Raw genomic sequence first — 245575 nt, 5'->3', positions numbered from 1 at the left:
AACATATATTATTAGCCCCAGGGGTACAGGTTTGTGAATCACCAGGTTTACACACTTCACAGCACTCATCATAGCACATACCCTCCCCAATGTCCATAATCCCACACCCTCTCCCTACCCCGCCTTCCCCCAACAACCCTCAGTTTGTTTTGTGAGATTAAGAGTCTCTTATGGTTTGTCTCCCTCCCGGTCCTATCTTGTTTCATTTATTCTTGTTTCATTTATTCATTTATTCTTTTCCTACCCGCCAAATCCCCCACATTGCATCTCCACTTCTTCATATCAAGGAGCAGATCTCATTTTTCAATGGCTTCAGTTATATTGTATGAAGTTCTCCAACATCACTTTCAAGTAATACATCCCCTACAAGACTTGCAACTTCACTTTGCCATGGATGTGTGCTGGGTTATCCAGTGATTATAGACAAAGAAGTCAATAGAGCAGTGCTAAAGTTAAGCCAGGTGAAATGTGAGTCAAGAATAATTTTTAAGCAGTTTATTAGTGAATAATTTTATGTTATGATACCTTCTGCTTCCTGATATGGGCTGAATCGTGTCCTCTCCAAATGTATATACTTAAGTCCTAACTCCCAATACCTTAGAACGTGGCTATTGGGAGACTGATACTGTAAGCTGGTGTTGGAGAATGTGAAAGAAATGTGACTGAGATCTCGAAAAGTGGCAAGGGCAAAAATTCCAAGCTGGTCAACAAGGACTGCTACATCTCCAAGATGTTCCTGTGTGGGGACTTGGCCATCATGGTCCTAAAGAACCTGCTCATCACCAGCAAGTAAGTAGGGCCCTCTTCTCCCAACAGAATTCCCTCCTTCATCCTACAAGGACCCAACCTTTATAATAAGAATAGTAAAGTTATTTTTTCTAGTGCCCCCCCCCAAAAGAAGAAATTTGGACATACATAGAGAAGAGAATATAAAGGCACAGAAGATAGCCTATAAGCCAAGGAGAAAGGCTTGGAACAAATCCCTCCCTCATGACCTTCAGAAGGAAGCAATCCTGCTGATACCTTGACCTTAGACTTGTAGCTTCCGTAAGTGTGAGAAACAAGTTTCCGTTGTTTAAGTCACCCATTCTGTGGTACTGTTACAGCGGGCCTAGCAAAGTAATACGTATTTAAACTACCTCATAACTGTAGAAACTTAGATCAAGTATGTCAAGAAACTATGGAATTGTATAGCAAGCCACAAGGTCAAGGAAGATGTCAAAGACAAAGTGACAGCTAAACTCATCATAAGTAATTGGTGTTAACCACACAGTGGGCTAAGTGGTGGGTTGTTCCAGATAGAAAGGACCAGAGAAAAAGACGAAATTCCAGCATGCTTCCCTCCATCTACTTTTTTTTTTTTTAAGATTTTATTTATTTATTTGACAGATAGAGGTCACAGGTAGGCAGAGAGACAGGCAGAGAGAGAAGGAAGCAGGCTCCCTGCTGAGCAGAGAGCCCTATGTGGGACTCGATCCCAGGTCTCTGGGATCATGACCTGAGCCGAAGGCAGAGGCTTTAACCCATTGAGCCACCCAGGTGCCCCTAAAAGCAAAATCTTAACTGTTTCCTGTTCTCTCCATCACCAGGCCTTAACCAATTTCAGCATTATTTCATGCCATTCTACCCCCACTCACTTTCAGTTTCTATCACAGAGGACTTTTTTAGGTTTTTCCAACACCTTCTTCCAGTTTCAAGGCTTTCCCCATAACCTACCTAATTTGCATAGAAGACTACTCCTACTCACCTCTTTTAACTAATTAATCCCTATTCATCCTCCATATCTCAGCTGATTAAATCAGCACACTCCTCACTCTGAGCTTTTCATAGCACTTCTTCCACGTGTAATTAAGCAAATTATGCAATTAAAGTCTGTCTGCTCCGTTAAACTGTAGGGACCTGTGTGTCTGGGTCTCCTGGGTGCGGCATCGTGTCTAACTCACAAGTAAATACCCAATAAATACTTGAATGAAGAGCAATGGTGCCACTGGAAATCTAAAATTAGTTTTGTGTGACTTATGTTCAGAAGAATTTTTCAAAAACCCTCCTAAAACCTCAGTGGCCTTTGGCCAGACTAGAAAATACCTAAGATAGGACCTTAAGATAGGTGCAGAGTGACAAGTTTTCAGACTCACTCTACCTCCTTCAGCTAGCCTACACACACTGACTTAAGTGTCTGAGAGAATGCTTCTATCCACAGCCACCTTTCCTGATTTTGCAACCTGGGACTCCTGAACTTCTGAATAGTTCAGAAGTTTTGGCTTTTGGCTCTTCCTAGTCCTAAAAGTAGGTGCTGAACAAGGGGGTGAGGTGGGGTGGGAACTGAAGACCCAGTCCCAGAAATGCCAGGAAACCATAGGACTCTTACTACCTTGATCTCTCACCTTCAGAAACCTGGGACAACATGTAGCACTGAGAGCTGCCACTAGAAGGCGCTACTCCCTCAAGGTACCTAATTCAAGAAACTAGAAATGGCATTCGGCCACACATCCGTTTCTCCAGAAACAAAAAAGAAAGGAAGTCTGGGCTTGGGGCAGGTGGCATCCAGCGTCGCTCATTCCAGCATTCCTAAAGGAAATAATTTCCATCTCAGGTCTGACCAGACAAGTAAGACAAGCAAATAGTGTGGATGCTCCAATAGCTTTATTAATTCCTTTCTGCACATGGGAGGACCTTGTAGCTGGAGAGCTGGAAAGGAAACCAGGAAGTGGGGGGTCTCAGTATGGATCATTAAAGGGGTATAAAGGGTGCCCTGCATCTCTCGGGACTTTCTTCCCATCCACCTGGAAAGAGAGACAGACAGATGGCTCTATTAGCAGGAGCTCACATTCCAAAGACATAGCATCTTTCCCTGAGTCAGTCTGATCACCACCTGTACAGAGCACTATGCCAGATGGTAGTGCAGGACCTGGGCCTCAGAGAATGCCAGTGTCGACAGCACTCCAGCAAACCATAGCCTCTATATACCTGCCCCTGAGCCTAAGAGCTTAAGGTCTCAGCTGAAATAAGGAATATTTATTTTCTTATCTGTAACAGGCTTCAACCCAAACTCAATCCCTCTACCAAGGTTAAGAAAGCCTTCTAGGTTCCTCTCATTTATACCATTTACTGAGAACTTGCTATGGTGGCAGGAACTGGGATCATTTTATAGACAAAAAACTGAGGCTTGTAAAAGTGAAATAACTTGTTCTAAATCACAAGATATCGAGGCAGGACTGGGGCTCACAGGCTATAATGCTTTACCCCGAACCATCCTATTTCCCTAAGCTTAATAAAAAGGAGCCCGCTGTGTCCAGGACAGCAATCCTACCAACAACAGCCCACCTCTCCTCTGACCACCAAAGTTGAGGCCAGACTGGGGCCAGAATTCCTCCCCAAATCTTACATCCCTAACTCTGACAGCTGATATATACTCACTGTGAGCATGGGCACAATGTATCGCCAATTTTTATTCAGGGCATCTAGCTGCTTCATCTCCTCCGGGCTAAACGTAAAGTCAAACACCTGGGGATGGGAAGTGGGGGTCAGGAAAGCCAGTTTTGCGTGCAGAAGTTGATATTCCAGAACACTGCCTTCTTGCCAGGCAGAATCAGAGCCAGACTGTGCACCATGGGTTAAAGACAACACAGCCCACCACCAAGTACCTGAATGTTCTGGAGGATACGTGAAGGGGTGATGCTCTTGGGAATGCAGATCACTTTCCGCTGCACCTGCCACCTAAGGTGGGGATTGAAGCGCATGAGGAAGAGGAGTCAGTCCTCAAAAGCACTGTCTCCTCACCACGCAGCCTTCTCAAAAATCCTGGAGTCCCTGAGCCACAGGGGAATAGGGGACATGCCTCAGGTTAGCTTCCCCCCAATTACATGGCAGCCATTAGCAGCTTCATTCAGGACAAGGCCTCAACCCTGGCCTCCCAACCCAGGGACCCTCACCCACCTCCTTTCCCCAACACTGCCCGTACCTGAGCAGGATCTGAGCTGGAGACCGGCCATACTTTTCAGCCAGGGCCAGGACGACTGGCTCCTCAAGTAGGACCGGTTCATCAGGATCACGCCAAGCTCGATCAGAGGAGCCTAGGGGGCTATAAGCAGTCACCTCCAGGCCGCGTGCTTGGCAGTGGGCAATCAGCTCCTTCTGAGCCAAGTATGGGTGACATTCCACCTAAAACAAGAAAAAATCCACCACTACAGGCCGGCCCCGCCCAGCTTGCAGGGTCCCACCCAGTGGTGCACCATCTCTGCCCATCTTGCACTGCTGACTGCCCCACTTTCGCTTGGCCCACTTTTCCCATTCTCCATCTTCCACCGTCCATTTCATTCTCTTACCACACTTCAATGTCTGTCTATATTTTCAGCTTTCTAATGTTCTTGTATTTGATATAAACCAATACATACTACTTGTTCTTCCTGACATAACCTTACCCTTTATATGTATATTATTCACATTTACTTTCATTGTGCTTGAATCAAAAAGACTTTTTTTTTTTAAAGATTTTACTTATTTATTTATTTGAGAGAGAGAGAGAGAGAGCACAAGTAGGCAGAGAGGCAGGCGGGGGTGGGGTGGGGGTTGGTAGCAGGCTCCCAGCTGAACAGAGAGCCCCATGTGGGGCTCGGTCCCAGGACCCTGAGATCATGAGCCGAAGGCAGAAGCTTTACCCACTGAGCCACCCAGGCGCCCCAAATCAAAAAGACTTCTTAGCACCCCCCCTTTCTTTAAGATTTTATTTATTAGAGAGACAGAGAGAGAGCACAAGTAGGCAGAGCAGCAGGCAGGAGGAGAGGTGGAAGCAGACTCCCTGCTGAGCAAGGAGCCTGATGCAGGACTTGATGCCAGGACCCTGAGATCATGACCTGAGCTAAAGGCAGCCGCTTAACTCACTGAGCCACCCAGGTGCCCCTAGCCCTTTTCTAATTCCAGTGTAGTTAACTCAGTATCTATCTATCTACTTATCTACCTACCTCCCTTCCTTCCTTTTCAAGATTTTATTTATTTATTTGAGAGAGAGAGAAGCACTCCCTGCTCGAAAGGAACCCGATGCAGGGCTTGATCCCAGGACTTTGGGATCATAACCTGAGCTGAAGGCAGACGCTTAATGGATTGAGCCACCCACCCAGGTGCCCCAATGCCCTACTCTATGTAGAGAATTTCTACAGCAACACTTCTGAAAACTTGTTAACCATCTCCATGAGGAGACCCATCATCTGCTCACTCATGTTTTTGTTCACACACACACCCCCAAAACCAACAGATCTGCTCTGCTATGCTCACCTGCAGGACAGCTGGGCGCACAGAGGCCACACTGAGCACATCATCGATCTGTCGACTACTGAAGTTGGATAGGCCCAGTGCCCGTACCAGCCCCTTAGCCACCAGTGCCTCCAGAGCCTTCCAGGTCTCCTTGTAGTGGGTAGAATCATAGCGGATAGTCCCATCGGCATTCTTAGGGAAAGGGTTGTCTCCCCGCCTAGGTGAAAGACAGCCCCCCAACGAGTGGGCACAAATGCAAGGCTTCTGCCTTACCTGACCATCCAGTCACTCTGTGTCCTCATACTAAACCCAGAAAGGGCCAAACGCCAAGAATAAGAAACAAGCGTGGTTTTTCGTCCATTCAGGTCATGATCCAGGCATTTACTCTCTATAGAATGCCCATTCCCTCTCCCCTTTTCTCTAGACCCAGACTGTATCTCCTCTCCTCTCCTCTGAGAAGTCTTTCTGATTTCCTTCTTCCTCCTCCTCCTTGCAGGCTCTGGCAATCGGCTTCTAGGACAGCACAGAGCTGACAGTGAGGCTCCTTTCACAGCCTCTGCTGGAGCTGATTCTCCACTGCAACCCCAGGCTAGCTCAGCAGAAGCTAGCATTTTCTGGAATGAACAAAGGAAGCAGCAGGGACCACTCACGTGCCCCTGGGATACCCACCATGGGAGGTTACGCTCCTTTTCTGTAGCTAAACTCCCAACACAGTAACACAGAAGGCTGGGTTCCCGGGGTGAGCTGAGGCAGGATCCCCTCCTGTTCTGCTACTGTGCCTTACAGGTCACTAACACGACTCCCCCAACACCCGACTGCCCGGATGAAGACCCTGGCAAGGCTCACTCAAATGCGTAAGGCCAGTGTATCAGGTACAGGTCCAAATATTCCAGCTGGAGGTCAGCCAGCGTCTTCCGGAGGGCAGGCTCCACATCCTCTGGGTGGTGTTTAGTGTTCCACAGCTTCGAAGTCACAAACAGCTCCTCCCTCGGCACCGCCTGGTCCACGGGGCAGGGCCCACAGTGAGAGGAGCCACGGGCACCCAGTCTCACCCACCCTCACCTCTGTGAGAGAGGACTTAGAAGGACGATGCTGCTGGATCCCTCCAGCCAGGCGTCCAGCCTTCTCCCCCAGCCCTCTGTAGCCCGTATCCTCACCTTGCCAGGTCCCACATTCTCCTTCAGGGCCTCCCCGATCTCGGTCTCATTGCCGTAGATAGCAGCACAGTCAATGTGGCGGTAGCCTACACTCAGGGCGTACTTAACAGCTGCTTTCACCTGCCAGATGAGAGAAGCAGAGATTTCAGCTGTTGCCCTAAGCCAGAAACTTCCCTCCTGAGGGACACTGCTGGGGGAGGGGGAGGGAGAAGATGAAAGATGGTTCTAGTCTAGGGGACCAGAAGCCTCTTCAGAGACTCTAAACCTTTTGTGCCAACCCAATAACCCCCAAGATTTCCTCCTACCCAAGCAATCTAAGTGTGGCCCAGGAAAACTAACATTGTATTCCCAGTTAGATGCCCAGAAGATGGACGGATACATTGACAGGGAACAGAAGTGCAAGTCATAGAGACTGGTTCTCTAGACCGGAGGAGCTGGTTAGAGAAACATGATACACAGGTAAATAATTTGTAGGCTAAGGACACACGGAGACACCCTTTTGGAGCCCTGTAGACCAACTGAGCTCTGGGAGTTCAGTGAAGCAGAAGAGCTCTGAGAGAGGGAACAATTTAAGGAAGGCAGAACAGTGAGATGGAAGCTAGGCCCAGAGCCCTCTGTCAGGAGAGAAGAAAGCAGACAGAAGTAGGACAGGTCAGTCAATCTGCTAGAAAACAGACTAGACACCTGGCATCAGAAGCAGCACCAAGGGTGCCAGGGCCTTGCCATTTATGATCCCCGCCTAGGTACAGCTCTTACTATCCAGATGTCCTCTCCTCAGCTCTCCCTCTATCCCCTCATGTACTTCCCTTATTCCATACCCCCACCCCCGTCTTGGCTGCCCAGTTCTGATCGCCTCCCTCTGCCCTTTCCTAGCTCCTGGACTTCCCCTGGGCCATGTCAGTGTCTGCCTAGGACATAAAGACCCTGGCTCCAGGGTTCTAGGCTGTGGGAGGAAGGAAAGCAAAGGGAAAAGAGGCAGAACACACCACAAATACCAGCCTAAATCCCAGAGAGAAGAGGTTATATTCTCCCTGCCAGACTTAATTCTCCCTCTCAAACTTAATCCCTAAACTTCTCTAAACTCTGACTCAAATTTCCAAAGAACAAGGAAGCAGCCCTGGGAAGATGCCCCACCCCAGGAGGCAGCACATCTCTAGTTATGACAACCCTAGGAAAGCAGGTCTCTATTCCCACACTCCCTAAGCTGGAAGAGTCTGTATCAGGGCTTATTAAATTTCAGCTAGCAGCTGCCCTTTTTTTTTTTTTCCACCTATGAACGATTTTTACATCTTTAAATGGTTACATAAATACATAATCGCTCCATTTTGCCACTTGTCCAAAAAGTTTAAGAAAAAGTTTGCTGGGGCGCCTGGGTGGCTCAGTGGGTTAAGCCGCTGCCTTCAGCTCAGGTCATGATCCCACGGTCCTGGGATCGAGCCCCACATCGGGCTCTCTGCTCAGCGGGGAGCCTGCTTCCTCCTCTCTCTCTCTGCCTGCCTCTCTGCCTGCTTGTCATCTCTGTCTGTCAAATAAATAAATAAAATCTTTAAAAAAAAAAGAAAAGAAAAAGTTTGCTAACCCTTGATCTGAGCAGCTGACATAGCTATTCTTCAAACCCCAACACCTGCCATGTGCCTACCTTTGGACTGAGCACTGGGGAGTAGCCCTGCCCTTAAGGAGCCCCATGTGAGAGAGGGAGAAGGATGACAGTACAGAGTATTAAGTGCCATATTAGGGGGCAGCACAGGGCCAGGCACAGGGTCCCATGTCTGCCACAGCACTCAATGCAGATCCAATCAGGGAAAGGGTTCCTCCCTATTCCCTTGGCCCTTCTGGGCCCCTCAGTCCTTCCTCTAAATCACCTCAGGAAGCCAAGGGCTCACTGCTGGTCTCTTCTTCCCTTGTCTCTTCCCACTGCCCTGCAGGCTTATCTGATACTACATGAAATGGAGTATAGCAATGGGGCAGCTATAGAAAATTCAGTGACCCTCTCCCAAATTCTGCCTTTTCCCTAGCAGAGGTATAAGAAGCCCTCCTCTCCTTCCTCCATCTCTCACCTGGCCAGGATCGCTCTTCCAGGTGCCCAGTCCAATCAGGGGCATCTTCTGCCCAGTATGCAGGAGGACACACGAAGTCGCCATTGCCCCCTGAAACACAGATGGGAAGAGAATGGAGTGGGGTCAGTGTTGCTGCTTGATCCTCACTGGTCAAGACTCCTATAAAACACGGGTGGTAAAGGGAGCAAGAGCGGACAGAACAAACAACACAGTTCTTTGTGAGCAGAGGGCAGCTAAGACAGGGTAGCCCGATCCAACTAAGGCCAGGAGCTCCTGGACAAACATTAACCAGACCACCGGCCTGGGTGCCCTTCCTTCTGCCAGGCTAAAGGCCTGTGTTAGAGACTTCCAATACCAAGAGACCAAGGTGAGTGACTCCCTGAAGTACCCAGCCTTGACTACATAACGTCTCGGGCCGGGGAAAAACTGACTAAAGCCATTATTAGTCTGAGTGAGACCAGGTGACAGACAGGATTCAGGACAGGTCCCTTCTCTGAGGATGAAATGAACAGTGCCAGGAGGCTATCAGAAACTACAGATGCTCCTAGTCCCTGACAGAGAGGTCTGATTGCCATGCAGCTAGGCCTGAGTGGGCTCTTTAACAGTAAGCAGACCATTTTTTAGATGAAAAACAAAACAAAAAACTCAAGAGAGGTGAAGTTAAATTTAAAAAGAGAGAGAGAGAGAAAGATGAAGTTATTTGCCCCCAAATCAACAGCTGAGAAGTGGCAGAACGAAGGATCCAAGGAGGAACCAATGGATAAAGGCAAGAAAAGGGCAGGTCAACACAGACAGTCATAATATTTATGTTCTGTGCCTCACAGCACATATCACAGCACGCTACAGAAAAGCAAATGACTTCTGTTAGGGCAAGGACCAGGAAATGTTGACATTGGCTTTTAAGAGTAAGTTGGGCTTTCCCAAGAGCCAAGGGGAGAAGGCTTTCCAGGAAGGGGAATTAGACACAGCAGAAAGCAGTAAGTTACAGACACAAGAAAATTTCCAACTGAACAAAACAGATGGATGACTGGAGCACCCCTCTTTGGAGAGCTCTGAAAATCAGAAGTCTCCAAATGGCCCAAGAATACTCATTCAGTCAGCAAATGACAAATATGACGAATGTTCCCAATGTTCCGAATGTTCCGGGCCTTGTGCTAGGCCTAAGAGACACACATATTCAAATAGAGTCCCTGCCATTTTGGAGTTTATGGGCTGGTGTGATGAGGACAGTCGGTTTCAGCACAATATGTAAGACAGGACCACAAACTGTACAAGGGCTACAAGCAAAGAGCAACCCTGCAAGAATGGCTTCCTGGAGGGGCGCCTGGGTGGCTCAGTGGGTTGAGCCGCTGCCTTCGGCTCAGGTCATGATCTCAGGGTCCTGGGATCGAGTCCCGTGTCGGGCTCTCTGCTCAGCAGGGAGCCTGCTTCCTCCTCTCTCTCTCTGCCTGCCTCTCTGCCTACTTGTGATCTCTCTCTCTGTCAAATAAATAAATAATAAAATCTTAAAAAAAAAAAAAAAAAAAGAATGGCTTCCTGGAGATACTATCTGAGCCTTTTTTTTTTTTAAGGTTTTATTTTTAAGTAATCTCTATACCCAATGTGGGGCTTAAACTCACAACCCCACAATCAAGTTTCACATTCGGGATGCCTGGATGGCTGTCAGTTAAAGTGTCCAACTCTTGATTTCAGCTCAGGTCATGATCTCAGGGTTGTGAGATCCGGCTCTACACTGGGTGTGGGTACTTAAGATTCTCTCTCTCCCTCTGTCCCAAACCCCCAATCTAAAAAAATAAAATAAAATAAAAAAAGGAAAAAATTTTCTCTCTCCCCCTCTCACACCTGCTCCCCCCAAAAAAAGGTGCATGCTCTACCAACTAAGCCAGCAAGGTGCCCAAGTCAAGCCTTGATGAACAGGAATTATCTAAGCAAAAGAGAAAAGAGAAAGAATGCTCGCCCTAAGAGCCAGTAAGGTAGAAATAACCTTTTCCCTTGATCTCATCAATACTAGAGATATCACTCCCTTTGGATTGATTTCATTGCCAGCAATAACTTAATAAATATAACCTTTGTTTCCAAGTCCTGAAAATATTATGGCAGAGCAGGAAATAAGATAAGTTGTAAGTATAGCTCACATATGAAAATTGTCATTCCTAATGCTTCCGACTCTGGAAGAATTTTATAGCCTAGCATAACCTGGTTATGGAGACCGCCTTTTTCTGCTAGAACAAAAGCAAAAATGCTCAGTCTGAGTAGCAAACCACAGATCACTGAAGGCAATGCTGTTTCGAAACTTCCCGAGGACACAAACTTCCCAAGGGACTTCACAGGAGGAACTGGCCTGCCAGCTGCCACCAGGGTCTGTGGCTGGTTTCCTGGGCTCGTTCCCCAACAGGGGGACTGTTGGCCTCTCCCAGATTTCCCAGCAAACATTGGAGAACTCTGAAATTACACATGGACTTAAGGCTGAAAGCCTGAACAAAAGCCTGGTCTGAGGCAAAAAGGAAGAAACCTGATGCTTGCTTCTTCCCTTCTTTTGATGGTGAAACTGAAAACCCAAACGGCTGAGGCATGGGGGAGCAGGGCTCATAGAAGGAACACCTAACGAAGAGCTTCAAAGAACAAGAGCTCCAAAGGGGAGAATGGAGGGGCCGCAGGAGAGAGCAAATGTTTTTCTCTGAGACAGAAGTCAGACTCTGCCAGCTCTTGACTTCCTCCTCATCTCCTGCCTCACACATTGGCATTCCAGCCCTCTCCTGCCTTAACAGGCTCTGAAGTTGTAAGGAACTGCCTGGCTTGGCCTCTGGCAGCACTCAGAAACCCTCGTGTTAACTTGGGAGAGGTTTTACCCATGAACAAGAAAACCTGGCTGTGTGTGGGGAGGGGAAATATAAGGACTCAGGTTTTAGGGGCACCTAGCTGGCTCACTCGGTAGGGCATGCAATTCTTGATCTTGGGGTTGTAAGTTCAAGCTCCACATTTTTTTTTTTTTAAGATTTTATTTATTTATTTGACAGAGAGAGATCACAAGCAGGCAGAGAGGCAGGCAGAGAGAGAGGAGGAAGCAGGCTCCCTGCCGAGCAGAGAGCCCGATGTGGGGATCGATCCCAGGACCCTGAGATCATGACCTGAGCCGAAGGCAGCGGCTTAACCCACTGAGCCACCCAGGGGCCCCAAGCTCCACATTCTTTAAAAAAGGAGGGGGCTGGGTGGCTCAGTGGGTTAAGCCTTTGCCTTTGGCTCAGATCATGATCTCGGGGTCCTGGGATGGAGCCCCGCATCAGGCTCTCAGCTCAGCAGGGAGCCTGTTTCCCCCTCTCTCTCTGCCTGCCTCTCTGCCTACTTGTGATCTCTCTGTCAAATAAATAAAATCTTTAAAAAAATTAAAAACTAAAAGAAAAAAAAAGGGGGACCCAGGTTTTATTATTCCCAAGTCAGCACCTACACCTATGTTCCTTCTTTCTGGGGTTATCTTCCCTTCTAGAGGAGGGCTCTATAGCTCCTGCCTGGATGCAAGAACTTGAAAACACAGGAAAAAGAGGAAGCAGTGTTTACATGAGTGTTCTCTGGCTGCACGGGCCTTTCTTCTACTTCCCGTACATGTCGGTGTCCCTCAGAGTTCCGTCCCCAGTCCTCTTCCCACTCCCTAGTTAAGCTCATGTCTTCAGTTACCACATTAAGCACTGATTTTGCCCACCCCAGTTCTGGATATTCAACTCCCTCTGGACATCCCCACCAGTATGTCCTATAGGAATGTAAGACTCAGCATGTCCAAAACTCTACTTGTCAAATACAGCAGCGAAGCACAAAGGGAACAGTTCAAGGCCTGGGGTTGCACACACCAAAGTTTGAATCAGCACCCTTCCCTCATTTTAAAGAGATGCTGTATCTAAAGCACTTTGCACAATGCCTAACCCATGCTCTTCTGTATACTCTCTTACCAGGGACTTAAGGCCCTGGATAACAACTTGTTAAAGCAAACATGTTCGTGGTGTAATCTGTGGGGTCTTGAAAAGCCATCTAAATAATGTTTTTCGGGGCGCCTGGGTGGCTCAGCAGGTTAAGCCTCTGCCTTTGGCTCAGGTCATGATCCCAGAGTCCTGGAATCGAGCCCCGCATGGGGCTCCCTGCTCGGTGGGGAGCCTGCTTCCACCTCTCTCTGCCTGCTTCTCTGCCTACTTGTGATCTCCCTCTGTCAAATAAATAAATAAAATATTTAAAATAAATAAATAAATGATGTTTTTCAGTTCATGTGGCATTTCTTTTATTTATTTATTTTTTTTTTAAAGATTTTATTTATTCATTTGAAAGGCAGAGATTACAAGTAGGCAGAGAGGCAGGCAGAGAGAGAGGAGGAAGCAGGCTCCCCGCTGAGTAAAGAGCCCGATGCGGGGCTCGATCCCAGGACTCTGAGACCATGACCTGAGCCGAAGGCAGAGGCTTTAACCCACTGAGCCACCCAGGCGCCCCTCATGTGGCATTTCTGCCAAATAGATAATGGTATTATCTATCAGATTATGGTTTTGACAGGTGATGGGTAGGATCATATATCCTTATCTGTACTTCTAAGAAACTAGCATGGAAAACCACTTTAAATATGTAACTGTGGCCAAGATTTAGTCTATTTGGCTGGGTTAAAAATCCTGTTAATATTGGTAAATATTTTTTTTAAAGGTATAGTCTAGGGGCACCTGGGTGGCTCAGTGGGTTGAGCCGCTGCCTTCGGCTCGGGTCATGATCTCAGGGTCCTGGGGTCAAGTTCCGCATTGGGCTCTCTGCTCAGCAGGGAGCCTGCTTCCCCTCTCTCTCTCTGTCTGCCTCTCCATCTACTTGTGATTTCTCTCTATCAAATAAATAAATAAAATCTTTAAAAAAAAAAAAAACGGTATAGTCTGCTCTGGACTGTATCGTCAAACCTAAGACTTCCGGAACACTTCATGTACTTCTTGATGTATGTGAAAAGAATTTTAAAATACCAATTTCTTTCTTTTTTTTTTTTTAAGATTTTATTTATTTATTTGACAGAGAGAGATCACAAGTAGGCAGAGAGGCAGGCAGAGAGAGAGGAAGGGAAGCAGGCCCCCTGCTGAGCAGAGAGCCCGATGTGGGACTCCATCCCAGGACCCTGAGATCATGACCTGAGCTGAAGGCAGCAGCTTAACCCACTGAGCCACCCAGGTGCCCCTAAAATACCAATTTCTTAAGTCTTTCTCCAGCCCAGCCATATCAACCTCCACTGACCGCTACTGCTCTGAACCACCCATTTCTCTGCTTCCAGTGTGGCCACTCTCCCCACAATCCATTCACTAACTGACCATGTGACCCCAGGGCTCAAACTCTTCCAACAGTCCTTGCCAACCTTCAGGATAAAGTCTACATTCCTTAGTAATACCTGTCTTAACCTGGCTCACATCTTCCTCATTTTTCCACCTCTTCATTGCGAACTCCAGATTTCAGACTTTGCAGAACCAGCCACCACTTACTTGAGTCCCGGAGCACTTTGCTTCCCAAAGTCCCAGCCTGGCCTGGCTAGGGGCAGCTCACCCTTCAGCTGACATTTGCTGCTCCCATGCACCCATAGCTGTGCCCATAGGTGCCGTTGTTGGTTTATACTTCTTTCCCTTACAAACCAGGGTACTCCTTCAGGTCAGAGCATATCATCTTTTTGAGCCCCTCACTCCTGGAGTGCCTGCCCCATAGATACACACAGAAACTCACACGTGAGCCCACCCCCCCCACACACACAAACACACTAAACACACACACAATGGCAAAGCGGAGAGAGCGTGACAGCTTAGGTGGGGGGTACATTTGAAGAAGTCCTGCCTTCATCACCTTCTTTCTTTCCTTCTTGGGTAACCTAGAAAGAATCATCTCCAGAAAATATCAAAGCACTTTACCGTTTTCAGAAAAACAAAACAAAAACCAGTTGCTTCACACAGGATGATACTGGGATTGCTCCTGTACAAATAAGAAAACTGAGATCTTGGGGAAGGTAACAGGCTTGATCAGAAACATCGAGACTCTTTTAGAGGGTCTTGCAGCCTGAGTATAGGTAAACTGAAGGGAAGAGTTAGTTAATAGTAACTCCATCTGATGACAGTTCAGATTCCATCCGGTCTCCCTGTAACAGAGGTCTGAGGCAACAGAAAAACATGCCCTAACTTCCCCAAACCCAAGGCAGGTGCCTAAGTAAGCTAAGTCAACCCACTTCGGCCATTTCCATAAGTATTTCTGCAATCCCACAAAAAGGCCAGAGTTCCTGCAAAAATCATGGTGGTAAGCAAACAAAAAGAAGGGGCCAATTAAAACTTGCGGAGCGCTTTAAAAACTTTATTTTACTTAATCCTCACTACAGTTCCGACGTAGAAACTCACTTCATCGGTCTGAAAACTGAGATCCAGAGAAACTGCGGAATTTTCCAAGATCACACAGAGTTCACATCCGAAACCAGCGACTTCCTCCAGCGACCCCGCTCTCTGGTCTATTCCGGGGCAGGGAAGAGGAGTTGGGGGCTGCAGCAGGAGAAACTCACCTCGGCTGGAGCACAGAGCGTGAACAAGGCAGTGTGATCTCTGCTCCGTTCTGCGTCCTGCCAACAATCCAAGAGGTCTCAGCTTCCGGAACCGGTGGGCTGCAAGGAAAGTTGGCCTAATGGTAAAGGCAGGGACCCGGCTTGAGCCTGGCGGTGGAGGGGAAGCTCCACCCGGTGGAGGGGAAGCTCCACCCGGTGGAGGGGAGAGGGCCGGGCTTTCAGCATCACGCGCAGCGGTGGACCCCACCCCTGCCCCCCTTGAAGAGCGGGAGGGCGGAAGCCAGAGCTGCGAGCCTGCACCATCTCCTCCTCCCGCTGCTACTGGTCGGATTGGCTGTTTAGACACACTTCACTGCGCAGGTTTGGAGGACTCGGCGCCGGGTGAAGCATCAGCCGCCGGCCACGTGGGGAGCTTCAGCGGCTGGGGAGGCCGTACCTCTGCTGGCCCACAGTGCACCGCGCGCCGTGGCAACGTCGCTCTAGGCTGCTGGGGATCCTTCCGCCCGCGGCGAGGGAGGCTCCGGGGTGACAAGCTGCAGGTGCAGCGGGTGTCTCCTCTCTTTGCGGATTCGGGGAACCAGCTTGCTCTCCTCTCCCGCAGAGTCGGGTTGGCCGGGTTTCCAGCGTATACCTGAACTGGCCCCGTTATTTAGTCAAGCGAGCAGGCTGGGAGAGTAGCCGCAGCGTAAAAGTTGTACCAAGGAAGACCTCGGGCCCCTGGGCTCCATGAGGCAGGAAGGTCGTGGTCCCTGTGTCTGGACTGTGGATCCTGGCCGCGCATTAATGTGTCAGTACTGTGCTAGACTTTATAAACATGTTTTTATTGAATCTTCACAACAACCCTGTAAAAGCAATGTATTTTTTTTGTAAGCCTTTTAATTGAAGTATAGTAGAGCATAAATAGAGAAAAATGCGCAAATATTAAACGTACAGCTCTGCGTTTTTGTGCCCCCCCCCAATGTAATTGTTAACCAGGTGAAGATAACAGACGTTACCAGCACACTGGAAGCCGCCTGTGAGGGAAATATTCATGTTGAATTTTACAGGTTAGATAGACTCAGCCAGGTAAAACAGCTTGCCCAAAGTCACACAGCTATTAAGTTACAGATTTTATGTTTGAAATACCCCGTGCTGTTTGGACTGAGAGGTGTCTTGCATTTTATGTGTTTTATGTGTTTTCCACTTTGAGTAGCTCTTGCCTTTCACTCCCCACACTTAATTTTCCCTGCCCTTCTATTCTTCCCCATCTTTTATTGCCCCCTGGATTATTCCCCCACTGTTGCCTCAATACAGGTGATGTCCTGATAGACCAAATGTCCAAATTTTGACGCCATCTGTCTTCATAAAGACTTAGATTCCAGCTTATGTGATCAGAATTTGATATCCCTCAAACTGATCTTAGCCTAGCAAAGAGTTGCCTTCAAGAGACACATGCCAGGGGCGCCTGGGTGGCTCTGCCTTCGCTCGGGTCATGATCTCAGAGTCCTGGGATTGATCCCCGCATCAGGCTCTGCTCAGCAAGGGCGCCTGCTTCTCCCTCTCTCTCTCTGCTGCTCTGCCTACTTGTGATCTCTGTCTGTCAAATAAATAAATAAAATCTTTAAAAAAAAAAAAAAGGAGAGAGAACATGCCATATATCCCATCCCTCCCACCTTTCTGCAGGGTCTGATAGACTCCCTATCTTTTTCTGCTGTCTGAATTCTTAAGAGTCTGAAGTGCGACTGCTAAGGTCTTCTCCTTCCCCAGCATTGGGGCTTTTGCTCTTAGTTTTGGTGCCAGGGAATGTTTCATACAAAGCACAAAGCTATCCCTCCAAGAGTTTTCAAAGCGGCAGTCCTCAGATTGTAAAACAGATCCGCTCAGGCACACACCACCCCTTTTACAACCACCCTCCCATTTTACAAAAGACAAGCCTCTCAGCCAACTTCTAAAGGGTCTTGACCCATGTGAAAACAAGGAGGTGAAGAACAGCCTGAGAGGTAGGAGGAGACCACATGAATGAGTTGTCTCAAATTCCAAGGGAAAGGAGTAGTTAGGTAGGCAGGATAGTAGGAATGTGTTGTTTTGGCTGTCCGGTGTCCATTCCTCCCTCTTTTGGAGAATTTCCTCCTCCTCACTGGATCCAGTTCAACAGTCATTAATTCAGGTACCTGTCCTCCCCAGCCACCATGTATGTGAATGACCCAAGATATGCTAACTGGATATTCCTTTCTTGAGTTTGAATTATTAATATAGTCATCAAAAGACTAAAATCAGCAGAATTTCATGCTTTTCATCATGAAATGCATTTCACTAGCACCTTGCCAAAGCTGTCAGGCAATCTGAGCTAATAGGACTTCCCAAAGCCACCTGCATCCCGCCAATTCCCTGCCATACCTTCCCTTTGGTCTTGCAAGTTCTCCTATAGCCTTCCCAAAAAGCTGTTTTTCCCTTTGGTTAGAGCCAGTTTTTGTTGCTTACAATCAAAGTAGCTTAACAAATGTAAATGAGTAAAAATAGTATCAGTCAGGCAGCACCAGTGGCTCAGTCCTTAAGCTTCTCCCTTCGGCTCAGGTCATCATCCAGGATCCCGGGCTTAAGCCCCAGGTCAGGCTCTCTGCTCAGCGGGAAAGCCTACTTCTCCCACTCCCACTCCCCATCCTTGTGCTCCCTCTCTCCACTGTCTCTCTCTGTCAAATTAATAAAATATTTTATTTATTTATTAAAGATTTTATTTATTTATTTGACAGACAGAGACCACAAGTAGGAAGAGAGGTAGGCAGAGAGAGGGGGAAGCAGGCTCCCTCCTGAGCAGAGAGCCCGATGCGGGGCTCATCCCAGGACCCTGAGATCACTACCTGAGCAGAAGGTAGAGGCTTAACCCACTGAGCCACTCAGTGCCCCTAAAATCTTTTTTTTTTTAGATTATTTTTGTTATCTTTTAAAAAAAGATTTTATTTATTTATTTGACAGAGAGAGACACAGTAAGAGAGGGAACACAAGCAGGGGAGCTGCAGAGGGAGAAGCAGGCCTCCTGCTCAGGAAGCCCAACGTGGGGCTGATCCCAGAACCCTGGGATCATGACCTGAGCCTAAGGCTTAACAACTGAGCCACCCAGGTGCCCCAATAAAATCTTTAAAAAAAAAAGAAAAAAAGCGTTAAAAAAATGATACCAGATGCTGCAGGAAGAAGAGGAAGAGGAAGTAAATCACAGGGAACTCTAAAAAAAAGAGGTAATGAGGGGTGCCTGGGTGGCTCAGTTCTCAGTTAAGAGTACCTTCAGTTCAGGTCATGATCCAAGGGTCCTGAGATCCAGCCCTCCCTGCTGAGCAGGGAGCCTCCTTCTCCCTCTTCCTCTGCCACTCCTCCTTGCTTGTGATCTCTGTATCAAGTAAATAAAATCTTTTCAAGATTTTTTTTTATTATTTATTTGAGAGACAGATAGAGATAGTGAGAGAGAGCATGAACAGGGAGGAGAGAGAGAAGGAGAAGCAGACTCCCCACTGAGCAAGGAGCCTGATGTGGGGCTCCATCCCAGGACCCTGGGATCATGACTCCAGCCAAAGGCAGAAGCTTAACTAACTGAGCCACCCAGATGCCCCAATAAATAAAATATTTTTAAAGAAATAAAAATTGGATTTTAAAAATGGAAAGAGAAAAAGTCAAACTGGGGCTGAATGAATGTGAAGAAAATGTGAATGTGCTTTTTCACATCTCAGTTTTTATATTAAATGCAAGAGGAGTGGTTCAAGTTATATATATGATCTGTTTAAATTTATGTTGATTATCAAATCCAGATGTGACCCTGGAACTGCTACAGCCATTTTGGTTCCAGAATGAGGATAAAACCAGTACAAAGAGGAGGACAAAGCCAAGAGAATGTTAGGGAAGTAGAAACACCGAGCCTTGAATTATCACACTGTGTCTAGAATTTGCCCTATCCCTGGACTTATGTAAGATAATAAAATTTCCTTTTTGGTTAAGGCTCTGAATCAAGATTTTCTGATACTGGGCACTTGGGTGGCTTGGTGGGTTAAGCTGCTGCCTTCGACTCAGGTCATGATCTCAGGGTCCTGGGATCGAGTCCCACATTGGGCTCTCTGCTCAGCAGGGAGCCTGCTTCCCTCTCTCTCTCTCTGCCTGCCTCTCTGTCTACTTGTAATCTCTCTCTGTCAAATAAATAAATAAAATCTTAAAAAAAAAACTATATGAATATTTCATAGAGATTATCTCATTTAATCTTCACAGCAACCTTAGGAATAGGGACCAATATCATCCCCCTTTTGCAGTTGAAAAAAAGAAGCTAAATGATTTGTGCAGGTTCACACAATAAATGGAAACACAGCCAGCATCTCTTGCTCCAAAATCCATGCTTTTTCCAGGATACTACTTGGTGGGCTGGATGAATAAACGTCTGAAATATGTATTCACATAAGGTCCAAAAACTTAATAGTTGGGCCTTAATAGGTCAGTGGTTCTTATGAGCAACATCTCTGGAAGGTGTACACCCCTAGGCACTTGTACAGGTGCCACAGGCTGGAAATAGAAGTGAACTAGGTTGGGAACAGAATTTCCCAACAATTATTCTTTTTTTTTTTTAAGATTTTATTTATATATTTGACAGAGATCACAAGTAGGCAGAGAGAGAGAGAGAGGCAGAAGCACACTCCCTGCTGAGCAGAGGGCCTAATTCGGGGTTTGATCCCAGGACCCTGAGATCATGACCCGAGCTAAAGGCAGAGATTTAACCCACTGAGCCATCCAGGTGCCCATCCCAACAATTATTTTGTCTTGTTGTAGATTTGTGTGATGCATCAACCTGCCAGATCTGATGTAGCTGTGGACTTGAGTGACCCACAGTATCAATCATGTAGTGTAGTATTTCTCTGCTTTGGTTGCTAGGTCTTTCTCCACACCACTGCTTGGTTATGAGTAGCTGGAAGGACGAGGGAGTTAAGGTATCCAAGAGAAACCCTCAAAAATAAGAGGGACAAGGATCTTTAGGTAAATACTCCAGCCAACACAATCTCCACTAGGATAATTTTGAGGTGTGGTTTTCATAGTTTTTCAGAAGCTTCCCTAGGTGGATTGATCCCAGTTGCCCATAGTATTAACAGGTTAATATATTGTTTGTTCCCCCCTTTTTGACCTCATTTCCCCCTCCCTTCTTTCTGGTTTCTAGAGTCATTTCCCAAATAAATGACCTGTGCCCAGTCCTTTGTCTCAAGTTCTGACTTTAGAGAGAGCCCAACTTTAAGACACTTAACTATCTAGATATTTCTTTTCTTTAAAAAAAAATACACACATGTATGTATGTGTGTATGTATGTTTCCTTTATAAGACTGATACATGGGGCACCTGGGTCGCTCAGTTGGTTAAATGTCTGCCTTCGGCTCAGGTCAAGATCCCTAGGTCCTCAGAAGCGTCCCACTCCCTGCTCAGAGGAGAGTCTGCTTCTCCCTCTTTGTTCCTGGCTCCCCACTCCCTCCACCCACCCAGCACTCCCTTGCATGTGTATCACTCTTTCTCTCTCTCTCAAAAAAAGAAACAAAGACTGGTACATATTCTTTATTGCAACTTATATAAATTTTGAAAATACAAAAGAACTGCCCCATTACCTAAAGACAACCACTGTTATCTTTCAGCATATGATAAATTATTTCTTTTGTATTTGTGTGCCTATTTCTGTGTTTTTTTTTAAGATTTTATTTATTTATTTGACAGAGATCATAAGTAGGCAGAGAGGCAGGCAGAGAGAGAGGAAGGGAAGCAGGCTCCCTGCTGAAAAGAGAGCCCAACTTGGGGCTCTTGATCCCAGGACCCTGAGATCATGACCCGAGCCGAAGGCAGAGGCTTTAACCCACTGAGCCACCCAGGCGCCCCCGTGTTTCTGTTTTTAAATGTTATCGTAATCTAAACTACTAAAAATGATTATTCTGTTTATTAGTTTGTGACTGAATTGTAGAAATTCAGTTTGTTCTCAGCGATGTCTATGAATATGGGAAAAACAGATTTTTAAAAATGTATGCAGGGGTGCCTGGGTGGCTCAGTCAGTTAAGTATCTCCCTCTGCTCAGGTCATGATCCCAGGGTTCTGGGATAGAGCCCCACATCAGTCTCCCTGCTCCATGGGGAGTCTCCCTGTCCCTCCCTCTCTGCCGACTGCTACTCGTGTTTGTGTGCGTTCTCTCTCTCTGTCAAATAAAATGTTTTAAAAAAATGTATGTAGGGGTGCCTGGGTGGCTCAGTGGGTTTACACTTTGCCTTCAGCTCAGGTCATAATCTCAGGGTCCCGGAATCAAGCCCCACATCAGGCTTTCTGCTCAGCAGGGAGCTTGCTTCCCCCTTTCTCTCTGCCTGCCTACTTGTGCTCTCTCTCAGTCAAATAAATAAATAAATAATTTTTTTAAGGTATGTAACAGTAGGACCAATGGTATTTGGAAAGTGACTCATAGAACATTAACTAGAAAGTGTTGAAAGCTATTACTTTAGAGATGGCATTTTCCCATGAAATTGTATCATTTGGATAGGTAGAAATGGAAGGAAGGAGCATTCTCAGAACATCAATTAGCAAAAGCACGTTGGCAAGAAGAACCAAAGTACACTTAGCAGGCAAGCCACTTCAGATGCAGAGTAGATTCATGTAGAACACAGAACACTTAGTCAAAAGGTTTGAACTTTGTAGAGACAGTAAAGGTTTTCTAAGCAGGAAAAAGACATAATTAAAGGAGTTCGTTGGGAAGATTGAGTAAGATATAAAAAATAGATGAAGTGATGTTTAGATATTTGGCATCAGGGATGCCTAGGTGGCTCAGTCATTAAGCGTCTGCCTTCAGATTGGATTGTGATACCAGGGTCCTGGAATGAAGGCCCATATCAGGCTCCCTACTCTTCATTTTGGCTCAGGTCTTGATCTCAGGGCTGTGGAATTGGTGAGCCCCAGGCAATGGAGGCTCTCTGCTCAACAGGGGGTCTGCTTAGGGATTCTATTTCTCACTCTCCCACTGCCTCTCCTAAAGTTGTAAGAAGGGGTCAGATTGAGGATCCATTTTTTAAATTATTGTTGTTATAGAATATGGAGGAAGGAGGACTAAAGGATGACCCCTGGGATTTTGACCTCATAAACTGATATCTAGGCAAATGTTGATGTCCTTTACCAAATGGGAAAAACCGGGAAAGCAGTACATGATTGGGAGGGAGAAAATAATTCTTTTTTAGGGAACGTCTGGGTGGCTCAGTGGTTTAAGCTGCTGCCTTCGGCTCAGGTCATGAGCCCAGGGTCCTGGGATTGAGCCCCGCATCGAGCTGCTTGGTCAGCTGGGAGCCTGCTTCTCTCTCTGCCACTCTCTGCCTGCTTGTGCTCTCTCTCTCTCTGACAAATAAATAAATAAATAAATAAAATCTTAGAAAAAGAAAATAATTCTTTTTGGACAAGTTGAATTTGAAATGCCTGTAAGACATAAAAGAGGGGAGACGAGTAGAAATTTTTTTTCAAAGATTTTATTTATTTATTTGACATGTTGGGGAAAATCTTAAGTGACGAGGGAAACTCAAGTGGCACACGGAAATCTGGGAGAACACAGCTTTATTTTTGCCGGCAGGGTCAGTAGGATCGTTCCCCAAAGACTGAGCCCCCAGCGGGGTCAGGGGTGAGTTTTTATGGTTATGGGTGATGGGGGATGGTAACAGAACGTTTTACACAGTGTCTCAGGGCCGATTGGCCCCCTTTATGCAGAAGTATAATCTATACAGAAGCGTCTCAGGAGAGTGCTAAGTCACCCCAGGGAACTTGTTTTCTTTTCTTAATCAAGCGAGATGGCCATTTGGTCTTTTTCTGCCTCAGCAGGAGGAATGGAGAGCAGCGGACAGAAGGAGCTGAGGCCCGAGGGTCTCTATCCGCCTCATGGCCCCTTCTTGATGATCAGCAGGTGGTACCCTAGAGATCATCATTTTCTAGATTTAAGGGAGTGTATCCTCAGAGGGTGAGGATATGGGCAGTCTTGTACTGAGGGACAGTATCTGTAATGAAATGGACGAGGCTATTGAGGAGACAAAGACCGAGGGTAACTGGGAGGAGTAGGGACAATAAAAGGGCTGCTAGGGGTAATAGCCAAGATGTCCATGATTGTGGATTGAAACCCCAAGATGTGAGTTCTTCCTAACGACACTGGATGCATTCCCGGAGCTCTAGAATCTTGGAAGTGACGATCCTGGGCTCGCTGACATAGTAACAAAATTCTTCTTGCAGGAAGGGGCAGGTTCCTCCATTTTCTGTGGTGAGGAGGTCAGGGCTTGTCAATTTTGGAGAGCCTCTGCTGCGAGACTGAAGAGTTGGGTCTGAAGGGATGTTAATGAATCTGCGATGGGTTCCATGTCATCACTGAGTTCCTGCGAGAGCTTATATTAAAGTTAATAGACGTTACGAGAACTGAGGCACCGGTAGCTACTCTGGTGAGGATGCCAGCAGCTAGGTGGAAGGGTAGGGCGATCGTCCATAGGCCTCAGTTAAGGAGGAGAGGCCCGGGACTGGAACTGGGGGTCTGAGTATAGTGAAGCAGAGGGAGATAAGAACACAAGTATGCAACCAGAGGTGGTGTCACCTTCATCATGGCACCTGAAGAGAAGGTTGTCTTCACAGGATAGGAAGATGCTGGGTGGGGGGAGGGGCGTGGTAGGGTAGAAGTGCCTTGAAGATGGAGCAACCGTCATCATGGGGTTGGGAAAGACCCAGAAGTAAGAAGCAGGTAAAATGATGAGCTGGAGCCAAAGGTATCGGGTTGCTTAAGGGACCAGTGGTTATACGGGAGTTGGTGGTATTGGGCAGTGGCCAGTTGGACGGAACGGGGACCCTGAACAGGGCTGACTGAATAAGAGGGAGACAGACCCAAGAGGCAGTGTTGGTTGGGTCCTGGGAAGTATTTAACTATAGTTGTTGGTAGCTATATTGGTAAGTTGTCTAGTGAGTCCCTGCGTGTCTGGGAGTTTTGTGAGTTGCTGAAGGGAAGTTAGGTTGATTCTCCGGTAGTGGGGTCAGGGGGGCTGGGGTCCAACTGGCAAAATCTTTTAGTCTAGTTAATCCTTGGTTTCTGAGAACGATATCCTGGACGCTGCCCCTGCCGGAGGAACCAGTCTGGGCTAGGTAGGTCCAACATTACTGGACCTGATTTGGGGTATATTGTACAGACCAAGAGGTCTGTGTCAAGGTTGCCGTCCAGAAAGTCTGGCCAGGGCCACGGGAGGAGGTGCAAGTAGTCGGAGTTCTCCCCCAGTAACAGGCCTTAGTCATTAGGGTAAAGGATTGAAAGTATCGAGAACTTCCAGAGCATTTCATGCAGTTACACTCAGAAAAGGCAGGAGAAACTTAGTAGCCCTAGTATGAGACCCCAGCTGGGTTGAGGAAGGAGATATATTTTAGAATTTAGGGACCCTTCTTTAAAGTGATCTTCAGAGGGTTTGATGGTGACAGATGTGTGGTCCAGGTAGCTTGTTCTGGGTTTGCTTTTTTTACTTGAGAATGGTGGATCCATGCGTGATGTTGGTAACCTTGAGGGCAGTGGGAATTATGAGAATTACTTACTCTATGTGGGCCAGTCTGGTGAAGGGGTTCATGTTTCCAATCCTTTACCCAGACCTCATTTCCAGGGAGAAGGAATGGGTAGGGGTTCCTAGGGATATAGGGGCCCTCTCTAATATGTGGGCATGTAATTCTGTGAGGACTTTTCCTAGGGATAACAGTTGGTCCTGGAGGTGTGTGTCTCCTAAGACGTTAAGGTTGCCCGGAAAAGAAGACAAAAGTTGGGGCGCCTGGGTGGCTCAGTGGGTTAAGCCGCTGCCTTCGGCTCAGGTCATGATCTCGGGGTCCTGGGATCGAGTTCCGCGTCGGGCTCTCTGCTCAGCGGGGAGCCTGCTTCCCTTCCCCTCTCTCTCTGCCTGCCTCTCTGCCTGCTGTGATCTCACTCTGTCAAATAAATAAATAAAATCTTTAAAAAAAAAAAAAAAAGAAGACAAAAGTGGAGGTAGCCTGCCGTAGAGTATTTCAAATGGGGAGAATCCGTTTTTCTGAGGGGTACAGCAGGAGCGGAGTACTGGTAAGGGAAATAGATCTGTCCACCCTAAGAAGGTCTCGGCATGTAATTTGGATACAATTTCCTTGAGGGTACAGTTCATATGTTCTACTTTCCCTGAGCTCTGAGGCCAGTAGGCTGTGTGGAGTTTCCAGGAGATATTGAGGGCTCAAGTTAACTCTCAGAACTTCAGAGATAAAAGCCGGGCCACTGTCACTGTGTATGGTAAGCGGGATCCCGTACAGAGGCACGACCTCCCGGAGGAGTACTCTAGTGACTTCTCTGGCCTTCTTGGTCCAGGTTGGATATGCCTTTACCCATCCTGAGACGATACAGACCAGAACTAGCAGATATTTTATACCTCAGTAAGGGGTCATTTCTGTGAAGTCCAATTCCAGGTGTTCAAAGGGAGCTATCCCTGTGCGCTGTGCTCCAGGGGGAGGGGAAGGTTTCATTTTGGGGTTTTGTCTAGCAAAAGTGACGCACTGATCTGTGACCGACTTGCATAAGGTTGAGAGTCTGGCGATGCAGAAATGTTTTGCCAGCAGTTTTTCAAGCCCTGTTTTTCCCAAGTGTGAAGTTGAATGTTGTCCATTGACGGCATAGGGGGCGATGTTTGCTGGAATGAAAAAACGCCCATCTGAGAGGATCCACCACCCTTGGGAATGGTGAATTAATTGCTCCCTCAGTTTTGGCCTAGTCATCATCAGCTGCTGTATAAGTGGGATTTTGTAAGGAGGGAGTAACGGGTGCTGTAATGGTAGGTTATCCATCTTGGGCAGCTTCCCCGGCTGCCTGGTCAACTAAAAGGTTCCCTGTAGCTGGCTCAGCATCTCCTTTTTGGTGTCCCTGACAGTGGATGGCAGCTAAGCTCTGGGGCACCCACACTGCTTTAACAACTGGAGGATTTCATTTTTGTTCTTGATGGTTTTTCCATCAAATGTGAGGAGTCCTCTTTCTTTGTAGATTGCCCCTGTATATGTAGAGTGGCGAAGGCATATCTTCAGTCAGTATACATGTTGACCTTTTGTCCTTAGACAATAAGAGCCCAGAGTTCGGCTCTCTGAGCTGACCATCCCACAGGGAGTGCTTTGGCTTCTAGGACTTCTGTAGCCATGGTAACGGCATAACCCACTTTTCTTAGGCCATTGCTTAGGAAGCTGCTACCCTCAGTGTACAGGGTGAGGTCAGCATTTGTCAGAGGGGAGTCCTGGAGGTCCGGCTGGGTGGCGTAGACTTCAGTTATGATTTCCAGACAGTTATGTTCCTGTTCCCCTTCCACCATTGGGAGGTATGTGGCCGGGTTGAGGGCCTGCATAGTTTGTAGGTTTATGCGAGGATTTTCTAGAAGTAGCCCTTGATACTGAGTGAGACTGGCGTTTGATATCCATTTCTGACCCTGACTGTTCAGAAGAGTGATCACTGAGTGGGGAACTTTTACTGTGAGCTGTTGTCGTCCTAGAGTGAGCTTGTCAGCCTCCTCGATGAGAAGTATGGCGGCTGCCAGGGACCATCTGGAGGCGTCAGGGTCTAATTTCTTTTTTTTTTCTTCTTAAAGATTTTATTTATTTATTTGATAGATAGAGATCACAAGTAGGCAGAGAGGCAGGCAGAGAGAGAGGGGAGGAAGCAGGCTCCCTGCGGAGCAGAGAGCCCAATGTGGGGCTCAATCCCAGGACCCTGAGATCATGACCTGAGCCGAAGGCAGAGGCTTTAACCCACTGAGCCTCCCAGCTGCCCCCAGGGTCTAATTTCTTTGACAGATATGCCGTAGGCTTTTCCCAAGGGCCTATTGGTTGGGTTAGAAGTCCTAAGGAAGGGGCATCTGGGTGCAACAGTGGGTTAAGCCTCTGCCTTCGGCTCAGGTCATGGTCTTGGGGTCCTGGGATCGAGCCCTGCATCTGGCTCTCTGCTTGGCAGGGAGCCTGCTTCCTCCTCTCTCTCTGCCTGCCTTTCTGCGTACTTGTGATCTCTATCTGTCAAATAAATAAATAAATAATCTTAAAAAAAAAAAAAGATGGTGGGCCGACCTGGTTTGGGGGTGCCATCTGCACCAATCATATCAGGACCTCAAGTCTCACAGAGGGGCATGTGGTAAGCAAGATCTCCTGTGTTCAGAAGCGGTGCGTAGTGTTTCGGGGTTCGAGTTCTGGTGAGGAGTCCCCATCATGAGTAGCTGGGGGTGGAACAGAGGTTGGTAATGAGACCACTGATGGTTGGGGAACCAGAGGCGGTGGGGAGACTGCAGCCGTTGGCAGAATCAGATGTGTCAGAGAGTCTGTAGTTGGCACTGGAATGGGGGAAGGTGAGGATGGTATAACCCATGGTGAGACCGAAGGTGGCGGGGTGCCGGGTCCCACCTCAGGAGCAGTCGGGGGAACCAGAGGAACATATGGTGGTAGTGATGAGGGAGCAGGAGGCTGGCTGAGGACAAAGCAAGAGCTGGCGCCTTGCACCCCCCCTTCATCCGCTACCCCCCATAGGTGTAGCATTCCTCAGGCACCGGACTGCCATAAAATGATAAATAGTTAACTTGCTGAGATCACAATCCTGCAAGACAGGAGTCTCCCTTGGTTTGCAAATGTCCTTGAGATTACAACAAAGAAGTTACCTTATCAATAGCCCAATTTCCAAAGACACAGAACTCAGTTCCTCAAGCCTAATGTCACCCTCCCCTCCATAAAAAACCGAAGGAGGTGGAGGGAGAAGGAAAAGTAAATAAAGTTAAATTTCTTCTAAACCTAAATCTCATTAACAAGGATGCTTGATAGCAGGAATGTAACATTTCACCAGACTTCCAATTGTCTTTACTTGATAGCAACTAAGCCTTCAATATCCTGATAGTATTCTTTGCCCCAATAGCCCTTCTGAACACCCCTTTGTCCTCACCTACCCAATTCCTGTGTATATAACCAACCACTCCTCACAACCCGCGGCAGCAGCTCTTCCTGCCCACGGGTCCTGTCCCCGTGCTTTAATAAACCACCATTTTGCACCAATGACGTCTTAAGAATTCTTTCTTTAGTCGTCGGCTCCGAACCTCCTCACCCCACCGAACCTGACTTAGGTTCTGGGACTTCATCAGTAGGAGCTCTTCCTCTGAATCCCCCTGATATATGGCTTTATTCTGAGTATCTCTGGCTGGTTGAGCAATGAGGATTGTGCACTCTCCCTTACTATTGATACTGAACCATACCTATGGGGGAAGGGTTCTAGCTATTTCTAGCCAGGAGTCAATATATGCAAACTGATGTGGGTGCCCTGGGTTTTCTGTAACTATGTGATAAACATGTCGGATCGTGGGCAAATCTAAGGTTCCTTCTGAGGGCCATCTAACATCGAAACTAGGCCATTCTAGCTCACAGAGGGTCCTGAGTTTTCCCGGGGTCATATGAACCTGGTAGTCACCGCTAAAGTCTTTTTTAGTTTTTAAGGAAGCAGTCTAAAACATTGGGTTTACTGGGTTTTCCTCCCATCGTGAATGATGTCGCAGACAAAGGGAGGGGAATCTCAGATGCTGTCCTGCTCGCGTCCCTTCTCGGGAACTTAGGAGTGTCTTAGCTAAGGTCTATCTGTATCAGCCCCGAACCAGGCTACTCTGTGGCGTAGATGACCGTTATACCATATGACACTCCACAAGACTCAGGGTGCAGCCCACTCAGACTCCGTAGCCGAAGCGGTGGAGACATACAGACAGATTGACACAGTGAGGCACTCTTCACATTCAAACAGGTTGGACAACCCTCTCTGGGTGTCCCTGACTAATGGGAGGTGATCTGGCTCCCCTTCCATCACCAATGGAAGGGCCTGACTCCAGCAGTGGCCCTGGGGCTTACCTGCTCCAACAGATTGGATCCAGCCAGTTGTCCCCAGTCGTCTGTTGTTGGTTTGGCAGCGTGGAGGCAAGCCGCAGCTGTCCAGGAGAACCCATCTTTGGGTCCACTGAAATCCGCGGGGCACGCCTTAACCCTAGGGTAGGTACTCAGTTGTCTTCTGTGGCCCATCTCCTGTCCCACAGAGTGCCACCATGGGCCAGTACGATTGGGTTTCTTGGTCAGGGAACCAAATGATGGGGAGAGTCTGAAGCTACTGAGAAACTCAAGCAGCACCGGAAATCTGGGAGAACAGAGCTTTATTTTCGCCGGCAGTCTCAGTGGGATCGTTCCCCAAAGACTGAGCACCCGGCAGGGTTAGGGGTGAGTTTTTATGGTTATGGGTGATGGGGGATGGTAATGGGACGTTTTTTGCGGTCTCTCAGGACTGATTGGCCCCCTTTATGCAGAAGTATAATCTATACAGAAGTGCCTCAGGAGAGTGCTAAGTCATTCCGGGGAACTTGTTTTCTTTTCTTAACCAAGCGGGACAGCCATTTGGTCTTTTTCTGAACAATGAAGAGCAGCGGACAGGAAGGGGCTGAGGCCCAGGGGTCTCTATCCGCCTCAGAGAGAGAGAGAGAGAGAGAGAGAGGGAACACAGCAGGGGGAGTGGGGGAGGGAGAAGCAGGCTTCCTGCCGAGCAGGGACCCCGATGTGGGGCTTGATTCCAGGACCCTGGGATCATAACCTGAGCCAAAGGCAGACGCTTAACAACTGAGCTCCCCGGGTACCTCACAAGTAGGCTTTTTAATATACCAGTCTGGAGCCCAGTCGTGAGGTCAGGACTGTATAAATGATGTCTAAGTTCCTGAAATTGGGGAACTTAGGGAGTGAGTGAGACATAAGAGAAATGAGGACCAAGGATTGCGATGTGGAAGGCCCTGTAACATTTAGAAGTCAGGAAAAGAACCCAGAATGAAAGAAAAATCAGTAGAGTGCAAAACCCCAGAGGTCAAATCAATCTTTTCTTCGAGGGAAGAATAATTAACCATGACAAATGCTGCTGAGAGGTCATGTAAGATGAAAACTGAGGCTTGAGTATTGGATTTTGCGTAATGGCAGCCATTGGCGATCGTGATGCAGAAGTTTCTGTGAAGTATAGATAAAGCTTAGAGTGATTTGAGAAAAGAACTGGAGGAGGCACCTGGCTGGCTCAGTCAGAGGAGCATGTAACTCTTCAATTTCAGAGTCTTGAGTTTGACCCCCATGCTGGATGTGGAGATTAAGTAAACAAATAAAAAGTGAAAAAATTTAAAAGAATTGGAGGTGAGGAAGTGGACAAAGTGCCTATGTGATGAGGGAACAGAAAGCAAGCTGAGGGCAAAGTACAAGCTGACACCCTGGTGCTCCTCCCCCTCCACCCCCACCCCCCCACCCCCCGCCGTGGGATATGTGTGACATTCCTCAGGCACTTCAGATGAAAAAGGGACAGGCAGGGCTAGGTAGGGAGAGATGGATAGAGATGGATAGGGAACTCCATATCAAGCTCACAGAAATCCCCAAACTGTGGAAGTGTAAGGAAACCAGAGATAAAGGAACACTCCAGACCTCACTGCCTTACGTGTCCGAAGGAGGAGTCTTATTTATGACAGTCCCCTGCGGTCAATAGAAGATAAACAGACCTTAAAAAAAAAAGTAAGCCTGTAAAGATGTTACCTCTAGTCCTACTTACACAGAGGTGCTGTCAAGTAGAGAAGTAAAAAAGATTAAAGTTCTCTGGTTAACTTTCTGTAAAAGACTAACCCTAAAAGTCCTCAGTGAGGGCGCCTGGGTGGCTCAGTGGGTTAAAGCCTCTGCCTTCGGCTCAGGTCATGGTCCTGGGGTCCTGGGATCAAGCCCCACATTGGGCTCTCTGCTCAGCAGGGAGCCTGCTTTCTCCTCTCTCTCTGCCTGCCTGTCTGCCTACTTGGGATCTCTGTCAAGTAAATAAATCAAATCTTAAAAAAAAAAAAAAAAAAAAAAAAAGTCCTCCGTGACAACCCTGTCAGGACCCCTCTCATTCCTGAGAGTTTTTTTTTTTTTTAAGATTTTATTTATTTATCAGAGAGAGAGAGGGGGAGAGAGCAAGCACAGGCAGACAGAATGGCAGGCAGAGGCAGAGGGAGAAGCAGGCTCCCTGCTGAGCAAGGAGCCCAATGTGGGACTCGATCCAGGACGCTGGGATCATGACCTGAGCCGAAGGCAGCTGCTTAACCAACTGAGCCACCCAGGCATCCCCTGAGAGTTTTTTGGTATCCTTGCTTAATACATCACTCTCCTTTGTGAGATTGTCTCCCATCACTGACTGCCTTAAAACTAACGAAGGAAAAAAAAAAACTTAACTCACAGAGATCTCAGTCCAAGCCAAGAGTCTTCATCAGGTTACAAATGTCTTATTGATTGACAAGAAAAAAGCATTCCTTTTTTTAAAAAAAATATTTTATTTATTTATTTGACAGAGATCACAGGTAGGCAGAGAGTCAGATAGGCATAAAGAGAGGTGGCGGGGTGGGGCGGAGCGGGGTGGGGAGAAGCAGGCTCCCTGCTAAGCAGAAAGCCCGATGCGGTCCGATTTCAGGACCCTGAGATCACAACCTGAGCTGAAGGCAGAGGCTGAACCAACCGAGCCACCCAGGTGCCCCAAGAAAAGAAAGCATTCTTACAGGTCTCTGTTAGTTAGGTTGTTGATAGACCATAGACTCAATTTCCTGGAGAAAACGTAGATAAAACTACTTTTTCTTAAAACCTGAAGCCCATGGACAAATAACTTGAGGCAGTCAGGAGGTAAAAGTTCCTCCCAGGAAACTCCCAACTGTATTAATGTTAATACTTTGCTAGAGGCATAAACAACTTTAGCTTGACAATACCTAGGCCGCCAGGATCCCTAGAGTCTTCTTTAGCATATCAAAGTCCTTTTGGACACCTCCCTTTTTCCTTACTTCCCCTTTTCCGAAGTATATAATTATTCACTCCACACAGCCCAGGTGCACCACCCTTTCCTGCCCAGGGGTCCTGTCCTCACCTCTTTACACCAAGGACGTCTCAAGAATTGTTCCTTTGACATCTGCTTTGGACTTCACCAACATTCAAAAACGACCTCATATAGCCAAACCTTTTAGGGACTTTGCTCTAGCAAAATGGACAGTAGTTCCAAGAGTAATGAAGTTAAGGGTGGGGTCTTTCCCCCCTGAATTGGGAGACACACTATTACTGTAGGTTATGTGCTGATGAGGCAGAGTGAGGAAAATTGACAATTTAGGAGAAAGAGAAAATAACTGCAGGAGCAGTATCTTCGAGTAGACAAGAGAGCGTGGACTCTTCATGTGTTAGCTAGGAGACCAGACTAATATTTTGAAAGTAATTGGTGCCTCCTGATCGCCAATATCTCATTTAATCCTCAGAGTAATCCAGCACATTGGTATTATCATCCTTAGAGTGAAGTAAATTCAGTGTCAGGTTTAGTGACTAGCTTAAGGGAATATAGTGGTGGAGATGGGATTTAAATTTTTGGCTAATTTCAAAGAGAGTATACATTTCACTAAGCTCTACAAAGATCCTTGAATCAATGAATGAGGAGAGCATATGGAAGTGTAGTAATCAAGAAACTGGAGGCACCTGGGTGGCTCTGGTTAAGCCACTGCCTTCAGCTCAGGTCATGGTCTCAGGGTCCTGGGATCAAGCCCTGAATTGGGCTCTCTTCTCAGCAGGGGGCCTGCTTTCCCCCACCTCCCCCACCCGCCTCTGCCTACTTATAATCTCTGTCATATAAATAAAGAAAACCTTAAAAAAAAAGAAAGAAAGAAACCGGATAGTAGCTGTACAGTGCCTAGAATGTTAGGCTAGGAAGGTGAGACTCTCAGCCCTGAACCTCTAACCTTGAGGCTGCCTAACTGGGTTGGCTGTGAATCATCTAGGACAGTTACTGTTTAGCTACAACTGTGTTTAAATCCTTGCCGTACCCCTTAGTAGCTGTGTGAGCTTGGGCAAATTTCCTCACCTATGAAACAGATTTTAATATCTTCCTTGCTGATACATTTTTGGAGTAAATGAAACAATGGATGAAAGTGCCTGCTAGTACATAGTGGGGGTTTAGCAAAGGGTAATGGTTATTTGTATTCAGAGTAAATTGCTGTAAGGGAGGCTGAAGTAAGAGAACCATCATCCCTCCCCACCCAGTGAAGCTGCTGAAATGGCTCCCCAGGCCTGAGAAATATGGCAAGACTCTTGAATGGAGGAGGACTCTGCAGAAAGGTTGCACTTTCTCCATCTCTCTCTCTCTCTCTCTCTTTCACTTGCACACGTGTGCATACACACCTTTATGGAGGGCACCAACACTTGGTGTAGAAGCTATGGTTTCATCAAGGGCAGGAATCACAGTCACAAAGATTAATGCTGCTGTGAAGTGGTGGGAAGAAGTTCTGCAGCTGACTGAAATCATTGGTCTGGGGCTGGAAAACGGAGGGGAAGAGGAGGCAGCGATGTGGGCAGGTTTGGCAAGGCAAGGGCGCAGAACCGCAGCAGGAAGCTGACACCCTAAATCATATGGCTGTGTGGATTTCCCCTGTCAACTTCACTTCCCAATTTTACATCCTTCCATTGCACATGTCACCCACAGAGGCCACTCGGTGTTAAAAAGTATGTAGAAGTGATTGATTTATTCATTGAGTTGACAAACATTTAATGATACCTACTGATGGGGGGGCGCCAGGGTGATTCAGTGGGTTAAGCTGCTGCCTTCGGTTCAGGTCATGATCTCGGGGTCCTGGGATCGAGTCCCGTGTCAGGCTTTCTGTTTAGCAGGGAGCCTGCTTCCCTCTCTCTCTTTCTGGCTGCTACTTGTGATTTCTCTCTGTCAAAAAAAAAAAAAAAAAAACTAGGAAAAAAAAAGATACCTACTGATGGGGGACAAAGGTGGAAGGAAATGTAGATAAAATTAAATTTCCTTATAACCGGTGGCCCAATGACAAATATTGAGGCAGGCAGAATGTGATATTCTCCAGAACTCCCAACTGTCTTAACCTTAATGCTTTGTTAGAGGGAAAAAACAACCTTAGCTTGAGAAGAGCTCAGCCTCCAGGATTTTGTGATTCTTCTTTAGCATATGAAAACCCTTTTGGAAACTTCCTTTGTCTTTACTACCCCAACTATTCAGTATGTAATCAGTTGCTTCTCACCGTCCCAGGTCAGTTCTTTCCGCCCACGGATCACATCCCTGTGCTATAATAAAAACACCTTCCTGTACCTAAAATGTCTCAAGAATTCTTTCTTGGCTGTTGGCTCTGAACCCCAATATTTCCATTATCACCTACCATGTACCAAGAATTTTCTGGAAGGGTAAACAGTTGCTGGTCAGGGAAATAAAGGGAACTAGGGAAGGCCAGTATAGGCAGAGAAACTAACATGTGCCAAGTTGTGGAGAAATGAAGCAGGATGTTACATTCCAGGAACTCTATATGGTTTGATAAGAAGGGGACATGGATGGACATCTGGGTGGCTCAGTCAGTTAAGCGTCTGCCTTCAGCTCAGGTCATGATCTCAGGGTCTTGGGATCCAGTCCTTTGTCAGGCTCCTTGTTCAGTGAGAAGCCTGCCTATTCCTCTGCCTGCCACTCCCCCTGCTTGTGTGCTCTCATACTCTCTCTCTCTGACAGATAAATAAATAAAATCTTAATAAAAAAAGGAAAGAGGGGGAACATAGAGTTCCAGGCAGAAAAATGGGAGATGAAATTGGGGAAGTAGATTGAGGTCCATTCATAAAGAGCCTTTAGATGCCACATAAAAATGTCTGGATAATTGACTAACCATTTGGGGATAAAAAAAGTTGAACTCCTGTGACACCTGGGTGGCTCAATCAGTTAACCTCAGGTCCTGATCTCAGGGTCCTGAGATCAAGTCCTATTTCAGGCTTCTTGCTCAGTGGGGAGCCTGCTTCTACCTTGACCCCTCCCCCTGCTTGTGCTCGTGCTCTCTTTCTCTCTCTGACAAATAAATAAAATCTTTAAAAAAAAAACAGTAGAACTCCTACCTCATACTAGACACAAAGGTAAATTTCAGAAAGTTTCAAGGTTTCACTATTAAATAACAAGCAAATAAAAGAAGAGACAGGAGAATATTTTTATAATCTTGGGGATAGAAAAGGCCCTTATTTTACAGCCAAAGTTAGAAAGTATAAAGGAAAATATTGACAGTTTTTGATGTGGGAAACAAAGGCAGAAGAAGAATTGTTAAATTCCCACTACTTACAGTCCATTGACAATTTCTTTTTTTTTTTTTTTTAAGATTTTATTTATTTATTTGACAGAGAGAGAGATCACAAGCAGACAGAGAGGCAGGCAGAGAGAGAGGGGAAGCAGGCTCCCTGCTGAGCAGAGAGCCCGACACAGGATGTGATCCCAGGCTTGAACTGAAGGCAGAGGCTTAACCCACTGAGCCACCCAGGCACCCCAATAAATTCTCCATTGACAATTTCTTAAAACAAGTGGAGTGATATACCTCTATGGACTCAACTGCCTCAGTGTTAATATTTTGCTGAGGGCAAAAAGGAATCATTCCTTGACCCTCCTGGATCCTGTAAGTCTACCTGAACATACAAAAATTCCTTTATCTCTACCCCACCAAGATATTTGTTGGCAATCATCCTCCAACCATATGACTCACCGCTATACATCTGAAGGGCCTCATGACTCAGGTTTTACTAGACAGTAATAAATAACTTCCCCAACAATAGCCAGCCCCCTCAAGGTCCTGGAAACCTTGCTTCCAAATTCCTTATTAGAGACTTAAGCTATCCCTAACCCCCTCCCAATTTGAAAGTATATAATGGGCCCCTGTCATTACTCTGAGGCAGCTCTTTTTGCCCATGGGTCCTAGCCCCAGGCTTAAAAAAAAGCACATTTTTGCACCAAAAACATCTCAGGAATTCATTCTTAGCCATTGGCTTTGAACCCTAACATCTTTCCTACATCAGTTTTCACTAAATAAAAGTAAAAATTGTGCAGCAAAAACAACACAAGATTAGAAGACAAATGACAAAGTAGGAAGAGAGTTTGTAATAGTTAATGGTCAAAGGGTTCAAATCTTCCTTTGTAAAGTACTGCTATAAAATCAACAAAAAGAAAACACATTAAAAAAAAAAAGGCAAAGTTCTTAAAAGGTAGTAGTTCTCAATAGTTAAAAGAAAAATGGCTATAAAAAGGTTATTCATAGGGCGCCTGGGTGGCTCAGTGGGTTAAGCTGCTGCCTTTGGCTCAGGTCATGGTCCTGGGGTCCTGGGATCGAGCCCCGCATTGGGCTCTCTGCTCAGCGGGGAGCCTGCTTCCCTTCCTCTCTCTCTCTCTGCCTACTTGTGATCTCTCTCTCTGTCAAATAAATAAATAAAATCTTTAAAAAAAAAAGGTTATTCATATACACTGACAATGAAATAAATACAAATCACTCTCATCAGACTGATAAAAAGATAAAGCCCCAGTGTTGGGGACAGTATGAAAAAAGATCTACCTGTTCGTATACTGAGGATGAGAGTGCAAAATAGTATAATCTTTCTATAGGATAATTTGGTAATATAGGGTAAAATTTTAAATATGCATCTCTTCTGATAGAGCAATTTTAAGGAATTTAGTCAAAGGAAATAATAGAGTGACGAGGATATTTACTGTGTTGTTTTCTTTAAAAGATTTTATTTTATTTTATTTATTTATCTTTTAAATTTTATTTATTATTTGTTTGACAGAGAGATTACAGGTAGGCAGAGAGGCAGGCAGATAGAGAGAGAAGAGGAAGCAGGCTCCCTGCCAAGCAGGAAGCCCGATATGGGCTCCATCCCAGGACCCCGGGACCTTGACCTGAGCCGAAGGCAGCAGCTTTAACCCCCTGAGCCACCCAGGTGCCCCAAAAAGATTTTATTTTTTAAAAGATTTTATTTATTTATTTGACAGAGATAGAGCCCACGCGTGTGCATACAAGCAGGGAAAGCAGCAGTGGGAGAGGGAGAAGCAGGCTGCCCCAAGGACAAGGAGCCAGATATGGGACTCCATCAGAGGACTCTGGGATCAGTACATGAGCCAAAGGCACATGCTTAACTGAATGAGCCATCCAGGTGCTCTTTACTATGTTGTTTAAAGGAAAGAAAAATTACCCAAATGTTCTAAGAAGGGAATTGGCAAAAATAAATTATTGTACATCCATACAACCAAAGTAATGTAGCCCTGCGAGAAAGTGGATCTGTAAGTGTTGTAGTGGAAAAATGTCTATGAATTTTAAATGGAGGGCGGGAGAGAGAAACAAAAAAGGTTACCAAAAGCAGGTTTGGCACTAGTTGAATTTGGCTCATTCAGCTCCAAAGATTAAAGTCCAGGGCTCCTGGGTGGCTCAGTCATTTAGGCCTCTGCCTTTCACTCAGGCATTCAGCCCCACTGAGGGATCTGTGTTCAGCAGTGAACCTTCTTCTCTCCCTTTCCCTCTGCCTGCCACTCCCTCCGCTTGTGTGCTCCTGGGCTTGCTTGTTCTCTCTCTCTGCCAAATAAATAAATAAAATCTTAAAAAAAAAAAAAAAGATCAAAGTTCTTGGGCTTCAAAAAGCCAGGGTGCCCGTTCCTGCCCCTGGATCAAGGTTGTGCACAGTGAGGGGAGGAGGTTGGCCCAGAGCCTAGCGTGGGGGTGGGGATTTCTTCTCCCACTTTCCCACAACCATGACAAAGTCGAGGAGCCAGATCCCTGCACTGGAGCCCAGATTTCCTTCTCTGGCCAGGATGTGGGTGAAGGTTAATGCTCTGGGTACTTCCTGATGCCCTTCCTACTTCATTAGGGTGAGAAGGTGATTTCTCTGAGCTCTGTTACTGCTAGGCTTTGGAAATGTGTTTTCCTTTTTCTGGGGAGTCTAGCAGATAACCCTTTACTATAAGGCTTTCCTATTTTATTTTATTTTATTTTTTAAATATTTTATATATTTTGACAGAGAGAGAGCACAAGTAGGCGGAGCAGCGGGCAGAGGGAGAAGCAGGCTCTCGCTGAGCAAGAGCCGGACATGGGTCTCCATCCCAGGACCCTGGAACCACGACCAGAGCCGAAGGCAACCACTTAACCAACTGAGCCACCTAGGTGCCCCAAAGCTGCCCTTTTAGTCATAAACTAGCTATAGCCAAAACACTTGTCTTAGTCATGTCCTACTGAGTACATTTCTTTTTTTTTTTTTAAGATTTATTTATTTATTTGACAGATGGATAGAGACAAAGCACAGGTAGACAGAGTGGCAGGCAGAGGGAGAGGGAAATGCAGGCTCCCCACTGAGCAGGGAGCCCATGCGGGACTCGATCCCAGGACCCCAGGATCACGACCCGAGCTGAAGGTAGCAGCTCAACTGACTGAACCACCCAGGTGCCCCAATACTGAGTGCATTTCTGAGGGGCAAAAAGATTATGAGATTTCAGGGTCCCTAGTAATACAATAGTAGGTGCTTTTTTTTTTAAAGATTTTATTTATTTATTTGACAGAGAGAAATCACAAGTAGATGGAGAGGCAGGCAGAGAGAGAGAGAGGGAAGCAGGCTCTCTGCTGAGCAGAGAGCCCGATGCGGGACTCGATCCCAGGACTCTGAGATCATGACCTGAGCCCAAGGCAGCGGCTTAACCCACTGAGCCACCCAGGCGCCCAGTAGGTGCTTTTTCTTTTTATTTTTTTAAGATTTTGTTTATTCATTAGAGAGAGACAGAGACAGAGACAGAGAGATAGCGAGAAAGAGAGCACCAGCTGGGAGGAAAAGGGAGAAAAAGGACCCTGGGACCATGACCTTACTCAAAGGCAAAAGCCCAGCCAACTGAGTCACCCAGGCACCCCCAACAGTAGGTACTTGATAAGCACTAAGTGTCGTGTAAGCCTGGGCTTCCAGTAAGGTCCTTGGAAGCAAAATAGTTTCTTCATTTGGTAAAATACTATAAGATCTGAACATTGGACAGACAAGCTATTATAACTTAAATGACCAATTAGTAGCTAATTAGAGCTCTGGAACTCCCAGACAAGGCCCTGTCTGGAAACCCTCTTGAGACTGAAGTAGAAACTCCAATGTGTTAACACTTACTGACCAAAAATATTCTCCAGTGAAAGTCTCCACACTGGCACTTCCCGCCTAAAGTACTTAGGGCCCCAGTTCTTAAACTCTGAAAAATTGCCTGCCTTCCCCCAACCCCCCTCCAGAGAGAAGGAAGACAGAAGTCACAGTGCAATTCTCAGGCCCAGTTTAGTTCTACTCCTGTCAGCAGTTTGGGCCACCATCCAGACCAGAGTGGCTGTGATTGTCTCATTTTTCAATGGAGCTGACTCATAATGCCTTCTGCCTGACACCCGCCCCTGCAAGGAACTCAGAAAGTAATATTAAATATGTGGGATGTCTGTTTTTTATTTTATTTTATATTTAATCTTGCTAGCCTATGTTAGAGGGCAGCAGGAACCTCAGTTCTTGAAAGTGGGGAAATTGTGACATTGATTAACTCAGCAAATGCCTACCTATTCAACACTTTCTCTGCTGTTGACATGAATAAGGAACTAGCACACATATGACGGATACAAATGAATGGGGTGATGGCAGGATTCTTTTTTTTTTTTTTTTAAGATTTTATTTATTTATTTGACAGAGAGAGAGAGATCACAAGTAGGCAGAGAGGCAGGCAGAGAGAGGGGGAAGCAGGCTCACTGCTGAGCAGAGAGCCAGATGTGGGGCTTGATCCCAGGACCCTGAGATCATGACCTGAGCCGAAGGCAGAGGCTTAACCCACTGAGCCACCCAGGCGCCCCTGATGGCAGGATTCTATCAGCTTTCCGGCTCCATCTTGGTCCCTTTTGGGTCCTCATGACATTCAAAAGTAAGATCACTAAGTGTGTGTCTAGCCACCTGAGAGCAATGCCCTTTTCCCAGAGGCTTTCAGGCATTTATTTCACATTCACTGAGCCAAGTGCTGGATGCTGGAGGTGAAGAGGTAAAGATGTGGCCCTGCCCTCAAGGAATGGATAGTCCAATGCAGTGGTTCTCAATCTGTTTTCTCTTTGATGCTATGGGGTACTTGCTACCAGCCTATCTTTAACTTACTAAGATCATGGTCCATGGCCGGGAAGGTGGGGGGCAGGAAAAAGAAATAATGATTATGGAATGATGTGATGTGATAGGTACTGTCTGTGATAGAAATAAGCACAGAGCACAGGGTATGGTGGAAAGGAGGAAGGAGCCTCCTGAGCAGGAGGAAGGAGCACTGAAAATCAGAATAGGAATGGGGATGGGGCACCTGGGTGACTCAGTGGGTTAACTTTCTGACTTCAGCTCCAGTCATGATCTCAGGGTCCTGGGATCAAGCCCCACATCAGGCTCTCTGCTCAGCAGGGAGCCCACTCCCCACCCCACCCCCACCTACTTTCTGCCTGCCTCTCTGCCTTCTTATGCTCCCTGTCTGTCAAATAAATAAAGAAAATCTTAAAAAAAAAAAAAAAATCCTCCTGCCTTTAGAAAGAAAAAGAATAAGAATGGGGAGGTTGTCAGGAAAGGTGTCCCAGAATGGTGACACTTGAACCAGGTTTTGAGAGATAAGCACGTGTTAGGTAAATAAGAATCTGTGACTAGGATGTGGGAGATCTCTAACATTATGGTACACTCAGGGATGACACATAGTTCTTTATGCTCTTTAGAGCAACATGGAGGGAGAAGGGACAAGATGTCAGATGGTGGAGAGTATGTGTATCAGGATAAGGAATACTATGCTGAACACTATGCTAAGCTATAGGGCTCTGGGGAGATAATCAGCAAGAGGTTTGTAAATCACATAAGGAACAGCTAGGGAAATGGGTCTGTTTAACTTGAGAAGACTTAGGGGAAATAAACCTTCTGGTTTATAGCATGTGTTATGCCCGAATAATGGGTCCGTAATTAAAGGAGTGAGACTGATACAAAGCGAAGGTCAAGCAAAGCTTTATTTTGCGCCAAGCATCAAGAATCAAACTGGCTGGCTAGGGCCATACCTTTTACAGAGTGGGCGACCCTGCTCTCCTTTACCGACTAGTTTTTAAGGGCAAAGGCCATGCGGTTGGGCCTGGCCACGCACAGGTGGCCAATGAAATTGTAACACACAGAGAAAACAGCACAGTGTTGCTAGGTGACCAACTGCAAGGTGAACAATTTCACCTGGTTAGGATTGGCACCCAAAAGTTTCCCAAAGGGTGGGGCCCATACTCCTTGGTAGCTAGGGAGACAGTAAGCATCCCACCCCCCCCCCCCCCCCCCCCCCCCCCCCCCCCCCCCCCCCCCCCCCGCCCCCGCCCCTGCACTGATCCTATGTCTCCACCTGGCCTGACCCATCTTTGTATCTGTGCTTTGTTACCTGAGGCTGGTTTCCGGGACTTGTTTTTAAGTAAGTCCCCTGGGAGAAGGGGAGCAGGGACAGTTTAAGGGTTAAACAACAAAGTTATTGTTTAACCTCAATGGAAGCTTCTGGCTAAAATATAAATATATAAAATAGGTCCTTATAGCATGTACATGTTTTTTATTCTGTGTTGCCTCAGAATTAGAAAAGGCCAATTTTGGGGGCACCTGGGTGGCTCAGTCAGTTAAGTGTCTGATTCTTGATCTTAGCTCAGGTCTTTTTTTTTTTTTTTTTTAAGATTTTATTTATTTATTTGATAGACAGAGATCACAAGTAGGCAGAGAGGCAGGCAGAGAGAGAGAGAGGGAAGCAGGCTCCCCGCTGAGCAGAGAGCCCGATGCGGGGCTCAATCCCGGGACCCGGAGATCATGACCTGCGCTAAAGGCAGCGGCTTAACCCACTGAGCCACCCAGGGGCCCTGGCTTGGTGAACCATACATGAAAAGCCGGTTCTTGGCAGGGAATCAGACTTCCAGTAGCCTCTTTGGTGAGGTGCCCAAACTGTTCAACCTATGGGATGGCCCTGCCTCCTATCTCACTCTGGTCTGAAGAGTTCTCAAATTAGGGCCTGCTTGTCAGCCCTGATGTTCCTCTGGGGAAGGTGGTAGGAGAGAATGTGGAGATGCCTCGAGCTGGAGAATTATGTCTTACAGAGGTGCTGAGGGAACTTGACTAAGGGTGCCAGCTTGTGGTTAGAGGTGTGGCTAAGGCTAGAAATGAATCAGTGAAGCTCTCCTTTTCCATCTGTATGCTTTCTCAGAGCCTTTTGTTCTTTGTCTCCCTTTCTTTCCCATCTGTCAGTGGCTGAGTGGCCCTCAGAAGAAGAAGCCAAAAAGTCATTACAAAGGGTGTGAGCCTTTTTAGTCTCAGTATCATCAGTCTCCTAATTGCAATGTTTTTGACAGTCAAGGCATTCTTCTGGAAGCTTTAGCCAAGATATCTAGAAGTAAAGTATGAATACATAAGTATTTATAAGTAGGTATTCGTACTTTACAGGAAGTAAGTTATTTTTTTTTCCTGTTTCCGGGCAGAGAAGACCCTACCAGCCAGAACAAATGGGCCAGAAGTTTCGATATGCTAGGAGTCCTCAAGTCTTTTGACTTTCTTAGCTCAACCTGGGGGTAAGGTTCTCAACCCACCAATGTGCTTCTCAACACAACAATGTGTCCCCCAGGTCACATTTGGTAATGGGGGGGGGACACGGTTTGCTACTGGCATCTAGAGGGCAGGATTTTTTTTTTTTTTAAGATTTTATTTGTTTATTTGACAGACAGAGATCACAAGTAGGCAGAGAAGCAGGCAGAGAGCAAGGAGGAAGTAGGCTCCCTGCCGAGCAGGGAGCCTGATGCGGGGCTTGGTCCCAGAACCCTGGGATCACGACCCTAGAGCAGAAGGCAGAGACTTTAACCCATTGAGCCACCCAGGCACCCCTAGAGGGCAGGATATTGCTAAACATCCAGTTATGCACTGGACAGCCCCCCTACCCTCCCAAAAAAGAATTACCCAACTCAAAATACTGATAGCACTGATGTTAGAAATTATGGATAAATGCTTATGTTTATAAGGATTTGGTTTTGAGGGGGTAAAAAAAGATTTGAGCAGTAGTCCTTGAGCATCATATGGCTGGAGGTAGAAGCCCAATTTAATTGTATAAACATAGGCTGCTGGTCTGCTGTTAGTCTAGCTTACCGTTATGCCATGGTGGACTTGGGCACCCTTGGGCACTTCCCCTTTAATGTTCTGGTCTTGACTGTATCTATGCATTCATTCCAGTTCTCCTAAAATTGGGGAGATGGAAGATGGAGGAAGAAAAGAAAAATCAACACTTTGATTATTTTTCTAGTTAGGTATGGGTGGGTGAAAACTGGAGACTAAAATTATTCAATATCTGGGGCACCTGGGTGGCTCAGTGGGTTGAGCCTCTGCCTTCGGCTCAGGTCATGATCTTAGGGTTCTGATATCGAGCCCCGCATCGGGCTCTCTGCTCGGCGGAGAGCCTGCTTCCTCCTCTCTCTCTCTAGCTGCCTGTCTGCCTACTTGTGATCTCTGTCAAATAAATAAAATCTTAAAAAAAAAAATCTTTTTAAAAAAATTAGAAAAATTAATCCCCTATTTCGTTAAGTTTGTTATTTGAGTTTAACTGTTACTTGCAGCTGTGTTCATTTCTTTTTGTTGTTGTTTTTAAAGCCTTTTTTTATTCGACAGGAAGAGACACAGTGAGAGAGGGGAACACAAGCAGGGGGAGTAGGAGAGGGAAGCAGGCTTCCCGCCAAGCAGAGAGCCTGATTCAGGGCATGATGCCTGGCTCTATCCTAGGACCCTGGAATCATGACTTGAGCTGAAGGCAAGACGCTTAACAACTGAGCCATCCAGGCACCCCAGCGTTCAATTCTAAGCAACATCATCACTCTGACCCTTAACCCACCATGCCACTCAGGTACCCCTTAGAGATCATTTATTTATTTATTTATTTAAAAAAAGATTTTTTTTTTTTAAGATTTTATTTATTTATTTGACAGAGAGAGATCACAAGTAGGAAGAGAGGCAGGCAGAGAGAGGGAGGAAACAGGCTCCCTGCCGAGCAGAGAGCCCAATGCAGGGCTCAATCCCAGGACCCTGAGATGAAGGCAGAGGCTTAACCACCACTGAGCCACCCAGGCGCCCTGATCATTTAAAAAAAATAAAAATAAACATGTTCTGAATTATCCGGATGTCCTCATAACTGAGTGCTGCCCTGTGATTCTGATTTCCATGATTGTATTTATTATTACAATTACAAGAAAGCGATTAGCTTTAATGGCATATAGGTTTACCGTTAATGGTTTATAGGCTTAACTTTAATGCTTTATAAATTTACGATAGGCTTTTATTAGGTTAGCAACTCCTAATGTTAAAATGATCGCTGTTACAGGACATTTGTTTTATACTCCTACTGAATTGTCTTATGTGCAGTATCTAGTTAGGTATGAAGAAGGGGCAATGGCTGTTCATGAATCAGTTAACTGTGCTTACCGTAGCAACTCAGTGCGGCAATACAACAATACTTTGTTAAGGGAAGACCAGATGACGTCAAACAACACCTTATGAACAAAGGTTTCATTCTAGTTTAAACAGAGAAAGTGGTGGGAGAATTGAGTCACTATCACAAGGTGTAGGCAATTATAGGTATGCAGAACCCAGGAGGAGTCGCACTGTAGCATTAAGGCCATATTCAGGGAGGGTAGGCTTGTAGGAATCTCATCGTGTATATTTTTTTCTTTTTTTCCATCTTATATGTTTCAATTTGCAGCAGTTAGCAGCAATTAACAAGGAAAACATTTTCATGAAACTGTTTTTGGTGGGGTTTTTTTTGTTGTTGTTGTTTTTTAATTTGAGAGAGAGAGAATAAGAGAGAGAGGAAAGGTCAGAGGGAGAAGTAAGCTCCCCACTGAGCAGGCAGCCTGATTGGGGACTTACTCCCAGGACTCCAGGATCACGATCTGAGCCAAAGGCAGTAGTTAACCAAATGAGCTACCCAGGTCCCCTCATGAAACAGTATTTTAAATTATTTCTGGGTGACTGGGTGGCTCAGTAGTAGATTAGGCTTCTGCCTTCAGCTCTGGTTATGATCCTAGGGTCTTGGTATCAAGTCCCAAATAGGGCTCCTTGCTCAGCAGGGAGCTTGCTCTACCTCTGCCTGCTTCTCCCTCTGCCCCTGCGCTCTCTCTGACAAATAAATAAATAAAATACTTTTTTTATAAGACTGTGTTTATTTGACACAGAGAGATCGCAGGTAGACAGAGAGGCAGGCAGAGAGAGGGAAGCAGACTCCCCACTGGGCAGAAAGCCCAATGTGGGGCTTGATCCCAGGATCCTGGGATCACGACCTGAGCTGAAGACAGAGGCTGAATCCACTGAGCCACCCAGGCGCCCCAGTAAAATCTTAAAAAAAATAAATTTTCTTTTTAAATAAATTATTTTCAATATTGCATCATGGGGCAATATTGAAATATTAAATATTAGTCTGAATAAAAAGAGTAAAATAAAATTAATGAAAGTTAAATAATTTGATAAATCAGCCCTAAGGTTGGAGTTCCTCAAGAATATTTTTTCTTTCACAAGGAACTTCATGTTATTAATTGTTTGAGAATACTACTTTAACACAACAGGTGGAGGGAGCTAGATCTGAAAAACTGTGCTGGGAACCAGTGTTTCATCCAGCAAAGAGCTGTACTTACTTGAACTGCCAGAGAAAAAATTTAAGGGCCTCACTTCTAAGAAATAGAGCAAAGTATGATTCATGCCAGCATTTTTTCAGTAGCTGCCCTGACACCAAGCAATTCTTCCTAACAAAGCCCCACCTAATGCCTTCAGCAAACAGCAACTTAGTAACATACATATATATTTTTTCCTTTAAAGGATTTTAGAGAAAATTTACTAAGTAAATTTCATGAGTGGCAGCTTGTGTGTCTACTATTTGACTTATTTTTTTTTAATAATTTTTTTAAAGATTTTATTTATTTATTTGACAGACAGAGATCACAAGTAGGCAGAGAGGCAGGCAGAGAGAGGAAGAAGCAGGCTCCCCGCTGAGCGAGACCCCCCCCCAACTCGGGGCTCAATCCCAGGACCCCAGGACCATGACCTGAGCTGAAGGCAGACGCCCAGGTGCCCCACAAGATGCTATTCTTTTTGAGTTGCCTTTAATTGCTTTTGTCCTTCTTCCTACTCTAATAGAAATTCTCTGAGGTCCTGGTCTTGGTTACCGTCCTCTACAGGATTTCATTTACTTCCACAGTAATACCCCTGATTTAAGTAATACCCCTGATACTGTGAGTGATGTGAAAAAATATAATTCATTAATTTATTTAACAGATATCTATTGTACCAATGGTGATAAGGAGCATGCTGCTAAGTATTGATGAACAAGTTTCCACATTTCCAGCTTCCTACTGACCATCTCCCCCTTGGAATCCTAAATTCAATATGCCCCAAAGTGGGATTTTTATCATCTCCTCCAAACTGTTTCACTTCATGTCTGTGAGTTGTACCACACTTTGCCTAATTTCCCTGGGACTTATCCTTGACTCCTCTCTCTCTCTCTCTCTCTCTCTCTTTTTTTTTTTTTAAAGATTTTATTTATTTTATTTGACAGAGAGAGAGAGATCACAAGTAGGCAGAGAGGCAGGCAGAGACAGAGGGGGAAGCAGGGTCCCCGCTGAGCAGAGAGCCCGATGCAGGGCTTGATCCCAGGACTCTGAGATCATGACCTGAGCCGAAGGCAGTGGTTTAACCCACTGAGCCACCCAGGCGCCCCCCCCCTCTCTTTTTTTAAGATTTTATTTATTTATTTGACAGAGACACAAGTAGGCAGAGAGGCAGGCAGAGAGAAGAGGGAAGCAGGCTCCCCATTGAGCAGAGAGCCTGATGCAGGGCTCCATCCCAGAATCCTGAGATCACCACCCTAGCTGAAGGCAGAGGCTTTAAGTTTCTTTATTTGATGCCCAGATTTTGAAAATTGCCATTAATCCCTTCTTTCATGGTCACTATGGCCTTCGTTCAGGCTCTCTACCTCTTTTCCCTGGTCATGGCAATAGCTTCCTTATTTATTTCCCTTTCCCACATTTTCTTGGTACCTTAAATCTATTCACTTTGCAACTGCCAGAAAGATCAATAATACAACCCAATAATATGACCCAATATTTAAAACTCTGAATTTCTTGGGTGCCTGCGTGGCTCGGTTGGTTGAGTATCTGTCTTTGGCTTAGGTGATGATTTCAGGGTCCTGGGATTGAACCCTGCATCAGGCTCCCTGCTCAGCAGAGAGCCTACTTCTTCCTCTCCTTCCCGCTCATGCTTATGCATCTCACTTGTGCTCTCTGTCACTATCTTTGTCTCTCTCTCTTTCAAACAAATAAATAAAATCTTAAAAAAAAACCCTCTGAATTTCTTTCTATACTTATATTTTAAATTTACCTGCTGGATAAAAGTTGAACTCCTTAGCCTGGCTTATGGGATACATCATAACTAATCCGTGTTTTTTGTCTCTATATTCTAGTCTTTGGAATTTACATTATACTACAAGTGAACTTTTTGTACTACCCCAACTACATTATGTTGTCTCCTACTGCTTTTGCTGTTTTCTCTGCTTGAACTCATCTTTCACTGTTCTTTTTTTTTTTTTAAGATTTTATTTATTTATTTGACAGACAAAGATCACAGGTACGTAGAGAGGCAGGCAGAGAGAGAGGAGGAGGCAGGCTTCCTGCTGAGCAGAGAGCCCCATGTGGGGCTCATCCCAAGACCCTGGGATCATGACCTGAGCCGAAGGCAGAGGCTTTAACCCACTGAGCCACCCAAGTGCCCCTCACTCTTCTTCTTTACTCTTTAGTGATCCTTCAAAGTACCTGAATAGATGGTGCCTTATTCATCTTTATGTGTCTAGCAAAGTACAGATCTCCTGTAACTAGAACAATAAACATGTGACCAAACCTCTATGCTGCTGATTCTCCAATCTGTGTCTCTAGGAGTGATCTCTGGACACCAATAACCTGGATGTCTAACGAGCATTTCAGTGCTGTTTACCAAACTGCTTACCTTCTCCGTTAAGAAAGGAATCAGTAAGTAATAGTGTGAACTCATGACATACAGACCATCCAGACCACAGTATTGCACAACTCCAATAAGTACCGTTTACATTTTATAGTCTATATAAATGTCACATTGGCATATTGTACTACATGATGATGCTGCTGTGAGGATGGCCTCTGGCCCAACACCTATTAGCTCTGATTTTTGACAATTACATTCTTTGGTACTTCAGCTATAAAACTGTATTCAATAAATGTTTGTCATTATTTTTAAACCTCAAGCCTACTTCTCCTCCAGTGTTTTCTAGGTCTCTGGTGACAGACATTACTCCTTTGTTACCAAGATAAGAAACCAAAGAATCGGGGCGCCTGGGTGGGTCAATCGTTAAGCGTCTGCCACCTTTGGTTCAGATCATGATCCTAGGGGTTCTGAGATTGAGCCTCTCATTGGGCTCCCTGCTTGGCAGGAAGCCTGCTTCTCCCTCTCCCACTCCCTCCGTTTGTATTCCCTCTCTTGCTGTCTCTCTCTGTCAAATAAAATCTTACAAAAAAGAAAGAAAGAAAGAAAGAAACCAAGGAATCAGATTGAACTTCCTCTTTTTTCTCGCCTTAAATCCATTACTAAGGCCTGTAGAGATATTTTTTCTTTCCTTCTTGCCATCTTGCTAATGTCACATTACAGTTCTGAGACTTCTCTTATCTGGACCATTGCATTAGCCTCCCAATCAGTCTCTACTTGCCTCCCAGTCATTATTTTACCTATCCCATAGTTGCTAGAATCGTTTTCCTAAATCGTTTTCCTAAAACACCCAGACCGGGGTGCCTGGGTGGCTTAGTTGGTTAAACATCTGCTTTCGGCTCAGGTCATGATCCCTAGGTCCTGGGATCGAGCCCATGTCATGCTCAGTGGGGAGCCTTCTTGTCCTTCTCCCTCTGTCCCTCTTCACGCTTGTTCTTTCTCTCTCTCTCAAATAAATAATAAAATCTTAAAAAAACAAAACAAAACAAAACAAAACAAACCCACGGGCGCCTGGGTGATTCAGTGGGTTAAAGCCTCTGCCTTTGGCTCAGGTCATGATCCTAGGGGTCCTGGGATTGAGCCCCACATTGGGCTCTCTGCTCAGCAGGGAGCCTGCTTCCTCCTCTCTCTCTCTGCCTCCCTTTCTACCTGCTTGTGATCTCTGTCTGTCAAATAAATAAATAAAATATTAAAAAAAAAAAAAGCCTTTGTCTTCGGCTCACGTCATGATCCCCAGGGTCCTGGGATGGAGCCCCAAGTCGGGCTCTCTGCTCGGCGGGGAGCCTGCTTCCCTTCTCTCTCTCTCTGCCTGCCTCTCTACCTACTTGTCATCTCTGTCTGTCAAATAAATAAATAATCTTAAAAAAAAATAGTTCAAATAAGTTAACTTCACCTCTCAAAAATCCTAAGTACATTCCAAAATTAATTAAGCATGCTTCCTAGGCCAGTTACTGTGCTAGGTTCTGGTACTCTACAGATAAGCAGAACAGGTAAAATCCTTTCCAGACTACTGCTAAACAAGGAAGGACAGGAGCTTGTGGGTGGCTCAGTTGTCAAGTAGCTGCCTTAGGTTCAGGTCATGATCCCTGGGTCCCTTTGCATCAGGCTCCCTGCTGGGCTGGAAGTCTGCTTTTCCCTCTTTCACTCTGCTGCTTGTGTTCCCTCTCTTGCTGTGTCTCTTTGTCAAATAAATAAATAAAATCTTCAAACAAACAAACAAACAAACAAGGAAGGACAAATATATGTTTAAACCTAGACACATAGGTAGATACTAGTTCCTATAGAAGGATAAAAAAGAAAGATCCCTTGCTCCCATTTCCAAGTCTTTGGTGTTCTCTGAGGAAAGAGATTCCACAATCACTTACTTAGACCACAAGTGTGCAATAGATTTCTTATCTTTTCAGAACTCTGTCCTGGTATTTCAGTTTTTTATTTCCTTGGGCCAGGAGAACTCTCTTGGTTTTTGAATGAGAAAATAAGCCCAAGTGCCCCAGGGGACTGGCACATGGTAATTTTTTTGTGGCTGAAATAGGGCTATGTGTCATTGGTTTCACCTGCCCATAGCAATAACCATCCACTATTAAGCTCTGAACTTCTACATTTCCCCTGCTGCCTCTAGAAGGAAATGAATAATGGCCAAATACTTGTTCAGCTCAGGCAGAGAAGGAAAACAAAACAAAACAAAAAAAATGACTTATATTGCTAGATAGGATGATAAATGCCAAAAAATTTTGAGATGCTCAGCCATCATGACACAGCATGTTCTCATTTATTTATTTTTATTTTTTATTTTTTTTTTTAAAGATTTTATTTATTTATTTGACAGACAGAGATCACAAGTAGGCAGAGAGGCAGGCAGAGAGACAGAGAGATAGAGGGAAGCAGGCTCCCTGCTGAGCAGAGAGCCCGATGTGGGACTCGATCCCAGGACCCTGAGAACATGACCTGAGCCGAAGGCAGCAGCTTAACCCACTGAGCCACCCTGGCGCCCCTATTTTTATTTTTTTTTAAAGATTTTATTTATTTATTTGACAGGGGGAGAGACCATAAGAGAGGGAACACAAGCAGGGGGAGTAGGAGAGGGAGAAGCAGACTTCTTGCTCTGCAGAGAGCCCAGTGCCAGGTGGATCCCAGGACTCTGGGATCATAACCTGAGCCAGAGGCAGAGGCTTTAACCCACTGAGCCACCCAGGTGCCCCCATACTCCTATTTTGTATCAGGTGCTTTGTTGTGTCTTGGGGACACAGAGATGGGTGTAACCCAAACCTTACTTTCCAGAAAGTCAGTCTAGCAAGAAGAGGTAGGCATATAAACATGTAGAATAGCTTAAGACCTATTTTGTAGAGCTTCTGGCAATATAGGATATTTAGGGGCACAAATTCTGGGATGAGCAAAAGCCAGAATAGCTTCAGAGGAATTCTGGGGATGAACCATGGTCAGGAACAGTTTCAGAGGAAGTAATGTTTCAGCTGAGTCTTCAAAGACATTTTCTCTAGGCCAACTAGGAGGGATCAGATTCTTCATATTTGAACAAAAGCCTGAAGTCTTGAAACAGCAGCGCATTGTTCTCTGTGTTAAAATCAACCTAGGAGCAAGAAAAGTTAACTTTTCTAACGTATAATAAGAACTCAGAATTGTGCTAAGTAATCAACAAAGATGATCCTGAAGAATTAACAGTATTCCCATTTTACAGGTGAGAAGAGTGAAAAGCTCTTGCCTGAAGGCCACACATACAATGACATTGAGTTTTAACTCAGGAAACTCACTACAGAGCCCCAATTTTTTAAACCACAAACCAGAAGAGTGAAACGAACAGATTTCAGAAATATGCCCTCCCCCCCACCCCAGCAGCTTTGGAAATAGTGGGGTGGGAGAAGGAAAGCTGCAATCCTGTAAATCAGAATAATGAGGGAGGTTGTCTAAGTACTGAGACAGCACTCGGGTAGAGGCTGCGGGGATCTGGGTGGTGTATTTGAGAAATGCTTGGATAGTTTCAGTGTTTGTGGTGTGGATTAGACGTGATCCTCTGTGGAGCAACAGGACCATTACCCTGGTCTGGCCCTTGAGGGGAGGACAAACGGGGCCTCCCACAGACATTGCTAGATTAACCGAGGCGGTTGGTTTTGGAGATGGACGCCCTGGGCCCTCTGACCCCAACTGTTGGCACCATGCAGGGGTATCCACGTCTTCCGTGCCTGAGCCCGCCCACAGGGAGGGAAAGTGCTGAGTCACTCTGGCGGGGCGCGATGGCTCGGGGCGGGGCTCGGACCAGAACCCCCTCCTCTCTCCTCCTCTTGCACCCCCGGCCCTCTCTGACTCTCGCGAGAGCCCTACAGGCTATAAAGGCAGCGCCCCGCGCACGTCTCACGCGTCTTCTTCCTGCCTTGTCTTCGGAGCTTTTGTTCGTAGAGCGGGTGAGAAAGTTTTATTTTACGGCTGTCGTTGTATTTTTCTTTCTCATTGTTCTGGGTTCCCACCCTACCACCCTGCTCCCCTTGGGTGCTGGGGACGGGGGAGGTGGCTGGGTGAGGTCTGACGCTCGAGAGTGGTTTGGCGGTACGCTCACCCTCCTGGCGGCCTCCCTTACGGACGCGGGGACCAATTTAAACCCTAACGTCGGCTCGAGTTTTCCTCCTCCCCCGGCAACCCGAGCACAGGGCGCTCACTTATTGGTTTGGCGTGGCGGCCGGGCAGACTTGGGGTAGTGGTGGGCTCTCCCTAGTTAATTTTCCGGGCCGGTTCGGGAAGCTTCTAGAATGGACTTGGAAACTGACCTGAGGCTACCCGCCCGACGTGTGGTAGAGGTGAAGGCTGTTGCTGGTCCGGACCTTTGGCTAGATGACGAGTTTCAAATGCTGTGCCCTTTTCTGGCTTTATTTTTTTGTGTGTGTTTGCGGAGTAGGGATTGTGGTGATTCCAAATCCGTCTGTGAAGACTGCGGTTTTGTTTTTTTTTTTTTTTTCCTTTTGTACTTTACGAAGTGTTGAGGTGGGGTCGATAATGGGAGCGGCGGGAGGGAACCTGAAGTCGGTTTTGGGGGTGTGTAGCTTTAGCCATGAAAGTTACGGGCTGGTCCACCGAGGCCCACACCGGCTTGAGGTCCAACGGCTTTTATCCCGCTGAGTCGGACTTCAATGGACGTGGGGACCACCTGGATTAAAAGGTGGTTTATGTTACGGTCACACTTTATACATTTGGTCCCCAAATTGCAGCATGATGTACTAGTGTTTTTGGTCTGTTAAAAGGTGTTAAGCAGTAGAAAGTTCTGTAATAATCGATGATTACGACGATTTTTTTGGTTGTAGTATTATGTACCAAAGAAAACCGGAACATGGAAGACTAGCTTCTTGGGTCTTAAAACTGATGGATTAGTGGTTTAGATCTTAACTCCTTGTCTTTATGTTGACCTGAGTGAATCCAGCGTAGCATTGCTTTTTTAGCAGTACGTATTTTAGTTTTTCTTACCCCCCTTACCGTAAGGATTTTTTTGTTGTTTTTTTTTTTTTTTTTTTTTTTTAAAGATTCTATTTATTTATCAGAGAGAGAGAGGGGGAGAGAGCAAGCACAGGCAGACAGAATGGCAAGCAGAGGCAGAGGGAGAAGCAGGCTCCCTGCTGAGCAAGGAGCCCGATGTGGGACTCGATCCCAGGGCGCTGGGATCATGACCTGAGCTGAAGGCAGCTGCTCAACCAACTGAGCCACCCAGGCGTCCCTTTTTTGTTGTTTTTAAGTAATCTCTCAACCCAACCTGGGGCTGGAACCCATAACCCTGAGATCAAAGTCACATGTTCCACCAGCTGAGCCGGCCAGGCTCCCCAGCAATAAATAGGCTTCTTGTTCTATTTACTGTTGATCCAGAATCCTGGCAGAAACCCGTTTTGAAAGTACTGCTAGAGCTTAAACACAACTGCTAAGATTTTGTAATTGAGCAGATGCCAGAATCCTGGTTTTGTGTCTTGAAAAGTTGGATGGGCTTTAGGGTGGTTTTGGTTTCTGGCAGATGGACCTGGAGAAAGGTGAAGGGTGTTTCCTGAATTATGAAGGCAGATGAAGGTGCACTCTAGGGAAAGGGCAACATGGCATGGCAACTTTAGAAATCAGACGTTCTTTTCGTGGCAATATTTGTTTGGGCTCAGCTCAAGTTTGAGGCTGAATCTTACTCTGTGCTGCTTTCTGTGTAATGAAAATAAAGGAAAATGCTTTTTCACATTTGATAGTAAAGAAAGTAATAGAGGTTACTTATGTTTTAAAAAATTGCTGCTTTTCAGTGAAAACAAAAGCTAATATTCAGAAATACATTTTTTATTTTGAGATTGTGACCCTGAGAATGAAGGGGAAAAGGAGAGGAATATGGGAGTGGAAGAGAGAATCACAACTGTAATCTCAGACCTAAGATTACGAACCCAGCCCAAATCAAAACTCAGGGATGCTGGGGCTGCTGGGTGGCTCAGTGGATTAAGCCTCTGACTGCTGCTCAGGTCATGGTCTCAGGATCTTGGTATCCTGTCTCAGGGTCCTGGGATTGCTCAGCAGGGAGCCTACTTGCCCTGCACCTCTGCCTACTTGGCTATCTCTGTTGAATAAATAAAATCTTAAAAAAAGTCAAGGGTGCTGACAAGCCTGAGCCACCCACATGCTCCTTTAGTGTCTGATCTTTGTTTCAGAAGTTGGAAAGCTCAGTTTATGCCTCATACCCATATAAAAATTAATGTGTATACTAAGGTAACTGGACAAATCTTTTTCTATCATTCCACAGCTAAGTCTCTAAGTTGAAGAAGGGTGTTACCTAGAAGAATAAGTAAGGCTTGTTTCCAATTCACTTCCACTTTCATATTTTCTAGCCAATAGCAAGATGTCTTCAGGAAATGCCAAAATTGGGCATCCTGCCCCCAACTTCAAAGCCACGGCTGTTATGCCAGATGGCCAGTTCAAAGACCTCAGCCTATCTGACTACAAAGGTAAGAGTAATAACCGTAGGTTAGTAAAAATGGAATTTTTACAATCTAGGATGGCTCATTAGATTCTGTATCTCAGTTAGACTTGATTGTAAAATGATTTATATATCCTACGTAGGTCACAGTCTTAGGGTAGGAGCCTGTGCCTTCCTGATGAAGTAGTGATTACCAACTGTGGTCACTGATAGATACTCTAGAGTCAGACTGCTTATGGAAAAAGCCCATACTTCATTATGCCTGGACATACAATCTTAATTTATTTCTTAGAACTTCTCAATTATATTACTGTTCTGGGGTATTCTTGTTGTGTCATTGAAAGCTCAAGCCTTTGGAGCATAAAGTGTTCAAGTTTATGAAACCTCTATGTCTGAGCTGCTGTATCATTAGGCAGAGGCTTAGGCACATTCCCTTGACACTTAGCCCCAGGAGAAGAGTTGATGTTGCATTTGGGACAGTTCTCTTTCCTGTTAAAGTTTAATGCAGACACTTGGTCAGTTCTGATGGAGGTATTCCTTTGTTTTTGCAGTCCTGGAACAGCAGGGGTATTTTGGGGTAGTTGGTATATGGAGATTCCTTGAAATGCAAACCTGAATCTCGGGTGTAAAGTATACCTTTTTTACTGGTGTAGTAATTAGTTCCTGGACTCAGCTTTTGGGTAGAACATGTGACTAAGGTTTCCTAACACATCACACTTGTTTGGAATGAGAAGCAGTTAAGAGGGGCCCTATGGAGGGAAGCTAATGGCAAACAAGGTAGCACCACAGGGAGGTGACCCTGGCCCAAGGGTAAAGGCACGAGGTTTAGAAGGAGCTGTTCTTTGTCCTCTAGGGCTTGACCTGCTGAGGCTTCATGGTGCTTGTTAGGTAAAGCCCTGGAGAGGTTTAGATGAGTGAGTTGCTAGTGATTCTGGTTTTCAGAGTAAATGTCAAAAGGAGCAGCTTATTCTGACTTGCTGCCTGGAAACCAGTGAATATTTGGAACTCCTTCAAAATACTCAGCCTATTAGTTGTGGTGAGTGGCTGCTTGGCTGGTTGAAGATCTACTTCCACTGGTAATCTGAGTAACTTCAGCAAAATTTAAACTAGAGATCCTTTTATACCTTACTAGGACTTTGGGAACTTTGCCTCAAGAAATTTTTCTTTTCCAGTTAGGCTTGTTAGGAACAGGTTTATGGTGATTTATTTATTTATTTATTAAAAGATTTTATTTATTTTTATGACAGAGACAGATCACAAGTAGGCAGAGAGGCAGGCAGAGAGAGAGGGAAGCAGGCTCCCCGTTGAGGAGAGAGCCCGATGTGGGACTCAATCCCAGGACCCTGAGATCATGACCCAAGCCGAAGGCAGCGGCTTAACCCACTGAGCCATCCAGGTGCCCCGGTTTATGGTGATTTAGATGATGACTTAAACCTTGTGTCCACAGTTCCTGTGGTTCATTGTGGAAGAAGTGCTAAAAGCCCCGGTTTCTTCTTTTTTGGTCTGAATGACTTGCAGCACAGACTTAAAGCAATTGAGCTCTTTCTGATTACTAGTAGGTAATCTCATCCTAGGTTTTGGCTTTCCTTTATTGGAGAACTTGGTGTTTACTAATTTTAACTATCTAGAGATAAAAATCATACTGAACAGTGTTCATCTTACAATTGACAGCTAATGGGGAGGCAGGAAAATAAAGCTTAAAACATGCAGGTTTTCCTACCACAAGAAGTTCCAGAATTAGCTGCTAGGAAACCTTTGAGTTGCGTCTAGGCATTTGGCAGTTTGCCTACCATCGACTGCCTTCGGCTCAGGTCATGATCCTGGAGTCCTGGGATCGAGTCCCGCATTGGGCTCCCGGCTCCACGGGGAGTCTGCTTCTCTCTCTGAACTTCTCCTCGCTCGTGCTCTCTCTCACTGTCTCTCAAATAAATAAATAAAATAAAAAAAGATTTTATTTATTTGAAAAAGAGAGGGAGATAGAGCAAAAATAGGAGGAGAGGGAGAGAGACTCTCCACTGAGGAGGGAGCCCGATTTGGGATAGATTCAGGACCTTGGGATCATGATCTGAGCCGAAGGCAGAAACTTAACTTACTGAGTCCAACCCAGGCAACCGTGGTCTTGAGTTTTGTTTTTGTGTTTTTTTTAAGATCTTAAGTTTTTAATTTTTAAAAAATATTTTATTATTTGACAGAGATTACAAGTAGACGGAATAGCAAGCAGAGAGAAGGGGGGAAGCAGGCTCCCCGCTGAGCAGCGGGCCGGATCCCAGGACCCCGAGACCATGACCTGACCTGAAGGCAGAGGCCCAACCCACTGAGCTACTTACGCGCCCCTTAACTTTTTAACTTCTTATTATTTATTTATTTATTTATTTATTTTTAAATTTTATTTATTTATCAGAGGGGGGGGGTAGAGAGCGAGCACAGGCAGACAGAATGGCAGGCAGAGGCAGAGGGAGAAGCAGGCTCCCCGCTGAGCAAGGAGCCCGATGTGGGACTCGATCCCAGGACGCCGGGATCATGACCCGAGCCGAAGGCAGCTGCTTAACCAACTGAGCCACCCAGGCGTCCCTATTTATTTATTTTTTAAAAAGATTTTATTTGTAGGGGTGCCTGGGTGGCTCAGTGGGTTAAAGCCTCTGCCTTCGACTCAGGTCATGATCCCAGGGTCCTGGGATTGAGCCCCACATCGGGCTCTCTGTTTCGCAGGGAGCCTGCTTCCTCCCCTCTCTGCCTGCCTCTCTGCCTACCTGTGATCTCTGTCTGTCAAATAAATAAGTAAAATCTTAAAAAAAAAAAAAAAAAGATTTTATTTGTGTATTTGACATCACAAGTAGAGAAGGGGGGAAGCAAGCTCCCTGCTGAGCAGAGAGCCCGATGTGGGGCTGGATCCCAGGACCCTAAGATCATGACCTGAGCCAAAGGCCGAGGCTTAACCCATTGAGCCACCCGGGCGCCCCAAAAGATTGATTTAAGAGCAAGAGTATGCTTGCCTGTGAGAGGGAGGGAGGAGGGGAAGAATCTCTGGACCCTCTTCTCTGGGATGAGTCCACCTTGAAATCATGACCTGAAGTCCAGGAGTTGGGTGCTCAACACATTGAGCCATCAGGGTGCTTCAAGATTTTCAGTAATTTTTTTTTTTTTTTTAAAGATTTCATTTATTTGGGGCACCTGGGTGGCTCATTGGGTTAAGCCGCTGCCTTCCGCTCAGGTCATGATCTCGGGGTCCTAGGATCGAGTCCCACATCCAGCTCTCTGCTCTGCGGGGAGCCTGCTTCCTCCTCTCCCTCTCTCTGCCTGCCTGTCTGCCTGCTTGTGGTCTCTCTCTGTCAAATAAATAAATAAAATCTTAAAAAAAAGAAAAAAAAGATTTCATTTATTTGACAGATCACAAGTAGGCAGAGAGGCAGGCAGAGAAGGGGAAGCAGGCTCCTTGCTGAGCAGAGAGCCTGATGTGTGGGACTCGACCCCAGGACTCTGAGATCATGACTTGAGTGGAAGGCAGAGGCTTTTACTTACTGAGCCACCCAGGTGCTCCAAGATTTTAAGTAATTTCTAAACCTACCATGGGTCTTAAGCTCAGAACTCCAAGATAAAGAATTATCAGGGGCATATTGGTTAAGCATGACTTTTGATTTCAGATCAGGTTGTGATTACAGGATTGTGAGATGGAGCCCCATGTTGAGCTTTGTGCTGGGTGTGGAGTCTGGTTAAGATACTGTCTCCCGGGGCGCCTGGGTGGCTCAGTTGGTTGGACCACTGCCTTAGGCTCAGGTCATGATCCTGGAGTCCCGGGATCGAGTCCCGCATCGGGCTCCCGGCTCTTTGGGAATTCTGCTTCTCCCTCTGACCTTCTCCTCGCTCATGTTCTTTCTCACTCTCTCTCAAATAAATAAATAAAATCTTTAAAAAAAAAAAAAAAAAGATACTGTCTCCCTTTCCCTCTACTTCCCACTCCCTCCCCCACAGAGCCATGTACTCCCACCTGGTACCCCTTTGTTTTTTTTTCTATGTAAAGCAAGGAAGTCTGTTTCAAAGGCAAACTTGTGGTTCTTTCCTTCCCCCTAGGAAAATATGTTGTGTTCTTCTTTTACCCTCTTGACTTCACCTTTGTGTGTCCCACGGAGATCATTGCTTTCAGTGACAGGGCAGAAGAATTTAAGAAACTCAACTGTCAAGTGATTGGTGCTTCTGTGGATTCTCATTTCTGTCACCTGGCATGGTAAATTTCTTGGTCGATTTTGCCTGTAAACTTTGAAGTAAGTAGCAGCTGGAAGTGGGGGGTTTTTGACAGTAGACTTGCTGAAGTATTGTCTTCTGGCTTCTGATGGAAGAGATTGCAAAGGCTCTGACTTCCTCTTTTTGCTCTCTTACTACCTGGCTGCGAGGAGCAGCAGCTTGGGTTGCATTTGAGTGTACTCTGGTGACCTTAACTATCTTTAGGAACTCAATTTCCTCAGGAAAAGTTTGGTCTTTGGGGGGGAAGTAAGATTAGGAATGCTAAAAGAGGGAGGGAATAGGTAACAAACTATACAAGAGTTTGAGTGAATGTGATTGTATATGTGCTTTTTGCTTTAGGATCAACACACCCAAGAAACAAGGAGGACTGGGACCCATGAACATTCCCTTGGTATCAGACCCCAAGCGTACCATTGCTCAGGACTATGGAGTCTTAAAGGCTGATGAAGGCATCTCGTTCAGGTATATGCCTGCCAGGGGCTGACATTTCATCAAAACTACCTGATTGACTTGAGGGACATTTGGAGAAAGGTAGGGCCCTGATCTGTAGACTCTGCTCCTTTCATTGTTGTGTGTGTGGTTTGTTTTCTTTCTTTTTTTTTTTTTTAATAAGATTTTTATTTGTTTGACAGGGATAGAGCCAGAGAGTACAAAGTGGGGGGGGGGGAATGGGAGAGGGAGAGGCAGGCTCCCCATGGAGCAGGGAGCCTGATGGGGGTTGATCCCAGGATCCTGGGATTATGACCTGAGCTGAAGGCAGACACTTAATTGACTGAACCACCCAGGCACCCTGTTTGTTTATTTTTTAAATACTTTTTTTATTTTTTAAATTTTTAAAAGATTTTATTTATTCATTTGACAGAGATTACAAGTAGGCAGAGAGGCAGGCAGAGAGAGAAAGGAGGAAGCAGGCTCCCTTCTGAGCAGAGAGCCCAATGTGGGGCTCCATCCCAGGACTCTCTGAGATCATGACCTGAGCTGAAGGCAGAGGCTTTAACCCACTGAGCCACCCAGGCGTCCCTTAAATACTTTTAAAAATTTCTCTCTGTACCTTAGATACCCTGAGATACGAGTTGCACATTTCGCTGACTGAGCTAGTCAGCCACCCCCATCACGATGTATAATAAAACATACAGGATGATGATCTCATTTCATTCATTTTCTTTCCTTTTCTCTCTTCCTCGTCCTCTGCCTCCCTCCCTCTACACCCAGTGTGGGGCTCTAACCCACAACTCCCAAGATCCAAGAGTCCCACCTTCTGACTGAGCCAGCCAGGTACTCCTTGTTTCATTCTTTATGTAGGAAGACAAAGTCAGTGCAAGTCTGGTGGACCAGCACATTTTCATTCCCACTGCATCTTTGTTCTAACAAAGTAGTTTCTAAACCTGTACTGCATGTCCCTCAAACCTTTAATCTTTTCTTCCCAGGGGCCTCTTTATCATTGATGATAAAGGCATCCTTAGGCAGATCACTGTAAATGACCTACCTGTTGGCCGCTCTGTGGATGAGACTCTGCGACTGGTTCAGGCCTTCCAGTTTACCGACAAGCATGGGGAAGGTAAGCCAATCTACCTGGTGACTTTGACAACAGACAACAGAATTGTGGTAGAATAGGAAAGATGGCAGGACAATGTCTACGAAATGAAAGCATGTCTATAAAGAAACTGTAGTGGGTTGTAGGGTGAGGTAAAATGGAAAACCCCGGGGAGGGAACTATATAAAGGCTGTTTGTTCCAGCTGTATTGTCCCTGCTTCTGCCCTGCTCATTTAGATTCACTGCTGCAGCTTTTAACTTACTAAAGGAGTGTAGGAGGATACTCCTAGATGTGTATAAAGGAAAACAAAAGATGGGAGAATTTCATAGATCGGGCATGCCATTCTTGACTAGTGTTTATTGGGAGAAGAGCTTTAATCCCTGTGATCCATATTCATTTTATTAGTTTTTTACTTAAGATTTATTTGAGAGAGAGAGAGACCACGTGAATGGGTAGGTGAGGGAGAAGCAGGCAGGTTCCCTCCCAAGCTGGGAGCCAGACGACTTGGGGCATGATTGAGCAGGGTGCTGGGACCATGACAGCAGCTAGGCAATGGATGGAGCCACCCAGGTGCCAGTAGGTTTTAAATTATTTTTTTAAGATTTTATTTATTTTTTAAACTTTTTTTTTAATTAAATTTTTTTTTTTAAAGATTTTATTTATTTATTTGACAGATCACAAGTAGGCAGAGAAGCAGGCAGAGAGAGAGAGAGGAGGAAGCAGGCTCCCCGCTGAGCAGAGAGCCCGATGTGGGACTCGATCCCAGGACCCCGAGATCATGACCTGAGCCGAAGGCAGCGGCTTAACCCACTGAGCCACTCAGGCACCCTTAATTAATTTGATAGAGATCAGAAGTAGGCAGAGAGGGAAGCAGACTACTTGCTGAGCAAAGAGCCTGATGGGGCTCTATCCCAGGACCCTGAGATCATGATTCAAGCCAAAGGTAGAGGCCTAACCGACTGAGCCATCCAGGTGCCCCTTTTATTTATTTATTTGACAGGAACGTAAGCAGGGGAATAGAAGAGGGAGAGAAGCAGGCTTCTTTCTGAGCAGGGAGCCTGATGTGGGGCTCAAGCCCAGGACCCCAGGATCATGACCTGAGCTGAAGGCAGCCATTTAATGTCTGAACCACCCAGCCCCCCCACCTCCCTTAAGATAATCTATGGCTAGTTTTGAATTTTGGAAAATAAAAGGACTAAGATAACTTGCCGAAAGACTAGACAGATAAAGCTGTAATGCATTTATATATTTAAAAAAAATCTTTTTTAAGGATTGATTTATTTGAGACAAAGAGCATGTGAAGGAGGGAGGGAGGGGTAAAGAGAGAGAAAAGCATGCTGAGCAGGGAGCCCCTGAGGTCATGACCTGAGCTCAAGGCAAAAGCTAAACCAATGGAGCCAGCCAGGCCCACCCGTTTTTAATATATATATATTTTTTTTTTCCCCCTAAAGATTTCATTTATTTATTTGACAGATATCAAATAGGCAGAGAGACAGAGAGAGAGAGGAGAAGCAGGCTCCCCGCTGAGCAGAGAGCCCCATGCGGGACTCGATCCCAGGCCCCTGGGACCATGTCCCTAGCCGAAGGCAGAGGCTTAACCCACTGAGCCACCCAGGCGCCCCCCCCTTTTTTAATAATATATTTGTCAGAGCAGAAGCACGGAGAGCTGCAGGCAGAGCAGGCAGATGGGAGAAGCAGGCTCCCTGCTGAGCAAGGAGCCAGATGGGGGGGACTCAATCCCAGGACCCTGAGATCATGACCTGAGCCGATGGCAGACGCTTAACAGACTGAGCCACTCAGGCGTTCCTGTTCTTCTCTTCTTAAATTACACTGTATTGTAGTGTGGTCCTTAAAATCTGGAAATAACCAAATTATGTAAGTTTATGTAAAAAAAAAAAATTTTTTTTAAGATTTTATTTATTTGGCAAGTGATCACAAGTAGCAGAGAGGTGGAGAAGAGGGAGGGGGGGAAGCAGGCTCCCTGCTGAGCAGAGAGTCCGATGTGGGGCTCGATCCCAGGATGCTGGGATCATGACCGGAGCCAAAGGAAGCAGACCCTTAACAACTGAGCCACCCAGGTGCTCCATGTAAGTTTTTTTTTTTTTTTAAAGGCAGTTATTATTTTATTATTATTATTATTTTTAGAGATTTTATTTATTTATTTGGGGGGGAGAGAGTGCATGAGAGGAGATAGGTCAGAGAGAAGCGGACTCCCTCCCCAGCAGGGAGCCTGATGATGGGACTCTATCCCCAGACTGCGGAATCACGACCTGAGCCAAAGGCAGTCCCTTAACCAACTGAGCCACCCAGGTGCCCCCATGTAAAATTTTTTTGAGAAGTTAGGGCTAGGATGTTTGGAGATGAAATATCTAGGTTCTCCTTTAGGTGTTTGAGGATAAAAGATCATGTTTCTTTTATAAATTTGTTCTTCTAAAATGTACACATTACTAAGCAGTTTGAACTTGAGAGTTTTTTATCTAGCGTTTGAGTGTAGGCCACCTTTTTCTTATTCTGGAGCACTAGTATTTTCCTCATATTTTCATTGTTTTGTGATAAAATACTGAACTACTTGATCCCAGCTTTTCAGTTAGTAAGGCTGTAACTTTTTGACCCCCTCCCCCCATTGGTATATAGTTGTTGCTGGACTGAGATAACCTTACCCTAAAAGACATAGTTTAAGTTTTTTTTTTTTTTTTTTAAGATTTTATTTATGTATTTGACAGACAGAGATCACAAGTAGGCAGAGAGGCAGGCAGAGAGAGGAGGAAGCAGGCTCTGCTGAGCAGAGAGCCTGATGCGGGCCTCAGTCCCAGGACCCTGAGATCATGACCTGAGCCGAAGACAGAGGCTCAACCCACTGAGCCACCCAGGTGCCCCCTTAGTTTAGTTTTTAAGGACTTAGGTCATGAGGCTGTTAAGTGCTGGGTAAATGGGGGAGTGGAGATCTTGAACCCCATAACCTCCCAAGCTCGATGCAATTGGGGACAAAATAGTTGTGATCAAGTGCTCCTGAGGTAAGATGAAGTATGTAGATGTACTTGGATGAATTTGCCTTACTGCATCTCATTTTCTTTCTCTAGGTGATAAATCGTTCAGACTAGTTTTCTAAGGCCCATGTCCTCTCTCCTATTAGGATACAGAACAAGGAAGTTGTTAAGAGTCTGAATTAGTGGTGTCTGCTTGGGGGACCTGAAAGTGATGGTTTTGCTAGAGTTGGAGGCTAATAGGGATTAGTGAGTGATATCCTTAGGCACCCTTTGTAGAGAGTGTGGGCTTTACCTTAGCGCATTGAAGGAGCAGATGGCTCCTGACACTGCCCCCTGGTGGGGGATGAGATTCAGCACAAAGACAAGGAGTGAGGGAATGGCACAAAGACCTTTCGTAGCACCTGCATGTAGCCTAGACTCGAATCCGCTTTCATAACTCCGAAGCTTGCTTCTTCAGACTCTTGTTTTCTTCAGCTCCCCATCCCACTAGAACAGGCACAGCTTTGTGTGCAGCCTTTATGGTTTATATGAAGTTAATGCTTGAGAGCCTGTGAATACAGGCATACGGAAGTACTTTTTAAAAAAAATTTTACTTACTTGACAGGGAGATAGTACAAGTAGGCAGAGCAGCAGGGAGAGGGAGAAGCAGGCCCTCTGCTGAACATGGAGCCCGATGCGGGCCTCTCCCAGGACCCTGGGATGATCTGAGCCAAAGGCAGACAATTAACTGACTGAGCCACCCAGACACCCCTCTGCATGTATTATTTATTCTACATGCCAATTTTTATTGAGGTATTAACAACTACAGCATCAGTTTTTAGGTGTACAACATAATTTTTTAAAAAATTTTGGTGGGGGGAGCATGAGAAGGGGGAAGGGTCAAGGAGAAGCAGACTCCCATGGAGCCGGGAGCTGGGTACGTACTTGATGTTGGGACTCCAGGATCATGACCTGAGCTGAAGGCTCTTGCTTAACCAACTGAGCCACCCAGGTGCTCCCATAATGATTGTTTCATTTGTGTATTTGTATTTCCTACATTTCCTGTTAACTTTCCAAGTTTTTATTTAGATACCAGATAGAGTAATAATTAGTTTCAGGTGTAGAATTTAGTGATTTCATCACTTAGAAGATACTGGTGGTCTCACAAGTGATCTCCTTAACACCCATCAACCATTTAACACATGCCCGTGCCCCCCCCCCCCCCGTAACCCTGTTTGTTCCATATAATGAAGAGCCTACATTTGATTTCAAAGACGGAAAAGCCAGTACTTAAACATAGAATTAACTCATAGTAAATGTTGAAATTGGGATCCAAATTCATAACCATTTTTTTTTTAGGTAGTGTTGAAAAAAATTGTTTAGGGCTTTCTGTGTTGGAGGTTCTCCTACTGAGGTTACTGTGAGTGATGCCATTTTCTCCTTGGAGAGTCATGGTATTTCAGTTGTATTTGAAAGCTGATTATGTGGGACTCAACTATTTCTTCTGGCCTCCATACTGATTCTGAAAACAAAACAAAACACTGCTGCTGGGTATGAGTGAAACAAGTGTGGGTCTTCTCGGTCTTGTTACTGATAAATGGCACGTAAACTAATTGTATTTTTATTTTTAACTGTTAACTTTTTTAAAATTTTGTTTAAGATCCCTGGTGGAGGGAAAGGGGCAAAGGGAGAGGGATAAGCAGACACCCCACTGAGTAGGGAGCATTTAAAAGCTAGGCTCAATTCCTGAACCCTGGGATCATGACCTGAGCTGGAGGCAGCCACTTAACCAACTGAGCCACCCAGGTGCCCCATGAAGTTTTTTTTTTTTTAAAGGTTTATTTATTTATAAATAAACGGGGGGGGGGAGGTGGGGGTAGAGGTAGGACAGAGGCAGCTAGGATCTCAAGGAGACCACTGCTGGGGGGCCCGTGGCGGGTGTCCCAAGACATGTGAGATCATGACCTGAGCTGAAACCGGGAGTTGGCTGTTCAACAGAGTGAGCCACGCAAGCACCCTTGAGTTAATTTTTTGTAGACGGTGTGAAGTAGGGGTCCACCTTCATTCTTCTGCTTGTGGAAATCCAGCTGGTCCTAGCAACATTTGTTGAAGAGCATTCAAGAGTCGTCCCCCCCCCAATATAAATTTTAAATTTTTTATTAACATAAAACGTATTATTAGCCCCAGGGATACAGGTCTGAATCGCCAGGTTTATACACTTCACAGCACTCAGCCATAGCATATACCCTCCCCAATGTCCATAACCCAACCACCCTTCCCTTACTCCCCCCAGCAACCCTCAGTTGTGAGATTAACACAAGAGTCTCTTGGGGAGTGTGGGGATGGCTAAGTGGGTTAAGGCCTCTGCCTTCGGCTCGGGTCACCTTCTCAGGGTCTTGGAGTCGAGCCCTGCATTGGGCTCTCTGTGCTCAGTGGAGAGCCTGCTTCCTCCTCCCGCGTTCTGCCTGCATCTCTGCCTGCTTGTGATCTCTGTTTGTCAAATAAATAAATTTTAAAAAGAAATCTTTTTTTTTTTTTAAAGATTTTATTTATTTATTTGACAGAGAGAAATTACAAGTACACTGAGAGGCAGGCAGAGAGAGAGAGAGAGAGAGAGAGAAGGAAGCAGGCTCCCTACTGAGCAGAGAGCCTGATGCGGGACTCGATCCCAGGACCCTGAGATCATGACCTGAGCCGAAGGCAGCGGCTTAACCCACTGAGCCACCCAGGCGCCCCTTAAAAAGAAATCTTAAAAAAAAAAAAAAAAGTCTCATGGTTTGTCTCCCTCCCTATCCATGTTGTTTAATTTTTTCTTCTCCAGCCCCTCAAGCCCCCACTTGGCTTCTCAAATTTTTGATATCAGGGGATCATATGATAATTGTCTTTTCTCTGATTGATTCATTTTGTTCAGCATAATAACCCTCTAGTTCAATCCACATGGTTGCAAAAGGCAAGATTTCCTTTCTTTTGATGGCTGCATAGTATTCCATTGTGTGTGTGTATCCACACACCATATCATCTTTATCCATTCATCTGTTGATGGATAGGTTCTTAACATAGTTGGGCTATTGTGGACATTGCTGCTCTAAACATTCAGGTGTACATGCCCCTTTGGATTACCACATTTGTATCTTTAGGGTAAATAGTTCGATTGCTGGGTTGCAGGGTAGCTCTGTTTTCAACTTTTTGAGGAACCTCCGTGCTGTTTTCCAAAGTGGTTGCATCAGCTTGCATTTGCATTGAAGGTTTTTAAAAAACATGTGTGAAGCATACATGAAACTAAATGCCTATGCACCCACTATATATATACTGTTTATTTTTCCTTTAAAAGAGTTTACTTTTCGATGGAGACACGGCAAAAGAGGAGGAACACAAGCAGGAGGAGAGGGAGAAGCAGGCTCAGTCCAAGGATCCTGGGATCATGACCTGAGCCAAAGACGGAGGCTTAACGACTGAGCCACCTAGGCACCCCACTGACAAATCTTACATTGTTTTGTCATGATACTTCAGACAGATTATTTCTAGAACAAGGCATAAAATCGAAGCTGTTACTTGCCTTTTAAATATCAGGTGCTTGGGGTGCCTGGGTGGCTCAGTGGGTTAAAGCCTCTGCCTTGGGCTCAGGTCATGATCCCAGGGTCCTGGGATCGAGCCCTGCATGGGGCTCTTGCTCAGCAGGGAGCCTGCTTCTTCCTCTCTCTGCCTGCCTCTCTGCCTACATGTGATCTCTTGTCAAATAAGTAAATAAAATTAAAAATTATTTCAGGTGCTCTACATGAATAAATTAAGGTTTATTTATTTAACATAGTTGGGCTATGTTAGCCTTAATACTATTAGGGCTGTGGTGAGGATTAAATTACATGTTTATAGTTAGGCTTGCACTGAAAGGCTGGAATGATTTCAGACTGTAGCATAGGCTTCCTGGTTCTGGTATGTTCAGTCTAGCCTCTTAAGGTATCAGATTTGGTATTGAGCCCTTTGTCTCCCATTTGTTCATGGGAGGAAGGTAGAGCTCATGATTGAGCAGGTTATTAACAGTACTTCTCTCTTGCAGTGTGCCCAGCTGGCTGGAAGCCTGGCAGTGATACCATCAAGCCTGATGTCCAGAAGAGCAAAGAGTATTTCTCTAAGCAGAAGTGAGCGCCGGGCCATTTTAGGGCTGGGCTGTAGTGCGTGGCCATGAAAACAAAATCTCTTTTGTACTATTGTTAATGCTTAAAACACAAGACTTTAGACTTTGTGCAGATGTGGGACAGGCCTTTCTTGCAGGGGTTGGGGAGTCCAGCCTGCCTTCTCTGGAGAGAATGGCCTGAACTGTGTTACAGGGCAGGCCAACTGTGATGTACAGTAGAGGGCAACACTTCTGATCTTCTGTTGTTTCTATTAAACTTGAACTGAGACTGTGTTTGATTCTTCATGGGGGGGTGCTACTAACTTGATTTGGAGAGGAATTTATGCTCTGCTTTCCCCTTTTTTAGGAGAAAATGAGGGTGAGAGCTTCAGAATCAAAATTATGGGGGGGGGCAGGAGAAAATGCAGGAAATGGAACTGAACCCAAGTGGTAATAATATTTTCACTATATCTGGGGGAAGAAAGCAAGACCTGCGGGCATGGGGCACCTGGGTGGCTCAGTGGGTTAAAGCCTCTGCCTTCAGCTCAGGTCATGATCCCAGGGTCCTGGGATCGAGCCCCGCATCGGGCTCTCTGCTCAACGGGGAGCCTGCTTCCTTCTCTCTCTCTGCCTATCTATTCATGATCTTTGTTTGTCAAATAAATAAAATCTTAAAAAAACAAAACCCAAACCTGCAGCTACGTTGGTTAAAGCATTGCAATATGTTTTATGGGTTAAAGAATAAATTATAGGCTTTAGGAAGTGAGGCCTCAATAAGATTTGGGACATTTACTTTCATACTATTGGGAGTGCTGTATGAGAACTGACGCTTGGCCTCTTAATGATAAATGCCTGGTACTGGGTTTATGAAAGATCAGAAGTAGAGGCTTTGAAACTAAAAGGGGGAGGGAAACAGATGCCTAGTGTTCATAGGGTAAAGTTTTCTGTATGAAAAGCAGTGCTGGGATACCTGGGTCGCTCAGGGGTGTGTGTCTCTTGAGACTCTACTCATGGTGCCAGGGTCTTGGGATCAAGTGCCCTGTTGGGCTCCCTGCTAATGCTGCATGCTTGCTTGCTCTCAAAATCTTAAAAACAAAAAATTAAAAAACCCACAGTGCTGAGCATTTAAGTTGCTTTGGATCCTAGCTTTGATTTGAAGGTAGGCCTTTTTTGGCCCTTATTGTCCTGGGGGAGGGAGGGATGTTTGGGGAGAAGGTGGGGGTGCCTTCTGAGCCCTTGCGGCTAAGGGAGAGAACTGAGTCTGTTGTGTATTCTGAACTCTTAACTAGAAACCTGTCAGCTACTTCAGTCCATTCTTTATCCAAGCAAGACCTCTCTAAGCAGCAGTACAGGATTGCCTGGGCATTCAAAGATTAACACTTCAAAGAAAAAAATTTTTAAAAGATTGACTTGACAGAGCCAGAGAGGGAGAAGCAGGCTTCCTGCTCATTTGGGGCTCAATCCCAGGACCCTGGATCCTGACCTGAGCCAAAGGCAGATGCTTAGACTGAGCCACCCAGGCACCCCTTGACACCACTTTTTTTTTTTTTTTTTTTAAAGATTTTATTTGATACAGAAATCACAGGCAGAGCAGTAGGCAGAGGGTGAAGCAGGCTACCCGCTGAGCAGAGAGCCTGACACTGGGCTCGATCCCCAGATCCTGGGATCATGAGCTGAAAGCAGAGGCTTAACGCATTGAGCCACCCAGGCACAACCCCGGCCCCCCCCCTTGAATAAGCCAGACATTGTTTCAGTAGTGCTTTACATGTATTTATTCATTATCTACAAAAAGCCTATGGGGCAGATGCCATTAGTGAATGATAGCCCTCTAGAAAGCCAGTTTTAAGATTGTGGGGGGAGGGTCAGAGTGGGAGAAGCTGTCTCCCTGAGGAGCAGGGAACCAAATATGGGGCTTGATTCCAGGACCCCAGGATTGTGACCTAAGTTGAGGGCAGACATTCAACATACTGAGCCACCCAGGTGCCCCCAAGAGAAATGCTACACAGGAATAATCCATATTCCAAACCAGGTGGGAATTCTGGGTGTTTTAATTTGTTTTGACTAAATTCTGAGCCTTATCTTCATTGAAGATCTCTGTAATTCTTCTATCAAGAATATACTTAAAATTAAACCTTGCCTTGCCGAAAAGCAAAACAAGTCCCAGCAAGTACCACTTATCAGTAGGGATCTGGGGAGGGAGGATGTCAAGGGCCAGGGGATGCTGGTGGTGAGACACGGGAGCTGAGCCAGCCCTGGACTCTGCTGGGATTCTGGGGTTTTTTGGGTCTGAGTACTGTTAAAGGTAGTTCAGCAGGCCTAGAGCTAGGATCCTCTGAGGGCTGGGCCAAGCCCAAGAAGGCTAAACGTTGGGCAGGTGGAGTGGAAAAGTAAGCCTTCTGCTCTTCTGAGTAGCGCTCCTGTGGTGTCACAGCATCCCGGTATGTCCAGTCACGCCAGTGGAAATTAAACCCTTCAAGCAAGGTGATTCGGTCAGCTCTTTTAGGTACACAGTCCAGAGGCTTTGTGGGTTGCAGATCTGGCACCTGTATTCCTGGCAGGAGCACCACTCCTCTGATGGCAAACCAGCCCCCATATCGGGGGTGTATACACACACCTGATATGTGCTGGAAGAGGGTTAAAAAAAAAAGCAAGGTCATGGAGGTTACTAAGTCCAACTACCATCATTGCAGACTAGGCTTGTTCAATTCCACTGATTCCACATTGAACCTCTCTTAGAGCTGGGCTCCCCCATTTCCTCTCCCAGATCACCCTTCTCATGACCTTACTGTGGCCATGAGGAAGGTGCATTCCTTAAACTGAGCCACCTCCCTTAGCTTCCCAGTCTCCCCACTGATCTTCTAATCACTGCTCTAACCCATCCTGTAACCAGATTTTTAAGAACAGCCTAGGTTCTCTGAGCTGATGGGTTCCCAGGTAGGCTCCAGAAAGCATGTGGTGTCTGGCTCCTGACCGACCTGCCATCCAGACACCAATACCTGACATCTTTCTCTGGTACTGTGTCTAAGAAATCCCTTACCCAGGAGAGAAATGTTAAGAGTTGGTATCTTGAGGGGCCTTCACTATTTTCTCCCAGTCCCTACGCATTCATACTTGCCCTCTGACCTGGTCCCCCCAGGGGTCAGCCTCCACATCCTTTCGTTGGTAGTAGTAAGCAGCCCCTGCCACATGAGCTGCAGTCTGGGCCAGAATCTTGGGGCGCCGATTGGGGTGTACCTCATAGTCAGCGATGACTTCGATTTGCAACTCTGGGAGGTTCTGGGATAGAGATGGAAGCTCATTTCAGCATGAAAAGAATCATGACTTTGCCCCAGAAAGCTCTTACTTGTGTTAAGGTCCTGTCCTCAGAAATCATTTGAAGTTAAAGCATGACCTTAAACTTGAGTGGCTGCAGAGGTCCACTGTGAAGAACATGATCTGTCCAGGAGGGTCCACATTTGAAAGGAAATAAGGTCTTGTTCAGAAGTTTCTATGATGAGGGGCTGGGGCACTTAACGTGGTACAGTTGGTTGAGTGTCATATTCTCAGTTTCAACTCTGATCTCTGAGGGTCAGGAGACAGCCCTCTGTGTCAGGGTCCACCCTCAGCACAGAGTCCACTTGAGATGCTCTCTCCCTCTGCCCCTTCCCTCTGCACACTCTCTAAAATAAATCTTTTTTTTTTTTTAAGATTTTATTTATTTATCAGAGAGAGAGAGGGGGAGAGAGCAAGCATAGGCAGACAGAATGGCAGGCAGAGGCAGAGGGAGAAGCAGGCTCCCTGCTGAGCAAGGAGCCCGATGTGGGACTCGATCCCAGGATGCTGGGATCATGACCTGAGCCGAAGGCAGCTGCTCAACCAACTGAGCCACCCAGGCGTCCCTCTAAAATAAATCTTTAAACAAAAATTTATTAATGAGGGGTGACTGGTCTCTGCCTTCCAGAGTCCCAGTGTGGATGAAGACTTGGCCCAACTTCAGGGAGATACAATGTATGTATATGTATTTTAGGTGCACATGTGTGGTGGGGAAATACTTCAGGTTTAGAGCAAAGGGGTGAGAGCTGCTTGGCAGATGCTGGGCTTATTCCTATTTCATTGGGAGGCCAAGAGAACTCTGGTTTGAGGGTCATATAATCAATTGCCCATCTGAGTAGGATGAATGAGATTGATTCCAGACCTGGGGATTGCTAGAAGTAGGTGGCTGAAACGGGGGTAAGAAAGCAGAATGGGGAGAGATCGTAATGTCAGGGATGGTTTTCGGATATCCTTCTATCTGGGAAGTGGCTCTTGGGTCTATGTAGGTCTAGTCCTGCAGTGAGCTTAGAGGAGCTGGAAGCAGCTACAGGTTTGGAAGCTGGGGGAATATAAGAGCCTTGCTCACCTCTCTAACTCGGCCCAAGTGATAGGCCACACATTGGTCCACAGGGTCAGTCAGTCGTTGGAGGTGGCAGCTCTGCAGGAACGGTTTGAGGGCCTGGTCAAACATGGCGGGTGTGCTGAGTACTAGGAAGGCCAGGGTAGGTCCTGGCAGGGTTAGGTGGAAGGCTGGAGGCAGGAGTGCATTATACCATGCCACCTGGAATAGAGAGAAAATTCAGGCCACACAGGAGGGCCAATTTAGGCCTCTGCTAGGCCCCTACCTCATCCTAGCATTCAAGGCCTCCTACATTTTGCCTCAGGCTCCATTTCATTCATTTAGTCAATGTATTTGTACTGATCCTGAGTGATGTGTATTTATAGGGGGACTTCTCCATGGGGGAATATGACAGGGAATTTGGAATAGAGAGGCAGAACATTCATGAACAACTAGGAACCAAAAGAAATTATACCGCAATTAGTGCAATGACCGGACCAGATAAGGGTCCTGTTAAATTAGAAAAAGCTTCTTGAAAGCTGTTTTGAAGGGTAGGAAGGAATCTGACAGAATGATGGCGGGGGGGGGGGGGTTGAATCCATTATAGGTTATAAACAGAGAGGTCACAGGATTAGCAAAGACATGCAAAAAGGGCATATTTGGAAAACAGCAGATTGTCCAGTTTGATAGAAGTGAAGGGGAGCAAGAAAGGGGTGGATAGATCAGTAGGCATGAGATTATGACTGGCCTAGAGTACCAATTTAAGGAATATGGGTCTAATTTGGTGACGAAGGGCTAGCCATCAAAGACTTAAGGAGTAAACAGACATGATTAGTTTTAGAAAGATCTGGCTACAGTGTGGAGGATGGACTGCATGCAGAATAACAGCAAGCAGGTTACTGCAGTAACCCAAGTGAGGAATCCTGGCCTGGACCACCAGAGCACAGAGGGGTTAGAAGGAAGGGAATGGATTAGGGAGATTCAGGTGACAGATTCCAAAAGTCTTGGTGTGTGACTGGATGTGGGGGAGGGAAAGGGTAAGAAGTAGGAGCCCAGATGACTGGCTCTGTTCAGTACAGTAATTCCCATTACCCACCCATGTCTACCTAACCCACCAGTCATTCTCACTCTCTCCATACCTGGATGGCCATCCACCACTACCTCCACACCTTTACTCAAGCTGTTCCTGATATTTGGGATATACATAATCGTCCGTCCTTCTTTTCTCATGTAGCTCAACTCCATTTTTTCTGATTAGTCCTTAAGCTAGACCCAACCTACCTCTTCCAGCACTGCTGTGGGCCACTCAGTGGAAGGGGTGGGAGTGGGCTGCTCTTAAGCATCAGGCAAAGGGCTCAAGCTGAGTTGATTTAGCTTTGTACAAGCACACAGCTTAGTACAGGGGTCACTGGATAAGGGGGAAATGGATCTATGTAAACAAGAGTAGGTAGGTGGTGGTGCCAGACTTCTGTGTCAGGCAAGTGCACAGTTTATGTATCAAGCCCAGGGCTGGTGATTGGCAACATCATGAATTATTCTTCTGTTGGTAGATGAACAAACCAGCCGATTGTTTGCTTGTTCAACAACAAGCCTTCCTCCCTTTCCTCCTCAGATGGCCTAATGTTAGCTACGCAAAACTTCCAGGCCTTGCCCTATCCTAATTCCTTCAGGAAGCTTCTAAAGTGACTGGCTCCAGAGGTCACTTTTTCTTCTGAATATGAAGGTGACAGGACCACAAAATCACTAGATTATGTTTCTCCCATTTATCAGTATGGCATTATATGGGCGTAAAAGGACAAAGGTGCGACCGTTTCTCTACTTTTTTTAAATGGAGTCACGGCTAACACCCTGTCCCGGTAGGTCAGAGGGACATAGGGCCAGGGGAGCTCGGGAAGGACCAAAAGACTCGGGGTCACGCCGGTAGCACCCAGGCCAATCATACACCTCGCCCAGCACGGCAGGAGGGATGAACCAACCTGGAAGGGGTAAACCTCGAAGCCAAAAGGGCACAACGTGTCCTCGATCTTCTGCTTCAGTTCTGCGACCTGCGGCTCCATAGCTCACGCTACGCGCAGAGCTTGCTGGGGAATGGAGTCTTGAGGATAACCTGGTCCGTTAAGTTCGAGGTACTTTGGACTCCATTTCCCAGGAACGACAGGGACCAGCAGCGGGATAGCGTTGACTTGGTGCAATGCATCTTGGGATATGTAGTTCACATGGTCCTTGAGAGCAACAGTTACAGAATCCAAAAGCCTCGGTTTCCCGGCAAGCTTCAGGGTTTGAGTGTTCGTGTCGCTTGCAAAACGTAGTTCGGTAGCCTCAATCGCCGGTTGTCTCCGTGAGAGACGAACTCAGTTTCCCAAGTGGCAGTGCGGCTACAAGTCCGAAGTCGCGCTTCCCGGGTCTGTAAGGAGTGTTTGAACCCGGTGGCGCCTGTAGTTGTTGCATGGTTCGGCGCGATGACGCCTGTGTCTTGGATCTGGAGTGGTCTCGACCAAGATTCGGCACTCTCAACTCTCACCTGATATCTGCGTATCAGAGTATTTCGCTTTCCCCCTAGTTTCCCCAAGCGCCGTTCCCTTGACTAGTCCCACTTTTGACCTGATACCTTTAGTATTACATCCCCGATACCCACTCTCTGACGTGTGGCTTTACCGGGCTGTGCTTCGGGTATTCTGAGCTGGGAGAGCAAGGGCACAAGACGCCAGGACGCAGCCTCGCCAAAGGTTATGAGTAGGAGCCTGAGCTGGTCTGAGCACCTCGACACACTTCTCAATGCTACTGATGGAAATGTGGCCAGGATTAAGGTGAGGGGGCGCCTGAGGGCCCCCATTTGGAGTTTTGGGTTTAGGTACCCTCAGAGCTTATTGGTCTGTGCATCTGTTTCTTTTGTAGCAGCGGCTGTATCCTCTTGGAGTCTCCACAGCAGGTAAGTGTTGTCCCTTTGCTACCCTCTAGCCTTTTCTCTTTCCAGGTTCTGCCTTTCTCTAGTGCCTGTACCATTCACTATTCCTTCCAGATTCCAATGGGTTTCTTTCCTGAACAGACATCTGTTTTCCCCCCAAAGATAGGCCTCAAAATTGTCCCTTACTTACTCCCTCAACAGGAGACCTGGCTGGGACCTGGATTTCCCCTCATCACTTGCCTCCGCAGACTGGAGTTCAAACTCGACAGCCTTGGGGTCTAGAGACTCTCTTTGTTCCAGAGAAGCTGAGTTGGGCTGAGGCCCACAGAACAATTTCTCTCCGGGATGAAGTTAGTATTCTGCGATCCCAGCTTCAATCCCAGGCTCAGGTAAAGCATGGACTTCTAGGTTTTATATGTGGTGTTTGTATGAGATGAGGATATCAGGGATTGGGGAAGTCCTTTACCTAGTAGCTCATGTAGTTTTTCTTGCCTGGGTAGGTGACTGAGGCACTAAGGCAGGCTGTGCGGGGGCTGCTGGAAGAGCAGGAGCAGCAGAAGTATCAGATCTGTGCTCTGGAAGGTATCTGGCCAGTTATTTTTTTCATATGGATAGCTCATTATGTATGCACACTATTTTGTTACACACCTTTGCACTTACTTGTGTCTTGATTTGCAAGTGGAGTGTCTGGGCTCTTGTACAAAGCTCTCAGAAGGGCTGACACTTAACTTGTCCCTCTACAGCTTCACTAAAGTTGCTGCAGGGGGGCCCAGAGCGGAGAGCCCTCCTCCTGGAGCAACGCCTGGAGGGGCTGAGAAGGGAATTACAGGTTCTTCGAAGCCAGGTGCAGGAACAGGCCCAAGCCCAAATACAAACAGGACCACGAAAGTGCAGTGCTTCTAGTGGCCTTCGCCAAGAACTGCAGAATGAGTATGTGATGGGCAAGTTCTCTCCTTCAGGCCTCTAACTCCTGGTAGTGTCCTCTGGGCTTGTTGATTGGCTTTATGATGACTCTGCTGTCATCTGTGCAGGCGGCAACTCCTGTGGGAGGAGTCAGAGGTTCTTCGGGAGGAGCTGAAGCTTCTGAGGGACCAGCTGAGTGAGTAAAAGATTAAAAGATTGGGGGTAGGTACAAATTCACCTGTTCTCTTTTCTGGAGGGTCTTTTTGCTATCCCAATAAGTGGCCATAGCTTTGATTGCTTGAGATATTCAGAAGTCTGGCCAAGTGTTTTGTCTTGCCTCCGTGGTGTGAGTCTAGTCTCCCCAGTCAGCTTGGAAGTTTCCCAGTAGTTACACCAGAATGCTCCGTCTCAGTTTTCAGCACCAGGCTGGGCACAAGGCATGGAGGGGAAGGGAAAGAAGTTGGAGAATAGCTTCCTTACATTTTTCTCTCATCTGAAGGCCAGCACCAGGAGCTGCTGCTGAAACAGATGGCTGAGGGGCAGCAAGCTCAGGCCCACAGCTCAAAGGTAGGGCTAGGATTGGACCATTTTCTTCATATTTCCCTGTGGAGGCCCCTTCCTTTCTTCTCTTTCTATTCTGATCTGCAAGCAGGCCAGGATACTCTTTTCCACCCTTGTCTGTTTCTCTTTTCCTTGTGCTGACTCTATCTCTCTCCAAAACTCTTCTTCCCAAGCCCTCTTCTCCAGGTTGAGAAACTGTCATTGCCCACATGAGAGTTCCATGTGTGCTGCATATGCCAGTGGTGGGGAGGGTTATTATTCCTGGAGAGGGAGAGGTTTGGGCCTACCTGGGTCTGTGGTCTGGCAGATGTTGGAGCAGCTGCAAAGTGGCCAGGAGGGCAAGGGTCATACCCTGGAGGCTGCCAGGACAGAGGCACAGGATGTCCGGCGTGAGCACAACCTCCACAGGTCAGGGGATATGGGTGTTTGTGGAAGTGGAAGGGATTTGTCTCAGAGGCCAGGCATTGGGAACCAATATTTAGTTATTGTAGATTTTTAAAAAGATGTTATTTATTTATTTATTTATTTGGGAGAGAATGAGAGAGAGAGAGAGCATGAGCAGGGAACAGGCAAAAGGAGAGAGAGAATCTCAAGCAGACTGTTCTGAGTGCAGAGCCCAGTGTGGAGCTCGATCCCACAACCCCAAGATCATGACCCAAGCTGAAATCAAGAGTCAGATGCTCAACGGATTGAGCCATTCAGGCACTCCTCAACTATCATAGATTTGACATTGGTTGGTGGGGGTGTATGAGTGTCTGGGTTTCAGCCCATAAAGATAATACTGGGCATTCTTTACTTGATACAGGATCACTGAGGTATCTTCATATGTTTAGAGGATGAAGAGGGAGGAGACTGGAGTTCTGGCCTCAGGATGGAGGACAGTTCTGTGCTGGGAGGGTCCCCTTGTCCTACAGTCACCATCTCTGCCTATGATTGTTTCCCTTTCCAGGACTTCCGTTCACATCTTCCAATCTAACCTGCCTGTGGCTGCCACCTTCGCCATGTCTCTTTCTTCATCTCGCTCTGAAGTCAGTCTTCCGGACAGTTATAGTAGCTGGGAACATTTAAGGAAGCTAGGTGGAGGTAAGGGCAGGGATCCTAGGTGTGGGTGAATCTGAATCTGAAGGTTCATGGGTGTCTGCTGCCTAATTTTTTGGTACTGGGTAGAATGGAGTCTCTGCCTCTTTTTTTGTGGATCCATCATCCTCTGTTATTACTTATCCCAAGTTAAACCTGTATGTTCCTCCTCATCAGGCGGGCACAGGGCTTAGTTCGGTATGTATTATAGTGCTTGCTGATGGTTTGTTTTCTCTTCCTTTTCTCTCTTAGATCTTCAGAGGAGCACACTTTCTAAACTGGAGCCCAGCAGCTTACAGCTCTAGGCCCAGAGCCTTGAGCAGGAGAACCTCTTCTTTAAGGGCCTCACAATGTTCCTGAGTGACCTGTAATGACTTGTATGAGTAGTTTTGCTCACTTTTCCCCTCCAAGGCCCTGTTTCTGGCCCCCTCTAACTCTCTTCTCTTGATCTAGCTAGTATCTGCCCTCCTTACTGGGGCTTGTCACTGCCTGCCCATCCTTGGCCACCAACTGCAATAAAATGTTTTAACCCTTCCTGATATCTTCTGTGAGTCAGCACTTACATGGGATACTATACCTTTTCTTCCTCCTGTTACTTGACTGCTTCCTGCCATCTCTCTCTGAGATCCAAGTTCATAGATATTTATAGTTATACCTTCTGAGTTCAAACCCTGCGCTCAGTGGAACTTGGAAGGAAATGAGAGCTCCCGTTCTGGTGGGTAGGATGAGGTAGGACAGTGCTCTGGGGCAGTATTGCTGTAGGGATGCAGAGGAGAGCAAGGCATTCAGGTAGGCCCTGGATCTGAGTAGTAGGAGGCTTCCTCTTCTCATCTCCAGCTTCTGCCTCTTAAGGCTTACTTCAGTCCCACCATACCTCCTCAACTTCAGCAGCCCAACCCAGCTTACATTTCTGTAGCAGTTTCCTGTCTCTTTTCTTCCAGTTTCTGCCTCTAATCCAGTGGCTTTTAGAATTATTTGGCTGTGGGGCACCTGGGTGGTTCAGTGGGTTAAGCCTCTGCCTTCGGCTCAGGTCGTGATCTCAGGGTCCTGGGATCAAGCCCTGAGTCGGACTCTCTGCACAGCGGGGAGCCTGCTTCCTCCTCTCTCTCTGCCTGCCTTTCTGCCTACTTGTGATCTCTCTCTCTGTGTTGAATAAATAAATAAAATGTTAAAAAAAAAAAAAGAATTATTGGGCTGTGACCTCCACTAAGAAATACAGTTTACATTGTAGTAAATATATACATGTATATCATTTAATAAGTATATACATGTATATTTACCAAATGAAAGAAATTTCATGATTTTTTTTTTAAAAAGATTTTATTTATTTGAGAGAGAGAGTGTGTGGGCGAGCACAGAGGGAGAGGGAGAAGAAGACCCCTTTTGGAGCAGGGAGCCTGACTTGGGACTCAACCCCAGGACTCGGAGATCATGACCCAAGCAGAAAGCAGATGCTTAACTGATTGAACCACCCATGTGTGACCTAATTTCATGATATAATACTCATTGAATCACTAGGAGTGATGTACTCTGATATTTGCTATTATATTAAAAAACTAGGCCTTGTGGTTATTGGTTCTAATCCTTTCATCACTGGGTTGCTTCCTGGGAAGTATATCTTTCTATGTAGACTAAGGGCAGCTTTACTTTCACCTTACCTGGAGTTTATATTCTGGACAATGCAGTCTTAAAATTTCCTTAGAAGTAGCAGTATCCCACTAAGATCTCATGAGTTCTCTTCCACTGCTAAATATAGACAAAGGATAATGCCATTTATCCACCCAGTGGATATTTATTGAGCATAATACATAACAGCCCTGGTGTGTATTTGCCCTCGGCTAAGATATGCAGTGGGCTCATAAGGGTCCTAGCTTTTAGCTCCATCTAGCTGGGAAGAGGAAACAATTATCTGAAATAAAAGCATAATAAAAGGCTGAAATGAGTCGGTAGGAGCCACTTCCTCTTATGGGATATATTTAAGGCCTTGGCCTAACTAGCAGACAGGTCACAAAGAGTGGACCTTTGATACCTAAGGCATTCCTTGGTTCCTTCTCCTCAGTATTAAGGAGATTGCTGAGGGGCACCTGGGTGGTTTAGGGGGTCAGGCTTCTAACTCTTGATTTCCACTCAGGTCATGATCTCAAGGTCTTGGGATTAAGGGAGGAGTCTGCTTGAGATTTTCTCCCTCCCCCTGCCCAACTCTCTCTCTCAAATAAATACATAAATCTTAAAAGAAGAAAGAGATTGCTGAGAGTGGAATGGTAGAGATCAAACTTGGCTCAAACAGAACTTGTTCAAAAAACTAAAAACTTACCATTAAGACTCATCTTCCTTCTCAAGGTACAAGTAATCCCAGTCTTTTACATCTTTCACTGGGCATATGATAATGTCTGGTATGATGGCATTATTCAATTCTGCTTGGTAGAAAGCTGTACTTATTTATCAACTTCTTCGCATCTGGCTTTATGGGAGACAGGTTTGCAAGGGTGCCTGGGCTTCAACAACAGAAAAATTCAATAGCAATGTGGAACAATGGTATTTGAACTGTCACCAGGTGGCAGCACATCATGTATTGCCAGAAGAATGCTAGGGAAAATTCTTTGGGCCAACGGTCCTGGGCTGGGGTAATTTCTTTTCTCCTTGTGGAGATACTGTGAGGGGCGCCTGGAGATACTGTGAGCTACCAATTAATCTAACTAAAACGGTATCCCGTTAAGGGTACTATGCTCAAGAACCTTTAACAGCTCTCAGAGCATAAAAAAGAAAGGACAAATTAAGCATTTAAGCTCAATTCACATTTAACCTCCATTCTTTTTTTTTTTTTAATTTTATTTATTTATTTGACAGAGAGAGAGATCACAAGTAGGCTGAGAGGCAGGCAGAGAGATAGGAAGGCAGAGAGGAAAGGAAGCAGGCTCCCTGCTGAGCAGAGAGCCCGATGCGGGGCTCGATCCCAGGACCCCAGGATCATGACCTGAGCTGAAGGCAGAGGCTTAACCCACTGAGCCACCCAGCCACCTCCATTCTTATCTCCTATCACATATCTTTCTTTTAAAATTTTTTTCTTTAAGTGTAGTTGACACACAATGTTACATTAGTTTCAGGTGTACAACAATAGTGATTGGACAAGTTTATACATTATGGTATGTTGACCACAAGTGTAGCTACCATCTGTCACCACACAACACTAGTATAATATCATTGACTATATTCCTTATGCTGTGCCTTTTATTCTCATGACTTTTTCTTTCTTTCTTTCTTTCTTAAAGAATTTATTTGATAGAGAGATCCCAAGTAGGCAGAGAGGCAGGCAGAGAGAGGAGGAAGCAGGCTCCCCTCAGAGCAGAGAGCCTGGTGTGGGGCTCTATCCCAGAACCCTGGGATCCTGACCTGAGCTGAAGGCAGAGGCTTTAACCCACTGAGCCACCCAGGAGCCCCATGACTTTTTCTTCCATAACTGAAAGCTTGTCTCTCCCACTCCCCTTCACTCATTTTGTCCCTGTCCTATCCAGCAACCATCAGTTTGTTTTCTGTAACTTTTTGTAAAGATTTATTTGACAGAGAGATGGCGAGGGAGGGAATGCAAGCAGGGGGAGGGGGAGAGGGAGAAGCAGTCTTCCCGCTGAGGAGGGAGCCCCAGGAAGGGCTGGATCCCGGGACCCTGGAATCATGACTGAGCCGAAGGCAGGTGCTTAATGACTGAGCCGCTCAGACGCCCCAGTTTGTTCTCTATCTTTACGGGTCCAGTTATGCTTTTTGTTTATTCGTTCGTTGTTTTTTAGATTCCACATATGAATGAACTCATACACAGGTTTCTTAAACTTTATTGCCAGAGGAATGCACACTACTTATGCTCCTATTCAAATCTGACTCATCTGTCAAGACCCTTCCAGTAGAAGGCAAGTCTAAAGATATCTGAAAGGCTGTCTCTAATCCAAGGGAGTACTGGTTGGTGCAAGAAGGCCCATGCTCCAGTGTTTCTTTGCCTGCTTTAGCATTGGGAGCTCTAGCCCTGTTCCAATCTGCTCAGGCGTGAGATTATGAGGACCTTGAAGTCCAGGTATATGGAAAGCATGAGGAAGGAAATATGTGCATGTTGAACAGTTGAGCAGAATTCTTACTCCCTACGCAGCTCTTTCAAAATCTTCAGTTTTCAAGCTAGCTCAACTGTTATCTCCTCCAAGAAGGCTTCACTGAATAGAATCTCAGTCTTGATTAATAGTTGCCTCAGCATTTTAACCCTACCCATTGCTCTTACCATCTCAGGTAGCTAATAATAGTTGATCATCAGTTTTTCCACTATACTGAGGTTCTGCAGGACTCTGCGTTCATTTTTATCTTTTCTTTATTCAGGTAGTCCTTACTTAGCTATACCCTTCACCAACCGAAAATCCGCGACAGTCGAATCCATTTTCTGTTGGTTTTATTAATTACCAATGATTGTTCCCTCTGGTGTTTACTGCTCTCCTCCCAGCGCCGGAGGCTTGGGGACTTGAATTCCCCCAGGTGTATTCCCTCCTCCTTGGTTCCGCCTACCTAAACACACTGCTTCTTCTGTTTTTAACCTCCTTTTCTTTCCTATTGGTTCTCTTCGTCTCCCAGAGTTGGCGCTGAGGGCTGTTGATTGGCTTTCCCGAACGCCTATTGAGGCCACCCTCATACCACGTGGCATTCCTAGTGCTAATTGGGTAATTCCTCTAGCTCGTTTATCAAAGATTGACGATTGATTGGCTGCTCGGAGGCTTGAGGAGACGGGCGTGCTCGCCTTTAGCCCCGCCCCAGTCCCCCTGCCTGGCGGGGCAGGCGTTTCAGTCGCGGGCGGCTGCGGAGCTGCTTGGAGATTCAGCTCACTTTTCAGGCTCGCCGTTGGACTCATTCTCTTGGCCCCGCCAAACAGACGGGGGGAACGGTCCCGACTGCGGGGCCATGGCAGTAGCCTCCTCGTCCTTCGCTGCCGCTAGTTCCGCCGAGTCGCCTGCTTCTGCGCGAGAGACCCCCACCACCTCCGCGGGCTAAGAGCCTCAGCCGCCTCGGAGCTGTGAGGACTACTATGCTCCCACTTTGCTGCTGCCTCCGCCTCCCGCCCGCGCAGACACCCCTCTGGCTGCTCAGTCCCGCCTCAGGTAACGCCGAGAGAGCGCATAGGGCACAAACTCCGGGCGCCCCGGCCCGCGCGCCCGGGCGCACGGCTCCTCCACTGCCGCGGCTCCAGAGCATTGGCACTAGGGTCTCTCAGCACCGACAGGACCTCTTTGCTTCCCAGGATCCTCTGAGGGGCTGGGGATACTCCTCGATCCGTTTTCCTTCCCTTTTCACTTTCTTCAGGGTCCCGGGACAGCTCCCATCCCTACCTCCGCTTCCTCGCCTCAGAGGCCGGGAAAGCTTTAGAAGTTCCTTGGTAGCAGGGACCCGGTCCTTGAGTCCTCTCAGGGGCTTTTCTCACTTCAGAGACTCAGGAAGAACTCTTGCTTCAGAGACCTCCAACTCCGCACTGAGAACCTTCCTCGTCCCTCAGAGATCAGGACTCCCTCACTTTACTTCCCTCAAACATACTTTTTCCTGGGAACTTTCCCTTTTTACGTTGGAAAGTACTCTGCCCGCCCCCCGCCCCAAGACAGTACTGCCTCCCCCTCTTTTCTCTTTTCTTTCATCCTTATTCTCCCCATCCTTCCCTTTCGCTCTTCTTTTTACCCTACACTTGGAAGATTCTGGACTAACCCAGTATTTAGATTTAGCTAGACACGAAACTCATGTTTGTTTGATTTAAAGACATTTCCGTTTACAACTCTGAGAAAACCTTGCTGAAGAATTTGGACTTTATTCCGTAGGTATGGGGAGCCACCGAGGGTTTTGTAAGCAAGGGGTTGTCGGTATGACTGATTAGCTCTGGTGAGCATGTGAAGGAAGAATTGAAAGTGAAGACAGTGTGGAGGCAGAAAGCCTAGGTAGGCAGGCAACCACTGTGCTAATCCAGGCCAGAGGGGATGAACTGGAATAGTGGGAGGAAAATGAAGAGAATGACATGCACTTCTAGGACGTTTAAATTCCATGAGGTTTCCAGAGTTGGGAGCGGTAGTGGGAGGTTTCTGACTCCGCCGCTGGGCTGCACTGGTAGTGTTAATTGTAACACGGAACATGAAGAAGCATTAAAAAAAAAAAAGATTTTATTTTTTAATTTAAAATATTTTATTTATTTATTTGACAGAGATTACAAGTAGGCAGAGAGAGAGGGGAAACAGGCTCCCTGCCAAGCAGAGAGCTCAGTGCGGAACTCCATCCCAGAACCCTGAGATCATGACCCCAGTGGAAGGCAGAGGCTTAACCTACTGAGCCACCCAGGCGCCCAAGATTTTATTTATTTATTTGACAGAGAGAGAGATCACAAGTAGGCAGAGAGGCAGAGAGAGAGAGAGAGAGAGACGGAGAAGCAGGCTCCCCGCTGAGCAGGGAGCCCAGGACCCTGGGATCATGACCTGAGCCGAAGGCAGGGGCTTAACCCACTGAGCCACCCAGGTGCCCCTGAAGAAGCAGTTTGGAGGGAAGGCCATGAATTTTGTTTTGGATATGTTTAATTTGGGGTGCTTTTCAGATATTACTGTGGTTTGCTGGAAATTTGGGTCTGAAAATTGGGAGAGAGGTTGGAACTGAATACATAAACTTGAGGGCACCTGGGTGGCTCAGGTGTTTGAGCAACTGCCTCCGGCTCAGGTTATAATCCTGGAGTCTGAGAATCAAGTCCTGCGTCAGGCTCGTTGCTCTGTGGGGAACCTACTTCTTGCTCTCACCCTCTCTGGTCTTGTGCTCTGTCACACCCTCTCTCAAGTAAAATACAATCTTAAAAAAATGAATATGTAAATTTGAGGGTCAAGAGAGAATATAACAGGGATATATTTGAAGACTTAGTATGGGTTGGTAATACTGAAAGAAGAGACGAAAAGGGTTATGGACCAGAAGGAACATCATTGTTTCAAGGGTAATAGACATGGAGAAAGAGAGGTTGAAGGAATGGGACAAGAATAAGAACAGAATAGTATTATAATAGAGACCAAAGGAAGAAGGGTTTCAAGATGAGGGGATGACCGTCACTGTCAGGTGCTGCAAAGCTCAAGTAGAATGACGATTAGAAGGAAACCACTGAATTTGGCAATTAGGAGATCACTTGTTTCCTCTAAAAGACACTTTGACTTGTGCAATGGTGGAAATGCAAGCAATAGATCATGATGGATTGAGGAACAAATAGGAGGCAGTGAGTAAAATTACTCTTTCAGCAAGTGTGGTTGTGAAAGAGAGCTGATGGTAACATTTTTATTGAGAATATATTCTATGTCAGGGACTGTAAAGATGCTTTATAGATCCCAACAGCCTTGTGGTGTAGGTATCAGTATTCCTCTTTTACAACTGGGAAGACTGCAGGCAAGAACATGAACTTTCCACTATGGCACTTTTTTTTTTTTTAAGATTTTATTTATTTATTTGACAGACCGAGATCACAAGCAGGCAGACAGGGAGGCAGAGAGAGGGAGAGGAGGAAACAGGCTCCCCGCAGAGCAGAGAGCCTGACTCGGGACTCGATCCCAGGACCCTGAGATCATGACCTGAGCCGAAGGCAGTGGCTCAACCCACTGAGCCACCCAGGTGCCCCCCCCCCTTTTTTAAAGTATCGGTGAAACAGTTTTGTAGGTTGAGGGGAAAATTTACCTAGGAAATATCTTGGGTATTTCATTCCTTTATTTTTTAAAATGATTTTATTTATTTATTTGAGAGAGAGAGAGATAGTGAGAGAGAGCATGAGTAGGGCTCCAGGGCATTTCATTTTTGATACTAAAAGGTTAGAAGTTAAGAAGGATAATGGTGTGGTAGAAGGAAAAGAAGGTGGGGGAATTTGACAGATGGTCTTACTTTCTTGATGTGATTAGTTACCTTTAGAGAGGTCACTTATTTCTGGAGACTGAGGAGCTACAGTGAGTATTAGGGCCATGGAAATCTTCAATGGAAAATGAAAATAGATTAAGAATAAAAAAAAGATTGCTGACCACATTGTGGGCCCAGTAAAAGTTAGATATAATATGTTTGTAAGGGGCCCAGTAGCATGGATTTTGCATTATTCCCAGCAGTTTAGGAGTGGGAGTGCAGAAAAGATAAGGTTGGGTTGATCCAGAATTGGAATATATAAGAAGAGAAGATAAGATGGAGAGTAACTGTACAGTGCTAGTGATATTGTGGGAGTTATGGTGGAGTCTGAGAGTCCAAGCTGGGGTTTTAAGAAGGAAATCCTTCAGAAGGCCCAGTATACTTGGAGAATAAGGAGACAACCAGAAATGTGGTTGAGGGGTGCCTGGGTGGCTCAGTTGTTAAAAGTCTGCCTTAGGCTCAGGTCATGATCCCAGGGTCCTGGGATGGAGCCCTGCATCAGATCAGACTCCCTGCTCAGTGGGAAACCTGTCTCTCCTCCTCTGATTCCCACCCCCAACCCACTTGTGTTCCCTCTCTCACTGTGTCTCCCTCTGTCAAATAAATAAATAAATTCTTTCAAAAACAAATGTGGTTGAAGACCAGGTTCTTTAAGAAATACAGAATGGGGCACCTGGGTGGCTCAGTGGGTTAAAGCCTCTGCTTTCGGCTCAGGTCATGATCCCAGGGTCCTGGGATCAAGCCCCGAATCGGGCTCTCTGCTCAGCAGGGAGCCTGCTTCCTCCTCCCTCTCTGCCTGCCTCTCTGCCTACTTGTGATCTCTGTCTGTCAAATAAATAAATAAAATATTAAAAAAAAAAAAAAAAAGAAATACAGAATGGGGGCACCTGGATGGCTCAGTGGGTTGAGCCTCTGCCTTTGGCTTGGGTCATGATCTTGGGGGTCCTGGGATCGAGTCCCACATCGGGCTCTCTGCTTGGTGGGGAGCTTGCTCCCCCCACCCTTCTCTTTGCCTGCCTCTCTGCCTGCTTGTGACCTCTCTGTCAAATAAATAAATAAAAGCTTAAAAAAAAAAAAGAAATACAGAATGGGAGGGGTGCCTTGCTGGCTTAGTCAGAGGAGGAGTGTGCGGCTGTTGAGGTTGTAATTTTGAGCCCCACAATTGGTGTAGAGATTTCTAAAAAATATATAATAATAAAGAAATACAGAATGGGACAGCTGAGAGTTTGTTATTTCAAGATTTGAAAAAAACAGGGTATAGGGGTGCTTGTGTGGCTTAGTTGGTTAAGCGTTTGCTTTTGTCTCAAGTCATGATCCCAAGGTCCTGGGATTGAGCCCAGCATCTAGCTCCCTGCTCAGCAGAGAGCCTGTTCTCCCTCTCCAGCTCCCCCTGCTTGTGCTCTCTCTCTGTCAGATAAATAAAATCTTAAACAAACAAACAAAAAACCTCCAAAAGCTCTAAGATATAACTATTATAATGCTGTTGAAGGGGAATGGAAGTATAGGTTATTGAATTAGTGGGAGGTTGTGGGGGGCTGTGAAGTGTGCTGAATATGTCAATTGTATGGATATCATAATTGTCTAGTATGACAGCAGGAAATGGAAAAGAGGAGATAGTGGGTTCTATAGGTGGGGCTGCTCAGACCTGAGGGACCCAGGATTGAATTAGAGGTTCTTTATTACTTGTTAGAAAGTAGTACTGGGGGACACCTGGGTGGCTCAGTCGGTTAGGCGCCTGCCTCCAGCTCAGGTCACAATCCCAGAGTCATGGGATCAAATCTCTCATCAGGCTCCTTGCTCAGCATGGAGCCTGCCGCTTCCCCTGCTTGTGCTCTCTCATGCTCTTGCCCTCTGACAAATTAGAAAAAAAAAAAGAATGTAGTACTAGGTGATACAGATGTTTGTGTGAATTAATGTCAAGTTCCTGTGCCCTGGATCTATGATATCTTACTCTCTCATACAGATATATATTTGGGACGGTCTCAAACAAAAATCTTTTGAGATTTGGTATATGGTAGGCCTATTTAATTCTGTTTAAAAGTGTATATATGTTGAGAGACTAAGCTAAGGACTCTTTACCCCAGAATCCCCAGTAACATTTTATGCTTATGTTAATTTTTTTATTAATGTTTTATTTATTTGTCAGAAAGAGAGAGCACACACACAAGCAGGGGGATGGTGGCAGGCAGAGGGAAAAGCAGGCTCCGTGTTGAGCAAGAAGCCTGATGTGGGACTCATCCCAGGACCCTGAGATCATGACCTGAATCGAAGGGAGAGTCTTAACTGACTGAGCCACCTAGGCATCCCTGTGCTTATGTTAATTGTGAAAGGAAAATTGCATATTTACATGTACTCATTCCCTGGTTTACATAGAGTAGAAAGCTGACTTAATCTTTTTTCCCTGTGTGGAAGTGTTTATAGATATATTCTTAGTGTTGTACACTTCATTGCTCAGCAAAATGAACATCGCATTGGAATTTGAAATCTATGATAAGGGCCTTTATGAGCATTTCATCTTCTTCCAGTAAATGAAGCCCAATTATTACAATGTATAGTGTGGGTGATGCTGAATGTTTTGGACCAACAATGGGTATTATACTATTTTCAAGTCATCATATGGATGACTTCAGTGTGTCTCATTAGTATTGTTTTTGCTAGTACTCAGAGTGGGTGATTTTTTCAGTTAGAGGCCTACTTGTGATAATTTAAAAAAAATTTTAATTGGTTTTCTAAAAAAGATTTTATTTATTTATTTGACAGAGAGAGGGAAAGCAAGAGAGTGCAAACAGGGAGTGGCAGAGGAGAGAGATAAACAGTCTCCTCCATGGAGTGAGGAGACCTACTCGGGGCTCGATCCTAGGACCCTGAGATCATGACCTGAGCCAGAGGCAGACATTTAAATGACTGAGCCAACTAGGCACCCCTCTTTCTTTCTTTCTTTCTTTCTTTCTTTCTTTCTTTCTTTCTTTCTTTCTTTTCAAGTTCTATTTATTTGAGAGACAGAGCATGAGCAGAGGGATGGGCAGAGGGAGAGGGAGAAGCAGACTCCCTGCTCAGTAGGGAGCTTGGGTGGAGCTTGATCCCAGAACCATGGGATCATGACCTGAGCCTAAGGCAGGTGCTTAACCAGCTGAACCACTCAGGTGCCCCAGAAAGTGGGATTTCTAAGTTAAAGGATATATGCATTTATAACTATGAAATTTTGCCAAATTGCTTTCCTTGGAGGATGTTTTAATATACATTGCCTGTAACTCACCATCATTAACTCTATCTTAGATTATACTTAAAAGGTGCTATGTGCCAGGTACTATTCAGACTGCTTTACATATATTTTTATACATATATATTTAAGCTTACTAATATTCCTTTGAGATAGGTACTATTATTATCTTTATTTTTTAGGTTAATAAATTCAGGAAGAGAATTTAAGAGACTTGCCCAAATCATATAGGTACTGTGGTAGAAATTCAAACTAAGCACTCTGGCTTTAGGATCAGCATTGTTAGAATTACACTTTGCTGTTATTGAAGTTGAATTTTTGCCAGTCTGATAGTGAAAAATGGTACCTCAGAGTGGTTTTAAGTTTTAAAAAATTATGTTAAAGTTTGGCATCTTTTTATGTTGAGTTATTCATATTTCATTTTCTGTAAACTACCTGTTTAAATTTTTATTTATATGTTGTCATAGGTCTCTTTTCTGTTGATTTCTATGTCTTTATATATTATATGTGTGTACATACATACATATATACTTAATATAGTTCATGTATATATGATAGATTTTTTTTCTGTGGTATGTATTATAAATATTTTCCCATTTTGATATTTGTCTTCTGACTTCTTTTATTTTATACCCATGAAAAACTTTTAGATTTAGGTGTATTTTTATTTTTATTTTTTTTTTAAAGATTATTTATTTATTTATTTGACAGAGAGAAATCACAAGTAGATGGAGAGGCAGGCAGAGAGAGAGAGGGAAGCAGGCTCCCTGCTGAGCAGAGAGCCCGATGCAGGACTCGATCCCAGGACCCCGAGATCATGACCTGAGCCGAAGGCAGTGGCTTAACCCACTGAGCCACCCAGGCGCCCCTTAGGTGTATTTTTATGCAAACAGATTTTTCTTTTTTATGTAGACAAATTTCTTTTTTTTTTAATGTAGACAAATTTCTTAATCTTTTCTTTTATGGCTTTTGGATTTTGAGTCATAGTTAGACAGGCCTTCTCCATTTTAATCCTCCACTTTTTATCTATCCAGTGGGAACAAGAAAACAATTATTTTGAAGGTCAAAATATTTTGTGAACTATAAACTGTATTTCATCTATAGATGAAATATGGTGTTATTTAGTAATTTGTCTTCTGGATAAATTGTGTAGAGGCTGTCATCTCCTCTTTCTTAAGTGGAATACAGTGACATAATTTTCTTTCTGCAGTGTGGAAAACTGGTGGTATTGATATTGTGGTCAGTGTTTTCCTTGGACATTTTGCCTGGGATCTTTTTCAAAAGTAGGCACTGTGGAAATCCTAAAGTATTTTTGCATACTTTAGTTTTATTCTTTGTATTAGAATTCTTTTTTAACTAAAAATTTTTTTTATTTTTTTATTTTTTTGAGATTTTATTTATTTGACAGAGAGAAACACAGCCAGAGAGGGAACACAGTGGAGGGAATGGGAGAAGGAGAAGCAGGCCTCCCGCTGTGCAGGGAGCCCAGTGTGGGGCTCAAACCCGGGACCTGAGCTGAAGACAGACACTTAACGACTGAGCCACCCAGGCACCCCACTTTTTAAAATTTTTTAAAAAAATTTTGTTTACTGGGGTGCCTGGGTGGCTCAGTGGATTAAAGCCTCCGCCTTCAGCTCAGGTCATGATCCCAGGGTCCTGGGATCAAGCCCCGAATTGGGCTCTCTGCTCGGCGGGGAGCCTGCTTTCCTTCCTCTATCTCTGCCTGCTTCTCTACCGACTTGTGATCTCTGTCTGTCAAATAAATAAATAAAAATTTTTCTTTAAAAATTTTTCTTTAAAAATTTTTATTTATTTATTTGACAGAGAGCGATACAGCGAGAGAGGGAATACAAGCAGGGGGAGTGGGAAAGGGAGAAGCAGCCTTCCCGCCAACCAGGAAGCCTGATGCGGTCTTGATTCCAGGACTCTGGGTTCATGACCTGAACTGAAGACAGATACTTAAACACTGAGCCACCCAAGCTCCCCTAGAATTCTTTTTTTTTTTAAGATTTTATTTATTTATTTGACAGAGATCACAAGTGGGCAGAGAGGCAGGCAGAGAGAGAGAGGAGGGGAAGCAGGCTCCCTGCTGAGCAGAGAGCCCAATGCGGGGCTCAATCCTAGAACCCTGAGATCATGACCCGAGCCGAAGGCAGAGGTTTTAACCCATTGAGCCATGCAGGCGCCCCTTTTCTTTTTTTTTTTTTTTTAATTTAATTTTATTTTGTAAACTTTAAAAAAAGATTTTGTTTATTAGAGAGAGAGAGAGAGGAAACACAAGTTGGGGGCGGGACAGAAGGAGAGGGAGAAGCAGACTCTCCACTGAGTAGGGAGCCTGATGTGGAGCTCAGTCCAGGACTCCTGGATCATGACCTGAGCCCAAGGCAGTTGCTCAACTAACTGAGCCATTCAGGTCAGATTCTATAATTAGAATCTGATTAAAAGTTCTCAAAAATTGTTTTGCTTTCACATTAGCTATAATTTGCAAATTTATACATTATTTACCATGGGTGTTTTATTTCTGCTGACTGGTAGGAATTTGTATGTTGGGAGAATACCTCACGTGTGTGTGTGTGTGTGTGTGATTATAAAATTAATGCATTTCATTAATGTCAAATATGAAAGTAGAGGTGGTTGTAAAGGAAAAGATACAAATTATTCACATCTTCCAAGATTCTAAAAGTTATTGGCCAATTTTAACATTTGGGATGTATCTGCTTAGAATTCTTCTTGTGCTTTTTGTGTATATGTCCATATTGTCATCACCAACGCTATGGCTTGGCATAGTGCCTGGCCCCTAGTAGGTACTAAATTAATGTTTGTTGATTGAGTGAATGAAAAAATGAACATGCTTTTACATAGAAAGTATAGAATCTGAATGGCCTATTTATTTTCTTACATACTGTAAATTTTTTAAAAAAGATTTTATTTATTTGTCAGAGAGAGAGAGAGCATAAGCAGGTAGAGTGGCAGGCAGAGGCAGAGAGAGAAGCAGGCTCCCCGCTGAGGAAGGACCCTGATGCGGGACTTGATCCCAGGACTTGCTTAGGTTCAGGCGCCTTAGATTTATTTATTTATTTTAGTGGGAGAGCAAGTGAGCACACAGGCAAAATAAGGGAGGTGAGGGATAGAGAGAGAGGGAGAGAAAGAATTTCAGACAGACCCGCATTGAGTATGAAGCTAATTTGGGGCTTGATTGTAGGACCCTGAGATCATAACCTGAGCCAAAATCAAGAGTTAGACACCCAGCAGAGTGAGCCACCCAGGTGCCCCTTTATTATTAGGTACCGTGTTCTTACCATAAAGTAAATTATAGAAATGAAAATGTTATTAAGAAAGTCATAAGGAAGAGAAAATACATTTATGTACTGTACCATATTTATCAGAGTCCTTTATAAGTGGATCCATGCAGTTCAAAATTTTTGTTCAAGGGCTGACTGTACTGTACTGCTAAAAAATGCTAACCATCATCTCAGCTTTCAGCAAGTCATAATTTTTTTGCTGGTGGAGAGTCTTGCTTTGATGTTGATGGCTGCTGCCTGATGAGCATGGTGGTTGGTGAAGGTTGAGGTGGCTGTGGCAAGTTCTTAAAATAAGACAACAGTGAAGTTTGCCAAATTAATTTTCTCATACTTGCAGGAACGATTCTTCTGTGTCATGTGACACTGTTTAATAGCATTTTACCCATAGTAGTACTTCTTTCTAAATTAGAGTCAATCCTGCCAAACCCTGCAGCTGCTTTATCAATTAAGTTCATATAATACTCTAAATCCTTTGTTGTCACTTCATCAATCTTCACAGCACCTTCAGGAATAGATTCCATCCCAAGAAACTATTTTCTTTGCTCATCTATAAAAAGTAAATTTTATTTCAAGATTTTAACAGCTTGGTCACAGCTTCAGGCTCCACTTAAAAATAAAGTTTTTTTGTTTTTGTTTTTTTTTTTTTTTTTTTAAAGATTTTATTTATTTATCAGAGAGAGAGTGGGAGAGAGCGAGCACAGGCAGACAGAATGGCAGGCAGAGGCAGAGGGAGAAGCAGGCTCCCCGCCGAGCAAGGAGCCCGATGTGGGACTCGATCCCAGGACGCTGGGATCATGACCTGAGCCGAAGGCAGCTGCTCAACCAACTGAGCCACCCAGGCGTCCCTGTTTGTTTGTTTTTAAATTTTATTTATTTATTTGAGAGAGAGAGAGAGCAAGAATGAGCAGGGGGTTGGAGGACAAAGGGAGAGGGAGAAGCAGACTTCCCGCTGAGCAGGGAGCCCAATCCCAGGACCCTGAGATCATGACCTGAGCTGAAGGCAGACACTTAACTGAGTCACCCAGGTGCCCCCACTTTTTAAAAAAAGATTTTATTTTTACTTATTTATTTATTTTAAGGATTTAACTTATTTGAGAGAGGACATGGGAGAGAGAGCGAGCGAGTGAGGGAGTGCAAGGATGAGCAGGGGGAAGGGCAGAGGGGGAGGGGGGTGAGGGAGCCTGCCCTGGTTGATCTCAGTACTCTGAGATCATTAACTGAGCTGAAGGCAGATGGTTAATTGACTGAGCCACCCAGGCACCCTCTCAGGCTCCACTTCTAATTCTAGTTTTCTTGCTATTTCTACCCTGTCTGCAGTTACATCCTCCACCTGACATCTTGAATCCCTCAAAATTTTCCATGAGGATTGGAATCAACTGCTTCCAAACTCTTGCTAATATTGTGGTTTTGACCTCTTCCCATGAATCACAAATGTTCTTATTGGCATCTAGAATGGTGAATCCTTCCCAGAAGATTTTCAATTTACTTTGCCTGGATCCATCAAAGGAGTCACTTCCTATAGCAGCTGTAGCTTTATAAAATGTGTTTTTTAACTAATAAGACTTGAAAGTCAAACTTAACTGTCCACATTTCTTTCTTTTTTTTTTTTAAGATTTTATTTATTTATTCGACAGAGAGAGATCACAAGTAGGCAGAGAGGCAGGCAGAGAGAAAGAGGAGGAAGCAGGCTCCCTGCCGAGCAGAGAGCCCGATGCGGGACTCGATCCCAGGACCCCGAGATCATGACCTGAGCCGAAGGCAGCGGCTTAACCCACTGAGCCACCCAGGCGCCCAACTGTCCACATTTCAATATTGTGTCTCCTGAAATAGGGAGACCCAAGGAGAGGGAGAAAGAGGGAAAAGCTGGTTGGTGGAGCAGTTAGAACACAGAACATTCAGTTAGGTTCTCCATCTTACATGGTACAGTTTGTGGTGTCCCCAGACAATTAGTAACATCAAAGATCACAGATCACCATAATAAATACAATAATGAAAAAGTTTGCGGTATTTTGAGAATTACCAAAATGTGACAGAGAAAGATGACGTGAGGAAATGCGGTTGGAAAAATGGTGCCAATAGAGTTAATCAATGCAGGAGTGCTAAAACTTCAATTTGGGGAAAAAAAAATAAAAGCAGTATCTGTGAAGCACAGTAAAATAAGGTATACCTATATCATGTGCTGGATTTTCTTTTTAAAGATTTTATTTATTTATTTGAGAGATAGAGAGGGAGAACACAGAGGGGGACAATGAGAGGGAAAAGCAGACTCTTCCCCTGAGCAGGGAGTCTGAAGGGGGAACTCGATCCCAGGACCCCAAGATCATGTCCTAAGAAGAAGGCAGATGCTTAGCTGACTTGAGCCACCTAGGCGTCCCTCGAGTTTTTATTGACAAAATATTTATCTTTTGTTTGTGAAGCCTTTTTGTTTTTGTTATTATGAGAAAAATGTAACACCCATTTATCCATCTCCCATATATAAGAGGCAGAGAGGCAGGCAGAGAGAGAGGAGGAAGCAGGCTCCCTGCTGAGCAGAGAGCCCCATGCGGGGCTCGATCCCAGGACCCTGGGATCATGACCTGAGCTGAAGGCAGAGGCTTTAACCCACTGAGCCACCCAGGCGCCCCAGTTGTTAACTTTTTGTAAAATTTGCTACATCTCTTTCTGATATATTTTAATGCAAATGCAAACATGCTATTTCACCTCTTTCTTCCAAAATAGTCTTATATAATCCTAATGTCATTGTCACACTTAAACAAAATAATGATTTTCTACTATCATCGTGGTGCCTGGCTTGCTCAGTTGGAAAGCATGTGATTCTTGATTTTAGGATTGTGAGTTTGAGCCCCACACTGGGTGTAGAGATTACTAAAAAAAAATAAATAAAAACAATTTTCTTTGTTGTGGCTTCACCTGGGTGGCTCAGTTGGTTAAAAGTTTGCCTTTGGCTCAGGTCATGATCCCTGGGTCCTAGGATTGAGCCCTGTATCCAGCTCCCTGCTCAGTGGGCAGTCTGCTTATCTCTCTACTCTGTTACTCCCTGCCCATGCTCTCTTTTTCTCAAATAAATAAATCTTTTTTAAAAATTAAAAATATAAAAAAATAATTTTCTACTATCTAATAGTAGTCCTTATTAAAATTTCAACAGCTGTCTTTTTTTTTTTTTTAAAGATTATTTATTTATTTATTTGACAGAGAGAGATCACAGTAGGCAGAGAGGCAGGGAGAGAGAGAGGAGGAAGCAGGCTCTCCACCGAGCAGAGAGCCCGGCATGGGACTCGATCCCAGGACCCTGAGATCATGACCTGAGCCGAAGGCAGCAGCTTAACCCACTGAGCCACCCAGGCACCCCTCAACAGATGTCTTTTATACCTAGTTTCTTTAAATCAGGATTCAGTCTAGTGTCATTACTATATTTAGTCATTATAGCTCTTTTTTTTTTTTTTTTTTTAAGAGATAGAGCATGCACAGGAACTAGGGGAGGGGCAGATGGGGAGGGGGAAAGAGAGAGCGAGAGAGAGAGAGAGAATTTTTTTTTAAAGGATTTTATTTATTATTTGACAGAGAGGGACACAGCAAGAGAGGGGGAGTGGGAGAGGGAGAAGCAGCCTTCCCGCCGACCAGGAAGCCTAATGTGGGGCTCGATCCCAGGACCCTAGGATCATGATCTGAGCCAAAGGCAGATGCTTAATGACTGAGCACCCAGGTGCCCCAAGAGAGAAAATCTTAAGTAGGCTCCATACCCATCACAGGGCTCTGTCCCAGGACCTTGAGATCATGTCTTGAGCTGAAATCAAGAGTCGGCTGTTCAACTGACTGAGTTACCCAGGTGTCCTAGTCATTATAACTCTTAATTTCAGAATTTGAATAGAACACTATGCTTTTCCCTTTTCTTTTTTCTTTTCTTTCCTTCCTTCCTCCCTCCCTTTCTCTCTCTCTCTCTTTCTTTCTTTCCTCTCTCTTTGAAGATTTTATTTATTTGCCAGCAAGAGAGAAAGAGCAAGTGAGCCTGTGATTGCGCAAGCAGGGAAAGTGGCAGGTGGTGGTGGGGAGGCAGTCCCACTGATGTGGGACTTGATCCTAGGACCCTGGGATCATGACCTGAGCCAAAGGCAGACTCTTAACTGACTGGGCCATCTAGGCGTCCCTCTATGCTTTTGTTTCTTTGAAAAGATTATTTTTTTTTTAATAGAACTTTCTAATAATAGGGACACCTGGGTGGCTCAGTCAGTTAAGCCTCTCACTCTTGATTTTGGCTCAGGTCATGATCCCTCTGTCCCTCTTCCTGCTCGCTCATGCATGCATGCTCTCTCTCTCTCAAATAAACAAATCTTAAAAAAAGAGAACTGTCACAGGATGGGATTGGGAGGGAGACAAACCATAAGTGACTCTTAATCTCACAAAACAAACTGAGGGTTGCTGGGGGGAGGGGGTTTGGGAGAAGGGGGTGGGATTATGGACATTGGGGAGGGTATGTGCTTTGGTGAGTGCTGTGAAGTGTGTAAACCTGGTGATTCACAGACCTGTACCCCTGGGGATACAAATATATGTTTATAAAAAATAAAAAATTAAAAAAAAAAAGAGAACTGTCTAATAATAGAACAAGCCACTGGAGGAATTACTGAGTTCTTTGTTAGTGGTGTTTTTTCAGTAGGCTGAGTTGACTCTTGCCTCTGTACTGTTCGATCCAGTGGACACTTTTTCTCATATTATTTGAATACCTGTGGTATTTGATATATTAATCATTTCCACCTTTGGCTTGTGTGACATAGTTTCTCTTGGTTTTATTTTTTACCTCTTTTGTTTCTGTTTTGTCCTGTATATGTTGGTGTTCCCTTCACCTCTTATCTGATCTCACTTTTGAGATCAGGTATCTCATTTATCTCACTTACAAAGAAGGAGACTGGGCTTTGGCACATAGTAGCAACTCAGTAAATACTAGCTATTACTCATACTCTCAGGCTAATCCTCTCTTCTGAGCTCCAGCGTGCTATCTTCAACTGCTTCCTAAATGTTGTTACTTGGTATTTCTTTAGGCATCTCAAACTCAGTAAGACCAGGAGAAAATTTGAATCAATTCACAAATCTCCTTTTGGTGAATGCCTATTCATTTCCCCCAGTCACCCAAATCTGAAACATGGCAAGGGTTCTAGTTAAAATTGGAGTCATCCTAAGTACCTCTCATACCTCCTACTTCATTTAGTTACCATTTTAAAGTTCCACTTATCTTCTCTCCAAATTCTCTGTCTTCAATGTTAGTGCCTTAATTAAGCCCTCCTTCTTTCTAATCTGTCGTTAGCAATTGTCACACTGTATTGTACTCATTGATTTACAGTTGTGTTTCCAGGGGGAGACTAAGCTCCTGGAGGGGTTGAGTCATGTTTTATTTGGTTTTCTGTATCCTTATCCCAGAGAGACAGTAGTATAGTGATTAAGAGTATAGGCTCTGAAAAAAAAAAAAAGAGTATAGGCTCTGGATTTGAATTCTGGCTCTGTGACTTCTTTGCTGTAAGAACTGGACAGGTTAATTCCTTTGCATCTTTGTTTCCACATTTATAAAACAGGGATAATAATGGTATCTATTTTGTAGGGCTGTTATGAATATTAAACATATAAAGCACTTGTAAGACTGTGTGGATTGTTGTAAATGCTCAATAAATATTATAGCACTTACCATAATGCCTTGTACCTAGTAGGAACCCAATTAACATTTGAATAAGTTAACAAAGGGGTATGGATTCCTGGATTGATCAAAAGATTGGATTAGTTAATCTAAATGTTTTTAGAACTTTCAACCTAAGTTTCTGTTTTATGTCATGACCTAAGGCCTGGTACATTGTAGTTAAAACAGCAGATAAGATGTTTATCTGAAAGAGATAATACAGTTTTAAGAACTGGCTTTTGATCTGTCTGACAGCAATATATGTCATTGTGTAATTCATGGCTAATTAAATAGGGGATGCCAGTTTTTATGTTAGATTGCCTTTGGTTTGAATGGAAACTGCAACTCATTATTTCACAGTAGGATGGCAAGTTCAGCAGTATTGCTTTTATTTTAAATTAGGCAGTCATCCTGAAATGTGTCTGTATTTGCTATGTTGGTCCATAGAAAGGATAGCAGCTGAGCAGACCTGTCAGGTAGATTTGCCATGTGGTTGGTCTTGATAAGCTAATGCACTTGTCAGTATTCCTATTCTGGAAAATGGCCAGTTTTCTGGGCCATATCTTACCTATCACCAATCTTTGTTTTATTTTTTAAAAATTTTTTAATTAAAAATTTATTTTCCAATCTTTGTTTTAGTTTGACTTTAAAAGTTCTAATGATAATAGAAAGAAAATGTATGATTAGGGTATTATTTGTTATTCTTTCTCTACTCTTTATACCCAGAGTATAAAAGTCCACTGAAATCTCAGCAATCCTTTTTACTCACCTTGTGGGACTTCATTACCAACTTTGTGCCGCCATGATTCTATATTTGAATGGATATTGAAAATTTTTGGTTGCTGGTTGACACTTTCCATGTCCTGCCTGCTATTGGTTGACAGTTGCAGGATTTTATTTGAACTCCACACCTGTGAGAGTTGAAGGGGTAAGAAACAGCAAATCCTGTATATTAGAATGGAAAAGAAGAATGATTGGGAGTTGGCATATTTTCTCTGTGAGCTTGGCATCCATCTTTAGACGTCTGTTTAAACCAATGCCACTTTTTATGTCTGTAGAATGTGATTAAATGATGGAAGGCTTGGGACACCTGGACGGTTCAGTTGGTTAAGCATCTGACTCTTGATTTTTGGCTCAGGTCATGTTCTCAGGATTGTGAGCCCGAGCCCCACATTGGGCTCTGTGCTCAGGGTGGGGTTGTGCTCAGGGCAGAGTCTGCTTGAGAATCTCTCTCTCTCCCCTTCTGTCCTTCCCCCCTGCTCGCATGCATGCGCTCTCTCTCTCTCTCAAACAAATAAATAAGTAAATAAATAAATAAATAAATCTTTAAAAAAAATCCCTTAAAATTTTTTTTTAAGATTTTATTTATTCATTTGACAGACAGAGATCACAAGTAGGCAGAGTGGCAGGCAGAGAGAGAGGGGGAAACAGGCTCCCCGTTGAGCAGAGAGCCTGATGCAGGGCTTGACCCCAGAACCCCGAGATCATGACCTGAGTCAAAGGTAGAGGCTTAACCCACTGAGCCACCCAGGCGCCCAATTTTGTACTTTTTAAATTAGAAATAATACCTACTTTGTAATGTTGTCATAAATACTAGAGATAGCATATGCAAAACACTTGGTAGAATGCATGGCCCATGGTAAATGGTGGCTGCAGTTACTATTTCCAGAAGCATTTCAGGTGTTAGTATGATCTAACTGAGAGTCCTAAAAAGTTTTCCTTGATTTTCTGGAAAATCATTTATGGAATTACTACTTGGAAAGATATGATATATAATACTGGGTATAGATTATTTAGCTTACTCTTTTATTGATAGCTTTTCAGATTACTTTCCCCAAAGCTTTTAATTATACCTTCTTTGTGAAAAATAAATCAATTCTAATATCAGTATAAATTAGCCTTTAAAAAACTAGTCTATTTATTTATTTATTTATTTAAAAAAGAGAGAGAGAGAGAGGTGCCTGGGTGGCTCAGTGGGTTAAGCCTCTGCCTTCGGCTCTAGTCATGATCTTGGGGTCCTGGAATTGAGTCCCGCATCGGGCGCTCTGCTCAGCAGGGAGCCTGCAGTCCCCCTCTCTCTGCCTACTTTTGATCTCTCTGTCAAATAAATAAATAAAATCTTAAAAAAAAAAGATAGAGAGAAAGAGTGTGCATGTGTGACTTGGACGAGGGACAGAGGGAGAGGGAGATGGTGCCTTTGAGCCTAGATCCCAGGACCCTGAGTCATGACCTGAGCTGAAATTAAGAGTAGGTTCAAAATGCCAAAGATACAGAGCCACTCAGGTGCCCCAAAAATTAACCTTTGAAAAGACATACTTACGTAGAAAAAGAAAGCAAAAGTTTTGAACTTTGCAGGTTTTAAGTATTGAAATTGAGAATGCGGTTACTAAAAAATGATTTGTGTCCTTGCTAGCAACATAATTTTGTTATTTTTTTGAAAGAATGCTAAAGGCTATTTCCTAGTTTCATGTCAAACTGATGAAGCTTTTCTAACACCGTGTTTCTCAGTGGGGGCATTTACTGGCATTTAGGGCAGGACAATTCTTTGTTGTGCAGGACTATTGTGTGCATTGTAGGACATTTAGCTTCCCTGGACCCTGCCCACTAAAATGCCAGTAGTGCCCACCCCACACCCTCACCATTGTGACAATAACTTCTCCCTGACAAGGACCTTCTTCCCTGTAAATTTTCACATGTCCCTTGTTTCCCCTTGAAATATTTTTAGTGAAGCAGATCACACAAGTTTTCATTTAAGAATACCAGAGTTTTACATGCTGAAAACTATTCTTTTTTTTTGGAAAATGCCTTAATTTAATCATGATTGTTGGTAATAAAAACTTATTATAAAAGGAAATCTCTGGGGGTGCCTGGTGGCTCAGTTGGTTAAGCAACTGACTTTGATTCAGTTCCTGATCTCAGGGTCCTTGGATTGAGCCCTGCATCAGGTTCACCGCTTAGCGGGAAGTCTGCTTGTCTTTCTCTCTCTATCCTTCCTCCTGCTTATGTTCTCTTTCTCTCTCAAATAAAATCTTTTTTTTTTTTTTTAAGATTTTGTTTTTATTTATTTGACAGAGATCACAAGTAGGCAGAGAGGCAGGCAGAGAGATGGGGGAAGCAGGCTCTCTGGTAACAGAGAGCCCAATGTGGGGCTCGATCCCAGCACTGTGGGATCATGACCTGAGCTGAAGGCAGAGGCTTTAACCCACTGAGCCACCCAGGTGCCCCTCAAATAAATAAAATCTTAAAAAAATGAAAATCCCTGTTATAGAATTTCACTAGCACTTAGACATACAAGAGTTATTCAAGTGAATTAATATAACAGCAATTCTTTTTTTTTTAAAAGGTTTTATGTATTTATTTGACAGAGAGAGATCACAAGCAGATGGAGAGGCAGGCAGAGAGGGAGATAGAGGGAAGCAGGCTCCCTGCTGAGCAGAGAGCCCGATGTGGGACTCGATCCCAGGACCCCGAGATCGTGACCTGAGCCGAAGGCAGCGGCTTAACCCACTGAGCCACCCAGGCGCCCTATAACAGCAATTCTTAATATATTAACAGTATTTAGGAAAATCCTATGATGCCATGTAAGGCAATAAAACTGTGTACATTTATAATAAATAGTAAATTTATTTCATAAATCTTTCCATAGTAAAATTTTTTTTTTTAAGATTTTATTTATTCATTTTACAGAGAGAGAGAGAGTGAAAGAGGAAATACAAGCAGGGGGAGTGGGAGGGGGAGAAGCAGACTTTCTGCTGAGCAGGGAGCCTGATGTGGGGCTCTATCCCAGGACTTTGGGATCATGACCTGAACTGAAGGCAGACACTTAGTGACTGAGCCAGCCAGGAGCTCCATAAAATTGTTTTCAAATAAGTGAACTTAATTGTTAACATTTCCAATACAAATAGTTTCATTTCTTGACCAGGATGGACAATAATTTTGCATTTTTTTCTGGATGAAAGACTTCAAACATATACCAGTTTTCATATCATAAAGGTGCAGTTGGGGATCCCAGCTGTGCCACATTGCCAGTACAATGATTTTGGGAGAACTCAAGGCAAAAGATCAAAGGAGTCGTAGTCCCTTGTTAGTGACATTGATAATATTTATTTTTTTTTCCATTGCCCCAGGCAAACAAAGTGCTATCCTTACTAAAGGTATAGACTTTGCAATGTTTCCCAGATTACCTTGGAAACAATGTGCTTTCTATAAAATGTGGTCCATTTATCATGGACAGTCCTTCTGATCCTTAGACTATCAGGAGAAGCATGGATGGAGCCATCTTGTCATGGGAAAATTTATTATTATTATTATTATTTTTAAAAGATTTTATTTATTTATTTGACAGAGAGGTAGAGAGTACCAGTTAGGCAGAGTGGCAGGCAGAGGGGGAGGGAAAAGCAGGTTCCCCACTGAGCAGGGAATCTGTTATGGGGCTCGATCCCAGGACCCTGGGATCATGACCTGAGTGAAGGCAGCCACTCAACCAACTGAGCCACCCAGGTGCCCCCAAAATTAATTATTCTTGATCAACAGAGTGTAATCTTTTGAATCAAGTAGTCTCTTTAAAATGAGATCTGGGGGCACCGGAGTGGCTCAGTGAATCAAGCTGCTGCCTTCAGCTCAGGTCATGATCAGGGTCTTGGGATTGAGCCCAGCATTGGGCTCTCTGCTTCTCCGTCTCTCTCTGCCTGCCTCTCTGTCTACTTGTGATATCTCTCTCTCTGTCAAATAAATAAATGAAATCTTTAAGAAAAATTTTTAAAAAATTAAAAAAACGAGATTCACATTTTTTTCACATTTTTTCAGTCATGTCTTTTTTTTTTAAGATTTTATTTATTTGAGAATGCAAGAGAGTGAGAGAGAGAGAGAGCATGAGCAGAGGAGGGGCAGAGGGAGAAGCAGACTCCCTGCTGAGTGGGGAGCCTACTGTGGGGCTCGATTCTGGGATCCTGAGATCATGACCTGAACCAAAGGCAGATGCTTAACTGACTTAACTGACTGAGCCTAAAGAATAGGACATTCTTTAAATGTTTGATAAAATTCACCTATGAAGCCCTCTGGTCCTGAACTTTTGTTTGTTGGAAGTTTTTTGATTACTGATTCAATTTCATTGCTAGTTATCAGTCTGTTTAAATTTTCTTATTTCTTTATGATTCAGTTTTGGTTAGGTTATGTGTTTGTAGGAATTGATCCATTTTTTCTAGGTTGTCCAATTTGTTGGCATATAATTTTTCATAATATTCTCTTCCAGTCTTTTGTATTTCTTGGCATTGGTTTTTATTTCTTCTCCTTTATTTCTGATTTTTTTGAGTCCCCTCTCTTCATTTTTTGATGAGTCTAGCTAAAGATTTATTAATTTTGTTGATCTTTTCAAAGAATCAGTTCCTGGTTTCATCAATCTGTTCTATTTTTTAGTTTCAATTTCACTTATTTCTACACTCATTATTATTATCTTCCTTCTGCTGGCTTTAGGCTTTGTTCTTCTTTTCCTAGCTCCTTTAGATGTAAGATTAGGTTGTTTATTTGAGATTCTTCTTGCTTCTTAAAGTAGGCCTGTATGGCTCTAATCTTCTCTTTTAAAACAGCTTTTACTGCATCCCAAAGATTTTGGACAGTTGTGTTTTTGTTTTCATTTATCTCCATGTATTTTTAAATTTCTTCTTCAATTTCTTGGTTGACCCATTTATTGTTTACTAGCATGTCGTTTAGCTTCCATGTATTTGTGTTCTTTCCAGATTCTTTCTTGTGATTGATTTCTAGTTTCATACTGTTGTGGTCAGAAAAAATGCATGATATGATTTCAGTCTTTCAATTTTTTGAGACTTGTTTTGTGGCCTAACATGTGATCTGTTCTGGAGATTGTTCCATGAGCACTTGAAAAAAATGTGTATTCCACTGTTTTTTTATTGAATTTCTGAATATATGTGATAGGTCCATCTGGTCCAAGGTGTCCTTCAAAGACACTATTTTCTTGTTGATTTTATATCTGATCTATCTGTTGATGTAAGTAGGGTGTTAAAGTTTCCTGCTATTATTGTATCACTGTCAAGTTCTTCCTCTATGTCTGTTAATAGTTCCTTTATGTATTTAGAAGCTCCCATGCAGGGTGCAGAAATATTTATGATTGTTACATCCTCTTGTTGAATTGTTTCCTTTATCATGTGTAGTGTCCTTCTTTGTTTCTTTTTATCATCTTTGTTTCTTTTTTTTTTTGTCCTCCTAAGTTTTGCTCCCCCAGCTTTCTTTGCACTTCCTTTTTTTTTTTTTTTTTTTTAGGTTATTATTTATTTATTTGACAGAGAGAGAGAGAGAACGAACAAGCACAGGCAGGGGGAGCAGCAACAGAGGAAGAAGTAGGCTCCCTGCTGAGCCAGAAGCCCAATGGGGGGGCAGCAATCCCAGAACCCTGGGATCATGACCTGAGCTGTAGGCAGCCGCTCAACTGACTGAACCACCCAGGCACCCTCCCTCCTTTTTTTTAACTTAAAAATTTTTGTGGGGGGATGGCTGGGTGTCTTAGTCCATTAAGCAGCTTCCTTCAGCTTAAGCCATGCTCCCAGAGACCTGGTATCAATCCCTGAGTCAGGCTCTCTGCTCAGCAGGGAGCCTGCTTCTCCCTCTCCCTCTGTCCCTCACCCTACTCATGCTCTCACATGTGCGTTCTCTCTCTCAAATAAATAAATAAAATCTTAAAAATTTTTTAAATTAAATTTTAATTATACCACTAACTACAACTTGCTTCTCCACCCAACTTCATACTGCTTTTGAAATACTTCTGCATTGCTAGATAGAGTTCATTCATTGTAGATGCTGTATATTTCATTGAAAAATATTCTGCACTTTCTTATTGTTCCTACAGCCTGACTTTGGGCAGTACCTCCCCCATGTTTATTACAAACAATAATGAAATGAAATGAATATCCTTTTTTAAAAAAGATTATTTATTTATTTATTTGACAGAGAGAGAGCGAGAGATCACAAGTAGGCAGAGAGGCAGGCAGAGAGAGAGAGAGGGGAAGCATGCTCCCCAGTGAGCAGAGCGCCTGATGTAGGGCTTGATCCCAGGACCCTGAGATCATGACCTAAGCCAAAGGCAGAGGCTTAACCCACTGAGCCACCCAGGCACCCCTGAAATGAATATCCTTGTTCATGTCCCCTATGCTTATGTGCAGGAGTTTCTATAAGCATATACCACTTATTTATTTATTATTATTATTTTAAGTTTTTATTTATTTTTCAGAGAGAGAGAGAGAGCATAGGCAGGGGGAGCAGCAGGCAGAGGAAGAAGCAGGCTCCCCACTGAGCAAGGAGCCTGATGTGAGACTTTATTCTAGGACCCTGGGGTCATCACTTGAGCCAAAGGCAGACACTTAGCCTACTGAGCCACCTAGACTTCCCTGCCTTTTAAATTAATACTCCCTGCCTTGGAAAGTTTCATGAGCCAAGGTATAAGTTATTTGTTTTTCAAAATAAAAATATCAAAAATTTCAGCCTATTGTGCTGTCATGAAACTTGTAAGAGCTCCAACCAAACCAATTTAGTTGCTATTAGATATTCCTTACCTCCTCTCAGACCTGTTGAGCTGCAATGAGCAATTCTGTCTAGCTTTAGAATAGAGAAAAGAATCTGCGAGCCCCCCCCCCAGGAAAAATTGAGAGCATCATGGAGGTTAATAGCGTATCTCATTCAAAATGAAGACGTCAGTAGATATAATCCAATCAGTAATTTCAGAGGCATCTATGCTTTATATAGTTTTAACTTTGGTATTTTGTAATTTATTTTTCTAAAGTTGAGTTTTTTCCCCTTCTCTGTCTCTGTCCAAATTATAGTCACCCTTGTTTTCCTCTTGGAAAAAAGTAGAAGTAGGGAGAGATGGCTAAAAGAAAACATGGGTTTGCATTTTTATTCTTAATCACTGCACCAGATGGAATGGAGCCTTCAATAGTCATTTCTGCTAGACTGTACTGTTTAATTAGTAATAAATTTTTAAGTTGCTTTTAGATAATGGTTTTCTTTTTCTTTTTTTTTTTTTTAAAGATTTGTTTATTTTAGAGAGAATGTGTGAGCAGGGGGTGGGGGTACAAAGGGTGAGGGAGAGAGAAAGTTAAGCAGTCTCCTCACTGAGTTTGATCTCACGACACTGATATCATGACCTGAGCAGAAATCAAGAGCTGGTTGCTAGGGGTGCCTGGGTGGTTCAGTCTTTAAGCGTCTGCCTTCAGCTCAGGTCATGATCCTGGAGTCCCGGGATGAGCCCCGTATCGGGCTCCTTGCTCCTCAGGAAGCCTGCTTCTCCCTCCCCTACTCCCCCTGCTTGTGTTCCCTCTCACTGTGTCTGTGTCAAATAAATAAAAATCTTAAAAAAAAAAAAAAAAAAAAAGAGCCGGTTGCTTAACCCACTGAGCCACCCAGGAGCCCTGGTTTTCTTCTTTTAAAATTTTTGTGTTTTCTTCTTTTAAAATTAATTTTGGGGTGCCTGGGTGGCTCATTCAAGCCTCCAACTCTTGGTTTTAGCTCAGGTCATGATTTCACAGTTGTGGGATCAAGCCTCTCATCTGGCTCTGTGCTCAGTGCTGAATCAGTTCCAGATTCTCTCTCCCTCTCCCTCCTGCTCTCTCTCTGTCTAATAATAAATAAAAGTAAAATCTTTAAATGAAATAAAATAATACAATTTTATGGTATAAAATATTCATCATTGATATATTTGGACTTAATTTTTCAAATGAAGAGAAAATTATGTAATGTAGGCTATGAAAGGCATTGGTATGAACATATGCTTTTATTTTTTTGAAAAAAAAATTTAAAAAGATTTTACTTATTTATTTGAAAGAGAGAATACAAGCAGGGGAGTGGGAGAGGGAGAAGCAGGCTTTCCGTGGGGCTGGGAGCCTGATGCGGGGCTTGATCTTAGGACCCTGGATCATGACCTGAGCCGAAGGCAGATGCTTAACGACTAAGCCATCCAGGCACCCATGTTATTTTGTTTTTTAGAATGTAATTGATGATCTTTATTATAGTCTACTCATATTAAAGACTGACTATGTCTTGGGCTTTAAATATATAAGTATTTTTTGAGGGTAAAGGTATAAAGTGTTTTTTTTTATTTTAAAGATTTTATTTATTTACTTGACAGAAAGAGAGAGAGATCACAAGTAGGCAGAGCAGCAGAGCGAGAGGGAGAAGAAGGCGCCCTTTCTGAGCAGAGAGCCTGATGCGGGGCTCAATCCCAGGACCCTGAGATCATGACCTGAGCCAAAGGCAGAGGCTTAACCCACTGAGCCACACAGGTGCCCCATAAAGTATTTTTTTTAAATCTGAAATTCAAGAGCTAGAACGTGAAAGAGGAAATATTTTTACGTTGATAATTCATTAATTTGCATGTATGTAATCATTCATAGTTTTAGTGAAATACCTTTCTGATCTCTCATTTAGTGTCAAACCGGAAGAGAAGTAAAACTCAACAAAATTTTATTATGTGTGGAGTTCCTTCTTAAAAGAAGAAAAAAGTGATTATTGAGACTATGGATCGGAGCAAACGGAATTCAATTGCAGGCTTTCCTCCACGTGTGGAGCGTCTTGAAGATTTTGAAGGAGGTGGTGGAGGAGATGGGAATATAACCCAAGTGGGAAGAGTTTGGCCATCTTCATATCGAGCTCTTATAAGTGCCTTTTCTAGACTGACACGTTTGGATGACTTCACCTGTGAAAAAATAGGGTCTGGCTTCTTCTCTGAAGTGTTCAAGGTGAGTGATGCCTCTGCTTTTCTCATTTTGGCTTATTGATAATCACCTTTACTGCCAAGTTGATAACTGTGTATAATTAGTACATAGGCTTTACCTAATTGGGGTGAGGGTGCTATGGATCTTGATTAGTGTTCTAAACTGTCCTCCCCTTTGGCTTGGGACTGCTGGTGGCTGTGGGCCTGGCCAGTGCTGCACTCTTCCTGTTCCTTGGTGTGCCCCTGGGAAGGAAACTGGGTCTTGCTTGCTGGTGGGGACCCTGGAGTCTTCAGTGCATGTGCTCCCAGATGCACTCAACAACAGGAGAACTCAGGAGGGTTCTGGGGATGGCCTGAGCCAGCCAACAGATTGGAATCACCCTGAAGACGGAGATTCTTGTGTGGTTTACATCATATCTACTCCTTCTATTTATGCCCGGGAGGCCTGACCTGCCCATTTTTCATCAGCGCCTGTAGTCAGAACCTGGATATTTTTTGTATTTACTTGGTGGTGCCTAAACTCTGCCTCAGACACTTTGAGGAAAGGGTGGGTGGGAGAATTTTACCATTGGGAGTTGTATATAATGGTTATTTATATCCTGTTTTTCCTCTCCCATCTCTCCAGAGACATTTATAAAGGCTCTAGTTTTAATAAAAAAACAAAACAAAACAACTATTGGGGTGCCTGGGTGGCTCAGTCGTCGAGCATCTGTCTTCGGCTTCGGTCATGGTCCCAGGATCCTGGGATAGAGCCCTGCATTGGGAGCTCCCTGCTCGGTGGGGAGCCTGCTTCTCCCTCTCCCACTACCCTGCTTGTGTTCCCTCTCTCACTGTATCTCTGTCAAATAAATGAAATTAAAAAAAAAAAAACAAAACTGTTAACATCTATTTTATTTTAATTATAAAACTGACATACTGATCAAAACCTCAAATAATACAGGAGTCTCTTTTACCCTCCCGCCCTCTCTTTCTCTCTCTTTGCACTATTAATAATTTGATATGTATACTTCTGGACCCTTTTCTCTGCTTAGACATATACATCTTATATACATATATAGAATTTTGTGTATACATATAAGAAGATATATACATGGGGCGCCTGGGTGGCTCAGTGGGTTAAGCCGCTGCCTTTGGCTCAGGTCATGATCTCAGGGTCCTGGGATCGAGTCCCGTATCGGGCTCTCTGCTCAGCAGGGAGCCTGCTTCCCTCTCTCTCTGCCTGCCTCTCCATCTACTTGTGATTTCTCTCTGTCAAATAAATAAATAAAATCTTTAAAAAAAAAAAAGAAGATATATACACACATATATACCGACACATACAGTTTTTATTTGTTTTGTTTTTTTTTAAGATTTTATTTATTTATTTGATAGAGATCACAAGTAGGCAGAGGGGCAGGCAGAGAGGGAGAGAGGAGGAAGCAGGCTCTCGGCTGAGCAGAGAGCCCGATGCGGGACTCGATCCCAGGTCCCTGAGATCATGACCGGAGCCGAAGGCAGAGGCTTTAACCCACTGAGCCACCCAGGTGCCCCTATTTGGTTATTTTTAATAAAGCTGGGCACTTGGTGCTCCCAAATGTTCATATTTTCCTGATTCATTTATTCTTCCAGAACATTATTTCATACTTTTTCTTCTCTCATATGACATTCAGTATTTTTTCTCAGTGATGAACTTGCTTGCTAATTCACTGAGAAAACTGAAGGAAGCTGGAGAACTTCTGCAGGAGAAGCCTGCAGTCCCCACAAATAGCTACTAACCCATATCTTCCCCACCTACTCAGCCTTTATACTTGTCACTATGGATGAACTGCCCATGTTAAAATCTCAGCCATATTTCCATTTGTATTCTATATCATTTTTCTAGTTGCCTACTCAAAAACATTACCTAAGAAATTCTCCCCTCTCTTTCCTATATCATATTTCACTTTCTGTTAAATGATTCCCATTAACTTCTAAACCTTCTATTTATTTCTCTTACCTTAAAAAAAACTTTAAACAGGGAAAAACATATTTTGACCCAAACATCCCCTATAGCTATACTCCCTCATGTTCTCTCTTTCTCTTCTTTTCTTTAGAAAGAGAGAAAGAGCTTGTAGGGAGGGAGGCAGAGAGAATCTTAAGCTGATTCCACGCCCAGTGTGGATCCTGATGCCGGGCCCAGTCTCATGACCCTGAGGTCAGGACCTGAGCCAAAATCAAGAGTCAGAGGCTTAACCCAACTGAGCCGCCCTGGTACGCCTCCCTTATGTTCTTCTTTTGGACTCAAAACACCTCCATAGCATTGCCTCCACTCACCATTTCTTATACTTTTCCTTCTATTTTCTCTTTTTTTTTAATGTGGTAAAATATATATAACATAAATTTACCATTTTAACCGTATTAAGTACATAGTTCAGTAGCATTACGTACATTTGTGATGTTATATGCAACCATCACCATTATCTCTTTCCAGAACTTTTTCATCATCCCAAACAGAAAGTTTGTACCTCATTGAATAATAACTTCCCATGTCCTCCTGCCCCCAGTCCCTATTAACTGTTCTGTTTTCTTTCCCTGTGAATTTTCCTTTTGTAGGTACCTCATATTAATGGAATCAAACAGTATTTGTCTGGCTTATTTCACTTAGGGTAAATTTAATCCACATTGTAGCATATATCAGAATTTTTATGGCTGAATAATTTTTTTATGGCTGAATAATATCGTATTGTCTGTGTCTACCACATTATGTTTATCCATTCTGTTGGTAGACATCTGGGTTGTTTCCACCTTTTGGTTATTGTGAATAATGCTGCTATGAACATTAGTGTACAAGTATCTGAGTTCCTGCACTCAAGTTATTTTGGGTATTTAACTGTTAGTGAAATTCCTGGGTCATATAACAATTCTGTGTTTAACTTTAAAAAATATATATTTTATTTACTTGAGAGAGAGAGAAAGAGAGAGTGAGAGAGCATGAGACGGGAGAAGGTCAGAGGGAGAAGCAGACTCCCCGAGGAGCAGGGAGCCCAAGGCAGAACTCGATCCTGGGACTCTGGGATCATGACTTGAGCCAAAGGCAGTCACTTAACCAACTGAGCCACCCAGGTGGCCCTGTATTTAACGTTTTAAAAATTGTGGTCAAATACACATAACATAAAACTTACTGTCAACCATTTTTAAGTGTACAGTTAAGTAGTCTTAAGTATATTCACACTGTTGTATAACCAATCTCCAGAACTTTCTCATCATATAAAACTGAAACTCTACAAATCAAACAACTCTTTCCTTCCTTCGTCTCCCAGCTTCTGACAGCAACCATTCTACTTTGTTTCTGTGAGTCTGACTACTCTAGATACCTTATATAAGCAAAATCATACAGTATTTGTCTTTTTGTAACTGCCTTATTTCACTTAGCCTATTTTTAACTTTCAAAGGAACCAGCATACTCTTTTCCACAGCGACTACACCATTTTACATCCCCACCAGCAATGCATTAGAGTTGCAATTTTTACATAGTTTCACCAACACTTGTTGTTTTTCATTTGTTAAAATGTAGCAAACTTGGGCGCCTGGGTGGCTCAGTGGGTTAAAGCCTCTGCCTTCGGCTCGGGTCATGATCCCAGAGTCCTGGGATCGAGCCCCACATCGGACTCTCTGCTCAGCAGGGAGCCTGCTTCCACCTCTCTCTCTGCCTACCTCTGCCTACTTGTGATCTCTCTCTCTCTCTGTCAAATAAATAAATAAAATATAAAAAAAAAATAAAATGTAGCAAACCTAGTGGATGTGAAGTGATATCTCATTGTGGCTTTGATTTGCATTTTTCTAGTGATTAATGATGTTTAGTATCTTTTCTCGTGCTTATTGGCCTCTTATGTATCTTCTTTAGAGAAATGTCTACTGAAATCATTTTTAAAAAAGAAATGTAATTCCAATATAGTTAATGTACAGTGTTATGTTAGTTTCAGGTATATCATAGTGATTCAGCAGTTCTGTATGTTACTCAGTGCTCATGATGATAAGTACTCTTCATTCCCTTCACCTATTTCTTTTTTTTTTTTTTTAAAGATTTTATTTATTTACTTGAGAGAGAGACAGTGAGAGAGAGCATGAATGAGGAGAGGGTCAGAGAGAGAAGCAGACTCCCCATGGAGCTGGGAGTCCGATGTGGGACTCGATCCCGGGACTCCAGGATCATGATCTGAGCCGAAGGCAGTCGTCCAACCAACTGAGCCACCCAGGCGTCCCACCCTTCACCTATTTCATCCATCCCCCAGCCCACCTCCCCTTTGGTAACTCTCAGTTTGTTCTCTATAGTTGCGTCTGTTTTCTGGCTTTTTTCTCTTTTTTTTTTTCTGTTGGTTTGTTTTGTTTCTTAAGTTATACATATGAGTGAAATCATATGGTATTTGTCTTTAACTTATTTCATTTAGCATTATACCTTCTAGATCCATCTATGTTGTTGCACATGGCAATAATTTCATTCTCTTTAATGGCTGAATAATATTCTGTTGTAGATATATACCACATCTTTTTTTTTTTTTTTTTTTTTATACCACATCTTCTTTATGCATCCATCTAATGATGGACACTTAGGTTGCTTCCATATTTTGGCTATTGTAAATAATGCTTCAGTAAACATAGGAGTGCATATATCTTTTTGAATTAGTGTTTTTGTATTCTTTGGGTGAATATCCAGTAACAGAATTACTGGATCATATGGTAATTCTGTTTTATATTTTTTGAGGAATCTCTGTATTGTTTTCCGCAGTGGCTAAACCAGTTTGCATTCCCACCAACAGTGCATGAGGGTTCCCTTTTCTTCACATCCTCCCCAGTACTTGTTGTTTCTTGTGTTTTGATTTTAGCCATTCTGATAGTTACGAGGTGTGATATTGGTTTGCATTTCCCTGATGGTGAATGATGTTGGACATGTTTTCATGTGTCTGTTGGCCGTTCCTTTACACATATTAAAAAACAAAAAAGATTTTATTTATTTATTTGAGAGGGAGAGAGAGAGAGAGATAGAGATAGAGAGAGAGAGAAAGCCTTAAGTGGGTTGGTAGGCAGAGGGAGAAGTAGACTCCCCAATGAGCAGGGAGCCCAATGCGGGACTTGATCCCAGGACTCTGGTATTAGACTAATATTGGTCTCATTGATAAGTTAGGAAGTGTTCCCTCTGCTTCTATCTTCTGGATGGGATTGTGGAGAACGGGTATAATTTCTTTCTTTAATGTTTGGTAGCATTCACCAGTGAACCTTTTTTGGCTTGGTGCTTTCTGTTTTGGAACATTATTAATTATTTATTAAGCTTCCTTAATAGATAAAGGGATATTCCAACTATTTCTTTTTGTATGCATTTTGGCAGATTTTTTTTTCCGAGACTAATTTATTTATTTATTTGTCAGAGAAAGAGAGAGACAGAGAGCATAAGCAGGCAGAGGGGCAGGCAGAGGCAGAGAGAGAAGCAGGCTCCCCACTGAGCAAGGAGCCCGATGTGGGACTCGATCCCAGGACTCTGGGATCATGACCAGAGCTGAAGGCATCGGCTTAACTGACTGAGCCACCCAGGTGTCCCAGATTTTGTTTTTTTAAGGAATTGGTCTATTTATTTATTTATTTATTTATTTGATTTATTTTTTAAAAGTAAGCTCTACTCACAGTGTTGGGTTTAACTCAGGGCCCTGAGATCAAGAGTCACATGCTCTACCAACTGAGCCAGTCAGGTGCTCCAGGAATTGGTCTATTTAATCGAGGTTATCAAATGTATAGGTATAGAGTTATTCATAATATTCCTTTATTAGCTTTTTTTTTTTAAAGGACTTTTCTTTTTTTTTTCCCTTTTTTTTTTTTTTTTTAAGATTTTATTTATTTATTTGACAGAGAGAGAGATCACAAGTCGGTGGAGAGTCAGGCAGAGAGAGAGAGAGAGAAGCAGGCTCCCGCTGAGCAAAGAGCCCAATGCGGGGCTCGATCCCAGGACACTGAGATCATGACCTGAGCCGAAGGCAGCGGCTCAATCCACTGAGCCACCCAGGCGCCCCCTTTTTCCCTTTTTTTAAAAGATTTTATTTATTTATTTGACAGAGAGAGAGATCACAAGTAGGCAGAGAGGCAGGCAGAGAGAGAGGGTGGAAGCAGGCTCCCCGCTGAGCAGAGAACCCGACTCGGGGCTCGATCCCAGGACCCTGAGATCATGACCTGAGCCGAAGGCAGAGGCCTTAACCCACAGAGCCACCAGGTGCCCCTCCTTTATTAGCTTTTTAAAAAAGTTTTTTAGGGGTGTCTAGGTGGCTTAGTAAGTTAAGCCTCTGCCTTTAGCTCCGGACATGATCCCAGGGTCCTGGGATTGAGCACTGCATGGCATTCCCTGCTCAGTGGGGAGTCATCTATTCCCTCTTCCTCTGCGCCTTCCCCAACTCAAGCTTGTGCTGTCTCTCTCTCTCTCAGATGAAATCTTTTTTTTTTTTAAAGATTTGATTTATTTATTAGAGAGTATGTGATGAGCTGGGGGAGTGGTGGAGGGTGAGGGTGAGGGAGAAGCAGGCTCCTACTTTCTCTAGCTCTTGGAATTTTATCCTTTTATCAGTTTTTGCCACTATTTCTTATTTTCCAATATATACATTCAAACTTCAAAGTTTTCTCTTGATTTGGCCATATCCTAGGTTTTTATGTATGTTTTTCTAAATGTAATTTGGTTTGATTTTCATTTTATTCCAAGGATTATATAAAATGAAGTTTTTAAGTTTCCTTATGGTGAGTTGCTTTTTGGTAATTGTTTGATATTTAATTTCTAATATTAATGCATGATGATCAGAGAAAATGGCCTATATTATGTCTGCCTTTTGCAGTATACTTAGATTTTGTTTTGACCTAATGTGTGGTTATATTTTTTGAATGTTGCAAATATGTTTGAGATATTAATTCTCTGTTTTGTGTATTTGTTTGCATAAAATTCTATATGTCTCTATTGGGTCAAGCTTTTCTATTGTGTTAATCCAGTGTTCTATGGCCTAAGATTATTTTGGTCTACTTGATCTATTTCTTAGAAAAAGCTCTATTAATATCATTTAATGTGTTTACAGATTTCTCTGTGTGTTACTATCAGTGTGTTACTTATTTCTAGGCCATTTGGTGACTTATTAATAGAAAGTAAAGATTATTATTGGATTGTACACTATAGATGGATTGTATTTTTTATAAATTATCAGTTGTCTATTTTTGTCCCACTTTATACTTTTAGCTTTGATTTCTCTTATACCAATATTGCATGCCTTCTTCCTTTTTGTATACATTTGCCTATTGCTTTGGTTATTATTATCTTAGTATATTTTTCTCATCTCTATTTTTTTTTTTTTCTTAAGATTTTGTTTTGTTGGGTGCCTGGGTGGTGCAGTGGGCTAGGCCTCTGCCTCTGGCTCAGGTCATGATCCCAGAGTCCTGGGATCAAGTCCCGCATCAGGCTCTCTGCTCAGCAGGGGGCCTGCTTCCCTCTCTCTCTCTGCCTGCCTCTCTGCCTACTTGTGATTTATAAATAAATAAAATCTTAAAATAAATTTTTTGTTTTGTTTTGTTTATTTGACACAGAGAGAGCACAAGCAGGGGGAGCCACAGGCAGAGAGAGAGAGAGGGAAACAGACTCCCGGCTGAACAGGGAGCCTGATGTAGGGCTCAATCCCAGGACCCTGGGATCATGACCTGAGCCAAAGGCAGACGCTTAACTGACTGAGCCACCCAGGCACCCCTTTTTTGTTACTTTTCTTCTTTTTCCCCTCTTTTTCTTTTTTTAAAGTAAGATTTTATTTATTTATTTGAAAGAGTGAGTGAGAGAAAGAGAGAGAGAGAGAGAGAACATGAGTAGGGGGAGGGAGAGGCAGAGGGAGAGGGACAAGTAGACTCCACTGCTGAGTGGGGAGCCTGACTTGGGGCTCCATCCTAGAACCCTGGAATCATGACCTGGGCCAAAGGCAGATGCTTAAATGACTGAGCCACCCAGTTGCCCCTCATCTCTTTTTTTTTTTTTTTCTTTTTAAAAATTTTATTTATTTATTTGACAGTGAGAGAGGGAACAGAAGCAGGAGGAGTGGGAGAGGAAGAAGCAGGCTCCCCACTGAGCAGGGATCCCAATGTGGGGCTCCATCCCAGGATTCTGGGATCATGACCTGAGCTGAAGGCAGACACTTATCAACTAAACCACCCAGGCATTCCTTATCTTTGTTTTTTTAAACCGCTTCTTTTTAAAAAGGATTTATTTATTTATTTGAGAGAGTGAGTGCATGTGAGCAGGGGGAGGGGCAGAGGGAGAGAGAATCTCAAGCAAATTCCCTGCTGAGTGTGGAGCCCCACATGGGGCTTGATCTTATGACCCTAAGATCATGACCTGAGCTGAAATAAAGAGTCACATGCTCTACCAACTGAGCCAGGCAGTCACCCCCTTTTTCTTTTTCTTTTTTAATTTTCATTTTTTTAAGTTATCTCTGAGTCCAGTGTGGGCCTTGAACTCATGACCCCAAGATCAAGAGTTGAATGCTCTACTGAATGAGTTAGCCAGGTGCAACTTCATATCCTATGAAGCAGTTTTTTTTTTTAAAGATTTATTTATTTAAGAAGGAGAGTGAGAGTGTGAGTGGGGGGGAGGGGCAGAAGGAGAGGGAGAGAGAGTCCTAAGCAGACTCCATGCTGAGCACAGAGCCCAACTTGGGAGGGTCTTACAACCCCGAGATCACAACCTGAGCTGAAACCAAGAGTCAGTGACCTAACTGACTGTGCTCCCCCAAGGTGCCTCCAAAAAAGTTTTATATTTAAATTTTTTAGATCCAAAATTAAATTTGCCCACAAAGAACCAGAGATTTTAATCTATTTATATTTATTGTGATTTCTTCTATGTTTATATTGAATAAGCTCTTAAATGGTAATTTAATGAAGTATAGAATTTAAGACAGCAGCTACTTTACTCAGCACTTTGAAAATACTCCTTTTTTTCTTACTGACTTATATTGTTGCTAATAAACTAATCTTAGTCCAGTTGTTACTCTTCTTTAGTTATTCAGTCTTTCTGATGGTTAGGATTATTATTATTATTTTTGTTCTGTACTTTCACTATGCTGGTCTTTAAGTGGATTTATTTATATTTATTCTCAGGATGTGGTATACTTTCTCAGTTTAAGAACTCATATTTGTCTTTAGTTCTAGAAAATTGTTTGGTATTATCTTTCAAAATTCTGGTCTTTGATCTCTCAAGTTTCCATTATATGCATGTTGGATTGTCTCATGATAGCTTTCATGTCTCTTAATTTTTCTTTCATATTTTTAATTTCCTTTTCTGCTGTTTTTTGGGAGGGGGAGTTGGTGATTTCCCACTTATTTACTCCTTTTCATTTGGTTTCTACTCTGACATTGAAACATTCATAGGAATTTTTTATTTCAATTGCTGTATTTTTCTTTTCTAGACTTTGTTTTTTTTAAATGTGCTCCTTTTTTGTTTTCAGTATATTTTTTGTTTTGTTTTGTTTTTTTAAAGATTTTATTTATTTATTTGAGAGAGAGAGCATGAGAGAGAGCATTCGAGGAGAGAGGTCAGTGGTTAAGGCAGTTGCTTAACCAACTGAGCCACCCAGGCACCCCTGTTTTCAATATCTTATTATTTTTCTTTGAACATCTAATTTTGTTTAATTTTAATTGAATTTGTTTTTAAAAATCACACATACAAACTCAGAAGGTATAAAAGATTATTCGGTGGTACCCCTGGCTGGCTTAGTCGGTAGAGCATGCAATTCTTGATCGTGGAGTTGTGAGTTCAAGCCCCATATTGGGCATTGAGATTACTTAAAAAAAAAAAAAAAAAAGATTATTCAGTAAAAAATTATTTATCTTGTACTGCCCCCCAGTTTTCCTCCCTGGAGGCAACCAGTATTTATATTTTTTTATGTATCCTTCCAGAGGTATTCTCTGCATAGATAAGCAAATATATGTATGTCTGTATGTGTAATGTGTAGGCCAGTGTTTGTGTGTGTATTTTTGAATCAATTATCTATTGTTTTTTTACTTACCTATTCCAAGATAGAAGACCACTAGAATGTAAGTTCTTTGAAGGCAGGGCTTTTTTTTTTTTTTTTTCAAGTAAGTTCAACACCCAGTGTGAGGCTTGAACTCACAACCCTGAGATCAAGAGTCACATGCTCTACTGACTGAACCAGCCAATGGTCCTGAGGACAGGGATTTTTATCTCTTTTTATCTCTGTGCACTGCTAAATCCTTAGTGCCTTGAATTGTTACATACCACTTATTTTTCTACAAAGTTATCTTCCTTGGATCTTACTAATTCGTGGGACTCCTTTTTTATTTGTATTTTTAAAGATTTTTTTACTTATTTGAGAGAGAAAAAGGGTGTGTAAGCAGGGGGAGGGGCAGAGGGAGAGGTAGAAGCAGGCTCCCCAGTGAGCAGAGAGCCCCATGTGGGACTCAATCCCTGGAATCATGACCCGAGTAAAGGCAGATGCTTAACTGACTGAGCCACCCAGGCACCCTTTAGGACTCCTTTGTCTGTGCTATTAATTATAGATATTTTCCAAGCTTACAGTGTTTTTTAAACTAGCTTATAATAATTTTTACAGTGTAGAAATAGTCATTTTGTTTTTAACTATCTTAATCTTTTCATTTCTATCTTTTATTTTGAGACACTGTACTTCTATGTTATAAATAATTTTTTTCTAATGACTTTTATGATTTTACTACCTATGTTTAAATATTTGATCCCTTTGGAATTCATCATTCAGTTGTACTAGCAACATTTATTATGTATTTAATATTTTTCTCATTAATTAGAAATGTCCTCTTTATTCTATACTGAATTTTCCTAAGTATTTTTGTCTGTTACTAAGCTTAAATCTATTACCTTGATTTGTCTATTCAAATACCAGTACACACTGTTACAATACTTTAATTATTGTAGCTTTATTTTAATTTTTTTTTAAAGATTTTTAAAAATTTATTTGAGAGAGAGACAGTGAGAGAGAACATGAGCGAGGAGAAGGTCAGAGGGAGAAGCAGACTCCCCATGGAGCTGGGAGCCCAATGCGGGACTCGATCCCGGGACTGCAGGATCATGACCTGAGCCGAAGGCAGTCGTCCAACCAACTGAGCCACCCAGGCGCCCTGTAGCTTTATTTTAATATCTAGTTAGTTTAGTTCTCTATCAGTATTGTACCTTTTAAGAATTGTTACAATAGTTTAATTACTGCAGCTATATTTATTTATTTTTTAAAGATTTTATTTATTTATTCGACAGACAGAGATCACAAGTAGGGAGAGAGGCAGGCAGAGAGAGAGGAAGGGAAGCAGGCTCCCTGCTGAGCAGGAGCTTGATCCCAGGACCCTGAGTTCATGACCTGAACCGAAGGCAGAGGCTTAACCCACTGAGCCACCCAAATGCCCCTGTTATTTTTATTGAGATTAGAATGAATTTATAGATTTAGGGAAAATTAATATCTTTATGTTATTGAATCTTTTTATATAAGTACATGGCATATCTTTATGATCTGTTCAAGTTTTTTGTGTTGCTTGGTAGACATAAAAAATTTTAAAAATATATGTATTTTACACATTTCCTGTGATGTTTATTCTTAGTTTTTTCTCTTTTCTGCTGTAGTTGTTAATTGGAACTCTCCTTCCATTGTATCTTTGATGTTTAACATATGAAGACTACTAAGTTTTGCATTTTGATTTTTGAAGCTGCTAAATACTGAATTTTTTTTAATGTTTGTGATAGATTTTCAGCCCAAGCGTATACTCATATCAGCTGTGAATGACGGTACATTTATTTATTTCTTTTTTTTTTTAAAGATTTTATTTATTTATTTGACAGAGAGAGTGAGCACAGGCAGACACAGTAGCAGGCAGAGGGAGAAGCAGGCTCCCTGCTGAGCAAGGAGCCCGATGTGGGACTCGACCAGGAGGTTGGGATCATGACCTGGGCAGCCGCCCAACCAACTGAGCCACCCAGGCGTCCCTATTTCTTATTTTTATACCTCCTCTTTTTCTCAGCGAACTGCAATGACTAATACTTCCTAAAATATTAAATAATGGTTATATTTGTCATCTTTGGCTTGTTCCTGACTCTAATGGGGATGCTTGTAATGTTTCCTAATTAATATGATTTGGAGCCTGAAATAAATATCTTCTTTCTATTAGATCTTTAAAATATTTTTGTTTTAAGATTTTTATTCATTGGGCGCCTGGGTGGCTCAGTGGGTTAAGCCGCTGCCTTTGGCTCAGGTCATGATCTCAGGGTCCTGGGATCGAGTCCCGCATCGGGCTCTCTGCTCAGCAGGGAGCCTGCTTCCTCCTCTCTCTCTCTCTGCCTGCCTCTCTGCCTGCTTGTCATCTCTCTCTGTCAAATAAATAAATAAATCTTAAAAAAAAAAAAGATTTTTATTCATTTATCTGACAGAGAGAGATGACAAACAGGCAGAGCAGCAGACAGAGAGAGAGGGGAAGCAGTCTCCCTGCTGAGCAGAGAGCCTGTGTGGGGCTTGATCCCAGGACCCCGAGATCATGACCTTAGCCGAAGTCAGAGGCTTAACCGAGGCACCCAGGCGCCCTACCACTTCTTTTTTAAATAAAGTTTTATTGTAATACATACACTCCCATTTGTCAGTGTATGTTTTATGGTTATCTTTGTGCTATAATGACAGAGTTGAATAATTATGGCAGAGACCATATGGCCCTTAAAGTCTAAGGTATTTACTATCTGACCCTTATAGAAAAAGTTTGCCAGCCACTGGTTTGATAAATATAGTGCAGCTAGGATACTTTGATTACAAAGTACAGATGACTGCAGAGTTTTAAAGGTCATGTTAAATAAAAAGTGTATCAGTAGCAATAAAAGGAAATATTTGACTTCTGGTGTGGAAGATACACATTATATAAGTAACTTAAGGACTTTCAGTTGCCTTAGATAGCAAAAGAAAGACTGATTGATGGATGACTTTGCATTGAGGAATGTGGATTTATGTGGCTTGCTTGTGTTCCTTTAACAGAATTCAGTTTTAGAGTTTAGGACCTTCTGTGAGGCGCCTGGGCGGCTCATTGGGTTTGGCCTCTGCCTTCGGCTTGGGTCATGATCTCAGGGTCCGGGGATAGAGCCCTGTGTGGGGATCTCTGCTCAGCAGGTGGCATGCTTCCCCCTCCCCCTGCCTGCCTCTCTATCTACTTGTGATCTCTATCTCTGTAAAATAAATAAATAAATCTTAAAAAAAAAAGAATGTAGGACCTTCTGGTCATTCATCCTTAAAAATAGATCTTAGTTATGTTATCTGTTCAATAGATACTATTATTTATTTAGTTCTGAAGGCTGGCTTTAGATAAGTAACAAAGACTATTGGGTTATATTTTATGAAGGTTGAAAAACCATGACTAGCAAAGTCCTCATGATCTTTATTGTATACTGTGTGGGCCAGTAGCCCCGTGAATTACAATTAGAATAGTTTGTTGTTTTCTTTTTTCTTTCTTTTTTTTTTTTTTTAAGATTATGTATTTATTTATTTGACAGACAGAGATCAGAATTAGGCAGAGAGAGAGGAGGAAGCAGGCTTCCCACGGAGCAGAGAGCCTGATGGGGGGCTTGATCCCAGGACCCCGAGACCATGACCTGAGCTGAAGGCAGAGGCTTAACCCATTGAGCCCCCCAGGTGCCTCAGTTTGTTGTTTTCTTTACTAAAAATTATTTTTAAAAATTATCTCATCCTAAGAGTCTTATTTAGTTGTATAGCTATAAAAATAATCTGAGCAGTTGATTTGGAAGGAACTTGGGCTCTTTAGATTGTGACTGTCAGAGGTATAGCACATTTCTTAAATTTTTTTATTTTTTGCACATTTCTTAAGTTAACCAACCTGATAATTTCATTGGTTAAACTTGGGCTGTCTTTATGAATTGTAAGTCTCTTAGAACCTCAAAAAAAGGTTAAACAGTTTTTGGGTAACATGTATTTTAGGTAATAAATGTGTCATTGTTCTACAGTTACCATGATAGAACTAGAAGGTTTTGTATATAAAGTTCCCTTTCAATATCTATATGATTATTGATTATGAAGAGAGAAAAGGGAGAGAAGCTGGTACTTTTTGTATTCTGGGAAAGGTTTGTGTAGAAGGAAATCTAAGTTCATTAGAAGTGAAGCTTAGGGGTGCCTGGGTGGCTCAGTGGGTTAAGCCGCTGCCTTCGGCTCAGGTCATGATCTCAGGGTCCTGGGATCAAGTCCCGCATCAGGCTCTCTTTTCAGCAGGGAGCCTGCTTCCTCCTCTCCCTCACTCTGCCTGCCTCTCTGCCTACTTGTGATCTCTCTCTATCAAATAAATAAATAAAATTAAAAAAAAAAAAGAAGTGAAGCTTAGTTTCTTTTTTCCTCATACTATATGTTTGAGAATATACATAAATACTTATAAAATGCACATAAATGATTGGTTTTATAATAATTTCAGAAATGGATTTATTCAAACCCCCAACACAAAGAAACCTTCTCTTTTAGGTGTATTCAGCGTCTGTATTTCACAAGAATGTGCTTTTTTAAAAGATTTTTTAATTTACTTATTTGACAGAGAGAGAGAGAAAGATCACAAGTACACAGAGAGGCAGAGAGGTAGGTAGAGAGGGGGGGAAGCACGCTCCCCGCTGAGCAGAGAGCCGGACACGGGGCTCGATCCCAGAATCCTGAGATCATGACCTGAGCTGAAGGCAGAAGCTTTAACCCACTGAGCCACCCAGGTGCCCCGAATGCGTTTGTTTTTTAAGGCTAATGATGAGTTTAGCTAATGTGCTGTTAGGAAATAATTAAGGCAGATGAACTAGGGCAGTGGTTCTCAACTGGGGGCAGTTTTGCCCCTTAAGTGGTATTTGACAGTGTCTAGAGTTATTTTTGGTTGTCACAATTAGGCAGGGGGTGCTACTGGTATCTAGTGGGTAGGGGCCAGGGTTGACAAAAAATATTATGTAATACACAGGACAGCCCTCTGCAACAAAGAATTATCTGGCCTTACATGTCAGGAGTGCTGAAGTTGTAAATCCGTGGCCTAAAAGTGTTAGAGAAGATGAAAGCATTCTTTAACCTCTATTCTGAATTCAGTGAGAATATACTTTTAGAAACAAAATAGGTTGGATTTGCATTTATAATAATTTGTGAGCTTCAGATATTTACCTTTGGTTATTATTAAGCTTTACTTTCTCATTAAAAAAAAAAAAGAAATACAGAGGATACAGAGGATAAATTTCATTGTTTCTAGGAAAATGACTTAGAATATTTTGGATGTTACCTAAATCTATTTAGGAAAGGACTGAAACATGTGTCAGTGGAGATAACATTAGTATTTTTATGTTCATTTGTAAATTAAGAGAGAAAAATGTAAAACCAAATGGGACAGTTGTCCCAGTCTGTCATCCTCTGGTCAGTGGAAAATCTGTCTAGCTCCATTATAGCAGTGATTGACAACCTATTTAATGTTTCCAATTAAGAAGTGCTTCTGTTGAGATACAGTAGAAGGTTCTTACTTTCTTTATGTCCTTGTTTGGGAGTATGATCAGAAGGAGACTTTCCAGGAAGATGGTTCTTCCAGTGTCTTGAGGTAACTAACCTTTTATTATCCCATGATATAACTCCATATTTTAGTATGTATTGTGAATACTGTAAAACCTGGAATCCTATTCCAGGACAAAGTATCAGTGTGTCTTTTTTTTTCTTTTTAATAATAGCTTTACTGAGAAATAATTTATAATCTATACAAATTTTCCTCTTAAAAATATACTGTTCAGGGGCAGCTGGGTGGTTCAGTGAGTTAAGCCTCTGCCTTCGGCTCCGGTCATGATCTCAGGGTCCTGGGATGGAGTCCCGTATCGGGCTCTCTGCTCGGCGGGGAGCCTGCTTCCCCCTCTCTCTATACCTGCCTCTCTGCCTATTTGTGATCTCTGTCTATCAAATGAATAAATAAAATCTTAAAAAATATGTTATAAAAATATACAACTCAATGTTTTTTAGTATATTTATAAGGTTGTGCAGCCATTACCACTAATTTAAATTTTTTTTTATGATCCTAAAAAGAAAACCTGTACCCATTATTAGTTATTTCCCATTTCTCCCTTCCCCTAGCTCTTGGCAACCACTATTATACTTACTCTCTCTATGGAGTTGCCTATTCTGGACATTTCATATAAATAGAATCGTACAATATATAGCCTTTATGACTGATTTCTTTTACTTAGCATACAGTTTTCAACACTGATCCATATTATGGTGTGTATCAGCACTTTATTCCTTTTTATGGCCCAGTAATATTCCAGTATATGAATAATGCCACATTTATCTTGGATCCTGTAACCTTGCCAAACTCTCTTATTATTATTATTATTTTTTAAAGATTTATTTATTTATTTGTCAGAAGGAGAGAGAGAGAGCACAAATGGGGGAATGGCAGGCAGGAGAAGTAGGCTCTCCACCGAGCAAGGAGCCTGATGTGGAACTTGATCCCAGGACTGTGATCATGACCTGAACCAAAGGTGGATGCTCAACTGAATGAGCCACCCAGGTGTCCCTATTTTTTAGAATTTTCTGTATATAAGATCATGTCACCTGCTCATCATAAATCCTGACTGTATAAGATTTACCCATACCTGGCCCTTGGCAATCTGAGTTTCATACCGATTGTCTTCACAGAAACCTCTGTTATGTTTATCATATTCTGTTGAAATTATCTATTTAATGTGTCTGTCACCCATACAACTTTAAGCTCCATGAGGACAGGAACTGTGTCTTACTTATTTTTGTTTCTCTAGGATACAGCACTGTGCTCCGCATAGAGTAGGCATCCGTCCATCCATTTATTATATTGTAGTTCTTTTATATGCTAGGCACTATGCGGAGTGCAGAGATATGGTAATGATTAAGACTTATTATTCTCGCCCTTAACGGAATTTGTAATCTAATGGTAAATATTTACATTAAATATTTACAAGGGCAAATGCAACACAAAGGGAAGCATAGAATATTAGTTCCCTAATACTGCATGGCAATATTACCTCGAATGCAGCAGTTGAAAAGAACACGTATTTACTACATTTGTTTCTGTTGTTCAGGAGTCCAGGCATGACTCATAAAGCTGCAGTCAAGGTGTCGGCTTGGGCGGAGTTCCTAGCTGATTCTGTTGGAAGAGTGTGTTACTCTGGGTTATGAGTTCAGGTCCCATACTGGATATAGAGATTACTTAAATAAATAAAAGGAAACTTAGAAAAGTATAAAAGGTGTCAGCTGGAGCTTGGGCTCAAGTGGGGTAGGATCTGTTCTGTGATTGAAGGCAGCATCCAAATCCTTGCGGTCTGTTGACTTGAGGGTTTCAGCTTGATATGCTTCATAGGGCAGCTTGAGTCTTCGAAGCTAGAAGGTGAGGCTCCTAATGAGATGAGTTACATCTTTTTTTTTTTTTTTTGAGAGAGAGTGCACACTCCTGTGGGGGGAGGGGCAAAGAGAGAATTTTTAGAAAGATTTTATTTATTTACTTATTTATTTGAGGAGGGGCAAAAGGGGAGATAGAATCTCTAGCAGACTTCACGCTGAGTGCCAAGCGGATGTGGGACTTGATCTCATAACCCAGAGACCGTGACCTGAGCTGAAATCAAGAGTCTGACACTTAACTGACGGAGCCACCTCGATGTCTCTACATGATTTCATTTTCATTTTCATTTTTCATTGCAGATGCCTTCTTATCATTATCGTATTTTTCATAGCATGATCGTCTGTTCCCTCCTTTGTATCTCCTATATACCCTATAGTTTTTATCAGAGCAATGATTTTTATGACTTTTTTTAACACGTTCGCCTTTCTCTGTTAGGTCAAACCTCCCTTTGTTTTTCATCTTTCCGTCTTTAGTACTTAGCATAGACTCTGCCATGTAGAGAGTACTTACTAAATACTTGTTGCATGAGAAAAAACCTCATATATGTGTTTAAGAATGTATTAACATTCTTAATGCTAATACATTAAGCACCTGGGTGGCTTAGTGGGTTAAGCCTCTGCCTTCGGCTTAGGTCATGATCTCAGGGTCATGGGATCAAGGCCCACATCGGGCTCTCTGCTCAGTGGGGAGCCTGTTTCCCTCTTTCTCTCTCTGCCTACCTCTCTGCCTACTTGTGATCTCTCTCTCTCTCTCTCTCTCTGTCAAATAAATAAATAAATAAATAAAATATTAAAAAAAAAAGAATGTATAGAATTTGCTAATATTTTGTATACCTGAAACTTAAATAACATTGTATGTCAATTATATTTCACTATAAAAAAAGAATTAAAAAAAAAAGAGAGAATGAATTGAAAGACAACATAAGAGAGAGAGAGACTCTGGAACTAGACTGCCTCTGTTTGAATTTTGACTCTACCACTTACAAGCTTTCTGACCTTGGGCAAGTTACTTGATTTCTGTGTCTCAGTTTCCTCATCTGCAAAATGGAGATAATGATAGTACCTACCTTATGGGATTGTTGAGAGGTTGTAACGAGCTAGTATATATAAAATACTAGAATAATGTCTAGCATATAATATATCCTATATAAGGTCTAGTTATTATTATTTCTGTCACATATGCAGTTAAGATTTTGAGTTCTTTGTTTTAAGTACTGTGTTAAGAACTTGTATATATTATCTTTTTAAATTACCACAATAATCTTATAAGTGGTTACACTTCTATTCTATAAATGAGGAAACTGCTTCTACTGTGGGATTGATTAAGAAGCAGCAGCCATGGCTCAGTGCTACCCTGTGAACTTGGGCCTCAGGAAGGGCCACAAGGTGACTAAGAACATGAGCAGGCCAAGACACAGCCGCCCCTATGGGCATCTCCCTAAGCACACCAAGTTCCTGCAGGACATGATCCGAGAGGTGTGTGTCTTCACCTCATATGACTGTTGTGGCATGGAGCTTCTCAGGGTCTCCAAGGACAAGCATGTCCTTTAGTTCGTCAAGAAAAGAGTGCTAAGAGGAAGAGAGGGGAGCTGAGCAACCTACTGGGAGCTGTGAGGAAAGTGGCAGCCAAAAAAGATTGAACCCCACCCCTAGAAGGGTAATAGAGCTTTTGGAACTTGAAAAACAAAGAAAGGAAAGAATAAGGAAAGAAACTGAGGTCCAAAAATATTTAGTGTTTTGCCAATAGGTAAATGGTACTGCTAAGATATGAATTCCTAGCTGTATAGTTGATGAATGGAATATTATACCTACTTTTGATAATTTTAGAAAAATTTTAAAGATTATTATTATTTTTTAAGATATTGTTTAAGATTTTATTTATTTATTCTAGAGAGAGAGAGTTAGCAGGGGAGAGGCAGAGAAAGAGGGAGAAAATCTCAAGCAGATTCCCTTTTGAGCGCAGAGCCCTACAGAGGACTCAATCCCGTGATCCTGAGATCGTGACCCCAGCCAAAACCGAGATTGGGACACTCAACTGACTGAGCCACCCCAGCGCCTGAAAGATTATTTTTATGAATTTTTGCATATTTATACTAATTTATACTATATTTCTAGAATATGATTATGTGTGTATAACTGATTCAGTTTGTGTTTTAAGTATACAACTAGTTATGTAAGAGAGGCTTAAGGTCCTACTTTCTCCTCTGTTATAAATTGATAGCACCATGTCTGGAAGTGTTAAGCTATAAGAAACAGTAAACTTATAAACTAAAAGAGCCAGATATCTGCCATCTGCTTGGGTACTGAAAAATTGATTTATTCACATTCATGGTTATACATTTATTATTTAGTGCACATGGAGTTGTCATGCAAACTCTATGTCTGTAGCATTATTAACAGTTGTGTTATAAAGAAAGTAAAGGGTAGCTATAGGGAAGAAACCGAGGGTTGCTGGAGGGGAGGTGGATGTGGAGCGATGGGGTAACTGGGTAATAATGGGCATTAAGGAGGGCTCTTAATGTAATGAGCACTGGGTTTTATGTGCAATTGATGAATCATTAAACTCTACCTCTGAAACGAATAATATACTGTATGCTAGTTAATTGATTTTTTTTAAAAAGATTTTATCTATTTATTAGAGCACATGTGCACAAGTAGGGGGAGGTGCAGGGGGAAAGGGAGAAGCAGACTTCTTGACTCCAGCGTGGGATTGGATCCCAGGACTCCAGGATCATGACCTGAGCCAAAGGCAGATACTTAACTGACTGAGCCCCCCAGGCACCCCTAGTTAATTGATTTTAAATAATAATAAAAAAGTAGTAAGGGGAAAATTTTAGTATGTGAATGTTATTTTGTTGTAATATATTTAATTTTTGTGCTTAGTACTCTGGTAGTTCTGTCTCCTTTATCTGAGAAAGAAGATACTGGGTCTTAAAATGCTGGTGTTGCTTCAGCAGTCTTATTGCCCTGCCTATAATTTTTTAGCTTCTCAAACTACAACTTGTGACGTTTGCAAGACAGTGAATCATTTTTCTTAGATGTGATCATTGTTGCAGCCTGAATATATAAATACTCCAGAATTTTTTTTTCTAATTCTCTATTTTTTATTTCACAGTGGTGTTTGTGCTTTTCTATCTACCTCTCTGTGACCTCACTGTAAAAAGTGTTTTCATCAACACTGCATATGATCCTGTTCTAAAAAGATGTAATGACTGGGGGGGCATCTGGGTGGCTCAGTGGATTAAGCCTCTGTCTTCAGCTCAGGTCAAGGTCTTGGGATTCTGGGATAGAGATTCATATCGGGTTCTCTGTTCAGCAGGGAACCTGCTTCCCTGCCCCCCTCTCTGCCTGCCTCTCTGCCTACTTGTGATCTCTGTCTGTCAAATAAATAAATAAAATCTTAAAAAAAAGATGTAATGACTGTATGTTTTAATAGTCACTGTATCAGAGAAGAGTTAGATCTATATTCTTGGAGGTATGTAGGGCAACTTTTGCAAGATGACTAGAGCCAGACGGTGAGAATGATGTGAGGTAGTGTGTGTTTTGCCTGAGAGTGAGGGTTAGGAGAAAGCCCATTAGGTATATCTGAAGTACCAGCTTTTAGTGTTACTGCTCTGACTGAGATGTCAGTTTATAGCAAGGCTATTTTGAGGAACAAAGTGATGAGTTCTGGGAGGGAGCTAAACTACCCCAACTCTAAAACACCAATGAGCAAGATGTGTGTTTATGTGCATGTCTGGCTGTCCATATTTGTCCCCTCATATCAGACCAGTCATTTCAGAATTAAATTGCTCTACAGATTCAAAAAATTAAGGGAAATTTCAATATCAAGAATAAGATTGCTGCACCTGGGTGGCTCAGTGGGTTAAGCCTCTGCCTTCAGCTCAAGTCATGATCTCAGAGTCCTGGGATCGAGCCCCACATCAGGTGCTCTGCTCAGCAGGGAGCCTACTTCCCTCTCTCTCTCTCTCTGCCTGCCTCTCTGCCTGCTTGGGATCTCTCTCCTTCTGTCAAATAAGTAAATAAAATCTTAAAAAAAAAAAGAAGATTGGGGTGGGACACCTGGGTGGCTCAGTCAGTTAAGTGTCTGCTTTCGGCTCAGGTCATAATCCTGGGGTCCTGGGATAGAGTCCTGCATCAAGCTGCCTGCTCAGTGGGGAGTCTGTGTCTCCCCCTGCCCCTCCCCCTGCTCATGCTTGCTCGCTCTCTCTCTACCCCCCCTCTCTCAAAAATAAATAAATAAATACATCTTTTTTTTTTTTTAAGATTTTTTATTTTTATTTATTTGACAGAGAGAGATCATAAGTAGGCAGAGAGGCAGGCAGAGAGAGAAAGAGAGGAGGAAGCAAGCTCCCTGCTGAACAGAGAGCCCGATGCGGGACTTGATCCCAGGACCCTGAGATCATGACCTGAGCCGAAGGCAGCGGCTTAACCCACTGAGCCACCCAGGTGCCCAATAAATACATCTTTTTAAAAAGGAATAAAATTGGGATGCCTGGGTGGCTCAGTTAGTTAAGTGTCCAACTCTTGATTTCAGCTCAGGTCTTGATCTCAGGGTCACCAGTGTATGCCCCATGTTGGGCTACTAAAAAAAAAAAATGAGATCCAGGAAGATCAAATATAGAGAAAACACTTCTTTGTACAGTATTACTCTGGCATGAAAGCAGTGTTATATAGGAATTGAACACATTTTTAACCATCAAGATATTTTCAGTGTCAGAAATAATCAAGGAAAAGAGTATGGATAGAGACACTAAAGTAGCAAGGCTTGAACCTTAACTACCTTTGTGGAGGACATGAAGAAGGAAAAGAGACAAGTAGCAGTCAGAGATAGGTTCCTAAAGATCAGGGAATGTGACAGATCTACCAAACATAAATTCCAAAGGGCGGGCACCGTATTATAGAGATACATAAAAGAGAGTATAAAGAGGAAAACAAACTTCCTCCCCACCACCCTTTTTGAAGGAGTTTAGCATGGAAAAGTATGGGAGAAAGAGGATGATAGCAGTCCAGTGCTGCTTTGGGCTTTGCACCTTGATAATGGTCTTTGTTGCATATCCTTATTGTCTGTCAAAACTACTTCTTGCTCAATTTCCCATTGTTTTCCTTGTTGCATTTATCTGGTTCTGCAACCTCTTTGAGGTACAGGGGATTTCAGAGAGGGAGCTCTTCTGGGGAGGTTCAGTGTTTGGTGTGTGTGGGGAAATGATGGCGTTTTAAAGGAGACACTGTATTTCTGTAATATGTATACTGAAGGTTCACACACAGCAGTGTATGACTGTAACCTTTGGCCATGTTCAGTACATTTAATATTTCCTCTAGAGCTGGTGTGGAAAGTTGGTCTAATTAGTAATGAATTTTGTAGATGACTCAGTGGCCTGGTGACATCAAGTAATAATTTATCAGGTAGCAAATTTTACTGTGTTCATTTGTTCATTACTTAGAAATGCCTGCTAAGATCCTTCACCTTAATTGATAATTCAGTTGGGAAAACAAAACTAGAAGTACACAAGTTGCATGTACAAATTCTATTCACTCCTCTCATAGAAGTATTTCTGTAAACATATATATGAAAACATGTGAAAGATACTACAAAAAGTTGATTCTAGGGTGTATCATTTTGCAGCAAGGAGAGTGAGAGGGTTGGTCGCTTTCCTTTTGTGATCACATATCACTCTGCTGATATTTCTCTTTTAGCATGTGATAAACATTGTAGTCATTTGTTATCTTAGTCATTCATTTATTTACTCAGCACATATTTAGTGCTCACTAGGTATATGATATTGAGCTAGGTGCTAGGGACAGAGGAATAAAATCCTGCCTTAAAAGAGCTCTTTGCTTAGGGTAGAAGACAGGAAATATATTTAAAACACAGTATTTGCTAAAATGAGCTTTAGCAAGAGCCTGAAATTGCTTAAGACATATTTGCTAATTGTGTGAAAGTATGCATAGGGTACCAAGGGTGATAATACTGGGCACCAGTATAAACGTTTGAAGGGTTAGAGTCTTCCTAGAGGAGGTCACCCTTGACTTTTCCTGAAGAAGAAAATACAGCTTGTCTGGTGTACAAGTAAGGAAAAGGACATTTCAAGCAGTAGGAAAAGCATGTGTGGAGGCACAGAGGGATATTCTAGGAATGGTGAGAAATTTGCTTTGGTTCAAGCCTGCTGGATGCATGTAAAGGAATGACAAGAGTCTGATGAGTCTAGAGGGATAGGCAGGGGCCAGAAAATAATTTTTTTTTTTAATCCAGAATCACTGAAAATATGTTTCTTTTCTTTCTTTCTTTTTTTAAGATATGTTTCCTTATTTTTGTTTTTATTGTTTTTTAATAATAATATATGTTATATGTTTTATTATTTTTTTAAATTCCCAAATCAGCTTTTGGTTTGTTGAAACTCTCAGTTGTTTCTTTGTTTTCTATTTCATTAATTTTTGCCTTTATCTTTATTATTATACTTTATTTTTTCTGGCATTTTTTGGTTGAACTCATTTATTTTTAATCTTTTGCAAGTCAATTAGGATTGTCTTTGGCAGTATATTACAGAAACCTGAACACATTGGCTTATTCAAATAAGGGATTAATTTTTCTCAAGCAATCTTGAGAAATGTTTGTGTTGGGCACCTGCTTAAGAAAGTCATCAACAAATCCGGCTTCTTCTAGCTTCCCCTGTCTTTTTTTTTTTTTTTTTTTTAAGATTTTATTTATTTATTTGAAGGACAGAGATCACAAGTAGGCAGAGAGGCAGGCAGAAAGAGAGAGAGAGAGGGAAGCAGGCTTCCTGCGGAGCAGGAAACCTGATGCGGGGCTCGATCCCAGGACCCTGAGATCATGACCCGAGCCGAAGGCAGCAGCCCAAACCACTGAGCTACCCAGGCGCCCCATAGCTTCCCCTGTCTTATGTAAGACTTCTGGCCTTTGGTTACAAAGTAACTGCTCCTGATACAAGCACTGAATCTTTACTCCAGGCTGAGAAAAGAATAGAGGACAATTTCATCAGGAAAACAGTAGCATTTCCAGAATCCCTACCTAGCAGTTCCTACTCATATCTCTTTACTTAGTAGTATGTTACCTGGCTACTCTAGCTGCAAGGAAGGCTGCCAGATTGGATGTTTTAATTAACTAAGCACATTGCCACCTATTTGGGGTCCTGTTAGTCAAGAAAAGGGGGAAAAGAAACGTTGAGTAAACAGTATTGTCTGCTGTGCTTGTTGTTAATTATCTTTTTATTGTTCACTTCTAATTTTATTTCATAGTGGTTTGGAAATGTGGTTTTGGAACCACATCCTTTTTTTTTAAGTTTTTATTTTCATTTTTTAAAAGATTTTATTTATTCATTTGAGACAGAGAGATACAGAGAGAGAGAGAGACATGTGCATGGGGTGGGGAAGCAGCAGAGGCAGAGGAAGAAGCAGACTCCCTGCCGAGCAGGGAGGGAGCCTAAAGTGGGGCTTGATCCCAGGACCCTGGGATCATGACCTGAGCTGAAGAAGCTCATCTGAGCCATGAGCCACCCAGGTGCCCCTTTTTAAAGTTTCTTTAAAAATATTTATTTATTTACTTACTTATTTATTCAGAGAGCATGGGGGGTGCCTGGGTGGCTCAGTCAGTTAGGCAGCTGCTTTCGGCTCAGGTCATGATCCAGGGTTCTGGGATCCAGCTCTGCATTGGGCTCCTTGCTCAGTGGGAAGCCTGCTTCTCCCTGCCTGCCCTTCCCCCTGCTTGTGCTTGCTCTCTGTCTCTCTCCCTTGCTCTCTGTGTGTCAAATAAGTAAACAAAATCTTAAAAAAAAAAAAAAAAAGAGAGAGAGAGAGCATGAGTGGGAGAGGGAGAAAGAAACCCAAGCCAGTTCTGCACCATGCACAAGAGACTGATGTGGGGCTCGATTCCATGACCCTGAGATCAGACCTGAGCCCAAACCAAGAGCTATATATTCAACCACCTGAGCCACTTAGGTAGGTATTTAAAAAAAAAAAAAAGATACCATATCCATATTCATTTCTTTTCTTCTAGAACTTTCAGTTTATTTTTCTTTTTTTAAAGATTTTATTTATTTATTTGACAGACAGAGATCACGAGTCGGCAGAGAGGCAGACAGAGAGAGAGGGGGAAGTAGGCTCCCTGCTGAGCAGAGAGCCCCAGGACCCTGGGATCATGACCTGAAGACAGAGGCTTTAACCCACTGAGCCACCCAGATTCCCCTAGAACGTTCAGCTCCTGAGAAGTATGTTAAAATATCCCACGAAGACTGTGGCTTTGTCAAATTTGCCTTGTATTTTGTCAATTTTTGTTTTAGACATTATAGTTCTGTGTTGTTAGGTACATACAAGTTCATGATTATTATTTCTTGGCAGAATAATTGTTAGGTAGTGTGCATGCAATGCTTTTTTCCTTAGATTAGTTCTCAGGCCTTTCCAGCCCAATGTTTACATTATCTGGGTTCATTTACTAGATGTATGATTTTGAAAAAGTCCTTTAATCTCTCTGTGCCCAGTTTCCATATCTGTAAAATGGGGGACATTAATAATACCTACTTCCCAGAATTATTTTGAGGATTAAATGTGTGTGTGTGTGTGTGTATGTATGAGTATAGCAGAACCTACTATGTAACAAGTACTATAAATAATAGTTATATTATTGCTATTATAATAATTTTTATTATAACAATATTTTAATGAGGTTCCCTGAAGTGAAATTGATAGGTGATTAAGTTACTGTCATTCATAATTATAAAGCATCAACATGATACCCTAACTCTATGATAAAGAGTAAAAGAAAACTAAGGTAGTAGAAATATAGATTTCAATAAGCAAAATTATTATAGAAAACTTGATGAGCTAGTCAGATGCTTTTACCCTCTTATAAATGAATAGTTTTAAGAGATGGCAATCAGAATCCACTCCATGCAAGAAGAAAAATTAAAGAGGAGAGATGGTGGTGGATATCAGAAGAAAAGTATAATAACAGACCAAAAAACCCAAAACAAAACAGACTAGACTTATTTGTATGTAATAAAGGGAAGAGAGAAGTGACCCCTAGTGAAATAGAGATAGCTTGCCAAGACAAATTACAGATTGATGAAGGAGAGAAAAGGAGTGTGATATATCTTTGCTAACTTTATCAGTGTTTATCAGTGTTTGTAAAATGTTTAATCTTGAATGTTTCTTTGGGGGAAGAAGTTGGCAGAGTCGGTACATTAATGACTTTTTGTGGGCAAGGCTAAAATATGCTTTTTATTTATAGTTCATATATATGTACATATATATATTCTTTTTTTTTTTTTTTTAAGAGAGAGAGAGGAAGAGAGACAGAAGTGGGGTGGGGCAGAGGCAAAGGGGTAGAGAGAATCTTAAGCAGGCTCCATGCCTAGAGCAGAGCCCTATGTGAGGTTTGATTTCACAATCCTGAGATGATGACCTGAGCCAAAATTAAGAGACAGATATTTAACTGACTGAACCACTCAGGCATCCCTGGTTGATATTTTAAAATAAAGTCTAGGGGTGTCTGGGTGGCTCAGTAGTTAAGTGTTTGCCTTTGGCTCAGGTCATGATTACCCCCCAACCCCTGCATCCGGCTTCCTGCTCTGTTGAAAACCTGCTTCTCCCTCTCCTACTCCCCCTGCTTGTGTTCTCTCTGTCAAATAAATGTGTCTCTCTCTGGAAAATAAATAAAATCTTTAAAATAAAATAAGATAAAGACCAAACAAAATCACTGTAAATATAAAAACTACAAATGGCTTCTGATACAGATATGTTGTATTGGGATTCAAATACCAGGAGCAGCATTGCCATTGGTGGTCTGATTTTTTTTTTAGATTTTATTTAGTTATCTGACAGAGATCACAAGTAGGCAGAGAGAGGGTGGGGGGAAGCAGCCTCCCTGCTGAGCCAAGAGCCCAGGATCCTAAGATCATGACCGAAGGCAGAGGCACAAACCCACTGAGCCACCCAGGCGCCCCTGATTTTATGAAAAATCTTTTTGTTTTGTTGACCACAACTTTTTTTTTTTTTTTTTAATAGGGGGTAGGGTCAGAGGGAGAGGGAAAGAGAGAATCTAAGCAGGCTCCACATGCAGTGAGATCATGACCTGAGATGAAATCAAGAGTCAGACACTTAGCTGATTGAGCCACCCAGGTGCCCCTCCCCTTTTTTAATGTTTACCAATTCTTTTTTTTTTTTTTTAAGAGTTTTATTTATTTATTTGACAGAGAGAGAGCTCAAGTAGGCAGAGAGGCAGGCAGGGAGAAGCAGGCTCTCTGCTGAGCAGGGAGCCTGATGCGGGACTTGATTCCGGGACCCTGGGATCATCACCTTAGCTGAAGGCAGCTGCTTAACCAACTGAGCCACCAGGTGGCCAATGTTAACCAATTTTTAATTATGTTCTGAAAATAACAAAAATGTGATTTTTCCTCAATTTATAAGGTAGTTGTATTTCTAGAAAATTCAGTTCATATTAAAATGGTGCAAGTTGGCTTTGTTTTTATGTAAAATAGAGTTAGAATCCAAGCTCAGGCAATAATAAATATGTTCTTCACTTATGTGAATGTCTTGCAAGGCATTTGAATTTCATACAGCACATCGAACAATGCTTCCTTGTGTAGTACTGTCCTCCACTTTGCAGAATGTCTAGTATTTCTGACCAGCAAAACTCCCTGTCCCTAGTCATTGTTATAACAAAAAAACTTAACCTAAAACCTTCAGAAACACTCCAGAGTGACTTGGTATAGCCTCTATTGGAAATTATTGCTTTAAACCCTATTTGTCAGGGTGCCTAGGTGACTCAGTTGGTTAAGTGTCTGACTCTTGATTTTGACTTGGGTCATGATCTCAGGGTTGTAGAATCAAGCCCAAAGTCGGGCTCTGCGCTCAGTGGGGGGTTGACTGGAGAGTCTCTCTCTTTCTCTGCCCCTCCCGCGCCCCCCACTCTGTCTCTCTCTCTCAAATAAATGAATAAATCTTTAAAAAAAATAAGCCCTCTGGGGCGCCTGGGTGGCTCAGTGGGTTAAGCCTCTGCCTTCAGCTCAGGTCCTGATCTCAGGGTCCTGGGATCAAGCCCCGCATCGGGCTCCCAGCTCAGTGGAGAGCCTGCTTCCTCCTCTCTCTGCCTGCCTGTCTGCCTACTGTGATCTCTGTCTGTCAAATTAAAAAAAAAAACCCTATTTTTCTAATATTTATATTGCTATTCCAGCTTTTTGTATACTTAATAAGTATACTCACTGTGACTTCTTGATTGGAAATCCCAAGCAATTCATTTAATAGTTAACTTTTTTAAAAAAAGATTTTATTTATTTATTTGACAGGGAGATAGAGAACCCACTAGGCAGAGTGGCAGGGAGAGGGAGATGGATAGGGAGAAGTAGACTTCCCCATTGAACAGGGGGCCTGATGTAGGATTCTATCCCAGGACCCCTGGTATTGTGACCTGAACAGAAGGCAGATGCCTAACCAACTGAGCCACCCAAGCACCCTTGTTCTTTATTTCTTAATGCTAAACTTATGGGAGAAAATAAAAATACATTTTTGCATAGTTCTTCCAACTTTTGGAAAACTTTGAAAAATCTACTGAAAGTTGAAAGAATGGTACAATAAACCCCTATAGTCCCTTCACCTGGATTAACAACTTAATATTTTGCTACATTGATTTATCTGTATCTATCTATCTATTTAAAGATTTTATTTATTTATTTGACAGAGAGAGACACAGTGAGAGAGGGGAATGGGAGAGGGAGAAGCAGGCTTACCATCAAGCAGGGAGCCCAGTGTGGAGCTTGATCCCAGGACCCTGGGATCATGACCTGAGCCAAAGACAGACACTTAATGGCTGAGCCACCCAGGCACCCCTATCTATATCTATATCTATATTTTTAAGATTTTATTTTATTTTTTAAGTAATCTCTACACCCAACATGGGGCTTGAACTTAAAACCCTGAGTCAAGAGCCATAAACATTGTGGACTGAGCTAGTTCGGTGCCCCATCAGTATTTTTTTTTAACAACACTTGAAAGCAAATTGCAGATATCATGCTACTTTAAAATATTTTAATATTTATCTTCTAAGAGTACATTCTCCTACAAAGCTATAATATCATTATTTATACCTTAGACAATTGAACTTAATTCAGAAAAATAATTTCATTATAGTCCCTATTAAAATTTTTCCTATTTGCCAACAAACTTTTTTTTTGTTTCTTTGTTTTTTGTTTTTTTAAAGTAAGCTCTACACCCAACATAGGGCTTGAACTCATGACCCTGAGATCAAGTGTTGTATGCTCTACCAATTGAGCCAGCTAGGTGCTCCGACAAAAGATTTTTTTCCTTTTTTTAAAAAGATTTTATTTATTTATTTATGTGACAGAGAGAGAGAGAGAGAGAGCACAAGTAGGCAGAGAGGCAGGCAGAGAGAGAGAGGGGCAAGCAGGCTCCTTGCTGAGCAAAGAGCCCGATGTGGGGTTCGATCCCAGGACCCTGAGATCATGACCTGAGCTGAAGGCAGAGGCTTAACCCACTGAGCCACCCAGGCGCCCCTCTAATGGTTTTTTTATGATTAGATATGAATTAAACATTTTAGCAAGTATATTACATCAGAAGATTGATAGATAATTCCAGGTGTTTCACTTTGGGTAATGCTAAATGTGACTGACCTCTTGGTTAAGGTCATTGTAAAGGTAAAATTTCCCCTTTGTAATAAATAAGTAATCTTGGGAGCATTATACAGATTTGAGTATCATTAGTTTCACTTAAAATTATATGCATTTTCTGTGTTATGTCAAATTTACCTGTGATGTTAAATTCTTATGAGCATATAGTTATTTTTATTAAAACAATAGCTCTGTATTGAATATTTATTATGTGCCAAGCACTGTTTTAAGTAGTTTATATATATTATCTCATTAATCTAACATGACACTGTTTTATCCTCCATAGCAGTTCTTTGAAATTATTATTGTCTTGACTTTACAACAGAAGACTTCAAAGAGAAGTCATTCTAATTAGTTAAATGTTAAAGACTTGGATTCAGTCTGTTCTTCTCCAGAGCTCAAGCACTTTACTACTCTGCTATGTTCTTTAGAAAGCAGATTTGGAGCTCCTGTAGTAACATCGGATGAGTTTAAAAGTCAAGGAGAAATACTAATTTTCTCTTATCTTTGTTCTCCCTTTCTTTCTTTTTCTTTTTTTCTTCCCTCCTTCCCTTCATGTATTTATAATTGTGGTAAAATACATATAAGATTTGCCATCTTAACAATATTCAAGTGTGCAGTTCAGTTCACATTGTTGTGCTACCAGTCTCCAGAACTTGGCAAAGCTGAAACTCTATACCCAGTAAACAACTCCAGATATCTCCCCTCCCCAAGCCTCTGGCAGGTTCCCTACCGAGCAGAGAGCCTGATGTGGGGCTCGATCCCAGGACCCTGAGATTACAACCTGAGCCAAAGGCAGAGGCCTAACCTACTGAGCCATGCAGGCACCCCCCCCCCTCTTTTTTTTTTTTTCAAAGATTTTATTTATTTTTTTGACACACAGAGAGCGAGAGAGAGATCACAAGTAGGCAGGCAGAGAGAGGGGGAAGCAGACTCCCTGCTGAGCAGAGAGCCCAACGTGGGGCTCGATCCCAGGACTTCATGATTACAACCTGAGCTGAAGGCAGAGGCTTAACCCACTGAGCCACCCAGGCACCCCAGTATTTCTCTTTTTGTAACTGGCTTATTTCACTTACCATAGTGTCTTCAAGATTCATCCATATTACAGCATGTGTCAGAATTTCCTTTATTTTTATGGCTGAATAATAAATTCCATTGTATGTGTATACCACATTTTGTTTATCCATTCATCTGTCAGTGGACACTTGAGTTGCTTATACCCTTTGGCTATTGTGAATAATGCTGTTATAAACATGGGTGTACAAATATTTTTTTGAGACCCTGCTTTTAGTTGTTTTGGGTATGTATCCAGAAGTAAAATTTCTAGATCATGTGGCAGTTCTATTATTAATTATTTGAGGTCTTAATTTTTTGTTTTTAAAGATTTTATTTATCCAACAGACAGACAGAGATCACAAGTAGGCAGAGAGGCACATAGAGAGAGAGGAAGGGAAGCAGGCTCCCTGCCGAGCAGAGAGCCTGATGCAGGGCTCAAACCCAGGACCCTGGGATCATGACCTGAGGGGTCATGAAGGTGGAGGCTTTAACGCACTGAGCCACCCAGACGCCCCTCTTAATTTTTTTAAAAAATATTTTATTGGTTAGGAGAGAGAGCGAGAGCACAAGCAGGGTGAGCAGCAGACAGAAGGAGAAGCAGGCTCCCTGGTGAGCATGGAGCCTGATGGGGAATTTGAACCCAGGACCCCAGGATCCTGACCCGAGTTGAAGACAGATGCTTACATGACTGAGACACCCAGGTGTCCTGAGGACTTCATCTTTATTTTTGTTTTTGTTTTTTTGGTGTTCATCTTTATATTAATGTTTTTATTTTAAATTTTTGGTTAAGGTATAGTTGACATATTAGTTTTAGGTGTACAACATAGTGATTTGACAATTCTCTATACATTATGAAATGCTTACCACAATTAAGTATAGTTCCTATCTGTCACCATATGAAGTTATTACAATATTATTGGCTATATTCCCTATGCTATGGTTTTAAAAAAAAAGATTTTATTTATTTATTTATTTATTTATTTATTTCACAGAGAGATTGAGAGAGAGAACAAATGGGGGAGCAGCAGAGGGAGCAAGGGAGAAGCAGAGGGAGAAGCAGACTTCCCACTGAGCAGGGAGCCCGATGTGGGGCTCCATCCCAGGACCCTGGAATCATGACCTGAGATGAAGGCAGACACTTAACTGAGTCACTGAGGCGTTCCCCCATGCTCTAGTTTTGATGCCTTTGGCTTAATATTTTATAACTAGAAGTTTGTACCTCTTAATCCCTTTATCTATTTCACCAATCCCACCCACTTTTCTCCCTAGCAAGCACCATCTTAACCTTTCTTTTCTTTTTCTTTATGATTTTACTTATTTATTTATTTGGGGGGCCATCCAGGGGGAGGGAAAGGACAAGAAGACTGCACTGAGTGTGGAGCCTGATGTGGGACTCAGTCCCATCAGATGGGACTCATGACCCATCAGATCATGACCTGAGCTGAAATCAAGAGTCAGAGGCCTGACTGAGCCACCTAGGCTCATAAATAAATGATTCACTGGCCCTTAGAAAGTATGTTAGAAGTTTAATTTAACTGATGTTGCCATTGTTTTCACTGTGCCCTTAATGGTATGCCAGGCCCTCCCAGCACTGCAAGATAAAGATGGAACAGTATAAATCCTGATCTTAAGATGCATCATAGCCTAGTGGGGAGATATTTATAGACAGAACCATGTAATGAGTGGTATACTGGTGTTACAGATGTTTTTCTGAAGTAGTATAAAGAAGGAAACCACAAACAGCTCCCAGAGAGAATCAAGGAAGGTTTCAGAGAGGAGGTAATTTTGAATGTGGTCTTGAAAGATAAGTAGAATTTGAGGGACTAGAAGAAACTATTCTATGCAGGTGAAAGACAGAATACAATGATTATGAACATGTTTATCATGTCCATTTGTTTAAGAAAGTAGGGTTTTTTCCTGATTGGTTTGAAATATAAGATTGTTCATCCCTGAAATTCACATTAAAAAAAAAAGATTTTATTTATTTATTTGATAGAGATCACAAGTAGGCAGAGAGGCAGGCAGAGGGGGAAGCAGGCTCTCTGCTAAGCAGAGAGCCTGATTCAGGGCTTGATCCCAGGACCCTGAGATCATGACCTGAGCGGAAGGCAGAGGCTTAATCCACTGAGCCACCCAGGTGCCCCAAAATTCACATTGTTTTAATATCAAAGTATTTTGTTAAAATCTCTAAGTGATAGTTTTCAGATGATGAAAAAAGGAGAAAAGTAACTTTCAGAAGAGAAAGACCTTATTAAAACACAGATATCTTCTGTAAATAGAGTTGGAAAAATACTGTCAGTGTGTTCTTTGTGTATAAATGTCTCTTTTAACTTATCCATGCAGGATCTGAAAAGGAAAGCCACTTCTCTTTCTTCAGTCACGAGGTACATGACAACAGAATCATTGATGCACTAGGAAGAGAGATGGGTTCCAAATCTCACTAAGCGATCTAGAAGAGGGGAGAGACAGCCAATGTTCTGCCTCTGTTTTTCTGACCAGAGTTCCTGTGGCTCTGAGTGTTTTGCTTCCTTCTTTTCCTTCTGTCTGGTCACTTTGAAACATTGTTCCTTTGAATTCTAAGATAAAATGTGGTGTCTGTACTGTATTAATAGATATGGTAATCTTCTAAGGCTATTGTCCTTTGAAGGGATTTCTTGAGATTGAAGAGTTAAGTAGATTGTCATATTTTCTCTTGAAACTTATACTTGGTAAATTTTAACATGCTGAAAGAATACTCAAAGTCCATAGGTTGATGACATTTTTGCATAGCAAGTCTCTGTTTTACAATATCTGATTTTTTTTTTTTTTTTTAGTTTTAAAAAATTAATTTTTTTTAAGAAAGGGAGAGGAGTTTGGGGGAGGGGCAGGAAAAGGAGAGAAAGAATCTGAGAATCCAAGTGGGGCTCGATCTCATGACTCTGAGATCATAACCTGAACTGAAATCAAGAGTTGGATGCTTAAATGGCTGAGCCACCCAGGCACCCCTAAAAATGATTAAAAAAAAAAAAAGATTTTATTTGGGTGCCTGGGTGGCTCAGTCGCTTGAGCGACTGTCTTTGGCTGAGGTACTGATCCTGAATTGAGTCCTGGGATTGAGTCTGCATCAGGCTCCCTGCTCAGTGAGGGGTCTGCTTCTCCCTCTGACCCTCTCCCATCTCATGCTCTCTCTCTCAATCTTGATCTCTCTGACACATAAATAAAATCTTTTTTTTTAGATTTTATTTATTTATTTGTCAGAGAGAGAGAGAGAGAGAAAGAGCGAGCATGAGAACGGGAGTAGCAGGAAGAGCCAGAGGGAGAAGCAGACTCCCTGCCGAGCAAGGGAGCCCGATGGGGGGACTCTATCCCAGGACTCTGGGATCATGACCCGAGCAGAAGGCAGATGCCTAACTGATTGAGCCACCCAGGCACCTCTGAAATGATTTTTTTAAAGCCAGAAAGCAATGAGGTCCTTATTACTTAGTAATTTTTCTACTGCTTTATTCATAATTTCTTGGTAGGAAAAACACATTTCAGTAAATAGTTGATCTTCTTTTGTGTCAGACAAAATATTTTCTCAGGTAGTCTCATTTTACTACTACTGAGGCATTTAGAGGGTGAAAAGTTAATTTTCTTGCAAGTAGTAAAGTATTACAGTTTTTGAAACCTGTGGAGTATGCATTGAAATTATAAAACAATATTTTTACATGTAAAATAGACTGACTTCTATAGAGGGTAAATGTTTTAGAAGTAGACTTTCTTCCATGTGGCTAATAGTTTGAATGGTGTGGCCCATTTTTATGTCTCACTTGAGTATGTTTAAATGATTATAAGGTAATTTGGCTTGGCTTACAATAATATTAGCTCTAAAAATTTCACTGACTTCTATATTTAATATTTAATGCTTCTTTTCATATATATGTATATACATATATGTATTTATATGGGGGAAATTTTGAGGATGTGGCTTTATTATTCTATAAAGATAATTTTATAATCCCTTAAGTATTATACAAGGCTTGTGCGTGTATCTTTTCTGTGCACACTTAAAATTCCACAAATAGGATTGTTAGTGTCCTAAGACTAAGCGATACTGACCATACAGCACCAGCCTAATAAATTTCCCCCATTTTTTCCCTAAGGTATTAGAAGAAAAGATGTCATTTCTTGAGGTGTAATTAACAAAGTTTTTCTGGCTGGCTTAATGTGAAACAGGTCTTGGATAGAATAAATCCATCTTCATTAATGGAAGTGAGACCCTAATGTGATCAGTTTATAGAAAAACATCCCTAATAATGTCTATTTTATCTAAAACATCTTGGCATGTTTACATGTGGAGACTTTGACCTCATATTTAACTGCTCTCCTTGAACCTCTTTTCTTGTTCTATTTTATTTTCTAGGTGCGTCACCGAGCTTCTGGCCAAGTGATGGCTCTTAAGATGAACACACTGAGCAGTAACCGGGCAAACATGCTGAAAGAAGTTCAGCTCATGAATAGACTTTCCCATCCCAACATCCTTAGGTAATGGCTTTTCCTTCCTTCTGGGGATCAGTGAGAAAGCTTAAACATTATTGGATGCCTGTTAGAATAGCATTAACAGCTAAAAAGAGGGATGCACCAATCTTGCTGGGATTTAGTGTGTTACAGGTCTTTTTCTGCATGTTAAGAATTAATTTTCTGGTAATTAGCTGCATTTAATAAAGCAGCTTCCTTCTGTCTCTCAAATTGTTTTACTCTTAGTAGCAGCTCATTAGAAGTTCAACCTGAGGGTTTTGGGGGGTGGGGAGGAGTTGGGTGAGCCTGGTGGTGGGTATTAAGGAGGGCACGTATTGCATGGAGCGCTGGGTGTGGTGCATAAACAATGAATTTTGGAACACACACACACACACACATGCAATTAAATTAAAAAAAGAAGTTTTTTACTGCTCTATTAGTAATTTATCAAAGAGAAAAGATTTTAGTCTTTACATGGTTATTTAAAGTTTTTTTTTTTAATATTTTTTTTTGTAAGATTTTATTTATTTATTTGACAGACAGAGGTCACAAGTAGGCAGAGAGGCAGGCAGAGAGAGAGAGAGGAGGAAGCAGGCTCTCCGCTGAGCGGAGAGCCCGATGCGGGGCTCGATCCCAGGACCCTGGGATCCTGACCTGAACCGAAGGCAGAGGCTTTAACCCACCCAGCCACCCAGGCGCCCCGGTTATTTAATTTTTTAAATCATTTTATGAAGAATAGTAACTAAATCAGTGAAATGAAAATAAAGGTATCCCTCCAGGCTATCTATCCTTAACTTTTAGCACTTACTTGAGAAGACATAGTTTGCCTATTTATTTATTTAAGGTTTTATTCATTTTTCTGAAAGAAAGCACACATGTATGCATATGTGAGAGAGAGAGCGAGCACTCGAGCATGTGCATGAGGCAGGGAAGGGGACAAGTAGACTCCATGCTGAGCAGGGAGCCAGACACAGGGCTTGATCCTGCGACCCTGAGATCATGAGCCGAAATCAGACACTTAACCTACCTAACCTACACTTAACCTACTGAGTCACCCAGGTGTCCCTAGTTTACCTTTTTAGAGTCTAATTTGTTTTATATATATAATATGGTTATATAATCATCATTTTCTAGTAATCAGTATCTGAACTTTTCTCACTTGAATTATCTTGGTTTTTTTTTTTTTTTTTTTTTTTTTTAGTGAGGAGAGTGTATTTCCAAATGAAACCAAATACAACAGTTTGAGTCAATATATATTTAAGTAGGGTTTATGTATAAGACACTTTAAAAAGTTAAAAGTGCTGGGGTGCCTGGGCTTCCGCTCAGGTCATGATCCTAAGGTCCTGGGATCAAGCTCCCTGCCCAGTGAGAAGCCTGTTCTTCCTCTCCCACTCTCCCTGCCTGTGCCTGTGTTCCCTCTCTTGCTGTCTCTCTGTTTAAAAAAAAAAAAAAAAAAGTCTTTTAAAAATAAATAAATGAGTAAATAAATAAAAATCTAAAAGTGCTGTTAAGTATTGTAAGTAAGGGGTGCCTGGGTGGCTCAGTGGGTTAAAGCCTCTGCCTTCGGCTCAGGTCATGATCTCAGGGTCCTGGGATCGAGCTCCGCATTGGGCTTCCTGCTTAGCAGGGAGCCTGTTTCTCCTCCTCACCTCTCTGCCTGCCTCTCTGCCTGCTTTGATCTCTGTCTATCAGGTAAATAAATAAAATTTAAAAAAAAATGTAAGTAAGACTTACATATTTGGTCAGTGATAGTACATTATAGAATTAGATTATACTGCTTACGTGAAACTTTCTACCTTAATAGAGAATTGTTGCCTTCCTAGTATACTACAAAAATGTTCAGCCAGTATTTTTTTTTTAAGATTATTTATTTATTTATTTGACAGATAGAGATCACAAGTAGGCATAGAGGCAGGCAGAGAGAGAGAGAGGAGGAAGCAGGCTCCCTGCTGAGCAGAGAACCCGATATGGATCTCTATCCCAGAATCCCAGGACCCTGAGATCATGACCTGAGCCGAAGGCAGCGGCTTAACCCACTGAGCCACCCAGGCGCCCCTTCAGCCAGTATTTTTTTTTTTAAAGATTTATTTATTTATTTGACAGACAGAAATCACAAGGAGGCAGAGAGGCAGGCAGAGAGAGAGGAGGAAGCAGGCTCCCCGCTGAGCAGAGAACCCGACGCGGGGCTCGATCTCAGGACCATGGGATCATGACCCCAGCCGAAGGCAGAGGCTTTAACCTACTGAGCCACCCAGGTGCCCCTCAGCCAGTATTTTTATTATGACTTTCTTCCCAGTGCATAAATCAGATTAGCACATTTTTTGAGCATTTAATATAAATAAATCTGTTGATTTGTCAGATACTAGAAAGGTATAAAGACATATATAAAATGGAATGTCTGCTAGTAGGAAGGAGTTTTCATTCTAATGGGGGATCTTGGACTTACTTACATGAAAAGAGAACTAATAAAATCAGTTAGGACCTCTCCACTTGGGTAGAATAAACTCTACGAGCTATAGAAGTTCAAAGGAGTAAGAGATTACATTAGCTTGGCAGAGTCAGGGAAGCTTTTTTGGAGGAGGTCGACTAGAACTAGAACTTGAATTTTATTTTATTTTTTTAAGATTTTGTTTATTTATTTATTTGAGAGAGAGAGAGTAGAAGCAGGGGGAGGGGCTAAGGGAGAGAGAGAAGCAGACTCTGCATTGATCAGGGAGCCCCATGTGGGGCTTTATCCCAGGATCCTGAGATCATGACCTGAGCTGAAAGCAATATTTAACCAACTGAGCCACCCAGGTGCTCTGTAACTTGAATTTTAGTAGGATTTTAGGAGAGAGGAAAGGAATTCTGAAGAAGCAAAATAGTAATTAAGCACAGAGGTAAAAGTGCAAAGCTTTTTGAGGAATCAGTGAATAAAAACCCATTTGCCTAATAATAACAATAATGAGAAAAACACCATTTATTGAAGGCTTGTATGCTGGATCTTTACCTATTTAAAGATTTAATCTTGGGGTTCCTGTGTGGCTCAGTTCATGATCCCAGGGTTCTGGGATCAAGCTGTTGCACAGGGCTTCCTGCTCAGCAGAGAGTCTGCTTGTTCCTTTCCCTCTGCCCCTCCCCCTGCTCTTGCTCTCTCTCTCAAATGAATAAATAAAATACAATAAAAAAGATTTAATATTGAGATGCTTGGGTGGCTCAGTCAGTTAAATGGCTGCCTTCAGCTCGGGTCATGATCCCAGGGTTGGGATGGAGTCCTGCATCGGCCTCCTTGCTTGGTGGAGAGCCTGCTCCCCCATCTCCCTCTGCCTGCCACTCTGCCTACTTGTGCTCTCTCTCTCTCTGTCAAATAAATAAATAAAATCTTAAAAAAAAAAAAAGATTTAATCTTCACATCTAATGACCATTGAAGGAACTGAGGCTAAGAGATTATATGTTGGCCAAGATCTGTGACTTTGAGGCCTGGGCTCTTTCTACCATGTTTCTCCTAGAAGAACTGAGATCGACAGCATAATATTGGTAAATAAAGGTGGAAACCTAATGCGGTTATGCAGGAATGGCTTTCATAAAGCCAAAAGAGTATATTTTATGCTCTGTGTAAATGGATTCTGAGCAGGGACTAGGGTGGTAGAGGGTAACTGATGGCAAATCCAGAAGGGTTTAATGTTGGGTAGGCTTGTGGCTAAGAGATCAGTTAGGGGGCCTCTGTGATGTTTGAGGGTGAGATGGTTGAGTCTTGATTCGATATTCTGCTTAGGAATTTTTAAGCTGATTGTATTTTTATCTTGCTTAAAAATAATATTTTTAATATTTTTGTTATTTTTATAGCAATGATACATCTTCACTATGGAACATTTAGAGAAAATAGAGTTAGCAAAACAAGAAAAATAAAATTACCCTTTATCTCGGTGCAAAGGGATCAAACTGTCATAAACATTTAGTATATTTCTTGACAGTCTTTTTTATTTCACTATTTTTCATATTCTCTTTACTGTGAACTTGACTAGTGAATACATGAGAAGAATGACTTCAAATAAATTTTACTCTATCACGGCAAAAATTTTAAATACAGCCGTTGTATAATAGAATTAAAATGGTATAGTATCATGGTTAAAAGTGAAGGTTCTAGGGGCACCTTTGTGGCTCAGTTGGTTAAGTGTCTGACTTCAGCTTAGGTCATGATTTCAGGGTCCTGGTGGGACTGAGCCCTGGAGTCCAGAGTGTGGCTCTGCAGTTCTGCACTCAGCAGGGAATCTACTTTTCCCTTTCCCTCTGCTTAGCCTCATGCATGCGTACTCTTTCTCTCTCTATCTCTCAAATAAATAAATAAATAAAATCTTAAAAATAAAACAAAAAAAAAAACAACCCAAGGCTCTAGATTCTAGATCAAGCTGCCTGGATTCAAATCCTGGATCTTGGGAAAGTTACTTAATTTGGCTGAGTTTTCATTTTCCCATCTATAAAATGAGAGTAATGACAGTAAACACATCAAAGAGTTGTTATTTAAGGTTAATTAAATTAGTACATATAATACACATATAGTATCCGGCTTTTGTTAACTGTGCAGTAAATGTTAGCTACTATTATTAGTTTCTTTTTCTCTGGCTAGTTTTTTGGTTTTTTAAAGATCTTTATTTGAGAGAGAGCGAGTGAAAGAGAGAGAGAGAGAGAATGAGATGGGGGAGGGCCAGAGAAAGAAGCAGACTCTCCACTGAGTGGGGAGCAAGATTGAGTGAGACTCGATCCAGGGACCCTGGGGATCATGACCCAAGCCAAAGGCAAACGCTTAACCAACTGAGCCACCCAGGCACCCTGTTTTGTTCATTTTTTTAATGGCCCATGGAAACCTATCTGTTGTCATTCATTCATTTACCAAACATTTGTTGAGTGCTTCTGTTTCAATACATTCAAAGATTTTCTGCTTGAGTAATGCTGTTGAATAGAACTTTCTGCAGTAATGGGAATGCTCTTTATTGGTGCTGTCCAGTAGCCACACATGGCTAATGAGCATTGAAATGGGGCTAGTGGGAACAAGGAACTGAATTTTTTTTTTTTTAAGATTTTTTCTTTATTTATCTGACAGAGATCACAAGTAGGCAGAGAGGCAGGCAGAGAGAGAGGAGGAAGCAGGCTACCTGCAGAGCAGAAAGCCCGATGTGGGGCTAAATCCCTGGACCCTGGGATCATGACCTGAGCTGAAGGCAGCGGCTTAACCCACTGAGCCACCCAGGTGCCCCTAGGAACTGGATTTTTTAATTTGATTAAATGGTCACGTGAAGCTACTGGCTACTGTGCTGGAAAATACTGGGCTAGAGTCCATCTAGATCTTTGCGCTTGTTTTGCTTAATATGTATGTCCAGCCTAGAAACGTGGTGTGATGAGACCAGTGATACCATTCCTATTCTGATGTCCTTTTGATCTACTTTCTTAGTCTGTCTCTTTTTGTTTTCACTGCTCAGGAATGACACACCCCTCCCTTTTAACTTTGAACAGTATTTTTCTTTGCTTTCAGCTAAGTTTTCTGATATGTAAAAGATAGTGTTAACTCTGTCTTGATCTCAGCAATAAGCCAGCATATGAGATACTGCATAAAAGCCAGTGGATCTGTTGTAATCCACAGAAAGTACATACTGCATGAAAATTACTATAATTATTGTTAACTATGGTGGATTTGCACTGCAATGATGACTCTGTTCTGCATAAGCCATCTGTCTCAAATATTCTGTGGTTAAAAGCCTGGAAGTAGATTACCTTTTTTTTTTTTTAAAGATTTTATTTATTTATTTTACAGAGATCACAAGTAGGCAAGAGAGGCAGGCAGAGACAGAGAGACGGGGAAGCAGGCTCTTGGCCAAGCAGAGAGCCCGAAGCAGGGCTCAATCCCAGGACCCTGGGACCATGACCTGAGTCATGAGGTTTGGCAGAGGCCTAACCCACTGAGCCATCCAGGTGCCCCAGATTACTTTTTTAAAAGAAGCTTCTAAATTCTACCTCTGAAATTAATAATATAGTATATGTTAATTAACTAATAATATAATATATGTTAATTAAATTGAATTTAAATAAAATTAATTTTAAAAGCTTCTAATTGTTCATATTTTTCATGTCTTTGTGTCTTTACTTTTATTGTTTATTTTGAACACAACAAAAGGAAATTATCCTACCAGTGGCCTAGAAGGAGCAGTCTTCTTGGCTTTCATTATTCTGGGGCGTGCTAACTATTTATTTATTATACTTCCTTAGGAGTGAAAACATTTATTATACTTCCTTAGGAGACCTTAAATATGAAACTAATCATGACTATGTTCCATTCTAAATGCTTTTCTAGTTGTCTTAGAAATTTACTATTAATGCTTTGTTTTTATAATTTAAATTTTTTGTTACTATTTGTTAGGCTTTTGGTCTGCTTTCTTTTTTTTTTTTTTTAATTTTATTTATTTATTTGACAGACAGAGATCACAGGTAGGCAGAGAGGCAGTCAGAGGACAGAGAGAGGGGGAAGCAGGCTCCCTGCCAAGGAGAGCCTGAAGTGGGGCTTGATCCCAGGACTCTGGATTATGACCTGAGCCGAAAGCAGAGGCTTTAAACCCACTGAGCCACCCAGGCGCCCCTTAGTCTACTTTCAAGCTGTGACACTTACAAGCTCTCCTTTATAGGTACAGAAGCTGAGGCAGAAATATGGACCAAGGTTTTCCCTCAAATTGAGATTCTTAGATTTTATTTTATTTTATTTTTATTTTTTATTTATTATTATTATTTTTCAAAGATTTTGTTTACTTATTTCACAGAGAGAGAGAGACAGTGAGAGACAGAATACAAGCAGGGGAGTAGGAGAGGGAGAAACAGGTTTCCCACGGAGCAGGGAGCCCGATGTGGGGCTCGATCCCAAGGTCCTGGGACCATGACCTGAGCGGAAAGCAGATGCCCAACAACTGAGCCACCCAGGCGCCTCTTATTTTATTTTATTTTTTTAAAGATTTTATTTATTTATTTGACAGGCAGAGATCACAAGGAGGCAGAGAGGCAGGCAGAGAGAAAGAGGGGGAAGCAGGCTCCCGCCGAGCAGAGAGCCCGATGCGGGGCTCGATCCCAGGACCCTGGAATCATGACCCGAGCCGAAGGCAGAGGCTTTAACCCACTGAGCCACCCAGGCGCCCCTATTTTATTTTATTTTTAAAGATTTTATTTATTTATCTGACAGAGAGACAGATCACAAGTAGACAGAGGCAGGCAGAGAGAGAGGGGGAAGCAGGCTCCGTGCTGAGCAGAGAGCCGGTTACGGGACTTGATCCCAGGACCCTAGGATCATGACCTGAGCGAAAGGCAGAGGCTTTCACCCACTGAGCCACCCTGGCGCCCCCCGCGAGATTTGTAGATTTTATTTTTTTTTATTTTATTTTTTATTTTTTTTTATTTTTTAAAAGATTTTATTTATTTATCAGAGAGAGAGAGGGGGAGAGAGCGAGCACAGGCAGACAGAATGGCAGGCAGAGGCAGAGGGAGAAGCAGTCCCCGCTGAGCAAGGAGCCCGATGTGGGACTCGATCCCAGGACGCTGGGATCATGACCTGAGCCGAAGGCAGCTGCTTAACCAACTGAGCCACCCAGACGTCCCGATTTGTAGATTTTAAATGGGGAAAAAACCCTTCTCTCAGAACCCTAGGTTTTTCACAGACGTGTTTCCTTAGAGGCTGACCCCTGTGGGGAGGGATATTGCTGAGCAGAGTAGGTTTCTGGTTCCCCACTTGGCTTCACCCAGCCAGAGAAGCTCTACTTTTTCTGTTTTGGGTTTTTTTTTTCTTTTTTTCTTTCTTTCTTTTTCTCTGTTTTATGTTAAACTTCTGTATAAGAATTTTGAAGAAAAGGTCTCCTGCTTGAAAACAAGGAACAGGTCAAAAATCACTACACTGGTGATTTGGAAAGTTTTCATGGGAAAGATGGCTATCTGCGTGACCTGCCAGATGGTGGGCATCTAATCCTCTGGGCAAGCTTTGGTCCTCTGCTGGCACAGCTATTTTGTGCCCAGCAGGAGTTAGTGAGCCAAACTTCTGCAGTTGTATTTCTCGTTTTCTTGACCCCCAACCTCACTTCCTCTCTTTCCTTTTATCTTTCTCCCTCCTAAGATTTCTAGTTGGAAGGAAAAGAATGGGCCTGGTAAGTCATAGAGGCAGTAGGTGTGTATATTTTGTTTGTGTATATATGTGTGTGTGTGTATATAAATATATATATATATTTTAAATTTCTTTTTTAAAGATTCTATTTATTTATATGACAGAGAAATCACTAGTAGGTAGAGAGGCAGGCAGAGAGAGAGAGGGGGAAGTAGGCTCCCCGCTGAGCAGAGAGCCCAATGTGGGACATGATCCCGGAACCGTGAGATCATGACCTGAGCCAAAGGCAGAGGCTTAACCCACTGAACCACTCAGGCACCCCTTAATTTTTTATTTAAAATTTTTAAGGTTTTTAATTTATTCATTAGAGAGCACAGATAAGCAGGGGTGGAGGCAGAGAGAGAGGGAGAAGCAGACCCCCACTGAGCTAGGAGCCCAATGACATGGGGCTCAATCCCAGGACCTGGAGATCCTGACCTGACCTGAAGGCAGATGCTTAACAATCTGAGCCACCCAGGTGCTTCTATATATATTTTTTAATATACAGATACGGTTAAGATTGGTTCTCTTATCATCAGTTGCTCTAAGTTATCAGTTAAAACAAGGAACAATAAAGCACTTTGTTGACTGTATGGACTGATCGTTTGGGCCTCTTGTGAATAAGGTTGTTTATGCCAGAAGTCTTATGCTCAAGATTTGTAATCTAATTCCGTGACCTTCTCATTTCCACTCCCCAGTGGTCTTTCTGAGGACCTGTACCAAGATTCATTCTCCTATCTCTTTGTTATTCTTCATGTCATGAGAAATTTAAATTTAAAATTTTTGATTCTGTCTTCATATTCTAATCCTTACTTTTTCTTAGGCCACATTCTGAATTTATTTTCCTGTCTACTAATTTTTATTCAGAATTGTTTTAGCTCCCCTTTAATAGCCATTTGTGACAATGTGGTTACAATTTTGTTAAAATGGTGAATATGCTTTCAGTTCACCAAATACTTACTTGGAACTACTCAGTCCAGGCCTGTGCTGCAATGTCATGGTGAATACAAGGGAAGTAGAACCCTGTTGTCTCCCAGTCTCCTTGGGAAATAAACTGTACATCTAGGAAACAAACTAGTGTCAGCTATGAGAATATGGCAGGGTGTTTTCCCAGTCTCAGTTATTAAGATAGCTATCTTTCCAATTACCATTTTGAAAATCCCAAGGCCATCTTTAGTTATTCCTTTTCCTGTCTCTTAAAGATTTTGTTTATTTATTTATTTGAGATGGGGGGTAGGTGGTGCATTGCAGGGAGCAGAAGCTGGATCCCTGCAGAGCAGGGAACCCAGTGCAGGGCTCCATGCAGGGCTCGATCCCAGGCCCCTGTGATCATCACCTGAGCCAAAGGCATCAGTTTAAGTGACTGAGCCACCCACGCGCCCCTGCTTATTCCTTTTATTCTTTGCTTTTAATCAGAAGATAAGCGCTTGATTCTAAAGCTTTGAAGACTTTTGCATCTGTTCTTTCCTTATATACATTTGTTGGTTCAGCCCTCTTGAATTTTGCCTGGAGTAAACTATTTTCCCTCTCTTTTTGTGTCCCCCTTTCCTCTCTTCTGATACACAGCTCTAATTATGAGCTTATTTCCTATAAACCTTTTATCTTAGAATGGAGTCGAAAATCCTTTAGACTGACAGTTATGGTCTGGATCTGTTCTTCTAGCCCTGTCTTCCACTATTCCTCATATGCAGTTAACACAACTCTATGATTTCCTAATCGTGTTCTCTTGGACAAGTAACTTGACCTCTGGGCTTTGTTTTTTTTCCTTCGTTAAACTAGGGGAGTGGACCAGATCAGTGGTTAGAAATCCACAGTGAATTAATGTTGAATAATTTATAAAAGATCAGGTTTAAAAAATATATTATCTCGGGTATGTATATATTATCTCAGATGGCCGTGCATACACACATACACACACACGTGGTCTGGAATAAATGGGACACATTTGAAAATGCTGGATTAAAATGGATCTTTCTGATTTTATCCTGGTAATTATAGTGAGTAACTAGATGGAAGAGTCTCACTGTAGCTCTCAAAGTAAATTTTATAACACAAGCATGTTGGTAAAGAGGTCTTAACATTTTTTCCTCTTCTCTCTGTCAAGGTAGAAGGTCTAACTACTTAGAACTCTGTATAAGTTCTAATTTCATATAATTAGGAGAATTTTGTAAACTAAAATATGGAATAAACTTCAATAATATTTATGTCATTGTCTGTGGGTAGTGAAGTAGTACAACCCCAGTGAGATGATTTTTTAAAAATATTTTTTATTGAGATAAAATCGAGACATAAGAGAAGATGACTTTTAATATAAGCAATGGCTACCATTTATTGAGCACCTAGTATGGGGTCACTGTTGATTATTTTGCTACCTGACCTTTTTTCCTCTCTAGGCCTCTCCCATCTCAGCAAATGGAATTGCCATTACTGCTGTTATTACTTAGGCTAAAATTCTAGAAATCATCCTTAATATCTTTCCCTTACCCTCTTTCAAATCATCAAGTAGATGTACGCCTGCAACTAAGGTTACACTGTATGTTAACTATACCAAAATTAAAATTAAAAACTTAAAAAAAACCAGTCTTAGGTATAAATAATATTCAGGAGAAAGAAATCAAGACTTGGCATTTACATTATTATGACTGGTTATACTCACTGCTAGGCCAAATAATGTATTATAATTATTTTTTATTTCTTGCATTTTTTTGTGTGTTTTGCCTAATTTTTCATTTGCTTAGTTACTGCATGCCTACCACTAATTCTTCCCAAAGCTTCAGACAGAATTGTAAAATTCTTCTAATGTGAATTTCCACTCTGCCAAACACATCTGGAAATGTAAAAATTCTTTCTTCAAATATCCTTCCCCTAACATCTCTCCTGGAGCTCTTGATCCTTCTGCTCTAGTTTGGACTGCTTATTCTCTAGACTCTTGCCCAGCAGTCACCCTGGGACTTGCTATCATCTTTTTTTTCTTTAAGATTTAAAAAAATCTATTTAAGAGATTGAGAAAGAGAGCATGGGCAAGAGCAGAGCACATGTGTGGGGAGGGGCAAAGAGAGATAGTAAAGGGGTAGGGGTACAGGGGGAGGGAGAGGGACAAGGAGACACGCCCTCCCAACAGACACACACACACACACACAGAGTATAGAGCCCGTCTCTGGGCTCCTTCTGATGACCCTGAGATCATGACCTGAGCTGAACCACTCAGGCACCCCACTATCATCTTTCTACCTATTTCTTTCTAGATCTTTTTTTTTTTTTAAAGATTTTATTTATTTATTTTTTGGAGAAAGAGATCACAGTTAGGCAGAGAGGCAGGCAGAGAGAGAGGGGGAAGCAGTCTCCCCACTGAGCAGAGAGCCCGATACAGGGCTTGATCCCAGGACTCTGGGATCATGACCTGAGCTGAAGGCGGAGGCTTTAACCCACTGAGCCACCCCGGTGCCCCTCTTTTTAAATCCTTTTTAACTGAACTGTCTGAACTGTCTGTGGTAGTCTATTTTCTTTTTTTTTTTTTTAATTCCAGTATAATTAATATACAGTGTTACATTAGTTTCAGGTGTACAATACAGCGATTTAGCAATTCTATGCATTACTCAGTGCTCATCATGATAAGTGTACTCTTTAATTCCCATCACCTATTTTACCCATCTCCCCCACCCTTCTTCCCTCTGGAAACCAGCAATTTGTTGTCTAGTTTTTGATTTGTCCCTTTTTTCTTTGTTCATTTGTTTGTTTCTTAAATTCTACATATGAGTAAAATCGTGTGGTATTTGTCTTTCTCTGACTTATTTTACTTAGGATTATACCTTCTAAAGAAGATGTGGTATATAGACACAAAGTAATATTATTCAGCCATTAAAAAGAATGAAATCTTGCCATTTGCAATGACATGGATGGAACTAGAGAGTATTATGCCAAGTGAATTAAGTCAGTCAGAGAAAGACAAATACCATATGATTTCACACATATGTGCACTTTAAGAAACAGAGCAGATGAGCAGAGGGGAGAAAAAAGAGTGGCAATCCAAGAAACAGACTCTTAATTATAGAGAACAAACTGATAGTTACCAGAAGGGAGGTGGGTGGGAGGGTGGGTGAAATAGGTGATGGGGATTAAGGAGTGCACTTGTGATGAGCACTGGGTATTGTATGGAAGTGTTGAATTGCTATATTGTATACCTGAAATTAATGTTATAGTATACTGTATGTTAACTAACTGGAATTTAAATTTAAAAAAGAAAGAAAAATGGGGCGCCTGGGTGGCTCAGTGGGTTAAGCCGCTGCCTTCAGCTCAGGTCATGATCTCAGGGTCCTGGGATCGAGTCCCGCATCGGGCTCTCTGCTCAGCAGGGAGCTTGCTTCCCTCTCTCTCTCTCTACCTGCCTCTCCATCTACTTGTGATCTCTCTCTGTCAAATAAATAAATAAAATCTTTAAAAAAAAAAAAAAAGAAAGAAAAATGTTCAATGTACAGCCAATGTCAGAGTAATTATTGCCTGTGGTCTCTTCTAGGATTTTACAGTTTCAGGCCTCACTTGTAGGTCTTAATCCATTTTGAGTTTATTTTTGCATATGGTATAAGAAAGTGGTCTGGTTTCATTCTTCTGTATGTAGCTATCCGGTTTTCCCAACACTACTTGTTGAAGAAACTCTCTTTTTCCTATTGCATATGTTTGCCTCCTTTGTCAAAGATTAATTAACCATATAATTGTGGATTTATTTCTGGGCTTTCTATTCTGTTCCATTGTCTATGTGTCTATTTCTGTGCCAGTACCATACTGTTTTGATTACTACAGCTTTGTAGTAACTTGGAATCAGGAATTGTGATACCTCCAGATTGTTTTGGCTATTTGGGTCTTTTTTATTTCCATACAAATTTAGAATTATTTGTTCTTGTTCTGTGAAAAATGCCATGAGTATTTTGATAGGAATTCCACTAAATCTATAGATTGCTTTGGACACCCAAGATTGTCTTACATAAATATTAGAAAGGAAATAATTTAAGAGAGCTGAATCCTCAGCCTCCACAGTGGAAAGTCAGTAGAAGGTGAGAAATAGCAGTATAATCAGTAGATAGCTAGAGCTATGATGGTAAATAGAAGAAACAACTAAAAGAATTGAGAGTAGTTCCCTCAGGGGAATAGAATTCAGTGGTGGTATGGGCAGGCCAAGGGACTGTTATTTTTCATTATATACTTATTTGAAGCTATATAAATGTTTAACTGATGGAAATTAAGTTAGGACACTTGCAGTAATCTAGAGAGAGCTGATGATGGCTTGTACTGTGTGGTAGCAATGAAAGTAGAGAGAAATAGTGGGATTCTGGATATCTCTGGATATTTTTTTTAGTAGAAGCAGTGGGATTTCCTAATGGATTGGGTATGGGATATTAGCAAGGAAAGGGGCGTCAAGGATAACTCTTTCTTAGGCATGTATTTGAACACCTGGGAGAATTGAATTGCCAATAACTATGTTGGAGAAGACTGCATGGGGAACAGATTTTGGGGAGAGACATCAGAGTTATCAAATTGGCAGTTGGGTAAATAGGTCTGGAATTCAGAGGAGAGTTTCAGGATAGTTGTGTCTTTTAGCAGTTAGGGGACCTTTGGCAAATTATCTAACTTCTATGATCTCAGTTTTCTCATCTATGAAGTAAAGAGTAATAATAGTACTACTGTACCAGGTTGATGGGAAAATTAAATGAGATAAAGGACTTATCACAGTGCAAGGCACTAAAGATTAACTATTATTATTTTATTATTGTTATTACTATAGTCATAATCATCTGAAGTGTCACTCTAGAGCATAGAGCTTAAGAGTTAAGAATCCTGTTCTGACTCTGCCATTTGCAAGTTGTGTGACACTGGGCAAGCCACTTAATCTCTCCTCAGTTTACTTATCTGTAAAATGGAGATAATAATAGTACCTATAACATACTGTTTTCATAAGAATTAAATGAGGTAATACCTGTAAAGTATTTAGAATAATATTAGATGCATCATGAGTGCTTAATAAATGTAATGATTATTTGTCTGTGAACTCCTTGAGGAAGGGACTATCATGTTTATTTCTCTAGCACTCACTGAGTCTCCTTTGCCTATCACGGTGCTTAGTTTATATGTGACAGTTAGTAAAACATTTTTTTAAGTGTTCTGTTTATCTATAGAGAGCACAAACCTTGAACATACTCATTTTCTTGACACATGCTTCTCAGATTGAATTGTTCTCTTTCCTCTATACGTTTGTTCTACATTGGGAGAAGAGGAAGAAATGTCATGTGAGAGTGTTGTTTCAGAAGTGTGCTCACATAAATTGAAGTTTGTGTTTATATTTTGTTATTTGGGTGTGAGTTTATGAGTTATCTTAGAATAAAGGATAAATTTGGGAAAGAGGAAGAAGCATTTTCAGTGCCTGGGGAGATAATCTATATACTTGGATTTGTGGATATTAGTTCTGTTCTGAACTTCCCAGATTAAAAAACATTTGGGAACATTTAAAGTCATATTTATGTATTACTAGTTCACCCTTTGCCAAGAGATTTGGTATTTTGCTGCTTCCATGGCAGTTTTAAGCAATGCGGCTTAAAACTTTCTGTGAAATAAAATACAAAATAAGTTTTAACTCTCAGTCTCAGTTTACTTTCAATTGTTATTCAAGATAGAGAATATTTGTTTTTCTCTCAGAAATCCAGGGTGTTTTTTTTATTTATTAAACTGGTTTAATCCTTATAAGCAAGCAGATCTTTTTTTAACTTTTTAAATTTTTGTATTGTTTTAGTAGAAGAAAACAAAATTAGACCATGAACTTCATTGGTCCTCTTGTTATTATATGTAGTGCTATCTACATGATCTAGTGATTGTGAGCAATGTTTACTTGCCTTTAGCTATCTTAAAATCGGAGTATAAAAACTGTGGACAGAAAAGAGAAAGCCAGACCGAACCAGCTCTGTTTGGTGTCACCTGATGTGAGGCTTTGGTGGTTAATGTCTGTTCAGCTGAGTTTTCTTTGAGTTCTCATAGAAAGGACCTAACACAACTAGTTTTCCATGATGTAATACCTTTAAACACATTTAAAGTGCCGCAAGCCTTACTAAAAGATATTACTGCTTTTTTATGGGTCTAGATTCATAGCTCTTTTGGGACTTGAGAGCCGAGGCATTGCCCTTTCTTCTCCTTTTTGGTTATTGGTAATTTTTTTCTGGTCCAAGAGAGGGATGGTAACTTTGCTTTATTTGGGAGTAGAATGCAAAGGAGTTCATTTTAGTGCCACATAGTAAAGCTTAGTGGAATCTGGTGGAGTATGTTGCAGGGCCTTTCCTTCAATTATGGGAGGAAGTCAGATAAAATATATCAAAAGTTCTGGAAAAACTTTTTTTTTTTAAAGTTTTTTAAAGAAAAGTAAACCAGTGTAAGTAGACTTCAGATGTAGGGCTTTTAGAAAGCATATTAATATAAAAATCCGTTCACATTTTAATACTCTATCACAGGTTTATTTCAGACCTCCTGATTGTTTTCGCCATAACTTTGGAGCCGGACATTTTTCTGGAAAGACCAGTACAGGTCAGAAGAACTCCTACAACATGGATGCTGCTTATTGCTCAAAGTAGGCAGTAGAAAGGCTTATAAAGCAAACCAGTTAGGTTTTCATTGATTTACAGATAGGTGTTTATTTTTTATGAATAAAAAATGAAGGTGTTATTTTTAAAGATTTATTTATTTATTTTAGAGAGAGAGGGGAGAGGCAGGGAGGAGGGACAGAAGGAGAAAGAGTCTCAAGCCAACTCCATGTCAGGGGTAGAACACCACACAGGGCTCCATCCCATGACCCTGAGATCATGACCTGAGCCAACACCAAGAGTCAGTCACTCACTCAACTGCCTGTACCACCCACACATCCTCAAAATGAAGTTATTATTGAGCTGTTGGCCTTTTTTCTTTCATAACCATTGTCACAGAACAAAACATAGGTTTTGGAGCCAAACAGATCCAGATCCTGGTACTTCTCCAACTTTTGTCAAGTCACTTAAATGCTCTGACCCTTGTTTTCCTAGATGATAAAATGAGGGTAATTTAATCTCAGGTCATATATATAAAACACTTGGCACAGTTTCTAGGTATATTGTAGGTTAGCAACAAGTAGTAATATTTTGAACAACTTTGATATAATGACTGTGGAACTCTTACTAGGTCATATTATGTAGTATTGAGCAGGTCCAAAACTAATAGTAGTGTTAGTGTTTTGTGTTTTTTTTTTTTTTTCTTTTCAGAGTGAGAACAGCTAGGTATGTTTTAGACTGCTGTCACACCTCTCCCTCTTCTGTTTAGGTAATAAACTTTTGAGGAGGGACAGTATTTAAATCTTAATGTTTAACCCTGACAGCAGAACTGTGAGCTCAATAAATATTTGAGTGGAGGTAAATGCTACCAAGGAACATAATAATGTTATTTTCCTTGTGCTTGCTTTATTTATTTATTTATTTATGAGAGAGAGAGAGATCACAAGTAGGCAGAGAGGCAGGCAGAGAGAAAGTTCACAAGTAGGCAGAGAGGCAGGCAGAGAGAGAGAGGAGGAAGCAGGCTCCCCGCTGAGCAGAGAGCCCGATGTGGGGCTCCATCCCAGGACCCTAAGATCATGACCTGAGCCAAAGGCAGAGGCCCAACCCACTAAGCCACCGAGGCGCCCCTGTTTTTTACTTTTTAGAAGACTTTTTTTGGTTTATTTATTTTAGAGAGAGAAAACAGGATAGAGTAGGGGGAAGGGCAAAGGGAGAAGGAGAGAGAGAATGTCAGTGACCTTGTGCTAAGCACAGAGCCTGACAAGCAGCTTGATCTAATGATCCTGAGACCATGACTTAAGCTGAAATCAAGAGTCAGACGCTCAAGAGTCAGACTGAGCTACCCAGGCACCCCTCCTTGTGCTTGTTTAGGAGTCAAAGCCCAAAGTCTATCCTAGATCTGTAAACATTATAACATAAGATAGTAACCCATAATTTTTTTATTATGTATCATTAGTTTTCTATGGCTGCCCTAACAAATTACCTAGTGGTTTAAGACAACACAATTCATTATCTTATAGTTCTGTAGGTCAGAAGTCTGATGTGGGTCTTATTGGGCTAAAATCAAGGTATTGAAAGGGCTGTGTTCCTTTCTGGGGGCTCTAGGGGACGATCTGTTTCCTTACTTTTCTCAGTTTCTAGTGGCTTGCATTCTTTGGCTTGTAGCTCCTTTCGTATTCAATCAAAGCCAACAGTGACCAGCTGATTCTTTTTCATATTGTGTCCCTCTAATACTAACTTTTTGGCCTTCCTCTTCTATCTTTGGGGACCATTGTGATGACACTACAAGTGTGGGGTAACACTTGATAATCCAGGATAATCTCCCTATTTTATTTTTTTAAAGATTTTATTTATTTATTTGACAGACAGAGATCACAAGTAGGCAGAGAGGCAGGCAGGGAGAGAGGAAGGGAAGCAGGCTCCCTGCTGAGCAGAGAGCCCCATGCAGGGCTCCATCCCAGGACCCTGGGATCATGACCTGAGCCGAAGGCAGAGGCTTTAACCCACTGAGCCACTCAGGTGCCCCTAATCTCCCTATTTTAAAGTCAGATGATTAGCAACCTTAATTCCATCTGCAACTTTAATTAATTCCTTTACCATATAACAACATAGTTACAGGTCTTGGGGGTTAGAACATGGGTTTCTTTGGAAATCTTCTGCCTATCATAGTTTACCTTTAGGAAAACATTTTGAGCACATCTCCCAAGTGCTACTGTTAAACCATATTAAATATTACTAAAACTCATTTTCTCTTTTTTACATAAAAATAATATAGATTAAAAAGTTCTAATTTTCTTCCCATATTTCAGTGGGGAAGAAAATCATGCTCATTCCTCATTTTATTTTTTATTTTTTAAATTATTTTTATTAGCATATAATGTATTATTTGCCTCAGGGATAAAGATCTGTGAATGGTCAGGCTTCCATACTTCACAGCACTCACCATATCACTCATTCCTCATTTTAGAGACTACTGGATAATTGTAGGACTTAGGAAAGATCCCACCTTGGAATTAGGAAATTTAACTTTTAATTGAATTCAGTAAATATTTACTAAGTCCTAACTATGAACAAGGCAGTATTTTAGATATATATAGAGACACAAAACTACATGGTATATTTATTCCAGGAGGGTTAACTACTGTAATAAACAACATAAAATCTTATTTTTTTTAAGGGCTTGGTTTCTTTTCTTGTCTTTTTTTTTTTTTTTTTAAGTTTTTAAGTAATCTCTCTATACCTAATATGGGGCTCGAATTTATAATCCTAAGATCAAGAGGCACATGCTCTACCAACCAGTCCAGGCAAGTGCCCCTTAAAAGCTTGTTTCTTATTTATGTTCAATGTGTGTTGGGTAGAGGTAGAAGGGGAGTTTTTGTTTTGTTTAGTTTTTTGTTTTTTAAACCGAAGATGGGGCCTCAGATTCCTTCACTGGATCTTCTGCATCTGCTGACAGATGAAAAAGGAAAGTATGGAGGATAGGGTTGAGGTTTTTATGGAACAGGCTTAGAAATGACATGATCACTTCTGCCCCTATACCGCTCTCCAGAACTCGGTATTAAGGTGTTAACCAGCTGTTATAGACACTGGGAAATGTCATTTACTTAAGGAGGAAAAGGGAAACAATTTAGTGAATATATAGCCATTCTCTTCCACATATATAAGATCCCTACCCTCAAGAACCCTCTAATTCAGTGGAAGGAGCAGACATAGATAAAACTTGATGTATAAAGGCAGGCCTGCTAAGTGTTATAATAGAGTTTTAAATAGAGTGATATAAATGTGTAAGGAAGAGAAAGATTACTTTGGATTAGAAACATTAGGGAAATATTTGAAGTTATATCTCTGAGATGAGAATTATTATAACCATTCCCAAAGTGTGGTTTTAATAATCAAATAACTTGATACATGGCAGTGCCTGGTACACTAAATGGTACATAAATGTTGGGTGCTATTGTTATTGTTATTCTTTGGAGACATTGTTTTTTTTAATAAATTTTGGTTTTAATTATCATGTCTCCAAGTTTTATTTTTTTAAATTTATTTGATAGACAGAGATCACAAGTAGGCAGAGAAGCAGGCAGACAGAGAGAGAGGAGGAAAGCAGGCTCCCTGCTGAGCAGAGAGCCTGATGCGATACGGGGCTCAATCCCAGAACCCTGGGATCATGACCTGAGCCGAATGCAGAGGCCTTAACCCACTGAGCCACACAGGTGCCCCCTTTGGAGACGTTCTTGCGCTGAGTTTTTAAGGATTGGTAGAGCTTTGAAGAGTGGATTCCAGATGGAGTCATTCTAGCAACAGTATGGAGGTGGGAGAATTTAGGACATTTTTAGGAGTAGAAACTTATATAACTAAAACATAGAGAATGTAGGTGGATATAATAAGAGATAAGGAAAGAGAGGTGTGGGTCAGATCATTCACACTCTTGAATAACACACTCTTGAATTTGGACTTTGATCAGGAGCTGTGTGCTGCCACAAAAACTTTGAGCAGCCATTAGCTTCTTAATGAAAGGTATTGTATCTTGCTTATTTTTTTAATCCTTTTTATAACTATATGAAGAGGTAATACAACATTGTGATTAAGAGCACAGAACCCACTGTTTAGGTTTGATGCCTGGCTCTGCCACGTATTATCTTTATGACTTTGGGCAGATTACTTTATTTCTCAGATCCCAAGTTTCTTTATCAATACGATTGGGAGAACAAAGGTATTATTTCATTGAATTATTGTGAGGATTAAATGAATAGAATATAAAAACAATGCGTGCATAGTAAGCGCTCTTTAAGAATCAGTTGCTATCATAATCATATAATCTTTACCAGTGCCTGGCACATAGTAGGCATTCAATAAGTTGTTCTTTTTTTTAAAAAAATTATTTATTTATTTATTTGACAGAGAGAGAGAGAGAGAGAGAGAGAGCGAGAGAGGGAACACAAGCAGGGGGAGTGGGAGAGGGAGAAGCAGACTTCCTGCTGAGCAGGGCACCAGATGTGGGGCTCGATCCCCTGACCCTGGGATCATGACCTAAGCCAAAGCAGATGCTTAAGGACTGAGCCACCCAGGCACTCCGGCATTCAATAATTTTTGAGTGGTCAGACTCTGTTTTAAATTTACCCAGCAAATATTTATATACTATCATATGACCGGCAAGAGAATTCATTTTGTTTTATGAAACATAGTTAAAGGTAGGAAATGATGATGCCATAGGAGAGTGGTGTAGATGGAGAGCCTTGGTAGTTAGTTCAGAAGCATGCTAGTTCAGAAATACTTCTCCTTAGAGGGAGCCAGGTTTGTTTTGTGGGAAAGGAAGTATTTGAACTGGGCTTTGAGGGTAGGGAGAATCTAACTATGTAGAAATGAGGGGAGGGGCATTCTATGCAGTGGAAACAATCTGAGAAAAGTCAAAGGGTATATAAAAGCATGGTAATAACACTTTATGGAAAATAGTAAATCATGGTACAGGAAATACTATGGCAAATTAAGTTTCTGGTCGAAGTCTAGTTTACTAGTAGTATCAGAGTTGGGAGTTTCCTCTTACAGTCTCACTAACTTTAGAGTGGTTTATCATTTGCCTTTTGTCTAGACTGAGCCTTGGTGCTCAGTATGTGCTCCAGGGGTCTAGGAGCATCAACATTAGCTGGGAGCTTATTGCCTGGGTGGCTCCGATGGTTAAGCATCTGCCTTTGGCTCAGGTCATGATCCTCAGGCTCCTGGGATAGAGTCCTGCATCGGGCTCCCTGCTCAGCGGGGAGTCTGCTTCTCCCTCTCAATTTCCCTTTGTGTTCTCCTCTCTCTCAAATAAATAAAAAGAATCTTAAAAAGAAAGAAAGAAATTCAGACTCTCAGCTTAGCTTCTCTCTGCCCCGACCTATTGAATTGGAGTCTGCAATTTACATAATTCCCAGGTGATTTGTTTGCACATTGTCAAAATTTAGGAAGCACTGGCTTAACAAACAACAGTAACTCTTCTTACATCTTTTTTTTTTTTTTTTTTAAGATTTTATTTAATCATCTGACACAGAGAGAGAGATCACAAGCAGGCAGAGAGAGAGGGAGAAACAGGCTCCCTGCCAAGCAGAGCGCCCGACTCGGGGCTCTATCCTAAGACCCCGAGACCATGACCCGAGCCGAAGGCAGAGGCCTAACTCTCTGAGCCACCCAGGCAGCCCAACTCTTTCTACATCTTAACAAGTGTGTGTGTGTATAGTATAAAAACTAAGCACATGCATTAACAAAGAGCTCTCTTCCTGAGTTAAGTAATTCTGGCTGGCATGATTTTGGGTGGTGGTAGTGGGGAGTAAGAATCATTCCAAATGTATTTTTTTTTAAAGATTTTATTTATTTATTTGACAGATCACAAGTAGGCAGAGAGCAGGCAGAGAGAGAGAGAGAGAGAGAGAAGGAAGCAGACTCCCTGCTGAGCAGAGAGCCCAATGCGGGGCTTGATCCCAGGATCCAGAGATCATGACCTGAGCTGAAGGCAGAGGCTTTAACCCACTGAGCCACCCAGGTGCCCCCCAAATGTATTTTTTTTTTTTTTTTTTTTTTAAAGATTTATTTATTTATTTGACAGAGAGAGATTACAAGTAGGCAGAGAGGCAGGCAGAGAGGCAGGCAGAGAGAGAGAGAGGAGGAAGCAGGCTTCCCGCCGAGCAGAGAGCCCGATGCGGGACTCGATCCCAGGACCCTGAGATCATGACCTGAGCCGAAGGCAGCGGCTCAACCCACTGAGCCACCCAGGCGCCCCCAAATGTATTTTTTTAGGTCTGATCTCATACCGAAAAAAAAATTTGAGGCTTCATCCGCAACTTAGATTTTAATATAATTAGCAATAACAATTTCAGTGACAACTTACTGTTGACATTAAGTACTTTTCTAGGGACACCTGGGTGGTTCAGTTGTTGGGCGTCTGCCTTTGGCTCGGGTCATGAGGACTGAGCCTTGCTTTGGCCTCCCTGCTCTGTGGGAAGCCTGCTTCTCCCTCTCCCATTCCCCCTGCTTGTGCTCTCTCTCTCACTGTGTCTCTCTCTGTCAAATAAATAAAATCTTTAAAATAAATAAATACTTTTCTAGGCATATATCACTTCCCTGTTAAGGATGAGTAATATTTCCCTTTTAAACTATATGCTTTTTATAGAACTGGAATGATGAACTCTGCTCAAGCTCTTCTTCCAATATAAAGCTAATACCTGTCTTAGCTTGTGAGCTCTATGACACTGTTTTGGATGTGGTGGGTGGTGGAAAGGAAGTGAGGTTGAGGAGGTCAGGCAGAACAGTTTCACATAGAAGTAGAGTTGTGCTGTACCACTGTGATGTGGTGATGTGAGTCGGGGGTGGGGAGGAAGGTAGGCAGAAAACTGTCACATGAAGCCAGTGCCTGCCTGAATGGGCTGGCTGTGATGTCTCTGGGGACGATGTGGTCATAGTGAATGGTGGGCTTGTGGGGGTGTATCATGCCCAAACCAGGTCTTTTCAGCTTCTAGAAGGTCCATGACTTTAAAATGTAGCCATCGTTTTGCTAGTAGAGTCCTATCGCCTAGCTTCTATATAAATATTTGATTAAATAAAATACATACTTCTTGTCTTTCCAGCCTTGTACCTGCCTCTAAATGTTCTTTTTTAAAAAAATGAATTTACATTGTCAAGCTAATTTGGTGATTATTGCTTTTGCATTCAAGAAGTGTTTGTTTTGTATCTTATGTGCAAAGCATTGTGTATCAGGCACTGTGTATAGAAACGGATGAGAAGAGATCTGTATTCTTGAAAACCTTTCTTATATTCCAGCCTGGAGAAGGAGTTAGAAGTGTTAAAAGAAGAAGAATAGCTAACATATTCTAGTGCTTATTACGTTCCAGGAGCCCAAGCTATGTCATTTCATCTTCACAATAACCATTTGGGTTAGGTAATAGTAATACTTTCATTTTGCATGTGAAGAAACTAGAATATGGAGAAGTTATCATGAAGTGGCATAGCCAGAATTCAAATATAAGCAGTCTTACTCCAGACCCTGGACCACCTCAGTTATGCTTATGAGCAGTCTTTCAAAGCAGGGTGAAAAGTGCATTGTAGTACTGTTGGGGAGGAAGGGAAAGATAGAGGAATAATGCTAGCCGAAGATATCTAGGAGATCAATGTAGGGAAGACGAAATTTTAGCTGATCCTGGAAGGATGGTTTTCAGTAAAATGAAATAAAGTAGTCTTCCAACTCAGAGAAGAGCTTGAACTTAAGTTTGTAGGTCATAAAAATCATTCATGCCATTAAACAGATCTTTACTGAGAGATTGCTTACTGTGTGCCAGATACTATACTAGGTACTAGAAATGCAGAAAAAAACCCACAAAAAAAACAAAAAACAACAACAAAAAAAACCCACCTCTGAATCCTTCATAGTAAGGAAGTTACAAAAGAGTGATATGGGCAGAAAGTCAATTATAATGAACTTAAGAATGAGTGAAGATGAAAGAAACGTAGATAGTGAATATAACCTATTAAAGTTTGATAACAAATAAAAAGAGTAAATTAGTATCCTATTTTAGGGATGGGGCAAGGAAGCATTTTTTGAATGGAGGAAATTTAAGTTTATTTGTAGGATAGAACTAGAGGAGATGAAGAGATGGGCAAAGAATAAGGCTTAGAGGAAAATATGAGGATCCAAAGATAAGTTGGACCAGATCAAATTTTAAATACTGTGGTAAGGAATTTTAAACATTACTCTATAGGCAGAAGGGAGCCGTTGAAGTGTTATGAAGAGGGTAATGACATATATTGTGTTTTGAAAGGTGATCCTAATAGCCATGTAAGGGATGGTATGATTTAGGATCATTAATAATGATAGATTAAAAGCAACTAAGTTTTATTTGAGCATGGGCTAGACCTTGCTAAATACTGTACCTGAGCTATTCCATTTAATCTTCCTAAGTAGCCTCCAAGATGGTGTTATTTTGGGGTCCCATTTTTGCAGATAAGGATATTATAAGTCCCCCTAATTGGGAATGGGTTGGATCCCTATGCAGTTGTTGCAAGTGTTGGCAAACTGTTTCTGTGAAGGACTAGACAGTATATATTCTAATCTTTGCAAGTCATATAGTCTCTATCGCAGCTAAGCTGCCATAGACAATACCATGATTTTGTTCCAATAAAAAAATTATAAAAACTGGGCGCCTGGGTGGCTCAGTTGGTTAGGTGTTTGCTTTCTGTTCAGGTCATGGTCCCAGAACCCTGGGATGGAGTCCCTCATTGGGCTCCCTGCTAGGCAGGAAGTCTGCTTCTCGATTTGCCTGCCCCCCAACTCCTGCTCTCCCTTTGCCTCCCTCCCCCGCCCTCTCTCATGCTCACAAAAATAAATGAATAAAAACTTTCAAAAAATTATAAAAACAAATATTGGGCCATAGTTAACCCACCCCTGTTAGGGCCTATTATAGTTTGAAAAGCCATAACGAAGAAAGAAATGTGGCTTATCATATTTTACTTTATCTCTTTTTGCTATGGTGGGGCAGTAGAACTAGAATTATTCTTCTTTTTAAAAGATTTTATTTATTTATTTGAGAGAGAGAGAGACAGATATAGTGAGAGAGAGCATGAGTAAGGAGGAGAGGAGGAAGCAGACTCCCTGCTGAGCAGGGCTTGATCCCAGAATCCTGGGATCAGGACCTGAACTGGAGGCAGACTCTTCACTGAGCCACCAAGGTGCCCTGGGAATAGAATTATTCTTAGGTAGGGATAGGGATACCATTTAATCTCAAGAGAAGCATCCTTTCTGTAAGAGGCTCACTAGAAACAGCTATTTATGCATACAGTTTAGCTATATTCTGCAAAATACGCACTTAACTTTTTATTACAATTGCCTTACAGCAGAATGAACTCTAGAATGAAAGTTCTGTGGGATCAGGGACTTTGTTTTATTCACTGTCCTGTCCCTAAAGCCTTGTATATAGTAGCCACTCACTCAATAAAGAATTGTGTATTTACAATGATGTGGATGGAACTAGAGGGTATTTATTATGTTAAATGAAATAAGTCAGTCAGAGAAAGGCAAATATATGATTTCACTCATAAGTGGAATTTAAGAAGCAAAACAGATGAACATAGGGGAAGGGAAGGAAAAATAAAATAAGATAAAAACAGAGAAGGAAACAGACCATAAGAGACTATTAACTATAGAGAATAAACTGAAGGTTGCTGGAAGAAGATGGGCTGAATGAAAGATGGGCCTTAAGGAGTGCATTTGTTGGGATGAACACTGGATTTATATGTAGGTGATAAATCACTGAATTCTACTTCTGAAACCAAAACTACACTATATGTTAACTTAACTTTATTTTTTTTTAAGGTTTATTTATTTATTTGACAGAGAGAGACATAGTGAGAGAGAGAAAACATAAGCAAGAGGGAGTGGGAGAGGGAGCAGGCTTCCGCTGAGCAAGGACCCAATGCGGGGCTTGATCTCAGGACCCTGGGACCATGACCTGAGTTGAAGACAGATGCTTAACCAACTGAGCCAGCCACCCAGGCTCCCCTGTTAACTTAAATTTAAATTTAAAAAGTAAATTAAAGAAATAGTCTTTTAATAAGTGAATGGCATGCTGATTCTTATAATTCCAAAGACTGGGGAGTTGCATAGATACTTAGAGTGACCTATTTTAAAGGTACTGTAATAACTGCAGCTCCCTCAGATTAACTGTTTTCTCATTCATCTTGCTCATATTTCCTCTGTTCCACCTCTTTCTGTTCTTCCTCTGTTCCTGTGTAGCCTCCTCTTTTTTTTTTTTAAGATTGTATTTATATTTTGACAGAGAGGGAGAGAGCACAAACAGAGGAGCAGCAGAGGGAGATGGAGAAGCAGGCTCCCCACTGAGCAGGGAGCCCAATGTGGGGCTTGATCGCAGCACTCCAGGATCATGACCTCAGCTATAAAGGCAGAGGCTTAACATCCTGAGCTGCCCAGGTGCCCTCAGCCTCATCTTTTTTACCCAACTAGTTTCTGACAGTAACTGCCACTCTCAGATGTTCTTTCTGCATAGGTTATAGACATCGTGCCATGCTGGCCAGAAACAGCATTCCAGATTCAGTCTTCAGCCTTCTGTATTACTTAGGTTCATTATGTATTAGACTTTTGTCTACCCAACATTCCTCCCACTCACCCTCTTCCTTATTAGGTAGTGATTTTCATAGTAAAGAAACTGAGAGATGAATGAAGTTAAATGTCCCGCTTTTCCAAAGCAGGAAGTGGAGGTAGGAGCAAGGGTTAGGGGAGAGTGGGCACATAAAAACCAGCTTTTTGGGTTTCCTGGCTGGCTCAGTCGGTGGAGCATGCGACTCTTGAGCTTGGAGTCATGAGTTCGAATTGCATTTGGGTGTAGAGATTATTTAAAAATAAAATCTTTTAAAAAAAGAAGCTTTTCTGCCCAGTCACCTTGTGACTGAATTTGATTCTCACCTGGTCCATGTTTAAGTTATAATTATGATAATTACTTTTTTTTTTTTTTAACTCTTCCTGTATGCCAGTTACTGTGCTATGAACTTTATATTCGTTATTTCATTTAATCTCTTCCAACAACCTTATGTTGTGGACAATGTTATCCTCTTTTACAAAGAGGGAAACTAATGCTTGTGTAATAGAGTGGAGCTGGGATTTGAGCCCACACCCTCTAACTTCAGAGCCTTTTAACTCCTTTACCAATTCACTTCCCATTTATTCCCGAGCCAGAGGTAAGTTTCAACCGGTCATTGGTGCCTGTATCCTATTTTCAGTACTGCCTAGATCTTTCCTTGGGTTCTTTCCTTTTTCAAGTTCCCACCAAGTCTCTGGATGTAGTTAGAGAAAACTGGCGGTCCAGAAACCACCTCTTGGAGAAACTCTGAAATTTCCACATTTGTAATTTTGGTCAAAGTGACATGTCTTTAAAACTCTACTGTGATATTACAGCCAACCACATATTCTCCCTCACTCAGTTCCTTTTCACTCAACAGTCATTTACTGCATGTGCCTCCTATTTTCTAGGTACTGCTCAGTGCTATGAACACAAGGAAGAATATGACCTGGACTCTGCCTTCATGGAACTTTATGGTCCTTTCCAACTTTACCACTGCTTTGCCTTTACTCTCACTTGTAGTCAGTCTACGCTTTTCTTTACCCTTCTAAACTAGAGCTTACTTGAGACTTGGCTTTTTTTTTTTTTTTTAAGATTTATTTATTTGAAAGAGAGAGAGCGTGAGCTGGGGGAGGGACAGAGTGAGACAGAAGGAGAGAATCTCAAGCAGACTCCTCACTGAGTTGGAGCCCAACGGGGCTGCATCTCACAACCCTGAGATCATGACCTGAGCTGAAATCAAGAGTCAGATGCTTAACTGACTAAGCCACCCAAGTGCCCCTTGAGGGAATTGTTATTGAGACTTCCTTCTTGGCTCAATTGTCACTGGCTTTGTGACATTTATCTTTTCCTCCCATTTTAATGATCATCATCAGTAATCATTTATGTATGGTTTTTAATTTTAATTTAAAATTTATATTTTAAATTATTTTTACACATAAATATAACCTGTTGGTTAAAAAGACTTCAAATGTAACATAAGTGTATATGCTAAAAAATAAAAATTACCCTTACCTGGTCAGTACCACTTAATGTTTTTCTTCTTCTTTGTTTTATAGCTTTCTTGAGATTTAAATGATGTACAATAAACTGCACACATTTGAAATGTGCACTGTAATAAGTTTTGACATATGTATATACACCCATGAAACCATCAACATGAGGTAGTGAACATGTCCTCCTTCCTTCCCTTTTCACCCCATAAACTCCACACCTCTCAGGCAACTATGAATCTGCTTTTGTCACTATAGATTCATTTTACTTTATAGACTTTTATATCAATGGAATGGGATAGTATGTACTTTATTGGGTCCAGATTTTTTACTTATTTTTATTTATTATTTTTTTAATTTATTATTTAAAAAAATTTTTTTAAGATTTTATTTTTGGGGACTCCTGGGTGGCTCAGTTGGTTAAACAGCTGCCTTAGGCTCAGGTCAGGATCCCAGCGTCCTGGGATCGAGTCCCATATTGGGCTCCTTGCTTAGCAGGGAGCCCGCTTCTCCCTCTGCCTCTGCCTGTGCTCATTCTCTCTGACAAATAAATAAATAAAATCTTTAAAAAATAAAATCTTTATTTTTTTTTAAGATTTTATTTATTTATTTGAGAGAGAGACAGTGGGAGAGAACGTAAGAGGGGAGAAGGTCAGAGGGAGAAACAGGCTCCCCATGGAGCTGGGAGCCCAATGTGGGACTTGATCCCAGGACTTCAGGACCACAACCCAAGCTGAAAGCAGTTGCCTAACCAACTGAGCCACCCAGGAGCCCGGGTCCAGATTTTTTAGTCAGCATAATTATTTTGAGGTTTATCCACTGTTGCATATATCCTTTTTGTAGCTGAGTAATTAGTCTGTTGTATGAATACCATAATTTATTTTATCCATTCAACTTTTAATGGGTATTTGTGTACAAGTTTTGTGTTGACATATGCCTTCACTTTTTTTGTTTTAAATACCTAGGAGTGGAATAGCTAGATCATATGATAGGTACATGTTTACTTAAGAAACTACCTCAGTAGTTACTTAAGTTAAGTAGTTACTTAAGAAACTACCTCAGTCTTCCAAAGTGGTTGTACCGTTTCATATTCCCACCAGCACTGCATGGGTATTCCAGTTGCTCTTCATTTTTACCGTCATTTGGTACTGAAAGTCCTTAATTTTAGACATTCTAATAGATGTATTAGTACATCTTATTGTTTTGATTTGCATTTCCCTAAAGATCTTGATCTTTTCATGTACTTATTTTCCATCTGTATATCTTTAGTGAATTGTCTTTTATTCTTTCTCTATTTTTTAAATTGGGTTATTATTGTGTTTTGAGAGATTAAAAAAAAATCTAAACATGGGGTGGGTGGCTCAGTCAGTTGAGCATCAGACTCTTGATTTTGGGTGGGGCTATGATCTCTGGTTTTGGGGATTAAGCCCTGTGTTGGCCTCCACAGTTAGTGTGGAATCTGCTTGGCATTCTCTCCCTCTCCCTTTGCCTCTCCCCCCTCTAAGATAAGTAAATAAATCTTAAAAAAAAAAATCTAAACACAAATCTTTCTTAGGTATATGCACTGCAGTCTATGACTTGTCTTTTTTTTTTTTTTTTTAAGAATTTTTATTATTTATTTGACAGAGAGAGAGAAAGATCACAAGTAGGCAGAGAGGGGGAAGCAGGCTCCCTGCTGACCAGAGAGCCCCATGTGGGGCTTGATCTGAGGACCTTGAGATCATGACCTGAGTAGAAGGCGGAGGCTTAATCCACTCAGCCAGCCAGGGGCCCCTATGACTTGTCTTTTCTTTCTCTTAACAGTGTCTTAGGAAGAGTTCAAGATAGGGCACCTGGGTGGCTCAGTTAGTTGGACATCTGCCTTCAGCTCGGGTCATGGTCCCAGGATCCTGGGATCAAGCCTCGCATTGGGGTCCCTGCTCAATGGGGAGTCTGCTCCCTCTCCAACTGCGCCTCCCACTCGTGTTCTCACATGCTCTGTTCTCTCTCAAATAAATAAATTAATTAATCTTTTTTTTTTTTTAAAGCACAAGATTTTGATTTAAGAAGTCTAATTAATTGGGGAAACTAGGTGGCTTTGTGGTCATTTGGCTCAGGTCATTATCACAGAGTCCTGGGATCAAGGCCTGCATCAGTCTCCCTGTTCAGTGGGGAACCTGCTTCTCCCTCTCCCTCTGCCCTTGCGTGTGTTCTCTCTCTTGCTCACTCTCTCTTAAATAAATAAATAAAATCTTAAAAAATAGAAGTTTAATCAATTTTTAATTTTTTAGATTATGCTTTTGGTGTCATGTCTAAGAAAACTTTGCTTAACAGAAGGTCACAAAGGTTTTCTTCTATGAATTCTTCCAGATATTTTATAGATTTTTTTTTTTTAAGATTTGTTTATTCGAGAGAGAGAATGAGAGAGAGCATGAGAGGGGAGAAGTCAGAGGGAGAAGCAGACTCTGTGCTGAGCAGGGAGCCTGATGTGGGACTCAGGCATGACCTGAGGCAAAGGCAGTTGTTTAACCAACCAAGCCACCCAGGCACCCTATAGATTTGGTTTTACATTTAGGTTTATGATCCATCTTAAGTCAATTTTATATATGCTAAAAGGTATTAATCCAAATTTATTTGTATGTGTGTATCTAGATATTCATACTCCCTTTGTTGAAAACACTATTTTTGCTCTACCAAATTGCCTTTGCATCTACTTTTGTACAAAATCAGTCATGCATTGTATTCATTAACTGAGACTGCCTAACAAAGTGCCATAAACCTGTGACTTTAAACAATTTAAATTTATTCTGTTGCAGTTCCAAAGTCTGAAATCAAGGTGTCCATAGGCAACACTTCCTTCGGAGGCTGTAGGGGAGAATCCTTTCTTGTTTCTTCTGGCTTTTGGTGACTCCAGACATTCTTTGGTTTGTGGCAGGATAACTTTTATCTCTGCCTCTATGTTTACCTGGCCTTCTCCCCAGATAGTTCTCAAGTATCTTCCCCTCTTCTTTTTTTCTTCTTTCTATTTTAAAATTGAAGTATAGTTGAGAGGCGCCTGGGTAGCTCAGTCAGTTAAGCGTCTGCCTTCAGCTCAGGTCATGATCCCAGGGTCCTGGGATAGAGTCTTGCATTGGGCTCCTTGCTCAGTGGGATCCTGCTTCTCCCTCTGCCTGCTGCTCCCCCTGCTTGTGCTTTCTCTCTCTCTCTGTGTCAAATGAATAAATAAAGTCTTTAAAAAAATTGAAGTATAGTTGATGTACAATATATCAGTTTCAGGTGTGCAACATAGTGATTCAACATTTATATGTATTATGAAATGCTTATCATAGGTGTAGTTATCCTATGCAAAATTATTTTGATATTATTGACCATATTCTCTGTGTTGTACTTTACATTCCCATGACTTATTTGTAACTGAAAGTTTGTACCTCTTCATCCCCTTCAGCTGTTTCTCCCATCTCTGTCCCCATCCTCCCACAACCATCACCAATTTGTTCTCTGTATTTATGAGTCTGTTTTTATCTTGTTTTTTTTGTAGATTCCACATATGACACCATATATTATTATTATAGTGCTTCCTAGACATTTTCTATTAATATCCAGACTTTTAAAAATATAAATGAGATTTGTAGCTCACTGTTTTTATTTAACAGTATATTTTGGATATATTCCCATATCAGTGCATAAAAATCTACTCCATTCCTTTTAAATGGCTGTATAGTATTCTAATCTGTGAATATACTATAAATATTTAGTCTTTTATGGGCAGGTATTTGATATACAGTGGTGAAGTAAATGTCCTTTTGTATGTACTCAAATTGAGTCTATTTGTAACATAAATTCTGAGAAGTGGAACTGTTGGAGCTATTAAAATATTTGCTAGATACAACCAATTACCCTTTGAAAAAGTTGTGCAGGGACGCCTGGGTGGCTCAGTTGGTTAAGCAGCTTCCTTCGGCTCAGGTCATGATCCCAGCGTCCTGGGATTGAGTCCCACATCTGGCTCCTTGTTCCACAGGGAGCCTGCTTCTCCCTCTGCCTCTGCCTTCCACTCTGTCTGCCTGTGCTCGCTCTCTCTCTCTCTCTGACAAATAAATAAATAAAATCTTAAAAAAAAAAAAAAAGTTGTGCGAAGAACTAAACAGTGTTTCTTTTTCCTGTTTTCTCACCTTCTGGACAACACTGAGCATGATCAATCTTAATCTTTGTTCATTTGATAGATTTTAAAAAACAATATCTTCTTTTAATGTATATTTCTTAAATTATGAGTGAATTAGAGCATTTTGATATTTTTATTAGACATTTTACTTTTCTGTGAATTACATGCTTTTTTTTTTTTTGCTTCCTTTTCTTTTTCAAGATTTTATTTATTTGAGAGAGAGAGTGAGCATGAGTAGGGGGGGAGGGGACAAAAGGAGAGGGATAAGTATGCTCCCTGCTGAGCAGGGAGCCCTACTTGGGGCTTGATCCCAGGACCCTGGGATTCTGAGCCAAAGGCAGGTGCTTAACTGAGCCAACAAGACATCCTTTGCTGCTGCTGCTTCTTCTGCTGCTTTTTTTTTTTTTTAAACATATTTGGAGGTTTTTTTTAATGTAAAGGAAGTTAGTCCTTTGTCTTCCAGCATATGGGTGCTTTTCCCCCCGCCCTCTCTCATAGTTACTAGTTTTTAAATTACAGACCTTCAGATTGGCTAGTCCAACCTGCTTACTTTCTACATGAGGAAACTGAAGTTCAGATAGTGTTAGTGTTTCTCTCTCCTTTTTTAAAATTAAAAATAATTTTTTTTCTTGAGCATGTAGCTAGATGATAGTGGACCTGAAACCAACAACAAGTCTCCTTACTTCCAGTTTGGTGCTTTGGTGCCTTTTCTAATATACCATGCTATTTTTAAGGCTTACTCCTTTCTGTCTTCCACAGTTGCTTATTACCACTAGATCTTGCCACAACCAGATGTTTCATGGTAAACTTAGAATTTTACCAGCCTAGTATTAAAGTTAGAGAGGCTACAGGGTTGTACAGGAACCCAGGAGACTTCACAGGTATTGGATTGTTTCTAATGCATGAGTAACTAAACTAGTTTCTCAATATGGTAGTTGTGGTATTTTCGTTTGTTTAAAAAAAATGTGTTTTGTTTCATAGGTTCATGGGTGTGTGTGTACATCAAGGACAGTTGCATGCGCTTACAGAGGTAAGACTTAAGTAAGCCTATTGAAGTGGCTTCTCTGCCTTAGTTTCAGCATTCTGGGTTCCATAGTGATTGTTGTTTGTATAATGCATTGATATTTATGCAAAAATAGCAGTGTTAACAGTGCTTTCTTCTCTTGCCTGGGGACAATGGCTGTATTTCTTAATATTCTTGGATTCCCTCATAATACTTCGTGAGTACTCTGAGACTATGAGTGCTCAAATATGGATGACCCTTTCCTAGGCTAAGGGATGGCATCACTTGGCTGTTTGGTGTACTGATCTAGAATTCCACTGTCACTGCTGTAGTGTCCTGATTGGTCTTATTACTAATTGGAATTAGTTTTCCTCTCCAGTCTCATTTCATTTTCAGCCTCTTCTAAGCAGGTAATATGTGATAGTCACTACTTAGCCTCTGAAGACAGAGAATCCTTTCTAGAACAAAGTCTTCCTAAATTCAGGTACTGAGCTGTCAGCTTCAGAATTTGCTTGGGTGCTTCTTAGAAACACAGATCCCTGAAATCTAGGTTTGGTAGGTTTTCATCGGGTCCATATGCATTTTTAAAAGCTCTCCAGATTATTCAAATGAGCATCTAGATTTGAGAATCTGTGTGCTAGAAAGTGTTCACAATTTTCCTTGGGAATTAAGTACCAAAATACAAAGTGAAGAAACTTAGGAAGGAAAACTGTTTTACAGGATTTGTGAATGGTCATTTCCTGCTGGCTTGGTGCCTCGTTTTAGTCCTTAATATCTGCTGATGGAAGGTCCTGTATGCTTCACTCTTTGTCTCTTTTCTCAGTTACTGAGGGCATCAGAATGTGGAATGTGTGTAGCTCTGTCCTGCCTTTTTTTTTTTTTAAAGATTTTATTTAAAAGATTTTTTATTTATGTGTGAGAGAGAGAGAGAGATCACAAGTAAGCAGGCAAAGAGAGAGCAGGGAAGCAGGCTCCCTGCTGACCAGAAAGCCCGACGCAGTGCAGAGAGAGCCCGATGCGGGGCTCCATCCCAGGACCCTGAGACCATGACCTGAGCTGAAGGCAGAGGCTTAACCCACCCAGCCACCCAGGCACCCTCTGGTTTGCCTCTTTTATCGAAAGTCAAAGAAGGCAGAATAATGAGGTAATTAAGAGCATGACCTCTGACGTCTTGATTGCCTAGGTTTGAATTTCTCTGTGTCTCAGTGTTGTCGTCTATAAAATGGGAATAATAATAATAGTATCTGCCCCAGGGAGTCTAAAGAGAGAAGACCAGTGTCTGAGCCCTAGAGTATTTCAATTTTAAAAGCCAAAGGAGAAAGGCATTTTGAGAGGGAGTGGCTAGTGAGTTAGGGGAAAAACCAAGAGAATTGTATTGGCCTGGAATGGAAAGGAAGGAGTTTCAAGGAGGAGGGAGTAGGTAATTATGGCAGATCTTGCTGATAAAATGATGATTTCACAGGGATTTTTGTAAAATGCCTATTTGGCACAGTGCCTGGCATATAGTAATTCATTTATACATTTTACTATTACAGCTTTTTTTATTAACATTGACTTGTCCTTCCTGAATTCCTTGAATTGTCAATATTTTTCATTTGGTATTTAATACTGCTTTTCAGTACTACTGTTAATGTTATTAAAATTTTTTAGAAACTTTTTATTAACATATGACATAAAAAAAGCACACATATGATACATGTATAGCTCACTAAATTTTTACAAACGAACACACCCATAACCAGCATTCCAGATCAAAAAAACATTTTCTATGTATTTCTTTTCTCAGAAGTGAGTCTATAAATTCTTCAAAGACAAAACTCTCTCCTACTCTTAAGATTTCTATCTGCCAGAGCTCTGACACTAATAATTTTTTAAAATATTTGTTATACTCCTTTGTTATATCATTGTTCTCTGAAATGTAAATTTATTGGAAGGGCTTGTATGTTGGTTTTGCTGACAAAGAAGAAAATGCTTTAAAATCTGTAATCGTGTTGCAGATTCAGATTTGGGGTGTAATGAAAGTGGCAGAATTGAATGATTTTAATGCAGCATTCTTTGTCGATGTTGCACTTAAATAATATTTTCTGTTGTTTGTTGTCTTACTCATAGCCATATATAAAATATAGTGCCCATTTTGTGAAAGAGTGTGTATTTCCAGTATCATTCATGGATATTGGCATAGCATATAACGTTAATAATTTTTATTACAATGATAATAGGCTGATGGTCATGCAGCCCAAATATCCAAATGCTTATGGTTATTTTCAGAAGGGGATCAGGAAAGGCCATCATGGCATAGATCTCTGGGGAATCCTGTGTTTATCCCATAATTTGACTTGGCAGCACAGCTATTGGTTTCACTAAGGATTATAAAAATAAATTACTAATAACATCTAGCATAGCCCTGGGAACTTAGATGACATTTAGTAGATTTTTCTGACTGGTGGAATGCTGCTCTTTATAATAATGTGAATACTATTTCTTATTTCTCTTGAAATACTTTGTCAATAATTACAGCAGACAAACATAGCTCTTGTTAGTGCCTATAAAGTACTGATAGTATTAGGAATAGTATTTCTCAGGTACAGTAGTGATCTGGACTTTTCTGGGCTTGAACCATTTCTGTGAGTCTTCTTTAAAATTATAGACATTGGGGGCACCTGGGTGACTCAGTCAGTTAAGTGTCTGCTTTTAGCTCAGGTCATGATCCCAGTGTCCCGAGATCGAGCCCCACGTGAGGGTGAGGCTCCCTGCTCAGCGGGGAGCTTGCTTTTCCCTCTCCCTCTGCCCACCCCCCTTTGTGCTCTCTCTCTCTCTCTCTCTCTCTTTATCTCAAATAAATAAATAAAATCTTTTTTAAAATAATTAAAAAATAAAATTATAGGCTTTAGGGTGCCTGGGTGGCTCAATCAGTTAATTGTCTGCCTTCGGCTTAGGTTGTGATCCTGGGGTCATGGGATCAAGCCCCTGTCCTCCAAGCCTTTGTATCACATGTACTCTACACACAGGCCTTGGGATGAACAGTGCTCTGAATTGGGGATAAAAAGGCTGGTGTCTTCAGTGGTTTATGTCTGTCTGTCTGCCTGCTTAGCTGGGAGTCTGTTTCTCCTTCTACCCCTACCCCCTGCATATGTGCATACTCTCTCTCTCAAATAAGTAAATAAAGTCTTTGAAAAAATAATGAAATTGTAGACATTAATTGAACTTGAAATAGTCAGACAGTTAGGTACTACTAACTACTACAGATCGTTTTATCTGTAGTTAAGTATAGACTTCTGAGGTTGTGTTTTGTTTTGTTTTTAAAGATTTTATTTATTTTTTTGACAGAGACAGAGATCACAAGTAGGCAGAGAGGCAGGCAGAGAGAGAAGGAAGCAGGCTTCCTGCTGAGCAGAGAGCCCCATGCGGGGCTTGATCCCAGTACCCTGGGATCGTGACCTGAGCCGAAGGCAGAGGCTTTAACCCACTGAGCCACCCAGGCGCCCCGACTTCTGAGTTTTTAAGCAAATGAGTTATTTGTTAAAGAGAAAAGTTTGATAAAAGATCAAATAAAACCTTTAAGTTTATAAGTTGAATTAAGAATCCATATTGTAGGGGCGCCTGGGTGGCTCAGTGGGTTAAGCCGCTGCCTTTGGCTCCAGTCATGGTCTCCGGGTCCTGGGATCGAGCCCCACATTGGGCTCCCTGCTCCACAGGGAGCCTGCTTCCCCCCCCCCCTCTCTGCCTGCTGCTCTGCCTACTTGTGATCTCTCTCTCTCTGTGTCAAATAAATAAATAAAATATTTAAAAAAAAAAAAGAATCCATATTGTATCGAGTAGAAATACTCCATAAGTATGTCTTTGACTCAGGAAACCCTAACATTGTCTTTCATTTGGTCAAGAGTATCAAGGAAGTGAAAATCTTCAGTTTTGAAAGACAGAAAATATAACCCTATATATTAGTTAGCAATTGCTATGTACTATCCAACCACAAAACCTCAAAAGCATGCAATAATAAACATTTATTTCTTGTATACCTGCAGGGCTGAGCTGAGCTGAGCCCAGCTGGACAGCTCTGCTAGTCTCACTTGGGCTCACTCATGCATCTGGCAGGTCAACTGGCAGTCTGATTTAGGTTGGGCTTTGCTGGGATGGCCTTGCTTCAGCTGCTTCTGACCCTTGTTCGATCAACAGACTAGCCTAGATGTGATGATACCAGAACAGCAAGAGTAGGCCAGCCATTTGCACAAGTGCTTTTCATGATTCTGCTTATATTCACATTTGCTTGCCCAGCATCTCCACTGGACAAAAAAAGTCACACACCCGAGTCCACATTGGGAGCATACTGCAAAGTTGTATGTCAAAGGGCATCGATTCCACAACGGGTAAAGAATCAGAACCACTGTTGCAATCTCCCATATCCTATAAATATCCCAATTAAAAAATCATAATTATTTGTCTTTTCTACCCTACTTGAGGGCAAAGACATTCTCCCATTATAAAAATCATAGCTACCAGTTAGTTATTAAATACCTCCTGTGGGCTAAGTGCTAGGCTTAGTGCTTTACATATTAGCTATAATCCTCACAATTCTGTAATCATATTTTCTCCATTTTATTTTATTTATTTATTTTTAAAGATTTTATTTATTTATTTGACAGAGAGAGGTCACAAGTAGGCAGAGAGGCAGGAAGAGAGAGAAGGGGAAGCAGGCTTCCCGCTGAGCAGAGAGCCTGATGCGGGCCTTGATCCCAGGACCCTGAGATCATGACTCGAGCCAAAAGCAGAGGCTTAACCCACTGAGCCACCCAGGCGCCCCAATTTTCTCCATCTTTTTTTTTTTTTTTTAAAGATTTTATTTATTTATTTGACAGACAGAGATCACAAGTAGGCAGAGAGGCAGGCAGAGAGAGAGAGAGAGAGAGAGAGGGAAGCAGGCTTCCTGCGGAGCAGAGAGCCCGATGCGGGGCTCGATCCCAGGACCCTGAGATCATGACCCGAGCCGAAGGCAGCAGCCCAAACCACTGAGCCACCCAGGCGCCCCAATTTTCTCCATCTTATAGCTGAGAAATCTATGCTTAGAAAAATTAAGGGAATTTCCAAAGAAGGATTTGGATCCAGATTCATTTGACTTCAAAGTCTATACCCTTTCCATTATAACATGCTGTCCTTAAATGACTTATGTATTCCCCACAGTGCTAATAAGCTCTTATATATATTCCCCACAGATTCTTATATGTATAGCATGTGTAGTATTTGTAGAATTTGATTTTGACTATTTTTATATTTGGGGTTACTTAGAAAAAGATACCCTGGTTATTGGAGATATGAGAATGTGTTCAGTTGCAAGTAACAGAAAATAGTCAAAAGACCTTAAACAACAAAATGACTAATATAACTGGAATTCTGGTAGCTTATGAGGTTAAGGTTGCTTTATTTTTATTTTTATTTTTTTTTTAAGATTTTATTTATTTATTTGACAGACAGAGATCACAAGCAGGTAGAGAGGCGGGCAGAGAGAGAGAAGGAAGCAGGCTCCCCACTGAGCAGAGAGCCCGATGCGGGACTCGATCCCAGGACCCTGAGATCATGACCTGAGCCGAAGACAGAGGCTTAACCCTCTGAGCCACCCAGGCACCCAAGGTTGCTTTAATTCAGCAGCTAAATAGATGTTATTCAGAGACCCCATGTTTTTCCATCTCTTTGGTCTGTCTTTACATTGTCAACTTCATCCTAAGGTAGCTGTGATTTTACTCAAAAAGTAGCTGCCACCAACTTAACATGCTGTATGTTTTCTCTTCCATATCCAAGATGGAGGTGTGGAGTGTTGTCAAAGACAAGAGATGCTTTGAGACAGATTATGTGTCATCTCATAATGTCTTCTTTTTAAGCTTGTTAAGAAAGGCACAAAGAGCGAAATATCCTCATAATCAAATAGTTCAGGGATCCTCTCTGTGCAGAATCTTTCAGTGCCTAGAAGATTGGAAATTTGGGAAATGAGTGGGATATAAGGTTGTTGGGTAGGGATCTCAAATGACAATACTCTGGTCAAAGAGTCAGCAAAAGAATTGCTTGGCACATGTTTTGAGGTCTCTCTTGCCTTCTCTACCCTGGAGAAACTATGCTCCCCCACTCCCCACCATTCCAGTAAGAATCACTTAGCTATAGACACAGCAGTGAGGTCATTCATTCTGTTTACAGCAAAGTCACTTCAGTCAGGCAGGTACTTGGTAGTACAAGAAACACTCTTAGCTCATGAGGGAATGATTCAGCCCTGCAGGTGGCTGAAAAGAACTTTTTATTCACATAGCCCTCATCCTCTTCTCACTCACCGTTTCCACCCCCACTGTACACCTTCTTGGTTTTTTAAGGAATAGTTACTTGGGAAATTCCTTGTTTATGTGGGTTGATATGTGTTGTTTTTGAGTTGTTTTTTTGTCAGACTTATAAGAAGCCTTATATAATCAGAGAGCTTATAATGAAAGGAAACTCTGTCGGTTCAGTGACCAGACTCATGCATTATTTATAAAAATGAGCAGCCAGACCCCGATTCTAGTTTCTTGGTGTGCTGTGATATTGCTGTTAGTTGTGCCTGCTTCTTTTTTTTGCTTCTGTGTGGCCCAGTACAGAGTATTCTCTTGGCCTTATTTACCTTGAGCCAGAAGCAGTATTATCTGAGGCGTGCCTTGGGTTAACTTTTGCAGCATAGCCATACCTATCTTTCAAGCATGGGTGGTTTTGAGGAGACTAGTTCTGTCACATAATAGTGAAAAGGACACTCCAGATGTACCAACAATGATTGCCCCTGTGACTCAAGACTTCTAAAGGAATGGTGAGGGTAGGAGAAATGACAGGCTGTGAATTAGCATCTGCAAGAGAAGAAAGAGAATCACTTTACATATACCATTTTGAGTGAATTTGCTGTAGGCTAGGCAATCTACTAGGCTCTGGGCTTATCAGGATAAAAAGAAGCCTATTCCCTTATTTATTGCTGTATAACAAATTACCCTAAAATTTAGTGATTTAAAACAATCATTTTATTTTGCTTGTGATTTTGTAGGTTGGGAATTTGGAAGGGCTTTCCTGGGTCTCTGATCCACATGTGTCAGCTAGAGGGCCCACTTCCAGGATGGCTGCTGCATTCGCATGCCTGGTGCCGTGGTGAATGAGGGTGGCTTGGCCCCTCTCTTTCACTGCGTGGTGTCTCATTCTCTAGGTCATCTCCATATGTCTTGAGCGTCCCATAGCATGGTGATCTCAGGATAGTTGGACTTTGTATATGGTAACTGGAAAGAGGTATAGGCTACCCAAGTGGGAGCTGAAAGACTTCTTATGACTTACCTTTGAAGTTTCAGAATGTCACTTGTGCTCTTTCTCTTGGTCAGGTCTGATTCACAGGGAGGGGAGTTATTAGACTCTACATCACTGACCATTTTTACTCCACTGCAGTGTCTTTCATGAACTCAGTATTTAGTTACTGGGATAGTAAGAAATTTCTTACTATGTTCTTCCTTAAAAGCTATTTTTAAATATCCAGCCATGACTTCATGATATTAACTCTTACATCTCCATGTATATTAATAGTTGTTACTCATTGTAGTTCATATTCTTTTTTCCTGTCAACTCCTGTTTTCTACTCAGTTACTTTACTAATATTTCAAATACAGCATAGCTCAGGTCACTGTTTTCAATCTTACCATTTTCTATTGTTAGAATACTTATTCCTCCAAATAAAAACTACAGAATTGGTTTTTACATTTTCCCATCTCTTGAATTTAATCAGTTCCCAATCCTTCTATTTTCTTTGTGATATCTTTCTGATTCTTCTTTCTCTGCATTCTTGCCATAATGTTATTCTGTGTCTAGATTCCTACAAAGTCATTGGCTGGTTTTCCTGTCTCCAGTCTTTCTTTGCTTTAGTTTGCTATATCACTATTTAAATAATCCATTAGGCATACTTTGATAATGTGATGCTTCTGTTCAAAAACTTCTGTTTAGGGGCTCCTGGATGGCATATTTGGTTGACTGACTCTTAGTTTTACTCAGGTCATGAGATCGAGCCCTGTGTGGCACTCCGTGCTTAATGTGGAGTCAGCTTGAATTTCTTTTTCCCTTTACCCCCTCCCCCTGTCTGTACCTACTTCTCTCTCTTTCCCCCTCTCTCTCAAAAATAAATAAATAAATCTTTAAAAAAATTCTTAAAAACTTCTGTTTAGCATTCTAAACTCTATTTGATTTCAGAATATACATCTTAAAAACTAGTTAGGTGGGTCTTTATGCTGTCTTCTACACATGCTGGCTTTAGATGTGCCTTCTAGGACCTAGGATGCCCTTATCTCTCTTCTTCCTCCCACTTTCCAAATTATGTCAAATCCCAGGCTCTCTAATGCAGCTCAGTCTTCCAGATAAGGCCAAGGATGATACTTTGTGTGGTTGGGCCCATAGTATATGTTTAGGATGTTTATAGTTGGTTTTTAGTGTAGACCCAGTTCTCAGAAAGCTGAATTAGCCCCAGTGGAAAGAGCTTGAGACAGAAATAGTGTGAAGTGTCACATCTCAAGTCCTTTCACAATTAGAAGTTTATTTCATTTATACTTATAAAAAGAGCTAAAAACATTCCTATAAACACCTGATGGCATCTTTACTTTTGAAAAAGGTAGTTTTTATTTAATTTTTTGGTTTGGTCATTTAGTAATAAAAATATTTCTAAACAAATTGTGGTACATGTTTTCTTCCCTTATATTTAGTAACTCCCTATGACATTTGAGAAACAAGAATTTGAGGATGGCACTCTAACCCACAAATACTAGAAGAGTTCATTTAGTTTACCTTATTCTTAAAACAGTTTTCCCCTGACTTGCTAGCTTGCTTCTGGCTCATTTACTCATTCAAAAAATATTTATTGGGCTTCTACTATGTATCTAGCACTATTCTAGGCATTGGGAATATAATAACAAATAAATAAAAATCTCTGCCCTCTGAAACTTACATTGTGAACAGCAGAGGGGTGGGTAGGAGAGTTAGACCACATAGGAACCAAATTGTAATATATGTGGTTTCAGTGTGTGGGGTTTGTAATTTCAGTGTGTGGACAGAGAAGTTCTCACAGAAGCAGCAAAAATTAAGGAGATAAGGGAATTCACTATATGAGTATCTGGAGAAAGAGTGTTCTAGGAAGTGGGAACAGCAAGTCCAAAGACATGGAGGCAGAAATGTTCCTGGAGAGGTTAAGAACTCCAAGAAGGGTGACGTGGCTGCAGTGGTGAGAGCAAAAAAGATAGTAGATGGGGGGCAGAGAGGAAATGCAGGCCAGATCACACAGTGTTGTAGACCATTGTAAGAGCTTCAACTTTTACTCAGGCTGAATTGTGAAGTCTTTGGGGTTTTTTGAGTAGGGCTATGATATGATGTGACTTATCTTTTAAAAAGATAACTCTGGCTACTGTGAGTTGGATAGACTGAAAACGAGGCAAGGGTGAAAGCAGGAAGACTAGTTAAGAGACAGTTGCAGTTGAGTTTGTGCAATAAATAAAGACTATGCAAAAAGGCTGAGAGATAATGGTAACTTGGACCAGAGTGCTGCTGGTGATTCTGGATCAATTTTGAGGGTAAACTAGGCTTTCTTGATGCATTAAGTGTGGAATGTGAGAAGACAGAAGGAGTCAAGGTTAACTCCGAGGTTTTTGGTCAGAACACCTGAAGGATAGAGTTGCTATTAATTGAGATGGGGAAGACTACAGGATGTGTAAGATGGGAGAGGACTGAGAGGTCAGTTTTGAACAGGTTGAATTTGAAATATTTATAGGACAAACAAGTGGAGATAACTTCATAGATCATGGGGATTCCAAGGAGTACTCTGAGTGATGATACCTTACTTGTTCAGATCCTGTTTATCACTTTTTTCATTAGAAAACATTTCATTGATTTGGAAGGAGGCATTTTTCATCTGCTGTATTATTTCCTGAGTAATAATAGTGAAAAAATCATTAATTAAATTGATTCCTTCCTTCCTTCCTCCCTCCCTTCTCTCCTTCCTTCTTTCCATCTCTACACCCAGGATGGGGGTCAAACTCCAGATCCTGAGATCAAAAGTCACATGTTCTACCAACTGAGCCAGCCAGGCACCTCCTGTTGTTGGTTTTTTTTTTTTTTTCTTTTTAAAAGATTTTTATTTATTTGACAGAGAGAGACATAGAAAGAGAGGGAACACAAGCAGTGGGAGAGGGAGAGGGAGAAGCAGGCCTCCCAAGGAGCGGGGAGCCCAATGTGGGACTCTATCCAAGACCCTAGATCATGACCTGAGCCGAAGACAGACACTGAACCAACGGAGCCACCCCGGTGCCCCCAGGCACTTTTTAACCAAATGTTTTCTATGTGCCAGGCCTTGGTAAATTTTTTTCCCCTCTCTCTCTCCCTATTGTCTAGTTATCATACAATACCATGAAATAGGTAGTGTTTCCCCCATTTTACAGATGAAGAATAGAATCTGGAGGCTGGGAAAGAAATTAATTTAAGGTCTTTTTAGCTAAGTAATGGAGCTGGAATTTGAAATCAAGTTCTGGCTGACTATAATCTTGTGTTTACTAGACTTTAAACTCCTTGGAATTGGTTATTTTGTTACTAATGAGTCTTCAGCAGCTGTCACATAAAAGCATGCAGTAAATACTAGTTGGGTGAATGAATAAATGGATGAATGAATGAATATTGCTTTCCACACTTGAACTTAAAGCAGTTAATCTGGTTGCCACAAAGACATTTGCCTCTTCCAAGGTGGTTTTGGGCATCCATCTGATGCATCTTTTCTCAGTGTTGGTAGTGATAGGACAGAAGGAAGATTTAGAAAAATGCTTTAGGAGATTTCTAGCTAATCTTTCTCCTAACCCTCTCTGTGACTATGATACTAGTGTGGCAACTGAATTCATAGAGGTCTTTTTGAGTTTACTCTTAACCGGTTTCTTTCTTTTTTTTCTTTCTTTCTTTTTAAAAAAGATTTTATTTATTTATTTGACAGAGAGACACACAACAAGAGAGGGAGCAAAAGCAGGAGGAGTGGGAGAGGGAGAAGCAGGCTTCTCACTGAGCAGGGACCCCCCATGTGGGGCTCCATCCCAGGACCCTGGGATCATGCATGACCTACCTGAGCTGAAGGCAGACTCTTTAACTACCGAGCTACCCAGGTGCCCCCTCTAAACTAGTTTCTAACAGAAGTTTTGACAAGTGTGCTTTAAAAATTTTTTAAATTAACATATAATGTATTATCAGCCCCAGAGGTACAAGTCTGTGAATCGCCAGGTTGACAAGTGTGGTTTTCTTAACTTGATAAGTGGTATCATTCACAGAAATTGGGTCTAGTGTAGTGGTTATCACGTTCGCCTCACACAGAAATTGGGTCTGTGTAGCCCCTTGAGAACTAATTGTTTCTACTTTGGATCCTGTAGAAGAATGGAAGGATAGTGGAAGGAGGGTGGTCTCCCAGTTTACCTCTTATACATTCCTGCTACTGAAGGGCATTTCAGCATTCCTAGACCAGATACATCATTGCTGTCTACACTTTCTGTGTTTACTTGTTTTTTATGTTGGTCTTTTCTTGTTGTCATGGTCACCATTATTTGCTTATATAGTAAATTCTTACATCAGTGATTTCCAAAGAGAATCATAAGCATTTCTTTCCTTAACACGCTCATTTTGGCATATTTCACCTTCCTATAGTAATTGCTTATGTTTATTTTCTACTCAGCAAATAACTAAGCAGAAAGAGAAACTAGTTTTTTTTTTTTTAATATTTCACTCATTTATTTGACAGAGAGAGATCACAAGTAGGCAGAGAGGCAGGCAGAGAGAGAGGAAGGGAAGCAGGCCCCCTGCTGAGCAGAGAGCTCGATGTGGGACTCGATCCCAGGACCCTGAGATCATGACCTGAGCTGAAGGCAGTGACTTAACCCACTGAGCCACCCAGGCGCCCCAAAAAGAGAAACTAGTTTTTGAAGGTGGCAGGACAATGTGTAAGACAAGTAGCTGCTTTAATAAATGTTAAAGTAATAACTTATAAAAGTATTATTGTGCTTAACTTTTCTACTATTTAGTTGATGTTTTCTTTTCCTTCATTCCCAACCTCTCCCACTTTCTGTCTTATCAATCACCATGTCCTGTCCACTTCACCTTCTTCCTATCTTGAATCCGTTCACCTTGCACCAGTTCCTTCTGCCACCATCTTGCAATAACCTTTTTTAAAAAAAATTTTTAAATTTATTTATTTGACAGAGAGAGAAATCTCAAGTAGTCAGAGAGGAGGCAGGCAGAGAGAGGGGAGAAGCAGGCTCCCTGCTGAGCAGAGAGCCCGATGTGGGGCTTGATCCCAGGACCCTGAGACCATGACCTGAGCCGAAGGCAGAGGCTTAACCCACTGAGCCACCCAGGCGCCCCTTGCAATAACCTTTTAACTAGTCTATCAGTCTTCTTCTTCCCTTTAAATTCATCCTACCCATGTTGCCAGCCAAGTGGTCCTTTTATTTATTTATTTATTTATTTATTTATTTAAAGATTGATTTATTTATTTATTTGACAGAGAGAAATCACAAGTAGATGGAGAGGCAGGCAGAGAGAGAGAGAGAGGGAAGCAGGCTCCCTGCTGAGCAGAGAGCCCGATGCGGGACTCGATCTCAGGACCCTGAGATCATGACCTGAGCCAAAGGCAGCGGCTTAACCCACTGAGCCACCCAGGCGCCCCAAGTGGTCCTTTTAAAGTACAAATCTATATTTTAATCATCTTAGCCATTTTTAAGTGTACAGTTTAATAGTTAATATTAAATATGTTTATGTTGTGCAATGGAGCTCCAGATCTTTTTCAACTTTTAGTTTCTGTTTCTATTATTTTGACTGCTCCACGTCCTCAAAGAAGTGAAATCATACAGCATTTTGTCTTTTTGTGACAGGCTTATTTCACTTAGCACAATGTCCTAAAGGTCCATCCATGTTGTAACATGTGGCAGGATTGCCCTCCTTTTTAAAGTTGAAGAATACTCCATCGTAAATGCATACCACATTTTACTTATCCACTCATCTGTTGATGAACATAAACACAGTGGGTTGTTGTTGTTGTTGTTTTTGGAGCACAGTGTTTGATACAAATCTAATTTTGTTTCTCCTTGCATCAACCCTTCTGTGGCTCTTCATTGCCCTCAGGGTCAAGTCAAAACATCTGATCTTAACTAGTGCTTGTCTGTATGGCCTCATTTCTCGCTTCTCTGACTTCTTTGTTGTTGTCTCAGTTGTGTACTACAGTTATACTGAACCTTTTCAGTTCCACAAATGGATGTGACCCTTTCTACTTCTGGGCCTATGTACCAGCTCTTCTCTCTGCCTAGAACACAACCTCTCCATCTCCCATTGGCCTGGCCAACTCCTACTTAACTTCTTTTCTCTTGGAAGCCCTTTCTGATATCCTAAGGTTAGGTACCCCTCCTATTTAATTCCATATTACAATAGTATTTATCATTGATTTTTATTCACTGTTTGTATATATAGGTTATAAATTCCTTAAGGGCAAGGACCATTCTATTTACATTGATATCAGTTGGGTCCTAGTATAGTGCCTGAGAAATGATAGTTGCTTATCATTTTTGTTGTGAATAATCAGTGGCATTTTCTGGCTCAAAACCTTCAGTGATTTCTTCATTGAAATAACCAAATAACCAAAGTCCAGTTATTTCTCCATAACCTTAGTTGCTTACCAGAATTGCTTAGGAGTTTTTTAGAAAGTGCAGATGCAAGGACCTCCCACAAGACCCACTGAATTAAAGTCTTGGGAGAGGCCCAGGCATCTGTATTTTAAAACTTTATTAATTTATAAAGTGCATAGGTTATCCTGTACACAGCTAGGGCTAAAACATGTAATTCAGGGGGTGCCTGGGTAGCTTAGTTGGTTGAGCGCCTGCCTTTGGCTTGGAACATGATCCCAGGGTCCTAGGATTGAGCTCTACATTGGGCTCCCTGGTCAGCAGGGAGCCTGCTTTTCAACCTTTCCCTCTGCTGCTACCCCTGCTTGTTCTCTTTCTCTCTCTGTCAAATGGATAGATAAAATCTTTTAAAAACAACACCAATGTGGAATCCAGGATACTCTTAGCTTGTTATCCTAGTCATTTGTACTTTAGCATAATCCTGCCTTTTTTCTGCTAGGTCTTCTTTAACAAGTACTCTATCATTCAGACAAACTGGTTTTCATGTGTTTACTAAACATGGCTGTGTATTTTTGCCTCTTATTCATATTTCTTTATCTTAGGATGTACTCTTTTCCCTTATCATATAGAAATCTTCTCTCCCTTCAAGACTTGGCTCAAAGTCCAGTTATTTCTCCATAAAAATTTTTCTGATTCTTTGCCATTGGTTGCTTTCCCCTCCTTGCCAAATTTGGCCATTCATTAATCTTCTTTATGCACACACACACACACACACACACACACACACTGGGGGGGGGGTACCTCTCTTATTACACATTCTGCCATGTATTAAAGCTTTTTTTGCTTGGTTTCCCTATATAATTGTAAGCTTCCAGGCTTTGGGGTCAAAAAGCTTGGGTAAAAATCCAGGCTCCACCATTATTAGTTGAGTAACCATAGGAAAATTATTTAAATTCTCTAGGCTTGATTTCCTCCTTATAAAATTTTTTTAAAAGGATAAGAAGAATGTTTCAGGGTGTTGCAAGGTTCAAATGATGTAACTATTAAAGTGCCTTATAAAACCAATTAGTTGCTGGTTACTATAGGGATAGTATTTTACTCATCTGTGTATTCCTGATCTCCCAGCAGTACTTTGTAGTTAGAAGACACTTTATAGATTTTGACTGAATGATTGAATTGGGGGAAAAGGAAGCACATTTAATGCCATCTTAAAAAGGAAAATGGAGCAAATTTTCTTTTAAAAGTACATTTAAAAATGTATTTTGGAGGCTGTATGAATGGCTAGAACTCTCGTCTCATGAATGGAATAATTTCTAAATGACTTTTGCATTATTTAATTATAACTTTGACTGTGTAATTAATTTGCTCAACAACTTATTTTCCATCCAGATTAGCTAGTCAGTCAAACATGTATTTCTGGTACACCCAGAAGGAACAGAACTGAGCACTGGACTTTTGAAAATACAGATAAAACAATAGACATACTACTTACCTGATAAGTCAGCTAAAGTTTTGGATAAGAAAATGTTTCAGTTTTTTTAAACCAATAATTTATTGTAGTTGGTAGTACCAGGGACACTTAAAGAAACCTTTTTTTTAAAAAAGATTTATTTATTTATTTATTTGAGAGAGAGAGAGAGAAAGAGCAAAGGGGCGGGGAGCAAGAGGGAAGGGCAGGGAGAGGGAAAGGGAGAAAATATTCAAGCAGACTCCATACTTAGCAAGGAGCCCAACTTGGGCTCAGTCCCAGGACCCTTAGATTATGACCTGAGCCAAATCTTAACTGACTAAGCCACCCAGGTACCCCCCAAAACTTTTTTTAAATTATAAAATCAGACATACTCATTAAAGAAATAGCTGTTATTTCAGGAATATTAAGTATTATATGTATTTTCTTTTTACAACCTTATGTGACAACCCTCTGAGATATAGTCATTATTACTGCTGTTTTATGTAAGAAGAAACCCAAGAATTAGACAAAATTTGGAAAGTGATTCTCTCACTTTTTACCTACTTAACTTCTCAATTTTTAAGCCTTAGTTTAAATTTTTACTTCACTGGAGTGGCTTTTCCTAAAGACCTCCCCACATCCAGATTGTGAGTTGGCTTCTGATTCTCTTTGTTAGCAGCCTTTTCTTTTTTATTGTAGCACATTTAAATATAATGTAATTCTGCACTTATATGAATGTTTGTTTATTGTCTTTCTCTCTCCCATATTTCCATGAGGACTGCGGCCATTTTCTGTTTTGTTTACCACTAGCAAGAAGTAGGTAGCAGGTCATTGAGGGGACAGATGTTGGGTTAGAAGATCTAGTTGGGCTTCTTCAGGCAGTGCCTTTCTATCAAGCTGGGAGCGCTGAAGTCAGTGTTGTTAGATGTTGGGAGGCTGGACTGTTAACCGAGGGCACCACAGTTAAGGAAAGCAGTTGTATTTAGTGTGGGTCTTATTCTTTTCATGACCTGTTTCTCTTGATGAAGCTAATATGGATTGCTTTGGCTACTTGCAAGGATGTTATAGAAGGAAAATGTCTGATAACGGGGCTTAGAATGGATTTCCTTTCATATCTGTGCTGTCATATTGTTATTCTGTTGACTTGGGCATTGTTTTCCCTATGAATATGTACTTTGTACTTCTGAAAAAATTTTTTCTCTATCACGGCAAGTGAGATAAATAAGGACAGTGTAATGTATATATGCTGATACTAACTTATCTTTTTTATTTTTTTTAAAGATTTTATTTATTTGTTTTGAGAGAGAGCAAGCAGGAGGAGGGGCAGAAGCAGAGGGAGAGAGAGATTCTAAACCAGACTCCATACTAAGCAGGGAGCCCAATGTGGAGCTAGATCTTAAGACTCTGAGATCATGACTTGAGCTGAAATCAAGAGTCTGACGCTAACCGCTAACCGACAAGCCACCTAGACTAAGCCTGCCTCCTGACTAACTTATCTTGTATGTAAGGTCATCAAATACTTTTCTGAGAATACGTAAGAGATAAGGAGGCATTCATGAAGATCAGATAGAAGAATGTTAAAATTTGGGGAAAAAGACAGAGGCTAGATCATGCAGGATCTTACAGGCTATGGAAAGGAGTTTGAAATTTATTTTAAATACAGCAGGAAGCCTGAAGGTTTTCGATAGGAAAGTGTATGATACAATTTGCATTTAAAACATAGCAGCTTAGCTGCTCTGGGGAGAATAGATTGTTGAGGGGCAAAAGTGGGGGCATAAGGACCAACCATAGGAGAAATTTATATTAGCGATTATATGAGAGATGTGGGTAGTTTGGACTGGGATAGTGTCTATTAAAGATCTGTCTTGGAAATAGAGGCACAAGGTCTTGATTGTGGCTTTGTTAAGAAGAATGAGAAATAAGATGGTGCCCAGTTTCTAGGTAGGTGGTGGTGCCATTTACTGAGATGTGGAAAACTTGGAGAGTATAGCTGGAATATTTCTCCTTCCCCTGCTCTATGTGTATTACCTGGGAACTTTTTTTTGTTGTTGTTGTTAAACATAATGCTGTAATTGGCATAGTTTCTTCACTATAGAAGACCAGGCTCAGTCTTTTGTCTTAGACCAGCTTAAGGCTTTTTCCCTTGGGCAAGACCTTCCTGGTCTAAGCTCTGAAGACAGGTAGCTGATGAGAGCTGACTCACGGAGAGTGGAGAAGGAATGCCTATATGCAGACAAATGGTTAGGGACACTTCATTCCTAAGTTCATTCACCAAGGATTTATGGGGGCCTACTTTACCAGACACGGTATTGAACCTGTTTTCAGTGAACTCGTGAAATGAAGTGAATTATGTGTTAGGACCCTCTGAATTTATTTAGAAATGGTTTCAGATTGAGTAATATGCTCATTCTCTGCTTCTAGTCATTTGGAAAAAGATTTTTTTCAGTTTAGAATCCCCAAATCCTCTGAATGGGATCATATCCATTTGCTGCTTTACTTAATTTGAGAGCTGGCATTAGACTACCATTAGGCATTAGATTTCCCTGAGAGTTCCAGTGGGTAATAAAGATACTTTTGAACAAGTTGGTAAAAATAAATCTTAAAATAAATCTTTTTGAGGCAACCCACGGAATGGGAGAAGATACTTGCAAATGACCGTACAGACAAAAGGTTGATATCCAGGATCTATAATGAACTCCTCAAACTCAACACACACAATACAGACAATCGCATCAAAAAATGGGCAGAAGATATGAACAGACACTTCTCCAATGAAGACATACAAATGGCTGTCAGACACATGAAAAAATGTTCATCATCACTAGCCCTCAGGGAAATTCAAATTAAAACCACATTGAGATATCACCTTACACCAGTTAGAATGGCCAAAATTAACAAGACAGGAAACAACATGTGTTGGAGGGGATGTGGAGAAAGGGGAACCCTCTTACACTGTTGGTGGGAATGCAAGTTGGTGTAGCCTCTTTGGAAAACAGTGTGGAGATTCCTCAAGAAATTAAAAATAGAACTTCTCTATGACCCTGCCATTGCACTCCTGGGTATTTACCCCAAAGATACAGATGTCGTGAAAAGAAGGGCCATCTGTACCCCAATGTTTATAGCAACAATGGCCACGGTTGCCAAACTGTGGAAAGAACCAAGATGCCCTTCAACGGACGAATGGATAAGGAAAATGTGGTCCATATACACTATGGAGTATTATGCCTCCATCAGAAAGGATGAATACCCAACTTTTGTAGCAACATGGACAGGACTGGAAGAGATTATGCTGAGTGAAATAAGTCAAGCAGAGAGAGTCAATTATCATATGGTTTCACTTATTTGTGGAGCATAACAAATAGCATGGAGGACAAGGGGAGTTAGAGAGGAGAAGGGAATTGGGGGAAATTGGAAGGGGAGGTGAATCATGAGAGACTATGGACTCTGAAAAACAATCTGAGGGGTTTGAAGTGGCGGGGGGTGGGAGGTTGCGGTACCAGGTGGTGGGTATTATAGAGGGCACAGATTGCATGGAGCACTGAGTGTGGTGAAAAAATAATGAATACTGTTATGCTGAAAATAAATAAAAAAGATTTTTTAAAAATCTATAAAGAGAGAAAAAAAATCTTAAAAATAAAAATTACACTCAAGATCAACCACCTCATTTTTCTTATTCTTTCATTAAAGAGGGCACATCATTCTGACATCTGAGATGGTTTGAAACCAAGGAAAAGGCTCTCCTTTCTTGTTTGAGGGTGTAGATAATTATGTATACACAAGACCTCAAATCTGTTTTGACTGCAGTAGAACTAGCTGGGTCCTCTGTCTCCACACCTTCCTTTGATAACTCGTTGTAGTCTTCATGAATTTCTGTGAACATGAAAGTATTTAGTTACCAATTTGACCCTTAGCCTTTTCAAGAGATTTCTGTGTGCACTTGGAATGACTTTTGGGCTGCGAATCTATATTCCGCACGGCAAGTTGGAAACTTTTCCTCCCTTTCTACCCCCCACCTACGATTTGCCACTAGAAGATACCATTTAAGCTTGTAGTTGCTTCTTTTAACTTCTGCTTGATTTATTCCTTATTCTGAGGCCAAGTGGTATACTGATATAGGCAGAGTAGGTAGAAGAAATTATTGGCTCATCTAAAGATGCCTTTCCTTTGATATAAATCACCTTAATTAGAAGCTTAAGTTCTTTTGGTTTCTGTTTTCATTTTGTCCACTGTAAAGCTCCTATCCCTCAGATCTGGTGGGGATGCAGGGTGTGTTTTTTTTCCTTAATGGACTGCTTTGTTCACTCTGAGGCCAGTCACCAGGTGAATGTCAAAGATTCTGATGTGGGTCTGCTCAGTGCAGGGTTGTAGTAGATGTGAGGTAGCAAACTAGAGGGAAGAATAATTTTAAGCATGAACCCAATAGCTTTGTGGACTTAGGGATATGAAAACAGACTAGATGGAGCGGTTAGGAGCCCTGAGCTGGTGTTAAATCATGTCTCCGACCATTGATTGTATGTAGAGCTTCACAGGGTAAAGGGAACAGTCTTACGATTTCTTAGTTTATTTCTTTGAGAAGATTTATTCTACAGATTTATTTTATTTACTTTATTTAAAGACATTTGATTTTGATTATGCTATGTTTGATGGAAGAGTTAAAAATCTGTGGGTAAAGCTTAAACACACTTTTTTGAATCTGTTAGGTAAACATTCATTTTGATGTTTATAGTAGTTTACATGCATAGAAAAACACTCCTACTGCTTCAGGTGTATTAAGCAAACATATTCTTTGAGCAGTGAATGGGTTCATACTAAATATATAGCTATGGGAAATGTGAATATGAAGGGGAGATATCTTTATGGCTTCTTTCAGTTACTGATAAAATAAATATCTTCTATAATTTCCAAAAGGATGTCGCAGTTATATTTTTTAAGCCCATGTAATTTTGATCATTTTAAGGAGTTTGCTGATAGGGTGATAAAAGTATCCTCAGAATTTTATATCACTGAGTAGCCAAATGCACTGTTTTGTATTTCATTTTATTTCCAGGGCTACCATAATATCAGCCATATAGTTGGCATTATTATTAAAATATATATATATTTTTTTTTTTAAGATTTTTTTTTAAAAGATTTTATCTATTCATCTGACAGGGAGAGAGAGATTACAAGTAGGCAGAAAGGCAGACAGAGAGAGAGGGAGGAAGCAGGCTCCCTGCTGAGCAGAGAGCCCAATTCGGGGCTCCATCCCAGGACCCTGGGATCATGATCTGAGCCGAAGGCAGAGGCTTAACTCACTGAGCCATCCAGGTGCCCCCTCCCCCCGTTTTGATCTTAAATTACATTAATGACTGAATTGGGATGACTTCTGATAAGAGAGAACTTAAAACCTGCCTGCATCTATTTAAATATATTTACTCATTTGTTCATTCAACAATTTATTACTCACTGGATACTGGGGTCACCAAGTTGAGAAAGACCTGGTCCCTACCATCAGGGTTATAGTACAATGTGGTAAGCAATAGTAGAAATATGTACAGGGGGCTCATGTGGCACAAAGTGTAGAATGGAATGTCAGGAAATGCTTTCCAAAATAAATGAGTTGAGCTAGATTTAGGAGGAATAAGAGCTGTGAAGAGGAAGAAGAATATTCTGAGCAGTAGATAGGCATATGTGAAGGCAGAGAGTGAAACATTTAAATATGCAGAAACACATTTTGGGTTTCATTTCTCTTCGGGTCAGTTCGTTACTACTGACTGTTTCAGTCAGGCAAGCCCTGGTGGATCTCCTGAACAGTGGCAAACTCGGGCTTTGGCAGATGGAGGGATATATGCTTGTAGTGGCTGAGCACAAGCCTCCCACAGGGCGCTCTTGGGATGCCTGTCCTGAAATTACCCGGGGCGGTAACAAAGCTTTCTTTTCTTCTTCAAACCAAGCCAGCAGGATGGGATGTCTGCTAGTCTTTGTGTTTGGAGCGGACCAAAAAACATACAGTGGCTAGCACAATGGCATTGTTGGGCTTCAGTGAAAACTAGGTCGGGGTGGGCCCTTGTCTGTAGAGGGCTTATCCAAAGAACAGAGGTTTGACAAGTCACTGATTTGGCTATTTGACATTGATGCTGGTTTCTGATGTGTTTCTGACTTACTGATGGCACGTAAGATGATAGAATCTCTTCCTATTACTTCTCTAAACACCTGAATTTGGAATCTCAGAGTTACCTTTCTTTTCCTTCAGTTCTCATATTTACCACCCAGTTGCTATATCCTTTAGATTCTATCTCTGCATAGTCTGACTGTAGCCTACATTTTCATGCCTATAATATAATAGCACTCTAAGTCAGGAATTTGAGTACCTCTCATCTGGACTGTTGCAGTACCCTCCAAACCTTCTTTTAGTTCCTCCTCTATCCTGCTACCAGCATGATCTTTCTAAAATGTAGTTTTGGGCATGTATTAGTTTCCTAGGGCTGCCATAACAAAGCACCGCAATGTGGGTGGCTTGTAACAACAGAAATTGATTCTTTTACTGTTCTGAAGGTTGGAAGTAAATCAAACTATTGACAGAGCTGTGCTCTCTCTCTCTGAAAACTTTAGGGGAAGATCCTTCTTTGCCTCTTCCTAGCTTCTGGTGGTGTTTCTTGGCTTATACATGTGTCACTCACATCTCTGCCTCCCTTATATAACATTCTCCCTGTGTGTCTGTGTCTCTTGTCTCTCTCTCCTTTTTTTTTTCTTTAAGATTTTATTTATTTGACAGAGACAGACGCAGCGAGAGAAGGAGCACAAGCAGGGGGAGTAGGAGAGGGAGAGGCAGGCTTCCGCCTAAGCAAGGAGCCTGATGCAGGGCTCCATCCCAGGACCCTGTGATCATGACCTGAGCTGAAGGCAGATGCTTAACGACTCAGCCACACAGGTGCCCCGCTCTTCTCTTTTTATAAAGATACCAATCATATTGGATTAAGGGTCTACCCTACTCCAGTATGATCCCATTTTTGATTTTCCATCTGCAAAGACTATTTCCCAAAAAGGTCACATTTACAATTACCAATGGTTAGGACTTGAGCATGTCTTTTTGGGGGACATGATTCAACACACAACAGATCATAGTATACTTCACCTATAAACCTTTAGTGCTCCTGTGGTCTGACAAATTAACTATAGATGTTTCATCTTGGTGTTCCAGAACTTCTCTAAAAAATTACATATTTATAATAATAAATATAATATAGCATAGATAACTAATATATTTTAAAAGAAATATATATTTAAAAGAAATATATATTTTAAAAGAAAGGTAACTTAGAGATTCCAAATATAATAAAATAGCATAGATAACTGACATATACTGAGAACTTTCTTTGATATTGTTCTAAGCATTTTACACACATCAACCGATTGGCTCTTCATAATTCTATAGGTTACATACTAATCTTGTTGAGGGGGGTGGATACTATTCTTATTCCCATTTTATACATGAGTATTAAAGAAACTGAATGACCCACCTAGGGTCACACAGCTAGTCACAGGTGAGATTCAGTCCTAGGCAGTCTAACTCCAGAGTGTGTGGGCTTTTCCACTATACTGTACTGTCCATCTTTACTTTTTAGCTTGATCCCTTCTCTCTACTTATACCTTACTCAGGAAAAAGTAAAGGAATAACTTCTAATCTCTGCACTTTATCTTTGTGTTCCTTTTGTACAGAATGTCTTTCTTAGTCCCAGTCCTGCATATGGGCTTCCATGAAATGGAACTGAATCCTCAGGAAGGCTTGGGTAAGGGAAGGTATTCCAGGTAAAAGGACCAGCGCTGTGTGCAAATGTGAAGTAAACAGGGGTTAGACCTTTATAAGCAGGAGTGAATGGCTTTATAGTCTATGCTAAGTAAGGGTTGTGGGTTACCCTAACAGTAATAAGGCATTATTGAATAATTTTAACAGGAGATTGAGTCCAGGTTGGCATTTCAGAAGGAGTATTTTGGCTGTCTTACGGAAAATGGATTGGAATGAGGGCTATGTCTGTTCAAGAAAGGGGCAAAAAGACTAGTTAGAAAGCCAATGGAATAACCCAGGGAGGGGTTATGAAGATAAGATATTGATAGTGGGCAGAGTGAGTTGTATAGTATGAGCTAAGCACTATGCCGGACATACTTTGTGTGCCTTATTTCTTTTCATTACTCCCTGCCTTTAATTAAACACCAAATCCTGTTGCTTCTACCTCTAAGATGTCTCCAGATATTATTAACCTCCTTTCCATTCTTGCGGTCATTGTCTTATTCACCCCTTCCTACCTAGGTGATTCCAGAAGCCGCCTAACTGTTTTCCTACGTTCAATTCCTGACTTTTCTATACAGTTTGTACATTACTGTTAGAGTGATATTTTCTGTATAGCATACATGTTACTGTTGTGTGTGAAGAGAAAATTATAGTTGATTATCACTTTGGTCAGTAAAGTAGACTAGACTGTGAATTAAGGGGAGAGACTGGCCCCACTTTTGTTTTCTGTGTTTGTGTTTTCACTGTTTGTGTTTTCACAAACAGGCTTTCAGTGTTTGTGTAGGTGGATGGTTAGAGAGCTGGACGGATCTTCCTCAGGACAGCCCTGCTAATTACATGGTAGCAAATGATCTCTGTTAGTTGGATGGCAGCACATTTATCTGGTTTGGGTGAATGCCCGAGCTCCAGGCCAGTTGGGTAGATTTTTCAAAAAGTAATAATCCTTGCAGTTGATATTTTCTTCACAGCCTCTGAATATGCCTTTGAGCCACTGTTCAGGGATAAGCTTGTTAGTGGCAGGTATCAGTATGTTGATAATCCAAAGTTTAAAAAAAAACATTAACCATTTTGTCTTATTCTTCTGACTGATCATGACTGGGTGAGGCTACTATAACTGAATAAAATCAGCTGGGAACAGGAGCCCTGGGTATAGTGAGTGTTACCTCATTGAGAGGTAAGTGTTGCCTAGTGCTGCTCCAGAATATTCTCTGTATGGGCACGTTTATGTGTCTGTCTGTGTCTGAACTGGTACCATCAGAGCCTATGGGGATACATGGGAAGAATTATATTTCAGCCTACACAACTTCTAGCCATCTTTTAGGATCCTCCTCAGATGTTATCTTCTCTTTGAATTTTTCCAAGCTCAGGGAGAGTCAGTTTCTTCTTTCATACTTACCTCTACTAAAGGGTTATTGGTATTATTTACTTATATGTGTGTCTTTCACTGGGCTTCCTTAGGTTATAAACTATTACTCATCTTTATCTACCTACATTTACTCTGTAATGTGTACTCTGTGTAATGTACTCTTCTGATCACAGAAGGAAAATAATGTTGATGTTAACTGATAGGTTCTTACTGTCATATGGGGGTGACAGGAAGTAGAGATGGACTCACTGAATGGTTGTAGAAATAACTGAATGGTTGTAGAAATTAATTGATATTCCTGAGTGGAAAACTGAGTGTTCACTAATCTGACCCATGGTGATTTTTTTTTTATGGTGTTGACATATGATTTCTTGCATACATAATATTCTTTAGTCTCCAGCACATATCTATTTATTGACTGCCTTTTAGGATAAGAGTCTTTAATGAAATCAAGTACCAAACACAAATGAATTGGTAGAAACTCTGTTACAATATTTTTATTAGACTGCAAATTGGAAAGGCAGGTTTGGGTGTAGATAAAGTTTCAGAAGTTTGTGGAGCATAACAAATAGCATGGAGGACAAGGGGAGATGGAGAGGAGAAGGGAGTTGAGGGAAATTGAAAGGGGAGGTGAACCATGAGAGACTATGGACTCTGAAAAACAATCTGAGGGTTTTGAAGGGGCCAGGGGTGGGGGGAGGTTGTGGGAACCAGGTGGTGGGTATTGGAGAGAGCACGGATTGCATGGAGCACTGGGTGTGGTGCAAAAACAACGAATACTGTCACGCTGAAAATAAATAAATAAACAAACAAACAAACAAATACATAAATTTATTTTTTAAATGTTTCAGAAGTCACTAAGAGGTCCTGAAGTACCTGTAGCTCTTGGTTGGCTTGTACTACAGTTTTCTGGACTTGAAAGTGTAAAAGGACAACAATAAAAAATGTAAAAACTTATCTCTCTAGTAGGTTATTTAAATGCACTGCCAATGCCTTAGGTCTTAGGTTGTTTTGTAGAGCTGCCCAAGGGAGTGGTCTGGAAGAAAACAAAGCCAAGCAGCTGTTACCCTGATCCTGGGACACTGAATGTGCTAGTGTAGTTGATCTTGCCTCTGCTTCTCACAGAGGGATTGGCCAGAGGACACACCAGCTTAGCCTGTGCTGGGAGTTGCTTATGGGGAAGTGAACGTCCCAACTAATGGGCACACAGAGTGTGTAGCAACTTAGAAATCTTCCTTGTTGGCAGATCTCAAACTTCCTTTCTTCATACACACAAAGGTCTTGAAACACTCAGAAATTGTGGTTTCTGAAGGCCCAGAGGCTTATCAGCCCCCTCTAAAAATATTCGCCAAAGGCAGGCAAGATAAATGGTTTGTAACAAGAAACTCCATTTAGTTTCCCTCTCTGGTCCTGGTTTGTGCTTCTTCCATCTTGCTTGGAAGATCCAGAACCTCCTAAGGGTGTGATTCCCCACCTCACCTCACCTTTCTCCTCTGCTCTCCACCTTGATCTATGATTCTCAGATCTTCAAAGACATGCTGAAAAGAGTAAATACGTATTTTTCTGAACCAGAATCGAGAGTCCTGGCTTATCTTGGCTCAGAGAGAATGCAGATATAGCCTTTTCTTTCTTTCTTTCTTTACTTTTTTAAGATTTTATTTATTTGACAGACAGAGATCACAAGTAGGCAGAGAGGCAGGCAGAGAGAGAGGAGGAAGCAGGCTCCCTGCAAAGCAGAGAGCCCGATGCAGGGCTCAATCCCAGGACTCTAGGATCATGACCTGAGCCGAAGGCAGAGACTCTAACCCACTGAGCCACCCAGGCGCCCCAGATACAGCCTTTTCACCGTAGTCTTTTCTGCCTGGCCCTCAGTTGGGAAACCTCAGTGGCTCCTGAGGCCTTCCGTGTCACATTGTCACCCTATCAAAGAAGTGAACCACCTTTTCAGTTCTTTCTGTCAGAACTAGAAGAATTTGCATGATGAGATGTCCACTATATTGCTCCCAAGTAGCCCGAAGTTTGCTAGTTTCTTTTTAGTAAATGGGCTCCTCAAATGTGAACTGTGGACAGATTCAGCCAGAGTGAAGAGATGAAAGGTGCTGTGTTAATGCCATCAGCATGCCTCATTTTGAGATTTCCAAGATGGATTATCAAGTAGAATGGAGCAGATTGACAGGTTTCCCTTTTGAGAAATTAGGTGTATTTTTAGCCATTCTCTCTACGATGCCAAGCCTGAGCCGCCTCGTCCAAGGATATGAAGTGCTGCATCGTGCTGCCCCCAACTGGTTCTTTCTGGTGCCTATGTTACTGCATCATGACATCAGACTGTAAGGCACTTAAATTTTTTCCTAAGCACTTTCATATGCTTGTATTAGATTCTCATGATGACATTGTGAGTTATATGGATCAGGAGTTATAATAACTATTTTATAGGTAGGAAAACTCTAATCCCAGAAGGAAAATAATGTTGATGTAAACTGATAGGTTCTTACTGTCATATGGGGGTGACAGGAAGTGGAGATGGACTTACTGAATGGTTGTAGAAATAACTGATTAGTTGATTTGTCCAAAGGTAATTAGTTATTAAGAGGCAGAATTGGACTAAAATTCAGATCCCCTAACTGCTCCCCCTTTAGGTTCTCTGGTTGTTTGAAAATTCAGTATCACCCCCCAAAATAGGTATTTAAGAGCTTAATGTTAAGCTTAGAGGAATTTTTCCTTTTTCTTTTATGAAAGGAGAAGGAATATAATATATCATGTAAGGTTTGAATAAATTCATGATCTCCTTGGCAAAAATTTTTCAGCTCCTGTTCTGTATGAGGCTCTTTGACTCAGATGCTGCAGCTTGTTAGTCTAACGTAATGTAGTGGTAAAGAACATGGACTCTGGGCTAAACTGCCCAGAGTTTGAACCCTTAACTTCTAACTTCTAAATGCCTTTTATAAAATGAGAATAAGATTATACTTAATTCATACGATTATGTGCAGATTAAATGAGATAATTGATGTTAAGTTCTTAGACTAGTGCATGGCACAAAGTAAGCACTATGTGAATAAATATTAGCTGTTACTACTGTTGTTTTGTTGCTGTTGTTACTGTTATTACTCTGACTCTTATCACCTCTATACGAGAGAGCGCCGAATCCTAACCACTAGACCACCAGGGAGCACCTATCACCTCTATACGAATACATTTATTTGCTCCTTTTTTTTTTTTCTTCCATTTCATGGGTATGTAAAAATGATGAACAGCCAAATTTATTGAAAGAGTACATCTTCACATAGTTTCTCCATAGCCTTATCTTCTTACTCACTCCTCAGTTCACTTGGTCTTAACTCTGGTATTTTTTTTTTCAAAGATTTTATTTATTTATTTGACAGAGATCAAGAGGGAGAGCACAAACAGGGGGAGGAGCAGGAGAGAGAAGGGGTGAAGCAGGCTCCCCACTAAGCAGGGAGCCGGATCAATGTGGGACTCTATCCCATGACCCCGGGATCATAACCTGAGCTGAAGGCAGTCACTTAACCAACTGAACCACTCAGGTGCCCTTAACTCTGGTCTTGACCAACTGCTGTCGCCATAGTTACCAATGATTTCTTAGTTGCAAGTTCAGTGGACAATTTTCCTGCTCACTTTACTCGAAATGTGTAGCATTTGATACTTTTCGTGGTCATTTCCACTTTGGAATATTCTCCTTTGCTTCAATGTTAACATTTCTTTTTTTTTTTTTTTTTAAGATTTTATTTATTTATTTGACAGAGATCACAAATAGAGAGGCAGGCGAGAAAAGGAAGGGAAGCAGGCTCCCCGCTGAGAGCCCAGGACGCCGGGACCATGACCCGAGCCAATAGCAGAGGCTTTAACCCACTGAGCCACCCAGGCGCCCCCAATGTTAACATTCTTGTTTGGTTCTTCCTCTGCCTGCTCTTTTAAATGTTACTATTCCTTAGGATTCTTTGAATTTCTCACCTTATATGTTAACCCCTGAACAACTTCATACATCCTGAGGCGTCAGTGACTACTTCAGCTCATTGCTACTGCCTCCTAAATGTTGGTCTCTAGCTCAGACTTTGTCTAAGCTCTTTTTAGGACATCTCCACCTTGGCTGTCCCACAAGCGCTTAAGCTCAACATGTCCTAGCCAACCTCACTATTTTTAACCTTGCTGCTCCTTCTAAAAACCTGTCTTTTTGTCTGTTTTGTGGCTATTAATAATGGCATCCAGGAGCCCGGGATCAACCTAGAGATTTTCATTGCTCTCATCCCCCCAATCCAGACTGTCATCAAGTTTTGTATGTGTCTGTTTGTTTTCAATTCTGCCATATAAGTATATCTTGAATCTTGCTCTGTTCCAGTGTCTCCTCTGTTGGCTTCACTGATGCACCCTTCTTTCACCATGATTATCGCAATAATTGCCTATTTACCCATTTCCATAATCTATCTAACCCATCGATCATATGATTGCTTAATAAAAAAATCTTTTCTTTGAAAAGTAAAGATGAGTATTTTGCTCTTATTTTGGACTTACTTTGGTCTGATAGATGGGATAAAGTCCATATATCTTAGCAAAGTATACTGGCCTCACCTGTTTCTACTCTTCATGCACTCTGGCCATATTGAGTAAATTATTTCCTGAATGCACCTGGCACTTAATCTATAACTTTGCATATACTGCTCCCTCTGTATGCATTGTCTTTCTTTCCTGTTCCCCCAGGTCATCCTTTTGATTCCTTATTTCCTCTGTGCAGCTTCCTCTGACATGCCCAGATTGACTTTGTAACTTTATCCTCTGAACTCATAATGCTGTTGTACCTGTACAAAGCTATGTTTTAGCATTTACCACATGATACTGTTTGTACCACTTAATAGATTGTCATCTCCGCAAAGGAAAGGGCCTCTGTGTGTAGCACCTACCATACTGCCTGTGCACTGAATAAACCCTCAGTAACTTAAAAAAAATTTAAAAATATGGAATCTCTATTCTTTTTTTTTTTTTTTTTAAATGGAATCTCTATTCTCTGGTGTTTATTCTCTAACGGTTTCACCACCAGCCTAAACACTCCTGACAAATGGTGGCTGGGTTTTTCCTTTTGTTTTGCAGTATATCAACTCTGGAAACCTGGAACAGTTGCTAGACAGTAACCTGTATTTGCCCTGGACTGTGAGGGTGAAACTGGCCTATGACATAGCAGTGGGCCTCAGCTACCTTCACTTCAAAGGCATTTTCCATCGGGACCTCACATCTAAGGTATGAAGGCCTTCCTTGCACAACTCTTTGAGACACTGTCTTCCAGTCACTAATGAGCTTTGAAATGATGATCTCATATAGATTTATCATTTAGTCACAGATAATATAACTTACTACTCTGTACAGCTAGTCCTTAGAAAGCCAATGTTGGCTTACAGCAGGTACCTTTTAGTGTTGAGCCAGGCAACATATATATCTTAAGAATCTTAATCCTTGACCCAATCTGAATGAGTGTTGCAGGAGCAGGTGACATGGGAGGGTTAAGAGATTCCTCTCCTATAGGAGTGACAGCAGTCATTGCAAATTGGGAGCCTGCGTCGTAGAGTTCTCTTTCACAGCCTTCAGGAGGTAGCTCTGAACTGAGAGCAGGAGTTCACTGCTTTTGTCATTTGAGTGCAGGTTTTGAGGGCTATAATGTACTGACCCATTTTCTATCTGTGTGATTGAGTTTCTGCCCTTCTGCCAGTTCTTCTTTGGCATCAGCTAGTCTCTTGCTGTCCAGATTGCTGTGTGACTAGGTTAGAAAATAGTTGCTTTTAGAGGAAGTTGGCCATGCTACAAGGCAGGCACTTCAGGGCCAAGTGGCCCAGGACACCACCATAACCAGGCTTATATAAATAGTATTGTTTGATCATTGTTGTGGGAACTATAAGCCATCTAACAGGACTTCTGTGCAAGAGCTGATTTAAAGTCTTCTAGAGAGGTATAGAGGAGTTTTGTACATATCCAAGAATAGCTGTCATTTCATTCTCCACCTGTAACACCTACACATGCATACATATAGACATGCATACCAGACTCCTGTACCCCTTCTGTCATGAAGGAGGGGTGAGGGAGCTTGTTATAAGATGAAGTTTGCAAAGGGGACACAAGCAAGCTGTACTCTCAGAGCCAATAAGGCCTAGAACAATAAGTCCTTGGTTACCTCACACAACAGCTGTTCTTCTGTTCCAAACAGCAGTACTGCCCCTAAGGGAACTTGGCGATTGGCTTATAAACTACTGCAGAGAAAAGAGCTTTAGGGAGGTGGATGTGGGGCCCCTGGGTGTGGCAGGGCCTTTTGTACAGCTGCACTGTTAAGATGGCAAGTGTAGGAACGGCTTGGGTGGCTCAGTCGGTTGGGCGTCTGACTCTTGGTTTTGGCTCCTAAGTCATAAGACCCCTTTGAGTTTCTTGTCAGCTCAGTCCCCACAGTGGAGAGCTGAATGTATGATTAGTGTATGCCTTTGACACATATGAAAAGAAGCTCAGTTGTTCAATTATCTGCCCAAACTTTCAAATAAACATTTGCTAAGCCATTTCTGTGTGTCTGTGCTAGGTTTGAGACACAGAGATGAATGGGATCATTCCGTCACTGAAGAGGCAAACATAGAGTCTCTCAGTTCTAGTGTGATGAATTCTAATAGGGGAGCGGACACAGAGGAACAGAAGCCAGGCAGCTGTAGGGCCTACGCTCCTTTTTGAGCCTGAAAATCAGAAACCTTTCCCCTCAGGGAAGTCTGTCTGAGCCTCCCTTATTTTTTTTTATTTTTTTTTTTTTAAGATTTTATTTATTTATTTGACAGAGATCACAAGTAGGCAGAGAGGCAGGCAGAGAGAGAGAAGGGGGCAGCAGGCTCCCTGCTGAGCAGAGAGCCCTATGCGGGGCTCGATCCCAGGACCCTGAGATCACGACCTGAGCCGAAGGCAGAGTGAGCCTCCCTTATGTCTGCAGCTTACTCTAGGCAAGGATACACCCCCCACACACAGAGCGAGTAGGGAGGGCCAAGGGAGAGGGAATCTTTTTATTTTTTTAATTAACATATAATGTATTATTTGTTTCAGGAGTACAGGTCTGTGATTCATCAGTCTTACATAATTCATAGCACTCACCATAGCACATACACTCCCCAGTGTCCATCACCCAGCCACCCTATCCCTAGACCCCCAACAATCCTCAGTTAGTTTCCTGAGATTAAGAGTCTTTTATGGTTTGGGGAGAGAGAATCTTAAGCAGGCTCCATGCCCAGCATGGTGCCTAACGTAGGGTTCAGTCTCAGAACCCTGAGATTATGACCCTGAAATCAAGTTGGACACTTAACCAACTGAGCCACCCAGGGCGCCCCAAAGACACTTTTGAATAAAGCATTCTTTGTTCTATATGTAGTGGACCTTATATTCCACACAGCCTGAAAACTGGTCTGGCTTCTTCAGAGCCCCACAGTGGTCTGAGTTTCATATTTGTATTCTGTAGCCACCTACTTATAATGGGGCCATGTCCAAGTTGGGTGAGAAATGCAAGCATTGTACTAGATGCCTTTGGACGTTTGAGATAGTGGCTGGAGTCCCAAATGAAGGGGTTTTACAATATTGCACATAGTGCTGCCTTCTCCACGGCCCCTGGCCCCTGCTGTTCTCTTAAGACTACATTGCTCCTGCCATGACCTTGCTGAAGCCTACATTGCTTCATTATAAAAGGGGAAAGCTTTTCAGCCTCTTTCTGGGGAGGGCAGTGTCATGTGAGAACCCTTAGGGGACCTGGGTCTTTACCACTTACAGTTGTAAGCTTATTTTTCTCATCTTAAATGTAAAAATCTTAGATCTGCTCACCTGACAATGTCGTTTTGACTGTGTTTGTGAAAAATGTTTTGTAATCTTAGGGTGCCATATAGGCAGAAGTAGGCAATCTTTCCCTTACCCAAGGGGCTAGGAAGTATTCTCTGGGCCATCTCTTTCTTAAGACATCACTGCTTTCCTGAAGCTTATAGTCTCTAGCCATGGGAAGGGACTATACAGACTTTATAACATGGTAGATGGGTAGAGAGGGCGATGCATAGGATGCTTTGAAAAAAGGGTATTTAACCCAACCTGAGGGTACAGAGAAGGTTTCTCAGAGGAGATGGGGGCTGAACTGAATTTGGAAAACTGAATTATACTTACTAGTTTAGTTTAATTATTATCAGTACACATGCTGGAGGTCATATTCTAGACCAGAGCAGACACAGGGAATTGCACAAACAAAGGCATAGTGGCATGAACTCTATGATGTGCAGACTGGGAGGGAGGAGTGGTAGGGAATAAGAGTTGAAAAGAGAGGACTCTGATCATATACTGTGTGGCTTATTTAATCTTCTAGATGGGAAATGGAGAAAGCGACTCAGCTTTTTTGAGATATACTTCACATAAAACACAACTTACCCTTTCAAAGTATGTATTTCAGTGGCTTTTAGTATATTCAGCCACCACCACTATCTAATTTCAGAACTTTTCTTCATCCCAGAATGAAAGCCCCACACTCTAGTCCCTTCTCTCTTCAGCCCTGGGCAACCACTGATCCATTTTCACTTTCTATGGATTTGCTTATTCCAGACATTTCATATAAATGGAATCATGTCATGTCATTGATGGCTTTTAAATAGGGGAGTAACACAGATTTACATTTTACTAAGGTCATGCTGGCAGGAATGAGGAAGGTGAATAATAAAGATCAAGCCTGGACCAGGCCAGGGAGACCAGTTACAGGAGTGTTGCAACATTCAGGGGAGGAATGAGAAGGACCTAATGCAAGGGTAGTGGGAATGAAGAAGGAAGGACTGATTTGGAACATATTTATTATTATTATTATTATTATTATTATTATTTTTAAAGAGTTTATTTATTTGTCAGAGAGACAGAGGCAGAGAGAGCACAAGCAGGGGGAGCAGCAGAGGGAGAGGGAGAAGCAGGCTCTCTACTGAGCAGGGAACCCGATGTGGGACTCCATCCCAGGACCCTGGGATCATGACCCAAACTGAAGGCAAGATGCTTAACTGATTGAGCTACCCAGGTACCCCTGCATGCCCGGTGTTAATATGATTCCTGAATCACATAAAAAAGTGTTGAAAGAAGTAATCAGCAATGTCAGCAGCAGAAAGATCAAGTATATAAGAACTAATTTTGTCTATTGAAATTAATGCCATAGAAGTCATTGTATCCTCTGGGGGAACACACAGCAGAAACCGATGAGGAATGAGTGGGAGATAAGGAAGTGAAAACAGCAAGTGTGGCCAGCCATATCTCACTACCCTAGACCCCATTAAGGGCAGGGTCTTAAGAGCAGGCTGGGAGTTTCTGATAAATCCCACAGGGGCTAATCCAGCAGGGTTGCTCCACATTTTCCTTATCACCTCAGATATAGGCTCCAAAAGTCTGGCTCTTTTGGTTTGCAGTATCCCATCTTTGTCTTTGGCTCCCGTGCCAGCTATTGGCTGTGAGAAGCTGTACAAGGTGCAGGAGTCACCCTCTAGATGAGGGGCAAACTGGGTAGCTTTGTCCCATATTGTGAGGCCCCAATCATCCCTGCCTTAGCCATTTCTCAGCTGTTCACAGAAACTACTGTGAAGTCACTTACCCCTACGTGGGTGGTTTGCAGTGAGGACAGTAGATGTCCATGAATGTGAAGCTGGGGCAGAAACTGCACAGCTTTGACAAGGACAGTGTACTGTGGCCATATTCTTTTTCCCTTACATGCTGCTCCCAGGCTGAATTTATGGGGCTGTTTCTGAGGGCTATAAAGCAAATAGTAAGTAGGACTTTAGACTGAGCCTCGGAGACAGGAGCCTGAGTTGTTGGTGAAAAGGGAGGAGCAGGGAAAATAACGTGACCGATCTGAGCTGATACTGCCTCACAAGCCTGTGTCTTATAGCCTGGGCTTTGGCTTTTCAATAGGCAATAGCTGGCCCAGGCCCATCCTCTCACAGTGATAGTTGGGGGGCTCAGGGGTGCTGAGGCAGCACGACTTGATGGGAGGGCCAAAGCCATGGCAAGCACAAGGATGGTCCTGGTTGGAAGCCAGGTATGGTGCATGTCCATCTGGGACCCAGGGTAGGAGATGATGAAATCAGAGGCTCCTTCCAGCTCAGGGAGAGAATAGTATGATCACATTGAGGCCAAAGAACGTCATTTGTACCTGCGGTGGAGGAAGGAGGTGATGTGGCTCTGCCTCAGCAACTGCATGCCAAGCCCAGTGAGGAGGGAGGGAGGGCAGGTTTGGGTCAGATAGGGCCTTGCTGGCCCCAGAGATGTCCCTGAGCCCAGGATCCCTACTCTCTCCTGCCTCTGGAGAAAGGGGGTGGAGGGAGGTGCCTCCTGAGTGGGTGTGTAGGGCTATTTTGAACGCAGCTGTTTGGGGAGAGCTGGTTGCTGATTTGTGTTTATTTACAAGTCATCTGGGTTCATCCTTTCTCTTGTTCAGTGAACACATCCTGAGCCTCTGTCACCAGTTGAGTGCTGTGAGAAGGCAAGGCCTGAACTAGAACCTGTTCTCTGCTAGACTGGCAGAGAGGAGGAGTTAAAGGAGTTGAGAAGAGAGTGTGGTAATGACAGGGTGGAAAGGTCACTTTTATGTATTTTAAAATACATAAAAATACATGGAAAGGAGAGTTGGGAGAACATTCCAAATGGAAGGGAACTGTATAAGCAACAACAAAAAGCTTGAAGGAGCTATTCAGGCTTTAGGAGTACAGGTTGTCTGTGACAAGTTTGGATGGAGATTTGAGCATAGGAACAGCATGGGGAGGGGGTAGGTCAGTTGGTTAGAGTCAGGTCATAGACTGAGAGGAAGCTGGTTGTGATCCTGTGGGCAGTAAAAGATAGTGCAGGCCTGAATGTTTGTTTTACGCTTACATTACTTGGCAAGGTCAGGCTAGTGTTTGGCTCTGCATTCTGAGGAAAAGAGAATGGAAGGCCAGGGGCCTGATAGTCTGTCTTCCTCTACTAGATTGTAAGCTCCAAGAGGACAAAGATGTTTGTTCACTGAGGCTTAGTATATAGAAAGCAAAGATAAATATTTGTTGGAAGCATATGAATCTTAGGGCAAGAACCCAAGATCCAGGCCTGAGCCATCTCCCATGGGTGACAGAGCCCCCAAGTCTGACCACTGGGGTCAGCTAAGAGTGTTGTTTCACCAAGGAGGAGAGCCAGGGTGCCCTGTGGCAGGGAGGGGTGGTGGTAACCTTATGGCTGGGTGGTCCCCCTTCTGAGCCACATTGTTTTCTTCTTTGGGAACCCTAGAACTGCCTGATAAAGAGGGATGAGAATGGTTACTCTGCAGTGGTAGCTGACTTTGGCCTGGCTGAGAAGATTCCTGATGTCAGGTGGGTAGTCCTAATTGGTACTGGGGTCACAGAAGGGACCGAAGCAAAAGCAGAGCTCCAGCTTCTTCCCCAGAGGCCAGAACTTGGTCACAGCTCAGTCCCAGCTTCCTAAATGTGGTCAGTTTTAGTGCCTTCTAAGACATCTCCCCTTCAGGGAGAGGAGTTCCCAGTGGTCAGGTATCCCATTGCACCAGCCAGTGGCAAGCCCATTTTCCATATAATCTCCCCTCCATCCCCACCCCACAGCAGGGGAAGTGAAAAGCTGGCTGTGGTGGGCTCACCATTCTGGATGGCACCTGAGGTTCTCCGAGATGAGCCCTATAATGAAAAGGTGAGTCTGGGGATCCCGGGGCCTGGTACTCCTTAGAATCCACTCTTAGCAGAAAGTATCCAGGATCAACCTGTATGTTCCGGGTGGGGAGCTAAATCCTGCTAAGACCAGGGCTGGTACTCGGCAGCTGCCCAGTAAATGAACTGAATGAAATGCAGACAGTAGGGCGCAAGCCTATGCTGGTGGACCTGAGGGGCAGAAACCCCACCTCTCTCTCCACTGAGAAGGAAACTCATTGAGGTCTCATTACCCACCAGGCGGATGTGTTCTCTTATGGTATCATCCTCTGTGAGATCATCGCCCGCATCCAGGCTGATCCGGACTGTCTTCCCCGCACAGAGGTGAACTGCAGGCATAGGGCACAGTGCCAGTGGGATGGGGCTGGTTTTGAAGCTCTGGAACTGTTGTTCCCAGGGTGGAGTTGCTGGAACTGTGTTGTTACTTTGGGGCAATTCTCAGCCTCTCCTAAGCAGGCCAGGATGGGTGGAGAGATTAATGACCGGTCTTCCGTGTCCCCTCCTTACCATACCTATCCACAGAACTTTGGGCTAGACTATGATGCTTTCCAGCATATGGTGGGAGACTGTCCCCCAGACTTTCTGCAGCTGACCTTCAACTGCTGTAATGTGAGTATCTCCCTCCCCTCCCCCCAGCTTTGGTCAGGAGCTGGCTGAACCCCTTTCATCTAGTTAGGACAGGCTGCTAATTAGCTTCATGAGGAGCCTCCTTTTCATTGATGAATAGCAGTGCCCATGGCCCCTCCTCCACGCCGCCTCCAGAACCGTGGACCAAGAGGAGGAAAATTGCTGTGTTATACAGTCCTCAGCCTGTAGGGTAGACTCACTGTCTCTTGCCCTGGATATCAATAGAACTCAGTAGTCAGGTTTCAGTTGGACTTTGGGTCCAGCTGGCCTTAAGGCCCATGGGGAGGGCTTTTGATAGCCTTCATTTTATACAGCTCTGGGGTCTGGACCTACCTGTCATGACCAAGGGGTAGCTGGGCTTTATCCAGGTAACTCCCAGAAACATGTTAGCAAAAACAGAACAAACCAATGTAAGCATACCCTTTTGGATGGTTCTGTGCCCATCAAGGGGATAAGACACACACTGAAAGGGTGCTGATAGGAGTGGGTGTAAGACAACAGCATCTTCCCTAACCTTCGCTCTGAGAATCACCCTCATGGTCTGGGACCTTTAGGAAAGATCTCTTAGCTGCATATCTGAATCTTAGAAGATGCCAGAAACAGACTCAAATGCCATCCTTGGGGTGGAAGATAGGAGGACAGGGCTAATGGTTGGTGTGGATGACTACAGATGGACCCCAAACTGCGCCCATCCTTCGTGGAGATTGGGAAGACCCTGGAGGAAATTCTGAGCCATCTACAGGAAGAAGAGCTGGAGACAGACAGGAAGCTGCAGTCCACAGCCAAGGGTAAGAGATTAGACCAGTGTTCCACATGACTCCAAGGGAAGAAATTAGGATTTGGGGCCTTCTTCTCTAGGGCTGATTATAGGATCTCACATCCAGGAAAAAGGCAGAGGGACAGGGGATGATGGAAAAAGTACTGGACTCTAAGAAATATGACTCGGCATATGGCCTCTCTTGAGTTTTCTCATTGGTTAAATGCTTTGTGGCACAAGGTGCCACTTCTGTTTGTTATGACTAATGTGAGTAAGCCTGTTTTGACTCATTGTTTTTCAGGACTCTTGGAAAAAGGACCTGGGGTGAAGCGACTGAGCACACTGGATGACAAGATCCCTCCCAAGTCCCCACGCCCAAGACGTACTATCTGGTTGTCTCGAAGCCAATCAGACATTTTCTCCCGTAAACCCCCACGTACAGTGAATGTCTTGGACCCATACTACCAGACACGAGATGGTGCTGCCCGCATCCCCAAAATCAACCCTTTCAGTGCACGCCAGGACCTCAAGGGTGGCAAGGTCAAGTTCTTTGACCTGCCCAGCAAATCTGTTATCTCCCTGGTATTTGACCTGGATGCACCAGGGCCCGGAACTCTGCCTGCGGCTGACTGGCAGGACCCCCCGGCCCCGCCTGCTCGCCGGTGGCGTTCTTTGCCTGGTTCACCAGAGTTCTTGCATCGAGAGTCCTGTCCATTTGTTGGCCGAGAAGAATCACTATCTGATGGGCCCCCACCACGCCTCAGTAGTCTCAAGTACAGAGTGAGAGAGATCCCGCCATTCCGAGCCTCTGCCCTCCAAGCTGCTCCAGCCCATGAAGCCATGGACTGCTCCAGTCCCCAGGAGGAAAATGGTTTGGGGCCCAGGCCCCAGGGGGCCAGTTCATGCCTTGCAGGTGCTTCTGAGGAAATGGAGGTAGAAGAAGAAAGGCCAAGAGGCTTGGCTCCAGTCCCCTTCTCTGTCTCAGGCATAGGCCTGAAAACCCAGGGAAAACAGGATGGGTGAGAGGGGTTAGTCCCCAGTTCACCTTGGGGGTGGACCTTCATTTGAAGCCACAGGGCCCCCCTGGTGCACAGCCTCAACTCTTCCCTGCAGCCTACAGAGCAAGCAGGCCAGGCCAGGCTCAATCTGGGGGCTCCAAGTGCCCAATGGCTGTGTATGAGAGGGGAGGCAACAGTGAAAGGCCTTCCCAGGCAGGGCCAACAGCTGATACAAAGCTTCTGAAATCCAGCAAGGAGCTCTGGCTCCCACCCAACTCCCACTGCACTTCCCCAGACAGGACCAGAGGACTCTTAGTTCTGGTTTGAGCTGGCAGGCAGCTAATACCCCAGGTTCTTCTCCCACCCCAGGTCTGTCATATAAGCTACTGGATGGAACCTGGAGCTAACCAGGAAGCCATAAAAGGCATGGCTATTTCTCAGACTTGAAGAACGGGGAGCTTCTTGCCAGGACGTCTAAGACACTTGAATAATTGCTGTTTGCACTTACTGCATGGTCAGACCACATCACTACATTTCTATGCAAGGGGAGGGTGAGGCAGCGTGGTGGTCATGGCTCTTAGCTAACCTATTCAAAGATCTTTTCCAGTTGATTAATCTATTTTCATATTTATGAAGGAATCTTAATGTTCTGCCCCAGAAACTTTCAACCTTGTGGTTGGGAGTGGGGCCGGTTTTGTAGGCCTCAGGGCCTGCTCTATGTATTTGTCAACATGTGATACACCCAGGTGGTTAAATGGCTTATGCACAGGTGGATTTTCTTCCCTTCCTGCTCTGGCTGGAGCCACGGGAACAGTCTGTCCTTACAGAGCCGCAATAAGAAATAACCAAAGATGAAGCTGGTCAAATATTTTCATAACTTGTTTCTGTTGATTTTTTGGTAATACTTTTTCCAAAGACACTTTCAGATTTAAAAATAAATAAAGTCTGTGTTACAGGTGCTGGTCAGCCTCTTTACTTGTACCCTTGTTCCTTACCCTCTAGAGTAAAGGAGGTGGTCCAGTCCAGGACCAGCCCCAAACCCCCAGCTCTGTAGAAGGTTCCACTCTCAGTTCTCTTCCTGGGCCTTGAGTGCTAGGCGAAAGTTGGGTCAGCTGCTGCCCCAAGCCAGCTTCATCTTCTGGTTGTGGGCTTTGGAGGATCGGGAGAACTGGCTCTTGGCCACTGTAAGGGGTACAGCTTTGCCACTCAGGTATACCTTGTTTTGGCATTCAGGTAGCCAGGGTCCAGAGCTACAGAGCTGGGGTCCTTGGCTCACTGCCACATAGGCCATCACGTAACCTGTCATAAAGGCATCAAAACCAGCCCGATGCAGTCCATCCCCAGGCACTGGGTGAGGACCGGTTTGACTCCCTGGCACTTCTGGGGCAGCTGTATCAGCTGTTTCTGGCCCTGCTGTTTTAAGGTCCAGCTCCAAGTCATTTTTGTGACCTTGCTCCAAGCCAGGCTGGGTCCTAGTCTCATCCTCAGCTACCTCTTGCTCCATTTCTTCAGCCTTGAGGCCATCGCCACAGACCTGCTTCACCGGAGGACAATCCTCAGTTTCCTCAGAGGTCTGTTTCCCAGGCAGGCCCAACAAAGCCCTCCGCCGTTTCTCCCTACGTCGCCGCCGTCGCCGCTTGTCCTCCACCACAGCCTCATCGGTGTCAATGATAAGATCAATATCATGAGACCGAGGACACTGTGGTCCCAGGGGGCACCAACCATAGGCCTAGAAGTAGGAAAAGGCTTAGAGAGGTGTTCCAGGCATCAGAACCTCCCCTCCCCCAAGAAATGGGTGGGTGCTCTCACCGAAAAGTTGTCACAGACGCTGGTGGAATGAGGGCGATGGGTTGCAGGGGGCATGCAGCAGCGGTAGTCGATATGGGCCCTCATGCTGGAAGGATAGTTGCAGAACTCCAGGGTCAGGTGTGGGCTGCCAGCTGCCTGCTGCTTCCCATTTTCCCGCTCACTGAAACAGCATAAGAAGGTATTGGCCCACTAGCATATAAACTCCAAGAGAATAGGGTTTTTGTCAGTTTTGCTTACTGCTGAATACTCAGCACCAAATACTGTGCCTGGCACATGGCAGACACTCAATAAATACCTTAAATGAATGAAATAGTCAGGCTTATACCAGGCCCCACCCCTAAACCTGAACCAGTTCCTCACCATTTCCGGAAAACATATTCTAGGTAGGAGGCCACAAAGCGCGCATGAAACTCAGCAGCATATTTGGTGTCATAAATGCCGGCTGGAAACATTTCACACAGGTCAGCAGTGAAGGTTCCCAAGCTCTCGGGCAGGTGTGCATAGAAGTTCTGGTACAGGAACACCAAGTCTATGAGACCGTTGTGTAGCACCAGGGGCCGGCGGGCCCGGATTAGCTCCAGGAACAGTGTCCTCACTGACTGGCTCTGACTCTCATCGCCCTAGGTGGAAAGAAAGGGATCATAGGGAAGGACAGTCCTGTAGGGAGCCTCTTTTGCACAACATTTATCCCTGGCCCCCTATCTGGAAAGTTCTCGCTCCCTACGCTAGTCTATTGGGGATCAGGCTTGTTTCCCTAGCCTTATCCCTAGTGATTTCCCATACTCCCTAAGAAGCAGATCCTCTCCCTGTACCCAGACCAGTTAGGAAGAAATGAAATCACAGAAGGGGCAGTGTCAAGGTTGGAGACCTACCTTGTCATTGCCTTTGTGGTACGGGATACCCTGAGCATACTGTCGGTTGAAGTTGAAGCCATGCTGTACCAAGAACTGCACAGACTTTGGCTCTATCACATACTCTTCCATGCACAGCAGGGTCAGATTGAACACCTGAGCCAGGTAGGAGTGTTCACCCTGAGAGAGAAAGGATCTGCTACATTAGGATTTGGGTTAGAAATACCGAACACCTGATGTTCTCCGGGATCTCAACCCTCTTCCCCGCGGCCACAGAGCAGGGATGGGAAGATCAGTCCATACCTTGTCTGGCTGCTGCTTGAAGCAGGCAAGGCCCAGGGAGAGAACAGAACGGGTCCTGGCTGCATGACACACGGACTTGTAACGTTCCTCGATGCACCTTGGGGTTGGGTTTAGGGGGTGGCTGTAGCTGGAAGTTAGCCCTCAAACCACCCAGGACTGTGACTTCTACTCCAGGGATGAAGTCTGCCCCTCCTGCCAAGGCTGGCACTAAGATCAGGGCTTATACTTACTGGTTCAGCAAACTCTTCCTGTCCCCAAGCCCACTCAGTTCCTGGGAGTGTGTAAAGGGAGAGTCTTGTGTCAGGTTCCCAGCACCAGCCCTTGCACAGCTACCTGCCCTCCCCATTCCCCTGCCCTTACCGTGTCCACAGCCACGAAGCTTGCGGTCTTTATGGCCAGCAGGAGGGATGGCCACATCTCCTTGAAGTTGTCACTCTGCACATCCACCACGGGCACCTGGACTGCTAGCTTCTCCTCAGATTTTGTGCTTTTGCTGACACCGCCTGAGGCTAAGGAGAGAGCGTGGATGGTAATGCTGGGGCAGGGGCCCGGAGCAACAGGTACCAAGGTGTAGGCCATGGCTCGGGGTGGAACGTTGGGGGGCAGTTTCCATTAGGGCAAGAAATAGCACCTCTGTCCTCCAAGCCTTTGTATCACATGCGCTCTACACACAGGCCTAGGGGTGAGCAGTGCTCTGAATTTGGGGGGGAAAGGCCGGCGTCTTCAGTGGTTTACGTCAGACTTTGGGAAAACTGCTTCTCCCCACAGCACCACAATCTTTAGAAGTGGAACGCTGGATAAACGATCTGTGAGGTTCCTTCTTCCCACATCCCGCAGGAAATCCTTCTCAGGGCTTGAGGAATGCGACTCCTTTAATGCCTCCCAAAGCTCCATAGTACTGTTCCCACGGGGCCCCAGGAGCCACAAGCAACGGTAACTAGTACCCTCCAAAGCCTCATAAATAATTTCTCAAAGCCAAGCTCCCAATACATTCCACTTCCTTCGGACCCGCGCCACGCAACAGAATCAGGACTCTAGACTACACCTCCCGACACGCCCCTACCCGCCCCGACTGCTCTCAACGCGCCAGGCTCTCGCAGCCCGAACCGCGCTGCCCGCCGGGATTTGTAGTCTCCTCGTGGCTGGCTCAGAAGGAAGAGCTGGTCCTCTAAACGTTAGTTTCTACAGCCGAGAGCCCGAGGCCTTCCCCTCTCCGGTGCGCATAGGGTTTTAAAGCGGGAAGCCCCCGGAAACCACTCACCGTCAGGGGCCGCTGGGGCTGAGGCTGCGCCATCGCCACTGTCGGCGGCCATGACACCGCGCGCTCTCGCCTGAGTAGTTGGTGGGTACGCGGAGCTTCCGCCTGCCTGCTCTCCGCGCGGCTCTGGCGGTGGGGGACGGGGCGGGGCCTAGCCCTCCGTGTCGCCGACGGGTCGGACTTCCGTTCACACCTCCCGGGTCTGGCACGGATGGGGGCGGCCCGGCGCGCGCGGGGACCTATTGGCTGGCGCCGTGCGGTCGGAGCCACGCCCCCGGAGCACGTCGGAAGCCGAGCGCGGGAGACTGAACGGGAGGTAATGCGTTCTCTGTGTTCTCCGGGCGGGAACGCCGGCGGCGGCTTTATGAGGTCTTCATCCACGCGGCCCCGGGGTGGGGATGGCAGTCCCCAGCGGCTGGGAGGCTGCCCGGGCCAGCCTGAAGCGCGCCCAGGAGTTAGGCTCAGACAGGGCAGTGTAGGGAGAAAGGATCTAATGGTAATAGGTAAATTCACAAGCAGAATGGAGACCTCACTTCCAGAAGTGAAAAGGCGGGTAGGGGGACTCGAGACGAGGCTGCCAGAGGGGTTAGAGCCACCGACTGGCAGGGAAGCCTTTGCAATAATCCGGACAGGAGGTACAGTTGACCTCCAGGGTGATTGCACTTGAATCCTGATACCGTGAGCCCTTACCAGAGGCCAGTTCTGTCTCCTGGGCTCTGGTTCCCATCAAGGAGTCTCAGCCCTTTCTTTATTTACTGTTTCTAGTTCATCGTCAACCTTTCTCCACTGAGTCTTTTTCATCATTAGTTAGTATCGTTTGGATTTCTCCCATTTTAGTATACGTGCTGCCGAAGCGAGCACTGGATTTCTCCCATTCTAAAGAAAGAAACCTCTTACTATATTTCATCCGGTTAATTAACTCAACAGTGCTTGTTGTATACAACTTACCTGGCACTGTGCTCAGCACTGGGAACTCAATAGTCAACAAAATAGACTCAGTCTTTGCTCATAGAGTTTTGTAGTCAAGTCAGGTAAGCGGGTACTGATCAATGAAACATAAATAAATGTGAAATTACAATTAGTAGGGACGCCTGGGTGGCTCAGTTGGTTAAGCAGCTACCTTCTGCTCAGGTCATGATCCCAGCGTCCTGGGATCGAGTCCCGCATCGGGCTCTTTGCTTAGCAGGGAGCCTGCTTCTCCCTCTGCCTCTGCCTGCCACTCTGTCTGCCTGTGCTCACTATCTCTGACAAATAAATAAATCAAATCTTAAAAAAAAAAATTACAATTAGTATAAGAGGGAAAAAATGAAGAATTACATAAGATTGTGAGACTAGGGGAAGGGGGCTGATTTGGACATTTAAGTCAAGACCTGAAAGAATGGGGTGACTGGGTGGCTCAGTCAGTTAAGCATCTGCCTTTGGCTCAGGTGACGATCCCAGCCAGGGTCGTATCGGGCTCCCTGCTCAGTGGGGAGCCTGCTTTTTTCCTCTGCTGCTCCTCCTGCTTTGTTCTCTCTCTCTGTCAAATAATTAAATAAAATCTTTAAAAAAGGGGGGAGGGGGAGAGACCTGAAAGAGTAAGGAACTGTTAGGTGAAGAACAGGGTAAGAGCTGTCCAAAGAGAGAAAAAGGATTGGGTGAGATGTCAAGGCGGACAGATATGTGGGGGATTGAAGCAACTATTAAGGCAAATATGGCTGGAGCATAGTGAGTAAGGGGATGAGGCAGGTGGGGATCTTTGGAGCCTACAAGACTATGTTAAGAGGATTGGGTTCTCAGAGCAATGTGTGTGAGAGCCAAAGTCCTCATTGCTTACAAGGTACTTAGAGATCCTGTGCCCCCTACCTTCTTTACTTCTTTGACCTCCTCTACTGCTCATCCTTCCTGGGTCCATTCTAACCACACTGGCTTCCTTAGTATTCTACAAACACACCAGACATCTTCCTTAGGGCCATTGCACTAGCTCCTTTGTAGGATGCCTTTGGCGAATTCCTTCAGTTGCCTGAAATCACTGGTCAAATATCACTTTAATAAGTCCCACCTTGACCATGTGCTTTAAAATTGCAACATTCCAGAGGGCACCTGGATGGCTCAGTCTTAAAACGTGTGCCTTTGGCCGACATCATGATCCCAGGGTTCTGGGATTGATACCCCACCTCCCCAATCACACCAGGCTCTCTGCTCAGTGGGAAGCTTGCTTCTCCCTCTCCCTCTTGCTGCTCTCTTGCTTGTGCTTTCTCACTCTCTCTGTCAAATAAATATATAAATTAAATCTTTAAAAAAAAATAGAATCGCAACATTCCACCATCACCACTCCTTATCCCCTTCGCCTACTCTACATCTTCTCTTTGTGTTAGTATTTATCAGTTAACATCCTATATAGTTTAATTATTATTGTTCCCCCCTCCCCGCATTAGAATATAAGCTCCATAACGACAGGAACCTTTGGTGTTTTATTTACTGAAGTTTCCAAGTACTTAAAACTGCTTAGCACATAGGCACTACATAAATATTTACTCAGTGAATTAGTAGGAAGCCATTGAAGGTTTTAAGTAAGAAAATGAGACGATCGTGTCTTAAAAGACGGCTTTACTCCTTGGAAAATAGATTGTAGGATGAATTATGGAGTTAATGAGTTTGGTGACCATAGGTTGGCTCGGAAAGGAAGGAGAGTGGGTTTTGTAAAAGGGATAAAGGAGCAGGACCTTGAGCTCAGCGCATTTGGGAGAGACCACTATTTCCTATCCGGAGGAGAGGGAGCGGGAGAATGCAGGTAAGTGCAGAGGACAGGAAGCTTGTGCATTCACTTTTCTCTGAAGGAAGAAGGAAGCTCTTGATGAAAATGAGGTGATGAAGCGAGGTTTTAAGAGTCTGAAGCAGGGGGGCGCCTGGGTGGCTCAGTGCTTTGGGCTGCTGCCTTCGGCTCGGGTCATGATCTCAGGGTCCTGGGATCGAGCCCCGCATCAGGCTCCCTGCTCCACAGGAGGCCTGCTTCCTTCTCTCTCTCTCTCTCTCTCTCTCTCTGCCTGCCTCTCTGCCTGCTTGTGATCTCTGTCTGTCAAATAAATAAATAAAATCTTTAAAAAAAAAAAAAAGAGTCTGAAGCAGGGGCTCAGCGGGGACTGGTGGCGCACAGCACAGGAGTGCAGTCTCGGGAGGCAGACCTTCTGGGTTTGGGTGCACAGGTTGGTTCATCTCCAGAAGCCTCAGTTTCCTCATAACTGCAGTGGAGATGATACAAGCATATACCTAATGACGTTGTCTGGAGATGGAGGGGGAAATCGCTTAACTTAGCATTGGGTCTGGCACACGGTAAGCCCTTACTAACCAAAAGAACAGTAAGGGAGCGATGAAGATCAACCAGATACATTTCTCATTACCAGTGGGCAGCCAGCTTTGGTTTACTACATTAAGAAAAGATTAGGAATAAAAATAGCACATCCGCTCCCACCACCACTGCCACCACCCCAACTTGCCATCTGCTCTCAGGCCAATCTTTTCCCATCTCTGATCCTTGGTTTCTCCTTTCTGTAGAAAGGAAGTTTGGACTACATGATGGCTCAAGGCTGTTTCTTGTGCTGCATCTCTACCAGATAAACTTCTGCCCGCTGCGTGCTTCTAGACACACCTCCTGAGCCCCTGTCCACACATAGAGTCACAGTGAGCATCCGGGATACATAGGTGTATCCTGCCCAGCCCAGCCCTGGTCTCTTTTGCGTGTCTCCAAGATTTCGCTTATGTTGGTCTCTCTGAAGTCACTTGCAGAAACTCAGCCCTGCTGGTCATCCCTCAGTGCCACAGCCTGCCAAGAGCGAACCCATGAGCATCTGGAGAGTGAGGAAAGCTAGACACTCTATCATGAGGGTTGCAGAGAGGGAGGTGGCTGTTATACCCATTGTGGGGCCCCAAGATTCAGCCTCGTTGTGACTGACCACTTTGGGCTTTTCTCTTCTAGGCCATCATGAAGAAGCCACAAACAGCTGTGAGGAGTCATCACAGGAAACAGGGATCCCACCAGGAGGGAAAAAAGAAGTGTGTCCTTAGCAGCAGTCGGGTCAAGCCTTCTACCCCAAATGGTGAGGAGCTCAGTCCTAGTCAAAGACAAAGGTGCTGGATTCATTGGCCATGAAAAGGAGGGAGATTCGGGCTGGGAAAGGAGCACAGTTATGTGTCAGGACCTTACGGGACTAATTAAGGTCTCTTCTGACTTTGCTGTGTCACTTTGGGATGATTGCCCTGAACGGCTGCTTTCTTACCAGTGAAATGGAGTGGTTGTCTGTGCATTTCCTTCCTCTTGTGGCTTTCATGGGATCAGTTGAGCTTATGAGCCCGAAAATGTCTTGTAAATGGGAAAGCCCTGCACATGTATACATTATGCTTGGCCGAAACTGTTGGGTGTTCATTGTGACCCAGAGTCAAAGAAGGTGGTGGTACCACCCTGGGAAAATTAAGGCTGGCAATCTGGCTCAGGTTACATACAGCTAGAGAATTCTGATCTGATTTCAGATCCAAAGCTTAAGCAAGGGGTTGGGGGTAGGGGACACCCTAAGTGGGAGCATCCGGGCTGCAGTGCCCTGGGTACCTGGTGCACGGCCTAGGCAGGGATGATACCTGAGTTTCCTGTGGTCCCAGCAGACTTGGCCAGGCAGCAGAAGGACGTGGTGTTGCAGGCCTTCTCCCCGTACCATCTCTTCAGAGACACAGCTGAGGTCACAGTCTTTCGGGAGAAGCTACTGAGCTGGTACGACCGAGAGAAGCGGGACCTACCCTGGAGAAGGCGGGTAAGCAGGCGAGGGACAGGGAGAGCAGGGTGGGAGGTGGATGCCCAGCGGTCTCCATACTGACTCCTTCCCTGGGACTGCTTTGGCAGGCGGAGGGGGAGGTGGACCTGGACAGGCGGGCATATGCTGGTGAGTGCATGTCTTGGGACCTGGGCTGCTTTGCCTGGATGCCTACTGGTCTGGGGTCTAGGGGCTGTGTGCTGGGAACAGGGCAGGTTGGCCACGCCCTCATGCCAACCCCTCTCCCCCAGTGTGGGTCTCAGAGGTCATGCTGCAGCAGACCCAGGTTGCCACGGTGATCGACTATTATACCCGATGGATGCAGGTGACTCCAGGGAAGGAAGGGGAGGGTCATGAGCCAGACCCCAGAGAGAGCCCAGCCTTTGGGGTAGGGGTGAAGAAGGTTTCCTCCACTTCCCTTGACTTTGAGCTTGCTCCTTTTTGTTTGCCTTCGAGCTATAGAAGTGGCCAACGCTGCAGGACCTGGCCAGGGCTTCCTTGGAGGTAAGAGTCATCCTGGGGTTGGGGGAGTTGGGACAAGTGAGGACTGACCACTGATCTCTCTGCTCTCACCCACAGGAGGTCAACCAGCTCTGGGCGGGCCTGGGCTACTATTCTCGAGCCCGGCGGCTGCAGGGAGGAGCCCGGAAGGTGAGGGAGTGACAGGGGGTAACAGGTAAAGGGGTGAGGCCCAGGGCCTCAGGTGTTTCATAACCTAGAGCCTCCCCGGTCCTCACAATCAGGTGGTAGAGGAGCTAGGCGGCCACGTGCCACGTACAGCAGAGACCCTGCAGCAGCTCCTGCCTGGCGTGGGGCGGTACACAGCTGGAGCCATTGCCTCCATTGCCTTTGGACAGGTGAGTCCCCAGCCCACCCCGGCCTGGTGCGTGCCCATCCTTCTTCCTCCCAGTACAGGCTAACTCCTAGATTCCTTTGTGCCAGGCAGCCGGTGTGGTAGACGGGAATGTCGTACGGGTCCTGTGCCGAGTCCGAGCCATTGGTGCGGACCCCAGCAGCACCCTTGTCTCCCAGCATCTCTGGTAGGATCTCGGGGTCATGGGGAGACCGGGAAGGGTATCTCTAAAGTGTCTCTGGCTCACAGCCACGTTCCCTTGTAGGAGCTTAGCCCAGCAGCTGGTAGACCCTGCCCGGCCCGGGGACTCAAACCAAGCGGCCATGGAGCTGGGGGCCACAGTGTGCACCCCACAGCACCCACGCTGCAGCCAGTGCCCAGTGCAGAGCCTGTGCCGTGCACACTGGAGGGTGAGCCATTTGGGGAAGGGTCAGGCAGGGGCCCTAGAGGGCAGCCCCTGCTGCATGACATCTGCCTCATGCCCCTTAGGTGGAGCGGGAACAGCACTTGGCCCTGCAGAACCTGCCAGGCAGCCCCGACGTGGAGGAGTGCGGTGAGTGCCAGCCCCAGCCCTTTACTGCAGCGTTGGGGACCTGCTTGTGGAAGCCTCATTCCAGTTTGTCCTACACCCCGAATAAGACTCTGCAGAGCTGGGCCCTGGCCTGCTTTCAGGGCCTAGCAGCACTTGAGGCTCTCTCTTCCCAGCTCCCAGCACGGGGCAGTGCCAGCTGTGTGCGCCTCCCATGGAGCCCTGGGACCAGACACTGGGAGTGACCAACTTCCCCAGAAAAGCCAGCCGCAGGCCCCCCAGGGAGGAGTGCTCTGCCGTCTGTGTTCTGGAGCAGCCCAGGGCCCGTGGAGGTCCTCGAATTCTGCTGGTGCAGAGGCCCAGCTCAGGTAGCTAGATCCTCGGAGCCCAGGGTGGTGGCAGGAGCACCAAGGGGGACACAAAGGCGTTGACAGCTAACGCCTGGCCACACCTGGCTGCCCTTTCTCTCAGGTTTGCTGGCAGGACTGTGGGAGTTCCCCTGTGTGACTGCAGAGCCCTCCGGGCCATGTGAACGCCAGGCCCTGCTGGGGGAGCTGCAGCGCTGGGCTGGGCCCCTCCCAGCCACCCACCTCCAGCACCTGGGGCAGGTGAGGGACCCAAGCGAGGGGCAGGGGTCTTGGCTTCTGTGGGCACATTCATGGGCCTGTTTCAGCCCCTTGGTTCTCCCTCCAGGTGGTCCACACCTTCTCTCACATCAAGCTGACATATCAAGTATACAGTCTGGCCCTGGACGGGCACACCCCAGTGACCGCCACGCCACCTGGCGCTCGCTGGCTGACCCGCGAGGAGTTTCACACTGCTGCTGTCTCCACCGCTATGAAAAAGGCACTACTTGTGTTGTCTTCCTTGTACTTTTTTGTGTTTCCTGTATGTTCTTTGTGAACCTATTACCATGTAAACAGAGAAACACAAAAGCTATTTTAAACAGGTGTGTTGTGGGGGGCATGAAGTTGAGAGACCACAGGGGTTTGGCTCTTTGGGGTTAAGATGCCAGCCCTGTGCTCTCCCCGTCTCTCCTTGGCTAGGTGTTCCGTGTGTATGAGGGCCAACAGCCAGGCACCCGCAAGGTAAGTCTCTTTGGCCCTCACCCAGCCATCTTTCCCCAGCCCTGAACCCACGGGTTTTCAGTGAGTTAAAGGACACGTGCTTGGGTGAACATTATCCCCTCCAGACTTCGCTGTGGGCAGCCAAGTAATAGTTCTTCCCTGGAGACCTTAGAGCTTGGAATCCGGGGTGGAGAATAAGAACAAATGATGGAGACAATAGGGTCACAGGTGTGTGAAAAATGCTTGTACTAGGTTTTGTGGTTTATGAGAGTTTTCCATTCTGTCTGGGAGGCAAAGATCAGGAAAGGCTGCTTAGAAGCAGCAGCTGGTAATCTGGTTTTAAGAAATGAATCATTATCTCCAGGTCTGGAAGGGGAGTCTGCAGCAAGAATGTTCCTACAAGAGTAGTGTGAGCAAAGCTGGTGTAACTCAGAGTGCTGCGCGCAGGGACACATTTGATGGGCAGGGCCTGCGCAGGCCAGTCAGGGCCAGGGGCACCAGGCCACGAAAGCATTTTTGGTGGAGAGAGAAGTCCGATTTGTATCTTAGGGAGAGTACCTTGGGCTGCCATTTAGAGTTGACTGAAGGTGTAGATAATGGAGACCAGCTGGAAGCTTTACCGCATTCAGACAGGAACCTGAGCTGTATCAGTGCCGTGGAGGGGGGGCAGGAGAGGACAGTCTGCTGCCCCCCGAGTGGCTCCTTCCTTTGACTTCTCCACAGGGTTCCAAACGGTCCCCAGTGTCTACTCCATCCAGCCGGAAAAGGCCCGGCCCGGGCCAGCAAGTCCTGGATAATTTCTTCCGGCCTCACCTCCCCACGGATGCACCCCACCTCAACAGTACGGCCCAGTGACGCCTCTGCAAGCCCCCACTTCCTGAGAATCCGTTTTTGGCTTTTTTTTTTTTTTAAATAAAGTACTTATTTTTATAGTCCTTTTGGAGACTTTGCACCTCCTCCCTAGCCCACTCATTCTTCTCCTCAGAGGGGCCCGGAAAGTGGTGAAATCCTGCACTCCCAGCCCGCACTCCCAGCCAGCCCGGGGCAAATGGAGGTGAGTGTTCTGTCCCGAGTGATCGTCCTCCCCCAGCCCCCAGGAGAGAGGAAGAAAGCAGCTGCAGTGGGCCCCCTGCCCAAGGCCTCCCCACCCACAGAGGCTGCTCCCTAGGGAGAAGGGAACCGGGAGGATTTGTTGTCTTAAATTCCTACCTTAAACACTAAATTTATTTCTGTATTGTTTCATATGTAGTGAAACAATACAGCGAATCAAGGGTTAATAATCATAAAATTGGGGGATATGGTGGAGAGAAATGGGATCAGAGAAGGTCACAAAGATGGTTCAAAAATATCGGTAAGTTCTATTTCCTACTATAATTCCTTTATCATTCTTTATGTTAGTTATAGAACATATGTTATATAAGAACATTTCATGGTTTAAAAAAAAAAAAAAAATCCCACCTCTTTGGACCCCAGTGAGAGCTTCAAGTTCTGGTAGGTACCGAAGACATGGTGGCTGTACCTGGCCCCTGGAGACAAAGCCCTTCACCCCAAGCCTCTGCAGGTGTTTCTCAGTTCAGCTGGCCCTGTGCTCCAGTATAGGAGGCTGAAACCAGCAGCAACCTTCCTCAGGCTTCCCATTCCCTGGTGGCTTGCTCCTGCACCGACTGCCATAGGGCCCGGATGTTGCCCTGGCCAAAGCCTGTGGCCCCCTGCCTCTGAATCAGCTCCAGGAAGAAGGTGTCCTCTGGAAAGAGAGACTTGGTGAAGACCTGAAGCAGAAACTTGCCTTCATCGCCATCCAGCAGGATCCCCTGTCGGGCCAGCAGGCTAGGCTCATGCCCAGCAGCTAGGATCTGCCTTTCCTTGCCTGGCTGCTCGTAGTATGCCTCAGGAGGAGCCAGCAGCTGGCCCCCAGCTGCTGCTACCCGCTCAGTGGCTTCTACAATGTTCGGCGTGTAGAGCCCCACGTGCTGCAGTCCTGGTCCCCTGTGCCGGGTCAGGAACTGCTCCACCTGGTCCTGTCCACTAGAAGCCCCTGGTAGGGTCTCAGCCAGCACGAGAGTGGGGACAGCACTGCCTGGTGGGGTCTGCAGGGCCGTGAGCTTCAGTCCCCCTCTCCCAGATCCTGCTGTCACCTCGAGGCCTGTCTCGGGGTCCTCATCTGGACTCAGTGGTAGGTGGTGAAAATCTAGGCAGTCGTGGAACCAGCGCATCAGTGTGGGGGAGCTGCCAGGGATGCAGGCCAGGGTCAGGTGGTCCACGTGGCTGACCCAGCTCGGGCTGGCTGCAGAGGATACAGGCTGGAATCCTGGGAGGAAAGGCCCTCGGACGCCCGCACGCTCCAGGAGTGTCAGGCTGAGGTTGCCGGCAGGCGAGCGGACCACAGCGTAGGTGGCTGTGCCCTGCGTATCCCTCACGCTAACCGGGGGCACTGGCACGCTGCAGCCCTGCGCGACCAATGCCCGGGCGGCAGCGCCCGCGTCCGCCACGTCGAAACACAGGTTGGTGGCACTGGGCACAGCATGACGTGGGTCCAGGCCGTACAGCGGCTCCCCCAGCCCTGCGCCCTCGTTCACCAAAAAGACCGCGTCGCCGCTGCGCAGGGCCAACTGCCGCCAGCCTTCTGCCTCCCGCACGGCCAGGGGCTGGAAACCGAAGAGACGCTGCAGATCCTGGGTCAGGGGCTGCCCCGCCGGCACGTGGAAGGCAATGTGGCACAGACGACGGGCGTGCACGGCCATGGCGGTCCGGGTGATGACCCTGTCTTGTCCTTCCCCCTAGTAAGGCCGCTCACCTGGCTTTTCAAGACTCCCGGACTCTCCGTCCCAGGTCTGTCGTCAGAAGCCAGTGGAGTCCAGTTTTGCCCTCAGAGCGCATTCCTCGCTCTTTTCTGAGGAAGTCACAGACTCACCCCTTTGGGGCTCGCGGTTCTCCGCCACGCCCTCTCCAATCCGGGGCAGCGTTGGGACCACGCGGTCTGCGGGGCCAGTGGTGAAAACCACGTGGAGCCAGAGCCGGGGTGCAGCCGGAGGGAGGGGGCGGCGCCAGGGACCGCGGCTCACACTCTCCTCCTCCCACGCAGATCGTGTCGCCAAGGGTACAGCGGGGACGCAGGACTGCCCTTTCCCAGAGCCTGTTTATGGGCCATGCCCTCGGGCACCGAGCCTCCCTACTCCCACCGCCCCGGAGACCACAATAGCTGCCTTCACTTGGTGCCAGCGGCCGGGCTTTCTCTCCTCCCCTAAACTTAAGAGCAAAGGGAACCAATCCTAGCTGGGGGAGGAGCCAGAATTCCTAACCGCTTACCCCCGCCCCTGCCCCAAGCAAGGAATTTACCAGTGTCAAGTTTTAGCTTAAAAATTCTAGAGAATTTTGCCTTTGACGCGTAATGTTCCTTTAAAACTTTAAAAATATCAAAATTTGTTTTTACAGATTTTCTTTCCCTCCCCAAATTGGTCCAGAGAAACTGATGTTATAGGAAGCTAGGTCATTTGTATGGCTCCTACAAACCTCTTTCTCTCTGTTAGTCTCTCAACTGCGCCTCTTTCTTCAACCCCACTTCTCTCTCAACAATCTTTTGACCCTGACCCAAGCCAGATTTGGAGAAAAAAACCGGTGGCACAGGACCTGAAAGAAACAGCTGCATTAGTGTCCTTTCTCTCCCTCCTGACCCTAAAGGACTAGAACTCAAGCCCTCCTTGTAGCTTCCTGACTGGGTATTGGGCCAGAGAAGCTTTCTATAGGCTTTTCTGGGCTTGAGACCCAGAATTGTGTGAGATCACTGGATTGAGTAGAATTGAGTAGATAATAGGAGTCTTCTGAGACTTCAGCGGGTGGCTCTTGGAGGGTTTGGGAAGGGCACTTCAGGGGTAAATGGCACAAGCAAAAAGGTCAGGAATGCGAGCCAAACCCTCAGAGGAGCAAGAGCATAAGACTGGGGAGACATCTGGGATAGATGCTATGGTTCCAGGCATTGCAAAGGAGATTCCTTTGTCAGGGAGCAGATATAATACCATTCAGTATTACGTCATTGTCAAGTTCATTGGCAAGAGGAAGAAGGTTGTGATGGAGGCACAGGGCTGAGAAAAAGAGGTCTGGCTGCGTGTTTAGTCTTGCAGTCAGGTAGGCAGTACCAAGAAGCTGATCAGCAATGGTAAAATACACTTGGTGCTACTCTGCAGACTAATAAATTGGAGAACATGGGTTCTAAAAGCTGGATAGACCCGGGTTTGAAAACTACCTCCAATATTTAGTAGCTGTATGACTTGGAGCAAGTTGCTTATCTTCTCTGAGACTTGATTTTTTCCTCTGTAAAAATGGGAATAATAATAGTACCTACTTCATAGGGTTGTTGTGATTAAATAAGATAGTATATTCTGCAGCCTGACAAGGGGTCCAGGATTTAGCCTATGCGCCGGAGCCCAGCTACGTGGGATCAGGACATACAAAGTGGGTTTGTATGTCACAAGGAGAGGGGCTGCAGTAGGACTCAGAATAACAACCATATTTGGACCGCCCCCGCCCCCCCCCCCCAGGTTTGAGCACTGGAAAGGCTCTAGGAAGGCCCTGGCTTTGGTGTGGATTCTGAGGTTAGGGCCTCTGGGGATAGCGCTCTGTGAGGGTTGGGGCAGAATAGGTTATCTCCTGTCCACGCTATCATGATTAAGGCCCCAGGTGAGCAGCTCTAGTGCCTCCAGGTCTTTGATCCAGCCAGAGGGGTTTCCACTCAAGGGCCCTATGTACCGACAGAGGGCACAGAAACGGGTCCCCTAAACCCATCACTTCCCACCTGGTCCTGAGGAAGAGGGTAGATTTCTAAAGGCCAAGAAGGGTCTGACTTAAAGAAAGGGAGATCTTAGGGCATATTGCTCTTCAACAGCACTGTGCTTGACCTTGACCCAGAGGCCATTTTGGGGGGTGGGGGGCCGAAAGGGTAGAGGTGGTCATTGATGTTGGTCCCCCCCCCCCCCCCCCCCAGCCAGACTCCCATTCCTGCAGCCCTGCTGGCGTCTGGGCTGTGACCAATTAAGACCGCCATCTCCTCCCGGTCAGGACCCTGGGGCAACTTCCGCATGATGGCGTCCTCTGTGCCCGTCCGCGACTGCCTTCCTGCTGGGGCTATGGATGCTAAGGGTGGGCGCTGGAGGGCACGTAGGTCCGAGGGGTGAGGCGATGGCGCTGCAGGAGGCCTCGTGCCACATCCGCCTTCCACAGCGGCCAGGTCAGCGGCGGTGCAGGAGTAGGGAGCCGGCTGTGGAGGTGCTATACACGTCCTGAACCTGTAGAACCAAGTCCCTTCCGCAGCTCTCAGCTCCAGCCCGGGGGCTGGCGGAGGTGCACGCTTCTCCCCTCAAAGCCTGACCTCACCCCGTCCCGTCTCCTCTCTACCAGCCTGAACTGACATTTCTTTTCCGGAACTCGCGCCTCTCAGGTCCCATCCTGTCATTCTCCTTCCCTCCAGGGCCAGGTGGGCGATTGTCAGCTGCTGTTCTTTAACATAACCTCTAGGTGTCACCCTTGCCCTCAGCTTAACCCGCTCCTCCCAGCCCCTTTGCTCCCCACTTCTCGCGGAGGCGGCTCGAGTGGTTCTTTCCTTTCTCTCGGGTCACCGGCATCTGCCCCTGCCCCTCCCCCTCCTCCATCCGATTTCGTTTCTCTCCGAGTCTGTGGAGTGCTTGACATTTTACAAAGGGTGGACTGGAAGACCTCACAGAGAAGGTGACTTGTGTGTGTGTATGCATGTGTGGCAAAATACACATAACATAGTAAGATTTATCTTGCTAGCCTTTTGTAAGTGTAAGTTCAGTGGTATTAAGTACCTCCATCTCCATCATCGTCTAGGGGATTCTTGCCCTATTCCCCAGCTGAAACTCTGACCTCTCTACTCTCTCCTCCCGCCAACCCCTGGAAGCCCTAGTCTACTTTTGACTACTCTAGGAGCTTCATATAAGTGAAATCATGCAGTATTTGTCTTTCTGTCCATTATTCCCCCTTAAAAGGACTTAAGGTCAGCAATGATTTTCACGTTGTTCAGTGGACAACCTTCAGATCTCACCTCACTGCCTCTCAGAATATTTTTTGCAGCTGACCACTGTCTACTTTCTGAATACTCTTGCCCCCTTTTATAACATCATACTCACTTGGTTTTCCTTTGGTGCATTCTCTCTCCTCTACCTCTGCCTATTTGTAAATGTTGGTGCTGCTCAGGGCTTCAGTTACCATCTCCTTGCTGGATAATCTCCACATCGACGTCCCCCTTCAACTGCTTATTTGCCGTCTTGATTTGGATGTCCCTCTGTCACCTCATATTCAACATGCCCAACATTGTCCCTCTTCTCATGCTCCCATTTCAGCACTTGTCCCACTGCCCTCCAGTGGTCGTATTCGGAAACCTACAACATTTTTGAATCTTGCTGTTTCTCACCCCGCACCTCCAGTCAATCCCCCTGTCCCTGCCCATTCTATTTCCATAACGTCTCTCAAGCCATCACCTCCCTCTTCATCTCTCTGTACCACCCACATGCTGGGCCTCCCTGTCTCTGCATCACCCGGACACTAATAATTGCCTGTCTGGCTTTAGGTTTACTACTGTCCTAACCAGTCCCACCTTGTAGCCAGAGTTAGCTTTGAAAAATGTAGATCTGATTATATTATTATCCTGCTTAAAGCGTTCACTAAATTCTGCTTGTACTTAGGGAAAAGATCAAAAAATTTCTCCTACCTGATTAGCCGCTGACAATCTTTCCAGCTTTTGGTGTCGCCATCCAACCCCCACCCATACTGTAGTTTCTTGAAAGTTTCATGCTTCTTCCCACTCAGATCTTCAGTCTTTGCGGTTCCCTCCTGCCCAAGATACTTTCTTTCCCACTTGCCTTGACCCAGCTAACACTTTATCAAGCAGTAGGTCTCAGCTTAACTTGCTTGAGGATGTCTTCCAAGACCCCTAAGACTTATGTCCAGTGCCTCAATATTTATTAATGAACAAACTAAGGCCTCAAGGGCGGGTGGGTGATTACCAGACTGCAGTTTTTAATATAGCCTCTAGATGTCACCCACGACCTCTGCTTAACAGGGACTTTGCTGGGCACCAGGAAGGAGGGGCTGAGTAAGTGCCCACCTGGCCGGCCCATCCATCCAGCTGGGAGTGGTTAAGGGAAGCCCAGCTTCTTCTCTTAGATCTGACAGCTGCTCCACCTGCTCTGGGTCAGCTGCCTTCATAGGGTGACCAGCCATCCCAGTTTTCCCAAGACTGAATATCCAGTGCTTCAAGGATGTGGAAATTTCAGTCCTTAAACTGGGACAGTCCCAGGCAAACCATGGACACAGGGGCCCAAACTTCCATGTCTGCATGAGACTAAGATCTAGGCCTAACAGGAAAACTTAGCTATAACCCAACCAGCTCATCACAGCAACACCACTGGTGGGCTGACCATGTAGCTTGGTGGTTGTAAGAATTTAGGGACAGAAAGTATATATGCTTTTATTTTATTTACTTTTAAAATTTTTACTTATTTATTAGATGGAAAGAGTTCGAGCATGACACAGAGAGGGAGAGAGCTGGAGCAGGGTAGGGGGAGAGGGAGAAGCAGAATCTCTGCTGAGCAGGGACCCATTCTTGGGGCATGAACTTTTGGTCCTGGGATCAGAAAGTATATGTATTTTAATGAGTATGAAGAGACCCACCTCTGTCTGACATTGGTTGAGTGCCACTGGGCATAACACACATATATATATTGTTTCTAATCCTCACAGAAACCCCAAGAGTACAGAAGATAAGTCCCCTTTTTGGAGATGAGAAAGTAAGACTCAGAGAAGTTAAGTGAGCAGCCTAAGTCACACAGCTGATAAGTAAAATGGTGAAATTCAAACCTTTGTCCTTCCATCTACAGAGCTCCTGCTATTTTCACTGAATCTACAGCCTGGCCATTTCCCTCCTGCTCCATCTTCATTTAGGAGTCCTGAGTGTGTATGTAGGAAGCAAGAGGCAGGTGTAGATAGAAGGGATTTCGAGAGAGGCCTGTGATCAGGGCATGTGGGAAGTCCACAAAGCATAGACAGCTCACCTGTGCACTGATAAGTGGCTCTCCCATCTTGATTGAGCTATGAACGTAGCCTGGGGATTTCCAGGGAGGCCCCATCATAGGCTGTTGTCCTGACACCAAGTTGTATCCTCACTGAGGAGCCAGGGTCGTGCTTCCTAGAGTCCAGGATGAAACCAGCCAGTTCTTATTTGATTGCAAATGGACAACTGGACATGGGAGAGGCACAGGGGAGGAGCCATCAGGAGCTAGCCATGAACTAGAGGGACAAGTGAGGGTTAGGTTAGAGGGTTAGGAGCTAGCCATGAACTAGAGGGACAAGTGAGGGTTAGGGTTAAGTGGAATTTGTGACAAGGGTCATGCTAAGCAATGTGACTTGCCTAAAGCACGTGGCTTAGTAAATGATTGCAATTAATAATATATCCAGACACTTCTCTTTCCCAGAGGTATTGTAAGGCTGAGTTTTATGTTTGCCTAGGTGGTTCTTTAGCAATTGAGCTGTTTCTGAATACTCAACGAGAGTTGGTTGTGTAGAATTATGAGCAGAGGACTGACTTCGGTTGTGTAGAGGTATGGGCAGAGGCCTGACTGGGCTGGGCAATGATCAGAGCCTTGATGGGCACTCACTGGTCTGGCTGCCAGATGTCTACTCTGTAGGAGGTATACTAAGACTTTGGATTCCTTTAAGAATGTAAAGTTCTCTGGCAAGAAAGTGATTTGGGTTAATGCCATTTCATTTTCTTGGTGATGTTCAAAGACTTTTTTTTTTTTTTGAAGATTTTATTTATTTATTTGACAGACAAAGATCACAAGTAGGCAGAGAGGCTGGCAGAGAGAGAGGAGGAAGCAGGCTCCCTGCCAAGCAGAGAGCCCGATGCGGGGCTTGATCCCAGGACCCTGGGCCTGTTACCTGAACCAAAGGCAGAGGCTTTAACCCACTGAGCCACCCAGGCGCCCCTGTTCAAAGACTTTTAGGGTGCAAAAGCTGTCTGCAGACCTGGGCCTGGTGTGGGTTGGTGCTCTGTGGCCAGGTTCTGCCCGTGGCTCCCGTCTGCCTATCAACTCATCAGAGAGCTGGAACTTAAACAAGTCCTCCCCGGAGCTCTCTGCTCTTCCCTAGCTGGACTTCCAACTTCTACCAGAGAACTGGGCCTCACACACAGGGGATAAAGAAGGGCTGGGGAGGAGGGAAACCCTCAGTAAAGCTGCCTTCTACACTGGACCCTTCTGTCCTTTATTTTCATATATTCCAACTTCACTAAAGGGAGGAGGATTTTGTGAAAGAGTCACCAACAATCTAGCATTACACTGATGTGGGACCTCTTGCCAGAAGTTTATGGAAGATAGCAACTTGGTGCAGTGGAAAGCACATGGCTTTAGAGTCAAACAGAATTGGTTTCTGCTACTTTCTTGTTGGGTGACCTTGGGAAAGTTACTCGACCTCTCTCACTTTTTTTTTTTTTTTAAGGTTTTATTTATTTATTTGACAGAGAGATATACAGCTAGAGAGGGAACACAAGCAGAGGTAGTGGGAGAGGGAGAAGCAGGCCTCCCACCAAGAAGGGAGCCCGACGTGGGGCTCGACCCCAGGACCCTGGGATCACGACCCAAACCAAGGGCAGACACCTGAAGACTGAGCCACCCAGGCAGCCATCTGACTCTTGATTTTCTCAACTGATAAGTGGGAATCATAATAATGTCTGTGTCACAAGTTTGAGGTTTAAATTTGTTAACCAATATAGATAAAGCCCTAAATCTGCTATATAAAAATATGATATTTATTTAGTGCTTATTATGTGGTGTGCCATGTTAAGTGCTTTATCAGCAGAGCATGGACTCATATAGCCCTATGAGTTGCAGACTTTCATTGTCTATGCTTTATAGCTGTAAAACTGAGACAGGGGGAGATCGAGTAACCTGCCCAATGTCACAGAGCTGGTAAACAGCAGGTCTAGGATTTGGACCAAGACAATCAGGTTCCAGCTCAGGCACACTTAACTACCGAGCCATGATGCCATGTAGAATAAGGCTGAATAAAGAACAGTTATTACGATCATAGTAATTTAGTATTAAGTGCTTTTTATATCCATGGTGCTAAGTGTTAATTATTAGCATATTTGGACGCAACATTTATCCTTTTTGTTCCTATTTTTTCCACAGCCATGGCAACAAAGAGCCTTGTGCTCGCTACAGCAGAGGATCCTGCTTTTGTCCGATCCAGTCCAGTGCGCCAGTCTCTGCAAGCAACAAAAGATGTGGCCACTGGCCGCATGTCCCTGCCCCCACTAGAGGACCGAGGCAGGCTGAGGCCCCTCTGGAATCAAGCTAGAAGAGCAGCAGACAGGTACAGATCAGCAGACTGAGAGCAGGGCTCACAAAAGGGAGGTCATGCTTAATAAGCCTGATTAATTTCTTTGAGTGGCAACAATGCAAGGGGACAGGGGTGAAAGGAGGGACAGTAATTCATCCTGATTCCAAAGCTCAGGAACACTGTTAAAACCAACACAGGGATTTTGTGGAATGCTGCTGGGCCTGGAGGGCTTTGGTAGGGCTCAGCCTTGGAGCAGCTGGAAGGAAACTCAGTGAGTGGCTCATGGTGACCTGGTGAAGGGGAAACCCAGAACAGGGACAGGGCACAACCTGTCCAATCTGTCCAAGCCATCTAAGCAAGACAGAAATCTGACTTGCCTGTTAATTTCCTTCCAATGGCTTCCCACCATCTAAATATGGTATAGTGTGAATGATAGTGAAACAATAAAAACTGCATTTATTTGATACTTACAATGCATGGGGTGCTTTACAGAGAGGAAACTGAGGCAGAAAGCTGAAGAAACCTGCCTGGTCCCACAGTTATAATACACATTGAGACTCTGGGACACCTGGGTGGCTCAGTTGGTTAAGCAGCTGCCCTCGGCTCAGGACATGATCCCAGCGTCCTGGGATGGAGTCCCACATCAGGCTCCTTGCTGGTAGGGAGCCTGCTTCTCCCTCTGTCTCTGCCTACCACTCTGTCTGCCTGTGCTCTCTCTCTCTCTCTCTAACAAATAAATAAATTAAAAAGAAAATCTTAAAAAAATATATACACTGAGACTATGACTTAGATTGCTCTCATAGGCCCCGTGTTGACCCCAAATATAGTTCCCATCCATTTATAACTGTGTTTTTTTTTTAAGATTTTATTTATTTATTTGACAGAGATCACAAGTAGGCAGAAAAGCAGGCAGAGAAAGAGAGGGGGAAGCAGGCTCCCCGCTGAGCAGAGAGCCTGATGCTGGGCTCGATCCCAGGACCTTGGGATCATGACCTGAGCTGAAGGCAGAGGCCTCAACCCACTGAGCAACCCAGGCGCCCCTATAACTGTGTTTAATGGTGGGTCTCTTCCATCAGACAAGAAGCTCCTCTGTAGCAGGACCCATAACTGATTCAGTCTCTGCAATGTCAGCCCTTGGTAGATTTTGGTGATGCTGAAGCTCTTGTGTCCTTCTTCCTCTGCATACTCTCCCTAGGTGAGTTCATCCATGCTTTTGGCTTCAACTCTCACCTCCTGGAGGAAGACTATTAAAGCAGGCATTACGGCGGCTTAACTTCAGTACCACCCCGGATGATTACTCTGAGCCCATCATATTAATATTCCATCTTTCTTGCCAGTAATTGGTTTACAGATGGAGACATGCTCTGGTCCTGTCCAGTGAGGCCAAGGAAACATCCTCAGGGGGGCTTCTGGGAAAGGTTTCTTCACTCCTAGGAGAGAACCCCGGAAGCAATAGTGAGTCTTCTTCCTGGGAATGTTGTCAAGCCTGAATGTGGACTGTAGCTAAGGCAGTTGTTGTACTAACAGCTGAAGATGCAGCTAACAGCAGGGATGGCAGAGTGCAGAGCTGGAAGGAGTCTTTGTCCTCGACAGCGCCCAGTCTGCCAACCCCAGAGGCCACCCTGATGCTGAACTTTCTCAAACAAGGGAAATTAAATATTATTATTGCAGGAGCCATTGTGAATGGGCTTTCTGATGTTTGTGGCAGAAAGCATTCTTACTGATACAACCAAGGCAACATTATGGCTTTTGTGGTTCCCTTCCTACAGAACAATTTCTTTTAAAATTACATTTTATGATTGTATTGGCATAAAGATAAATATATTAATTTTGTACATTAAAACATCTTTGACTTAAAAGTTTGGTTTTTTCCTTCTGATTTAAAGGAGATTAAAGCATTTTTTATGGACCTCTAAAACTATGGGAGAACTAATGTGCCTGGTGTGCATAGTAGATAGAAGGGCCCCAGATACAACTCCCAAATATCCATCTCCAGTCCATACTTCCCTTTTTTTTTTTTTTTTTTTTAAAGATTTTATTTATTTATTTGACAGAGAGAGATCACAAGTAGTCGGAGAGGCAGGCAGAGAGAGGAGGAAGCAGGCTCCCCGCCGAGCAGAGAGCCCGATGCGGGACTCGATCCCAGGGCCCTGAGATCATGACCTGAGCCGAAGGCAGCGGCTTAACCCACTGAGCCACCCAGGCGCCCCATACTTCCCTTTTGACCTTCAAACCTTCACATATGACCATCTATTGATAGTTCCATGTGGGTGTCTTACCTCAAATTTAACATACCCATGGCTGAACACATAATTTTACACACACTTTCGTTTTGTCTGAAGGAACTACTCACCACCCAGCTAGTTGCCCCAGTCAGAATCCTGGGACCTCAACCTCTTTCACCCCATGCCTAATCCATCACCAAATGCTTCAGTTTTCCTTCTGAAAGGGCTCTTAGAAGCATTTACTCGCTTCCATTTCCACTCCTATCTCCACTGTCATTGTCCATGTTGCCAGCCTCTCTTGCCTAATTACTGACAGGGACCCTAATGGGATCCTTGGGTCTTACCCTCCCTGTAATCTTCTCTCTACACTGTTGCCAGAAAGATCTTTTCAACCTGCAAACCTGGTTCTGTTATCCCCCTGGTTAAAACCTACTGATGGCTTCTGTTGCTTTTATAACAGAGATCCAAACCTTTAGCAAGGCTTCTGAGACTCTGTCTTGCCTGGCCCTGCCTTGTTCTGTTCTTATCTCTTACTCCGTGCTCAGACACGTGTTCTTCCCTTAGCCCTTCCGACGCAAAGGCTCTCTCCTGCCATAGGATCTTTGCACGTGTTATTCTTCCATTTTCTACTCCTCCTTCAGTTTCAATATACTTTGCCAAGGAAGCCTTCACAGACTCCCCAGTCTACCTAAGGGCACTGGGCAAGTTTCTTACCTGCCTGACGCCTCTGTTTTTTCATCTGTAAAATGAAGATGATAATAATGCCCAACTCACAGGTTTGTTGTGAGGATTAAACAGGATGATGAATGAGAAGGACTGATGAGGTCAGACTGGTGGGTAATTGTCCTGCCCTCTGCCTTTCTTTCTAGATGGGAAAAGTAGTGGAGACTCCCCCCGCCGACCCAGTTCTAGGTGGGAATCTTGGGGTAAGATGGGTCCTAAAATGTGAAGGTTTTGAGGAAGAGCATCTACACAAGGGCACTCAAAAATTTCTAAGTGACTTTAGTGAAACCAAGGAGCTAATTGTGCCTGGGAGTCACTGACAAATGCCTGGGTTGGGCTGGAGGTACCCAGAGAGAGGGAGAGATCAAGAGAACCCACGAAGATCGGGGAGAGAGGGGAGGTCAGCAGAAGCACACCACATTTCCATCAAATCTACAAATGGCCTGTAGCCTCTAGAACAAGACACTGGTTGCAGTGGCGCCTGTCTGTCAGGCAAACCTGGGCTTCCATCCCTACCCTGTCACTTATGGACTGGAGGATCAGGAAAGTCACTTCCCTTCCCTTATTTATAAAATGAAGCTCATGAACTCATTTTGCAGGGTTGGTAGGAGGATTAAGTAGAATTGTATTAGTTTGTTCAGTCTGCCATGACAAAGTACTGTACAGGCTACCTTAATTTGTTGTACTTCGCTTTATTGTGCTTTGTAGGTACTGTTTTTTGGGGTTTTTGATTTTTGCAGTGATTCTTTTTTTTTTTTTTTAAGATTTTATTTATTTATTTGACAGACAGAGATCACAAGTAAGCAGAGAGGCAGGCAGGGGTGGGGAGGGGTGGGGAAGCAGGCTCCCCGCTGAGCAGAGAGCCTGATGTGGGCCTCTATCCCAGGATCCTGGGATCATTACCTGAGCCTAAGGCAGAGGCTTTACCCCACTGAGCCACCCGGGTGCCCCTGTAGGTACTGTTTTTTAGAGGTTGAAGGTTTGTGGCAACCCTGTGTTGAGCAGATCTATTGGCTCTGTTTTTCTAACAGCATTTGCTCCCAGGGCATGTGGGTGGCTTTAGTTGGTTCATTTTCCAACTCTTGATTTCTGTTCAGATCATGATCTTGGGGTCGTGGGATCAAGGCCCGTGTTGGACTCTGCACCGAGCATTGAATGTGGAGCTTCCTTGAGGCTTGAGATTCTCTCTCTGCCCCTCCCTGCCCCCTGCTAGTGTTCTTGCTCTCTGCCTCTAAAAAAAAAAAAAAAAGTTTCCTACAGCATTAGCTCACTTTATGTCTCTGTGTCACATTTTGCTAACACTTGCAATATTTCAAACTTTTTCATTATTATTATATTTGTTATGGTGATCTGTGGTCAGTGATTATGACTCACTGAAAGTTCAAATGGTGGTTAGTATTTTTTTTTTTAAGATTTTATTTATTTTTTGGCAGACAGAGATCACAAGTAAGCAGAGAGGCAGGCAGAGAGAGAGGGGGAAGCAGACTCCCCACTTAGCAGAGAGCCCAATGTGGGGGTCCTTCCCAGGACCCTGAGATCATGACCTGAGCTGAAGGCAGAGGCTTAACCCACTGAGCCACCCAGGCACCCCAACATTTTAAAATTATGGCATATCTATATATAAATATCTATCTATACTCAGTTTTTTAAAAAAACATAATGCTGTTGCTCACTTCATAAACTATCGTATAGTGTAAATACACTTGTATATGCACCAAGAAAACAAAAAGCTCACTTGACTCCATTGTAGTCGTTTGGAACCAAACCAACAATATACTCAAAGTAAGCCTGTACCACAGACTAGGTAGCTTAAACAACAGAAATTTATTTTCTCACAATTCTGGAGGCTAGAAGTCTAAGAATAAGGTTTCTGAGAGGTTGGTTTCTTTTAAGGTCTCTGTCCTTGTTGATGGCCATCTTTCTCCAGTGTCTTCCCATAGTCTTTCCTCTGTATGTGCCTGTGTCCTAATCTCTTCTTCTTATAAGAACAACAGGAATATTGGATTAGGACCTACTCACAGGACTTCATTTTACCTTAATTATCTCTTTAAAGGCTTTATCTCCAAAAATGGTCATATTCTGAGATACCGGAGGTTAGAACTTCAACATAGGAATTTTGATGTCATACAATTCAGCCCATAACAGGAAATAGACATAAATCCTAATTAGCATACAGCAAAGACTCAGTTATTCTAATTACTTTTTTGTTTGTAATTGGAAGAGCAGACAATGGCAGTACACTCAGAGAGTCCCAGAACTCCATAGATAAATATGGCTTTCAGCCTTTTGGCCCCTCAATTTCTTAAGCACTGGGACTTTCCACTGCTCCTTGGGTTGGGAATTGTGACAAATCACATCATGTCTGAAAGCAACTCTAGGAGTTAATTTTACTTTTAGTATATTGACTTAGCTTAAAAAAAAAAAAAAAAGAGAATCTAAAACATTATCTGCCAATCACCAAAGCAATTCAACCCTGACAATATCTGCCTGCTAGAATGGAGCTATAGTTGATCTGAATAGAGTTAGAGTTAGGGCTCTAACTCAACCGACTGACTAATCAGTGTTTACCAAGTGTGAGTTTTTGTGCCAGATGCTGTAGAAGACACAAAGAAATCCAGGACACAGTCCCTGCCTCAGGATCCAGAGGCTTTGATTGGGACATTCGCTCCTGTCAGGAAAAGACCGTAGAAAGCAGCAGCAGGTATGAGCAAAGCCGAAGATCAGACAGTTTGATGCACCTGTGGGACATCCAAGTGGAGCTGCCCAGAGGCCATTGGAGGGACAGCTGTGGAGTTTCAGAGGCTGGTTTGGTTTGGTGATATAGATTTGGGAGTCATTGTAATAGAAATGCAGCTGTGGGGAAGAGTGCCATCTTTGAGGGGTGATATGGAATGTGTGGAGAGAAGAGGGCCAAAACCAAATCCCAGGTTTTTTGGGGAGAAATAATCTGATTTGGCCAGCTGGAGTCCACTTGGCCGGGGTTAAGGAGTTAAAGGTAAGTCTTATAAATATGTTGCTGAGTCCCAGGGCTTCAACCTTGTAGGCGGATGTAGGAGAGGTCATTCTTCAAGAAGGCAGCTGTTAAGCTGATATGGCATCAAAAAGATGGCTACCAGAGTAGTCTCCTGCAGAGCTGGCATTCCCATTTAGCAGGCACTCTATAAATATATGCTGAACCCATGGATATATAAATAAATGAATTACTTAATGGAAGGATGAATAATCTTGCCACAGACTTTTTTGTAACATTGTTTTTATTGATATATAATACACCTACTATAAAATTCTCGATTTTAAATTGTACAGTTCAGTGGTTTTTATTTAGTATTGGCACATATGTTTGATTTTGTGTTTTTTTTCATGAGACACATGATTAAGTTCTATGGATATGGAGTTGGTATGACCACCCCTCCACCCCTCTTCTTTTTTTTTAATACCTTTTTTTAAAAGATTTATTTATTTATTTGACTGACAGTGATCACAAGTAGGCAGAGAGGCAGGCAGAGAGAGGAAGGGAAGCAGGCTCCCGGCTGAGCAGAGAGCCCGATATGATCCTAGGCTTGATTCCAGGACCCTGGGATCAGACCTGAGCGGAAGGCAGAGGCTTTAACCCACTGAACCACCAGGTGCCCCTCCCCTACCTCCCTTCTACACGTTTTCTTACACAGAAGGTAGCTTGAGGAAAGAGACTCCTTTCCCTTCTTTGGAGGATGTTCAAGGGCAGGACCTGGAAAGGGCCAGCCCCTGACACGGGAAGGCTACAGAGGGACACTGCGGAATACTGAAAATATTCTGGGTAAAGGGGGGTAGTGCAGATACGCAGTGTCACTGCCTTCAATACCTCTACAAGACTGCAGTAGGCAAGATGTGTTTTCAGATGACCCTGGCCAAAATAAAGCCCGTGAATGCAAAAAACTCTGAACAACGAAGCTGAGATGCTCAGAGAGCATGGAAAGGACTGGAAAGAGTTTTTATTCCCTTATCCCTTCTGATGAAAGAATAATGGCCCTTAAAGAAACCCGTGTCTTAATCTCCGGAACCCCGTGACTATGTTATATTATACAGCGAAGGGGAATTAAGGTTGTTAATCAGCTGACTGATTATCCAGGTGGGACTAATATAATCAGAAGGGTCTTTAAGAGTGGAAGATGGAGGCAGAAGAGGAATTAGAGTCAGAGAAGGGGATGTAACAATGGAAGCAGGGGTTGGGATGATTTGATGCAAGGACTTAATCCACCTTTGATGACTTTGAGGATAGAAAGGAGCTATAAGTCAAGGAATGAGGGCGACTGCCTCTGGCAGCTGGAAAAGGTAAGGAAATGGATTATCTCCTAGAGCTTCTATGAAGGAACACAGCCCTGCCAATAACCTTGATTTTAGTCCAGTGAGACCCATTTTGAACTTCTGACCTCTAGAACTACAACATAACAAATTTGTATTGTTTGAAGCTACTGATTTTGTGGTAATTTGTTATAAAAGCAATAGGAAACGAATATGCTTTCCTAACAACAAGATTCACTTTTAGATCTTTGTTTCTTTTTATCCCTTTAAGTAGTTCTCTATTTTCCTCTAAGATCTGCTAGATTTTGTCTTTCTGGGTTCCATTTTTCCCTCCAGGCAGAGGGCGCTTTGGGGATGTTCCTGAGTCCTTAAGCCCAAGAACATGTCTACCCAGGTCCATCTGTCCTTCTAAGGCCTGTTCCAAATACAACCTTCTGCTTGAAACCCTTATCACTTTCCCCAGTGGATAATCTTTCTTCCTCTCCATCCCTGCAGCACACTCACTTCTCACTGGGACATCCAGTGAGGGTACTTGTCACACTGTCTTCCACATTCAGGATTTTGTCTCAACTCCTCTAGGAGCTTGTCTGTTTGTCCTTTGCTGTTTTAAATTAAATTGCCAGCCTCGTAATCAGGAAAAGCCATGTACTTTGTTCCCAGTTTGGGGAGAAAGCTCAGTAAGAGATAAAGAACAGAGATGTATTGTTCTGTTAGGACTCTAATCTCAGCTCCTTGCTCCTGCCAGTAGATGATGTCAACCACCAGGAAAGGACAACTATAAATCGTGTGCTGAAGGCCAGCCAATGGCTGCTTTACTCGCTGTCCTGGCTATCTCTTGTATCCTCCTCATGTCCTCTAGGCCCTCTTTTGACACCATCATTGCTGGGGAACCAGCTTCACACAAGTGTTATGTAGCAGCAATTCATCTCATCTCCTCCACATCTCTCACTTTCTGTCTCAGGGCTTCTGGAAGAGCCACCTGCATTCATACTGGTGCTCTTAGGAAGTGTGAGGGATTAACGCGTCACGAGACAACCCTGACCAAAAGGAGATGGGAGTTGAAGGATAAATTCTCCTCTCTTATGGCCGATGGGCAGACTCTTTTGTGGTGGTTTTCCACATCTCCTCAGAAGGTTTCAATAAGATCAAGCCCCAGTTTCCACAGCTGTGATCAACTCAGGCATTCACATTTTTTTTTTTTTTAAATTTAGGGAGAGAATGAGCATGCAAGAGTGGTAGGGGGCAGGGGAGAGGGGTAAAGATAGGGGAGAGGGAAAGAGAGAATCGTTTTTTTAAAAAGATTTTATTTATTTATTTGACAGATTACAAGTAGGCAGAGAGGCAGGCAGAGAGAGAGGGCTCAATCCCAGGACCTTGATGAGGGGCTCAATCCCAGGACCCTGAGATCATGACCTGAGCTGAAGGCAGAGGCTTTAATCCACTGAGCCGAGGCATCCCAGAAAGACAGAATCTCAAGCAGGCTCCATGCCCAGCGTGGAGGCTGATGTGGGGTCTATCTCACCACTTTGAGATCATGACCTAAGCCAAAATCAAGAGACATTTAACTGGGGCGCCTGGGTGGCTCAGTGGGTTAAAGCCTCTGCCTTCGGCTTGGGTCATAATCTTGGGTCCTGGGATCGAGCCCTGTATAGGTTCTCTGCTCGCCAGGGAGCCTGCTTCCCCATCTCTCTCTATGCTTTTCTCTCTGCCTACTTGTGATCTCTGTCTGTCAAATAAATTAAAAAAAAAAAAAAAAGAGGGACGTTTAACTGACTGAGTCACCCAGGTGCAACATCTCAGGCATGCACTGTTGAATTAATTTTCCCTTCTTTTGTGTTTCCCTCTCCCTTGTCCCTGACTTTGGTCACCAAGATTACCTCTTAAACTTGTTGCATGTGAAGATTAGGCTATACCTCCTGAGGGAATCCAGCCTAAGATGCCTACCTTGTTGCTGGAGCTGCATGTGTATGACATGACTGGACTGACCAATGTTAAGCAGCCTGAGGCCATTTTGAGTGTCCGCCTTGCTGTAGCCTAGAAACTGTAGAAATCACTTATCTTCATGAATCGTCTCACCTAGATGTAGCAGACTCTGAGTTCCCTGTTTTGAACATAATTTATGTTTGTTTGTTTGTTTTTTTTTAAAAGATTTTATTTATTTATTTGACAGAGAGAAATCACAAGTAGATGGAGAGGCAGGCAGAGAGAGAGAGAGGGAAGCAGGCTCCCTGCTGAGCAGAGAGCCCGATGCGGGACTCGATCCCAGGACCCTGAGATCATGACCTGAGCTGAAGGCAGAGATTTAACCCACTGAGCCACCCAGGCGCCCCAGAACATAATTTATGTTAAGCCATCAACAATTTCAGCAAAGATAGGAAGAGGCTTAAGCTATACCTTGCTCATTTTTGTAACTTTTATAGTTTATTACATGTATCAGGTGCTTAATCTGAGCAAGCTGAAGTACCACACCTATTACCTAACTCCCTTCGATATTTCTAGATAAATGGTGGCTCTTTTTGCCTGCTCCTGCCTGACACATACTATAGAGTAAAATGATAGTAATATTTATGGATATATATTCTAGATACTCAGTGCTTTATGCACACTATCCCAGTTATTAGTAACAGGCCTTCCTGTGTAATAGGTCCTCTTATTATCCCCATTTATACATGTGAAAACTGTGGCTCTGAGAAATTAAGTAATTGCTTAGACTTGTGCAGTAAGTAAATAGTGGCACCAGGATTTGAATTCAGCATTTCTGACCCCAGAGCTCTCTTAATCACAGTAATCAACTGGTAAGCAAACAAAGTACTAGGATAGACCTATATAGATCAGTGCGATAGAACTGAGAGTCCAGAAATAAATCCATATACCTATGGTCAATTGATTTTTGTTAAGAATGTCAAAACCATTCAGTGGGGAAAATGTAGTCTTTTCAACAAA

The 245575-nt window shown here is 43.3% G+C and overlaps 8 protein-coding genes and 1 pseudogene across 20 annotated transcripts; 5 read left to right on the top strand and 4 right to left on the bottom strand.

Moving 5' to 3' along the window:
* Positions 1-2621: 2621 nt before the first annotated feature.
* Positions 2622-15189, bottom strand: AKR1A1 (aldo-keto reductase family 1 member A1). The gene is made up of 9 exons (XM_004740431.3): positions 15000-15189; positions 8465-8554; positions 6408-6527; positions 6097-6248; positions 5272-5467; positions 3962-4161; positions 3645-3717; positions 3418-3504; positions 2622-2783 (listed from the first exon to the last, which is right to left on the bottom strand). The coding sequence occupies exons 2-9, from the start codon at positions 8546-8548 to the stop codon at positions 2718-2720; spliced, it is 978 nt and encodes a 325-aa protein (XP_004740488.1). The 5' UTR covers positions 8549-8554; positions 15000-15189; the 3' UTR covers positions 2622-2717.
* A 36446-nt stretch (positions 15190-51635) lies between these two features.
* On the top strand, positions 51636-67449 carry PRDX1 (peroxiredoxin 1). Its single transcript, XM_045064443.1, has 6 exons — positions 51636-51793; positions 54221-54337; positions 58378-58531; positions 58888-59010; positions 59976-60106; positions 67104-67449. The coding sequence occupies exons 2-6, from the start codon at positions 54232-54234 to the stop codon at positions 67187-67189; spliced, it is 600 nt and encodes a 199-aa protein (XP_044920378.1). The 5' UTR covers positions 51636-51793; positions 54221-54231; the 3' UTR covers positions 67190-67449.
* Positions 67450-68908: 1459 nt separating this feature from the next.
* MMACHC (metabolism of cobalamin associated C) lies at positions 68909-73626 on the bottom strand. The gene is made up of 4 exons (XM_004740434.3): positions 73488-73626; positions 71539-71733; positions 70284-70436; positions 68909-69784 (listed from the first exon to the last, which is right to left on the bottom strand). The coding sequence occupies exons 1-4, from the start codon at positions 73566-73568 to the stop codon at positions 69365-69367; spliced, it is 849 nt and encodes a 282-aa protein (XP_004740491.1). The 5' UTR covers positions 73569-73626; the 3' UTR covers positions 68909-69364.
* Positions 73627-73656: 30 nt separating this feature from the next.
* CCDC163 (coiled-coil domain containing 163) lies at positions 73657-77498 on the top strand. The gene is made up of 10 exons (XM_004740432.3): positions 73657-74318; positions 74407-74440; positions 74618-74805; positions 74917-74998; positions 75160-75346; positions 75448-75515; positions 75819-75886; positions 76188-76288; positions 76830-76963; positions 77210-77498. The coding sequence occupies exons 1-10, from the start codon at positions 74241-74243 to the stop codon at positions 77260-77262; spliced, it is 993 nt and encodes a 330-aa protein (XP_004740489.1). The 5' UTR covers positions 73657-74240; the 3' UTR covers positions 77263-77498.
* Positions 77499-81684: 4186 nt separating this feature from the next.
* Positions 81685-214557, top strand: TESK2 (testis associated actin remodelling kinase 2). Of its 3 annotated transcripts, XM_004740449.3 has the most exons (11): positions 81690-82080; positions 106482-106792; positions 142248-142369; positions 175252-175300; positions 204613-204759; positions 210790-210872; positions 211119-211203; positions 211461-211544; positions 211743-211829; positions 212518-212635; positions 212906-214557. In XM_004740449.3, exons 2-11 carry the CDS (start codon positions 106571-106573, stop codon positions 213625-213627), a joined length of 1719 nt encoding a protein of 572 aa, XP_004740506.1. In that variant the 5' UTR covers positions 81690-82080; positions 106482-106570; the 3' UTR covers positions 213628-214557. The 3 variants fall into 3 exon arrangements, with proteins under 3 accessions (XP_004740505.1, XP_004740506.1, XP_044920366.1); XM_004740448.3 differs by having other exon boundaries at positions 81685-82080; positions 211461-211829; XM_045064431.1 differs by lacking the exons at positions 81690-82080; positions 106482-106792 and adding an exon at positions 132318-132397 and having other exon boundaries at positions 211461-211829.
* On the top strand, positions 125320-125974 carry LOC101693052 (annotated as a pseudogene).
* TOE1 (target of EGR1, exonuclease) lies at positions 214469-217958 on the bottom strand. Of its 2 annotated transcripts, none has more exons than XM_004740446.3 (8): positions 217827-217958; positions 216926-217074; positions 216796-216836; positions 216566-216662; positions 216284-216442; positions 215772-216031; positions 215412-215571; positions 214469-215331 (listed from the first exon to the last, which is right to left on the bottom strand). In XM_004740446.3, exons 1-8 carry the CDS (start codon positions 217876-217878, stop codon positions 214711-214713), a joined length of 1539 nt encoding a protein of 512 aa, XP_004740503.1. In that variant the 5' UTR covers positions 217879-217958; the 3' UTR covers positions 214469-214710. The 2 variants fall into 2 exon arrangements, with proteins under 2 accessions (XP_004740503.1, XP_044920376.1); XM_045064441.1 differs by lacking the exon at positions 217827-217958 and adding an exon at positions 217510-217596.
* Positions 217774-226005, top strand: MUTYH (mutY DNA glycosylase). Of its 10 annotated transcripts, XM_045064435.1 has the most exons (18): positions 220099-220596; positions 221358-221483; positions 221579-221657; positions 221779-221899; positions 222456-222604; positions 222694-222733; positions 222856-222929; positions 223067-223108; positions 223184-223255; positions 223348-223461; positions 223547-223644; positions 223723-223867; positions 223947-224010; positions 224163-224354; positions 224458-224594; positions 224680-224832; positions 225033-225074; positions 225777-226005. In XM_045064435.1, exons 3-18 carry the CDS (start codon positions 221643-221645, stop codon positions 225906-225908), a joined length of 1590 nt encoding a protein of 529 aa, XP_044920370.1. In that variant the 5' UTR covers positions 220099-220596; positions 221358-221483; positions 221579-221642; the 3' UTR covers positions 225909-226005. The 10 variants fall into 10 exon arrangements, 9 of the variants coding, with proteins under 9 accessions (XP_044920373.1, XP_044920369.1, XP_044920368.1 ...); XM_045064434.1 differs by lacking the exon at positions 220099-220596 and adding an exon at positions 217793-217907 and having other exon boundaries at positions 221358-221657; XM_045064433.1 differs by lacking the exon at positions 220099-220596 and adding an exon at positions 218010-218139 and having other exon boundaries at positions 221358-221657.
* A 386-nt stretch (positions 226006-226391) lies between these two features.
* Positions 226392-228360, bottom strand: HPDL (4-hydroxyphenylpyruvate dioxygenase like). Its single transcript, XM_004740435.3, has one exon. The coding sequence runs from the start codon at positions 227792-227794 to the stop codon at positions 226679-226681; it is 1116 nt and encodes a 371-aa protein (XP_004740492.1). The 5' UTR covers positions 227795-228360; the 3' UTR covers positions 226392-226678.
* Between the last annotated feature and the right edge of the window lie 17215 nt (positions 228361-245575).

Source organism: Mustela putorius, unplaced genomic scaffold, assembly GCF_011764305.1.
Source record: "Mustela putorius furo isolate JIRA1106 unplaced genomic scaffold, ASM1176430v1.1 tig00003853_pilon_pilon_pilon, whole genome shotgun sequence".
NCBI lineage: Eukaryota > Metazoa > Chordata > Mammalia > Carnivora > Mustelidae > Mustela > Mustela putorius.
Note: the sequence above shows the minus strand (reverse complement) of the source record. Positions and strands in the feature narration are given on the sequence as shown.

Excerpts from the sequence above, each read along its gene's own strand:
- AKR1A1 (XM_004740431.3), bottom strand. The coding sequence starts at position 8,548 with ATGGCGACTTCGTGTGTCCTCCTGCATACTGGGCAGAAGATGCCCCTG. Across the intron at positions 6,249-6,407 it reads AGAATGTGGGACCTGGCAAG|GCGGTGCCGAGGGAGGAGCT; the intron begins GTGAGGATACGG and ends CCCGTGGACCAG. Across the intron at positions 5,468-6,096 it reads CACTGGCCTTACGCATTTGA|GCGGGGAGACAACCCTTTCC; the intron begins GTGAGCCTTGCC and ends TCTTTCACCTAG.
- PRDX1 (XM_045064443.1), top strand. The coding sequence starts at position 54,232 with ATGTCTTCAGGAAATGCCAAAATTGGGCATCCTGCCCCCAACTTCAAA. Across the intron at positions 58,532-58,887 it reads CATTTCTGTCACCTGGCATG|GATCAACACACCCAAGAAAC; the intron begins GTAAATTTCTTG and ends TTTTTGCTTTAG. Across the intron at positions 60,107-67,103 it reads TACCGACAAGCATGGGGAAG|TGTGCCCAGCTGGCTGGAAG; the intron begins GTAAGCCAATCT and ends TCTCTCTTGCAG.
- MMACHC (XM_004740434.3), bottom strand. The coding sequence starts at position 73,568 with ATGGAGCCGCAGGTCGCAGAACTGAAGCAGAAGATCGAGGACACGTTG. Across the intron at positions 71,734-73,487 it reads TCGAGGTTTACCCCTTCCAG|GTGGCATGGTATAATGCACT; the intron begins GTTGGTTCATCC and ends TCTCTATTCCAG. Across the intron at positions 70,437-71,538 it reads ACTTGGGCCGAGTTAGAGAG|AACCTCCCAGAGTTGCAAAT; the intron begins GTGAGCAAGGCT and ends TCTCTATCCCAG.
- CCDC163 (XM_004740432.3), top strand. The coding sequence starts at position 74,241 with ATGAGTAGGAGCCTGAGCTGGTCTGAGCACCTCGACACACTTCTCAAT. Across the intron at positions 74,441-74,617 it reads TCTTGGAGTCTCCACAGCAG|GAGACCTGGCTGGGACCTGG; the intron begins GTAAGTGTTGTC and ends CTCCCTCAACAG. Across the intron at positions 75,887-76,187 it reads CTCAGGCCCACAGCTCAAAG|ATGTTGGAGCAGCTGCAAAG; the intron begins GTAGGGCTAGGA and ends GTGGTCTGGCAG.
- TESK2 (XM_004740448.3), top strand. The coding sequence starts at position 106,571 with ATGGATCGGAGCAAACGGAATTCAATTGCAGGCTTTCCTCCACGTGTG. Across the intron at positions 106,793-142,247 it reads TCTTCTCTGAAGTGTTCAAG|GTGCGTCACCGAGCTTCTGG; the intron begins GTGAGTGATGCC and ends TTTATTTTCTAG. Across the intron at positions 211,204-211,460 it reads ATGAGCCCTATAATGAAAAG|GCGGATGTGTTCTCTTATGG; the intron begins GTGAGTCTGGGG and ends ATTACCCACCAG.
- TOE1 (XM_004740446.3), bottom strand. The coding sequence starts at position 217,878 with ATGGCCGCCGACAGTGGCGATGGCGCAGCCTCAGCCCCAGCGGCCCCT. Across the intron at positions 216,837-216,925 it reads GCTTCGTGGCTGTGGACACG|GAACTGAGTGGGCTTGGGGA; the intron begins GTAAGGGCAGGG and ends ACACACTCCCAG. Across the intron at positions 215,572-215,771 it reads GAATATGTTTTCCGGAAATG|TGAGCGGGAAAATGGGAAGC; the intron begins GTGAGGAACTGG and ends ATGCTGTTTCAG.
- MUTYH (XM_045064432.1), top strand. The coding sequence starts at position 218,035 with ATGGGGGCGGCCCGGCGCGCGCGGGGACCTATTGGCTGGCGCCGTGCG. Across the intron at positions 222,605-222,693 it reads ACCTACCCTGGAGAAGGCGG|GCGGAGGGGGAGGTGGACCT; the intron begins GTAAGCAGGCGA and ends CTGCTTTGGCAG. Across the intron at positions 224,595-224,679 it reads ACCTCCAGCACCTGGGGCAG|GTGGTCCACACCTTCTCTCA; the intron begins GTGAGGGACCCA and ends TTCTCCCTCCAG.
- HPDL (XM_004740435.3), bottom strand. The coding sequence starts at position 227,794 with ATGGCCGTGCACGCCCGTCGTCTGTGCCACATTGCCTTCCACGTGCCG.